This window comes from Myxocyprinus asiaticus, chromosome 38 (assembly GCF_019703515.2).
Source record: "Myxocyprinus asiaticus isolate MX2 ecotype Aquarium Trade chromosome 38, UBuf_Myxa_2, whole genome shotgun sequence".
Taxonomy (NCBI): domain Eukaryota; kingdom Metazoa; phylum Chordata; class Actinopteri; order Cypriniformes; family Catostomidae; genus Myxocyprinus; species Myxocyprinus asiaticus.
The window spans coordinates 22,197,711-22,486,068 of NC_059381.1; the positions used below are offsets into that span (position 1 = coordinate 22,197,711).

The window sequence follows — 288,358 nt, forward strand, 5'->3', positions numbered from 1 at the left end:
TCGAGTCACTTTCACTAAATCTCTCTGGAATCATCCAACATGTTGCCTGGCAACACCCCCAACCCCCATTTTTTTATGTATTAGAAACATCACTGATCAAGTTGCAAACACACTGAGCTCAAGCAACTGACAAAATATCTCTTATAAAAAAAAAAAAAACTTGTGGACATGTATCAGAGATTATTCAAAAAGGCTTTACATGGAATATAGGTAGGAGTGGCGTATGTGCCTCCTCAAATCACCTGTGGTATGCAAATATTTTTATTTATTACCTGCACCTGTGAAAAGGTTGAGAGGCAACTCTGTTCGGTTTTAAATTGAGCACACTCCAAGAACAAAACCATGATGTTCACACAAAAAAGACCTATTTGATATTTACTCATTGCTGGAGAACACCACAATCAGCATGGAAAAACACTGGGAACCTCCAAAGACTTGTAAAACAAGGATGTCACGGGAACTGCGTGGGGAGAAAATTCCAGATAAGTGACAAGTGTTTGCCGAGACCGCCAGAGAGACTAAACCTCACAAGTTAAAGGTATTGTAAATATTTTCTGTACAGTTTACATAATAGGATGTATTAGATAATTGTTATCTTTCAGTTATTTAACATGCAGTGTTTTCATATACTGCTTTTACCTGAAAGGCTAAAAAAACAAAGTATTGTTATCTATTTTACTTTTTTAATAGTTAAGTAACTACGCTTCTTAGTAAGTTAACCATTTTTTCTTTCTGAGTACAGCAAAATACTATGTTTGAAATTTAATGAAATCTTTAGATGTTGTGGGAATTGGTATTTCTGTAAAAAAATAAATAAATAAAAAAATAAATATCATGATGAAAAAATGAATTCTTCATTTCAGCAAATATTCTTTTCCATCCCTCAGATTAGTGTACTTGGTTGCCCCAGGGAAAATAAGTGAAACAGTGCTGTAAGCATGCCGTTTCCATATGCAGAATAAATGTTGTGGTCGTAAAGTACATGAAGTAAATATCATGGGTGGTAGAATGCTGTGAACAGTGCCCAGCCAGGCATAGATAACGAGTCTCAAGAGGCAAAACCATGGAGACAAAACCTCTGAGACTTCCTCCTAGTGAAAGAAGCCCTAAAATTTGTCACTTATAACAGCTTGTCCTTTCTGAGATTTTTACTATTACTCCCTATTCGTAAATCACTGAAAATTGAGAGTATGTATAAAAGGGATGGTTCACCCAAAGATGAAAATGATGTTGCATTTGCTCACCCTCATGTTGTTTCCAACCCCGTATTACTTTCTTCCTGCCATGTAACACAAAAGGAGCCTCAGTCACCAATCACTTTCATTATATGTAAAAAGATGCAATAAAAGTGAATGGTGACTCAGTCTGTCAGTCCCTAACATTCTGCCTAGCATCTCCTTTTGTGTTCCATGGTGGAAAATGGGGTTTATATGCTGTATAGGGTTTTCGAACTACTTTATTTTTGGGTGAACTGTCCTTATAAATGTGCACTTTACATAATATTGTTTTAAAATGCCGAATAATGTAATTCACCCCTCAATCTCTGCCACTCTCTCCCAGTCCATGGCTCGCTCCAGATTCAATGGAAAGCTCCTGTGCCTGTGTCTCTTACCATGTGTGATGGTAAGTCACCTGTTGGTGTACATCATGGTGTCCATATTTGTTGCCGTCTCCTACTCCCCCCCTCCGCCACAGCTGCCCCTTCATTTCATCGCCACTGGAGCCTCCGAAAACTCAGGAGTGCTTGCATCCCATCCAATTCGCCCCTTCTGGAATCTCCGTCTAGAGGAAGGGGCATTGTGGAACAGCCTCCAGCACATTTGGGACAGAGAGCACAACCCTATACTGAGAGGCAATGGCACAGGGTCTAAAGGTCAAAGCCTTGACTCAATACCTTCCCATGAGACTAGAAAAACTGCTGACTGTGGAAGAGACCAGACCTGGGCATCTCACCTGCATGACTTTAATACCCTTCCTGATCAAATGAAGGACTTTGTCTTGTCTATGCACTGCAGGCACTACCCAATCCTTGTGAACCAACCCAACTTGTGTGCTGGCCAGGACTCTGAAACAGAGACCCCCTTTCTTCTGATGGCGATTAAGTCTCAAGTTGGAAACTTTGAGAACAGGCAGGCCATCAGGGAAACATGGGGGAGGACTGGTTGGGTCCAGGGGGACACTGGAGGAAAAGCGTGGTTAATACGAACTGTCTTCTTGCTTGCAAGGCAGGACACAGAGACAGGTCCTCATCCAGACCTGGGCGCCCTACTGGAGTTGGAGAGTAATACTCATAAGGACATCCTACAATGGGACTTCAGAGACACTTTCTTCAACCTTACCCTTAAGGATCTCCTCTTCTGGGAGTGGTTTTCAAAGCACTGTCCCCACGTCCACTTCATCTTCAAAGGAGATGATGATGTGTTTGTTAGGACAAGGGCTCTCTTGGACTACTTAAACCAACATCGAGCTACAGTACAAAAGATGTATGAAAACAAAACAAATGGACAGGACCATTTTCTCATAGGGGATGTTATTGCAAATGCCTGGCCGAATCGACAGCCTGGAACAAAATATTACATCCCTGAAAGCTTCTATAAGGGAACGTACCCAGCATATGCAGGGGGTGGAGGGGTGGTTTACACTGGTGCTCTGGCCATGCATCTGCTGGAAGTCTCTCACTGGGTGAGCTTGTTTCCCATTGATGATGTTTACTTGGGAATGTGCCTTCACCGTCTCGGAGTGTCTCCCACTCATCATTCTGGTTTCCTCACGTTTGATCTTCCAGCTGATCTGCGGGAGAAGCCATGTGCCTATCGTAATGTTCTCCTGGTGCATAAACGCACCCCGAAAGAAATGCTAACGCTGTGGAAAGAGCTACAGGTTCCAGCTCAAGAGTGCTAATATAGATCAAGCACGGTTGATACAGGGAGACTAGTTTGTTCATGGATTCAAATGAAGGTAATTCAAACCCCAGATGCCTGGAGTTCAAAGTTATTTTCATTTTTACCACAATGTATTTTCGTACCATGGCAATGGGGCATATTTATTTGCATTAAAGGCCCTCAAATTTGCTGTGATGTACTCAGGATAACGTATGAAGAAAAAGGTCATCAAAAGGTAATGAAACTAGGGGGATAATACAGTAGAACACTGAAAATGCAATAACTGTCTTCAACTGTCAAAATGTATACAACATAGGAGACTTCATGAAAGAGTGTTGAGAAAATTCTTGTACCAAGACAATAAGCACATGACTTATGTGCTTACAGACAATTGTGGAGGATCTGTGCTTTAAATCTTTATAGGTTGTCTTTACTTGTGATAACTCTCTCAGGAAATGTTTATCCTAATTATAAGAATATTGTTTTGATAGAATTTAAAAAAGTTTTGTGGGGTTTGTGGACTAAAATACAATTGGGAGTTACGTGGGGTTGAGGACTTATCTGATGATGGAGTGAATGACAATTTTTATTTTAACATCATATTTCTATTTAAAAAATAATAATGCTTTGTTTTTGTTTTTTTAAATGGAACTTTGTATTGTTCTATTAGAGTATACAGAATGTTTGTTATATGTTCTCATTTGATTAAACAAATTTTTTTTTTTTGCACTTTATGGAATTATTAGTCATTTAATGCTCAGTTTGAAGTGTCATCCTCACCTGCGTGTTCTCATGCAAGAATCTTAAGAGAAAACATGTAAAAAGGTGACTGTAAGTTAATGAAAATTCTAATTATGGTAAGATGTTAAATTCAGGAGTATCTGGAGTTCATTTTGGAGATTTTGGAGTCCAGATGCTCCTGAAAAAAATGTATCCTGACATATTATGATGACGTGGATGGTTGAAAACCTTATAGACTTGTAAAGATTTGATAACTGTTTGCTTTGTGGGCCTAATTATAGCCTAGTTTTGTTGGTCGCATACTCAGAATTACAACAACAAAGTACAATACTGGATGATAATGAATAATGATAATTAACAACATATGATTTATTTGATAGGTCATAAAATTTATTTCATTATACAAACCTCTTATTTACAGTAAATGTTTGTGTTGTGTTTGTGTATTAATCTGTTTGATCATATTTAATGAGTAACAGCAGATGTATGACCTCAGAGTGTCATTATATATTTGTTATTCACTTATTACAAGAATTCCTATTGTTTTCATTTGCCTTGAATGATTCTGTCAACTTTGTTTAATATTAATAGTTAATATGGCCCTCTTCACTTTTATATTTTATCGAAAAGCCATTTTCATCCTCCAAATTCATCTTTGTAACCATGCCAAATAAAGCTTGTACATAAAGGTTGTTTACCTCCCTTAGACCAACTGTGTGATCTTTTTTACACAAGCATCAAGTAATGGAATAAATTTATTTTTAAAATAAATGTATATTAATAAATATATATTCATTTCATTTATTTGTATTAAGTCAAGTCATTTTGAGCCAATTTTCACAATTTGAATTGTTTTATTTTTGCAGTAATTGTTAGGTTCAAACGTAGTAGTTTTGGTGCCAGAAACATATTAATATTCACAAGGTCTTGTTCTTTGCTCTGGCGGAGGATTGTGGTGGGCAACTGGGAAGACGAATATGTCTGGAAAAAGTTTTCGCATCAGCGACGGAGACTGGATTCGTCCTGATAAAAAGAGTGGAAATGACAGCTTTACAAGGAGAATGAGCTGTAACAGATGTGGCAGGGAAAAAACAACTGAGCAAAGATGATGAAAGCAGGGGGAACAGAAATTGGAAAGACCCTGGCCGAGAAGAGCAGAGGTCTCTTCAGTGCAAATGACTGGCAGTGCAAAACATGTGGCAATGTAAACTGGGCCAGAAGATCAGAGTGCAACATGTGTAACACACCTAAATATGCCAAACTGGAGGAAAGAACAGGATATGGTGGAGGGATTAATGAGAGGGAGCACTTGGTTTACATTGAGCAAGAGGAGAAAGAAAGAGGAGCCTAAGAAGGATTATAATAATGATGATGATGAAGACAATGAGGATGATGATGAAGAGGATGATGAAGATCTTTTAAAATACAAACTTGATGATGATGATGAAGATGCAGATCTGTCCAAATATGATTTGGATGCTAATGAAGAAAAGAAAGGGAGTCGGTCAGGCTCTTCGTGCACATCCTCTCGTTCATCCAGTTCAAGCTCCCGGTCTAGGTCCAGATGCCGGTCAAGGAGCTCATCCAGTTCCAGATCTCGCTCCAGGTCCAACTCCAGATCCAGCTCCAGATCTGGCAAGGGATCTACTTCCTCAAAGATGAGGTCTCGTTCCCCATCATCATCGCCTGAGAATGGCCAGAAGACGAGTCGCTCCAGGTCGTCCTCTGGTGACCGCAAAAAAACATGGGCTCAATCACTCGTATGAAAGGCGCAGAAGCTCATCTGGATCTCCCCATTCTGGCTCATGCTCAAAACAGAAATGATTAACAAAAGAAACACCTTTCTTAAACTGCATGTTGTTGATCCAACTCCAGTTCTTTTGTGCTATTTCAACTGCCCAACTGTTTGAATTCTCATTTAATGATTTCCATCAAAACACTTAAACACCTGTTCAAGTAACCTCTTCTCAAAAGTTTTCTGCCTTTTTTTTTAACAAATAGCCAATCCCTTAACAGTATAACTAAGGTGTCAAATCTGTATTTGTTGGTGGGTTTATAGAGCAGCAACATTCAAGTCTATGACTGTAAATGTCACATCATCTTCTGGACGTCACAATTTTTTATGGGGAAATTATGCAAATTATAATGCAGAAGTAGTTTAATCCATCCATTGTCTAGACATTACAGTCAGAATATCCAGTTTATTAATTGTAACGTATGCTGAAACTGCTGACAATGATGACGATGACGAGGACGTGAAGATGAAGAACCCAAGTGCAGTTTATTTACAGAACGTGAACTTCTATAACCCTGACTACAAAACATGAACATGGACTTGACTTGACTAACACATACCATCACATACAATACTCCATCAATAGACAATGCAAACATGAGGGCTTAAATACAAGACATGGGAGAACATAAACCAATGAACAAACAGAACTGATAACAAGATAATTAAACAATAAACCAATGAAAACATGACACATGAACATGGAGGGAAAACAGAAATCACATGACTAGGGAAACAGGAACACATGACATGAATCCGGAACTAGAATTTCAAAATAAAAGACATGAATCAACAGAATACACCTGACATATCCCCCCCCACTAAGGGTGGCTCCTGACACCCCAACACATAAACAAAACATGTAATACATGACATAATTCAAAGTTCTGTAGGGAGCGGGGGGGGGGGGTGTCTTGAGGCGTGGGGCGTGGCATGGCGAGAAAGGGCGAGGGGCATGGGACCAGGGCAAAGTCCATGGGAAGTAAAGCCATGAGAGGCTCGAGGGGCGGAGCCATGGAAGGTGGAGCCATGAGAGGCTCGAGGGGCGGAGCCTTGGAACGTGGTGCCCGGAGAGTAGCCGAAGACACGAAGGGCCAGGGTGGAGCCGATGGCAGGGAGGACCAAGGCGGCGCTAGAGGCTCGAAGGAGCAAGGCGGAGCTGAGGGATCGTAGAGCCAAAGCGGAGCCAGGTGACCGACAGACCAAGGAGGAGCCAGAGGGACGAGGGACCCCGGCACAGCCGACAGGCTGAAGGACAGTAGTGGAGCCGAGGGAATGCCGAGCTGAGGCAATGTCGAGGGACCGACAGGCCAAAGCAAAGTCCAGGACTCAAAGGGTCCAGGCGAGATCGGAGGGCCGAAAGTTCCCCTTGCCTGCTCAGGAGAACTAAAGGTGGGTATAAGGGTGGGAACCATCTCCAGGTCCCACTGCTCAGGTGTGGCTGTGACATGGCATGGAGCAGGCTAAGGCGTCGCTGTGACGTGGCATGGAGCAGGCTGAGGCGTCGCTGTGACGTGGCATGGAGCAGGCTGAGGCGTCGCTGTGACGTGGAACTCTGGCTCGGCGGCGGCCATGACGTGGAACTCTGGCTTGGCGGCGGCCATGTCGTGGAACTCTGGCTCGGCGGCAGCCATGTCGTGGAACTCTGGCTCGGCGGCGGCCATGTCGTGGAACTCTGGCTCGGGATCCGCCTCCCCCACAGTGAACGGGGAACCGATGAATCGAAGGGCGAGGTCGATATATTGAGCCAGGCTGAGGGAACTGCGATCGCCAGGCATCAAAAAAGAAATGGACTCATTTAGTCCAAATCTAAAACAACCCTTGAGGGCAACCTCATTGAAGTCTACCTGGCTGGCTAGACCGCAGAAGTCCTCAACATAGTCCTCCAGAGGACGATTCCCCTGACGTAAGTGCAGAAGCAAAACCGCTGGGTCCATGGGAGGTGGAGTATTCTGTAACGTATGCTGAAACTGCTGACAGTGATGACGATGACGAGGACGTGAAGATGAAGAACCCAAGTGCAGTTTATTTACAGAACGTGAACTTCTATAACCCTGACTACAAAACATGGACTTGGACTTGACTTGACTTGACTTGACTTGACTAACACATACCATCACATACAATACTCCACCAATAGACAATGCAAACATGAGGGCTTAAATACAAGACATGGGAGAACATAAACCAATGAACAAACAGAACTGATAACAAGATAATTAAACAATAAATCAATGAAAACATGACACATGAACATGGAGGGAAAACAGAAATCACATGACAAGGGAAACAGGAACACATGACATGAAACAGGAACTAGAATTTCAAAATAAAAGACATGAATCAACAGAATACACCTGACATTAATGAAACAATGTTGATTTAAGGCTACTTACCAGATGCTGGTTTCTATGATGTGGGACAGCTCTAAAGAAACTTTGTTGATTTAAACATTACTTAACAAAACTGGGCATCTTTAGGTTATAGAGAGCTTTTCCTCTGAGGCGTAACATTGCCTCTTCTAATTGTGCGTTAAAGGTAAGTATGTTTTTTTTATGTATTTTTTTTTTTAAATTATTATTATTATTTAATTGTAAAGATTATTTTCTCTTGACCAGACAGATGAAATGATGTGCATGTTTTTCAGTGTCTTTTTTTTTGTTGTAACTTTTTTTTTTTGGTCTGAAATGTGTAATCCTTAATTTGATGATTTATTACTTGTACTGTACAAATTACTGGTGAACTAAATTGCTAGTTTGGTTATCTCTTTGCTGTGGTCCGCAAATCAAATTAGGAACATTCAAACACGAAACATCCCCCTGCCCTTCTTGACAACAAGTATCAAATGAAACAAGAAAACATTTTACTGATCAGTAAATAGCATATGTAATCAACATGAATAAACACTTGTTAATCTGAAAAAAAAAAAAAAAGTCAAGTCATTTTAATTTGTATAGCACTTTTCACAAAAGTTTAATTTCAAAGCAGCTTTACAGAAAATATGTAGAAATATCTGTATTGTCTTAGAGTTATAATTGTGTGGTTTGCTAAAAGACATGATTTTAAATTGTGCCTTAAAATAAATAATTAAATAAGTAAGTGAGCAAGCTAAAGGCGACCATGACAATGAACATAAAACTCCATAAAATGTTGGTTAATGGAGAAAAATAACCTTGGGGAAAACCATGCTCACTGTGGCCAGTGAAGTATCCCATGTCTTACGGTTGGAGTTGGCATCAGTTCATCCTCTGTGAAGTCCATCATAGTAGACTGAGGTGATATCTGGCTGGCACCGGCTACAGTTAGTCGTCCTCACTCAGCAACACGTAGTAGTGGAAGTCAGACATCAGGCAGGACTGGAGCTGGATCTGGCAGGCTCTGGTAACCTCAGGATATGTATCCCGAGGTTAAGACAGGGAAACAAATAGAATAATATTAGTGAAGATGCCATTCACTTTAAAACTGGATTATAGAATATGTGAAGTGTTTCCGTTTCCGGCAGACCTAACTAATGCAGCATAACTATGAGTTGATGGGTAAATTAGGTGTATGCCAGGTTGAAAAGATGAGTCTTTAGTCTAGACTTAAAGGTGCTATATGTAATATTTTTACTGTACTAAATCATAAAATGACCATAATATGTCATTAGAGAATTAGGAAACATGCTAAGCTGAAATACTGGCTTCTCCGATAACAATGCTACAGCCAGTATATTCTACTTTGAAGTTTTTATTCCGGGCGGGAATTTCTGTTTATGTTTTGGCTTGTGTGATCCTGCCCACTCACCAATAGTATTTAGACACTGCCGGGTCGCTAGATTTGAACAAGTTTGCAGGCAAACAACACTGCGTGCTGCAGCCATGGAAGCCAGCAAACGAATTGGTTCAGAGATAACAGATTCCACCTGACCTAAAAAGCCTTGCCATCCGTCTAAGAACCACCATGATCAGAGGCGTAGTAAAACAAGGATAAATATTGGAGATGCCTTTGGAAGATGGAGACAGCTTAAAGCCCAGAAATCCTTTAAAACGGATGCTGAGTTGGCTAATTTGCGTGTCAACATTCTGGCAATCCGCATGAGCTTCGAATCTGGGACGGGGCAGACAACTCTCCAATATTTTGAATTTGGACTACATTACCTATTTCAAATGCTTGTTGTCAATCTTACATATAGCACCTTTAAACTGAGAGAGTGTGTCTGAGTCACGAACAGAACTATTCCAAGCATAGTTAAGGAGCCAAATAGGAAAAGGATCTACCTCCTTTTGTGGATTTTGATATTCTAAGATTTATGTACAGGCCAGAATTTTGTGATCGTAGTGAACGTGATGGAATATAGCAGGATAGAAGGTCACTTAAGTACTGTTTAGATAGTTAACAGAGTTTTTTAATTAATACAAAATTTAACACGTAGGTCATGTAGCGATGATAAAATTGGGCTAAAATGATCATATTTATTGGATCTAGTCAGCACTCTAGCTGCTGCATTTTGAACCAATTGAAGTTCCCTGTCTGTCACTCATTCGACGTTGTGTCGATGTAGTGACACTAGGGGTCACTCTTAGGAGCCCGAGACACCTCTGGTCTTTGATAAAAGGCCAATGAAAATTGGCGAGTGGTATTTGCATGCCACTCCCCCGGACATACGGGTATAAAAGGAGTTGGTATGCAACCACTCATTCAGATTTTCTCTTCGGAGCCAAACGGTCGTGCTCACTGAGCTGAATTCATTCACCTCTGCTGGATCTGATGGCGCATTTCAGTGGCTTCTCCCTCCTCTGCACTGGTGCACTGCAGATAAAGCCCCTGGGCGCTTTTCCTGAAAGAGTATATTTCTCTGAAAGAGCGGCACCCACGGAACGTCTTTTTAAAGACGCGTCTTTTTAAAGATGTCTTTCCGATTGTGTGTTATTCCTGGTTGCGGTCGTTACCTCTCAACTTCAGACGGTCACGATCGCTGTCTTTTGTGTCTGGGCGCGACCCACACGGAGGCAGCATTCGTGGATGGTTCATGTTCTCACTGCGAGTTGCTTTCGTAAGAAAGCAAGCCACCCCAGCGGCTCCCCGCCTCGGTCCTTCTACCTACGGGTTTGAGGCCAGCGCGGCTAGCACTGGGGGCGATTCGGGGACCCCAATGGGACCACCTCTGCCGGGTATCCCCCCATGGACCTCCCATTCCCCAGCACGCTCGTCTGCCCCGATCGGGCTTCCGGATGAGTCCGCCGGCTTGTCTCACGACGAGTTCAACCTCTTGTTTGGAGCCCACGAAGCTGATGTGCTCTCGAGCGCAGCATCGGAGAGCGGGCTTGTCCAGTCGGATGCAGAAGCCTCAGGTGGGCTCCCCCCTTCGGGGATGATTGCCCAGTCACAGGCTGATGCAGAGATGACGGACATGCTTTCCCGGGCGGCCGCGAGCGTTGGGCTAGAGTGGAACCCTCTGCTCTCCCCTGAACCCTCGCGGCTCGATGATTGGTTCCTGGGTTCCTGGTCGCTCAAAGTGTTTTCGGATTGTTGCTGTTATTTTGTGCACACACTAAGCACGCATCTAAAATTAAAGAGACTGTTTTTCTCACATTTGCAATGCAATACAATTCATTGATCGTCTGTATCACCTTTTCTTTTGAAATATGTGTTATGCCATGATAATGTTTGCACAACAGCACTATTGCTTATGTTGGTAGTGACAATCGTTTTTGTTTGTCTTTTAGCAGTCCCCTGTCATCTGATACCTCATTGGCTGCCCAGTGCTCTAAGTCATGTGCTGTTGGGTTGGCTTGCAAAATTTTGATGTCTAGATCACTAGTCAAAGTGGAATGCACCATTGGTATGATGCCCACTTTGGTATCCCATTCACCTATGTGTGGGCTACCAATTACTTCTTTTGCTGCCTGTCAGAGTTTTTTGCTTTAATGTTTTATTTTGGCCACTAGAGGCCCTCATTGTGTTTCATTTCAGTTTCCCGCCATTTTATCATGTGTTATTGTTTTCACCTGTGCCTCGTTCTGGACTGTGTATTTAAGTTGATCATTTCCTTTGTTTCTTTGCTTGGTTATTGATGTTCCTAGCCAGTTACTGCCGTAAGTCTGCTCTAGTTCCAAGTACTAAACTTTGTAAGCCTTTTGGTTTGTTCTTTCCCTGTGTTTATTTTTTGCTGTTTTTTGGTGTCTTTTTCCTGAGTTCTTTTGGAGATTATTTTTTCCTCCTTTCGGATCCTTTTCTGGACTAAAGATTTTTCTGTTTTTGTGATTGTCAGTAAGAAATTGCTTTTGTACTCTTTTGCTATTTTTGTTAATAAACTCTTCTGAGTTCTTTTAAGAGCTACTGCTTCTACTGCTGCCTCGGTACCCTTTCTGGATTCTCGAGTACTCTCTCCTCTGATTGAACCTTGCCTACCTCCACCACAACATTTCTCAGGTGATCCCAGTGCATGTGATGGGTTCCTGACTCAATGCTCTCTCACATTTGAATTACAACCATCTTCCGTCCCCTCAGATCGGGCCAAGATCACATATGTTATCACCCTCCTTTCTGGCAAGGCTCTTTCTTGGGCAACAGCGGTCTGGAAGGCACAGGCACCCTTCTGTTCCAGTTATTCGGTGTTTGAAAAGGAGTTCAAGCGAGTCTTTGACCACCCCCTCAGTGGCCGGCAAGCCTCTAAGAGACTTCTCACCCTCCGACAAGGTAACGGCAGTGCGGCTGAATATGCCATACAGTTTCGGACAGTTGCAGCAGGGAGCGGCTGGAATGACGAGGCCCTCATGGTGTGTTTCCTGAATGGTCTGTCTGAGGCAATCCAGGATGATATGGCTACCAGAAAACCTGCTCATGATCTCGAGACCCTCATGGATCAAGCAATCCGGCTGGATAATCGCCTGAGGGAGAGAAGCCTGAACCGGCCATCTGTTTCCACATTGTCTGCCAGTCCAGCACTTGCTCAAATGCTATCAGTGCCCCACAAGTCCTCGGAACCCATGCAATTGGGAAGGACAAGGCTTTCCCCATCAGAACAAGACAGTCGCATGAGAGAGCGCTGTTGTCTATATTGTGGATTGTATGGTCATTTTCGCTCCGCCTGCCCCGAGCTTTCGGGAAACGCCCAGTGCCGTACAGGCAAGGAAGGACTGTAATGGGAGTTACACGCACAGCTTCACATTCCAACTCTGGATTGTTCCTTCCCATCACACTCACTTGGGGAGATCAAAAACACCACCTCCAGGCATTGATTGATTCTGGTGCTGCCGGGAATTTCATGGATATTTCCTTTGCCAAAAGTCTCCAGATTCCTATTAATTCCCTTCCTGCTCTCCTAACTGCGACAGCCTTGGATGGAAGACCGTTAGCTCCAGGGAAAATAACCCACCTCACCTCTCTCCTTGGTCTCGTCACTTACCAGCACCAGGAGAGAATGTGCTTTCACCTTATACAGACTCTAGAGTTTCCTATTATCCTCGGTCACCCCTGGCTCCTCCAGCATAACCCACATTTTGACTGGTCCACTGGCGCTGTTCTCAGTTGGGGTCCCACCTGTCAGACTACATGCTTGGCCCAGAATTCCCCTGATCTTGTTCTCGAGTCCCAAGAAACCCTAGATCTGTCTCAAGTCCCTGCTCAGTACCACCACCTCAAAGCAGTGTTCAGTAAAAGGATGGCCACCTCCTTACCTCCTCATTGCCCCTATGATTGCGCCATTGAGCTGCTCCCAGGAACCTGCCCCCCCAGAGGTCGTATATTCTCTTTGTCTCCCCCCGAATGAACTGCTATGGACAAATACATTAACGAATCCCTTGCGGCAGGTATCATCCAACCATCCACTTCCCCTGCTGGAGCTGGATTCTTTTTCGTTGGGAAGAAGGATGGCGGACTCCGGCCATGTATTGATTACAGGGGCCTTAATAAGATCACTATTCGAAACCGCTATCCCTTGCCATTAATGACCACTGCTTTCGAAATTCTGCAAGAAGCCTCCATCTTCACTAAGCTTGACTTGCGCAATGCCTACCATCTCGTGCGCATCAGGCAAGGAGATGAATGGAAGACCGCCTTCAACACACCCACTGGGCACTATGAATATTTGGTTATGCCCTTCGGTCTCACCAATGCTCCTGCAGTATTTCAAGCTCTCATTAATGATGTTCTCAGAGACATGCTCAACCAATTTGTGTTTTTCTACTTGGACGATATCCTCATCTTCTCGAGTTCCCTCCAAGAACATGTAAAACACATCAGTAAGTTTCTCAGATGTCTTCTTGATAACCATCTTTATGTTAAACCTGAGAAATGCGAGTTACATGTGACCAAAGTTCAGTTCCTGGGGTTCATTATCAAGCCTGGCCAGATACAAATGGACCCTCAAAAGGTTCAAGCAGTTGTGGATTGGCCCTCCCCCTCGTCGGTAAAGGAAGTACAGCGTTTCCTTGGTTTCGCCAATTTTTATCGCAAGTTCATCCAGAACTTCAGTACTGTGGCGGCTCCTTTATCTGCCCTCACCAAGGGGAACACAACCAGCTTTAATTGGGGACATGAAGCAGAGTTGGCCTTCAGCAAACTCAAAAGCCATTTTACCTCTGCACCTATTCTCATTCTCCCTAACCCAGATAAACCCTTCATCGTGGAGGTCGATGCTTCGGACGTAGGGGTTGGAGCTGTTTTGTCCCAAAGAGGGGAGGACAACAAGTTGCATCCATGTGCATTCCTTTCCCACCACCTTACACCGACTGAGATGAACTATCATGTAGGGGATCGAGAGTTACTAGCAGTTAAGCTAGCGCTTGAAGAGTGGAGGCATTGGCTTGAGGGGGCCAAACACCCATTCCAAGTATTCATGGACCACAAAAATCTGGAATACATTCAGCAGGCAAAGCGACTCAACCCCCGCCAGGCACGTTGGTCCTTATTCTTCAACCGTTTCCAGTTCATCTTATCCTACCGCCCCGGCTCTAAAAACCTAAAACCTGATGCTTTGTCCCGAGTATATGTAAACACTCCTCAGGAGGATTCTATTGCATCAATTATCCCCAGTTCCAAGATAATAGCTCCTATCAGGTGGGATCTGGAAAATACTGTAAAACAAGCCCAAGCCCGAGAACCTGACCCAGGAGGGGGGCCAACCCACTGCCTGTTTGTCCCTAAAGCTGTCCACCCCCAGATCCTCCAGTGGGGACACTCCTCTCGTCTCACTTGTCATCCTGGTACCTCTCGCACTCTTGAGTTCCTCCAAAGACGATTTTGGTGGCCAACTATCAAGGAGGATGTGACAACATTTGTAAACACATGTCCCACGTGCAACCAAAATAAGGTCCCTCACCGCTCTCCACAGGGGCTATTGCATCCTCTCTCCATACCTCATAGACCTTGGTCTCATCTTTCTATGGATTTTATCACTGGACTTCCGCTATCACGAGGCAACACCACTATCATGGTCATAGTTGATAGATTCTCCAAGGCCGCCCGATTTATTCCTCTGCCCAAACTACCCACCACTAAAGAAACTGCTGAATTGGTTATAAACCACGTCTTCTGAGTCTTTGGCATCCCACAAGACATCGTCTCTGATCGAGGACCCCAATTTTCCTCCCGATTCTGGCGGGCATTTTGTCAATCTCTGGGGGCTACAGTGAGTCTATCTTCTGGGTTCCACCCGGAGTCCAATGGGCAAACGGAGAGGCTTAACCAAGATCTTGAGACTACACTGAGGTGTATGGCAGCTAACAACCCATCCTCTTGGTCTTCCTTCATCATGTGGGCAGAATACGCTCACAATACCCTTCGCTCCTCAGCTACAGGCATGTCCCCTTTCGAGTGCCAGTTGGGATACACCCCTCCTCTATTCCCTGAGCAAGAAGTGGAGGTTGCAGTTCCCTCTGCTCAACAGTTCGTTAAACATTGCCGCCAGACATGGAAATAAGCCCGACTCAAGCTCTTGAAGGTCTCTCAGCAGTATCAGCACCAGGCCAATCGTAGACGCAGACCTGCCCCCACTCTGCGCCCCGGCCAAAGAGTCTGGCTCTCCACCAAGAACATTCCCTTGCGGGTGGAATCCCGTAAACTTTCCCAGAGGTTCATTGGCCCCTTCAGGATTGCCAGGAAAGTAACCCCAGTTATATTTGCCTAAGTCTTTGAAGATAAATCCCACTTTTCATGTCTCACTGTTAAAACCTGTTTTGTCTTCTCCTTTTCTTGCGACAGGTAAACCTCCCCCTCCTTGTATCATTGGTGGCCAGCCAGCTTACACAGTCCACAGAATACTGGATGCCCATCGAGTACGTGGGTCCCGGCAGTATCTTGTGGACTGGGAAGGATATGGCCCTGAGGAGCGCTCATGGGTTCCTGCCAAGGACATCTTGGACCCCAAACTAATTCAAGAATTTCATGCTCGCAAGTCCAGTCGTCCAGGAGGGAACGTCAGGAGCCGTTCCGAGAGGGAGGGGTCCTGTCAGAGTTTTTTGCTTTAATGTTTTATTTTGGCCACTAGAGGCCCTCATTGTGTTTCATTTCATTTTCCCGCCATTTTATCATGTGTTATTGTTTTCACCTGTGCCTCGTTCTGGACTGTGTATTTAAGTTGATCACTTCCTTTGTTTCTTTGCTTGGTTATTGATGTTCCTAGCCAGTTACTGCTGTAAGTCTACTCTAGTTCCAAGTACTAAACTTTGTAAGCCTTTTGGTTTGTTTTTTCCCCGTGTTTATTTTTTGCTGTTTTTTTTGGTGTCTTTTTCCTGAGTTTTTTTGGAGATTATTTTTTCCTCCTTTCGGATCCTTTTCTGGACTAAAGATTTTTCTGTTTTTTGTGATTGTCAGTAAGAAATTGCTTTTGTACTCTTTTGCTATTTTTGTTAATAAACTCTTCTGAGTTCTTTTAAGAGCAGAAGAAATGAAGAAATTAAGACTCTTGCGCCAGAGACCCAAGTTCGATTCCCGGCTCTGACACTGCCCACTTTGCTACTTCATCTGCAAGCCTGTTGCCCTTTGCTTCTTCTGAGTCACCAGTGACATGGTCTGCCACTTTGATTACTTCTAATTTGGAAGTAAGCTGTGCTGTTTTAATCAAATCAGCTACAACATTGTGAAGTGATACAGGTTTTCCATCCAAAGTTTTATCATTTCTTTCTTCCCACAATTTTGCAAAATCGTGCACTACCCCAAATGCATACTTTGAATCTGTGTATATATTTATGCATTGGCCTTTTGCCAATTGACAGGCTCTTGTTAACGCTACTAGTTCAGCAGCTTGTGCTGATTTGTATGGAGAGAGTATGCTTCTATAATTTGATTGGGTAGCTCTGTAATTGCGTAACCACACCAGTACACATTGTCATTTGGTTTATAGCATGAGCCATCTACAAGGCAGTGTCTCCCCTCTTGCAGAGCAGATGCAGAATCATCCGGTCTGCATGCAGTGGAAACCTGTATTGTCTCCATACAATCATGCGAGTCAGGCTCGAAAGTGCCTTGAACCAACAAATCATGCAAATGAATTATTGGTCCATGGACCATACTGGTTGGTTTTAGAGTCTAATTAGCAATAGATGTTAAAATAGCTTCACAACCAGACCATCTCTGTGCAGTCATGTGTTGTGTTAAATATTGTGCATAATAACACCTACCTGGTGTGTGCACAGTCAGAGGATGTGAAAGCACAACTTGTTCTGCATCCTGTACCATCATCGCTGTTGCAGCCACTGCTCGCAGAAAACCAGGGAAGCCCTTTGCAACTGAATCCAGAGTTTTAGATAAATACACCACCGGGCAGTAAGAATTCCCGTGTTCCTGGGCAAGGATTGCAGCAGCAGTCCCCCCAGCCTCGTGCACGTACAGATGGAAAGGCTTGCTGTATTCTGTAAGACCCAGCGCTGATGGTTTCCCAAGGCATTACTTCAGATGTTTAAATGCCAAGTCCATTTCCGTAGTCCATTGGATTGCATCATCATTGTTCAGTGTTGAATTGTCTTGATTCGATCTGCAGACATGCGTACAGTCCCCTTTGTTAGCGCATGTCCAAGGTATTCAACCTATTGTTTGACCCACTGTAGCTTCAATTAATAATTTATGCTTTTCTGCAGTCATCTGATGTTTCAGCAGTAACCAGGATGTCGATGGCATACTGCAACAGGCATGTTTCAGGTGGCAGTTTCATGTCCTTTAATGTACAGTGCACAACAGCTGAGAAGACAGCCGGCGAATCTCTGTACCCTTGTGGCGAAACAGGTACACTGAAAAAGGCAGAACATAAATCAATTACAGTAAAATGGCCATGTGTTGATGGTATTGAATTAATAATTGTTTATACATCTGGGACTATTGGAGAATGTGGTTCAATTAAATCATTCTTGTGTCAATCTCCAAGTTCACTTAGCCTTTCTCACAGGATTTATTGGAGTATTGTATGGAGAGTGTGTTGGTATTAGAATACCTTGTTCAGTCAAATGCTCAATGATTGGCCTAATACCTTCTTCCTTTTCAATCGATAGTGGATTTTGCTTTGAGTATACTGGTATGGTTACAGCTAATTTAGCTGTATATGGTTTCACATCTATAAGGCCAGCTTCGTCTTTGTGCTGAGCCCATAGTCTAGGGTTAATTATTGCTTCATCAGCCTCCAGCAGTTCCTGTCGGCTCACTTTCTCCCCCACACCTCCTGTAGGCACAGTGACTGAATACACAGCAGGAAACATGAGTTGCAGAGAAGCATTGTCAAAAACTATTTGTGCACCAATTTTATGCAATAGATCTTGGCCCAGTAAACATTATCTTACCTTCTTCCCCTTTTTCTTGTGATCTTAATTTCATGGATTTGGCTTCTTTTTCCATTTTTATTTCCGGTAGATCGTGCATGCTAGCCAATTCAGGGACTTTCATTGAGTGAGTGGCTCACAGAGACTTCAACGTCTGCTGACTCCAAAGGAGGAGGTGACGGGCGAGTTGCGACATGTGATGTGAGCATACCCCACCCTGACGGTTTATGTACGCCACAGTCGCTGTGTTGTCCATCCGAACCAACACGTGCTTGCCCTGAATCAACGGCCGAAGCCTCCGCAGGGTCAGAGATACTGCCAGCAACTCTAGGCAGTTAATTGCAGGCGGGGCCCTGTCCAGAGCCCCGATACTGTCTGCTCATTTCACACAGCGCCCTAGCCCAAATTCGAGGCATCTGTCATGACCACGACGTGCCTCGAGAGCTGCTCTAAGGGAACTCCTGACCATAGAAACGCCAGGTCTGACCAAGGACTGAAAGTTTGATGGCACCGTGGCGTGATAGTCACACACTTGGTGCCTTTGCACCATGCCCACCTCGGGATTTGAGTCTGTAGCCAGTGCTGGAGCGGTCCCGTATGCATCAACCCGAGGGGGAGTACCGCTGCTGAGGATGCCATATGCCCCAGGAGCTCACTGGTTCCTCCCAGGGATGTGTGCTCTCCCCACTACTCTTCTCCATGTATACCAATGACTGCACCACCAAGGACCCCTCTGTCAAGCTCCTGAAGTTTGCAGACAACACTACTGTCATGATGAGTCTGCATACAGAAGGGAGGTTGAACGGCTGGCTCACTGGTGCAGTCATAACAACCTGGAGCTCAACATGCTCAAAACAGTGGAGATGATTGTGGACTTTAGGAGGAACAGCCCAACATTGACCCTGCATACCATTCTAAACAGCACTGTGGCAGCAGTGGAGTCATTCATGTTCATGGGCACTACCATCTCACAGGACCTGAAGTGGGAGACCCATATTGACTCCATTGTGAAAAAGGCCCAGCAAAGGTTGTACTTCCTTCACTAGTTGAGGAAGTTCAACCTGCCACAGGCACTGCTAATCCAGTTTTACTAATCAGTCATTGAGTCTGTCCTCTGCACTTCAATAACTGTCTGGTTTGGTTCAGCTATGAAATCAGACATCAGAAGACTACAAAGGACAGTTCGGACTGCTGAGTGGATTATTGGTTCCCCTTGCCCAACCCTTCAAGAACTGTACACTTCCAGAGTGAAGAAAAGGGCTGGTAAAATCTCTCTGGACCCCACTCACCCAACCCACTACCTTTTTGAACTGTTGCCTTCTGGCCGACACAACAGAGCACTGAGCACCAGAACCATCAGGCACAAGAACAGTTTTATACAAAGGCTAGTCAATTATATTATTTTTTGAGATTAACATTTTTATTGATTCACACAACAAACAAAGAAAAGCAAAACATATATATACAGAATCATCATTTAACCCCTAGTACCACCCCTCCCAATCCCCAACCCCACCCCAACCCTCAACAAACACCCCTGTAGTCACCAGGGTTGGGAGGGTTATTTCTGAAATGTATTCCACTACAGATTACAGAATACATGCTGTAAAATGTAATTTGTAACATATTTCGTTAAATTACTCAAGGTCAGTAACGTATTCTAAATACTTTGGATTACTTCTTCAGCACTGGTAGATTTTTTTCACTTGTTTTGACTATAAAAACTCTGCCAGTACAGTAAGACAAAATACACATGTTAAAAATACATTCTCTGAAAAACCTAAATATCTTATGCAGTGTTGTTTCTAAAACAAGATAAATCAAACTGATCTTGTTTTAATGATTTTTAGATATTTTTACAGGAAAACAATACAAAAATGATTATTAAGAATATGATTTTTGCCCTTATATCAAAGGTATTACTAGAAAAAAATAAATTATGATCTAATGTGAATTGTCTTGATAAAAAATATGATCGTGCCTGATAACGTGCATGTAAAATGGCTAGAAATAGCATTTTAGCTTAGCGTAAAGCTGACAATTTTATTTCTATTTCTTCTGCTCCAAACTTACTTCAAACTTACTTCTCTGTCTGTTTGTATGAATGTAACACATCATAATGCACTTTTGATCACATCATTTATATCTATAAATGTTTTCCATCTGAAAGGACTAACTATTAAATGAAACAAATGACAATAAAATGCAAAGTAATCTCTTCAGTAATCAAAATACTTTTTGAATGTAACTGTATTCTAATTACCAACCATTTAAATTGTATCTGTAGTGGAATACAGTTACTTATATTTTGTATTTTAGATACGTAATTGCGTTACATGTATTCCGTTACTCCCCAACCCTGGTGGTCACACATGAGCACATACACACACACACACACACAAAAACAAAAAACAAAAACAAAAAAACAAAATATATATATATATATATAATCACACATCAATAACTACACCTCTCTCTCCACTGCCCCACCCCGAGAGCCCTCCAAGAACACAAAATATTTGCCCCATTTCTCAACAAACAAATCTAAATTCCCAAGTCTTCTAGATGACCCTTCTTCGAAAGCCACCACCCTCCCCATCTCTGAGCATCACTCCTGAAATGGGGGCCCTCCAGCCGACTTCCATCCCCTTAAAACAACTTGTCTGGCCATCATGACACTGGTTAGGACCCAATTTTTTATGTGTTTATTCCCTATGTTGATGACCGCCCCATCGCCCAAAATACAGAATCTGGGGCAAAATGAAATTTGAGTGCCCAATACATCACACATAAAACTCTGAACCTTCAACCAAAATTCTTGAATCTTAACACACCACCAAAAAACATGGGTTGTGTCTCCAACTTCTGATTGGCATTGCCAGCTGGTGGGTGTGACTTTAAGACCAAGCCTATACAATCTAGAGGGGGTCCAATAGAATCGATGTAAAATCTTGAACTGCATAAGGCGCACCCTTGCATCTCCAGATGCAGACTTGAAATTTTTTAGAATCCAAGCCCACACTCCCTCCTCCAATACCAAATTTAAATCTTTCTCTCATAATCTCTTGATAGAAGTTAAAGCTCCGTCCCCCAGACTCTGAATTAGCAGGGAGTAATACACTGATGCCTCATGACCTTTTCCAAAAGCAGTAATCATCACTCCCAGAGTATCTGCCACTTTAGGGGGGTGTATGCTACTCCCAAAAATAGTACAGAGTAGGTGGCGCAGCTGTAAATACCTAAAGTATTCCCAAAATTTTGACAAATTCAACACTCCACTCTCATATAGGCAGGGTTGGGGAGTAACGAAATACATGTAACGGGATTATGTATTTAAAATACAAAATACAAGTAACTGTATTCCACTACAGTTACAGTTTAAATCGTTGGTATTTAGAATACAGTTGCATTCAAAAGTATTTTGATTACTGAAGAGATTACTTTGCATTTTATTTTCATTTGTTTCATTTAATATTTAGTCCTTTCAGATGGAAAAATATATACATATAAATGATGCGATCCAAAGTGCATTTGAACAGCAGTGAAACACTTTCTTATGATGTGTTACATTAATACGAGCAGAAGAAATAGAAATAAACCTTGAGTAAATTGTCAGATTTACGCTAAGCTAAAATGCTATTTCTAGCCATTTTACACGCACATGTTACCAGGCAAGATCATATTTTTTTATCAAGAAAATTCACGTTGGATCATAATAACATTTTTCTAGTAAGACCTTTGATATTAGGGCAAAAATCGTATTCTTGATAATAATTTTTGTATTGTTTTCCTGTAAAAATATCTAAAAATCTTTAAAACAAAATCAATTTGATTTATCTTGTTTTAGAAACAACACTGCATAAGATATTTAAGTTTTTCAGAGAATGTATTTTTAACATGTGTATTTTTTCTTTCTGTACTGGAAGAGATTTTATAGTCAAAACAAGTGAAAAAATCTACCACTGCTGAAGAAGTAATCCAAAGTACTTAGAATACGTTACTGACCTTGAGTAATCTAACAGAATACGTTACAAATTACATTTTGCAGCATGTATTCTGTAATCTGTAGTGGAATACATTTCAAAAGTAACTCTCCCAACACTGCATATAGGTCACCGAGTGTATTAACCTCCCTCACAATCCACTCTGTCCAGCAGAAAGGGGATCATTAATACATAATTTTGGGTTCAGCCATATGCACGAGGCAACATTTAAATAAATGTCCGAATTAAACATTCTGGACACTTTTGTCCATATCAAGTGCAAATGCGAGATAACGGGGTGTAACTTAACTTCTCCGATTAGTTTGATAGAAAGGCTTTGCAATGGTGAAACAGGGGCAAGAACTTCCTGTTCAATACAAAACCAGGGAGGGGCTCTCTCAGGTGGAAGTGACCAGTGAGCCAGATGTCTTGAGACCGAATGCATAATAATAAAACAAACTCTTGGGTAGGCCTAGCCTACCTTTGTCAGTCGGCCTATGCAACTTACTTAAATGTAATCTGGGACATTTACCATTCCAAATGAAGGACTTCGCTATGCTATCAAATTGCTTGAAATAAGAGAGGGGGACATTCATAGGGAGAGACCGTAGCAGGTAGTTGAATTTTGGAATACAATTCATTTTAATAACATTAACCTTCCCAATCATAGATGAATGTAATGAAGCCCACCTGCCCACATTGCTCGAAAACCTTTATATTAAGGGGTCAAAATTAACTTTAACTAAATCACACAAATTTGCTGGGAATAAAATACCCAAATACTTGATGCCCTGTTTGGGCCACTGGAAGGCGCCAGGCTGAAAAGCCGTTACCGGGAAGTACGCTGTCAGAGCCAAACCTTTGGATTTAGACCAATTGAATCTGTATCCCGAGAACTTAATATTTCTGTGGAGGCAAGGCATAGATCTAGTAGGGTTGGAGACGAATAATAAAATATCATCTGCGTAAAGCAAAAGCTTATGTGCCACACCTCCCACCACCACCCCTGGAAAATCATCTTCCTTTCTTATCGTGGCTGCTAATGGTTCCAGGGCAAGGCAGAGCAATAATGGGGAAAGAGGGCAAGCCTTCCGGGTGCCTCTATCCAGAGTAAAATAATCTGAAATTAATCCATTTGTTTGTTCCGCCACTACCGGGTGTCTATAAAGTGACTTCATCCAACCAATAAAAGTATTCCCAAACCCATACATTTCCAAGAGAGATGGCAGCGACCGGAGTCTGATCATTCGCCACTGACCACATGATATTGATGAAATGCCTAATGTTATCAGAAGAGCTACGGCCCCGGATAAACCCCACCTGATCTATATGTATAAGAGATGTCATAACTTTACTTAATCGGTTAGCCAAAATTTTGGACAATATTTTAACGTCTAGCTGGATCAGGGAAATTGGACAGTAACTCTTACACTCGCTTGGCTCTTTGTCCTTTTTAAGAATCAGACTGATCCGAGCTTGCGTCATGGCTGGAGGAAGCTTTCCATTCTTTAATGATTCTGTATAAACTTCGAACAAAAGTGGAGCCAGTTCTGTAGCATAAGATCTAAAAAACTCAGCAGCAAAGCCGTCAGGCCCCAGAGCCTTGCCTGTAGGCAAGGCCTTACTTACCTCTCCAAGTTCCTCCAAGGTTATCTCAGAATCAAGAGAATTTGTTTGCTCAGCCGTCAGTTTAGGAAATTCTAATGGTTCCACAAAGTTTCTAATATCCTCATCAGTAGACGAAGATGTGGAACTATAGAGATCAAGATAGAATTCTTTAAAGGTAGTATTAATATCAATGGCTGAGGTAAATATTTCACCACCAGCAGATTTCACTGAGGGAATGGTAGAAAAAGACTCTCTCTGCTTTATATATCTAGCCAGAAGTTTTCCTGCCTTGTCCCCTGACTCAAAGTATGACTGTCTTGCCCTGAATAGCCAAAACTCCACCTTCCACGACAAAATAGTATTATATCTGTATTTCAATCAAGTAAATTCTCTGAGGCCATCAGATGACATTCGGCACTTCAGCTCTGTCTCGGCACTTTTAATATTCCCTTCCAACTCCACGAGTTCTCGTGCTTTGAAATTTTTGGTGAGTGAGGCATTCTGTATGATCCTGCCCCTAAGAACCGCTTTAAGTGCCTCCCAAGCCACGCCCACAGAGGACACTGAGGACCAGTTGGTCTCCATATACACATTGATTTCAGCCTTTAACATTTGTTGGAATTCAGGATTTTGCAAAAGGGATACATTAAAGCGCCAATTATATGATTTCCTTTTCTCCATATGTGGCAACACCTCTAAACTCACCAGGGAGTGATCTGAGACTTAAATGTTTACAATTGAGCAATCAACAACAGATGAAATGAGGGACTTAGATATACAGTATATATATATATATATATATATATATATATATATATATATATATATATATATATATATATATGATGGGTTCAAAAGTCTCCAAATATCTGTAAGACCAAGATTTTTACACATCCTGTGAACTGTCAATGTTGCTCTAGGTGGCTTACAAATTTTGCTTCACTATGATCAAGGACTGAGTCCATCAAAAGATTAAAGTCTCCTCCCAATATTATATCATGAGGGGTGCCAGCGGCTTGCAGCATCCCTTCAAGATGCCTTATTTCTATAAATAAACCCTGATCATCAACGTTAGGTGTGTAGATATTAGCCAAAATAAGACTCTGCCCCTGAATTTCAGCTAAAACAATAATGACTCTTCCTAATTTATCTTTAGTCTATTTGAGACATTTGAATTGTAGATGCTTACTTATCAGTGTAATGACTCCCCTGCTCTTACTTGAGCCAGCACCAAAGAAAACATGTCCACCCCATATCTTACCAAATTTTTCAGCTTCCTGCAGGGAAAGACGCGTTTTTTGAAGAAACACTATATCATATTTCTTATGCTTAAGAAGAGAAATAAGCTTCCTTCTTTTTATTGGGTGCCCCAACCCATTCACATTCCACATGGGGAAGGACAATCCACTCATATTAACATTTGACATTTTGACATATGAGAAAAAATAGACTGTGTGTCAAAAATAAAATTATAAAGACCGCATTCCAACATTAATGCAACAATCAAACCCCAAACTTCCCCCCAAACCAAACAAACAGAAAAAAGAAAAACTGTGCATTAACCCCGCGCATGACAACGCCAACTGGCGTCCATCCCTCTAAACTCAAACAGTCCATGTATGCCTACGAGAGCCCCTGTGACAACTTTGCTGTCGGATTGCTCAAGTCTAGTGTTTCTATGCAAATTTTGTGAGACAGAATTACACAACAAAAGATCATCTTTAAAACAAACTCCAGCCAATAGGTGGATTAAACACAAAGAACGTGTAGATCATCCACATAAATATCCTGAAGGTGTGTTACTCCACAAAACAAACTCCATTCGCTAGGCGGAACAGCACAAAAAAAAAAAAATTGCTAATTTTCCACTCAGCTGCAACGTGAGTACCACAAAATAACTTAGTCCATTGACTTTATGAAGGACATTGCTTCAAAAAAAATTAATGTTCAGTGAGCCGGACCATTCGGCTGCTACATGAGTGCAGCAGATGACCTAATCACTCCAATGACTTGCAAGAAATACTCCACAAAACAAACTCCAGCCAATAGGAGGCATAAGCACAAAGAAAGTGCAGATTTACCCACAAACTGTCCCAAAGGAGTGTTACTTCACAAAACAAACTCCAGCCGCTAGGCGGAACCAGCACAAAAAGAATCAAAAAAGGTGCTCAGTTTCCTCGGACAGTCAAATGAATGTTCAGTGAGTCAGTCCACTCAGCTGCAATGTGAGTACCACAAAATAAATTACTCCATTGACTTTATGAAGGACATTGCTTGCTGGGGACATGTAAATATTTTGTGGCCATCCTTAGCATCTATTCTCAATTTGGCTGGGAACATCATTGCAAAAGCGTCCTTCCAGTGATGTAAGAGTTTCTTGAATCGATCACGTTTCTCTCTTGTTGAATTTGCAAAGTCTGGGAACAAGAAAACTCTTCCAAGAAAGCCTTCCTTTATTCCTCGCCTCACATAATCAGCGGATCGCCGAGCCAGAACCCTGTGAGCTCGCTCGATTTCCAGCTTATGTCGAGCAGACTCGGAAAGAGCCCGTCCAGGAATTTCACCATATCTTGGCCCTCTTCAGCCTCAGGAATTCCAAAAATTCGGACATTATTCCACCGACTACGGTTCTCCAACTTCTCCCAGACGTGCTCCAAATCCACCTTGGTCACTAGCAGATTAGCAGATAATTCCCTCTCCGATAACTCCAGATAATCGCTCCGTTTCTCGACATCCCCCACATCCCCCACATCCCCCACTTGTAACCACCTCGTCTCCATGGCAGTGAACGATCGACGTATTACAGCAAAATCCTCCAAGTCAGCAATGACCTTTGTCAACATTGCCGACATGTTCAACACTTCTCCGTGTCAGCTTGAGCACGTAAGTGTCTTTTAATGTCTCCAGAGCCTGAGGATTTTGAATTCTTTGACATATTGTCTTCCTAGAACAGTTATGGAGCAGAGTGTATCGAATCTCACCAGTTTATAACATTACTAGTGTTAAAACTAGCAAAGTGCGCAGAGCTCGCTGTTCACACGTCCGAACCTGGCATGGCGCCACGCGACTCCCAGTCAGTTATATTATTTAACATATCCTACCTCTTCTGCATTACATTCCCTTGCACTATATATAACAGATTTGTATTTGTACATACTAAATGTTTTTTTGTTTTTTTGTTTTTGTCTTATTGTGTATTTCTATATATACTTATATTTCTATTCACTATTTTTGTTCGATTTTTATTTTTTATCTCTGTCTTTTTGTTGTATTGTTTGTGCACTGGATGCTTCTGTCACCAAGAAAAATTCCTTGTATGTGGAAGCAATAAAGCTCATTCTGATTCTGATTCTGAATCAAAAAACAAAACTAAATGTCTGATAAAGAGCAACTCCCCTCCATTAAGGAGTGCAGTATTAAGGAATTACCAAATATGTAAAGTTGGAAAAACAGTAGAACTTTATTTGAATTCATAAGGAAAACAGGATTGATAGGTAGAATTTAAGCTCTGTTCCACACTCCGGAGAAGAAGGTGGCGGTAATGCACCATTTACGTTGGATGCCACCCGCCGTTAAAAGCCAAGAAGAAGAAGAGCTCCCCTCCGTACTAGTATGTGGCGCTGTGAATCTCTTTTTGTCCATTTAAACCGGAAGTTGTATGAGCCAGCAGGAGCAGCCAAATACCGCGTTTATTGTACGTTTGCGTTGTTGCGGGTAGCGTTAGCTGTGTTTGTGTACTGTATACATTTTGTTGCACAATTAAATACGAAGTAATGCACTGATTACAACGCGGAGCATATACCTTACACATAATACTATGTAGTTTTAGCCTTATCAACATTTAGATAGAAAAGTACTTGTTCGTTGTGTTGTAATCAACAGACGTGCTTTAGAGAGAGCAAGGAAACACTTTGGTCCGCAAACTCGACATGGGCTCATCAAAGAAACACAAAGAGAAGGAGAAGGAACGGGATCCAGAGGAACGACACCGTGAGCACAAGAAACACCGTCACAAGGACCGGGATAAGGATAAGGACCGAGAGAAGCGAAAGAGATCCCGCTCCAGAGACAGGAGCGGCCGGGCAACAGAGAAAGATAGCCGCAGTAAAGCAGAGAAGAGCAGTGGAGAACCACGAGTCAAGAAAGAGAAGCTTGATCCTGCAGACGAGGAGAGCGGCGGTGAGTCAGTGTGCATGAGTGAAGATGAAAACCTAGTGAGCTGCCTACATAGACAACATGTTTGGGCATCATAGGGGTTCCAGTTTTGTTGTCAAACTACATTTATGGTTTACTGTAGTCTCTGAGGCTTTGACAGATGGGGTAATCAGGGAAATGTTAAATTGTAGTTTCCAGTCCTGGAAAAGTCATGGAAATTGCTTCTAAACTGTCATGGCAAGTTCTGTATTTACTACGTTGTTCATTGTTATGATAGTTGGCTCTAAAATATTTAATTGTTGGTTATAAATCTGTATTAAATGTTTTTTTTTTTTTTTAACTCTCCTGTTGTTTTCTGTTGCAGTACCTGGTCCAAAATCTGCGGGTGGTGATGCTTCACTCAGCATTGAAGAGACTAAGTATGTTTTTTGTGCATGTTCATATTGCCATTTGAAAATTTGGTTTTGCAATCTCTGTAGTTCTGAAACACCCTGGTAAATGCCTTTACTCTTTATCTTGCAGTAAACTGAGGGCCAAACTAGGCTTGAAACCCCTTGATCTCAATGAAACCAAGAAAGGTGAGATATTGCTGGTCACATCACATCAAAGTGCTGTTTTATACATAATAAAACATCCATTGTTTGAGTGTTTTTTGTTGAGACTTATTTAATACAGCATCTTATTCGATGTATTTCTTCTAAATTTCTAATTATTTGATCAATTATTTGAATTATATCATCAGAAGCTGGAACGAAGGAGGAGCCCCTCCTGGCCGAGACCATCAATCCTGTCCATATCCGACAGCAGGCTGAAATGAGAGAGAAACTGGCTGCTCTCAAAGAGAAGCGACTGCTCAATAAGAAACTGGGGTAGGACTTCTTTGCCATCAGCAACCGATAATAATTCTGCCCTACAAAGCTGTAACAGGGTTCACACAAAGGGCAAGGAGGCAGGAAGCAGCAGAACAGTCAACATAACTTTAATGACATAAATCAACTTAAAGAAACATAAATGCACAGACACACACACACAGCGGCCACGTGCATCTCTCTCTCTCAAACTGGCACCTCTGGCTCGTCTTTATCCCCCTCCCGGCTGATTAGGACAATTCAGCGCCGGGCGTGCGTCCTCACGGCTTGGCCACGCCCTCCTCCTCATCATACTCCTCCACCGCCTGATTCAGGCCGGGGAAACCTCCGGTTTGACTTAAACCCCTCCCTTCCTGGAGGGGAGGTGTTGCCCTTCCAGCCGTCCTTCTGCCGGCAGGTCTTCCCTGCCTCTCTGGAGCCCTGGGAGAGATGAAGGAGAGAGAGAAAAACTTGCTCATCGGTCCCCAGACACGCTATCGCCTGGTCCTCAGCTGCTCCTCCCCTGGTGGACGGTAGCGAGTCCTCTGACCCCTGGCAGATGGTAACGGCTCCTCCGCTTCCTGGCGGACGGCAGCGGTTCCTCTGACTCCCGGCAGCAACTCCTCCGTCCCCTGGCGGACACCTGCAGCTCCTCTGCTTCCCGGCGGACGGCAGCGGCGAGGACTCCACGACAGCGCATCCCTTCTCCTTCCCGGGTTTCGGCACCAGTGTAACGGGGTTCACACAAAGAGCAAGAAGGAGGTGGGAAGCAGCAGAACAGTCAACATAACTTTAATGACATAAATCAACTTAAAGAAACAAACGCACAGACACACACAGCGACCCTGTGCATCTCTCTCTCTCTCTCTCTCTCGAACTGGCTCCTCCAGCTCGTCTTTATCCCCCTCCCGGCTGATTAGGACAATTCGGCGCCGGGCTTGCGTCCTCACAGCCCGGCCATGCCGCCCTCCTCGTCACAGAAGCCAAAACACAGCAGTAATGCTAACACTGAAACTGAGAAAAATGGCTTTCAAGTTTTGATTGTTCAGCCAAATGTGGATTATATAATGTTTGTTTTCTCTGAATTTGAGCATAGTTGAGCCTTTCACAGGCAAGATCGTTGTATAAAAGACCCTTTTTCGGTCAGTACATAATTTTAACAGAATGTGTAGTTATTGCGTTTTGCCTTTGCAGAGCAGAATTATCAGAGTTAAAGGGATAGTTCGTTCAAAAATGAAAATTCTCTCATCATTTACTCACCCTCATGCCATCCCAGATGTGTATGACTTTCTTCTGCTGAACACAAAGATTTTTAGAAGAATATCTCAGGTCTGTAGATCTTTACAATGCAAGTGAATGGTGACCAAAATTTGAAGCTTTAAAAAGCACATAAAGGCCACATAAAAGTAATCCATCAGACTCCAGTGGTTAAGTGCACGATACACTATGCACTTACAAAATGTACTATCCACTCAGCCGTGGAGTGTATGAATTTTCAAAGTGTAGTATCGTCCCAAATGGAACTCTTAATGTTTTTTTACTACACGGAAGCGTTCGCCGTTTAACAGCTGACGGAAGCGACGTTTCAAGCGCACGTGATGTGTTGCCACTAGCTTTAGTGTGTTAGCCAACCTCAGTTCAACACTTGTATCTTAAACAACGTACATATTCACACAGCTTGGGGTGATGGTAAAGCATTCAACTCACATTTGTAAGGTGCTGTATCCACTGAAGCTTCGCCAGCTGCTACATTCTTCATTATTTACAACTTTTGTCAGACCAGCAGTGCAGCCAGGTAACTCCGCCCCTTCCGCTATCTACGGCAAGCCGTGTCGTTGAGTGCATGAAGTGTCCAACATTCCACACTCCATTTTGACGGTTGAAAAAGTGCATCAACCAGGTTCTTAAAATACACTTCTTTTTGCTGCATTTTCAGTGTTAACATACTACTCGCACTACTTGTACAAAAAAATGCCATAGAATAGTGCAGAAGTGTGCGGTTTGGGATGCACCTCATGTCTTCTGAAGTGATCCAGTTGGTTTTGGGTGAGAACAGACCAAAATATAATTCACTATAAATCTTGACATCAGCAGTTTCCTTGGCGATCATTATTTTAAGGAAGTGTAATCGATCTTGAAATCACGATAGTTCCTAGAGACTGAAATTGCAAAATATAGGAGTGAAAAAGGAGTTATATGTTGGCCTCTTAATGACCCAAAACCGATTGGATTGCTTCAGAAGACATGGATTAAACCACTGGAGTTTTATAAATTAATTTTATGCTGTCTTTATGTGCTTTTTGGACCTTCAAATTTCTGGCCACCATTCACTTGCATTGGATTGACCTACAGAGCGGAGATATTCTTCTGAAAATCTTTGTGTTCTGCAGAAGAAAGTCATAAATCTGTTATGGCATGAGGATGAGTAAATGATGAGGTTTTTTTTTTTTTTCTTTTTGGTGAACAATCCCTTTAAACTCTTTTGGAATTCTACTTGATGTCATACAAAAATTTGCACAATTAAGGTTGAAGCCTCCCCGCAAGGCTAATTTCAGCAGTCTATGTGTTGTTTTTATGTACTCAGAAAGGTGAAGACACTTGGAGAGGACGAACCATGGTTGGATGACACAGCCGCCTGGGTGGAGAAGAGTCGCAAACTAGCCAAGGAGAAGGAACTGGCAGAGAAGAGGGTAAGAATGGAGGGTAATAGAAAGTAGTAGATGCCTTGCTTTGTGACTCGCATAAGGTTTTGAGACTTTTGATTTTTCCCTTTGTGCATTCCGTCTTCCAACAGGCCAAGCTCTTGGAAGAGATGGATGAAGAGTTTGGTGTGAGCAATCTGGTGGAGCAGGAGTTTGCACAGGAAAAGAGGGTGTGTAACCTTATCACTTTCTTGCTGTTCACAATCAGGCTTTAATCAGCAACAATACTGAATGAATGAAAGACATTGTGACAAACTGACTTTGATCATGTAACAGTTGTTGGTGGTCTGGTTTCTCCTTGCCAGTCAAATTCAGTGGTTTGTGAATGTAAGAAGTAGAATCACTTATTCACTTTAACTATGATCTATATTTTATTATAGGCCTGCATTTTCATGTGTAACAGTTTAATTATTTATTTATTTATTTATTTTTACCAGGAAGCATATAGCTCACGTGATCTTAAAGGGCTCAAGGTTCAACACAAGGTGGAGTCTTTCAGAGAGGGGGATACCATTGTCCTAACTCTTCAAGACAAAGGTGAGCTAAAAGGATGATGCTGGAATGACTTCGTGGGTAAAGCTCTGGTCTAGTAATCTGAAGGTTAATGGTTGAAGGTCATGGTTTCTGGCATCCCCTATTACCATACAGGGTTCTCACATTCATGGAAAACCTCTTGATTATAGCTTGTATAGAGAGGAACTTGCTCGTAATTAAGTCAAAGTTGTGAGCTTATCCTTCTTTTGAATAGGTTATTTTCATTTAATTGGTTAGGTTCTTTTCACCAATCAGCCTGAATGATTTATTAGCGAAATCGTAGTGCTCTTGAGCAAGTGGCAACAAGTTTGTTCCTCGGTGCCTGTTGCTTTAGCAAATATTCTGTTGGTTTAGATAAGCAAGCATCTGTTAAATTAAGAGAAGTAACACCACCTACACAAGAACTCTCACACAGACACACTTACAGATTCACTGTGTGGGTGATTTTAACAGGTGTCTTGGAAGAGGAGGAGGACGTGCTTGTGAATGTGGGTCTTGTGGACAAAGAGAAAGCAGACAAAAATGTGGAGCTTAAGAAGAAGAAGCCTGATTATAAACCTTACGACGAAGAGGAGAGTGTGGATGACATGATCATTGTAAGCTCACCTATTATTATTTTTTTACATTTGTTTAAAGGCAAAGTTTGTCATTTCTGGGCCTCGAGCTACACCAAACAGAATTCCAAAAATAATGATGACTGCTTTCATACAGATACCCACCTCAAATTTGCGCCATTGGTTGAGCATACGTCAGACATGTTGGGATTTTTCAACAAATAGAGCAATGTTTTTATAGCGCCACAATGTTCGGAATCAGAATGATTCACCCTGTTCGTGGAAACATGCCATTTTTACACCCTGTTTACACTGTTCGTGGAAACATGCCATTCCAGATGTGTATGACTTTATTCTGTAGAACACAAACAAAGATTTTAAGAAGAATATTTCAGCTCTGTAGGTCCATACAATGGTGACCAGAACTTTGAAGCACCAAAAAGCAGGTAGAGGAAGCATAAAAGTAATCCATAAGACACAAGTGTTAAATCTATATCTTCAGAAGCGTTTTGATAGATGTGGGTGAAAAACAGATCAATATTTAAGTTATTTTTACTATAAGTTCTCCTCCTTGCCCAGTAGGTGTCGATATGCACAAAGAATACGAATCGCCAAAAAACTAAAGAAGAAGAATGTGGAAGTGAAAATGGAGTTTTATAGTAAAAAGAACTTGAATATACATTTTTGGGTGAACTATTAATTTAAGCTTGGGTTGGAAAAGGTATTTTTACATCAAAATAATTGCACACTTTAGCGTCAATATCCACTTCGACTTTGACATTCTGTGTCTATTCAAATTCTTTCCAGTTTAAGCCAAAGTCTGTGCTGTCCAAGTACGATGAAGAGATTGAGGGGGAGAAGAAGAAGAGTTTCAGACTGAGTGCTGGTGGTTTTGTGGGGGGTGAGAGAGAGCGTGAGTTACAGGCCATCAGAGAGAGCCTGCAAAGTCAAGCCCAGTCTCTGGACATGCCTGCACTTACCCTCGCCTCTGAATACTACACACCACAGGACATGGTGAGCACAACACTTGTAGAAGTGTACTCCTTTTGGAGTTTGATTTCATTTTTGACAGTTGTTTAAATTTTTTTCCGTTTGTGTCATCAGGTGGGCTTCAAGAAGACCAAGCGGCGAGTGAAAAAAATCAGAAAGAAAGAGAAACCTCTGAAGTCAGATGATCTCTTGGTAGATGACACACGGAGCTCAGATTTCGGCTCCAGGTAAACCCTTTTGACATGTAAAGGTCTAGCAATAGTTTACTTAAACATCTCTTTCATGTCTGGTTAATCCTGTATGTTTTCGATTGGTTTTGGCACTCAGGTCACGAGGTCGAGGCAAAAAGCAAGCAGATGAAGAGGGGGAGGAGCCTGAGGATTTTGACATGGGAACCAGCAGCAAGGCAAGCGATGTGCTTAAACAGTCAGATGACGTGAGAATGGCTGACATGGACATTAGTGAAGATGGTGAGAGAGAATCCAAATAACTCAAGGCCTATATTCCAAATCCTTTAAAGCCATACATGAAGCAGTGACAGTCCCAGCTCATTTACACTTTCATTATATAGAAAAGAGTTCTGCAAAAATTCTCCTTTGGAATCACTATTTTCTGTACCCACACTCTTAATTCTTTTCTCTGTCTCTCTCAGAGGACTTTGCCCCTCCAGATCCTGCTGTGATGGAAGAGGATGAAGCTGAGCAGGAGCTCCAGAAACAGCTGGAGAAACAGAGGAAACTCAGACAGAAACAGATGCTCAAGGACTCAGGACAGAGGGTCAGCAGTTACTCTGTCTACTGTCTAATTCTTTAATAATGGAGCAGAGCACAAAGACGTCCTGAAATCACTTGACAAGCACAGTTTTCTTTCCTGTGTTGACATATTTGCTATTGAAATAGGAAGTTTGGACAGGACATATTGAAGGGGGTCATCCCTTTTTTTTATATATTTAGTCAGTAGGCATTAGTTATGTCACTTCCATGAACCATGATTTGCTACTTGTTGGTAGAGAAGATAGAAAGCATTTGATTGGACAAAAATCTATGTAGGCAGAGTCCATGTTTCCCAGAAGAAAGAAACTGAAAATTTTAAATGTGTATATCAAAGCTAATAGACATGAAGACTAAAAGCCAAAAAGCTCCAATTTAAGTAAAATGAGCTCATATTAAGGGCAGTTTCACACCTGGCTCGTATAGAGCATTTGTTTTGGAACCTGGTGCATTTTCTCCAAAACACCTGGACAAGGCAGTCTCGATCCTATTTCAAATAAACATTGGAGCAGTTTGCTTGTTTTAGGAATGTCATAATTATTAAATTATCTTCTGATCACCCGACCGTTTCACTGAGCCGTTCAGCTCCTGAAGAGTGTGTGAAAATGAACCGACTCAGAACAGGACTTGAAGCGCTGTGATGCATGTGCTGCCTGCGGAGGGTTGCGTCTAATTCGCGTGAAAATATAAATGAGGATTTTAGTGAATGCAAAGCGGTCCAGTTTAACTTTAACTATAGTGTAATAGCAAATGTTATTTGCCATTGTGGGTTCATACATGCAGCGTTAATGACACGCAGTGACACAGAGGATGCCTGTGTAACGCCTGAGATGATAGAATAAAGAAACACAGAATATCAAAGATCTTTCTTCATGTGAAATATGGGCTCGTGGGTTTAATCAGAGAGCCTTAAAGTAAAGTGTGAAACTGAAGAATTTTGGATAGTAATATTTTACTATTGCATACTTCAATATAATATATAATAGCTATTCAGGTTGGCTGGGTTCCAACAACAACAGTGTAAATGCAAATTGGACCAAGACTAAAGATGACCAAAAAGAGAGATTTAAGTATTTTGATATTAAAAATATATATGTTTAATGTCATAAGTTTTGATTTGTGAATAAATGACTTAAGGATTATGAAGCACACATACAGTTATGACAAAAGACAATTTTGTATGACAATTAATTGTCATATTCACAATTTATTGTTTGACAGTTAATCGTCAGCCAAATTTTATAATCATGACCGCCCTACTTGTGGTGATAATGCAGTCTGTCCCATCAGAACAACGAACCAAACAATATCCCTATAAAAACCATGAGTATGCCTGATGGATCTATGGAGAAGAAATCTGTAGGTCAGCACATCACTGTAATTCATAATCAAAACATGGATATATCCTTTTGGCAACTAGTGATGTTAAGTATTTGCCCCCTTCCTGATTTCTTCTATTTCTGTGTATTTTTCATACTAAATTGTTTTAGATCTTCAAACGAGATATAATATAAAACAAAGGCAACCTGAGTAAGCACAAAATACAGTTTTCATTATATATATATATTATTGAATCAAAAAAGTTATCCAACACCTATATCACCCATTTGAAAAACTAACTGCCCCCTTAAACTTCATAGCTGGTTGTGCCAACTTTAGCAGCAACAACTGCAACCAAACGCTTCCAAAAACTGGAGATCATCCTTTCACAATGCTGTGGTGGAATTTTGGCCCACTTTAATTTTGCTTCTTTTGAGCCATTCAGAGGTGGACTTACGCCTATGCTTTGGATCATTGTCTTGCTGCATAATCCGGTTGTGCTTGATCTTCAACTCATGGACTGATGACCGGATATTCTCCTTTAGAATTTTCTGGCAGAGAGCAGAATTCATGTTTCCCTCAATTATTGCAAGTCGCCTTGGCCCTGAAGCAGCAAAGCATCCCCACACCATCACACTACCACCACCACCATGCTTGACCGTAGGTATGATGTTCTTTTTGTGGAATTCTGTGTTTGATTTACGCCAGATGTAACGGGACCCCTGTCTTCCTAACAGTTCGACTGAAGACTCATCAGTCCACAAAGTTCTCCCAAAAAGGTTTGAGGATCATCAAGGTGTGTTTTGGCAAAATTCAGATGTGCTTTAATGTGAAATCAAAATCAAATCAAATCACTTTTATTGTCACACAACCATATGCACAAGTGCAACATTGGGTGAAAGTCTTGGGTGCAGTTCCAAGCAACATAGCAGTCATGACAGTGATGAGACATATACCAATGTTCTTCTGCGTTAGCAGTGGTTTTCGCCTCACCACTCTTCCATGGATGACATTTTTGGCCAGTGTCTTTCTGATAGTGGAGTAATGAACAGTGACCTTTATTGATGCAAGGGAGGTTTACAGTTCCTTGGATGTTGTCCTTTGCTTTTTTTGTGACTTACTGGATGAGTCGTTGCTGTGCTCTTGGGGGAATTTTGGAAGGTCGGCCACTTCTGGGAAGGTTCACTACTGTGCCAAGTTTTCTCCATTTTGGAGATAATGGCTCTCACTGTGGTTCTTTGGAGTCCCAGAGCCTTTGAAAAAGCTTTGCAACCCTTCCCAGACTGATGTATTTCAATCACCTTTTTCCTCATCTCTGGAATTTCTTTCGACCTTGGCATAGTGTGTTACTGGGTGAGACCTTTTAGCCAACTTCATGCTGCTGAAAATTTTATTTAGGTGTTGATTTGATTGAACAGTGCTGGCAGTAATCGGGTCTGGGTGTGTCTAGTCCAGCTGAAACCCATTATGAATGCAGTTTCAGAGATTTAGGGATTTAGTAACTAAGAGGGCAAATACTTTTTCATACAGGCCCTGTTGGTATTGGATAACTTTTTTGCTTCATTAAATAACAACTGTATTTTGTGTTTATTCAGATTGCCTTTGTTTTATGTTTGAATTTTTGAAACAATTTAGTATGAGATATACACAAAAACAGAAGAAATCAGGATACTTTTTCACAGGACTGTGTAATTAATATAATTGCACATTTAAAATAGGATTTGTTTAATAATTCCTGAGGTAGCTTTAGCACAATTGCTTCTCTCTTTTTTGTTAGCTGCAGAACAGACACAAATAGGATGGCATTAGCAGTTTTTTGACAGATTTTTACGTGGCTTAAGTCTTTCTGCTGTATGTATGTGTGTATGTCACTGATCCAGGATAACAATATATTTTTTCCTAGCAGCAAAGGCTAGGATGTCAAATAATCGTCTAGCGAATCTGTTTGGCAAAAGTCTATTTGGAAGACCTAAAATCAAAGACAAGGGGTCCAAATGTAACTCTAATCCAAACATTTGACTCATATAATGAACAAATTTTGACCAGTAAGTCCTAATTACAGAACAGTCCCAAATGCAATGAATATATTTTCCCACTTCCACCTTACATTTAAGACATAATGAAGAATTGCTTGGGTCAAATTTAATTCTAAGGAGCGGTGTGATGTGCATTCTATGCACAATCCTGAGCTGAATAGCTCTGGCCCTGTTGCAAATAGAGATCTTATTCACCTGACTCCAGACCCGCTCCCGATCCTCCTCTGTTATATTCAATTGTAACTCACCCTCCTATAATCTTCTGAGGTCTTGCGTGTTTGGCACTTCATATAAGCTAAGGGCGTTATAAAAGCAAGAGATCTGCTTGCTCAACGGGGGATTTAAGAGAATCTTTTCAATAGCCGACATGAAGGGGTTAGTGACAAGGGCAGTACTTTTAAAAATATAATCCCTGATATGGAAAAATCTGAAAAAGTTGGATCTGGGCAGCTTGTATTTTATAACCAAGTCTTCAAAAGATAATAGGGAACCTTCATTAAACATCACTAAGTCTACATAACCCATGAGTGTGCCAAACCTTAAAACCGGAATCTGAAATCTAGGCATAAACTCAGGATTATTGTAAATGGGGGTCAGTAGGGAAGACATGCCAGCCCTGCCCTCAATCCTACATATAATGGACCAGGCCTTCCAGTATTAAACACAATTGTATCATCACATAGTGCCTTGATTACCTTGGAACTTCTAACAAATAGCAGATTTTGTAAAGGGCATGATAACTGTGAGTCCTCTAAATCAAGCCAAATAGATTTAGGATTCTCACTGAACCATTCGGCAATGAATCTGAGCTGGCAGGCCAATTGGTATTTTCTGATGTTTGGCAGATCCAAGCCCCCCATAGAACTGGAGAGCTGCAACTTTGAGAATTTTAATCTTGGTTTCCGCTTATTCCATATAAAAGAACTAAGCCATCCAGTTATTCCTTTACCCTTTTATTCGGCAATAAGATTGGTATCATCTGTAATGGGTAAAGAAGCCTGGGCATTATATTAATCTTAACTACACCAATTCTTCCAAGGCAGGAAAGAGGGAGATCAGACCATCTAATTAAATCGTTGCGGATTTTGTCAAGCAATGGGAAAAAGTTGACTTTGGCCAGTTGACTAATTGTAGGGGTAATACTAATTCCCAAATATGTAAAACCAGAGTCCGACACTTTAAATGGAAAGGAAGTCATATTAATTATACGATTGCTTGAGTATCTTAAACGCAAAGCAACAGATTTGGAGAAATGTATTTTATACCCTGAAAACTTCCCAAATGAATTAACAATATCTACTAAAGATAAAGCGAAAAGCAACGGGGAGAGGGGGCAGCCCTGTCTAGTGCCTCGAAACAGAGGAAAGTTGTCAGACCTATGACCGTTAGTGACAACAGCTGCGAGTGGAGCAGAATAGAGTAAGTGCACCCATCTAATAAAATTATCGCCGAGGCCAAACCTTTCCAAGCTATAAAATAAGGCCACACAAAGTTGTTTAAATCGTCATTTTAGGGTTTGTTGACATTACACCATCACGGCAACAAAGTTGTAAAATTGGCTATAACTTCACACTGAAAAGGGTAGTAAGTGATTTTATCACACTAAAATCATGTTAACATGCATTTTGTTTACGTCTTGTGGCTATACTTTTTAAATAGTGAGTATTTTAATGTTTATGAATTGGCCCCATTTACTTCCATTGTAAGTGTCTCACTGTAACCCAGGTTTTTGCTTTATTTTTTTAAAGAAAAGGAGGGACGAATTTTTTAGGTAATCAGTATTATGCCATACATGCTGTCGATTGAGCTTAACTTGTATTGCATGCGGAATATTCCTTTTTTAAAGTGCATTTTTTGACCGATTGAAAGTGTGGGTTTTATTGATATAGGCATGGATAAGGATTTCAAATGTTTCAAACCGTATTGTGTTTGATTGCTCCTTCCAGGTGGCTGAGCACATGAATAGAGTGGGGCCAGCAGGCGATGATGACAACGACCCGGACAAAAAGAACAGCATCGTCTTCAACGCCACCTCTGAGTTTTGCCGCACTCTTGGTGACATCCCCACCTATGGGTTGTCAGGCAACCGAGAGGACCAAGAAGACATTATGGTACACACCATCTCAACTTTCCCCTCTGTGTGTATTATATTGTTTTACCTGATTATCTTGAATGTTCCTGTTATGTGTCACACAGGACTTTGAAAAGGATAATGAAAAAGAGGGAGCCGGACAGTCAGACTCTGATATGGATGACAATGTGGGCTGGAGCACCGTCAACCTGGATGAAGAGCCGAAACCGGCCGACGTGAGTCTTCTGCTTTCAGCATGAACAGTTTAGAGCTTGACTTCCTTTTGATTGAGCTGGGAAACATTTTCTTCAAGAAAAAAAATTGTGTAGAACTGTTTGTCTTTACTGTATTCTCTCCTTTTGTATTCTGTTATAGTTTGCAACAGCCTCCACAACTATTCTGGATGAAGAGCCCATTGTGAACTCTGGTCTTGCTGCAGCTTTGCTTTTGTGCAAGAACAAAGGTGAGATATCGCATCAATTGCTTTTGAACTGGATATCTTATGTTGTGGCATCTGTAACATCTGTAATGTTATGGCTAAAATACACACTACCAGTCAAAAATTTGGACATACTTGACTGAATTTATGTTTCTCATATTTTAAAAACCATTTGATCAAAGTGCTTATTTTCTTAAAGTTGTAGAAGTGCATGATTAAATTCGGAAGTTGGACTGAATAGTGAAAGAAAAACCGCCAACTGTTTAGAAGGCTTCCCAGTTACATACCTATATAATATAATATAATATATGCAGTTTTGATTTGTTGAACATTTTCTGGTCACTACATAATTCTCATACTTCCAATTGTTATTTCACAGTTTTCTTGTCTTCACTATTATTCTAAAATGGGGGGAAAAATAGTGGTAACACTACAATAAGGTTCCATTCATTAACATTAGTTAATGCGTTGGGTATCATGAAAAAACAATTCACAAAATATTGTTTACAGCACTTATTAATCTTTGTTAGAGTTTGTTAATAAATAAATACAATTGTTCATTGTTAGTTCATAGTGCATTAACTAATGTTAAACACAACTTTTGATTTTAAAATGTATTACTATGTTGAAATTAACATGAACTAAGATTAATAAATGCTGTAAAAGTATTGTTCATGTTAACTCATGTTATCAAATGGAACCTTATTGTAAAGTGTTACCAAAATAGTAATATTAAAGAATGAGTATATGGTACATATACATAGTGTATGCTTTTGAAATGTAACCCTTACAGGACTGCTTGACACACAAATGCAGAAAGTGGCTCGTGTTAAAGCTCCAAAAGCAGCTCTGCCAAATGACAACTACTGTATTGAAGACAAGATGTAAGTAGATGCTACAATACTTAATCAATTTAGATAATCATGAAAATGAATCCCGCACAAGCTTCATTGTTGTTCTTAGTTTACTTGAGCAAAACCTCTAAGTTGGAGTAACATGTTGGTGGATATTAAGTCCTTCCTTTCCACTGCAGGAATATTGATGACAAGTACAGCAGGAGAGAGGAATACAGAGGCTTCACTCAGGACTTCAAAGAAAAGGATAATTACAGGCCAGACATCAAGATTGAATATGTTGACGAATCTGGTCGCAAGCTCTGCCCTAAAGAGGTCTGTCCCTGTGTGGTGGTTCTCAATCAATCATCTCGGTTACATAAATGCGTCACTATTTTACCTGCTTCAGAAATGTCCATACAAGTGTTCAACGTCATGTCTTTCATCCTCCAGGCTTTCAGACAGCTGTCCCATCGTTTCCATGGCAAGGGCTCGGGCAAGATGAAGACTGAACGACGGATGAAAAAACTAGAGGAAGAAGCGGTATGTTTTCTTCACATCCTTCACCAAGCATAATAAACATTAATTGTCTTTCTTTACAGACATTATTTATGATTTAATAAAATCATGTTTTGCTTCTGTGGTGGAAAATCTAACTGACCTTGTTGGTGAATATTAATGTCCAGTGTGTAGAGAGATACTACAGGTCACAGGAAATGGCTCGGTATGTCAGCCTAGCAGTTGAGTTAAAGCTTGTGGTCATTATTCCTGCAGTTACTGAAGAAGATGAGCAGCAGTGACACTCCTCTGGGCACCGTGGCTCTTCTGCAGGAAAAACAGAAATCTCAGAAAACTCCTTATATAGTGCTGAGTGGCAGCGGAAAGAGCATGAATGCGTATGTATTTTTTATAGTATTTCTCCTAGCCTTCCCATAGAAGAAAGAAAAATACATTTTATTAATTTTGAAGAAGATTGTGAATGTTGTATTAAATAAGCAGTATTATCAGGGCATCTCAGTTGCTATTGCTTCTTGCACTGCCTGGCCAAAAAAAAAAAAAGTAGCAATCTCTAATAATTCATTGAACCACCTTTAGCTTTGTTTACAGCACACATTCGTCGTGGCATAGTTTAGACAACCTTATGCAAAGTCACAACATTTATTTCCGTCCAGAGTTGCATTAATTTTTGGCCGAGATCTTGTATTGACGACAGGAGAGTCGAACCATTCCGTAAAATCACTGCAATAATGATCCAATCATAGGTTCCTAAGTATCTGCTTATTTAAATCCTAATGGCCAATTTTTTTTTTTTTTTTTTTTTTGGTGAAGCAGTGTATTTATTAAATATGGATATTTTTTTTTATATGAATATTAAAAATTGAATTTAGAGTGACAGATTTCTATACATTTATCTCCTTTAATTGGTTTGTCCTCCTTTTCACAGGAATACCATTACAAAATAAATCTGGACTCTGGGACCTAAAGCTGGTCTTTCACAGAAGATCTTACACAAAATTGCTCTACTGCAAAATTTTTAGCTGTCTCTTAAATGAATAAAATTAAGTTGTGACTAGTCATGTATATACAGACATTGTCTTGTGTGTGAGTGTATATTCCTAATTTCTTGATTCGGACAATTTTCTGTAGAATATTTTGATCTTTGTCTTTCCCCCTTCATTAAAAGCTGTTGTGACAACACTGATTAAATAAGTTTTTTGGATTTTTCTTCTTTGGAGCTGTTTAACAGTGTAGCAAATTAACACCCTTTTACCTTATTTTTATTATTCTCAGGTTAGGTAAAATAAGTCGAATCTGGCCTAATTGATAAGCATAAATTATACTTATAACCTGGACGGAAGACTCCTTTGCAGTGTGTTCTGGCTCACGGACTTAAAACACAAAAGCCTTGGTAGGCAAGTCTTTTTGTGATCTATAAAATCATTTTATTGGTTACAATTTTCTTAGCGATCAAAATGTATAGGTAAGTAAAAAATATAAAACGAAAAATGTATCAGTCTTTTTCAAAGGCATCATAGCTGGAAGTTTGTCACGTCGGAGATAATGCGCTGGACTCAGCATCTGAATCTTGTCTCTGCGTCAGCTTTTTATATGCTTTTTTTTTATATGACCTCAAGCTCAACACTGTGTAGTTTGGCCCTGTGACAAGACTCTGCAACCATCTTCTTGCACCTGCACTTCTTCAGCCGACGTCTCTGTTGGACATGTTCTGTACACAGAAACGTGTTCACTCAGGTCTTATATTATATTTAAATTATTTAATACATACAACGCTAATGGGTAACACATTTTATACATATGTTATCGTTCAAATGTATAACAAATTTTAACAGCAGTTCAGTTAGTTTTATGCATCTCTTGTAAGCAACATATGTCTAATACATGGGCTTAAATAAGTAATCATAATGAGGCAGGGTAATTGCATTTTCTATACAAAATAGTCCAGAATGGATGTACATCATTGATGACACCTGATAACAAGAGCATCTGCTGAATTATAAATATGCAGAAACAAGTAAATCAGAGAGTGTGTTTCATTTGATTAAGGTGAGTGATAAAATGATGTGTCAAGAGAACAAACCAGACTGACAGTTTGAGTTAGCAGTATTTCATGCATCTATAACGCAGAATAAGCTTGGCTTACTGAAACCAAGAGCTACTGTGGCAAGAGAAAGTATGTGAACCCTTTGGAATTACCTACATTTATGTAAAAATGTCTTAAAATCAGGTTGAGGTTCTACTAAGTTACAATTATGAACAAACACAATCTGTTTTAACTTATATCACATTATTGTGTTGTTTTTGTACATATTGAATACATCATTCAAACATTCACAGTGTAGGTTGGGAAAAAGTATGTGAACCCCTAGGCTAATGATGTCAACAAAAGCTAATTAGAGGCAGGAGCTGGCAAAATTGACATCCAATTAATAAAACGAGATTGGAGGTGTGGGTTAGAGCTACTTTGACTAAAAAGTATTCAAACATTTGAGTTTGCTATTCACAAGAAGCGTTTTCTGATGTGGAAAATGCCTCGCAAAAAAAGATCTCAGAAGACCTACAATCAAGATTTGTTGCTTTGCATAAAGCTGGAAAGAATTAAAGTTATCTTGAAGAGCTTAGATATTTATCTGTCCACAGTTAGACAAACTGTCTATAAATGGAGATGATTTAGTACTGTGGCTACTCTCCCTAGAAGTGGCCGTCCAGCCAAGATAACTTAAAGGGCACACCGCAGAATGCTCAATGAGGTAAAAAGAACCCTAGAGTGACAGATAAAGACTTGAAGGAATCATTGGAACTGGTTAAAATCTCTGTTCATGAGTCTACCATACAGAAATCATTAAACAGGCATGGTTTCCATGGCAGGAGACCATGTTGGAAGACGCTGCTTTCCAACAAAAACATTGCTGCACGCCTAAAGTTTGCCAAAGACCACCTTGACACCACAGTGCAACTGGGAAAATGTTTTTGGATTGATGAACCTAAGGTTGAATTGTTTATGAATAACACACAGCACTACGTATGGCATAAAAAGGGCACCGCATACCAACATGAAAACACCGCAACGGTGAAGTATGGTGGAGGGAGCTTCCTGATATAGGGCTGCTTTGCTGCTTCGGGGCCTGGAACGCTTGCCATCATCAAGGGAAAAATGAATTCCCAAGTTTATCAAGATATCCTACAGGATAATGCCAAGGTGGCTGTTCACCAGCTGGAGCTCAGTAGAAGTTGGGTGATGCAGCAGGACAATGACCCTAAACATAGATGTAAATACACTACAGAATGGCTTAAAAACAAAACAAATTCCACCTTATGTAGTAGCCCAGTCAGAGCCTAGACCTTAACCCAATAGAGATGCTGTGGAATGACCTTAAGAGAGCCATTCACACCAGACATCCTAAGTAAATGGTTGAACTGAAGCAGTTCTGTAAGGAAGAATGGTCCAAAATTCCTTCTGAATGTTGTGCAGTTCTAATTCGCAGCTATCGGAAATGCTTGGTTGAGGTTATTGCTTCCAAAGCTGCCCAGTTAATAAATCCAAGGATTCACTTACTTTATCCACAGCACTGTGAATGTTTAATGGGATGTGTTCAATAAAGACATGAAAGATTATACTTGTTTGTGTGTTGTTAGCTTAAGAACATTGTGTTTTGTCTATACTTGTGACTTTGGTGAAGATGAGATCACATTTTATGACCGTTTAATGCAGAAAACCAGCAAATAACAAAAAATCATTTTTTCTTGCTACTGTATCTCTCAAATACATTCCCTTTCCTGTAGCCATCACTTTGTGATATATTATATTGTACAAACAATAAATTATTTATTTGGAAGGTATTTAAAATATGTTTGAACACATCAAATGGTTAAGAGTGCAAGGCCATATTTACATGTACTGACACTGTAGCATCAGTATGATGCAGTGTAGGGATCGATTTACAGTGCAAAGCCCAATATTAGATGAAAACACAGACTTCACTCAGATTTTAGCTATGCAAACTAGGTCGATGCTTGTTTGTGTAATTAAATGGGAGTATTGGGTTATCATTATTATAATGCTACACAAGTGACCAACTGTATGTATTATAGAAGTGATAAATTGTATCAAAATGTCCATCATAGATGTATGTATTTTGTTTCTTGTCATCACCAAGGCACTCTCAATGCCACTTGGTCCAGAACAACTGTAAGTTCAGTTCCTTGGAGCAAATAAGATGTGGGGTCAAGAGGAGCGTTGATCTCACACTCCCACCTGCTCAACACAGGCAGAGTTAAAGGTGTTGAACATATTTTCCCATCAGTATGGTGTCTTCTGTTCTGAGGAGAAGCCACTCGATGATGCATGGGGTTCTCTGAGCCCTGATGTGATCTGATCTTTGATCCAAATGGATTTTGGTATCTGCCACAGGGTATTGTTGTTGATCCATCTAATAGGAAAATGAAAAATACAAAATGTGCAATATGACTTGACAGAATATTGCTTCATTGAAATTTGAAACTTATGTTTTACCGTAGTTCAAGCCAGTTCTGTTGGGATATTGCGAGATTTTCAGCATGTTTTCCCTCCAATGACAAGTCTCGCTTTTAGTTGAGAAGAGTTGGTAATTATACCCAATCTAGATAGACATATGGACCTAATAACTTAATGGTGTCTTAATTTTAAAATAATTTCAGGGTGTTTTAAAATAATATTAAGGTAATATTATGCACAGTGGCCATATAAGTAATTGTACGCTTAAGCCACACTTAAAAAATATATGAATTTCATTGCATTAAACTAAGTGGCATCTGCAAACAAAGACCTTTTCTCAGAGCTAACTTTGCTATCTAATTTAACTCTATTCTAACAAACTACTTTTTTTGAATTTATTATTATTATCTAATGCTATGACATTCATAAAAAATCAAAAAAATTAAGTGTAGCTTAAGTGCCCATTGCCCAAATACTTTTTGAGGGCGCTGTACATGATCACCTTACCTTTGAAATTCTGTTAACAATGTCTAGGCTGTTCTTCCACTGCTCGGTTGATTTCAGGTTAGATGTATCACTGATCCTGCAGCAAGAAATTGGGTCTTTGTTAAAGGATAGCACAGAAAAGAACAGTTCATAAACATAAAATGCATATTTTGTGCACAATGATTTCCTTAAAGGGATAGGTCATTCAAAAATGAAAATTCCCTCATCATTTACTCACTTTCATGCCATCCCAGTATTTATCACTTCATTTCTTCTGCAGAACACAAACAAAGATTTTTAGAAGAATATCAATGCAAGTGAACGGTGATCAGACTTTTCAAGCTCCAAAAATCACATAAAGGAAGCATAAAAGTAATTCATATGACTCCAGTGGTTTAATATGTCTTCTGAAGAGATGCAATCAATTTACAAGCAACAGATCAATATTTCAATCCTTTTTAATATAAATCTCTATAATAGAGCTGTTCAGCTTGTAGTCCACAAACCCAGAAGAGAATTCACCATGGGTTCCCTCTGGATTTTCCTATGGGTTTTTATAATGGGGGTTTTGAACTTATGTGTAAAATAAGGTCTATGGTAAACATAACTTGACGATACGTGGACGTTTTGTTCTACCACATAAATTACACACAGTCATACCTCAAATGTGAATTTTAAATCCGTATTGAGTTACATACTTTTTTTTTTTTTAAATCACACAGTGGCATCAAAATTCACATTTGAGGTATGACTGTGTGTAATTTATGTTACACATAAGTTCAAAAACCCCATTATAAAAACCCATAGGAAAATCCAGAGGGAGCCCATGGCAAATTAGACTTCCGGGTTTGCCTAAAAATTGACGTCACGGCTGAACAGCTCTATAAGATTTATAGTAAAAAAGGACATAAATATTGATCTGTTTCTCACCCACAACTATCATATTGCTTCTTAAGACACTGATTTAACCACTGGAGACATATGGATTATTTTTATGCTGCCTTTATGTGATTTTTGGGGCTTCAAAGTTCTGGCCGCCATTCACTTGCATTGAAAGGACCTACAAAGCTGAGGTATTCTTCTAAAAATCTTTGTTAGTGTTCTGCAGAAGAAAGGAAGTCACATATCTGGGATGGAATGAGGGTGAGTAAGTGAAGAAATAATTTTCTTTTTTCTCTTATTTTTTTTTTTTTTTTTTTTTTTTTGGTGAACCATCCCTTTAAATTTAGTTGGTGAACAATGTTCTAACGGACCAACCACACTGGCTGAGTTCGAAATGGCATTCTACCCATACTACTCTTACTACTACTGCCATGGTTGCTAGCCAGATTCTCAGTTAGCGTCATTCAGACGAGGAAAAGAAGACTAAAGCAATAATTTCCCCTGAAGACAGAGGGCAGCACCGTTACTAATGGAAAAGGAGAAGGCACAACTGCGTCACTTTGTCCTGTCGCCTGCAGCTTCTGATACAATGTCATGCCTTCTGAGAGTACTGTATATCCCAGTGTACATTTACACTCTTTTTACACTCACTCCAAAATTGAAATAGTTTAAAGTCATAATTTTTGCTAAAAGAGTAAACAAACAATCGCTGTTTTGTTTTGTTTTTTTGCTGGTATTATATGAAGACTCATTAGAAAACTAACTATATATGAGTTCATACAATTATTTTATCTGTTATTTTAATCTGAATTCTTTAAAAAGAAAACAATAATCGCTTAAGGAGAGAGAAACATTCTAAATGAATAGAGTAAATGTAGTAAATCTGGTGGCATGTAAATTATTGTCAAAATATAATCCCTCTGTTATCATGAATTTTGTCAAATATACAGATAATAACAAAGCTGTCATTTTTTAAATATATTTGACCATTTTTTATTAAAAGATCAAATTAAATGCAATGATAGAAATGTAAATGGTTAAAATGTTTTTGTCTTTGAGTTTTGACCCAGTTCTTCAGGTTAGTGCTAATAAATCCATTTCCACTATTCACAAAGCACGAAACAATAATTGCAAATGCATCTTCAATGGAATAATCAGTGAACAATATTTCAAACTAGTCAGATAGGTCTGCACTCAGAATGCATAATTTGTCTACAAATTTGTAGTTTCCCTTAACTTTTAAATTATGTTTTCCATTTCAATAAAAAATTTGTACTCACCTCCTCTTCTTCTGCTCAATTAATATTTGCTTTGTTCTAGTTTTTCCAATGTACTCATCACTCAAATGATTTCTAACCATTTCCAAATGCTTTGTAGTCATTTTTAATTTAAAATTAATCTAAACAATTATGTTCTCATGTCAGTCATGTTACTAGGTGCTATGTGGTCTTGTTGAGAGAAATAAGCAATTAATACTCACAGATGGCTGTCCAATAATGTGGCTGTAATCTCTGGGCATACTCATGTTTATATTCATTTTCTACATAGGGGTCTTAAGACCCTCTCCTAATCTTCCATGTGACCAATATGCAGTTTGCATGTGTCAAAACAAGATGGTTTTTTGGTTTTCTCAGAACTCAGATCTAGTCAATAAGCTATTGGGTTTGACTACTAACAGATGATTCCAGGAAAATAATACCAGTAGAGGTTTTTTTTATATTTTTTAATATACAGTATCTAATTATTTTATAATCAACAAAATAAATTGAAAAAGACATGCTGTAGAAAATGACATAATTTGCACTATTCTATAAATACAGACAGTGTCAAATAATTTATGGCACTGGTAAAGGACCAGTCATAATTACATAATCCAGTGGTGTAAACAAAGCACAGAAACAAAATGTGAAGTATTTTGGATGTAGTAGATATGTTAACATTGTGTAAACAAACACTGTTTAAGGCTGATATTTGTATTTATTTATTTATTTTTTGCTGTGCAATTTTATATGTCCTACAATTTTGGAATAAACATTGTCAGATTTAAATGGTCTTATACACTTATAATAACTTAACACTCCTAAAAACATTTTTGCACCATCAATAAAGCAAACATGTAGACAGATTCATGCATACAGTTTTTACATGAACTTATATGCAATACAAAATTTCTTAATTAAGATGCTTAAATATTAGCACCCAAATAAAATACCAGAACTATCAGAGATGCTGCTTTTGAAATGCCTGAAATATTACCTTATTGTTACCCATTTTCCACATGGATGAAAGAAAGCTGAATGTTTGAGTCTAGGATTGTAATAGTAATCCATTTCCATTGCCCAAACATATCTGAGGGTATATCACATTTCATAGGTGGTATAGCTGCAGTCTAGTTTAAGCTCAGATGAACTCTTCATTTTCATGTGGCTCCTTTGAGATGTTATCCCATGCTGTGCTTCACTTTATACATCCAACTCAAAGCATATTTTGAGCAAGTGAAATGTTCTGGGGAATAGAATCAACGTGGAAATACGTTTAGCATCCATAAACAAAATCAAAGCCAAAGTAAACAACAAAAAAAGAATAATTTGTGCAAACTGGTCTCTCATATCCTCTATTCTCCTTTGCTATGTAGGAGAATTAACTTTCATGGCAGGCGACATGCCCTCTCTGTAACCTGTCGTATTTATGTGATTTATTGACATTTGCTTTCTGTTGCTTGCTCTAGGCCACGGCTGTGTTCAATGAGATAAAGGATGGAGTGCAGACTACTTAGTAACTGTGCACTACTGCATGCAAATTCTGCTAAGAAACTGATGCAGTGGTAGCTCAGCGGTTAAGGCTCTGGGTTACTGATCAGAAGGTCGGGGGTTCAAGCCCCAGCACTGCCAAGATGCCACTGTTGGGCCCTTGAGCAAGGCCCTTAACCCTATCTGCTCCAGGGGCGCCGTATCATGGCTGACCCTGCACTCTGACCCCAGCCTAGCTGGGATATGTGAAAAAGAAGAATTTCACTGTATATGTGCAAATGTATAATGTGTGATAAATAAAGAAAATTATAGTTATAATTAAGTTGTAAAAAATTTTTTTTTATTACTATAAATCTCCACTTTCACTTTCACATTATTCTTCTTTTGTTTTTGGTGATTCGCATTCTTCATGTATATCACCACCTACTGGGATGAGAGGAGAATTTATGGTAAAGAAGGACTTCATCTGTTTCTCACCCACACTTATCATATCGCTTCTGAAGGTATGGATTTAACCACTGGAGTGGATATGGATTACTTTTATGCTGCCTTTATGTGTTTTATGGATCTTCAAAATGTTGGTACCCATCACTTGCATTCACAGAGGACCAACAGAATTACGATACTCTTCTAAAAATCTTTGTTTGTATTTTTCAGAGGAAAGAAAGTCATACACATCTGGGATGGAATGAGGGTGAGTAAATAATGAGAGAATTATTTTAGGTGAACTGTTCCTTTAAAGTCTTTCAATTGCTGTGTCTATATACACAATTTTTTGTTAATGTTTGATTACCTGTTTGGCATTCATTTGATAACACCCTAATGCATGTTTTTAATGTTGGAAAGATTTCAATGTAATGCCAACGAAATCACATGTTGTAGGTGCACATGGCGGCATATAGAGTAAAGAGCAGGCTATTCTGTTTTGAGAATAATCTTGGAATAATCAGCGATTATTATAATCAATGAACTGGCACAGTCACATGAATGTAGCTGATGGAGGTTCATCACCTGCAAAAGACCACAAACCAAATCTTCTCATGTGGCGCTAAATACTAAGGGTATGTTTATATGTATATTTTATATGATGAAAAATACAAAACATAAAATGCAATATTTAAAAACATTTAATAAAATGTATATTAATGTAATTTTCAAATCAAAATAAATTCTATAAAGCGTTGTACAATTACTGAGAGCCACTAGGGGTCGAAAATGTACCTTCAAAAACTCCTTTCTCGTTTCATTTTTGATCCCTAAGACTCGACACCTTTAAACGCCTGCTTCTCCTATTGGTTTTGTCACCAGTCAGTTATATTCTCGACTCTCTGATTGGTTGAGGGGCGGGTCGTTCAGTTGAATGAGTAACGGAAGTAGATTCGGAAGCCGGTGCGGGTGCTGCATTTTGACAGGAGTGGAGTGGACGCACAATTCAGGTAGAAGTTGTATTAACATGTTGTTTATTACATTTTGGAATATATTTATTTTATTTTTTTAAAGACAATTAAAGAGTCACTGTGAAAGTCGATAACACATTTGTGTAGTATATGTGTATAGCTTAATAAATGTTACAGATTTGCGGGATTTCATTGTCTGATTTCCTACACCGATATCAAGTGTGCTAACACTATTAGCTAGTCAGATGAAGTCTCAGAAATGAAACATAAACTCACTCTACGCGCCTGGTCATTCACATTACAGCCTTACAGCCAAGGTTTCAACGTAAAAACATTATATTTAAAAAAATCTACTCCTCTATTGGCTTAAATTGGCATCACTGTTTGATTAAAAAGCAAAGGTCACTTAAAAAAAAAAAAAAGACAGTTCTGTCCTCGTTTACTGACCCTCATGTTGTTCCAAGCCTGTATAACTTTTTTCTTTTTCCATGGAACTAAAAATGAGATTGTGTCTCAGTCACTATTCCCTTTCATTGTAAGAGGAAAAATGCAGTGAAAGTGAATGGTGACTGAGATTAACATTCTGCCTAGCATCTCCTTTTGTGTTTCCGTTGTAGAAATAAAGTCATATGGGTTTGGAACAACATTAGTGTTAGTAAATAATGACAGAATTTTCATTTTTTTGAGTGAACTACCCCTTTAAATCTGTGATGTAATCTCCTTTTTAATGGCAAACTTTTTACCAGTAATATGTAGTAATCTGTGTGCATTGTGCTATATCATACTGTATAAAGATATTTAACCAGTGTCTGCTCTTGTGAATTTTCAGTGGTAAAAGAACAAGCTGCCGATTGACTGAAATGGTGGACTCTCAGTATTACCTCCCAAATGACATTGGGGTCTCTGCTCTGGACTGCCGCGAGGCTTTCAGGCTGCTCTCACCCAAGGAGCAGCAGTATGCACACTACCTCTCTCAAGCATCTTGGTATGGGGGCCTGGCCGTGCTAATTCAGACATCTCCGGAGTCTGCCAAAATCTACGTACTGCTGCAAAAAATGTTCCGCAAACAGGTGCCAGCACAGCTTGAAGCTGTGGCAACTGCAGCTGGATTGAGCGCAGAGGAGTATCAGGTGAAGAAACTTGTTACGAACACCAACCTTAATGTCCACTTTGGAATCATTGTTGTAACAAAGTTCTGACTGTTTCTAGGCCTTCCTTGTATATGCTGCTGGGCTTTATGCAAACATGGGCAACTACAAGTCATTTGGGGACACCAAATTCATCCCTAACCTACCAAAGGTGAATTGTCCTATTTAATATTTGATAATATGGTTTGTGGCATGTGCTTCATAGGGCCTGAACTGTCTAATCCAAACGTTGTTATTTTTTGTTATGTTGCCATATTAATATCATAATATTATTTAACATCCTAAAGACCACATGATCAGTCTCTGTGCCCATTTTTTATATGCAGGAAAAGTTCAAGGCTCTGGTGTGGGAGAGTCAGGCCTTTAAGGAGAACCCTGGTGAGATGGAGGCACTGTGGAACAGCTGCTCGCAGCCCCTTTATTCCCTGGAAGACAAGCAGAAACAGCTTGGTTTGGGGGAGAAGGTAAAGCTGAAGTTCTTAAAGTCATCTCACCTTTTGACAGCTCAGGCATGTAAGGTTAATATTTATTTTACTCCTCCTCATCCTTCTCTCATAGGGAATCACAACATACTTCTCAGGGAATTGCTGCTTAGAAGACGCAGAGTTTGCCCAGAAATTTCTGGACTTCAAGGTATCGTGCATCTATGAGAGATGCCATTTCTAATGTGCAATAACACCAATAGACCTTTTTCACACTCCGGGATTTGGAACGCGGAAGTATACGTTTGCAGGGTAAACTTCAACAGCGGTGAATGGGAGTCCACAGCAAATATTATTTTCACTTACCCATTTGCTCCAAGAGCAAAAGAAAAGAATCAACTATTACATTTGAATGACTTTCCAGAAGAAGAAGAAAACAGCAGTTATTACAGTCAGATGAGAGAAGATGGCAAATTTATTGCCACTCTCTCAGCAGCTGTAATTAAACCCCCCTCGCAGCTGTGGTAATTCAATTTTTAAAACTAATTCCAGGGTAATATAGCACAAAGCATAATGTTATAAACTTACACTCAATATTTAAAAAAATTATCATAAAAAAAAGTTGACTAGATTTACGTTGCTAAATAAGATGGAAATGCATCATCGCAGTCTGTGAAAAAGGTCTATTGTGTTCGTCTTTGGAGTTTCTGGAATGTATGACACATATAGAACATTATCACAATGTCTGAAGAACATTATCAGAGAAATAACAACACATTTCACTAACAATTTTGCAAACACTACTGTTTGTAAGTAAAACGGAAGAATTTATGTATTAACACATAAATGTTAGTTTCTTAAATCCGTGCTGTTGATATGGGGGATATGGCTTATCCTTGTTTAACAGACAGAACTGACAATGCATGAATTTACTGTATACTTGTAGAACCTGAGTGCCTACAACACCCGTTTATTCAAGACTGAATTAGATGGGAAGCGGTGCTATGAGGTGCGTTTGGCATCTGCAGTGAAGAAGGGTGAGTATACAGAGCTATTTAACTCTGTGTTAAGTGTTATATGTTGTATATTGCTTATCATTACTTCAATAACATGATCATTCCAGTCTTTTTATGAATAAACCCTTCGGGGCTGTTTCCTACCTTTCGACTTTTATCTCATTGCCTGTTTTATTTCCCTGCCTTCTACAGACTGTGTGGTTGAAGGAGAGACTGAAACATGTTGTGGCAAATATGAATTTGAGGATGCTGTGTTCTCGGTTCAGAGGGGCGATTATGCCTTTCTGATGGAGAAAGTAAGCCAGAACTTGGAGAAAGCAAAGGTGTGTATGACAACACTCAAGCTAAAAACACTGACTCAATAGTAAATTTGGATGCGAGAGTGTGACCTTATGTGAGTTTTGTTTTAGGCATATGCAGCCAGTGAGAACCAGAAGAGAATGCTGGAGGAGTATGTCCGCAGTTTCACCTTTGGCTCTGTGGAGGCCCATAAAGAAGGGTCCCGTTATTGGATCAAAGACAAAGGACCTATTGTGGAGAGGTGACTGACCCAAATACATTGGCTATTGAAATAAGTCTAAACTTTTGGTTTAATTGTCAAACTAGGCTTATGTGTGCTTTTCCCTTTTGGAATTTCTATTTAAATCACCTTTTTTGTTTTTCTTGTAGTTACATTGGTTTTATTGAGAGCTACAGGGATCCGTTTGGTTCAAGGGGTGAATTTGAAGGTAAGTCAAAATATTCTGACAAATTAAACTCATTAACAAATTAGATTTTTGGGCTGTGATTTTTCACACTCAAATTTAAAAGCTCACCAAAAAATACTGCGGAGTAATTGCAAAAAAGAATTATGATCTTTTTTTTTTTTTTTTGGTCCTAACTTTAAGCATGTAATTCTGGTTCTGTTCACTCTATCTATCTCTCTTTAAATGTCATATTTATTCCACTGGATGGCAAAAAAGAAAAAAGTACTAGAAAAAAGAATTGGTCTTCTATCACCTTCCATCACAATACACATATCTGAAATGTAGGTGGCGCTCTAACGCATTTCAGCCCTCAAAGATATGCTCGTCCATAAAAATTCTATCTAATTTTCAGTTCATGCACCACCCCCATTGTTTCATCGTGGTCTCTGAGTGGACTAGAAGCTCAATCTATCACCAACAGTCGATAACATTTTTCCGATTATTTTTTTTAGCATGCTTGTCCTGCTAGATAGTATATTTTGTTCTTCACATTTAGGATATATAACATTGGATTATTCACCCAAGCAAGCTCACAGACAAGTAAAAAATGGCTAATGTTTTAGAAAACTGCCTAAGGTAAAAGCAGATGTAAACTTTTTAGCAACAGTGATTGGCACATAAATTAGACATTTGTATTTGATGTCTTATAGAAACCATATTTTACTTTGTGATTCTTTTGTAAATATTACGAAGTGTGGTATTAGGGCAACAAAATAAACTGTTCAGTCACATTTCTGAGAATGAGATCTTTCTTTTGATATGATTTTTCTGTTTAAGTGCTATGTGAAGACATACTATGTGAAGTTTTATATTCATATATCTACCACATTACCTCTAGGTGGTGCTTATTTGCAACATAGATTTTTTCTGCCATTTATTTTGTTATTTTATCTAACATAAATGCAAAAGTTATGGTTTTCTATGAAAAGTTCAGATTCTAAGCTTTCAAATGATACCTCATATACCTGACTTATATATCTGTGGACATTTCAAGCGTTCCACTGCCCCCCTTTGGACCCGCTGGCTGATCCATAGAGTTTAAAGGTGCTATGTTTAAGATTGACAACAAGCGTTTGAAATGGGTACTGCAGTCCAAATTCAAAATATTGGAGAGTTGTCTACCCCGCCCTAGACTCGAAGCTCATGAGGGTTGCCAGAATGTCGACACAAATTTGCCAACTTAGCATCCGTTTGAAAGGATTTCTGGGCTTTAAGCTATCTCCATCTTCCAAAGGCATCTCCAATATTTATCCTTGTTTTACTACGCCTCTGGTCATGGTGGTTTTTAGACGGATGGCGAGGCTTTTTAGGTCATGTGGAATCTGTTATCTCTGATCCAATTCGTTTGCTGGCTTCCATAGCTGCAGCACGCAGTGTTGTTTGCCTGCAAACTTGTTCAAATCTGGCAACCCGGCGGTGTTGAAATACTATTGGTGAGTGGGCAGTATCACACAGGCAAAAACATAAACAGAAATTCCAGCCTGGAATGGAAACATCAAAGTAGAATATACTGGCTGTAGCATTGTTATCGGAGAAGCCAGTATTTCAACTTAGCATGTTTCCTAATTCTCTAATGACATATTATGGTCATTTTATGATTTAGTACAGTAAAAATATTACATATAGCATCTTTAAGGGTTAAAATAACCCAGTGACTGTTTACAGATACCTTGTTATGACCTCTCTTTCTCTCTCTGTCTCACTCAGGCTTTGTTGCTGTGGTGAACAAGGCCATGAGCGCTCGCTTTGCTCAGTTGGTGAGCTCAGCTGAAGTCTTACTACCAGAGCTGCCCTGGCCTCCAGCCTTTGAGAAGGACCTCTTCCTCAAGCCAGACTTCACCTCTCTGGACGTGCTCACCTTTGCCGGCAGCGGCATCCCTGCAGGAATCAACATTCCAAACTGTAAGCCCTCCAACATGCTGTCAGAATTGATTGATAAGTGTTCTATGAAATATCTAACCCAAACACAATTATCTCTCTGTAGATGATGACATCAGACAGACCGAAGGTTTCAAGAATGTGTCCCTTGGAAATGTGCTGGCAGTGGCATATGCCACTCAGAAAGACAAGCTAACCTTTCTTGAGGAGAAAGACAAGGTAACTTTCAGTAAATTTAGATGAATGAGTGCATTTTTCTGTGAAGTACATTTCTGTACATTTCCTCTTATTTCTGCAGGACATGTACATCAAATGGAAGGGGCCTTCTTTTGAGGTGCAAGTGGGACTCCATGAGCTGTTGGGTCATGGCAGTGGGAAACTCTTTGTTCAGGTGAGGGGCACAGGTGGACCATAATGATGTTGTGCATGGCAACATCATTATGCCCCACTGCCCATACTATTAAAAATAGTTTAATACACAAAGTATAGCGCACATCTTATTTGTTGTAGCTCACATCTGTGTTAATATTGAAACAGAATGATAAGGGACATTTCAACTTTGAGCAAACTGCTGTTCGTAATCCAGAAACAGGGGAACTGGTGAGTTAGCAGTATAAACTCTATTCATGCTTACTACCAGAGTCTGTTGTGCTCTTTCCTTTAAACTCTGCGGATCTTATAAAAGTAATGAAATAAACCCATCGACTCTTTCTCAGATCTCTAGCTGGTACAAGGGCAATGAGACATGGGACAGCAAGTTCTCCACCATTGCCTCCTCCTATGAGGAGTGTCGAGCTGAGTGTGTGGGTCTCTACCTGTGTCTCAACAAACAGGTGCTCAGGTGAGTCCATTAACCTTCAGTCTTCATTAAATGACTCGGATTGAATTGCTGGGTTATGACTACTGAATAATTCATATGTGCTGCAGTATTTTTGGGCACGAGGGAGAGGATGCAGAGGAGGTGGTGTACGTAAACTGGCTAAATATGGTGCGTGCTGGCCTGCTCGGACTGGAGTTCTACACACCAGAGAGCAAGAGCTGGAGACAGGTGAGATGCAGATGTGTGCTTGAACAAGAATCACTTTTTCTCTTGTGTGTCAGTTCTTTTGTCCTTGACACTGTCCCGGCACCTGTCGCAGGCACACATGCAGGCCCGGTTTGTGATCTTGCGGGTTCTGTTGGAGGCTGGGGAGGGGCTGGTTGATCTGAGGGAGTGTACAGGGGCAGACGGAAGGCCAGATGCCATTATAACACTGGACCGCAGCAAGATCCACACAGTGGGCCGGAACGCCATCCAGAGGTTCCTCTGTAAACTGCAGGTACTGCCACAGGAGACAGATATTTAGATGCCGTGTTCGGAATGAAATACCATACTGCTTTCTGAAAGCTGCACAATATTACCTTCTATTCTTTCTTTATTTTAATAATATTTGAAACAGCACACATTATGCAACAATTCACATTTTTAAAGGAAAATTCTTCTGAAGGAAAAGTCTTCACAAGGTTCATTTGCCATAATGACAATGAATAGTGAAAAAACACACCATAAATCCAGAGTAAAAATAATCAATATGACTCATGCACTTTTATTCCAAGTCTTCTGAATGATGTCCTGATATCATGTTGCACTTTCAGTTAAGAGATGCGATGAGAACTAATGAGGTTTGATGTTAATTTTAAAGGAATAGTTCACACAAAAATTATAATTCTCATAATTTACTCACCCTTATGTAGTCTCAAACTCATATGACTTTCTTCCATGGAACACAAACAAAGGAGATATGATGTGAATATATCCATACAATGCAAGTGAATGGTGGCAAACTTTCAAGCTCCAAAAAGCACATAAAGTCAGCATAAAACTAATCCATACGATTCCAGTGGTTTAATCAATGGGTGCTTCTCAAATGGAAGCCTGCAGCCTAGTTAGGCTGTGTCCTTCCTAGACCAGCTCTTCTGAGGCTATAGGCTAGACTCCCCCTCAGCATTCAGTGCTAGAATGAGACAGTCTAGTAAGTGTGCATGGCAAACCATATGCTTAGACCCATGTGATATTTTACTTTGTTTAGAAAACCCATATACATCAGAAAATGAGAAATATGTCCTTAATCTCTTAATTATTTTAGCCATTTTTTTATTCACAAAGATAGTCACTCAAAAATGTATATAAAAGTATTTATTTTAAGAATTTAAATGAAAAAACAGTATCCTAGAATTGTAAAAACTATAAAACTTTTAAAACTTGGGGGGCCTGGGTAGCTCAGCGAGTAAAGATGCTGACTACCACCCCTGGAGTCGCGACTTCGAATCCAGGGCATGCTGAGTGACTCCAGCCAGGTCTCCTAAGCAACCAAATTGGCTGGTTGCTAGGGAGGGTTGAGTCACATGGGGTAACCTCCTCGTGGTCCCTATAATGTGGTTCTTGCTCTTAGTGGGGCACGTGGTGAGTTGTGCGTGGATGCCGCGGAGAATAGCGTGGGCCTCCACACACGCTACGTCTCCGCGGTAACGCGCTCAACAAGCCACATGATAAGATGCGCGGATTGACGGTCTCAGATGCGGAGGCAACTGAGATTTGTCCTCCGCCACCCAGATTGAGGTGAGTCACTACGCCACTACGAGGACTTGGAGCGCATTGGGGATTGGGCATTCCAAATTGGGGAGAAAAGGGGAGGGAAAAAAAAAGCTTTTCAAATTCATGTAGTTGCCCTTTTATTAATTTGTTGTATTGTCTAAACTACTTGCATTTCTTTATTTTTCTACATATTGTCATTGCTGCAAATAAAATCTTGAAGAGAGAGAAAAAAGTAAGCTGCATCATAAAGGTTTCCACCACCGTGGTCACACAACTCATTTTCCGCCCTTTTCTAATATAATTTTGGACATGTGCAAGGGATTTTGTGTGATTGAAGGCCATGAAGGATACACCCGATGCATCCTCCAAAATATGGCAAATGAAGGCTGCGAAACGAGGCTGCATTCTTAGTGTCCTCATAATTGAGACGGCCTTTGACGGTGCTTGATGATGTGGCAGCCGAGATATCCAGCCTAACGAGAAGAGAAGCATCCAATGTCTTCTGAAGCGATCCAGTTGGTTTTGGGTGAGAATATAACAAAATATAACTCCTTTTTCACTGTACATCTTGCCACTTCAGTCTCTAGGCACGAACATGATTTCAAGCACAAAAACATGTAATTGCCAAGGAGACTGCAGGTGTCATGATTTATAGTGAAAAAGGAGTTATATTTCGTTTTTTTTCTCACCCAAAACCGATTGGATCGCTTCAGAAGATGTTGATGTTGATGTTGATCACTGGAGTCATAGGGATTACTTTTATGCTGCCTTTATGTGCTTTTGGAGCTTCAGAGTTTGGTCACCATTCACTTGCATTTTATGGACAATCAGACATAATATCTTCATTTTTGTTCCACAGAAAAAGAAAGTCATAAGAGTTTGATGCGGCATTAGGGTGAGTAAATGATGAGTTTGGGATGAACTATTCCTTTAAGAACTTTATATTTGATTTGATTTGAGAGTGAATAGTGACTTAAATTTCATTTAATTGCACAAATAAATAAATGAAATGGAATTGTATCAAATTCTACAGCAGTTAATGTTCTTCGCGTGCTATCACAAGACACAAGCTGGGTTTCCATCAAATGGTTTCGCATTTTTAATGCGCATTTCTGAAAATTCGACTAAAGAAAATACGAAACGTTGCGCGTTTCCATGAACTGTAAATGCGCATTATCTTGAGGGAGCCCGCCTTTTTGTCATGGAGCAGCTGAATGACCTCTTTGCTTCAGTGAGAATTGTATTTGCTGTAATAAAGCAATTGTACATTGTTATTAAATGCTGCCAGGAGACGGTTAAGGCTCTGGGTTACTGATCAGAAGGTCGGGGGTTCAAGCCCCAGCACTGCCAAGATGCCACTGTTGGGTCCTTGAGCAAGGCCCTTGACCCTATCTGCTTCAGGGGCGCTGTATCATGGCTGACCCTGCACTCTGACCCCAGCTTAGCTGAGATATGTGAAAAAAAAAGAATTTCATTGTATATGTGCAAATGTATAATGTGTGATAAATAAATAAAATTATAAAAATTATAAATTATAATTATAATTAATTATAATTATGTTTAATTCAGTGTGTGTCAGTTATCATAATGAAAATAAACATTCTTATTTTGCATTTTTAATTAAAATTTTGTTTAAAAAATACACTAACTTTTGTCAGTCTGTTGCAATAATGAGTCAAGAAGGAGAAATCACAGCTGTAATTACTTCCAGTTCATTCATCACACTGGATATGGAAGGTTAAGTCTTAAGCTGTGTGTTCTGCTTTTTCTGCACATTTTGGCAAATGTGGTAGATCAGCTGGCTATACAGAAATTTGCATACTGTGCACAGTATACTGTACATACTGTATACTGCAGAAATAGTATGAGAAGTATTGTAGTATGCGATTCTGAACAAAGCCATAGCCTTGGGACAAGCATTGTACGTGGTCAGTAATATCATGAGTTTGTAAGGTTTGACATTCTTTTGTGAAGGTGTACAAGTCCACGGCTGATGTGGAGGGAGGAAGGGCTCTGTATGAAGGCTACTCTGCTGTGACTGCTGATGGCACCCATGACTTCCTACGCCTCAGAGAGACAGTTCTGCTCCGTAAGGAAGCTCGCAAGATGTTTGTCCAGGCTAACACTTGCATCAAAGGTCATTTCAACTTCCTTTCTTGGATAAATACTACAAAATTACTCTTCCTATATGCTGTCACATGTAACATTTATTACAATTTTGAATTTAGTTTAGTTTTTGTTCGTTTTCACTCTTAAAGGAATATTTCGGGTTCAATACAAGTTAAGCTCAGTCGACAGCATTTGTGGCATAATGTTGATTACCACAAAAAAAAAAAATATTTTGACTCTTCCTTAGGGTTAACCCTAATTATTGTAATTTTACAAAAACGCTTTAATTCTTCTGTCAGAGCTCATGTATTGTTTGAGTTCTTTAAACTGACATTTTTCCAGTCATTTTAGGGTTTGTTTACATTACATCATGGCAATGAACATATGAAATTGCTATAATATATAGTAAGTGATTTTAGTGGTTCAGTAGACGATTGGAAAAACATCGCCTGGTCTGATAAATCTGGATTTCTGCTGAGGTACACAAATGTTAGGCCCAGTGCAGCCTCAGTTTTCTGTTTCTGGCTGACAGAAGTGGAACCCAACGTCGTCTTCTGCTGTTGCAGCAGATTCGACATGTTGTGCGTTCTGAGATGCTATTCTGCTCATTACAGTTGTAAAGAGTGGTTATCTGAGTTACTGTAGACTTTCTGTCAGCTTGAACCAGTTTGGCCATTCTCTGTTGACATCTCTCATCAACAAGGCGTTTCCGTCCACAGAACTGTCACTCGCTGGATGTTTTTAGTTTTTCTCACCATTCTCTTTACACTCTAGAGACTGTAGCACTTGAAAATCCCAAGAGATCAGCAGTTACAGAAATACTCAAACCAGCCCGCCTGGCACCAACAATCATGCCATGGTCTAAATCACTGAGATCACATTTTTTCCCCATTCTGATGGTTGATGTGAACATTAACTGAAGCTCCTGACCCATATCTGCATGATTTTATACATTGCACTGCTGCCACACGATTGGCTGTCTAGATAATAGCGTGAATAAGTAGATGTACAGGTGTACCTAATAAAGTGGCTGGTGAGTGTGTATATACTGCATATATACATATATATTAATTTTTTTAAATACATTTTCATTTTATTTTATTTTGAGTATTTTTGGCCTGTCAAAGTGAATGTGCTAACTGATATCATATGATATCATTGTTCAACACCGTTAAATATCCCAGGGCTGTCTAGTGTTATTTCTATCTATGTGGCATTTTCCTCTTTCATGAAGCCTGGTTGTAAAGCTTTTTATAATTTTTAATATGCTATATATATATATATATATATATATATATATATATATATATATATATATAAAATAATGACAAATAGTTTCCATTAATCAGTTACCATCATACAAAGTCCAGTAAACAGAAAAAAAGCTAAATCAATATTTGGTATGAACACATTTGCCTTTAAAACAGCCCCAATTCTCCTACTTTCACCACAGTTCTTCTGTCTATTTAGACTGTCTCAATTGCTTCTGTCTCTTTATGTAATCCCAGACTGACTCGATGTTCAGTGGGGGTCTCTGTGAGGGCCATGCCATCTCTTGCAGAGCACCGTGTTCTTCTGTTCTATTCTATTTGCAGAAGTAATGTTTGGGAGTATAACATGTATTTTTCCTATTGACACACTAAAGTAGCAGATATAAATAACCATCTTAAGACAAATGTTTTTGTGAAACATCTTATGTGCCTAAGACTTTTGCACAGTACTATATATATATATATATATATATATATATATATATATATATATATATATATATATATATATATATATATATATAATATATATATAAAATTCATGGCCACCAGTTTTGTAGTCATGAAAATTTATTTTTCCAATTAGGTTTTTTTATTCCAATTTAAGTTTGAATTTCTTTTTCAGCAAACAGAAGTGTTTTCGTTGACGACATTGACAACAGCAATGTCAAAGATGCAGTGCATAGAAACATGGCTAAATACCCACCTTTTTCCTGAATGTGAAAGTGTTCCAAGATTAATAAAGGACGCCTGTTTTAAATTTGTTGAACTTGCTCCATAGTGCTGATACTTAAGAGTCGCTATGAGCGTGTTTTGACAGTGCCTCTCCAGTCAAAGTTTAATGAGTGGGTAGATGACATGAAGCTATGGACCCAGATTAGTTAAGTTGATATCATTAACTACTTAGAGTTCTTATGACAGCCAACAACTGCACAATTTGAGCCTGAATTCATGTTTACTCCAACTAAAACTTAAAATGGTTGTTCTCTGTCTGGTACACTCATCTTGGTAGTTTTTAGATTGCTTCTTATAATGAGACCAGAACCAGAAAACAGTCCAGCCGAAATTCAAATCATTATGGTGGCTCTTAGTGTTTGGTCAGGTTAACTGTTGATATATATATATATATATATATATATAAATACATACACACTCTGGAGGAATAACATGCTGTTGTTTGTGGTGTAGGTGATGCTGTGCAGCTGGTTGAGTATGAAGGCAGTGCTGCAGGGCTCATCCAGTCTTTCATCGAGCGCTTCCCTGAAGATGCAGAAGAGCTGGAGGCCCAGCTGCTGGAGATGGCCTCCAGAGACACCGCCTGCTGGTGCTGAGCGGACTCTGCATTCAGAGAGACATTCTCTCAGACAAGTATTAGACCTCACTTAGCCACAGCAACTAAGAAATGAACAAAAATTTACAGAAAAGAACAAAAGGCACTAGTAAGGGACTGGTAATGATTCTAAAACACATTCTTTCACATGTAGGAGGAACTAAGAACCGCACTTATATGAATGCAGACATATGCATAACAACCTACACTTTACCTTCCATATCTCACTCACACCAATCCTGTTTTTCTGTCTTTTCCATTCACTGCGAAACAATGGCAAGTCTTGTTAAAGTTTTAATTAGAAATTTCTGTTCCTGCATTGAATCGGACCACAGCCCACACTTCCCACACAGGCATGTGAAAGCACTGACAAGAGTGAACTTGCTGTGTGAGGGTGGAACTTATGTAATCCCAACACATAACACACTTTTTACAACTGACGTAAAAATGGAAATGTACTCTGCACTACTATTGAAAAACATGTAGAGTTAGCTGCCGATTGAATGATCTGTAGGGGAAATGTTTGAGTTCTCAAGAATACAAAGTTCATTGTCAATTCCTCAAACATGTGTTTGTCAAAGTGTTCAGTGTGGACAGTAAAAACCAACAGTCCCTATCAAATAAACTCAATTCATTTTTATTAAAGTGTTGTATTGTCATTTACTTTCAAAATACCACAACATTTAGTTTTCAAAACACCATAATGCATTTGATACAGATATTATAATACAAGTATTTATTTTAAATGTGACATTTCCATAATTTTCTTTTTAACCTTTATTTACAAAAGTAAGAGTTCTGAGAACTGTGTTGGAGTAATGAATCCATTAATAACCAAGTAGTCCCTGCTCTAAACTTGCTCTGAAAATTCTACAAAACTTAAATGATACAATAATATAACCGAAGGGAATGTCATATAAATCAAGGCCAGTGAAGGTCACAAAACACCTGAATACTGAACTGAACTGAATACAATCCATAATTACCAGAGATGCATACTAAAACTAAAGATATGCAAGAAACATAAACACATCTTACAGTTGACAATAAATAAATTCAGTGGAAATGCAGAATTGTTGGCACCAAGTGTTTGACCTAAATGACAGAAAGTCACATATTATGAAGCCTCTTCTGTGAGATCCACTGCTCCCTCTCTGTTCAGCTTCTGGGAACTTGCGTCCTGATTGGATGCCTGGTAGACAAGAGGAACCCCACTTGCGCCCATGCTCTGCAGGTCTTGGATCTGGGCATTAAATGGTAGAGGCATTAAATCCCCATCCCTTCTGCAGTACAGGCTGTAATCCTCAGGCCAGTCCACCCCAAACTTCACAGCACAGAACTGAGCCATAGCCTCACCGTTGACCCCAGTCTTCCACAGCAGAGTTTTCACCACGCTATTGTCCCCATCTTGGAACAGCACTTTTACAAACCTCTGTGGCATTGAAACACAACAAATGGAGCTCTTGATCATTGATGGTAATAATTATGATCAGCATAATTTAATAGGTGTGGATATACTTTATTTACTTTTCCAGATAATTAGGTCTTCAAAATATCTGACCTGGTGCAATTTGTTGTCTTTCTGATTTGTGGTTTCATTGCTTCGACGCCGGCTCCATTCCTTCAGAGACTCTCTAGCTTGGTTTGTAAGGCCGCTGGGTGGCACACCCTCTGGCTGACTCTGGATCAGATTCAGACTGGCATAGACACTTGTCAGATAGTAACCACCTGAAAGAAAGTGAGTTTGACAGAAGTGAGAAGGTAACATAGTTCCTCATAGTACGAGCAAGAATGGTACAAACTCGGTAGGCATTCATATGTGGTTCATTTGTTGAAGCCCTTGCTCCCAATCCCAACCTGGTGTTATAGAATCACATTACTTTACCTACATTTTCCCAAAATTATTTTTACATGGTTGTTGCACATATCACAGCACTTTCCTAGTGAAATGAACTCTAGAGGCACTAAATCAATTACTTTTATTCCCTTTCACACACATCACGAGTAAAACGACAGATTATCAGTCATCTTAAACACCTTTAGCCCTGTTTTTCACACAATGCTATCTTTTGACATCCAAACACTTTTACTATAGCACATTATATTTTAACGTTTTTTATTACATAACCAACTACATTTATAAGATTGTTCAGACACAATCAAATTGCAGGGTAGCTCAACTGTAGTGTTGCACTTGTAATACAGAGAACCGGGATATGCGTCCTGAAGAGCATGCAAGGCGTCATGTGAGTCGAAAGTGTCATAAGCTATGTTTCCATCCAAGTTACGAATTTAATTTATGCAAAAACCCATAATATTGTAAAAACAATGTGCAAATTTGCGTTTCCGTCCCATGTGTTCAAAAGAACAAAATCGTCACTTACAGAGAAATTGTAGCCACTGTGACTCTTTTATTAATAAAATACTCTTGGTTTAGAGCAAGCAGACAAAACACTATAAAGAACTTTGTCTCATGTCTGGGAGATGATTGGTCCGCTGGTTAATCCAGTTATGAACGAGTTATTCAGTCACATTACTTTTTTTGATGGATTGATCTTGCAATCCTAATAAATTCAATAGGAGTTTTTTTTATGCGCATTTTGGAGATTTTATTCACATCTTGGTGTTTCCATTCAGCAGTTTTTATGCAATATCCCAAAATGCACAAAAATTTGTGGATGGAAACCCAGCTATAGAAGCACCACAAAATGAGTTTTTAATGTCACATTTGCTTTTTATGACACTATTGGTTAGGTTTAAGGTTTAAGGTAGGGAGGTAGGCTTTGTTTATTTAAAATTTGATAGACCATTAAGCTTAACCTCATCTGTTTTTTTTATCTCACTTTTGCTTTTTTTTTTTTTTTTTTTATTACGCCATCAATTAGATTTAGGTTAAGGGTACAGAGGGTTTTGTTGATTTAAAACTCGATTGAGCATTTACCTGCAACATTTTTTACTATAGTCAAGTAATTTTCATGACATCAGGCAGAATTCAGGACTCAAAGCAGTATAAAAGTATTTGGAGATGTCTTTATCTCTGATATCTGTACCTTCTCCTGTAAGCCAAGAGGTTTCCAAAAGCTCCATCATATACTCCACCTCCAGAGAGATCTCGGGCATATTGCACAACACCATCACATAGGAGAGAGCAGGCAAGAAGTCATCTGCTCCAAATTCTTGACCTGTTTAAAAAAGGGACATTTTATATATTACACATTTTGTACATTTATGAATGTAATCCACTTTTCACACAAAAATAAATCTATGATATAAACTTGTGATGGAGTTCAAAAGCTCCTTACCTGATTTGTTTTTCATTGCTTTGTATATGAGTTTGCAGATCTGCAAGAGCAGCAGCACTTTGTCTATGGGTGAATAGGCCTGTTGCATTAGAGTCAGTTTGTGCCTAATTTTTTCAATGCCCTGGGCATCAGGTACACCCACCTGAACCCCAAAAAGTTCCTTTGCCAAGGCTCCTTTAGCTCTTTGCAGGCTGTCCATCATTCTCTGGATGGAACCATCTTGCTTGTGCAGATTCCAAAGTGCTGCATCAATCTGTGGCTTCAGAGGCTTCAGCACGCAGCGGAACATGGCCTTCTCCAGTGCTTGGTCTGCACAGGCGAGTATATAGTGAGTAAATGATCACAAAATTTTCATTTTGGGGTAAATTATCACTGTAAATGCTTTAAATAAAATACTTCCAAACATTTTTGTTTACCTTTCTCGTTTTCAGGAAGAAGAGTCTCTATTGGAGGTTCCAGCTCTCCGCACTCTTGGAGGAACGTCTTGGCGTGACTTATGAAAAGACGCAAATCTTGAAGCAGCTGTACAGCAGAGGTCAAGCACTGGGGCTTTAACACCTCTCTCTGCTGCCTCAGAAAATCCTGAACAAGAGCGCCGAATGCCATACAGCGGTCACGAGACAAGTCCTCCACCAGCCGCATCACCCGCTTCTCTGGTTTGAAAAAGGACATGAAGACGGCGCTCATCTTGCGCAGGGCTGAGATGGACTTCTGTGGAGGTGACTGACACGGAATGATAGGATTGCTGGTGCCACGTATGAGGGGAGGACGCTCAGGACTTTCCTCTGTCTCATCGAGGCTACTAAGGGAACTGCTGCTATCCAGCTCGCTGAGGGACGGAGCACGTCGCTTTTCCAGCATCAGTCCTTCCTCCTCATCTTCCTCCTGTCCTTCCTTCTCCAGGATTTTCGGGTGGCCCTGTGTGCGTAGACAATCGTAAAGGGATAGTTCACCCCAACAATGAAAATTGTCATCATTTACTCACCCTCATGTTGTTGCAAACCCATATGACTTAATTTCTTCCACAAAACAATAAAGGAACTGTTAAAGGGACCTCAAAATGTTAGCCTCTGTCACCATATACTTTCATTGTATGGAAAAAATATGTAATATAAGTGTGACTGAGTCTGCATTCAGCCGAACATCTCATTTTTTGTTCCACGGTAGAAATAAGGTAATGCAGGTTTGTAGCAAGTACATGAGGCTTGGTAAATGATGACAGAACTATCCCTTTAAGCACACAAACAATTCCTAAAAACCTGATTAGATGGAGCACACAAATAGTCTCTAATGAGCTCTCTCAGTTGAGAAAGTACAATATGTGTGAGATACCTTCTGAAGAGCTTTGGGCATCTGATAGTCATCTTCCTCAGCAGTGGGAGAAAGGGTAGGGGCGACCATGGTGGAAGCCCTCTTCCACAACTCTGCACAAGGCCGCATATAGTCTGTGGTTTCTTGCACAGGTTCTGTCTTCTTGATAGCTTCCTCGCTGGCTTGAACTGCAACAGGTGGGGTTGCCAGCTTTGCAGCTTTCAATCTAGCTTTGCATTTGGCTTTAGCCATTAATGGTGGTGGAGGGGGTGGGACGGCAGGTGGTGATAGAGGGCTAGAATTTTCAGTGGAGACACGGACCTTCATGCTGGATTTGAAATTATGACGTCTGTGCATGGCGCTGCGACCAGGGTATTCTTGCAGGAAGAGAGGGTTGATGAAACACAATTCTTTCCCTCCCCCGAAATTCAACTCGCAGGGTCTCCGTGTTCGGATTTGACAAAGCTCCTGGAATGGGGTAGGGTTTGGGTCAGTGGGCGTAGAGCAGTCTTGTGGGCTTGGAGCTGGGGGCAAGTGTTTGTCTGGAGGTCCATTACGAGGACCACGGACATTTAATTGGGAACTCCAGAACTCTGTGGAGTACAGTATGGAATCAAGTTCATGATAAACATGTTTTACTGATACATATTAGCTGACAAGAATATATTTATGAATTCTAAGTAAGGCATTATGTACAGTCAGTTGGTCATTATCCTACTTATCACACAGCTACTTACCAATTAAATAAGTAAATGGACATTACAATATGAAATCGACTTGACACGAAACTAGCACAGCGATGTAGGAAATCGGTTGCCTTGGGCAATTGCCACTTATACAGTTTAGCGTTACATTCAATATCAAGATACATTTTAATGTTTGCATTATATAACTAAGTACATTTACAAGCTTGGTCAAAAGTGACCAAATTGCGAAGTAGCTCAATAGATAGAGCGTTGCACTTGCGATGCAATGGACCCAGGACCCTATCAGTTGGGTTTAAGTTTAAGGTTTAGGGTAGGGAGGTTGGTTCCATTGATTTAAATCCTGATAGAGTATTAACCTTAAAAACCTAATCTGTTTGGGAGAATATTTTACTCTCTTTTAGTGCCACACAGTGGACATTTCATATGTGTAAGAAATCACATAATCTCAATATGCAAAATGTTGCCACATTCATGTAATTTAATGAGATCAGGCAAGACTTGTTTCTCTGCAGAACAAAAATGGGCGTTTCCCCATCAGTGGGCATTTTCAAAACCGGGATGGCCGTTTTTCAACCGCTTTACATGATTTGCATACTACATTGAGATTCCTTACTTTCATTGGATGGTTGGGAAATGCCCCTCCTGGTTTGGAAATGCCCACTGATTACTACATTGAGATTCCCTACTTTCATTGGATAGTTAAAAATGGTAATCCTGGTTTGAAAACACCCACAGATTGGGAAACGCCCATTATTGTTCTGCAGAGACCTATACTTCAATCAGGCTTAATACTGTATATGTGATTCTGATAGCTTCAACAGATTATTCAATCTGTACCTACCCACACCCATATGAGAAATTGACTCCAACTGTTTATGCGAGGAAGCCTTTGCTATGGCCTCGGGCAGCTCCAGAGTGAAAGGAAGGACATCCCTGAAATACAGATACATACACATCAAGTGAAATGGAATATTTAGGAAAAGCCATGCTGTTGTTATAGATATAACAGGAAATAAACACAAAGTCATACCGACTAACACAATAGAAGGCAACCAGTCTACACAGGTCTGGAAAACTGATAGCTGAGCTTTCCAAGGAGAATGCTGTTGATAAAATGGAAACAATGCTTTAGTCACCAAAATCAGATTACTATTGACTACCCTTAAAGCTGAAGTGTGTAATTTCTGCTCCACAAAACAGAATTGCAAAGATAATTACTGTTTTCAAAACAGATTCTTTTCCCCATTCTGATGGTATGTTTTGCTCTATTGCGTAGTTTATTCAACTATAAATTTTTGACATAAAATAGTTTTCTTTTGTGTTCTTTGTTTCAGACTCACCGGAGTCCTCTTCTCGGATGAAAAACTGTTTAAAGAAGGACGGCGTGCTGTCATCAGCTAGCCGGACGCAGAGCATTTTTTTCTGCGATGTGCTGGACTTTCGCACCAGGAAGGTCTGCAAAGTACCAAAAGTTTTTAAGAATGCTGCTATGATGTCATCGTAACAGTCTATTTTCAAATCTTAAAGTGGTACGAATTTGCTGCTTACCCCAGAAGGCTCACGCCGTAGGATGTGCAAAGCTGTAGCTGAGTTGATGGACAGCTGAAGCCACACAGGGTGTGTAAGCAGAAGCCGGTCCAGTACACTGATGCTCTTCAGGGATCCTCGCTGTAGACATACCCGTTTTTCCCCTACAGGCTGAGAGTCAGGATAGTCGTACACAGGGTCACCCTGCATCTTAAGAACAATGGCACGATTTCAAAGTGTTGAGAGATTTCAAGTCAACTCCTTTGACAATGAATTTCTGTTTCACTATTTCATGGATGTTCACGTAGGCACTTGACGAAAAAAAAAGGAAGTGACCAATTTCTTTGTCTTTATAACACACACATATTTGTTTCTTTCTTATGCCTTTTTCCCCATAGATTGTGTCAGTGTTTTCCTAGAATGGTTATTTTCAAGACAATCATGTGCCTAGTTATTCCATCTGACCACTGCTGTTCAAAGGTTATGGGAAACTCCCTCGCTGACTCTTGTCTATCTCCTGGCCATGTGAGAACCGTGTGTCATATAGGTAATGCAACAGTTAATGTGACCAATGTTACATTTCTAGTTTTCTGATTCTGCATTCACACTGCCCATTCAAGAAGCACTGCGTTTCTCTTAATGACATAGCACAGCAGAGTGTTTGTTTAGACAGCTAAATGCATGTCAAACTGGACGGAAGATGAAGAGGAACCAAGATTTATTTATGAGAAGTTTATCAGTGTGAACCAGGCATATGAGAAGTCAAAGATAGGTACAAGCAGATGCAGATTTTTATATTTAATTAATTCTTTCTCATGATATCTGGTAATTACCTAAATTGTTTTTTCTCTGATCCAAATTATATAATAAACACTCAGTCCATCAGAAAGGTTATGTGAGGCAGAACTGTGAAGACTTAAGTAACTTCATTGGTTGTCAGAGTGAAGTTGGATGGCACGGTGACTGTGTGGGCCAGCATGGAATACTTTTTGGCAACGGCAGGTGGCTGCTATAGCAACAGAGGCCTACATATCCTACTGGGCATTGCCATTCACTGACACACACGCCTCCACTTAGAAAGATTTTAGGAATGGCCAGATTCTTCAGGCAAAACTTCATGCTCAAAACTTGGCTCCAATGCGAGTCTTAAGAGGCATTTTTGCAAAGGGTGTTTGAGAGAGCATACAGACATGGTAGTAGCTATATTTGACAAATTATTTTTACTTTACTGACTTTAAAGAACATATTTTATGTGTAACGCTGTATTAAGTGAGACAACTGTTGACTCAAGGGGCACTTTTCGATTTATAACATGCTAATAACATGTAGTAAACATGTAGATCTTGGATATTTTAAATGAATGAGCATCTTTGCACCCTTTTTTTTTATAAAGACTAGTAATAAATAATCAGAATAATAACAATTACTTTGAAATCAACCATAGTTTTCTTCATCTCTCATCATAGGCCTTCTGTCAAGATCTAAATGGATCTTTATACTTGGAAATATTGTATAATTTATGACATGGGTAGCAAGGGGATCATCATATTTACGGGTCCATGCATCAAAAAGTTTGAAAAGGCCTGTTTTAGAGGAATTTGGGGGGGCTTAAAAATGGCAGCAAAACAACAGGGTCTAAACTGCAGTCATAATCCTATGGGCGGGAATATATGAGAAATTCCACCTGAAGTCTGGAAAAAAAAATTGCCTGCCTCATACCGGAGTCTTGGAATAAGCCAAGCAAGTACAGACATGATGTAAAGGAAGCCTTTAAGTATGCACTGTGAAGGAGCTGTTATTATCCCTGTTTTTTTATGCAAATGGAGGTTTTTTAAGTGGTGCTTTAGCACAATATTTCAGGGGTTTAGACAAACTGGACTGCTAAATGCAATTCCAATGGGAAAAAAAAATGTTAGTCATACAGATTAATAAATAATAACAATAGTTTACTTTATTATTTGTTACTCAAAGCAAGATTCATGATATTCTAGAGCAGGGTTTTTTAAACTGGGGTCCAGGGACCTACAAGGGTACTAGGGGGTCCCTGAAAGAAAAAAAAAAAAAGATTTTAGGGCTGCCTAAGTTAGTGTGTTTACATGAGCTATTAATTAAATAAGCTTAAAGCATTCATTTTAAACAGACACGTTTACCGAATCTGATAAAGACTGCTCAGAAATCATGAGATTAATCAGACTTATTTTATTCTATTGACAGTCTTAAAAGTAAGAAATAAATAACAAATCTGCTTTGAATGATGTTTGTAAGGCACTATTCTCCGTAAAGCTGCTTTGGAACAGTATGTATTGAAAACGCTACACAGTAAATTTGAATTAACTGATCTGAAAATGTTTCTCTTCAGGTTCACACTATAAACCCTAAAGTTGTCATTACTGGAAACGTCAAGTTATCTTAAGTATTACTTTTTTAATGTCAGGTTTTCAGCTCATGACTCATATATTTAAGTTCATTGAACTTATTTATCTTTAAAATCCACAAACTTTTGAGTACAAAGGCTATGGGCAATGCCCATAATGCTTTGCGCTTAAATTGTTTATGTTTCCTTGGTCAAAGAGAAGTTATGTGGGGCATTTAAATAGTTGTAATTAAGAATTTATAGAGGTTTTAGCTCTTTTGCAGTATTATTTATGTTGTTTAGTTGCAAATAGTTGTTTCATGTGATGTCACCATTAAGGTGAACAGTGTCCCATTTGATCAAATTGGACCCTGTTGACTATTTCTTTTTGTGCATGTGCAGTTAAAGTGCAGGTATATTTGCATTTCTTTGGAGAATTACATTTATTTAATGACTGACATAGAATCTATTATGATCTTTATTTGAGCTGTGCTATTGTTTGATCTAAAATTGAATCAATTCAATTAAAATTATTCATAACTGTAGAAACAACAACATTTAAAGAGCAAATCTGAGTTAAGTCTACTTGCATCTAGTTACCTCAACTTGTATATATAATAAGTTGACTTCTCATTTGATTGAGTAAACTCGTTCCTTCAATTGAACTGAGTAATGGCGTCTACAAAACATATGTAATTAAGTTCAATTCACTTGGTGTTTATATAGAATGAACTTAATTACATATGTTTTGTAGACGCCATTACTCAGTTCAATTGAAGGAACGAGTTTACTCAATCAAATGAGAAGTCAACTTATTAGGGTTTTTTATATACATTTTTTATATATTTTTATATATAGTGCATTATATAAATATTAATTTATCTTATTAAGATAACTTAATAGCTCAATTATTATGTAATTAAGTTCAATAAATTTAAGGTAGCAGATAAACTTAAGGTATGCTGTAGTACACTATACACAGCATACCTTAAGTTTATCTGTCTAACTACTACTGTAAAGTAAATGTTTTATAGAGATAATACTTTCTTTGGCTTTAATACAGTAACAATATAAAAGCCATTTTCAATTTTGGAAATATCACTATTAATATTTTTTTCTCACACAGTATAGCCTAAATGGGTCTTTACACATGAAAATATATATGTTTTAGGAAGGGGATCTTCATATGTCCTTGGGATCAGAAAGTTTGGAGGAAAAAAAACTGTTCTAGAAGACAAGTAAGCTACGCTTTATATGTGAACCAAAAAACGGCAATATCTAGCAAACACTTGTGTAATTTGAATTTGAAACTTCCACACGTTATTTCACACATTAAATAATGACAATTATGTTATATTTTCTAAAAGCAACAGTGCAATTGTATAACCCTATAACTTAATACGTGTAAAAGACAAGAATAGAGATAAATCTGAAGTCAACAATATCATTTGTCAAACGACGTTGCCACGTGCCTCTTGGGAAATTTGAGCTATCAGTAGCTATACATCAAGGAAAAGTCTTTTTGAAGCTCATGTGCAGTCTTCATTATTTAAAAATACTCTTAAGAATCTGCTTTCTTACTTAATCACTTAAACACACACAGCGCAGACTTCCTTGATCCCAGCTGAAGAGAGTTAATGTTTTACTAGGTGTAGGCTACTGTAAATGCCAGTAATACCTCACACAAACATAACCAAAGACACGAGGATATCTAAAAAGCATATCCTAGAGAAATACGACCACTTACCTCTGTTTCTCTATCGCTGTTATAAAATAAAAAATAAAAAAAATAAATAAAACAAGTCAATAAACGACACTACTTTGTGACTTTTTGCAAAGGATCCGATCCATAGAATGCTCTAAATAACTTCTGGATATGTGGAAACTCAAAGACTCAACAAGCAAGGGCAAAAGTTGCTAGTTATTCCCCCTTGTACACATTTGAAAGGATGCCGCCAGAGTCTACATGAAACTGTGCTTCACACTGATCATGTTTCGTCTTCCCACACGCGTGATATCCAGTTGCGTTTGTGAGAAGCGTTATGACAAGTCGTTGTATACCTCAATCAACATACGCATGCGTTAATCATTAATAATAACAACCATTTAACATTTCACCATTAAAACACATATACAACAACAAATAATAATTATTATTATTTATTATTTAGATTATTTAGATTATTATTACAATTTATTTATTTATTTTATTTATTTTTGTGAATGTGTTTTGATGGTGAAATGTTTAATGGTTTGTTCGAGAGAGAGAAAAATATTTTAAAATCTATTTACTTAAATCAAGTTCAATTTACTTAAATCGTTTGTTTATTTCTCATAATGTTCACTTGTGTCTCGGGCTAGGTTATTTTTAATATTATTAATTGGATCAGTGTCAGTTTACAAGGTGTTTCCAATAATTTATCTTTTAAATAATAATAATTCTTATATAATAATTATACACGGTATATATTAAATACATGTTCAAGTGCCGGATCTTTCCGTCTGTTGTTTGCACTCACACGGACTCGACGCCATAAACACCGTCAAGCAGTCGGAAAACGGATATGAATTCTCACCAACGCATTAGGTAAGAGGGAAGACAAAACAGTTCTGTCGAGTTTGCTACCTTAATTCTTCTATGTACTGCATTACTTTCTGGTCCTGTTTGATTTCCCCCATCCCTGAATTGTTTACACAGTGAGTGTGACAACGACATTTTAATAATTTCCTTGTTTATGGGTGATAGCGAGCTAGCTTTGCTATCAGGGGTGTTATGTGCGCGTGACTAGCTAACTATGCGCGTGCTAATTACGCATTTATTTTTACGTCTTCACGATTTATAATTTAAAATACGGCTTATCTTGTGGGGTTGATTAGAGCATTAGTTTTGAATGAAATGGTTAAAGACAGCTAGCTAACAGTATGCAGCTAAATCACCTTTATTTGTCATTAGCCACACTCTGCGAGATTCGTGCTTTCTAGAAGCGACGACACAAACCAGCGCGTCCTCACATCTGGCGGGCTAACAATGCAATTACATTTTCACATATTTTGCTTGTGCCTATCACCCCATTTACACTTAGTGACAAGACAAACTAACACGCGTCCATTATAAAGAAAGATGCTGTTTATATTGTAAATGCGCGATTCTATTTGAGCAATTGGGTGATTCAATAAAGGGTTGGTTCACCCAAAAATTAAAGTTTTGTCATTGTTTACTTTACCCTTATGTTGTTCCAAACCCGTATGGTTTTATTTCATCTGTGGAACACAAATGAGAAATCTGGCAGAATGTTATCCCCAGTCACCAATTTTTTATATATATATATATATATATTTTTTTTTAACCGTAGGAAATAGAGATGCCATGAAAATGAATGGTGAATGGGCAATCCCTAACATTCTGTTTAACTTATTTGTGTTCCACAGAAGAAATACGGGTTTGGCACAATATGAGGGTGAGTAAAATGTCCAATTACATTTTGTGGGTGAACTATCCCCTTAATGCGCACCACCCGGCTGAACCGATTCAACTTCAGTTTGATATGCGCGCCTTAAATTTTGGGCCCACTGTTGAGCCTTAAGTAAGAAATAAGGCATGTTCCCTATTTTTAGGTATTCTGGGGTGCAATGGACGACAGCAACGGTGTGAAGCTCTTTGTTGGGAATCTGGATTCGGAAACAACTCAAGATGACCTAATTAGGCTTTTTGCCCCTTACGGAGAAGTGGTGAACATAACTGTACTGAGGCAGTTTGCCTTTATCCATCTGCAGGGAGTTGGGGCTGCTGACCGTGCCATCCGCGATCTGAATGGTCTAGATTACTGCGGCCGGAACCTTGTAGTTGAGGAATCCAAAGGCAGGCCCCTCAATTCCATCAAAGTATTTGTGGGAAACCTGTGTGCTTCCTGTACTACTGAAAATCTGTTTGATCTCTTTTCACCTTACGGAAAAGTTCTTGATTGCGAAAAAGTAAAGAGTAAGTTGTCCTCTTATTTGAGTATGCATCTACAATATGTCTGTACACACTCACTTTTATCAGTGTATAATTCCTGTTGTTAAATCATGTTATAAATTGTTCTTTGGCAGCTAAGCCCTCTTCTTTAGTAGGCTACTCCTTTGTGTACATGGAGCGCAAAGAGGATGCAGAACAAGCCATTGAGGGTGTTCACGGGACCTTATTTATGGGCCGTCCACTCGCAGTGGAGCTTTCAAAAGCACAGCCGACCACAAACAAGGTCCCATGTGCCAGCTGTGGTGCACACGGTCACTTTGCAGGAGAATGTCCAATCAACAGGCCTCCTATTGAGCACCACCAGAGTCAAGCAGCCGTCTTAGCTGCTGCTGCGGCCGCTGCTGCAGGGCTTCCCCTTCAGGTTCAACAGAGTGTCCACAACTCTTTCTACAACACGGCAAGCACTGACCCAACATTTGCAGCTCTGAAAGACTTGACCACTTCCAGGGTTGACGGCAAACCCGTCAGCGCTGCAGTCTACGGGGCCCTGGCGAGTCAGATTTACGGTGCCGTCGCAAATCAGGTGTTCAGCTCAGCGAAGAGTCATTCTGCAGACGGCTACCCCAATGAAGCAGAAGTGCCATCAGGCGCTGTAAACCCCGTCTATGGAGCAAATTCCTCTTTGTACAGTGCAAGTCCAGCTTATGGGACCATGGAAGGCACAGAGCCTGACCCCCAAGCCATGTTTGAAGCTGCCCGGGCCCGATTCTTTGAGCAGGGACAACAAGTGCTAGCGGAACAGCAAGCAGTGACCAAATTTGATCGAGACCGAAGCCCAATACGCCGCTCAGCCCCATTACTACCTGACCCAGTTTCCCAGTCATTGTCGCAGACACGACCCAAACGGCGGGCCCTTCTCCCAACACCACCTGGTGGACCGGAAATACCTGCTGTTAAAAATGGAGACCCGATTGCGAGGTAACTAGCTATTTTGACTTCAAAGTTACATAAATAATTCCAAGTCAGTTATTCGGCTTGTTCTAACTGCTTTATGAAAGAGAACAATAAAAGCACATCTTAACATACTGTTTTTTTTTCTTCTTTTTTTTCTCCACATCAGGTGCTATGCAGAGTACTATCAGCAGTACCAGCAGTACCAACAGTACCAACAATACCAGCAGTACCAACAGTATCAGCAATACCAGTACAGCTACCCACCACCTCCTCCACCACCTCCGATGCCCATGATGCCTCCAGCCACAATGGATCCACAACAGCTTGCTGCCCCTGGCACTGCTGCTTCATCAAGAGTGTATGAGCCACCCTCAACACACAAGGAGCCCCTCCTACGTCGCCCTGATTACCCTCACCTGCACACATCTGAGTCCCCATATCGATAGCCCCACACCACTTCACATATGTGTCTGTTGCACGCGTGTTTGGTTGTAAAAATGTGAGCGTGTGTCAGTTTTGGTCCTACATGACAACAGATCTCGGAAACTGGAGGAAAGGGATAAATCAAATTTAGTCAATGCATCTGACCTGGACTGTAGTCCCCCCCCCCTCCCCCAGTATAATTAAAATCTCATTATGTGCAGAATGTAGACGTTTAAAAGGCCATGAAAGTTTAGATTCGGAGCCCTCTTGGTTTGAGTGTATTTTGAAGTGCTCAATTATTTCATTTGTCAGTTTTGTAGATAAAGCACTCTTTGACCGTCTTGTCAGATCTCACTTTCTCCAAAGTCAAATGACTGTGCCTTTTGAACAAGCCTAATTTTTTTGTAAACGGAATTTTTCAGACTTTTGTAAAACCAAGTGTTTTCGATCTGTTTTGTTTATCGAATTCATGGCTAACTGAGGAGTGAGCCACAATTAATATTCCAAAATTGTCCACAATTTATTGCATTTGTCTTAGACTGATGTAAAATTCACAAAGGCTAAGCTTCAGATCTGAAATGCACAGCATAATTGGAATAGAATGTAAAGAGGACCTGTGTGAAATGTGTGTGTGAGAGTGAGAACACAGAATGTTAACAATTTGGATGACATCCCTCAGTTTACACATAATGAACACCACGATCACATACACCTCAAACCTATTACCTATAATACTATTTGAGTGGGAGGGGCCTTAGGTCAGAGACACATTCAGGTGTATCAGTACCAACAAAACCATACATTTGTGCTCAAAGGAACTTAAACACTCTTAGCCACTGCCTCAATAGTGCAGACGGCTGCCATGTTCAAGAACATTATAACTGAATTTAAAATTACATATTGGAAAGGAGTAGAGAGTAAATGGGTAGAGAAAAATGTATTTCATTGCAAAAGGGACAGACTTGTTTGTCGCTTGATAGGCATATTCAATTGTTCTGAATGTTTTCCATTTGACACTGAATTAGTTGGAGATGTCATTGTTACTAAATAGCATAAAGAACTGGTTATATTGCCTGCCAGTAGCATTTATGCATGTTTTGCAGGATTTACAAAGCAAACAACTGCCATCTCTGGCCTTGCATCCCTCTCTTACATGGACAATACTCTTTGGTATTGACTATATAATTATTAGTGGCAGCACCTCGAATTACCTTAAAACAGAATGAGGTTCTTAAGTTCTTTGTGTTTCTTGTGAAAGTAGCCCAATGCAATTAATGTTTCTTTCTGACCATTTATTTGTTCACATTTACATTATCGTAGTCTCTCTATCCTTCGATTTATGTGAATTGATTTCAGGAGATTTTGGGTGGAAACATTTAGTTATGTAGGGATGGGGGAGTGTAAAACCTGTTCAGTGTGGCACATCCAGGCCTCACATACAGCTAGTTATGGTAATTGGTTCTGAGAGTGAAAAACAGTGAAGTGCTTCAAACAAAATTGTATTTTTGTGCGTAAGGATAAAAAATGTGTTGTCCCGGTTCATGCGCATTTTAGGCAATTCAATTAAACGTTCATGTTATAAAACTTACTAACTGAAAGTGACTTTGTCTGAATAATTAATCATGGGTAAGGTTCTAGATTCATGCAATTAGAGCCAGAGGTGTCAAACATTATGACATTGTACAAAGGGAATCTACCCAAAATCTTCATACCATCTGCTTTGGAATACATCAAACCATGCTTCCTGTGGAGCGTTCAAGTCGCCAGCTTTTTGCTCTTAATTTCAACCTTTAATTTCTTGGTAAATAGCTTTGTGATTCTGATGTTATGATGGTTGAGTAGCTTCCCTTCAAATATCCCTCATTGAAACCAGTGCATTGTAATTGTAAGGTATGGTAAAGAGAATGGTTTGTTTAATCATTTTATGTATGTCCTCTTTCCCTAGAATGCCCCTCAGGCAGTCTTCAGTCTTTCATTCCAAAGAAATATGGTGGGGTACACACACAAAACTCACTTGGCACACACAACCCATATACTCACCATTCACTCTCACCACAATCAACACTTGACTTAATGTATTTAATTAAATCTCACAGGCAAACATTTACTGTAGTGTTAATGTTCTCAATATTATGTTATTAAATAGAGTGGAGGTGGAAAGGAGATGGCGGTGTAGCTTCTATCAGCACACCAGGACTCCACAAATGATTGTACACAGTAAATTATTGTATCTGTTGTGTATTATTGTAAATAGTGCATGTCTCTTGTTATTCTTACTGCTGTTCCAGCCACATTCTCCCTTTTCGCTAACTACAGCTAAATTGGCTCCCGGGCCTCAAGACGCCATGTTGAGCATGACGGGGGAAGAGAAATAGCGCCCCACAATGCCTCGGACGCGCTCCCCGCTAAGGTAAAGCCCATTGCCCCCCACCACTACTGCACCTCGATCATACACTTCCCCTCAATGATCCTAGCACAGTTGCTAGAGAAGCTCAGATCAGGCCCACATCCAGTTTACACTACAGTGAAGTCAACACAAAGTGGGGATGGTATTTCTTGCTATGTGGTAGGGCCATGAATCAGTGCTTATTGAGGGAGAATTGTGTCTTTACAGTTTGGAGTAGTTGGTAGAATCAGCTACATCTTGGGTGCCCAAAATGCTCATGGTTTGGTGTTTTGTCTGTCAGTGTAATCACTTTTAATAAAATAAAACTTATTTTATTATTACATTGGTAGAAAACCAATATAATCTTTTTGGTTACGTACTAGTAGATCAGCGTTTCCTAACCCTGGTACTGGAGTACCCCCAACACTACACATTTTGGATATCTCCCAAATGTAACACTCCTGATTTAACTTGGCAGCTTGTTAGTTGAGGCTCCTTGAGCTGAATTGGGTTTGTCAAAATGTGCAGTGTTGGGGTACTCCCAGACCAGGGTTGGGAAACGATGTAGGAGATCAACAACAGTGTTAGGGAAGCTACTTTGAAACTGTAGTTTTCCAAGCTACAAGCTACTCCTAACTTGTAGTTAAACTACAGTCAACCTAGTCTTTTAAAAAAGAAGTTGGCTACACTGCGAGTTACTAACAAAGTAGCTAACTACATTGTAGCTATTTAAAGAAGAAAATATTTTTAAATATATAATCATTTGATATTTAATTCTGCAGTAAGAATTTCTGATTGGAGAATTACATATCACCTGACATTAAACAATTAGGTTGACAACATTAAATTTAACAAATTCATACTAATACAAACTAATAAAACTCTAACTTTTTATATAACTCGGTCATAATACAGTGATAAACAGAGTCCCTTGTAAGAATAAATTGTGGTTCCCAATGTTAAATATAAGTGAATCATAAAAAAAACTGTCTAAAAGAACCTATTCACTTAAATTATTTGGATTTCCCAGCAGTATTTATAAGAGAGAGGACAGTTTAGGTGAGCATGCTTGATTGCTCCATTGCTGCATGCACAACACACTGAGCTTGTTAACATGCACAGCAATGCACTGATCGCTATGAAAAATCAGCTTATTAAAGACAATGCAAGAAACCTGTGTTTATATAAGACTTGAAATCATCGGGTTATTCTCTGCTTTTGACATCAAAACGTAAACAGGCATGTGCACAACATTTGTGCACATTGGATAAGCCGGTAGTACGCCTGTAAAGGTGTTTACATGAAATCTGCTTGTCTATCGTTTTTTTGCTTTAAGCCATTAATGGCCTTACCCTAATAAAGGAAAGATGTTTAAGGCATGTACATGACTACACGTTTGCTTATTGAGCATAATCAGTGTAAGATTGTGCATGTAAACACGCACTTTGAGACAAATGGAGCTTTTTGTGGTGCTACACCGTTACTCGTTGAAAGGAGCTCTCTGTTGGAAAAGCAATACTATTGTGAAAATAGCTGAGCTACTGTCACGATACTGAAAAATGCACAGTAAGTAGCGGCGCTACTTGTAGTTAGTTACTCCCAACACTGATCATCAATAACATTAAACATGTTATTTTGCCATCATGACAAAATGCATTGGACCCTTAAGTTTTTCTCACAAAATGGCATCAAGATTGAAGTAAATTTCCATTTGATGCAATAAGAGAGAACAATCCAGATTAGGTAGTTAAGGAGTTTTTGCCTTCGCTTGTTTTGGCATTTGGTCTTTTTGAAGCACTTCCAGTAAGGGAGATGAGGCGCGCACTCTTGTTCAAAGCTGAGGTGCTCCAGCTGTGCTTTGAATACTTAAGAAGAGCGCAGTGCTGTCCAAAAGGCCCTAATCCAAGTAGGACATTCATCTTAGGTGAGTAACCAGTGTGCTGTTGTCCAGTTGAAATCCACTCCTCAGACCCCAAAATTAGGCCATTTTCAGCCTTGTGAGACTATTTATACCCTTCCGATTTCATTGTCAGCTCTAGTTTTTTTTTTTTTCACTCATCCTTTGAGGCTCAACGATTGAAAATATATGTAAATTAAAATTAATCTATTTTCTGGCCAAACAGATTTGTTGTTTTGTTGTTCCAAGGAGAATGCAGCTTGATTTCATAAGATGTCCACATACACATAAATGAGAAGTAAAAACGTTTATTTTTCAGATTAATAAAGGGATAGTCTGCAGCAAAAGATTTGCCAGAAACATGTAAAGGTATTTAGCTTCATTAAATTTCAGCTTCAGCAAGTCTAGTGAGAGTTTCACTACAAACTCTTTTTCTATTTATGGTTATTTTAATTGTTCAAATGCACAGTTTATGTGTTGCTCCAATCTTCAAATGACTTTGACCTCAAATTCTTCATGTTTTTAACACTGAATACTCTTGGCCATTATGCAGGTTGTTTTCCTTTCTCACAACCTTCCAAAGACCTAAAAGCCTCGCCTTCAATTCGGAGGTGATTTGACATGCTGGTACAGATTGTAAATAACTGATTGTAAATAACTGAGACCTGAAATAATCGATGATTCAGGGAATTAACTTTAGTAAAGTCCACTGATATATTTTATTTTTTAATTGGTCTGGATGGCTAGCTTTCATTTTGGGGTGTAATTGTATCAGAAATGTCAGAGGGTTGTTAATCCTAACTTTTTCTTAATATTTACATACTGACTTTTAGGCTTTGTACTTTGTTCTTGAAAGTTCAATAAATGATGCTTAAATGGTATGTGGTCTTATTTTTTCATACCCTGAGACACTGGTATGGCATCTGTAGTTTCTGAACACAGTGCATAAAGGACAATTAATAATCTAAACAAAACTTTGTTCTCCTTATTTTATAAGCTATTGAAATGTATAAGTAATGGAAATATGGTGGGTTTCATTTATGGATCTGCATAAAAATCCCAAGTAATCTTGTATCCTCCATGAAACCAAAAGCCTTGAAACTCAGTTATATTTAAATTATGCAAAACAATGATGTTTTTTTCTTTTCTTTTTTAGCTAATGTTCAAATTATGAATTGAATGAAAGCAGCTCATCCTGTAGTTTTGAAATCCCGCCCATGACCTTTTGAGAAATTAAGTTGTGACCAAATACTGCAGCAGTCGGTCACTCAAATTGGCTGCCGTTACTTGTGTCGTGTCGAGCAGGATTGTGAGCAGCAGCTGTCCGCTCATCTGCCGGTGGAAGCAGTTACCGCAGGCAGGGACTCTGAATATACGGCGCAAGGCTTTTATGTTGAGTCAACAGGCGAATAATAAGGTTGTGTAGGTTGAGGGGATACGAATCATCCCAGGGAAGACGGCAAAATGACAGCGATTGAAACGCAAGTTCAGTACCACAGTTCTTACACGATGACTGCAACTGAGGAATACATGAACCAAGAGGATGACTGGGATAGAGACCTGCTCCTGGACCCGGCCTGGGAAAAGCAGCAGCGGAAGGTAAAACTGTCCCTCGTGCCCCCATACGTTTCCTCATACAGGTGTACCTAAAAGTGGATGGTACTCAAAGTCAGATAAAACAATACAATAGGATAAATAAAGTTTAAAAAACGGAGAAATTAAAGCGCTCTTGAAGATAGTCAGTGCTTGATGTTTTATAACATTGTAGCCTACTTGTATTATCCAGAACTTTAATGGATGAAAAGCAGATTGTATTGGGCTGTCACTTTAAGAATCTTTATGAAATTAAATCCAAAACGATAAAATATTGTATATACACATATTTGTATGTATTGTGTCACGTACCCAATACTTATACAATTTAGTTGCCTTTAACAGGAATAAAAACGAGGCTGTGAGGAATAAAGGCACAGCCCCTTCAATTAGATTGGCTGTTGTTAAAAATTTAGCTGACAAAAAACTCTCCAGAAATGTCAGTTAATAATAATAATAAATAAAAAGTGTGATCTAGGGTCAAAAATAAAATATGGCTACTCTGAATAAGGCCTATATCTTAAATGGCCAGACATTATTAACAAGTGTGTTAACTACAGGCAACTCCATAAATTCCAGGTTAATCGCTTGTTAAGGTGACACTCTCTAAAATGATTTATTTAGTGACTTATTTGGTTAGAAAATAACTAGTTTAGATGGGAATGGTGAACATAAAAAAATTCTGTTCATAAATGGTAAACTAACATTCTAAATATAAATAAGATTATTCCAAGAAATAATAAATAAATAAAACCGGTGGACACATGATTCTTCACATTGCTTAAAGCTGCCAAGAATGTAGAGCTGGCTGGACTGCAAAACCTGCTTGTACATTACATTAGACATAACTAGACTGAAGTGACAGGAGCAGGTGATGGTCAATAAATGAAGCAACAGTGTGTGTGTGTGTGAGAGAAAGAGAGAGAGGAGAATGGAGGAAGTGGTAAAGCAGCACTGCTACCCTCTGAGCCGCAAATAGAGTCAAGAACTAAAAATACAGAACCTTCTCCAACCAAGTCATGTCCCCTTAACCCATTAATCCACGCATCTTTTGACAGCAGTTAAATGACTGGTAATACATGATTGGAGGTGTTTATTTATAAGTACGAATTTGACATGACGCCACGGCAGATCATTTATATCACCTTGGGCGCACATACCTGAGTGCACTCACGCAAAATTAGGTGTGCAAGTTTTACCTTGGTAGGCTAGACCCAAGCCAAAGGAATCTAAAATAACTGTGTAGTAGTATAACAGTTAAGTAACACACACACACACATTATATATATATATATATATATATATATCTCAAAAATTACAAAAGCAATAATTTATACATACAAAATTTAAGCTCATCAATCATTTGATTTTTGAGAGAAAATGTGTAATATCTAACATTCAGTAGGGTGAGTAAAATGTCAACATCATGTCAACACCTTAATATTATAATCTGTATTTTTACTGTGACCCCAAGTCAGTTTTGGGTAAACTACTCAAAGTAATTCACTACAAATTACTAATTACTGCTCTTAAATTCTGATCAGATTACTGACTTTACAGATTACTTCATCAAAAAAGTTATCACATTACTAATTACTTTTACTTTTGAAAACTCACAGAAAAGTTTTTGTTTTTTTGCTCAAGGAATTCAAAATAATTTCTATATTTCCTCTGTTCATTATTTCGTTTGGTGGCACTTCACCTTCAGCTGTCACAAAACAAATATATTAATGTAATTCATGTTTTAAGTCTATTTTACATATACATTATTTTAGAGAATGTAAGGTAATCAAAAGTAGTTAAATCAGTAACTAATCTGATTACAAGAATCTGAAATGTAATATGCTATACTACTTTTTGTACTAAAAGTAATTAGATTACACTCAACATCACCCAGGTAGACTAACAACAATGTTTGAAAGTGAGAAAATAAGCCTGTTTATATGCACAACAATATGCTGATAATCAGGGTTGGGCGGTAACGAAATACATGTAACGAGATTATGTATTTAAAATACAAATTATAAGTAACTGTATTCCACTACAGTTACAATTTAAATCATTGGTAATTAGAATACAGTTACATTCAAAAAGTATTTTGATTACTGAAGAGATTACTTTGCATTTTATTGTCATTTGTTTCATTTATTATTTAGTCCTTTCAAATGGAAAACATTTATACATATAAATGATGCGATCCAAAGTGCATTTGAACAGCGGTGAAACACTTTCTTATGATGTGTTACATTCATATGAGCAGACAGAGGAGTACGTTTGAAGTAAGTTTGAAGCAGAAGAAATAGAAATAAACCTTGTGTAAATTGTCAGCTTTACACTAAGCTAAAATACTATTTCTAGCCATTTTACATGCACGTTACCAGGCACGATCATATTTTTTTATCAAGAAAATTCACGTTGGATCATAATTTCTTTTTTCTAGTAAGACCTTTGATATTAGAGCAAAAATCGTATTCTTGATAATAATTGTTTTATAATAATATTAAAAAATATCTACAAATCCTTAAAACAAGATAAATTTGATTTGTTTTAGAAACAACACTGCATAAGATATTTAGATTTTTCAGAGAATGTATTTTTAACATTTTTAATAATTACATTTTACAGCATGTAATCTGTAGTGGGATACATTTAAAAAGTAAGCCTCCCAACCTTCCTGATAATTCCCAAAAATCAGTTTATTAAAAAAAAAAAAAAAAAAATGGATAAAGAAAAATGCACTTGCATAAGAAATAAGTTATTCTCTGTTTTTGACGTCAAAATTGTGAAGAGGCATGCGCATAGCATTTCCGTACTTTGGATAAGCCAGTTAGAATGCCAGTAAAGGTGTTTACATGCAATACAAAATCAGGGTAATGGGCAAAAATCTCCCCGTATCGATCAGTTTATTCTTAAGCCATTTATGACCTTACGCTGAAAATGGAAAGCTGTTTAATGCATTTACATAACCACACCCTGTGTTGGCTTAATAAGCATAAGAACGTGCATGTGAAAGCGCTCATTGTTGGCATATCACAGTTGTGATATAAAGCATCTGTATTGCAAGGGAAGCCTGCAAAGTTGATCAGAAAGTTTTATGATAAAGACGAGAGGTTCTGAGACTCTGGGCATTTGTTTAATGGTATCATTATTGAGTCATTTCAGTTTTATTTTAACATTTCCCAGCTCCCACACCTCACAGGGGTCCCATTCTACACTCCTTGCCTGTAAAGTTATCAATCTGAGCTATGGTGAATATACGCAGAGCCTCATCCAATTACCTCCATCAGCTACATGCTAAATGTTGCTGTGAACTAGTTAACATGATGGCTTACAACGCTTCATGACAACTGTTCTTGTGGCATTTATAATTTATAAATGTGTAAATTATAATGCTCCTAGCACTTTGCTCTTGAGTTTGTACAAGATGTACTTTGTAAAATGCAGAAGCTTTCATCCCTTTTGCATTTTTGCGGAAATGTTTAAATAAAGTTGTGTGTAAACAACTTATCATCTGGTAATTATATCCAAAGATTATTTCTCCAAATTTTCCCTTTAAGTCAAATGTCAAACATTGGTTTGAACAAGTTTTGATCTTACAAAATGCACACAAATCATGTCATCAAATTACTAAAATCAAACTTATTTCATGGGATGACACTTGTAGATTGTCCTTCAAATCAAATAAGTCAGAGGAAGACCAACACAATTTATAAGTATTTCTTTATTCTGGAAGGGAATCAAAATGCCTTCCTGCAGAACCTGAAGGTGTGGACTTCGGATAGGTGCGCACATTCTTCTGCAACCCAGTAGGGGTGTGTAGATAGAGCAAGGGGGTGGAGGTGGGAATTAGGGATGAAGAAAGTCATGAGTACGATCGGATGGCAGCTTCCATTCCAGAAGAGGTGTCCTTTTATGGGAGCTTCTATAAACTACCTAATGAAAGCATGTGGGTGGGGGGAGGGTAGTCTGCTCTAAGCTCCATGGCCAGGTTAGGCAGGTAAGTTTATTTCAAGATAAGGCTGGATTTGGCTTTTATGGCCATTTAAATGAAACGGGCGATCACCGAATGGCGCAATAATAATTACAAATCATGAGGTTCAAATGGTCTATCCACTGAATTGAGAGGTTCTTTCTGACTCCAGCAATCAACAGATAGACTAGAACTAGACTGTGCCTTCTATGCACTTTGGGCTTCTCCATACAATCTCAGTGTTACAACATATATATATATATATAATCAAAATGCAATTTAATTATCTTAGGTTGCTTTGTGTGTCCACCATTTATTGCATCACAAAATTACAGCTAAATGATTGCTCAAAATGAAATCCACCCTTCACTTTCTCACAGCTAAGACATAATTATTTGCTCTGGTATAAAAATGTGGTTTCCATCAGTAACTATGATATGTTTTAGCATGGTATGTAGCTATGGAAGTCTAGTTTCTTGCAACAGGGAGTCTGAAAGTGTAAATTATTTTTCGCCCGTTCTGTCCACACAGCTCGTCGTCAATCAGAAGGCTGAAATGTTTCATGAAACAAGGAATGTGAGCATTTGACATATTTATCCTTCGTTCTGGCCAAAATGAAGAAAGCATCCATGTATCCTGTCAGTGTCACTTTACTGTATGGTCAGGGTAGAAAAATGGCTTGTAAAGAATTGCAGTTCTGTTATTTGTGTTGGTAATAATAGTTTACTGCTGAAAGACTAGCTTGCACCTGAAAAACAAATTATACCTGTTGGATAATTTGACATCAGACTAGATTCATGAAAACTGAAAAAGTAGCTTTTATTTTAATAATGAAGTAATTTGCCCTACAGTGCTATTATAACATCTTTTATGGACTTTTGGTGTGTAGAATTAGCTTTTTAACAGTAGGAATGTAGATATGATCCCTAAATAATACCCACATAAGTTACTTTACATACCTGAGTATGTGGTACATGTCACCAAAGGTTTTTTTAGGAAAGTCCCCTGAAATAGATTGAGTAGGTGAAACAGATTTGCTGTGAAAGCTTTATTACATTTGGACTGAACACTGAAAACCCTAATAAGTTGATACCGTAACACTTTACAATAAGGTTCCATTCGTTAACATTAGTTACCATTAGGTGTCATGAACAAACAAATAAAAATATACTTTTTATAACATTTATTAATCTTTGTTAATGTTAGTTAATAAAAATACAATTGTTCATTATTAGTTCATGTTAGTTCATAGTGCATTAACAAATGTTAACATATACAACTTTTGATTTTAAAAATCTATATGTTGTAACTAACATTAACCAAGATTAGTAAATGCTTAAGTATTGTTTAGTTCATGTTAACTAATGTTGTTAACTAATGTTAACAAATGGAACCTTATTGTAGTGTTACCGTTGACTCTCCTCATTTGATTGAGTAAACTCTTTCCCTCCACTGAACTGAGTAATGGCATCTACAAAACTTATGTAATTAAGTTCAATTAACTTGGTGTTTATATAGAATTAACTATTTAGGTTATGTTAACTAGATGTCAGTAGACTGAACACAGATTTGCATTTTAAATATTTTAGTTCCTACTGCTGTTAATCATTTTAATTGAATTGATTCACTTTTAGATCAAACAATAGCACAGCTCAAATAAAGATCATAACTGATTCTAGGTCAGTCATTAAATAAATGTAATTCTCCAAACTGCACATGCACAAAGAGAATTAGTCAACAGGTTCCAAGTTGATCTAATGGTGACATCACACGAAACAACTATTTGCAACAAACCAACATAAATAATACTACAAAAGAGCAAAAACCTCTATAAATTCGTAATTACAACTATTTAAATGTCCCCATAACTGGGGGGCCTGGGTACCTCAGCGAGTAAAAACGCTGGCTACCACCCCTGGAGTCTTGAATTCGAATCCAGGGCGTGCTGAGCGAATCCAGCCAGGTCTCCTAAGCAACCAAATTGGCCTGGTTGCTAGAGAGGGTTTAGTTACACGGGGTAACCTCCTCATGGTTGCCATAATGTGGTTCTTGCTCTCAGTGGGGTGTGTGGTGAGTTGTGCGTGGATGCCGCAGAGAATAGCTTGAAACCGCCACATGCGCTAGGTCTCCGCGGTAACGCGCTCAACAAGCCACGTGATAAGATGCGCGGATTGACGGTCTTAGATGCGGAGGCAACTGAGATTCATCCTCTGCCACCCGCATTGAGGCGAGTCACTACACCACCACGAGGACCTAGAGTGCATTGGGAATTGGGCATTCCAAATTGAGGAGAAAAAGGGGAGAAAAAATATTGCCCCCATAACTTCCCTTTGACCAAGGAAACATAATTAAATAATTCAAGCACAAAGCGTTATGGGTTTTCCCCATAGCCTCAATTTTGTACTCAAAAGTTTTGAGTTATTAACACTTAAACTCTTAAGTCTATGGATTTATAAGTTAAATTAACTTAAATATTTGAGTTATGAGCCCAAAACCTGACATTTCAAGCAATACTTAAGACAACTTTATATTTATACAGTGAAGGCTTAGAAGTATTATATGCCATGAATTTAGGGTGGTGTCAACAAACACTAAGTTATGTTTCACCTGTGGCTGCACTAAATTCCTCATGATACAGTACAAGAGGATGCGTGATTCAGTGGAATGTGGTTGTGTTCTGTAAAGTGCACATGGTCTGGCAGTAGTTTTTAGTCAGCTGATAAGAAAAAGGCTATAGCCTAACACATGATTCTTGTCACAAAAATTGTTTTTCCTTATGGGTAAAATATTTCAATACACACTTTTATGTGCCTGAAGCATATGTTGTTGTTGTTTATTTAATTATTGTTCACAATCTACTATTACAGTTCAACTTGTATAGTAAAGCTTATTTTTAAGTGTAATTACCAGGGCAACCTCAGAAGGTGCTGTTGTGTTCATCATAACTGAAATAATTATACAAACATAATAAATAGAAGATATCTCTTCTCTCAGTTGTATAAAATGTGATTTTTGCTCTGTGGTCCTTCAATTTACAAAATGTACAATAGTTTGTAATAGTTGCAAAATTAAGAATTGTAGCTGATAACTACATGATCACAAGTCATTAAATGTGACCTTGAATGATGTAATCCTGGTAAAAAATAAAGAATTCTGTGTCACTCCCTACAACATGATTTTTTAAAAGTTTTTAATTTTTTTTAATGTAAATTTTTTTTATTGATTCTTACAATAAATAAAGAAAAGCAAAACATATATACACTGCCGTTCAAAAGTTTGGGGTCACTTGACTGAAATGTTTCTCATGATCTTAAGGTGTATGCTTTTTTGATCTGAAGGTGTATGCTTAAATGTTTGAAATTAGTTTTGTAGACAAAAATATAATTGTGCCAACAAATTAATTTATTTCATTACAAAAAAAAAAAGAAAATAAAAAATTATATATAAAAAAAAACATTTTTGAAATGGCTGACTTGGACCGAATAATAAAGAAAAGCAGCCAATAAGTGCCCAACATAGATGGGAACTCCTTTAATACTGTTTAAAAAGCATCCCAGAGTGAGAAAATGCCAAGAGTACATTTCTGCAAATTCTAGGCAATGGGTGGCTACTTTGAAGATGCTAAAATATAATATAGTTTTGAATTATTTTGGCTTTTTTTTAGCCACAACATAATTTCCTGTTCCATTTCTGTTATTCCATAGTTTTGATGACTTTACTATTATTCTAAAATGAGAAAAAAAATAAAAATAATAGAATAAAGAATGAGTAAATGACCCCAAACTTTTGAACAGCAGTGTACATAGAATCAACATTTAAACCCCACAACCACCCCTCCCCCTCACAATACCCAACCCCGCCCTGACCCCCAACAAACATCCCTGTGGTCACACATGAGTATATGCACACACACACACAAAAAAGCAAACAAACACACAAACAAAAAAAATATATGTAAAATAATCATACACATTTAAAACTATACTACTCTCACCACTGCCCCAACCTGAGAACCCTCCAAAAACTCCAAATAGTTGCCCCATTTCCCAACAAACAAATCCAAGTTACCCCATCTTCCAAATGACACCTCCTCAAAAGCCGCCACCCTCCCCATTTCAGTGCACCACTCCCGAAACAGGGGCACTCCAGCTGACCTCCAACCCCTCAAAATAATCTGCCTGGCAATCATCACACTGGTCAGAACCCAACTCTCTATGTGTCTATTCCCCACATCGATGACCGCCCCATTGCCCAAAACACAGAGTCTGGGGCAAAACGAATCCCGAGTGCCCAACATGTCACACACAAAACTCTGAACTTTCAACCAGAATTCCCGGATCTCAACACACCACCAAAAAACATGGGCCGTGTCTCCATCCTCCGATTGGCATCGCCAGCAGGTGGGTGTGTCTTTAAGACCAAGCCTGTACAATCTAGAGGGGGTCCAATAAAATCTATGTAAAATCTTGAATTGTATAAGGCACACCCTTGTATCTCTAGATGCAGACTTGATGTTTCTTAGAATCCTAGCCCACACTCCCTCCTCCAATACCAAGTTAAAATCTTTCTCCCATAATCTCTTGATAGAAGTTAAAGCTTCATCCCCCAGACTCTGAATTAGCAGGGAGTAATACACTGATGCCTCATGACCTTTTCCAAATGCAGTAATCACCATTCCCAGAGTATCTGCCATTTTAGGGGGGTGTATGGTACTCCCAAAAAAAGCACAGAGCAGGTGGCGCAGCTGTAAATACCTATAAAACTGAGATCTGGGAATCCCAATATGTTGAACCAAATATTAACCTCCCACACAATCCACTCTGATCAGCAGAAAGGGGACTTATTAATATATCATTTTGGGTTCTGCCATATGCTCGAGGCAAACTTTAAATAAATGTCTGAATTAAACACTCTGGACACTTTTGTCTATACCGTGTGCAAATGCGAGATAACAGGGTGTAACTTAACTTCTCCGGTTAGTTTGATAGAAAGGCTTTGCAATGGTGAAATAGGGGCAAGAACTTCCTGTTCAATACAAAACCAGGGAGGATCTCTTTTAGATGGAAGTGACCAGTGAGCCAAATGTCTGAGACAGAATGCATAATAATCTTGGGTAGGCCTAGCCCACCTTTGTCAATCAGCCTATGTAACTTGTTGAAATGTAATCTGGGACGCTTACCATTCCAAATGAAGGACTTCGCTATGTTATCAAATTGCTTGAAATAAGAGAGGGGGACATCTACAGGGAGAGATTGTAGCAGGTAGTTACATTTTGGAATACAATTAATTTTAATAACATTAACCTTCCCAATCATAGATAAATGTAATGAAGCCCACCTGCCCACATCGCTCGAAAACCTTTTTATTAAGGGATCAAAATTAACTCTAACTAAATCAGACAAATTTGCTGGGAATAAAATGCCCAATACTTAATGCCCTGTTGGGGCCACTGGAAGGCGCTCGGCTGAAAATCTGTTTCTGGGCAGTACGCTGTCAGAGACAAAGCTTCGGATTTAGACTAATTGACTCAGTATCCTGAGAACTTAGAAAAGGAATTAATAATTCTGTGGAGGCAAGGCATAGATCTAGAAGGGTCGGAGACAAATAATAAAATATCATCTGCATAAAGCAGAAGCTTATGCGCCACACCTCCTGCCATCACCCCTGGAAAATCATCCTCCTTTCTTATCGCAGCTGCTAATGGTTCCAGGGCAAGACAGAACAATAATGGGGAAAGAGGGCAACCCTGCCGGGTGCCCCTATGCAGAGTAAAATAATCTGAAATGAATCAATTTTTGTACCGCTGCTACCAGGTGTCTATAAAGTAACTTAATCCATCCAATAAACGTACTCCCAAACCCGTACATTTCCAAAATCTTAAAAAGATAATCCCATTCTACCATATCAAACACCTTTTCGGCATCAAGTGAGATGGCAGCGACCGAAGTCTGATCATTCGCCACTGACCACATGATATTGATGAAATGCCTAATGTTATCAGAAGAGCTGCGGCCCCGAATAAACCCCACCTGATCTATATGTATAAGAGATGTCATAACTTAATCGATTAGCCAAAATTTTTGACAATATTTTAATGTCTAGATGGATCAGGGAAATTGGATGGTAACTCTTACACTCACTTGGATCGTTGTCCTTTTTAAGAATCAGACTGATCCGGGCTTACGTCATGGTTGGCAGAAGCTTTCCATTCCTTAATGGTTTTGTATAAACTTCTAGCAAAAGTGGAGCCAATTCTGTAGCATAAGATCTAAAAAACTCAGCGGCAAAGCCATCTGGCCCCAGAGCCTTGCCTGTAGGCAAGGCCTTAATTACCTCGCCAAGCTCCTCCAAGGTTATCTCAGAATCAAGAGAATTTTTTTGCTCAGTCATCAATTTAGGGAGCTCTAATGATTCCACAAAGTTTCTAGTATCTTCATCAGTAGATGAAGATGTGGAACTATAGAGATCAAGATAGGATTCTTTAAAAGAATTATTAATATCAATGGCCGATGTAAAAATTTCACCACCAGCAGATTTCATTGAGGGATTGGTAGAAAAAGACTCTCTCTGCTTTATATATCTAGCCAGAGGCTTCCCTGCTTTGTCCTCCGACTAAAAGTATGACTGTCTTGCCCTGAATAGCTAAAACTCCACCTTCCATGACAGAATAGTATTATATCTGTATTTCAATCGGGTCAATTCTCTGAGGCCATCAGACGACATTCGGCGCTTCAGCTCTACCTTGGCACTTTTAATATTCCCTTCCAACTCCATGAGTTCTCGTGCTTTGGATTTGTTGATGAAAGAGGCGTACTGTATGATCCGACCCCTAAGAATCGCCTTAAGTGCCTCCCAAGCCATGCCCACAGAGGATACTGAGGACCAGTTGGTCTCAATATACATTGATTTCAGCCTTTAACATTTGTTGGAATTCAGGATTTTGCAAAAGGGATACATTAAAACACCAACTATATGATTTTTCTTTCTCCATATGTGACAACACCTCTAAACTCACCGGGGTGTGATCTGAGACTAAGATGTTTCCAACTGAGCAGTCAACAACAGATGAAATGAGGGACTTAGATATAAAAAATAAATAAATAAATCTATTCTAGAATAAATCTTATGGACTGATGAAATTAATGTATAGTCCCTACCAGATGGGTTCAAAAGTCTCCAAATATCTGTAAGACCAAGATTTTTACACATCCAATTGTAAAAATCTTGGTCTTACCCAATTTTGCTTCACCATGATCAAGGACTGAGTCCATCAACAGATTAAAGTCTCCTCCCAATATTATATCATGAGGGGTGCCAGCAGCTTGCATCATCCCTTCAAGATCTATAAAAAAGCCCTGATCATCAGCGTTAGGTGCGTAACTGTTAGCCAAAATCAACCTTTGCACCTGAATTTCTGCTAAAACAATAATAACTCTTCCTAATTTGTCTTTACTCTGTTTGAGACATTTGAATTGTAGATGTTTACGTGTCAACATAATGACTCCCCTGCTCTTTCCAGCACTAAAGAAAACATGCCCACCCCATATCTTTCAAAATTTTTCAGCTTCCTGTGGGGAAAGATGTGTTTCTTGAAGAAAAAGTATATCATATTTCTTTCGTTTAAGAAAATAAATAACCTTCCTTCTTTTTATGGGGTGCCCCAACCCATTCACATTCCACATGGAGAGAGACAATCCACTCATATTAACATTTGACATTTTGATGTATTAGAAAAATAGATCGTGTCAAAAACAAAATTATAAAGACCACATTCCAACATTAGTGCAACAATCAAACCCCAAACTTCTCCCCAGAACCAAACAAACAGAAAAAAGAAAAACCTGCTCATTAACCCCATGCACGACAGCGGCAACTGGTGTCCATCCCTCTAAACCCAAACAGTCCACGTACGCCTATGAGAGCCCCCGTGACAACTTTGCCATCGGATTGCTCAAGTCCGGGGTTTCTATAAAAATTTTGTGATACAGAATTACATAACAGAAGAAAATTTCAGCCAATAGGCAGAATAAACACAAAGATGTAGATTCATCCACATAACTGTCCCGAAGGTGTGTTCCTCCACAAAGCAAGCTTCAGCCGCTAGTGGAACCAGCACACTCACACACACACACACACAAAAGCCTTTCAATTTCCTCAGGCAGTCAAATGAATGTTCAGTGAGCCAGCTGTTACATGAGTGCAGTAGATGACCTAATCCCTCCAATGTCCTGCATCAAACTCCAGCCGCTAGGCGGAACCAGCACAAAAAGAAACAAAAAAGGCACCCAGTTTCCTCGGACGGTCAAGTGAATGTTCAGTGAGTCAGGCCCACTTGGCTGCAACACGAGCAACACACAAAGTCGTACTCATTCCATTGACTTTATGAAGGACAATGCTTGTTGGAGACATGTAAATACTTTGTGGCCATCCTTAGCATTTATTCTCAACCTGGCCAAGAACATCAGTGCAGAAGCGACCCTACGTTGATGCAGGAGTTTCTTGCATTCCTTGAATCTATCAAGTTTCTCTCTTGTCAAATTCGCAAAGATCTATTTTCAGTCTTAGAAAACCTTTCTGTCATAGCACTATAGAGTACAGCTGTGGTCTATCAGAAAATATTGCTGAGTGGCTTTGCATGGTTGACAGGAATGGTTAAAGAGATGATGTAACTGGAGTGTCGTTGGAGTGCAAGTCTAAAAAGCTGCCTGAGTGACAGGGGAAATGTTTGCTGTAGTCATCATACTTTTTTTTTTATCTTATACATAATTTTTTTTATCTTAACTAATATTAGAACCAGATGAGCAAGATTCAGCATGAAGTATTTAATTCACATAATCTAGATCACTGTAAAAAAAAAAAAAAAAAAAAAAAAATTTGCTGCCTTAAATTAAGTTTGTTGTACTATTTCAACCACTTTGAATTTAATTACAGATGAAGAAAATTGAGTTGAAACTCTGTAAACTCATAAAATTGAGTAGAATTCACAGATGTTACTGTGATAAGTTAAATGGACAGAAACAAAGAAGTAGTTTAAAAAAATATTTACAGAAACATAGAAGTATATATTTTGAAAGACACAAATGATTTATGGTTTATGGACACCTTTTGACAAAATAATTGCTCATTCACTTATTTTCAGATTTGATGCTGTTTAAATGACAGATTGATGAAGTTTTACATGTATTGCTTAATTTTTTTAACAACTGTCCTTTTAACTCAATTTTATGAGTTTACAGAGTTTCAACTCGATTTTCTTCATCCATAATTAAATTCAAAGTGGTTGAAATAGTACAATGAACTTAATTTAAATATGTAAAATATTAATTGGCGAAAAGAGTAATGTGCTCACCATTTGGTTTAACTTGTTTTAAAAAAAAATGTGAATCAGTTATTAAAGATTTGGGAAATTACCAATGCTAAAGCTATTAGCATGTGAAAAAAAAATATGAAAACCATTCTTGACATGCCAAATTATTTCTGTACAACCAACCTGTTGCTTACCTAAATATTTATACCCCCATTTCCAATTTAGTGATTTCAAGGATGTCCAAGAAAAATGTTTCATATTCCTAGTGACGGATCTGTGTGGTCACTAAGATAATTGTCTATTTTCACTACTCGAAACTCATGCACTATGTCATTCAGCCTATTTGGCTCTTACTTAAAATAACACACAACTAAGTTTACTGCTTTCATTTATTATTGGAAGTTCAATGAGGGTTTTTATAAAATAAGTGGCCCAACACTTGGGAAGCATTTTCTCTTGCTGTAGTGTTTTGAATGCCTGTTTCGGGAATGCTGTGCTCTCAGCTGTCTGCTGGTGTCTCATGGCTCCCCGAAATAGCCTCCTTCACTCCCCCTCACCTCATCTTCTTTACTCCCCCTCCCATGGGACATAGGCTAATTTTGGTGATTTTGGCAGAGGTGGGTGATTTGAAGGGTGGCCACCTGCTGCAAAAGAGTCTCCTCTTCCAGCCTTACATCAAATTACGTTGGGCCTTGGCATTCTTCAGTCACCTTACTCGCTCTCTGTGCCCTTCTCTCTTATGCTGGGGCTCCCAGTGAGGCCTGTACATTAAATGTTACTTATAAATCCAATGTGTAGTGCAGGGTCAGAAATTAACGAGGGGTTAGAGCAAAAAAAAACCTAGATAGGTAAAATGTGGGGGTGAAAAAAAATGGCCCATAGTGAATTCCTCTATTTTGTTATTTTATTTTACATTTTACATATTTAATAATATTCTATTCTAAGCCTAAGCCTGATCTTTGCATTATTTACAGTTACATTTGTATTTGATGTTGATTTTACCAGATGCTTTTTTTTTTGTCATGAACAGATAGTTTTTGAAGTTGTAAAATAAAAAGATATATGCAACAAAAAGATTTTGCAAACATCCCTGCCTGGGTACACTGAATCCCTGTGACTGCATTGCTTTACATCTAGCATTGTTTAGTTTCCTTTTTTATGAAGCCCTTGTCTTGGCTATATATGTGTAACATGCTATTAATAAGCAAGTTCTTACTCAGATGAGATTTACTCCTGATAACATGCTTATTTCTTTGTTCTCAGACATTCACCGCCTGGTGCAACTCTCACCTGCGTAAGGCAGGGACACAGATCGAGAACATTGAGGAAGACTTCAGGAATGGACTCAAACTCATGCTGCTGCTGGAGGTTATCTCAGGTAAACATCTCTTTGGCTAAATAGTTGAAACTATCTGTCAACATAATGGTATTCTCAGCACTTCAGATGTCAGTATTCAGTTCCTTTTCATATAGCTCAATTAGTAGTAGTGCCAAGTTAATGGGTTTGATTCCCAGAGGACGCATGTACAAATAAAATGTATACCTTGCTTTGGACAAATAAATATCTGCCAAATGAATAAATGTAATGGAAACACCCCATAAAATGGCTTGAAGTTTGTGCTCAGACATTTGTAGAATTGTAGAAACCATCTGGAAATTATAGAAACAATGTACCAAGTTGAGAACTTTCTTGTTTCTAAATGTAGCCAATGTTTAAATGTAGCAATTAAAGGGATAGTTCACCCAAAAATGAAAATTCTCTTATCATTTACACATCCTCATGCCGTCCCAGATGTCTATGACTTTCTTCTGCTGAACACAAACGAAGATTTTTAGAAGAATATCTCAGCTCTGTAGGTCCATACAATGCAAAGTGAATGGTGGCCAGAACTTTGAAGCTCTAAAAGCACATAAAGGCAGCATGAAAGTAATCCATATAACTCCAGTGGTTAAATCCATATCTTCAGAAGCTATATCAATCTACAGTTTCACTTTCACATTGGTCTTCTTTTGTTTTTGGCGATTCACATTCTTCATGTATTTCGCCACCTACTGGGCAGGGAAGAGAATTTATAATAAAAAATAACTTAAATATTTATCTGTTTCTCACCCACACCAATCACATCACTTCTAAAGACGGATGCAACCACTAGAGTCTTATAGATTACTTTTATGCTGCCTTTATGTGCTTTTTGGATCTTCAGAGTTCTGGCCACCATTCACTTTCATTGTATGGACCTACAGAGCTGAAATAACCTTCTAAAAATCTCTGTTTGTGTTCAGCAAGAAGAAAGTCAGGGTGAGTAAGTGATGAGAGAATTTTCACGAGTATTTATTTATAAGTCCAAACTGATTGGTCAATGCTGACTGGTATTAACTACAATAAATAATCAAAAGTAAATATGCATATCAATAACTGTTTTTTGTTCTGATATCAGGTGAGAGGCTCCCTAAGCCAGACAAAGGCAAAATGCGTTTCCACAAGATCGCCAATGTAAACAAGGCCCTGGACTTCATCAGCAGCAAGGGAGTCAAGCTGGTCTCTATCGGAGCTGAGGGTAAGGCCTGGACTCCCTTCCATCCTCTGTTTCTCTGACATAATCACCATAAGACACTCTATTCTTGTACTTATACAAAAACATCTGAAAACCACTCTCTATCTGTCACCTGGTGCTCTGCTTTGTCTGATTGCTCTTTGGTCCATTGCAGAGATTGTGGATGGCAATGTGAAAATGACCCTTGGTATGATCTGGACCATCATCCTGCGTTTTGCAATCCAGGACATTTCAGTGGAGGGTGAGGAACTCAATATTTTACACATTAACAGCGCTACCTCTGCAGATTTGTGTTTATTTAGGATGAAAGTTTGAAGGGTAAGGTACAAGGTCACAGATGCTGCTCGACATCAGTAGTTCGTTACTTTGTAATGAGTGAAAATGATGTCTACTGACCTGTTCCTTACAGAGACCTCTGCTAAGGAGGGCTTACTGCTGTGGTGTCAGAGGAAGACTGCCCCCTACCGGAATGTGAATGTGCAGAACTTCCACATCAGGTGAGTTCTGCTTACCTCATGTTGACAATGGGAGAGAATGTGTAGCACGTGTGCTAAATTTCACCATCTCTTTCTCTGTTCAGCTGATCATGGCTCTTGTCCTTGTGTTAGCGGCCACATGCGTACATTATGTCTGTTAAATTCACATTACCCATCATGCTTCTAAATTCTTCCATAGAGCCTCTGCACAGTTCTCATCTTTGTGTTAATCATTCCCGCAATTCTTTTCTTGTTCTCTCCCTGTGTTCTTCCCTCGTTCGTGGTCTGTGTCTTAGTTGGAAGGATGGCCTGGCTCTTTGTGCCCTCATCCACAGACACAGACCTGACCTCATCGACTACTCCAAGCTACGCAAGGTGCCATCACCCCCTTTCAATCATCCTGCACCTCTGCCTGCCCTTTTGTTTATTTAGCTATCTGTCCATTACCCTACTTATTCACCTTAATGTCAATAAAAACTAACAATGTCTTCATAAACTTGTTGGTTACTGACTAACTTTGTCTCTGTTGCTCTGAATGCCTTGTTTATTTCTTTGGAAAGTGGAGAGCTGGAATAACATATCCCTTTTTTTTCTCTACAAGTGGAGAAAAAGGTGTTGATGGTTTGTCTGTTTTATTTGCCAGTAATGGAAGAAATCAATAGGAGTTTGCTTATATCTTATTTTTCTTAAAGTATAACAAGTCATAATAAAGGATTCATTTTATCATTTAAAATCCAGATTATTACCAACCCACTAACAAAAAAGTACAAAAAAAGTATCAGTATTACCATGGGTTTGTGGACATTTACTATGGTAATACCACGCTATTTTGGACATCTACCAATGCCATCATGTAAATACCATGGGCCATGAATATGGTAATCATTCAGTCCCATGGTAAATATCAAAGTAAATGGTATTACCATCTGATACCACTACAGTATTTTTTGTAAGGTTGTTTAATTTATCTAAAACATTCTCTAAAACATTTCCAGTCTTTTTGATGTCACTAATATTCTGTAGTGTATAAAATGGCATGTCACACCTAAAGATGTTGGTTATGAAGTGTATGAGTATGAACTGTGCTTTTATGAATGGTTAACAAGAAACACCATTTTTTTTTTTTTTTTTTTTTTTTTTTTTTTACTATTCAGAAGAGTTTCTGTAACAATGAATCTTTGTCTGCCCTTGCAGGATGACCCCATTGGCAACCTCAACACTGCTTTTGAAGTGGCAGAAAAGTATCTTGACATCCCTAAAATGCTTGATGCAGATGGTATGTCTCAATGGAGGACAAATCTTATGTGATTTCATTTTCAAAAATGTAGAGGCAGCACAATAAATGTAACATCATTTTTTATCCTGTTCGAAATGCTGAAAACAGCGAGATGTGGCACAATGGTCAAAGACGTTCATCTAGCGCATGTTTACATAGTAAATAAATTGAAAAACAGCGCAGATGGATGCAAAACGCATTTGGTGTGAACAGTCTCTAAAACTGTCTTATGAATTGTTTAACCCTTAAATGCATGTGAATTTCACCAAACACTCTTACATATTCAAACACAGCATGTATATCTATCACAAATGGATCTTGAAAATGCCCAGATAGTGTACATTTAAAAAAAAAAATCAAGACAATTAGAAAATAATAATAATAAATATATTTTGATACATTTTGATGTTTTAGTTTTTATATATCAAAAAGAATGCAACAAATCAGGACAAATCTAGAACAGTATTTATTACTTTCACACTGAAATTTCATGAGACGCAACTGGCTGTCAAACACATATTGAGCTACACATAACACATAAGATACACATAAGCTTACATATGTATTTTCTCAGGGACTTATTGAGTCTAAATAGATGCACAAATTCAGTAGTACACCCAAATGACAACAGTCATATAATACTGTTCATGTGTCTTACTTGCTATAGTTTACTTTCATGTTGTTTCTTTATCAAAATAGCAGTCAAATTAAATTAAGTCAATCACTGACACATCAGCACCACCTTGAGTAAGAAGAAGCATGTATAATATGTATGTGTACATGCAAATAGCAGACTGATAACTCACCAGTGTTGCACAGAAAATCACTGTGATATAGTAGTCATTTGCATGAATATAGGACTCATTTCTCTTGTAATAAACGAAGAAATAGATTTCCTATGATAGTAAATATATATACAGTGCATCCGGAAAGTATTCACAATGCTTCACTTTTTCCACATTTTGTTATGTTACAGCCTTATTCCAAAATGGATTAAATTCATTATTTTCCTCAAAATTCTACTAACAATACCCCATAATGACAGCGTGAAAGAAGTTTGTTTGAAATCTTTGCAAATTTATTAAAAATAAAAAAAAATTAAAAAAAATCACATACATAAGTATTCACAGCCTTTTTCCATGACACTCAAAATTGAGCTCAGGTGCATCCTGTTTCCACTGATCATCCTTGAGATGTTTCTACAACTTGATTGGAGTCCACCTGTGGTAAATTCAGTTGATTGGACATGATTTGGAAAGGCACACACCTGTCTATATGGTCCCACAGTTAACAGTGCATGTCAGAGCACAAACCAAGCCATGAAGTCCAAGGAATTGTCTGTAGACCTCCGAGACAGGATTATATCAAGGCACAGATCTGGGGAAGGGTACAGAAACATTTCTGCAGCATTGAAATTCCCAGTGAGCACAGTGGCCTCCATCATCCGTAAATGGAAGAAGTTTGGAACCACCAGGACTCTTCCTAGAGCTGGCCGCCCGGCCAAACTGAGCGATCGGGGGAGAAGGGCCTTAGTCAGGGAGGTGACCAAGAACCCGATGGTCACTCTGACAGAGCTCCAGCGTTTCTCTGTAGAGAGAGGAGAACCTTCCAGAAGAACACCCATCTCTGCAGCACTCCACCGATCAGGCCTGTATGGTAGAGTGGCCAGACGGAAGCCACCTCAGTAAAAGGCACATGACAGCCCGCCTGGAGTTTGCCAAAAGGCACCTGAAGGACTCTCAGACCATGAGAAACAAAGATTGAACACTTTGGTCTGAATGGCAAGCGTCATGTCTGGAGGAAACCAGGCACCGCTCATCACCTGGCCAATACCATCCCTACAGTGAAGCATGGTGGTGGCAGCATCATGCTGTGGAGATGTTTTTCAGCGGCAGGAACTGGGAGACTAGTCAGGATCGAGGGAAAGATGAATGCAGCAATTTACATTCTTGAGACATCCTTGATGAAAACCTGCTCCAGAGCGCTATGGACCTCAGACTGGGGTGAAGGTTCATCTTCCAACAGGACAATGACCCTAAGCACACAGCTAAGATAACAAAGGAGTGGCTACGGGACAACTCTGTGAATGTCCTTGAGTGGCCCAGCCAGAGCCCAGACTTGAACCCGACTGAACATCTCTGGAGAGATCTGAAAATGGCTGTGCACCGACGCTCCCCATCCAACCTGATGGAGCTTGAGAGGTCCTGCAAAGAAGAATGGGTGAAACTGCCCAAAAATAGGTGTGCCAAGTTTGTAGCATCATACTCAAAAGGACTTGTGGCTGTAATTGGTGCCAAAGGTACTTCAACAAAGTATTGAGCAAAGGCTGTGAATACTTATGTACATGTGATTTTTTTATTTATTATTTATTTATTTTTTTAATAAATTTGCAAAGATTTCAAACAAACTTCTTTCACGTTGCCATTATTTATATATATATAAAATGCAAGCCATTATAAAAAAAAATTTTTTTGCAATTATGGGAATTTGTGTATGTGTGTGTTACACTATTTATAAGTGAACTATTTAGGAATCCTAAAGAGGTGTGGGCACAACTTAATAAAAAATGGATGAGGCACAGGGGTTGGAATGAGGTCACAGGTCACTAAAGACACGAGGTTTGCATTTAAGGGTTAATGGATATGTTTTTTCCATGTTAGATATTGTGAACACTCCAAAACCTGATGAGAAGGCCATCATGACCTATGTGTCCTGCTTCTACCATGCCTTTGCTGGTGCAGAGCAGGTAAGTGAGAACTTCTGGTTTGATCATCTGAATAACAAGGAGAGTCTCTCCTTTTAGAATGTAATTGCCCACCTTGTTTCCCCTTTGTAATCAGTTACACTGTCCTCCAGGCTGAGACAGCAGCTAACAGGATCTGCAAAGTGCTAGCAGTGAACCAGGAGAATGAGAAGCTGATGGAAGAATATGAGAAACTGGCCAGTGAGGTGAAAACTCTCCGTCAAATTCTCTGTTAGATTGCCATAATTTTATTATTGATTAGTTTGGACCATCAAGATGTATATGCTTTCTTTTTCTCTTCTGCTCAGCTTCTGCAATGGATCCAAAGGACCATCCCCTGGCTGGAGAACCGTGTGGCTGAGCAGACCATGCACGCCATGCAGCAAAAGCTTGAGGATTTCAGGGACTACCGTCGTGTGCATAAGCCTCCCAAGGTTCAGGAGAAGTGCCAACTGGAGATCAACTTCAATACCCTACAGACCAAGCTGAGGCTCAGCAACAGGCCTGCATTCATGCCCTCTGAGGGCAAAATGGTTTCAGTATGTGTTCCTTTATTTCTCGCCCCACATACTAAAGCAAAATTGAAGGATGGAAATTCTAGCTTAAGCAGTTACATTTGTGTTAACAAGTGACAATAAAAGAGGCTGTAATTCAATATGACCTCCCCTTCTGTAGGACATTGCCAATGCTTGGAAAGGTCTAGAGCAGGTAGAGAAAGGCTATGAGGAGTGGCTGCTTACAGAGATCCGTCGTCTGGAGAGACTGGACCACCTGGCTGAGAAGTTTAAGCAGAAGTCTTCCTTGCATGAATCATGGACCTCAGGTATTAAGCAGAACTTCACTGACCTCATAGACTGCGTTTACACCTTGTATTATGGTGCGTTTTAGGTGATCCGATCACAAGTGAACAGCGCTAAATACAGGTTTGAATGGGTTCACTCAAACACATACAAAGGTAACCAAAAACACATGAGACCACACCACATCGACAGTAGTGAATCGCTGCTTATTCACCTGTCAATCAACAGCTGTGCTAAAACAAGAAATTTACTTGTTGGTTTCAAATGGTAATGCACCCTGCAATCGACCTAATTCTGCTGATTAACACACAAGCGACATTCCCCATCAGACATTTTTGCATCAGTTAGAATCAATCATCTTACCCTTTGGCGCTACCAATTGCAAAATGTGCAAGCAACCTCCGAGACGTGGGCTTTGGCCCCATAGAAACTAGGAAGTAGTCATGTTCATCTAAACAATGATGAGTGTGATTTGTAGGTGGCATTATCCCTCTAAAACAAATTTTTTTCTTCCTCTGATGGTTAGGTTTAGGGTTAGGGTTGGGGTTTGGGGGGGGGCGGGCAATAAAATATTAATTCCTGTTGACTGAATTACATAATTTAAAACTTAAAATACATCTTGGTTTTGGTGCCACTGTGTTGACATTTCACCCAGAAACACCCAGAGATCACACAGGCCCATACGTTTAACAACACTTCCAGCTTTGGCCATTGGGGGCAGTGGTTAAAACTTCAGTAAGCACAGACTGATTTTAGCAGCAGAACTTTCGACCTAATATAGCAGAATTCCCAGTACCCCAATTTTTCTGTGCGTTTTTTTCTTTTTTGAGCTTTAAATATCATGCAGTAACACATTGACGTAGTGAGTGAGTGAGTGATGTATGCAGAAATTCAGAGACCCCTTAAAATCTTAACACAAGTGGTTACAGGAGATGCATTTTAGCTACTAGGTGTAAACAGTGATGTGTCTCACCTGACCACTTCTGACCACCCAAACAGATCTTTATATCTGGTGTAAACAGAGCCATGGTCAGGCATGTTTAATTCCAGGTGTGTTAAGAAACTTGTCTGAGAGTTAAAACTGCAAGTAACATATTCATTCTGGTTTGTAATGCTCCCCACAGGAAAGGAGTTGCTGCTGTCTCAGAAGGACTATGAGTCGGCCTCTCTGATGGAGATCCGTGCAATGATGAGGAAACACGAGGCCTTTGAGAGTGACCTGGCTGCTCACCAGGACAGAGTCGAGCAGATTGCTGCCATTGCACAGGAACTCAAGTAAGAGAGATACACCTCAACCCCCTTTGAAATGACGTGTTCTTACAGAGTTTTGTATCTGGCATTTAAGTTTAATGTTGATAAAGATGTTCTGTTCTTTAGTGAACTAGACTATTATGATGCTGCCACCATCAACACCCGTTGCCAGGGCATCTGTGACCAGTGGGACAACCTGGGCACCCTGACCCAGAAAAGGAGAGAATCGTTGGAGGTACATAGATGATAAAACTGACCTCTTGGGTATTATGGTATACACCCATCCTCCCTAATTATGTAAATCTGCCCTTGAAATGAGAAAGTAATGTAGATTCTCCATCCAGAAGCATTAACCCAGCACACACAGAATGTTCCCCTAATGTTAGTGTATGGTTCCCATTTTGTTATTTTTGGGAACCAATTTATAAAGTTCTAGGAATATACTTTTAAGGTTTTATTTTTTTCAAGCCATAAACTAATGTTCCCAGAACATCGCAGGGAAGTTTTTATGTGAGATCCTATTAAGAACTTAAACAGAACCTTATCAAATGGATTTTTAGGTTTTAATTTTCATAACTAAAAACTAACCTCCCAGAGTGTTACAGTGATGATTGTGTGTGACAACCTAATAAGATCTTATACAGAATGTTATCTAAAGTTTTTTTTTTTTTTTTTTTTTTTTTTTTTTAATATATAACTTTAAACAAACCTTTCCAGAATGTTGCATTGAGGTAGAATTAAATAGAAATGCTGATCAATAATATCGAGACTCTTTTGCAAGCTTAGGCAATGATGAGCAGTAAGAATAGCATAGACTTCACAGTAGATTGAGGATGTGGACTTGTTGTAATTTCTGACTTTGTTTTGCTGCAGCGTGTGGAGAAGCTTTGGGAGACAATTGACCAGTTGTACCTTGAATTTTCCAAGAGGGCAGCACCCTTCAACAACTGGATGGATGGAGCTATGGAAGATCTTCAAGACATGTTCATTGTGCACAGCATTGAGGAGATCCAGGTAAAAGACAAACACTGAATGCTTAAATGAGTTATCATCTCTCTTTTCACAGAAAATTACATTGTGTAACAGAGCTTCTCTTTTCATTCTGTTATTGGAGAAGAACTTTGATAGAACATTATGTGTGATGTAGTTCTCTCAGAACTGTTTTATATTTTTTATCTACTTACAGTACCCTTTCTTTCATTCCTTTTTCTTTTCTCATTACCTGCTGTTGTCAACTTCTGCCCTAAGAGTTTGATCACAGCCCATGACCAGTTCAAGGCCACCCTGCCAGAGGCTGATAAAGAGCGTATGGCCATCATGGGCATTCATAATGAGATCCTGAAGATTGCTCAGACATACGGGATCAAGGTGATGGGCGAGAACCCCTATACTGTCCTCTCTCCTCAGGATATTAGCAACAAATGGGAAGCTGTGAGTATTTCACAGTCACAATCATTTCAGCAAGCAGCAAATAATCAGCAAGCAAATAATGGCATAATGTTATAGGTTCTGAATGGAGGAATGTGCTTTCTTCTCAACTACCAGGTGAAGCAACTGGTTCCAATGCGTGACCAGATGTTGCAGGAGGAAGTGGCCAGGCAGCAATCCAATGAGAGACTGAGGCGCCAGTTCGCTGCTCAGGCCAACATCATCGGACCCTGGATTCAGACCAAGATGGAGGTGTCTTACCATGCACCTAACTTCATAACCCCAAGATCACTTCATTTGAAATGGCATTTAAACTGACCACTTTATTAGGAAGATCTGTATACCTATGTATTAATGCAATTATCTAATCAGCCAATCATGTGGGAGCAGTGCAGTGTATAAAATCATGTAGATATGGGTCAGGAGCTTTGGTTAATGTTCGCATCAACCATCAGAATGGGGGAAAAATTTGATCTCAGTGATTTCAACCGTGGCATGATTGTTGGTGACAGACAGGCTGGTTTGAGTATTTCTGTAACTGCTGATCTCCTGGGATTTTTACACACAACAGTCTCTAAAGTTTACTCAGAATGGTGTATATAAAAATTTACATCTGTGATAATCTTACTCAATTCTGTGATGTCAACAGGAGATCAGCCATGTGTCAATTGACATTTCTGGTTCCCTAGAGGAACAGATGAGCAATCTGAAGACATATGAACAGAACATCATTAATTACAAATCAAACATTGACAAACTGGAAGGAGACCACCAGCTCAGCCAGGAGGGACTTATCTTTGACAACAAGCACACCAACTACACCATGGAGGTATGAACACCTGCAAATGCCGAACTGATTGGTCAGATATTTTGTGTACCAGTAAGGGAACTGCATGCTGGTTAAGCTGGTCTTTTTAAAAGGAATGTTTCCTGTTTCTGTTTATGTCTGTTTTAGCACATTCGTGTGGGCTGGGAGCAGCTCCTCACCACTATCGCCCGCACTATCAATGAGGTTGAGAACCAGATCCTGACCCGTGATGCCAAGGGCATCAGCCAAGAGCAGCTGAACGAGTTCAGAGCCTCCTTCAACCACTTCGACAGGGTGCGCAATACATGGGGGCCTTTTCAGTTTCTTCTTCAAATAATCAGTTTCAAATAAAAGCTATTGTATATTCAAAATTGTTTAAAATAGGCCATTTGAAAGCACCTTTTTCTTGTATTTGCAGAAGAGGAATGGCATGATGGATCCTGATGACTTCCGTGCTTGTCTGATCTCTATGGGTTATGATCTGGTGAGTGCTGTCACTCCTGGTGCTTTATCAATGAGTTTGACTGCCTTTGCATTCTTTGTCGCTTTACAATAATCCAGAAACTCCTCACAAAATCAATGTTTGGAATTCAAACCTTTTATAATTCCATTCTTCACTTAGGGTGAGGTTGAATTTGCACGCATTATGACCCTGGTGGACGCCAACAACACAGGAGTGGTCACTTTCCAGGCCTTTATTGACTTCATGACCAGGGAGACAGCAGAAACAGACACTGCAGAACAGGTCATGGCCTCCTTCAAGATCCTCGCCTCTGACAAGGTGAAATCAACCTCCAACACCTCATGAAAAATCCAAACCAAAGCTCTGTACATTTATACAAACAAGAACCAACAGAAGAGCCTACATGCTTTAGGAGAATCTTCTAAATATGGCTCCAGTTGTCTAAGTGCCTATTTTTAAATGTTAAATATTCTATTCTGACCACTTGCTATGTTTTGCAGTCATACATCACAGTGGAGGAGCTAAGGAGGGAGTTGCCCCCAGAACAGGCAGAATACTGTATAAGCCGCATGACTAAGTACATGGAGAGTGATGCCCCTCCAGGTGCCCTTGACTACATCTCATTCTCCAGCGCCCTGTATGGAGAGAGCGACTTGTAGAGCCCTTCTTGTCATATCCACCACCCACCACATCCCCTCCACCTAACCCCCCACCCTCTCATGAAACCTTTAATCATCTAACTTCAAGAACAATGTCTGACTTAATGGACGGCTTTTCTGCAGTGGTTTGGGCCTATGTATTAAGTCTTGTTATGTGTTCACCACCAGTAAATAACCAGTGGTGAGTGAATACACCCAATCAGTTGCTTTCTGATCCTTGTCAGTGATCCGTCCTCTATGTTGTGGGAAGTTGTCTTACAAGCCAAAAGGGACTGAAGAGTCAAAGAACCTCATGACAGAAAATCATTCTTCACAATGGTGCTGTTAATGAGAGACACACCTGCTCTCCCTTTATACAAATGGCTTATGTTTTGGAGGAAGAAAAAAATAAATTATCCTAAATAACCTGATGTTGTTTTGACCATTTATATTTGTGTGTGATTGTGTGAAATGTACACAGAAATTTAAATTTTTAGACATTTTCCTTCCCCATTGAAGTTTGGCTTAAAGGGATGAAAATGGTCTTACCATTTACTCACCAACATGCCATTGCAGATGTGTATGACATTCTTTCTTCTGCTGAACACAAAGACTTTTAGAAGAATATCTCAGATCTGTAGGCTCATACAATGCAAGTGAATGGTGACCAGAACTTCAAAAAGCACATAAATTCAGCATAAAAGTCCATCAGACTCCAGTGGTTTAATCAATGTGTCCTGAAGAGATCCAGTTGGTTATGGGTGAGAACAGACACAAATATAACTCCTTTTTCACTGTGTCAACAGCAGTATCCTTAGCAATAATGAGTTCAAGCTTAATTACACTTCCTATAGCGCCATCTAGCACTTTGCGCATGTGTCAAGTGCTTGGAAGTGTAATCAAGCTTGAAATCATGATTGTGCCTACAGACTGCAATGACATGGCATGGATGGCATAAGGTTGGAAGGTTAAGTAAATGATGAGAATTTTTATTTTTGGGTGAAATATCCCATACTTTTTGGGGCCCATACATACCTAGCCAAAACTTAATGAAAACATAAATAAAAATGTATAGAGTCTATTTTATGTCTGTATGGCTCAAGTTTGTCAAGCACAAATTCAGCCATAAACTCTGGTAAAACTTTTGCTCATGTTAAAAAGTAGCCTAAAAGTTTATTGAAAGAAACACTTTGTAGTATTTTAAACTTTTATTAAAAAATTTTAATAATTATATAAACTATATATATATATAAAATTAGTATACAAAACAAAAAGATAGTTGCCCTGAGCCCCTCAAAAATATAAAATTTGTCTTATCAGGCATGTAGAAGGCACTATGATTCATATCCATTTTATGGTTGTGAAGTAGGTAATGGCACATATACTTGCTCTTCAAAAAGAAACAGAATACATAAATACAACAAAATTAATCTGTGTAAAAAAGATTTTTCCCTTTTAATTTCCCTTAAAAACAAATCCTATGGGAAAATGAGAATGAATTGCAGACCCATAAATACAAGTTCAATTATCTTCACTGTATCAAAATGAATGGTCAAGATAATGCTGCCCTTCATTTTTATTCCTTCACAGAATGAGACTTCGACTGAATGAGACTGCTTAAAAAAAGGTTCTATAATACAGCAATGATTTAGGCCAGAAAAATACTTTCAAGCACGTTTATGTTGGGTGGTAATGAAATAACTGCAGTGTCTGATGGTGGGATTTGCTCTAAATTATATTTTTAAGGGCAAAGGAGAGTGCAGCTCCCAGAGAGAGTCCCATGGCCAGGAAGAAGGTCAACAAAGCCCCTGCCGTCTCTGCATCTTTGGGCTTCACCAGCCTGGAAAAAGAGTGACCAGAAGGGTTTGTGAGTGTTCTGAGACATATAATGTATGGCAATGAGTTTGTCCACAATTAGAAGACCAGGGCCTGTATTCGCAAAGATTTTTATCTTACCACTAGGAGTTCTCCAGAGAGCTATCTAAGGGCCTGTGGTGATTCCTTGAAGTGTACTTACTGAGTAGCATAACTCATGGAGAGGCAGGCAAAATATCCATTCGTCATGGCAAACAATGACATGATGACCACATAGGTCACATCATGATTGAAAATGATTGGGAGAATAGAGCGAGGCTGAATGATGCAGAGCATGAGGGCAGGAATGAAAATGACTCATAATACCACAAAGATAGGGAAAAAACAACTCTTCATCAATGGCTGGGAATATGGAAAAACAAAGCTAGAGGTTAGATAAAGAACAATATTAGTGGTTAGCACTGTATTAATCTGACGTAGGCTTTGACGAGACTCACCAACTGAAGATAAGATGTAAGACTTCTACCAATCCAGTCCATTACATTAAAGACAATGAATGAACACAAGGGGATGAAGATTTTCTCTATAAGATGAAAAAAAAAAGTGAATAAAGGTGTTTTGAAAATGTGCATGCTTTAATAAAAATGTCTTATCTGTGAGAGATAATGCATGACCTATGGAGGCTCACATTTTAATATGCCTGAGGGTTGTCTGGAAAAACAGACAATGTGACGGCAAACACGCACGTCACACATAATGCCATCACCCAAATCTATGGGGTAAAAAAGAATTCAGCTAAGCACTTGTTACTTACTGATTTTGTCAGATATGTGGATGTCAGGGAAATACTTTTGTATGTAAAATTTTTTGAAGACTTGTGGTACAGTTGACCTCTTTAGGGGCTTCCTGCTTGAGCTCATTCACCTTTTTACATGCTTCGAAATGAGAGGTGGTTAAAATCGTTTTGCCATTGATGTGTAACCCACTGTCATCTTTCAACCTCACCTTAACCAAAGTGACAATCTCTGTAGCTACAAATAAAAAGAAAATTTCAACTCTGGATATACTGTGGAAGAACCAGCAGTGAGCGGCTTTGCTTCACTTTGAGTGTTATTTTGTTTAAACACTGGAAAAACTGGACAGTGCGATCTGAAACCTACCAAAATGATTTGTTAATGGCTCTTTCCTTGTCTCTTCACTTTCAGAGGATCCATTTTCCAAATGAAGCTGACAAACCTCTGAAATGTATCAAGCAAAATCATCATTTGGTAAATAAGCTAAAGTAATATTACAGTGCATTTCATATTGTTAATACACTATTCTATGTTATAACAAAATTTTTAAATGAGCAGTAAAGGCTATTATCAGTGTCAGATGACAAGTAACCAGAAATCATTATAGCCAATAGCACCTACCAGATACAGCAGTATGAGGTAACAGCACAATGTAAGCAGAGTGGCAGCACAGGAGGTTATGAAATATCCCAGAGCTGCGCTCTCTGAGTCAGTTTCAACTACAGACAATGCATAAAAACACAACTTTCAGCATAAATGTATCATTGGGAAAGTACTTCTTTAATGTTTGGTAAAAGAAGGTTGTAATGTGGAGTATTCAGATTAGATTTAGACCGATATATCGATTTTACAGATTAACCAGTGCCGATAGTTGCTTTTTGGAACTATCAGTTATCGGCAAAATCTGTCGATAGTTGCAGATAGTTTTTTCAGCATTTCAAAATAAGAGTCCCTGGTGTGTTTTGGGCTTGATTATACTTAAAAGTCCCACATAATGCACCAAATCTTTTTTTCTTTTTTTGGATATTATTGGGATTTTGGTTGAACAAAAAACTGCATCTGGGATTTTTATTCATTTTGGACTTTTGTCTTTGCCTGCCATAGTAAAGAAGAATAAGAAGATTTTTGACATTTTATAAATACATTTTGAAAACTATCGGCTGAATAATCAGTTATCGGCCTTTCCCACCACCTTATCGGTATCGGCAAAATCAACCATTCGTCGACCTCTAATTCAGATATTTACAGATAGTGGATAACAGCATGGCAAGGCCGGAGAAAATGCCTGCCACTGTCTGCCCACTCATAAACAGGGAGTTATATTTCGGGGGTAGCTTACCAACCAGACTACCTTGCAACACTGCCCCAAACACTGTAGAAAAAAGAGAGAAAAAGCAGTTACAATGCAGTTACTTGATCTGCCAAATGACTCGCTCGCCCAAAGGCTTGTAAAATAATTGGAAACTCAAGTAGAAATGGAGGTTGTCTAATTCTAATACTCTATTTAATGTCAAGTGCAAAAGAAAATATGAACATGGATATTGGGGGGGGGTTGTGTGTAAATTTAGATGTTATAACAAACATACTGTTAATAAACCAGATTGTTGCCATGGTAATGGAGAAGCAGTGGTTCCGGTCCATCTCAACCTTCACTAAACTGGCTGTGAGAATGAAGAGGAGTAATATGAAGACCATGCTGCCAGCTATCCTTATCTACTCTCCAATGCTACATAAAAAACAGACAACAAAGCTACAAATTTGTAAATGATTTAATTTACTCATTTACATTTATGCATTTGGCAGACACTTTTATCCAAAGTGACTTACAGTGCCCTGATTACAGGGACAATCCCCCTGGAGCAACCTGGAGTTAAGTGCCTTGCTCAAGGACACAATGTGAGGATTGAACCAACAACCTTCCACTTACCAGTTCAGTGCTTTAGTCCACTACACCACCACCACTCATTTATTCACTAAGTAAAATGTACACGTGTTCCTGGAACCACATACTCACTGCTGGTATAGAAAAGAGTTGAGAAGGGTGAACAGCAGCAACGGAAGCTGGGCTAACAGCACACTCAGGTTACCAAACATGTAAGGGTCTGTCTCAGGATTTGTACCATTCCCTGTATTTGTACCATTACTAGTTTTCAAACGCTCAGTGAAATACTGCAAACAGAAGGGAATGGTGTATGAGAACACAAGAGAAAAACTTATCCCTAAATGGATAGTTTACCCAAAAATTCTGTCACATTTTTCTCACCCTTATGATGTTCCAAACCCATATAAGTCATACAGGTTTTGGAACAACATGAGGGTGAGTAAATAATAAAAACTGTAAATGTCTCTTACATTCATTGCAGTTATGAAGAAGTTCCATGGAAGCAGAGTCCCCATGCCCAACAAGAAAAAGATAACCGCTACAAGGCCACTGTCAGGATAAGATGGGCTTACTTAGTTACTTAGGCATCAAAGACAATAAAATGAAAACATAAAACACTTCTGTATATTTAAAATGTATTTCTGATCAATAAAATTATCATGATGCCAGCTGATTTAGTGGTATCCTTTAGAAATAGACCAGACCGGTTATCTGACGTTCCCTTACACATCCTCATCTTGAAATTTGCTGAAAAAGAGTATGAATTTTAAATGGAGTAAGACTCTTAGCATTTATTAGTTGCATTTAAAGCTTAAAGGAATATTCCGGGTTCAATACAAGTTGTTTAATCAACAGCATTTGTGCCATAATATTGATTACCACACTAATTCATTTTGACTTGTCCCTCCTTGTCTTAAAAAAAATAATAATAATTCTGGGTTGCAGTGAGGAGTTTACAATGGAAGTGAATGGGGCCAATCTGTAAACATTAAAATACTCCCTTTTTCAAAAGTAAAGCCACAAGACATAAACAATATGTGTGTTAACATGATTTTAGTGTGATAAAATCACTTACTATCCTTTTCTGTGTAAAGTTATAGCCAATTTTACAACTTCATTGCCATGATGATGTAATGTCAGCAAACCCTAAAATGACAATTTAAACAACCTTACAGCTCAAACAATACATGAGTTTTAACAGAAGAATTAATGTAAGGGCTTTTATAAAATGAGGGCTTCAAAAATTTGGCCCCATTCAATTCCATTGTAACCCAGATTTTTGCTATTTTTTTTTTAAAGAAAAGGAGGGACGAGGCGAAATAATTTTTGTGGTAATCAACATTATACCACAAATGCTGTCGATTGAGCTGAACTTGTACTGAACCCGGAATATTCCTTTAAACAAAAGTGATATTAAGTCATAGAGTGTCAAAAGCAACCACTGAGCATTTTGTGTAACGTGCAACAGCCATTTTGTATCATTCACTACTGATATAATAGTGCAGTGACACACACAGAACAATTTGTGGGGGAAATAAATGTAAAGAGAAAAACAGTTTAAGCTAGACTTAATTCAGATGTGGTTTATTGTTTAACTTTACATACGATGTATTTTTCCCCTCGAGGCTTGCCATATAATGTCCGTGCTCGAATGTGTTTCAGTATAAACTAAGTAGAAAGTTCTGTCTCTTCTACGAGCCTACAAGAACCATGACCACACGCTTAAAAACAGATGTATATGATAGTTGTATGTTACATTTACAAAGCTTTCTGTCTTCCATGTGAAATGTACGAGACCATTAAAAGAGAACAGAAAAAAGCGGCAATAGTATTTCCCGATAGATCCTCCGATGAATGAAACAAGACCATCCAAATGCTTGAACAATGACGTGTCTATCCATGTTTAAATATAAAACCCTAAATAATAAAGAGGAGTTTACAATACTGAAAAAGTAGGTAACGTGAGCGGTTCGTTCAAACATATTAGCCTCGTGTACACGTGGCCATTTGAGCGTTCATTTTTCAGGTGTTGCGCGCGCGCAGGAGTAAAAAGTATTTCCCTCTGTTACATTCACATTACCACATTATATTTCATATTTTTATATTATGTGCAGTATTACGCTTTATAATTATTATGCATTTTATATAATGCATACTATCTGTCTGCACCAGTTCTGGATAGTATTTTTATTTTATTTTATTATATTTTTTAATGCATCTGAAACTTTGTAATGCAGCACTTTTTGTGCTAATGTCTCCGTCCTTAAGATGAATCTCTTATTTGTGCACTTCCTCATTTTGTAAATCGCTTTGAATAAAAGCGTCTGCTCAATGAATACAAAATAAATGTGAATATAAAACAGAATGTAAAACAATTTAATAGCCTATGTAAAAGTTATAGGCTAACTACATCGCATAATTTCATGGCTTAAGCAACAATTATCATCATTTTCTATATAGATTTTAATGAATATGCTCGTACAATTCTAAAGCTCAACATCTGAATTAGCCATCACTTAAAATCTTAAAAGTGATACATGAACAAGTATACCTTTCTTGTCACTTTTCTTATTTCAGGGTGTCCAAACCTTTTTCATACATAAATTTAACGACTTTCCCAGTCGTTCACAATTGCTGGATAAGGATGTTAAAATATTATATAGATTTTGCATTCACAATGAGCATATACTTGTGTAATATACTAATAAACTAAATATTTTAGAGCTAGCGTAACTAAATAATAATAATAATAATAATAATAATAATAATAATAAAAATCTAGCCTTTATTCACTACAAAACTTCCCATGACTTTTCAAAAACGTTATTCATTTCCATGACTTTTAAAGACATGGAAATCACAATAAAAATCCCTGATATTAGGTTAGATATTAGGCAGCACTGTTATTTGTTATGCTATTATATTAGAACTCATTTAAGAACAGTAAAAATAGTAAATTATACCATTTACTCACAGAGTCGTAGTTAATTAACCCACGTCTTCTCTCACATTCACAACAACAACAACAACAACATACAGTAGAATATCAGAGCGGGGATTTCAAAACTTTCCGCCAACTGCATCATTGGTTGATGTGTAAACTGCATTCACATCAGAACGTTTGTGTGTGGATAAAAACAGAAAGTGTGTGTGATGAAAAGGATCATCACTACACCACCTTTATCTGAGCCCTGGTTAAATATTGAAGTCCATTCTCTGCTAAATAAATATTTGTGATGATGGTCACAGTCAGATCCAGTGATAAAACTGCACTTGAGTGTGGTGTCTAAAGGTTGATTCTGAGCAGATCCTGTTTGTCATTTTGTCCAGATCCTCAGGTGACATTTCACCCCACGCTTCCTGTAGCACTTGCCATAGATGTGGCTGTCTTGTCGGGCACTTCTCACGCACCTTACAGTCTAGCTGATCCCACAAAAGCTCAATGGGGTTAAGATCCATAACATTCTTTTCCAATTATCTGTTGTCCAATGTCTGTTTCATTGCCCACTCTAACCTTTTCTTTTTGTTTTTCTGTTTCAAAAGTGGCTTTTTCTTTGCAATTCTTCCCATAAGGCCTGCACCCCTGAGTCTTCTCTTTACTGTTGTACATGAAACTGGTGTTGTGCAGGTAGAATTCAATGAAGCTGTAGGTGCTACTGGTTGTTTAGGTCAGTGTTACTATCAGAAACAATTAATAATTATTTCTTATTAATCATTAATGAATATTTAAATTAAATAATAGAATCTAACTCATTAAAGCCTCGCATGGGGCACTATTAATGTTGTGCGCTACGTTCAGGAGCGGGTTTGGTTATTAGCAATAATCAATAATTATCAAAGATAATTATATATTATTAAAATCAATAGAACATTGATGAGAAACAATGTTAGCTTTTTAATCCGGTAAATCAACAATCATCAAAGACAACCATCAATTATCAAATTCAACAGAATATTAATCATTATCAAAGATAATCATTCATTATTAAAATGAATGAAACATTGATTAGAATTAACACTAGCTTATTGATCTTTCAAATTTAACAATCATCAAAGATAATTATCAATTATCAAAATCAATAGAATATTAATAAGGATTAATATCGCCGGGGCACCACCCTGGAATCAGGGACTAATAACCAGATAGTATAACAGTCTCAACATTAGATTGTTCTCTTAGGAAAGTCGACGTCCGGAGAACATCGACCCTCAAAAAGAAACAATGAAGGCTTGAATCCGAGCACTGACATCCCCTACCAGCCTTTGACACAGGTGTATGCAAAACAAGCCAAAACACTTCTCTTTGAAATATAACAAAGTTTATTTATGCAGTAATATCAATTAATAATCAATACAATTAAGTCAATAAACTTCCGACTTACAACTACAAATTAAACAGTGACATGATTATTATGGTAACCAAAATAAGCCTATTGCACATGAGAGGAAGGTATGTGTGTGTGTGTTTGTGTGAATGGGTGTGCGTGTGTAAGGAGTGATGTGCACAAAATGGCCCTCATTAATGCACGATCAATATCAAACAAATCTGAATAACTTTTTTATATCACTATCATTGGACCTTTTATTCATCACTGAGACCTCACTGAATCCTGGCGAGCAAATGGCCCTGGGGGATCTAACACCGCCAGGCTATGACTTTTTAAATTCTCCACGGACTTCAGGGCAAGGAGGTGGTGTTGTCACTGTTTATAGAAACTCTTTTAAATGCAGGACACTGCCTATGGACATGTATTCCAGTTTAGAGGTCCAATTATTAAAGACTGATGTCTTGGGTCCTGCTTTCTGTGCACTTGTGTACAGACCACCTAGATTTAATAAGGACTTCATCCAACAATTTTCGGTGTCTCATTGTGATAGACTCCTGATTCTTGGGGATTAAAATATTCACATATGCTGTCCATCAAAACCTCTGGTAAATTAATTTATCTCCCTCACTGAGTTTTTAAATTTTGTATGACATGTCACTGGTCCTACTCACAATATGGGTCATACATTAGATCTTGTGTTATCTTATGGTCTTTCTGTATCCAACTTAGAGGTCTTAGATATTGGAATTTCTGACCATTATTCAATAATGTTTGAGTCAGTATCTACTTGTTCTCTCAGCCCTTACGTCATTCCCGGTCCATTCACTCGTCTACTGACAATCTGTTTTCAGAATTTTATCAAACTCATTTCACAGATGATGTTGGACTCACCACTGAATCATTGGTTGAAGATTTTAATAAATTTTGTACTGCTTAAGCAAAGGAGAACTAAAGGTGTTTAACAGCCTTAGCTAAATGACATCACCCACGCTCTCAGACTTCTAAGAGTGTAGAAAAGCTGAGCGCAAGTGGAAACAAGAGAAGCTTCAGGTCTCTTTTGATATTTTAAAGGAGTGTTTAACAATCTATCAGAGAGCTGTAAAGGAAGCTAAGTTTTTCTCTACATTAATCTCTGTTAATGCAAATCGACCAAAATTATTGTTCAAAACAATTGATTCTGTTTTAAACACAACTAAAAATGCTTTTCTGGACGCCACTCAAGAGACCCGTGAAACATTCTAAAACTTCTTTACCCACAAAATTGAGCAGATTAAAGGTGCAGTTGTACCTTCACAATTTGATCAACCACTAATTCCTTCCTCGTTCAGCTCCCTGACTCACTTTGAACCAGTTACGTCAGAACAGTTAGCAGATGTAGTCTCTAAGAAGAGTTCCAGTTACAAGCTGGATTTTCTACATCCGCACCTTTTTAAAGAAGTTTTCATAACTACCAGTTCCTGTGTAACAGCTATAATTAACTGCTCGTTAGCAAGTGGAGTTGTTCCAAGAAGTTTTAAACATGCAATTCTAGATCCTTTGTTAAAAAAAAAAAAAAAACTTTTTTTTGGATCTGGCTATACACATCAATTACAGACCAATCTCCAAACTGCCTTTTCTTTCTAAGATCTTGGAGAGGGTTGTTTATTCGCAGCTCTACTCCTATCTAAATACATTTAACATTTTAGATACATTTCAGTCTGGTTTCAGATCCTTGCACAGCACTGAATCAGCATTGTTGAAGGTCACCAATGATATTTTACTCTCCATGGATTCAGGTTCAACTGTCATCTTAATTTTATTAGATCTCAGTGCCGCTTTCAACACTATCAACCATAATATTCTTCTCAGTCCAGGGTATGGCCCTCCTGTGGTTTTCCTCCTATCTAAAAGAAAGGATGTTCTCTGTTAATTTAGGTAATTTTTCTTCTAAGTCGGCTCAATTACTGTGTGGTGTCCCTCAAGGGTCGATTTTAGGACCCTTGTTATTTTCCCTGTATATGCTTCCTCTGAGCTCTATTTTTCAGAAGCACAGCATATCTTATCACTGTTATGCTGACAATTCACAATTTTATTTCCCAGTGAGTGTAGACAAGAATTGTTCATTTGAGAACACCCTAAATTGCTTCAAAGATATTAAACATTGACTGGCAAACAGTTTTTTACAGTTAAATGAAAGCAAAACCGAAGTTCTGATTTTAGGTTCCTCCATGTCCTCCTTAACTGGCCTGGTTGCCCAGTTAGGTCCTCTGTTGTCAAATGTACAAGATCATGTAAGGAGTCTTGGAGTGATTTTAGACTCCTTGTTACTTTTCAATAAGCAAATTCAGTGCTGTTGTCAAGGGTGGCTTTTTCTACCTGAGATCTATATAATAATAAAAACAATTATTAAAAACAAATTAAAATAAAATAAAAACAATTATTTCCCATAAAGACATGGAAATTGTAATCCACTCACTTATTACATCAAGGTTAGACTATTGTAACTCTTTGTACATTGGTCTCACCCAAACTGCGTTATCCTGCCTACAGCTAGTTCAAATCATGGCAGTTAGACATTTAATTGGGTCAAGAAAGAGAGATCACATTTCGCCAGTTTTAGCATCTCTACACTGGCTTCCTGTGAAATTCAGGGTTGATTTTAAAATTCTGATTTATGTCTACAAGGCACAATCTGGTCTTGCACCCCAATAAATCAGTGACCTCCCTTACTCCCCTACCAGAGCACTCAGGTCTTCTGATCAACTTTTATTAAGGGTTCCTCGTTGCCACTATAGATCTAAGGGTGATCGTGCCTTTTCTGTGATATTTCCTAATATATGGAATAATCTCCCTTTCCATGTGAGGTCAGCTTCATCACTAGCCATTTTTAAATCTTCTTTAAAAACATATTTTTATTCTGTAGCTTTTGAATAGATCATTGAATAGTTTGAAATGGATAAATACATGATGCTGTATTTAAAGGTTTTTATATATTTTATTATGTTTATTGATCTGTTTCTCACCCACACCTGTCATATCACTTCTGAAGTCATGGAGTAAACCACTGGAGTCTTATGGATTACATTTATGCTGCCTTTATGTGCTTTTTGGAGCATCAAAAATTTGGCACTCATTCACTTGCATTGAATGGACCTACAGAGCTGAAATATTCTTCTAAAAATCTTAATTTGTGTTCTTCTGAAGAAAGAAAGTCATACACATCTGGGATGACATGAGGGTGAGACAGGGGCGCAACTGCACATTTGCTGAGGGGTATGCAAGATCAGTGTTGGCGCCCCCAAATCCCCCCCACCCCCAAGAACAGTAAAGGTGAAGTAAATATGAGAGAAATATGCTACATGTAACAAAAGTATATAATCCTATAATTTTAGCATACTCTACAATTGTATAAGTGCCTGTAAATGAAAAGTACTAAATATAATATTTAAGCAATATTACCAGGCCCTAACACACACACACACACACACACACCACACACACACACACACACACACACACACACACACACACACACACACACATGTTGGTATTTGTGGTTTATGAGGACTCTTCATAGACATAATATATTCTGTACTGTACAAACTATACAGTGGCAAGAAAAAATATGTGAACCCTTTGGAATTAGTTGGTTTCCTGCATTAATTTGTCATAAAATGTAATTTGATCTTCATTAATGTCACAAGTATAGACAAACACAATGTGCTTCAGCTAACAACACACAAACAATTATAATCTTTCATGTCTTTATTGAACACATCCCATTAAACATTCACAGTACTGTGGAAAAATTGAACTTTGTATGTGACTACCTTGTTGTTATTAGCTGGATGATTCACAACTGTTTTTTAATTTTGTGATAATTGTTCATGAGTCCCTGTTTGTCCTGAGCAGTTAACTGCCCACTGTTCTTCATAAAAGTCCTCCAGGTCCTGCACATTCTTTGGTTTTCCAGCATCTTCTGCATATTTGACCCCTTTCCATCAGTGACTGTATGATTTTGAGATCCAACTTTTCACACTGGGGACAATTGATGGAATCATACAGAACTATTACAAAGGGTGAAAACATTCACTGATGCTCAAGAAGGCAACATGATGCATCAAGAGCCGGGGGGTGTAAACTTTTCACTTACTTTTTCCACAGCACTGTGAATGTTTAATGGGATGTGTTCAATAAAGACATCAAATATTATAATTGTTTGTGTGTTATTATCCTAAGCACATTGTGTTTGTCTATACTTGTGATGAAATGAAATGAAATTTTATGACCAATTAATGCAGAAAACAAATTAATTCCAAAGGGTTCACATACTTTTTCTTGCCACTAAATTATGACTGTTTCTGGTGCAAAAAAAAACTGTACTAACATTATAAGTGTACCTCAGAGAAAATATTAAAAGGGTAAAAAAAAAAAAAAAAAGAGTATGTCATGACCCTTTTAAGTCATAATATGTGTGGCAGTTCCTACCTGTTCTCTTCACCTGCTCTGGACTCATTTGCTTTCTTGTCTCTGTGCTCTTCATCTTCATGGCTTAGTAAACGGACCAGATATTTCACAAAATATATACCTTAAATCTGCAATACTCTAATCTGCAATCTTTCTTGATACTTTTTAGTCATAATATCCTGTGTGGCCCGTTCCAACCTGTTCTCATCACCTGCTTTGTCATTTTCTATCATCTCTTTGTTGTCCTCTCCATCTTCATGGCTGAGTAAACGGACCATTATCTTAGTGTTATACATACTACAATGTTAACTTTCAGTATGAAACTACTTGCAAATATACTATGAAAGAGTGGTTAAAAACTACCAAAAATATATTTTTAAAAGTGCTTAAAACTATTAAACTTTAAAAAAATAAAAGATATGGTAGATCAGGTCTTTAAGACATATCTGTTTTTTTTATGAACAGCCATGTACAAAGCAATAAAACTGTTTTATTTGTTAAACAGTAAATTATTAATTTAATTTGATCTGCACCATTATTTTCATTAGAAACAGAAGCAGAAAAAAAATTCAATTGTTCCAAATGATTGGTTCTAAGCAACCTCTCCATCACAAGCAAGTCAATGACTTAGCCTCTGGAATTATTAAATTACATCTGGATGAGGTAATTTACTCACACCACATCCAATGGTGATATTGTGTTTGATTGCGCGCTGCAAGACATAACGTGCCCGTCTGCATTAACAGAGGATGAGGCGAAAAGCCCAATAACTAGGTTGTATTTGGTGGTGGGAGGCTCAGTTAACAATTTTAACAATCTCCTCAGTTTCTCTCGAATGTAAATCGAACGGCCATTCACAAACATACCGCAACTTTTTAATTTTTTGAGTGACAGAGATACTCGGAAATGAACTGATATTAACGTTAATCACTTTGCCCTCTCAGGCAACAACGTTAAATGTTGATTAAAAATGATAGGTTAAGCTTACCAATCTCTGTTTATCCACTTGGACATTGCTGTCCTCATTTTAATGCATTGTTTTTAATTTTCCCTTTTTCTTTTTCTGTTCTGCTCCCCACAACGCTTCCCTCCTCTGTCCATTTTGTAGAGTAATGTCGGAGGGTGAGCGGTTGGTATGTAATCACTTGATATAATAAAATACAATTTTGAACTCATTTAAAATGCTAAAGAATAGTTAAATAAAAATGCTTCCTTTCATTATTTTTTAACAAATAAGCTTTTGATTATTTATAACGTTTTATGAAAGAAGGTTTTCAGAGAACAGTGTTCTCTGTTTCTTGAAAGGGGCCCAGACCAGTGTTCAGTCAGGGGAAATTCCTTGCTATGGACCTGTTTTAGTGTGCTCAGTGGTCTAACACGGCTCGTCAGTGTTGTTTGAGATGGCCAATCAAATCAAAGAAGATGGGACTCACATTTCATAGAAGTAAAAAACAAAATTTTCCAGCCAACTCATAAGTTGTGATTCTATTAACATGTACTAAAGTCGAATTAATACGTGTATTTACCATCTCAACTCAACAAAGTTGTCTAAACAAACAAAGATGTGCTAGCTCCCAGCATGAATAAATAATGAGGTAAATGTTGTAGGCATTTTCTATTTTATTTGTTTTGCTATTTGCTGACTTCTTTGTCATCACTGTCAGTTAGTTGTGTGGGGATGCTTATCTTTTACTTTATGATGTTTGTTAGGTTTTGTTGTACCAAAACACTACACACTGGAAGCCATTTATAATCTAAAATATAAACAAAGTAAAAAATTTGGTATTGTGCATCAATTTATTATTAAAGTTAGGACAATATTATAACAGTATATTGCGTGATTACAGAGTACTGCGGTATTTTCCTTCCACCCCTAACATACTATGTGTAAACTGATTTTACTTGAGACAAATGGATTCGTAGATTTTGGATGAGGCAATTGTCATGTTACAAATAACAGACATTGCCAGGGCTTTCTGTCAATAAAATAGATATGATTAGGTGCACATAGACAAGATCACCCAGTATAGTTACTTTTGCAAACATGAACAATAAGAACAGGACTTGACATAACACATGAGGATGGGGCAGTGGATCTCTGCTTCATGATTATTTGGTTATATATCTCAGTCACATGAAGATCAGCTCAAAGCGTTGAGCTCTACCCGACAATATTGTCCATTTGTGAAAAAGACCTTTTCTGTACCTTTTTTGTCATACCTTTTGTTCTTTGATACTATTCCATGAATGTATCAATACATATTCATACAATAAACGAGTGCTAATGTATGAGAAGAATAGTTTTACAAAAGATGATGAATATTGTAATACAAGATTCAGTGTAATACAGTAGGTGTTAAATATATCTGCTCATAATTGTTCTCTGGACTAAAGAAGGACAACTTATTGTCATCTTTAACCTTAAAATTTTCATTCTGCTGTTTTATACATTTACATTTCGATGAAAAATGGCAAATAGATCCATGATAGTTAAATACTGAAAACTGATTTGTGTGCCGGGAAATTGATCCTCTTTATTTCTTCATCTGAACATTGATCTTTTTTATTTGACTTAAAGTTAAACATTGACCACAGAAAGTAAATAACATCCTCTGAGAGACCCCAATATAAAAATGTCCCCATGTTCATTTGCTTCTGTGTTTTTCTTATTAGCTTAAGACTTGGAATATAAACAGCATGGAGTGTAAAAAGCGATGGCACTGGTTGATGCTTGAACTGATTTGTCTTCTTATTGCAGGTAAGCCTTCTTGACCTAACTTAAAGATCAATGCAGACTGAAAACTTTTTTCAGCTTGAAAAATGTCAAAATTTTGTTGGCAAAATTTTAGAATAAGCTTTCATTTGTTAACATTGGTTTACAACATTAGTTAACATGAACTAAGAATGAACTGTACTTTTACAGCATTTATTAATCTTGGATAATGTTAATTTAACAGTAAAAAAAATTAATGAAAAGTTGTATATATTAACATTAGTTAATGCAGTATGAACTAACACGAAACTAACAATGAACAATTGTATTTTGATTAACTAACATTAAAAAAGATGAATAAATGCTGTAAAAATATATTAATGATTTTAGTTCATGATACTTAATGCATTAACTAATGTTAACGAATGGAACCTTATTGTAAAGTGTTACCAGTTACTTTTGGAGACTCTGTAATAGAAATGTGTCAAACAAATAATCTGTTTAAATGCTTTTTCTTCTTAAATTGTGGTAATAAGACTTCTTTTTCATCTTGTATGATTGCTTGGCTCAAACGGTTTAGCTGGAGATGAAACAGCAACAACTGCCAAAATGTCTTGTGATGTTTCTTTGACAAAGTGTCTTTCAAGCAACTTCATAACAGAAACTTTTTACAGTTCAAAATGTTTTCCTCCATGATCTGGTTGTCCTCACTATAGGAGCTCCATCTTCCATGTCCAAAAGACATGAGTCATGTCCCAAGGACAATGTTGGTATTACTGGAGGGACCTTTGTTCTTTCTAATGGTTATTCACATGGGAGTATTCTGACATACAGCTGTCAAGAAGGCTATTACCCAAGTGTTAAGACACGGTTGTGTCGAAATGGACTCTGGGAGACAATGTCAACACAAAAGACAAAAAACCTTGCAGAGTGCAAAAGTAAGAATCAAGCTCTTACTTATTTTGAAGCAGAGTGTTGTGCTTTTTTTTTTTTTTTATCTGTAATTTTAAGGCTGCTTCAAAAACAACTCTTATGTCCTTATACATGTTTGTTTCCTAGAGGTCACATGTCCTGATCCTCGTTCTTTTCAAAATGGAGAGGTAATTCCAATAAAAGGGAGGTACTTTGTAAATGACACAATCAACTACGCATGTAATTCCGATTATACATTACGTGGCTCAGCGAGTCGTGTTTGCAAGCCTAATGGGAAGTGGAGTGGAAAAACGGCAATTTGTGGACGTGACTGTGAGTAATAAGTGTCAATTTGTCATAAGTCTCAATACTTAAGTAACAATTAAATCTGGTTTGACTGTTACAGAGCGGTTTCTATGAACAAATCAGTTTGTTAGATCCAAAAACATTCACTGTTCCGTCTTACAGCTGATTACTGCCCTGATCCTGGCATTCCCCCTGGTACCAGAAGGACAAACCACATATTCAATATTGATGACGACGTCACATATGAATGTGATAAGCCTTTGGTCCTGATTGGTTCCACAAAGAGAGTCTGTCAGGATGGTGGCCATTGGTCAGGGACAGAGCCAGAATGTTACGGTAAGCCTTCTTGCCTAATAGCCTATCTGTTGCATGGAAGTTCCTAAACAATGTGTATTGAATTACATAATTAATATACATGTACTTTAAAAAACGATGCTGCCCAATTAATTAATAACTATTACCTTTGGTGGATAATGTACCTATAATGTTGTTGTTTTTTTGTGTGTAAATGCAGCTCATTTTGCATATGACACCCCAGATGAAGTATCAGATGCTTTCAGCAGTTCTCTAAAGACAACTCTAGGAATTTTTCAACAATATGAAGAATCAGGTACCTTTGTGTGACTTAAAACTTCAAGATCAAGATCTTTATATATATATATATATATATATATATATATATATATATATATATATATATATATATATATATATATATATAAATATTATATGCTCAGAAAATCAGTAAATTTAAACATATATGACATGTATTCCTTGTGTCTTCAGATCAGCATGGGAAGAAAATATCATTGGATCGGAGAGGAAAACTTGATATTTACATTGCTGTGGATGCATCTGATAGCATAGATGAAAGCAATTTTAACCAGTCAAAAGAGGTCATCAAAGAACTTATAAAGAAGGTATATCAAATAACTTGTGGGAAATGGTTTACCTGTACTTGTTGTATGCATAGTCATCCATTTTTAAAGTCAACATAAAATCTAAATTTACCCGCTTTACCCCTCTTAATACATGTTCTCAGTCCTATTGCATGTTCACCAGTGCACATTGTTCCACCCCCCCCCAAAAAAAAGTTGGTCTTTTTTATCTTGTTAGTCTTTTTTCATGAATAACTTGCTTCGCCTCTGAAACAACTTTCCTTTTCAGCTGATGTCATCTAGGCCGCATGGGCCTTAGGTTAATGTTAACCAATAGCCAAATAGCTATTTAGGCACTGGTTTGGGTATTGTTTTAGGTAATGCAGCCTTTCTAAAATCTTGCCAGTTAAAACAGTTATTTAATGGCAGTTAATGTTAATGTCATAAAAGTTACAGCAATAATAGCAAATAACGACAGATCACAAAGAGATGACACTACACTACAGTCTTCAACAAATTTGAATATATTAACATACATTCATTACACAAAACGCAAAACAAATTAACAATAAATTGCTTTTAGGTGCGCTTCATGATGATGAAAAACCCTCATCTCATCTAGTTACAAATCTCTCCCTACAGTTATTCTTCCTTCCCTCTCGGTCCTCAAGGGGGCCCCTTATAACTGTCTAATTGAGGCAAAACACCAGCCTGATTTATACTTCTGTGTCAAACCTTACGCCGTAGCCTGACGTGCACCTCTTCAAAAATGTAACTGTGCGTCGTGTCACGCAGACAACAACAGCTGTGACTGGTCCGATGTATTAACAGAGACCGCCCCCAGCATGACAAGAAATTATCTGTGGTAGCCAGGGTTGTGCAAAATCCTGAACTTCAGAATTAACTCCCTTTCAATTCATGAGTTGGAATTCAAATTGAGTTCGAATTGAACAGGAAGATGAATTGGAATTTGAATGATAGTAAGTGGAATTTACTAAATTGCAATTTAAAGAATTTCAGCACAGTCACACTACACAATTTAATTAGTCCAAGACACATTTTGTGACATAAATAGTTACACTATTATTTTTGACCAAGTATACCTATTTATTTCTTTATAGGTAGAATTAAATTTTTTATTTATAGACATAACATTACCTAAAATTAACAATTAACATTTAAGCTATCCAAAAAGCTTTGCTTTTGCTGTACAGCACCAGAAACTGTCCACCAAGTTGTTTCAGATAACTTTATACAAATATTTTGAATTTTGAATTTGAATATATTGAGCAAATGAGAGCATTCCTGTAAATAAAGTGTTCTTCCACCATGGTCCATATCATGAAAATGTATTAAACAGTGAAATAAATGAAATGCAAATTTCTATAGGTGGCATTTTAAACATTATTATTATATTTTTATATTTATTATTGATATTAATACTGTAAAAAGCCATGTGTTTGTAACTTAAAGAAATTATGTTTGCATTGCTTTTTTTAAAGTTTAATTAATCTACTTCATTTTAAGTAAATTAACTGAACTTAAAGTGTCAACCTGCCATAACTTAACATGTTAGCTGCACATATTATATATTAATTTGACATATTTAACCATTACATATTTAAATTAAGTAACTTTAACAAGATTTCTTAAACACTGTCAACTTAGTCCTATGACAATTGCTTCCTTTCTTTACATGGTTTTAAACTGTTCAATGTTGTGAGCATCTCATACACATTTCAATAAACATATTTCATGGGGAGCCACATGCTTGCTGTCTTAAACCAATAATATCACATTAACTCATCACATGAACACTTTATGATGCAAACGCATTTTAAAATGCACGCACAGACCTCGACATTGGTACATAAAACAAGGCTAACAATCAACAAATTGATAACTTTATTAGAGAAACAAACTCATCCGGACATCACAAAACAACAAGTTACCTACAGTGACAATGGTCAACTATTAAATGTACAGTCATTTTAGAAATTAAGGCATTTTTTCTCAATACAATAGCATTTTGGCTACTCACAAAACGACACAAACACACCAAGGCAGAGCCATAAATAAAAACCAACGCATTGGCCACTACGCGGAGCCTACGCCATAGGTTCAATTCAGAAGTATAAACCGGCCTTTACTCACAGCTTTTAGTATATATTATTTTTTATTTTTTTATTTTTTTATCCCCTTTTCTCTCCAATTTGGAATGCACAATTCCCAATGCGCTCTGAGTCCTCGTGGTGGCGTAGTGACTCACCTCAATCAGGGTGACGGAGGACAAATCTCAGTTGCCTCCGCATCTGAGACTGTCAACCCGTGCATCTTAACACGTGGCTTGTTGAGCGAGTTACCGCAGAGACATAGTGCATGTGGTGGCTTCACGCTATTCTCCGCGGCATCCACGCACAACTCACCACGCGCCCCAACGAGAGCAAGAACCACATTATAGCGACCACGAGGAGGTTACCCCATGTGACTCTACCCTCCCTAGCAACCGGGCCAATTTGGTTGCTTAGGAGACCTGGCTGGAGTCACTCAGCACACCCTGGATTCAAACTCACGACTCCAGGGGTGGTAGTCAGTGTTTTTACTCGCTGAGCTACCCAGCCCCCCCAGCTTTTAGTATATGTAAAAAAATATAATAATAAAAAAATAATAAAAACATAAAAAAAAACACTTTGCTTTGCGAGGCCCCTAGTGGCTTGGGGGCCCTAAGTGGACACTAATACCACTTAGCTAGAAACGGCCCTGCAGGTCTGCCTCTATTTTGGTATGGAATGCCCATGATACCAATGGATTAAGTCCCAACCTGTATTTTTCTCTCATTGAATATCCTGTTTCTCTCAGAAATTTGTCCCATTACAGAATTAAAATGGGTTGCAAATGTTTTTCATGTTGACTTTATTTTCATATGTCACAAGTGCACTGTGCTGTATACAGTATGTATTCATGCTGTCATTTACACAAACAGCATTTTGACTGGATAACAAACAGGAATGGCTACCAACTCTGAATTAATTCTCTTTTACCAAAAGATTAGTTATTACCAGGTCTCCCCAAACTATGAGATCCTGATGTTTGCTACAGATGTTACTCCGATAGTCACTATGAGGAACTTCAAGACTACTGAAAATGGAACTATCCAAAAAAATGTTTTAGATGAACTGGACAATTTTCAATATGAAAGTAAGTATTTTATTTGGATAGGCATTGAGGCCTGTTGTAAACACTGATCAGATTAACAGTCATATACTATGTTTTAACTTTCACAGCATTGAGGGAATCACATCTGTTCATTGCTGTACAATCTGTGAATAAAAATTGAACTAATTGTATACTATTAAAATAACAAATATCTCAATTCATGTTGTAATTTAAACTGAATGTAGATTTAAGACTGTCACTTGCTTTTAGAATCTAGCAATATTAATCTGGTGTTTTTGTGCAGGTAAAGGAGAACGATCAGGAACTAATATTGCCAAAGCCTATTCGAAAATTTTAGAGAGTATGAAAATAGAGGAGATCCAGGATAAGGAGAGCTTCCTTCAGACCCAGCATATTGTCATCATTTTCACTGATGGTATTGACTTAACAGTATTTACATACAATCTAATTTAATTCAATATATATAATTACAAGTTTGTTTGTTTTTTTGCTACTGTTAAGGTCCTTGCCCTTTGTCAGGACAAATAAATGAATACATTAATAAAATGACCAATGTGTAACAAGTTAGAATAGAGATAAACTTTTAAACTAATTGTCAAATATCCACTGTAATTTATATCTCATCCTTCTCCATAGGTCAAGCAAACATGGGGGGTAATCCCAAACCTAAAGTTGAACAGATAAAACATCTTGTCACCCAAAATGATCCCAAACGAGAGAAGAAACTCGGTGAGCTGTTTTTTATTTTTTATCTAACTGTTAGCACCAGTTAAGCGAGCTTTGAGATTAATTTATGATGTATGGAAAGTTTAGCTGACCTTTGTTATTCTCCTGCAAGTCTCCTACATTTACAAGCAGGATAATCAAGGAAAGGTGCACATATTGGTTTAGAAATCTTTATTATTGATTTCATATTACTATAAATCTGTCCTCACTTTCCAGACCTCTATTTCTTTGGAATTGGAACTGACGTGAGAAAGGAGGACGCAGCTGGCTTAGTGTCAGAAAAGGACAATGAAAAGCATTTCTTCTCGCTTCAAAACTTGTACGAACTGCAGGAGACATTTGACCAAATGCTTGGTACGTGGTCCTTATATATTTATTTATAGACATTAAAAGCACATTTATTTTCATGTGTAACTGAATCTTTCATATGCTTTTAAGACACTGGGCATTGTATTAAAGATTATTCATCAATTATAGCAGTAGTCCTGGATAAGCGATTGAGCAGGAATTAAAAGAGTTCATTGTTCACACTGCCATTATTTACTCATCTTCATGTTTTTACAAACTTGTATGCTGTAACTTTTCTGTGAAACACAAAAGGAGAAATTTCGAAGATTCATCGCGCAGCTCTTTTCTAGTCATAGTGACCATGAGTGTCGAGCTCCAAAAAAGTTAAAAAAACAACAACAAACAAACCCCACCATGACAGTGCTTTTATGTTGTTGTATTTTTTGTTGTCCTTTTCGAAGCTTGACAGTGGAGAAAGATCTGTGTGAGCATTCTTCACAGTTTCTCCTTTTGTGTTCCACAGAAAAATAACAGCATAAAGGTTTTGAACGACATGAGGGTGAATATGTAAATAATAACAGGGTTTTTATTTTTAGATGAACTATCCCTTTAAAGGTGCATTTAGTATTTTCCTCATTAAAATGTTTTACACTAAAAAATGAACATGACATGTTTAAAATCATGCAAACACACTTACTGTAAATGAGATGAAGACTCAAAGCAGTAGCCAAAAAGAGCTGATATATTTTACACGGACTGGGTCGCCATATCATTAAGACCGAATATGAATACTACTCAATTTATCTTGGTAACAGAGCTGTTATTAGACACTTTTTGTCATGGAATATATTAATCATGGCGGACTACAAACAGCACATTTCTTCAATTTCATTGTTAACTGAAAATGTTACACCCTGGCCTGCTTACACCAAATGCATCTGTTGATGTGACGTGACATGATGCGCAACATGAGCCTATATGCCACAACGGTTTGAGGCTGTCTAAACTGAAAGCTGCAAGACAATAACCAGTCTTCATTTTATTGATCAGCATAGAAAGCATAACGTATATAAAATAGAGCTGTCGATTTGCTTAGGAGACCTGGCTGGAGTCACTCAGCACACCCTGGATTCAAACTCACGACACCAGGGGTGGTAGTCAGCGTCAATACTCGCTGAGCTACCCAGGCCCCCCAAGATGTGTTTTTCTAAGTTTCAAACTAAGTTGAACTTAACACATCCTAAAAACGCAACCAAAGTGAGAAGCTCAAAGCATCCGTCTGACACATGTGTACATAGACGCGTCTTTAGAAAGGTCTACCTCGGACAGATTGACGAATTCAATTGCAAAATGGATTGCTGTGGACTGTTGGCCAATGATAGGGTTATGTTCAATTTGGTATGCAAATGGTATGGAAATAAACAATATTGACTTGTAAAGCCACTTTTTCTATTGCTTTACTCATCTGTCACAATAATGTAATGAATTTTAATTATCTGAATTATTGTATTTATTAGGCTATACTGTATATTTACTATATAGGCTATAAATGTTATATTTATAATTATTTAAATATCACTATTTATAATTATTTAATCATTATATACTTTTTGGGTGGGATTTCTCTGCAAATATTGATGTATACAATTAATTGTGATTAATTTGATTAATCAAGATCACGTAATTAATTCAATTATAAAATATGTTTTAATAAATGTTACTTTCAATATATCCCCCAAAACAGTTAAAATATTTCACATACACAACAGGCCATTTATAATCTATGAATTAATCTCTCTCTCGTGCATGCACACTAAGCATCATTGGGGTAGTGGAGGAGCTGGGGCAGGAGAAACAAACTACGATGATTAAAAATAACATTATGTGGAGCAAAGGGTGTCAAATTCATTTTAAGTCACGTGCCCATTTGGACTAAACCTCACCTTATGTTACACACAAAATAGGAGCATAAATGCAGTGTGTTTATTGTGCTTGTTTATAGTCCCACAGACCAACCCCTACCCCTAAACCTAACCCTAACCTTCCCATACAAAAATTAACCTTGGTGATACTACAGTAACCATAGTATCACTAAGGTATTTTGTTGTAAAATCATTATAACTACAAAATTAAACATGGTTACTATATTAACAGCATATTACTGTAGTAACACCATGGTGAATTGCATTGAAATTATGGCTTCTGCCAAAAAACATGGTTACTACAATATTATTATAGTAAAATCATGGTTAATTTTACCTGGATTAAACCTTTCTCTTAATTCCCCGACTTTCACCATGACCAAACCAATGCAAGGAAATTAACCTTTATATTAATTTTATTTATAATTACAATTTTAGTATTAAATAAAATATTAAGAGTACAGACAGGAAACAGGGTGGGAAAAAGTATGACAAAAGGTGGAATCAAACCAGCAATTAAATACTGAGATGTTGGGGCTGTATTTTGAATTTTAGGTTCCAGTGTTGTGAATTTTGTTTTAAAATGTGTACCTGACATGACAAGCCATTTCATAATTACACATGCAATATGATACATCATATGGATAGGATACATGGAATTTGTACATTCAAAAAAAAAAAAAAAAACTTAAATGTGGTTAAATACTGAAAAACAAAATATACATTTTCACAAACTAAATACTGTATACAGTTAAAGGGATAGTTCACCCAAAAAAATTAAAATTCTCTAATCATTTACTCACCCTCATGTCATCCCAGATGTGTATGACTTTCTTTCTACTGCTGAACTCAAACAAAGATTTTTAGAAGAATATTTGAGCTCTGTAGGTCCATATAATGCAAGTGAATGGGTACCAACATTTTTAAACTCCAAAATTCATATAAAGCAGCATACAAGTAATCAATATGACTCCAGTGGTTAAATCCATGTCTTCGGAAGCAATATTATGGGTGTGGGTAAGAAACAGATCAATATTTAAGTCAGTTTTTACCAAATTGTTCTCCTCCCCTCCCAGTAGGTGGCGATGTGCACAAAGAATATAAATAGACAAAAACAAAAGAAGAATGTGAAAGTGAAACTGGAGATTGAGAGCAAAAAAAGGACTTAAATATTGATTTATTTCTCACCCACACCTATATTATTGCTTCAGAAGACATGGATTTAACCACTTGAGTCTTATGGATTACTTTTATGCTGCCTTTATGTCCTTTTGGAGCTTCAAAATTTTGGTTCAGACAGGGAAACAAATAGAATAATATTAGCGAAGTATATTAGCAAGGATTATAGAATATGAGAAGTGTTTCTGGTTCCGGAACACCTGACTAATGCAGCATAACTATAAGTTGATGGATAAATTAGGTGTATGCCGGTCTGAACAGATCAGTCTTTAGTCAAGACTTAAACTGAGAGAGTGCGTCTGAGTCACGAATAGTGTTAGGGAGACTATTCCATAGTTAAGCAGCCAAATAGGAAAAGGATCTACCTCCTTTTGTGGATTTTGATATTCTAGGAACTATTAACAGGCCAGAATTTTGTGATCATAATGAACGTGATGGAATATAGCGTGGTAGAAGGTCACTTAAATACTGCAGAGTTAGACCAAAGCTTTGTACGTAGCTAACTGAATTTTTAAATTAATAAGAAATGTAATAGGTAGCCAATGTAATGACGATAAAATGGGGCAAATATGATCATATTTCTTGGTTCTAGTCAACACTCTGGCTGCTGCATTTTGAACCAATTGAAGTTTATTTATTGAACTTGCAGGACATCCTCCCAGTAATGCATTACAATAATCTAGTCTTGAAGTCATGAACGCATTAATACATTTTTTGGCATTAGAATCAGAGAGCATGTGTCGTAACTTAGCAATATTTCTGAGTTGGAAGAATGCTGATCTACAAATATTGGAAATTTGATTTTCAAAGTACAGATTGGTATCAAATATAACACCTAAGTTCTTCGCTGTAGAAGACGACATAACAGTACATCCATCGAAAGTCAAATTATATTTAAATAGAGGTTTTTGGTCCAATAATTAGTACCTCTGTTTTGTCGGAATTGAGTTGAAGGAAATTTCTAGCCATCCAGTCTTTGATATCACTGATACACACTGATGTCAGTATAAGTCCAGTGTAACAAAAAATAGTGAGTGCACCTTTAGGTGTTGACCTAAGGAACTCTGTAGTTTTTATCAAGTAATGAGTAAATGTTCTTATATATCCACTTTCTGAAATAGATGAGTCCACAGCTGAGGAATTGTGTGGGATTCAAGAATCTGACGCAAAAAATAGACGCCGCGCATTTCCCTGGTTGGCACAGATTGATGTTACTGTAAGCATAACTTTTTTTTAATCATATATTATACATTCATACTGTATACTAGTGCCCTCATTTAGTTATGTGAAACTCTGAAAGGTTACCATTATCTCCAAAGGTTGCACTTTTTTGTTGTCTTAAAGATGCTGTAAGCGATTCTAGCCATTCTACTTCCATGAGATTGAGCCGTTGTATTAGCCACGGCCCCTCTTTCTAAAACCCTGAACTCCAAAGATACCAAATGAGCTTTTATCATACTTCCGCGTTCGCAGAGCAGAAGCTTCGCTTTAGTAGCGTAAAACAACTTCCGCTGCTGTCTGTTTCAACGACAGTGCCCACAGCGTGGAATTATTATGCGTGGACTGTTTTATGTACAATTCATCTCAAATACTTAATCTAAACAGACCTACCTCACCATACAATCATTACTCAGGGATGAAGTAAAGAAAAACGGTGTCATGTTGTTTTATTATTTTAATCAGGATGCAGTATGTGAGCAGGGAACACTTCACAGAGTATAAGTAAAACATTTTTATTAGATGAACGCAAGAATATATACAAACAAGAGTACCTTTACACATTAAAGAGCATTAGAAGAAGACATGGGTATACAGTATGTCACAAAAAAAAGTATATTCCGAGAAAGATTATATTAGAACATTTGCGATGATAATGATCACATTGCTTTCATGTACTTATTATAATCTCCGTGTTTGACATAAGATCCATTAAAAAATGTTCAAATAAAGAAACATTTCCATCCCAGAGTCCGATCACAAAAAATAACTGGTTTATTCGTTGTAAACGTGGCGTTATATCCTCGTGGTTTGAGTGCGATGATTGGGGAAGCGTCCACTTGCGAGTCGTGACCGAATGCAATGTAAATATAACATAAAGATGAAAATGTCCCAGTGTCTACAACTGTATTACATATGCAAACGGGAGATGAGCATGCTGCAATAGTGAAAACAATGACATTAAAATACTTAAACGCTGTCTCTTCGGACTTGAGTTTAGCACAATAATCCTCTGGGAGTAAGCTGAACATCGCGCAGCTCCTCATGAACTGGGAAAACTTTGAGCTGATAATCGCTTTACTCAGGTACTATTACACATTAAAGTGGTAAATAACACACAGTGAAGTGCTGTGTTAATCCAAAGAAACAATGAAACATCTGATGTTTACTGCCAAGTGCATTCGTGTTGGCTACATTTGTTTAGAAAAACTGCGATCGTTCATAGACAGATCGATGTGCAAATGTTTGGTTACGCTACTTTTCGGAGCCGGATGTGACGACACGCGGACTGTGATAAAGGCCTATTAAGGCAGACTGTGGCTGTGTCTCGTTTGGAAGGCTGCATGCTAGTTAGGACGCGTCCTTTGAAGGCTGCAGTATACCGAGTGTCCTCCTTTTAAACAAATCTCGTTTAAACGAGACGGCCTTCGTAGGACAAACGGAAACGGCCCGTAAATATGATGTTCAGACGCAAGTAATGTTAATTCCCAAGTTGAAGTACCACAGTAGATGGGTGCAGAGTATATAATATGTATAATTATATTATTATATAATTAAAATAAAGTATTAGACTAAAAGTACACCTGTAAAATCTATTTTCTTGTCTCTTTACATCATTATAACTATCCTAAAATTTACCTTATACATTCCCTTCCAAAGGGAATTTGTTCTCTTCTCACTCAAAGCGCTCGCGCTTGTTAATGAGCGGCGTGCTGTCATAGCAACCATGTTACGTTCTGTTTCCGTTTGTCCTACGAAGGCCGTCTCGTTTAAACGAGGCTTGTTTTTACACTGCAGCCTTCAAAGGACGCGTCCTACCTAGCAGGCAGCCTTCGAAACGAGACACAGCCAGTGTGCAGAAACGGTTGTTAAAAAAACAGCAGCAAAATAGCGCCCTCAACTGACAACTGTTATAAACATGGCAGTAAGTCTCAATAATTCACTGCAACTACAACATATGAGAACGTGCAAAATGATTGACGATCGAAAAGCGTCTTTGTCCGTGGTCCACAACACATTTTTGTTTGTTGTTTAGAGTCTATAGCTTTCACAGAGACCGGTGAGATATCTTACAACACTTATTTCAGCAGTATCACACAGGGAATAGGAACGTTTTACATACCTTTCCATGATAAAATAGCTTACAGCACCTTTAAGGCTACAGAGATGAACAGGTAAAAAAGAAAATGTCACCTTTCTTCTCTGCTCTTTATGTAGCGTGTCTCAAAAAGTTCAAAATGCATGGGGTCTTTAGTCACCTCAAGATACATCTTGACAGCGGCTCACTGCTTCAAACATGACGACACACCTGAGAGGATATCAGTTAAACTGCAGAAAGGCCTGGGTAATATTAAGCCCTCAACTGCTACTTCTATTTTTTTAGCTGATAAATTAAAGAAAATCTTATTGCATATGCTCTGTAGAGTTATTCTTTTTAATGGCATTTACTTTTTCTCCCTTAGATGTAAAAATAAAACAATTCATACTTCATCCTGACTATAACATCACAGCAAAACAGCACATGCAAATAAAGGAATATTACGAATTTGATGTAGCTCTTATTGAGTTGGAAAACGCTGTTAACATTAATGTTAATCTTAGGTGAGGAGCACAGCTCATCAGCATGTGATTTTACCTTAATAAGAGTATGTTAAAATATGCAAAATTAATGACAGAATTTTCTGTGTATCTGTACAGACCAATCTGCATCCCCTGCACCAGGGCAACAAATGGAGCACTAAAACTTTCAGACAGTGAAGGGACATGCCAAAAACATGGTGAGGTACCAACCCTTCTTTGTGTTACAAATACCATTACTTTTAGACATGTTGCATACATATTTGGAGCAAATCAGAAAAAAATAAATAAATAATAATAATTATATATCCACACTTATATTCACTCTTCTGTAAAAAACACATGTTGTGAACAAACATTTCAGTGCCGGTCACATGAACTTTGTGCTTTTGCACCATGCATATGCACTTTGGCCAGTGCTTCAGGATGGCAGTAAAAGCGCCTGTCCTTAAGGCCACACTTTCTCATAAATAATTATGAGGAGGTACAAATCGTAAATCTCTACAAAACATCTAGAGATATTCTCTCATTATTTATTTTAAATCTGGATTAAACAAGATCAAAGAGTTAATTGGCATTTAATGCACTGTAAAATTAATCAAAATATGCAATGGGTAATCCAAAAGTAACAAGATTAGATTATCTACAATATTACATTACTGATTACAATTGAAATTGTGTAGTTTTTAATCAGTACCCAGCAATGTGTGTATGTATATAACATGCCAACACCCCTGTCAGTTTATACAATTTTCTCAATGTATTTGTTACAGAGGAAAATCTTCTAATAGGAGATAGTCTGGAAGCTTATTTCACATCAGGAATGGATAAAGACAATACTCCACAATCATTAAAAAACATCAAAATCAAGCTAAAAGGAAAGGTAATGATGTCGTTTATTTTTGAATATGACATTTAAGGATTACAACAGAGCTTTTTTTCTTTTGAGTTTAAAGTGTCATGAAACAGTGTCTATCCTGCACAAATATCTTCTAGCACTCTATCTCTATTTTGTTACTTCTTGGCATTGTGTGCAGATTGCTTCAGATGGCCCATAAGGGGTCCATTTGGCATGCTTTCAGGGGCTGAGACTAGTGATGCTGTGACTACCAGTGTCAGTACCACAGAAATAGAATAGTTAGGTGATCAGCATGGAACATGGGTCCCTGAAAGTGAATAGAGATAAGTCATCTCTTATTGTACAGTTTTTATGGGTTTATATCATTATGGACCAGAGAAAAAGAAGTATATTCAACATGAGGGTTTTCTTCTTATAAAAGGTTGTTCTTAGACATGAAACTAGCATTTTGTGTGATTATATATATATATATATATATATAATGTATGTATATGTGAAGTGTGATTTTAGTACATTTTACTTTTTTCCAAATTTACTTTATGTAGCAAGGAAACAGGTGGTTTTGAATTGAAGCGTACTTGTCAACCTTATGTGTTTATAAGATAGGACTGGAGACAGGAGCGCTAACCATACAGTAACTTTCACAAGTTCGCTCCTAGGACCTTTTGGGCCTTAGCGTGCAAACCACTGTTTAGCACAGGGGTTGGCATCCTTTTTGACATGGAGTGCCATTTTTTATTTTCCTGGTCAATGGCTGTGCCGACAAACCCCCTTGCAAATGTATGCGATTTTCCCCTTGTGAAAATGTTTCTATTTTGCATTTTTCTAATTTAATCATTTATTTTTCATTACAAATGATATTAAACCGTTTGAGTGAAACTTTTGTGCAAAACCCGATGATTATGACATAATCATGATCCTGCATGTGAATTTTCAGAGCATCTAAAGTGCTTTAATGAAAGAAAACCTGTCCTTTTGTGTTATGAGTTAACAAAGTTAATGTCACAAATTTGCTTATTTGATGACTGATCACGAAATTGTGTGGAATCTTAAATATTTCTTATATTATGTCACTGTAATCATTTAATCACTAGCACGCAAGCAACAGCGAGAGAGGAGCAGTCTATTTTATTTATATGACGTTTTTCGCACATGCATTCCAATCTTGATGTAGCTTAATCCTTCCTCATGATCACGCAGCGTGTTTTCATCAGATTAATGGGAGGCTAAACAGTATTAAAGTGAAGCCGATCAACTATTTAGCCCTTTTCGGTGAATCACACCTGCAAAATCCTAAAACTTTATTTCCAGGTTTAATTTATATTTTGAATAGACTCCACCATTTTATCTTTTAATCGTTTAATGTAATTTTGAATGTCCATGGTTTAAGGAGGGTGTACCTGTATGCTAGGTTGGAAATCTCAAGGATTAACAGTGGTGTTTTCCTTATTACATGACGTGTTGTTCTGAAAGCAAAAAGAATCAAATGAAACACGGAATGTAGGCTGTCATCTGCGCAGTCTGACCGAAGCAAAGCGGGCACATTTATTATTGCGATTAACAGAAAGTGAAACGCTTTCTACTAACGGATTGCACGCGCTGCACGAGTCTGTTAGGTATACTGCAGTCTCGTCACATTTTAACTTTTTGTTTAGCCTCCCATAATAACACGCTGCGTGATCACGAGGAAGGATTACATCAAGATGTAGATTGGAATGCAGGCGTGGAATTTATATAAATAAAATAGTCTATTCCTCTCTCGCCGTTGCTGGCGTGCCAGTGATTATCCCTCAGCGTGCCATTGGTTGCCGACCCCTAGCATATACAGGTGCATCTCAATAAATTAGAATGTCGTGGAAAAGTTCATTTATTTCAGTAATTCAACTCAAATTGTGAAACTCGTGTATTAAATAAATTCAATGCACACAGACTGAAGTAGTTTAAGTCTTTGGTTCTTTTAATTGTGATGATTTTGGCTCACATTTAACAAAAACCCACCAATTCACTATCTCAAAAAATTAGAATACATCATACATCATTTTTAGTGAATTGTTGGCCTTCTGGAAAGTATGTTCATTTACTGTATATGTACTCAATACATGGTAGGGGCTCCTTTTGCTTTAATTACTGCCTCAATTCGGCGTGGCATGGAGGTGATCAGTTTGTGGCACTGCTGAGGTGGTATGGAAGCCCAGGTTTCTTTGACAGTGGCCTTCAGCTCATCTGCATTTTTTGGTCTCTTGTTTCTCATTTTCCTCTTGACAATACCCATAGATTCTCTATGGGGTTCAGGTCTGGTGAGTTTGCTGGCCAGTCAAGCACACCAACACCATGGTCATTTAACCAACTTTTGGTGCTTTTGGCAGTGTGGGCAGGTGCCAAATCCTGCTGGAAAATGAAATCAGCATCTTTAAAAAGCTGGTCAGCAGAAGGAAGCCTGAAGTGCTCCAAAATTTCTTGGTAAACGGGTGCAGTGACTTTGGTTTTCAAAAAACACAATGGACCAACACCAGCAGATGACATTGCACCCCGAATCATCACAGACTGTGGAAACTTAACACTGGACTTCAAGCAACTTGGGCTATGAGCTTCTCCACCCTTCCTCCAGACTCTAGGACCTTGGTTTCCAAATGAAATACAAAACTTGCTCTCATCTGAAAAGAGGACTTTGGACCACTGGGCAGCAGTCCAGTTCTTCTTCTCCTTAGCCCAGGTAAGACGCCTCTGACGTTGTCTGTGGTTCAGGAGTGGCTTAACAAGAGGAATATGACAACTGTAGCCAAATTCCTTGACACGTCTGTGTGTGGTGGCTCTTGATGCCTTGACCCCAGCCTCAGTCCATTCCTTGTGAAGTTCACCCAAATTCTTGAATCGATTTTGCTTGACAATCCTCATTAGGCTGCGGTTCTCTCGGTTGGTTGTGCATCTTTTTCTTCCACACTTTTTCCTTCCACTCAACTTTCTGTTAACATGCTTGGATACAGCACTCTGTGAACAGCCAGCTTCTTTGGCAATGAATGTTTGTGGCTTACCCTCTTTGTGAAGGGTGTCAGTGATTGTCTTCTGGACAACTGTCAGATCAGCAGTCTTCCCCATGATTGTGTAGCCTAGTGAACCAAACTGAGAGACCATTTTGAAGGCTCAGGAAACCTTTGCAGGTGTTTTGAGTTGATTAGCTGATTGGCATGTCACCATATTCTAATTTTTTGAGATAGTGAATTGGTGGGTTTTTGTTAAATGTGAGCCAAAATCATCACAATTAAAAGAACCAAAGACTTAAACTACTTCAGTCTGTGTGCACTGAATTTATTTAATACACGAATTTCACAATTTGAGTTGAATTACTGAAATAAATGAACTTTTCCACGACATTCTAATTTATTGAGATGCACCTGTACATCCTGTTTTTCATTATTACTGTGTTAATCAGACTTATTTTAGGGTTTCTGAGAAACGTTAGATTTTTTAGGAAATGCTGATGCAAATATTTAGTTACTAGAATTAACCACTATTTCCTCAAAATAAAAAATACTATTTTGTCTTACATCTTGGGCAACACAAACAGTTGACAAATCAATATGTTTTATCAAACAGTGTACTGTAAGACTGTTACAATTTTCCATAGTCGTATGCTGCTTTTGCCCTCAGTATATGAACAATTTTATATGGTCTTTATTTTAAAACTTATGGAAGCTCGGATACTGAGTGCTATTCCATTTAATATTGCCACAATTTTTTTAAAAGCTAGGCTTGACAAATGAGCGAAGATGTTTAACTGAGGATTATTTGTAAATTTTATCAAAATTATTATTAGTACAATATTAGAATGTAATATAGGGCCCTATTTTAAACATGCAAGCGCTAAGCACAGTACAATGTCTTAACTCACAAGTGCAAAATCAGTGGGCATGGCCATGAAGTGTTGGTATTTTTGTGTAAGCCTGCACTAAGTCTAGGCACAAGTGGGTTTGGCGAAATCGCGCGTGCGATGCACTAATCGGGTCAATTGAGGTTCATCTCCGGCAGAGTCTCCCTCCTATTATACAGTCCATTCCTGTCAAGCACCAGTGATATAAACAAAGACAGTACATTCATTAGAAGTTGGTAGTGTAAATTGAATGAATTGGAAGAATAAAAATATGGATTTACATAATTTTGGGTGTCCTTGTCAAATGGGACACATTCCTTTTATACGCATGGAAAATGTGGTTCAGGATATGGATGTAGACTCTGTTAAATTATACAGAATGTAAGTATTATTAATCATTTTCATACTGACACACAAATCATGGCTAGTATTAAGTGATTGTATCAGCGTGCACTTCACTTCTACTGGTCAACATTGTAATGATTGCTGAAGGAAGTCAAGGGAGCAGGATCTAAGTGCAGCTTATTAAAAAATAAGAAAACACAGGAACAAAACAAAACCAAAACTTGGGAACAGAACAAGCATCACATCCATGAAGGGTAACAGGAACAACAACTGAAAAAGACTGAGCAAATACAAAGACATTATATACATTGGGGCAAACAAGGTAAACAAAATACAGCTGGGAACAATCAGGGCAGGAACCAAGAACAGAGACACAAGAAGGTAAACACAAAACTTCAAACTAAAAGTCACTAAACTCTTAGAGACCTCTGGTGGCCACTAGGGCAAAAGTCTCAGATATTAAATAGCCCCCCCTTTAAGGAGCGACTCCTGGCACTCCTAAACATAACACCAATAAAACTGTTCATGGGAGGAGCAGGACATTATGGAACTGGCAGTCCAAGAAAGCACAAGGGAAATGAGAGGGGCTGAAGGCCACAAGTGAAACCAGAGAGACCACCAGAGGGCAAGATGGACCAGGTGGCCAAGGTGGAGCGGACGGGGAGCCCGAAGACCGCCGTGGACCAGGGCAGATCAGGCGGACGGCCTGGAGACCAGGGCAGTTTAGGCGGACGGCCTGGAGACCAAGGAGGCCAGAGCAGATAAGGCGGAGCCACAGTAGGTGGAGCCGTGGAAAACTCAGAGGGCAGAGTCATGGAAGACTCAGGGGTGCGGAGCCACTGGACATGGGTCAGCAGTCTGGACGACGGCCACTGGACAGGGATCATACTGGACGTGGGTGGCTGCTGGACACCGAAAAGGCTTAATGAATTCAGAGAACTGGACAGGCTTGGGGAATTGGACAGGCTCGTCGACAGGTTCGGGGAAACTGGACAGGCTCGTTGATGGCCACCGTGGTTGGGAATGCTGGCAGCGACTGGTAAATGGCCTCCGTGGTCGTGATCACAGGCAGCGACAGGGGAACGGCCTCTGTGGTCGTGAGCGCAGGTAGCGACTGGGGAGTAGGAGCCCTTCTCCTCCTCCTTCGGACGACCATGAGCACTGCTGTGGGAATGGCCTCCGTGGCCGAGGGCTCTGGGATGATCAAGGGCGCGGGCTCTGGGATGGTCGAAGCCGAGGGCGCAGGCTCATTGACCGTGGCAGGCTCGTGGACCATGGCAGGCCTGGGCGCTGGCAGCAACAGTGTGTTCCCGCCATACCCCACAGTGTAAAGGGAGAATGTGAGCCTCAAAGCATAGTCAAGTTCACACTTGCCTCTAGGCAGGCAGGACTTCACCAGTTCATTGAGTCCAAAACGGTAGATGTCCTTGAAACCAATATCTCCACTATTACATTTCTGGGCGAGACTGCAGAAACGCTCAATATACTGCTCGATGGTTAAGTCTTCCTGTTTGAGAGACAGCAGTTGCAAAGCCGATAGATCCATAGTTGCATGGTCAGTTGTTCTGTAACGATTGCTGAAGGAAGTCAAGAGAGCAGGATCTAAGTGCAGCTTATATTTAATGAGAAAACTTGTCCAGATACAAAACTTCGAAAACGCAGGAACAAAACAAAAACAAAAACAAAAACACGGTAACAGAACATCACATCCATGAAGGGTAACAGGAACAACAACTGACAAAGACTGAGCAAACACAAGGACATTATATACTCTGTGGCAAACAAGGTAAACAGCTGGGAACAATCAGGGCAGGAACAGAGACACAAGAGGGTAAACACATAACTTCAAAATTTCTAAATTCAAATTACACTTCAAACGAAACAAAAATATAATCAAAATAATGAAGTGGTCAAAAAATCATACCAAATCCAAGCATTTTACTCTCTCCTTCTTCCACTGGCCCCTTTTGCAGTGACTTAAACATAACAATAAAAATAATAATAAAAAATTAAACCATGACCTCTAAAAAATACTTATTAATTAATATACAAATATTTTTTCTCAACAAATCTCATCAAAAGGCTTCAACAGCGATGTCAAAGAAATTATGTGATGTTCTGTACTTTCAGAATTTGGGCATTAACTTTATTACCACCTGTTGGTGTAATCTCCAAACTGCAAATACAGGAACCGAATTTGGACTTTGTTCTGAGTTAAGAGGTGGTATTGAAAGGTCTTTACGCAATTACCAAATTCTTAGGAAAATAGTAAACTGCACTTTGCGCCACTTTATTTACATACAATACACCCACAGTAGCGCAAACACTCCCACCCACACCCAGTTGCGCTTTCCTCTGGCACGAAAATTGCACTTAGAATTAGTGCTCTCATGAAAATTGGATAAGACGTTCCGCATGGCCGTACAAGATAGAGCCCGTAATCTTCATTCTGCTCAGCTGTGGAGCAAACGAGCCTTAAATGTATAGTCTGAGATACTATTGTCTATTTTCCTACCAGGATGGAACAAATGCATTATTATATATAAATGTGCTATTTTGTATCTACAAATAGATTGACACTTATGCATTTAATAAACAATTGTTCTAGCCATCATGAACACAGTATGAACACATGTGAATGTGCTTTTCTCTTTAGCGGGATGCTTGTGTTGAAGATGCAAAAAAAGCACCAGGAATTGGGGAATCAACAAATGCAAAGGATATAATTACAGATAATTTTCTGTGCAGCGGCGGTATTGATACAACAACAGATGATATTGCTTGCAAAGGTATGTTTGATTTTTTGCTATCAAAATGCCCCTGCTTATATTTGGCTCTAATCTACTACCTTTGGTTTTACTATTACAATGTAATAATATCATAATTAAAAGGTCAGAACTTTTGCTGATAACATTTTAAGTAATCATTAATTATCTGAATATGATGAAGCAATTATAAAGTTCCTTGTGTCCGCATGCCATTTTTTTAACAGGTGACTCTGGTGGGGCCACTTATGTGGATAAAGAAGGTCGAATTATTCAGGTGAGATTTTAACCCATTTCTCCACTTGTAGTTTATTTTTATGAAAACAGTATTGACTGTGACTCATATCCAGTGTCAAGTGCGTAGATTTGGCTTGAACATTTGGGGGTTTCAGCGTGAAGCATTTACCCATGTTTCCATTGATCGTGGTATAAATAATGGGGGGATGTACTAGCTTGTTTTGATTATTAGGGGGGTTAATATCCCCCCGACCCCTCACAATATATGCCCTTGTCCAGTATATACTGTAATCCAGGGTTAAATTCAAAACTAATTTGAGAGAAGATGAGAAAAAGTAGCCATTTAAAAAAATATCTGAATATCCTTTGATAGATTGGTATTGTGAGCTGGGGAACAAAGGACAAGTGCAAAGACAACTTGGACCCACTTTCTGATGCAGATTCCAGAGATTACCATACAAATCTATTCAGTCCACAAATACGCTCGTTCCTTAAAAAGTACCTTGAAAATGACACAATAGGGAACCCTCTTACATTCTTGTAAATATATAATAGCATGCTAAGTGTGAAACTGAGTTCTGTTTGATTGAACATTTTGCTTACTTTTCACTTGAACATATTAAGACATTTTTCAATAAAAGTGCTGGTCTTTGTTTATGCTATAAATTGTGCTATTAAATTCAGTTTATTATCAACAAAGTTTTTTGTGTTGTTCATTTCAATTAATGGTGCAGTGTGTAATGCGCAGCACCCAAAGGAATTGCACATAATGCAGTCAACATCTTAAACCAAAGTTATACCTTACTGTACTTAACCTACCAAATTTATCAGACATCCAGATGGTATATGGCTAAAGAGAAAATTCAAGGTAGTGAGAGACTATCAGACTAAAAGTCTAGTTCATCCTTTCAGAAATTCCTTGATAGAGTGGTTAAGAGCAGATAGCAGATCTCACTGATATCAACAGGGAACAATTTAAGTGAGATGTTTCAACATTTACTTTCACTTCACTGATGAACTGTCCTAATATTCTTTAAATGCAACACAGGCATATGAAGATGAGAATCTAATATCATCTTCCATTGTTCCCTTGCAACAGCTATAGGAAACATATGATGATATTGGAATTTTTGTTTGGAAGATAGAATTAACAAAAATTATTCTAATTTAGAGGGCTGCAATTTAGTTACTATAGTTACTGAGAAATAGCCCTTGTGACAACTTCCCCCTGTGAAAACTAGCTCTGCTATACCCTGCCATTAATATTTTACTCTTCATTTACTCTTCAATTTGGGCTCTTAACAAAAATTCTGTTAAGTCACAACACAATCTTGTAAAAAAAGATCATATCAAATCCAAACTTCATGGAACTTCTTCCACCGGCCCCTTTTGCAGTGACTTCAAAATAACTCTACGACAACAAGTATAAAAATAACAATACAGATTTGATCGCTGAGCGGTAAGTTAAGAGGTGGTATTGAAATGTCTTAGCGCAACGACCAAATTCTAAGGAAAATAGCAAACTGCGCTTTGTGACACTTCATTTACATACACAATATACCCACAGTTTGCACGCCTACACTCACAGTAGCACAAACATTCCCAACCATGCCCACTTTCGTTTTGCACTGGCACGGAAATTGCACTTCGAATTAGCTCTCTCATGAATATTGGATAAGATGTTCCACATGGTCGTAGCATGTAGCGCTGTGCTTCGTGCACTCATAAAAAAGAGCCCGTATTGTTTGTCTTGTGGCTATACTTTTGAAACAGTGAGTATTTTAATGTCAACGGTATTGTAAGAACTATTGTAAGGGCAATGGGGCAATGGTGGACCACTGGGGTCCAGGCAGGAGACCAAGTGGGACCAGGAGAGGGCAGATACCACAAGGAATCTGGAGGGCAACCAGGAGACCAGGGTGGACCAGGCGGGTTGCCAGGAGACGAATGAGCTGAACTGCTGGGTTCAACTTTGTGGTCATGTATTCTGTAACATTGCAGGCAGGCAGGTGCAGACGAATACGATATTATAAGTACATAAGTGCAGTTTAATGAATAAATCCAAAACCATGAAAGTACCAAAATAAAACTGAACAGAAATGTTAACTATGACAAGACAGAGACTATTAATGGGCGCTTTCGAAACACGGTTCATAAAGCTTCGAAACCTTTACGAAGCATATGTTTCAAACCAATGCTTCGAAGTCACGTGATTTTAGCTAACTAGGCTTTGTTACCTCATACTATTTACAAATGTTAAGAAGTGTTCCGCGGTTGGACGCTAGGAGGCGTTGATCCCACAGTGAAACTCTGACTCAGTGTCAGATGTAAGCTGTAACTGACCTTGAGTCAGTTCAGCAATCACTTAGGTCCATAAGTTCCTTGATAAATTCAGACTGATTCAAACAAGAGCTGCTTATTTGTATTAAAGGTGCTGTAAGCGATTTTTTTCATGGAAAGATATACAAACATTTTTCCTACTCCCTGAAATATATCACTGAAATAAGTGTTGTGAGATATCTCAACTGTCTCTGTGACAGCTCTAGACTCTGTAAATAGCAAACAAAAATGTGTCTGAGGACAGTGAAGATTTCTGCCTGTCAATAATTTTGCGCATTCTCATAGTATTGAAGTTGCAGCGAATTATTGAGGCATAATGCATTTTTTTTGCCATGTTGTTCATAACAGTTGTCTGTTGAGGGTGCTATTTTGCTGTTGTTGTTTTTAACAACCATTTCTGCTCTCAATAAAGCTCGTTTTGATATCTTTGGAGTTCGGGGTTTTGGAAAGAGGAAGCGTGGGGCTCAGTCTCGTGGAAGTAGAACAGCTGAAATCGCTTACAGCACCTTCAAGTCATTTCATTTCCTGTCAATCACCTTAAGTTGTGTTCCCACAGGAAAAAAAAATCATAATGTTGTGTTTATGAGAAAGAAATTTGAGAGAGATGTAGATATTTTGTTATACTTAAAGAGATTTATTTGTTGTACCAAAAGTAAATCTGGAATATTAACAAAAGCACATGATTGTACCTTCACTTTCTTTTTTTATCAAGTAAACACAGTTTCATGCTCACGCAAATGCTGAACAGTGTAGTGATTAACACACTCGTCTATTAACCAGAATCTCTTCAAAATTGAGGTGGAGTCCCATTCTGAATGAAAGAAAAGTATTATTAAAGAGTTCTTGGGCGGTCTGGGGGCATAAATTGTAGTCATAGGCAACAATGGTATCTGAATTTGAAAGTGCTGGAAGAACTGTGAACATAGCTCTGAAATCACTTTTTCAACAAACAACAGGTACAAAAAGGTTAAATACTGGATGAAGAAACTATTCACTTGACATTCACAAATGAACATGTAAACTATGAAGAGAAAAAATTAACCTAATATTTTAAATGCAGCAGACTGGTTTCTTTTTATGGCCATGTCAAGTCAAGTAAGGCTACATTGGGGAGGAACAGACCAGAGTGCAGCTGACAAGCCAGTGAGGTAAATAAGCTTAATAACATCCCGCACTGCTTTTCACCTGCACCCTGGTTTCTTTTGTTTCACCATGGGGATCACTGAGAACAATTTGTTTTTTTTTGTTGGCAAAAACAGCACCAAAGCATTCAATTTTGGTGACTTTGGGAGTAGCATTTTGTATTTGTATTTTTTTATTTTTTTATTATTATTATTTTTTACTGTATAGCATTAATATAACTATGTGCTATAGTGTAAAGATATTTGTCAGAGTGAGACGGTATTCCTCGAAGGATTGTAGTTGTTTTTTTGTTTTTGTAGTTGCTTTCTTACCTGGAATCTCTACTCAGCATTTACCTGCTGTCTCTTCACCCTGCTCTTCTCCATCTCTATGTCCTTTACCTAATGAATATATGAAAAATAGCAGGAAATTCTCCAGATTTAGTAACATATAATTTTTTTTTAATCCCTTAACCATTAAATGCATATCACATTACGCCCTATCTACCTCATCCATTATTGTTTTGGAGTTATTCACCTTTAATAATTCTCAACCTTTCCATTATGAACAATGCAACATGCCAAAATGACAAAAGGAAACAAAATTCCTGACTAGGTATGTTGCTAGTAACCTGAGATATAATAGTGACAAATGTAGTAATATTTTTGCACTTCCATAAATCATAGTTTTTAATTTCAAATTAATAAAAGTTTACTATCACAGAATATCTAGTGCTTTGCTTGTTGCTTTATTAGTTCTTATGGTCTATAATGTTATTGGGTTGCATAAAGTTTACACAGATTAGTAGGGTAGAGCAGGGATAATTCTAACACTTTTTGGTTTTTGCTCATTAATTCAGAAAATGTCAACATAAAAATGTGCCCAATTAATTGACATGTAAGTAGTCATAACCTGTGCCAAATAATGTGATAAATGTTCTAGTAAATAAAAAAAGCTTTATAATGTGAATTTGGATAGTTTATGAATACACACCAATGTTATTTAATACAAAACATCCTCAAACACTAGACACATCCTCAGATTATGTAGAATAGTGACATCAGACAATATGTAAACAATACAAACAAGCTGGTATAATACAAATGAACAAAATATGTTTTGTAATTGACATTAATCGGCATGGTTTCAAATTTGTACACTATATAGGCAATTTGTAGATCTATTTCTGATACTGTTGTATATGCAAGTGTCTGGTTGATAAAGATGCATTTAAGAGTTAGTGAAATAGTGCCTGCTGTGAAATGTGGAACATCCACAGACACTGTTTATGAGAGTCTCTGTTCTCTTCCCTGCTGCTATTTGGTCATCCTCACCTGACTGTTATCTCCTTCTGCCACTACGTGAAATGAAAAAGTTTGTATATGTAGCTTTTGATTAGAGTCTTCCCATTGCATTTACATGCCTGTGACCAGAAGATAGCCTCAGTGTGTGGTGTTTTGAGCACTTTGAAACTATGATTCATTTTCTGAAGCATTTGCATTACCAGGGACGTAATCAAAACAAGCAAGTACAACCCCAAAAAAAACAAACTAAAACATACATAATGATGACACTTCACTCTTAAATTTAACTGAGAATAATTTTTTACATTTTCTAAAAATAGACAAAACAGGCCTATACGTTTTTATTTCTTCTTCATCAGCAGCAGTGAAAACTCACCTCAATCTCTGTTTATTCACCTTCTTGCTCTGTAGATGAACACTGTTGCATTTCAACATTTGCCTGCTTAATTAGGCAACATGGCTTGTTTTCTATGGCCAGTTTTGAATGAACTATCTTTAGAACACATATATTCTTAAATATAAATGTTTTCGTACTGTAAGTACCTACTGTAAGTTAGGGGCAAACGGTTTGTTATTATTTAGAAAAATGTTGCGATTGTGATCTGAACTGCAATTTGATTAACATTTGAAAAAAGTGATTTCTTTTGAGCAATGGGTAAATATGCTCTACTGACGGAAATACTGGAAGAGTGTTCAAGTTTGTGTCACGTTGAATTCTTATTGTACCTGTCCACTCTGTACCTGTTTTTGTCCACTTTGTGATTGGGTCTCAGCCAGGGTCAGAAATGAACTTTTCCAGTGTGGGGCAATATTGGTGATTCAAAGCATTTTTTTTCTTCTGAAAGGGCCCTAACCTTATACATTTATTCTGTGTCATCCATTTATGTCAAATACTTCAATTTGAATAATGAGACACAGTAGGCTGTTACTAATGAAATTAAATCAACATCAACTAATATTTGTAGGGTTAGGTATTGTCATTGTTTTCTAAATTAAACATTATTCCATTAGATTACAATTTTGATTCCATATAATTAATTAGGGAATGTTTCAGTTACAATGTCAACAGGCATGTTTCAAGAATTACATGATAATGTACATTGTGATTGAAACTCTTTCCAAAACCACTTTTTTTTCCTCCTCATTCATGTATTTCTAAATTCATTTTGCTATTAATTTAACATAACCTTAAAACTAAAATAATGCAATGCCACAGGAGGGTTTCCAGATTTCTCTGGATTTGGAATGTGGAGCTTATTAAACAAAACTGTTATCAACTAACTCATTCATGTTAATTGAATAAAACAAGGCAAAACTAAATATTTCACCCAGTGTTTAGTCAGAGATATTCACACAGTAAAACTGGTTAAATTATTTACATTTGTTTTTTTGTTTTTTTACAATAGGGTTAATTAACAAATCCTGGTATTTTTTAATGATATTATTATTATTATTATTATTATTATTATTAAGGAAATTATACATATGGTTACATTATATTTTGTGATTTTTCATTCCTTTTATAATTTTCATAATTTTCTATATACACAACATCCATCCATCCCGCACTTTGGGCCTCTAGCAGGCAAAGAGAGGTGAAGCTTTTCAGACAGAAAAAAAAGCAGAATAAGTGAGATGGCCTGATCATGGGCAGGGATATTTAGTGCATTTTGCACTAAATAAGTGTTACTCACTTATAGGACTTTTTTTTAAATGAGAGAAGCAAACGTAATTTAGCACTAGGCCGAACTACGCGGACTTGCGGAGCGAGAGAAGTGGCTGTCTGTGCGGGCTGATGCTGCAATATCTGCTTGATGGACGGCATGCTACAAACAATGTTAAACGAAATTTCAAATGAAGATCGCAAAGCATTTGTAACTTTTTTAACCATATTGTAAAGTGTTGCCATTGAATGATTTTTAATGTTTGTCTCTGGATTTATAGGAAAAAGAGACCAGCCAGACCAAAAGTGTATCCCTGTGCAAAGCTTACAAAGAAAAACACTCCACTTCCAGAATAGGTGGTACAAAGACTACACATGGCTCCAGAGCCTTTAAAACAAAGAAGTTCCCCTTGGCCAATAAGGCTGATATGACATTTATTAGCGAGGGCTTCAAAAATTGGTGAAAAGCAATGGTGAAATTGACTCGGTATGCAAGAAGTCAGGAACATATGCTGGCTGTCACAGCTTATGCACATGAGGCAAAACCTATATGCACACAGTTGTCTAATGTAATTCTTTTTTTTTTTCTTCTTTTTTTTTTTTTTTTTTGTTATTAACATTTTTATTGATTCATAAATTAATACAAAAAATACAACAACATCTATATAATGAATCAAAAACTTTAAACATTAAACCCCCACTATATTCCCTCCCCCTATCAAACTCTCAACCCACCCTGACCCCCCCACGAACACCCCTGTGGTCAATAGAATATAGACACACACACAGAAAACTAAAACAACAACATAAAATAACATACAATAATCAAGTATAATAATAAAAAAATAAATAAAATAAACTCTAAATTACTCCCTCCACTGTCCCACCTCGAGATTCCCTCAAAAATGCTAAATAATTGCCCCATTTCTTATTGTAAGTTTCCCTAACCCCCATCCTAATGCTCGACCCCTCTTCAAAGGCAGCCACCCTCCCCATCTCCGCGCACCACTCTGGGAATGAGGGTGCTCCATCCGACTTCCAACTCCTCAAAATAACCTGCCTACCAATCATCACACTGGTCAAAACCCAGTCCTTCATGTACTTATCTACCAAATCCATGACCTCCCTATCTCCCAAAATACAGAGTCTGGGGCAGAATGAGACCTGAGTGCCCAACACATCACACACAAAACTTTGCACCTTCAGCCAAAATTCTTGGATCTTAAGGCACCCCCAAAAAACATGGATGGTGTCTCCATCTTCAGTATGGCATCGCCAGCAGATGGGTGTGTCCTTAAGACCAAGCCTATACAATCTAGAGGGGGTCCAATAAAATCTATGTAAAATCTTAAATTGCATAAGGCGAACCCTTGCATCTCTAGATGCAGACTTTATGTTTTTTAGAATCCTTGCCCACACTCCCTCCTCCAATACCAAGTTTAAATCTTTCTCCCATAATCTTTTAAGAGAATTTAAAGCTCGGTCCCCCAGACTCTGAATTAACAAGGAGTAATACACTGATGCCTCATGACCCTTCCCAAAAGCAGCAATCACCACTCCCAGAGTATCTGCTGCTCTAGGGGGGTGTATGCTACTCCCAAAAACAGAGCAGAGCAGGTGGCGCAGCCAAAATGTTGAATCAAATTTTCAAAAGATTTCAATACTCCACCCTCATACAGGTCACCAAGTGTATTAACCCCCCTCACAATCCAATCTGACCAACAGAAAGGGGACTTATTAATACATAGTTTAGGGTTCAGCCATATGCTCGAGGCTACGTTTAAATAAATATCAGAATTAAACACTCTGGACACTTTTGTCCATATCGAGTGCAAATGCAAAATAACGGGGTGCGACTTAACCTCTCCGGCTAGTTTAATCGAAAGGCTTTGCAGAGGCGAGATAGGGGCAAGAACTTCCTTTTCAATACAAAACCAGGGAGGAGCTCTCTCAGGTGGAAGCGACCAATGAACCAAATGTCTAAGACTGAATGCATAATAATAAAATAAAATCTTGTGTAGGCCTAACCCACCTTTGTCAATCGGCTTATGTAACTTACTGAAATTTAACCTGGGACGTTTACCATTCCAATGAAAGACTTCGCTATGCTATCAAATTGCTTGAAATAAGAGAGGGGGACATCTACAGGGAGAGATTGTAGCAGGTAGTTAAATTTTGGAATGCAATTCATTTTAATAACATTAACCTTCCCAATCATCGATAAATGTAATGAAGCCCACCTGTCCACATCATTCGAAAACCTTTTTATTAAGGGATCAAAATTAACTCTAACTAAATCAGACAAATTTGCTGGGAATAAAATTCCCAAATACTTAATTCCCTGTTTGGGCCACTGGAAGGCACCCGGCTGGAAGGATGTTACTGGACAGTACGCTGTCAAAGCCAAAGCTTCGGATTTAGACCAATTGACTTCGTATCCTGAGAATTTGGAAAAGGAGTTAATAATTCTGTGGAGGCAAGGCATAGATCTAGTAGGGTCGGAGACAAATAATAAAATATCATCTGCGTAAAGCAGAAGCTTATGCACCACACCTTTGCCGTCACCCCTGGAAAATCATCCTCCTTTCTTATCGTGGCTGCTAATGGTTCCAGGGCAAGACAGAACAATAATGGGGAAAGAGGGCAACCCTGCCAGGTGCCCCTATCCAGAGTAAAATAATCTGAAATTAACCCATTTGTTTGCACCGCTGCTACAGGGTGTCTATAAAGTAACTTAATCCAACCAATAAATGTATTCCCGAACCCATACCTTCCCAAAATCTTAAAAAGACAATCCCATTCTACCATATCAAACGCCTTTTCGGCGTCAAGAGAGATGGCAGCAACCGGAGATTGATCATTCGCTACTGACCACATGATATTGATGAGACGCCTAATATTATCAGAAGAGCTACGGCCTCGAATAAACCCCACCTGATCTATATGTATAAGTGATGTCATAACTTTACTTAATCGATTAGCCAGAATTTTTGACAAAATTTTTACATCAAACTGGATCAGGGAAATTGGGCGGTAACTTTTACACTCGCTTGGATCTTTGTCCTTTTTTAGAATCAGACTGATCTGGGCTTGTGTCATGGTTGGCGGAAGCTTTCCATTCTTTAATGAATCGGTATAAACTTCTAACAAAAGTGGAGCCAGTTCTGTAGCATAAGATTTGAAAAACTCAGAGGAAAAGCCGTCAGGTCCCGGAGCCTTGCCTGTAGGTAAGGCTTTAATTACCTCAACAAGCTCCTCCAAGGTTATCTCAGAATCAAGATAATTTTTTTGCACAGTCGTCAGTTTAGGGAGATCTAATGGTTCCACAAAGTTCCTAATATCTTCATCAGTGGATGAAGACGTGGAACCATAGAGATCAAGATAGAACTCTTTAAAGGCATTATTAATATCAATAGCCGAGGTAAATATTTCACCACAAGCAGATTTCACTGAGGGAATGATAGAAAAAGACTTTCTCTGCTTTATATATCTAGCCAAAAATTTTCCTGCTTTGTCACCTGACTCAAAGTATGACTGTCTTGCCCTGAATAACCAAAACTCCACTTTCCGTGACAAAATAGTATTATATCTATATTTCAATCGGGTCAATTCTCTGAGGCCATCAGATGACATACAGCGCTTCAGCTCTGCCTCAGCACTTTTAATATTTCCTTCCAACTCCACAAGTTCTTGTGCTTTGGATTTTTTAATGAATGAGGCATACTGTATGATCCGACCCCTAAGAACCACCTTAAGTGCCTCCCAAGCCACGCCCACAGAGGATACTGTGGACCAGTTGGTCTCCATATAAACACTGATTTCAGTCTTTAACATTTGTTGGAAATCAGGATTTTGCAAAAGGGACACATTAAGGTGCCAACTATATGATTTATTTTTCTCTATATGTGGCAACAGCACTAAAATCACCAGAGCATGATCTGAGACTAAGATATTTCCAATTGAACAATCAACAACAGATGAAATGAGGGATTTGGATATATATATAAAAAAAAAATCTATTCTAGAATAAATCTTATGGACTGATGAAAAAAATTTATAGTCCCTACCAGATGGGTTCAGAAGTCTCCAAATATCTGTAAGACCAAGATTTTTACACATCCTGTGAAGAGTCAATGTTGCTCTAGGGGGCTTGCACACTTTTGCTTCACTATGATCAAGGACTGAGTCCATCAAAAGATTAAAGTCTCCTCCCAATAATATATCATGAGGGGTGCCAGCGGCTTGCAAAATCCCTTCAAGATCTATGAAAAAGCCCTGATCATCAGCGTTAGGTGCGTAAATATTAGCCAAAATCAACCTTTGCCCTTGAATTTCAACTAACAATTTGTCTTTAATCTGTTTGAGACATTTGAATTGTAGATGTTTATTTAACAATATAATGACTCCCTTGCTTTTACTTGAGCCAGCACTAAAGAAAACATGTCCACCCCATATCTTCCCAAATTTTTCAGCTTCCTGCGGGGAGAGATGTGTTTCTTGAAGAAACACAATATCATATTTCTTACATTTAAGAAAATAAATAACCTTCCTTCTTTTTATGGGGTCCCCCAACCCATTCACATTCCATGTGGAGAGAGATAGTACACTTATATTAACATTTGACATTTTGATATAGTAGAAAAAATAAAGTGTGTGTCAAAAACAAAATTATACAGACCACATTCCCCATTAGTGAAACAATCAACCCCTGAACATCCCCCCGAACAAAACAAACAAAAAAAAGAAAAACGTGCACATTAACCCCGCGCACGACAGCGCCAACCGGCGACAATCCCTCTCAACTCAAAAGGTCCATGAATGCGCACGAGCCCCCATGACAACTTTGCCATCGGATTGCTCAATTTTGCCTCACAAAATTGGTAGACAGGGGTGGTAGTCAGCGTCAGTACTCACTGAGCTACCCAGGCCCCTGTCTAATGCAATTCTTGAACAACAGCAAGTTGCTAGACATTCTCTCGTAAAACTTGTAGGCTCTGTACATCTCGCAAGTTATGGAATAGCTTTCAGAGGTCACACATCAGATGATGAGGGAAATTTTTTGAGTCACAGTGTGAGGCACAGAGTGATCCCACTCTTTCTAAGTGGCTTTTCAACAGCCATGATTACACCAGCCCTCAAGTACAGAATGAGATTCTGCAAATTCTGGGCAACACAATACTAAGGACCATTGTTGAAGCTATCAAGTCTGTACCTGTGCTTCAATTCAGCATAATAACTGAAGGAACACAGGATATAGCTGGGAAAGAGCAGGAGTCCATCCACTTGAGATATGTGGATCATGATTTGGTACCACAAGAATAGTTCATTGGTCTCTACGAAACACCATCAACCACTGGAGAAAGCATTTGTGTGGCTGCCTTAGACGTACTCAAGACTAGGCCAACCACTATAAGGGTTGACAGGACAGACATACAGTATGATGGGGCAGCTAACATGGCAGGACACAATTCAGGGGCACAAGCAAATCTCAAAAAACATCAGCCATTAGCACTCCATCTTCATTGTGGTGCACACTGTTTCAGTTTAGTCACACAGGCAGCCTGCACGTCTTGTCCTGTGGTTCGTGACTTATTGCAGTGGATGCATGAACTTGGTACTCTCTTTGATCAGAACACTTTTTGAGAGTATAGCAAAAATGGATAAGACTTCTTGTAGAGTGCTCAGACCTCTATGCCCTTTACAGGTGGACAGTTCACCCCAAAGCCATCACTGATGTCATAAGTCAGTACAGCTACATACTGACAAGTCTAGAAGAAACGACTACAGGCACAGACACAGCAGTAAAAGCTAATGACCTCTTCGAAATGTTTAGCCAAGGGAAGACCTTTTGCTAGCATCTGAGGTTTTGGGAGAGCTGGAATGCTTGAATACATTACTCCAACACAGGGCACAAGCATTTGGGGGAATGCGTGCTGCTGTGAAATGCGTACAATGTACACTTCAGCAAAAAAAAATAAAAAATAAATAAATGATGACATGTATCAAGCCAAATTTGAAGAGGCAGCAAAGATGGTGACCTCTCTGGGAATTGAGGAAATAAAAATGCCTCCTGTCCCAAAGCCCCCTAGACGCCTTGGTGGCGGAACAGACATGTATTTAGCAAAATCATCATGTGAATACTTCAGAGCACAGTAATTTCAGTTGTTGGACTCTCTAGATACACAGCTGACGAATTGATGTGATCAAGATAGCCTTGTTGTGCTTGAAAATCTTGAGCAAGTTCTTCTCACTGGACATCTTGACAAGGTAGTCAACCCATATCCTGAGTTAAACATGGATGCTCTTAAGATTGAGCTGCCCATGTTTCATTCAATATACTCATTCAAGTCCTTTGCAGAAATTCTTAGACAAATGCCAGTGGAGGTCAAGGGCCTGTTTACATATGTTGAAGCACTGGTGAGGTTGCTACTGGTCATCCCAACTTCCTCTGCTGAAGCTGCGAGAAGTTTTAGTTCCCTTCGGAGGCTAAAAACATGGCTGCGTTCCACAATGTCGCAATTAACATTGCAGCTGTATGCACAGGCGTCGATTTATGTTTCTGCCGGTGGGTACCCTGAGGACAAGTTGTGACACATATTTAACCAAAGTAATACCATACTGTTCTTAACCTACAATATCTATCATATATCCAGATGGTATATGGCAAATTGAAGAGCTGTGTCCACAATTTTATTCATATCACTGGTGAGATTTCTTAAAAGGCTTTACCTGGATATGCAACACAGGCATTTGAAGATGAGAATATGATCTCATCTTCCCTTGTACCCTTGTTTACCCAGTAGCAATAGCAAACATTTGATGATATTGGAATTTTTGTTTAGAGGATAGAATTCACAAAAAATATTAATTATTATATTTTGAGGTCTTTGAATTAGTCACTAAGGTCACTGAGAAACAGCTTTTGTGACAACTTCCCTGTTCTCCCCTATGTCACAAATATAGGCTGTCACAAATTTTGGTTCTTCATTCACAGAAACATGAAAAATTCTGCTTGGTTGGTAGAGCCATGTTACAATTGTGGAAGTGTTGTATGATTGCAACAAAAAGGTTTTACATGGTTTCATCATAGCGGTTTTGCTGGTACACCTTTTTTTTATATATATATATATATATATATATATATATATATATATATATATATATATATATATATATATATATATATACACTATATTGCCAAAAGTATTCGCTCACCCATCCAAATAATTGAATTCAGGTGTTCCAATCACTTCCATGGCCACAGGTGTATAAAATGAAGCACCTAGGCATGCAGACTGCTTCTACAAACATTTGTGAAAGGAGCTCTCAGGAGCTCAGTGAATTCCAGCATGGTACTGTGATAGGATGCCCCCTGTGCAACAAGTCCAGTCATGAAATTTCCTCGCTACTAAATATTCCACAGTCAACTGTCAGTGGTATTATAACAAAGTGGAAGTGATTGGGAATGACAGCAACTCAGCCACGAAGTGGTAGGCCACATAAAATGACAGAGCGGGGTCAGCGGATGCTGAGGCGCAGAGTGCGCAGAGGTCGCCAACTTTCTGCAGAGTCAATCGCTACAGACCTCCAAAGTTCATGTGGCCTTCAGATTAGCTCAAGAACAGTGCGTAGAGAGCTTCATGGAATGGGTTTCCATGGCCGAGCAGCTGCATCCAAGCCATACATCACCAAGTGCAATGCAAAGCGTCAGATGCAGTGGTGTAAAGCACGCCGCCACTGGACTCTAGAGCAGTGGAGACGCGTTCTCTGGAGTGACGAATCACGCTTCTCCATCTGGCAATCTGATGGATGAGTCTGGGTTTGGCGGTTGCCAGGAGAACGGTACTTGTCTGACTGCATTGTGCCAACTGTGAAGTTTGGTGGAGAGGGGATTATGGTGTGGGGTTGTTTTTCAGGAGCTGGGGCTTGGCCCCTTAGTTCCAGTGAAAGGAACTCTGAATGCTTCAGCATACCAAGAGATTTTGGACAATTCCATGCTCCCAACTTTGTGGGAACAGTTTGGGGATGGCCCCTTCCTGTTCCAACATGACTGCGCACCAGTGCACAAAGCAAGGTCCATAAAGACATGAATGAGCGAGTTTGGTGTGGAAGAACTTGACTGGCCTGCACAGAGTCCTGACCTCAACCCGATAGAGCACCTTTGGGATGAATTAGAGCAAAGACTGTGAGCCAGGCCTTCTCGTCCAACATCAGTGTCTGACCTCACAAATGCGCTTCTGGAAGAATGGTCAAAAATTCCCATAAACACACTCCTAAACCTTGTGGAAAGCCTTCCCAGAAGAGTTGAAGCTGTTATGGCTGCAAAGGGTGGGCCGACGTCATATTAAACCCTATGGATTAAGAATGGGATGTCACTTAAGTTCATATGCGTCTAAAGGCAGATGAGCATATACTTTTGGCAATATAGTGTATATAAACATCAGTTTAAGCTGCTAGTGGTACTAGAGGGTTTGGGAGAACCTAAAGTTGCTATCCTTTTCTGCAGATATGCTTCGGCATATCGCAGCGCCATTTTGCGGCCCTCTTCAGCCAGTCACGGCAACCCGTTTCAGCTTATCACTGCCCGTTAGGCCCCATTTCGTGGCCAGCCCACTGGGAAAAGTTCCAGTTCTCCCCATGGTCAGTCCGCCCCTGACCTGAAATCAACCCCATTCAGCGGAATGACTTACAAGTGCCATCCACCATCAGAAATTTTTGCATCAATTCAAGTATGATCACCTTAAACTCTAGCGCAATCTCAGGTTCTAGTCCAGTGGGAACCAGGAAGTATTTTTGTGCACATGTTGAACTGGATTTGGAGGTTGCATTTTCACTAAAAAAGTACAGTTTTTTCTTTTCTTTTTTATTCACCCAATTTGGAATACCCAGTTCCCAATGTGCTTTTAAGTCCTCGTGGCCACATAGTGATTCGCCTCAATCTGGGTGGCGGAGGACGAATCCCAGCTGCCTCCGCGTCTGAGACCGCCAACCCACGCATCTTATCATGTAGCTTGTTGAGTGCATTGCCACAGAGTCATAGTGTGTGTGGAGGCTTCACGCCATCCACTGCAGCATCCACGCTCAGCTCACCACGTGCCCAACCGAGAACGAACCACATTATAGTGACCACGAGGAGGTTACCCCATGTGACTCTACCCTCCCTAGTAACCGGGCCAATTTGGTTGCTTAGGAGACCTGGCTGGAGTCACTCAGCACACCCTGGGGTTCGAACTAGCGAACTCCAGGGGTGGTAGCCAGCATCTTTTACCACTGAGTTACCCAGGCCCCCCAAAAATTACAGTTTTACACCACTGATGGTTATGTTTAGGGTTGTGGTTTAGGTTAGGGGGTAGAGTCAATAAAATGTGCATTCCCATGGATTGTATTACAAAAAATTTTAAACTAAAAATATAACTCGCTTTTGACACGACTCTGGACATTTCACCCGGAAACAGGAGCTTACATGTGCCCATATGTTCAACAACTCTTTCAGCTTCGGCCAATAGGGGCCTTGATATGAATTTCAGTAAAAACAAACAGATTTTCACAGTGTGATCAGTCTGCATCAACTTTATTTATTAAAAGAGCAACGTTTCAGTCTTATGACAATGAGTCTTCTTGGCTTTTCTCTCTACTAGTACCTGTGTCCAGTGTACCAGCCTGCAACTGTTCAAGTGTGAGAGGGGTTTTTGGTGGTCCATATTGACTATATAATACTTTTACTAGTCTAGTCTCTCAATTAAAGAGACCCCCCCCCCACACACCATTTCAAGCTCATTAATGTCTCAAAGCCTCATCATTTCCAGAACCCCATCTGCAACACAGTCTCTCATCCAACATCGGCCAAAAGCAATGTCTGATATCAACGTGATCTCATGAGAATTTGCATGTATTCTTACATAAAGTGTGGTTTTAGCAAACATAATGTTTGCCGAAATGTTAACCGAAATGTACAATATTGATGTACTGATAGCATCTAAAACGTAATAATTTGACATATGAACAACTTTAGAGATGTAAAAATGTTTACATATTACTATCGAAATCATGGAATTAAACAGTTGATTTTATTGAATTTGTATCAATGAGATTTTCTCCCCTTTTCTCCCCAATTTGGAATGCCCAATTCCCAGTGCACTCTTGGTCCTCATGGTGACGTAGTGACTCGCCTCAATCCGGATGGCGGATGACGAATCTCAGTTGCCTCCGCATCTGAGACCGTCAAACCATGCATCTTATCATGTGGCTTGTTGAGCACGTTAACGCGGAGACGTAGCGCGTGTGGAGGCTTCATGCTATTCTCCGCGGCATCCAAGCACAACTCACCACGCACCCCACCGATAGAGAGAACCACATTATAGCAACCACAAGGAGGTTACCCCATGTGACTCTACCCTCCCTAGCAACTGGGACAATTTGGTTGCTTAGGAGACCTGGCTGGGGTCACTCAGCACGCCCTGGATTCGAACTCACGACACCAGGGGTGGTAGTCAGCGTCAATACTCACTGAGCTACCCAGGCCCCCACAATGAGATATTAATTCATTGTTCAATGCCATGACATTTATCCTCGCAGTTGATGCATTCACCTAAATTTACATTATAACATTTCAGTCATAACAACTCTCGGAAAGATTTAGCATGTAAATGTGGGTATGACATAGATCTTAGCATGTGTAACTGCGGTGGAGGTGGGTTTCAGAGAAAAAACTCTGGCAGCGCGATGCAGAGAAACCAGCTTAACTGCAAAACAGAGCCATTTAAATGTTACACAAAGAGATAGACGCAAGATGATTGGCTACCCAATTACATGTCAAAGGACCAATCAGCTTACACCATGTGAGCCGATTGGCTTAACATGTTACATCTGAGTGAGCTGATTTGCTAACAGATAACAAGCTCAACCACACGGCAGCTGACATAGATGTGAATGAGCTGCGTCTGTACATTGTACTTTATTCAAACACATAATAATAAACTTTATTAAACTTATATACATATAATACAAATACATTACACACACATAAAAAAAAATACTAGCTAACAGGAGGCTGTGCGCTGTGTGAGAAAAAAATAAGAAAAGACATTCTGTCGCTTCTAACTTTCTCTATAAGTGATCATTTTACATGTAAATATAGCTGAAATCACAGCACAGCTGTTGTCTTTAACTTATGTCTATGGTGATTTTGTCAGACGACGTTGCGGTTATAAAATCAGGATTTTAGCAGTGCAGAGCAGCAGCTTGGAAATGGCTTGGAAATGACTGCTGGTCAACATGTAGTCTTAATGGGCCGCATTTCAGTCACTGTTTCATACTTGTTCCGTTTTCTGACAACAGAAACTGAAAAATATGTAAATGAGAACAGCTTTATTGGGTATTCAGCTGTATTAAAATACAGTATGTAAGCACAGAGAGTAGGAGAGAAGCAAATAGATGTAAAGGGCTGACACTTGCTGACACAAGGCAGAATGCAAATACGATGCAATCACGTCATGAATATGGTAATTAGCGCATTACGTCATCTAGCGACATTTAGCGACTTTTCGAGCAGGCTTTAGCTACTTTCCATTGAAAGTAGTTGGCAACAGTGAGCGGGATAAAGGGGAGACGGAGGCACCAGTTCGAGAGAGAGACGCACGTGGACGCGTTGCATGTGTGTCTTTGTTTGTTTTATGTTGTTTTCAGTTTATATTTAACAACTTTATGTTGACTGTTCAGCCGGTTCCCGCCTCCTCCTTGCCCAACCTTTATATGTTAAAGCCACATAGAGTGACATGGCTGAACTTTGGGACAATAACAGCCATACATTAACTGTCAAATCAACTCCCGCTTTGTGATGAATCATTCATAATCGATTCGTTCATTTTGATGAAATCTTTATTATGACTCAACAACAACGAGTAGTCTTAGACAGTGATTCATTCATTTTGTCGTGGCCGTGCATGCGCAACATTTATAGTTTGTGAATTGTGAGCCTATGCAGCTTTTACCTGACAAGTGAACGAAAGACTCATACCCAAAGACCCAGTCAGGAGGTGAACTAATAATTTCTGTTTCTTGTAGAGCCTATGCGGCTGTCACATGACAGATGAACAAAAGACTCAGATCTGAAGACCCAGTTGGGAGATGAACTTGAACTAATAATTTATGTTTCCTGTACGGAGCCTATGCAAATTTGACATGACAAATGAACTAAAGACTCTTACATGGACACCCAGTCGATCAGTGATCTAATTATTTCTGTTTCCTGTAGAGCCTATGCGGCTGTCACTTCACATGACAACTGAACAAGAGACTCGGGCAGAAGACCCAGTTGAGTGGTGAACTAATAATTTCTGTTTGCTATAGTTTATTTTTAGCTGCATTATTATGATTTCCTAATTCGAAATTCGAAAAATCTACGCAAGTGGAAGTGTTTGGGCAATTTGGCCGTTGAAAATTTAACATAGCGTCCCTTCTCCACTCCCCACTTTTTCAAATGAACGAAATGACTTGAATAAAGATTCTTCAAGTTCATTTTGTTGAATGAGATTCAAATATCCCTGTGTGTAAATTAATCCAATATTCCCATCACTACTCTGGCTGATTTTAAAATTAAAAAATTGCTGCCTCAATAAGTGTTTCGACTCAGTGATTTTAAATTCACGTTGGCTCTCATGTCTCATGAGCCATAGCGACAAGCCATATTATGTGGATATAATCAGTATGGATCAGAGAACATAAAAGTATAATCTCCAAAAAGTCTTCTTAGATATGAAATCAGCATAATGTCTAGATGTATATCTTAAGTGTGATTTTGATGCATCTAGCTCTTTCCATATGTGGTTTTATAATGCAACACTTTGCAAAGCAATCCAGCATAGGAGGCTTTTAGTTTAAGGTGTGCGTGCAGATTCATATGTGACTTGTAACCAAAATAAGAGATAGGAGCATGACCACCAGTTCACAAGTCCATTCTCAGACCTTTTTAGCCTTAGCATGCAAACAACTGTGTTGCGTATATTATGTTTTTTCCCCCTAGCCCTTATACTGTGTTTAGGTTTACTGTAAAACTCTTATGATTTAATATGAAATTCTCTAGGTCATGCTGATCTTCATTGTTACTTTTTCTTTTAGAAAACTTGTGGGAACTCGTAAGGCACTATTCTCTAAAAATAGTGTTTAAATATGTGCAAGACTAAGAAGTAGGACTTCCCCAGCTAAGTCATGTTTTTTCTCAAGGTTTCTTCCTCATTAACTTACATTTCTAAATACAGAGTTTCCACACTGTCATCATTGGCTTGCTCTTTGTAGGGTTTGTAAGGGACTGTTTTTTATAAAGCTGCTTTGGAACAGAATGTGCTGTGAAAAGCATATAAAATAATGTGAAGTGAAAAATGTAATTAAAGTTGCTTTGGGGAAAAAAATTATGTAAAAAGTGCTATACAAATAAATTAAATTCAAATAACTTTGAAACTGCAAAGGGTAATTTTTAAATCTTTTAGTACATCTCCTGCCATGTATATAATGATGGTACTGTTGAAATATTAAAAGAGAAGTATGGAAATTTTGGTGAAAACATGCAATGAAGAACATTGCAACACTTGACCTGTTGGCCCACCAGCAGACCTCTTGATTTCAGCCAACACCCATTGGTCACAACCTGCTTTTCAAAAAGAACATTAAAGAATATTTCTAGATAATGCTTTTGTAATTTTTTTTTATTTATTTTTTTTTATAGAAATCTATTATATAACACTAGGTGCGAATAAATATAAAAAAACAGTTTAGAGTAGCAGACCTGTGCATTTGAACACTGTTTGCATAGTGTTTCATCTTACAAGTCACAACATAAAACAATACATTACTCTTCACATGAGGATCAGTTAACCCACTTATCATTAATGTCAGCATATCAACAATATAGTCATAAAATATAAAAATCTCAAAGCCATCATAGAAACTTTAATAATGACTGGTTACTTCCTGGTTACTTATTTCAGAAAATAGATCAACTTCCTCTTTCTTGCTTTTCTGTATAAATATGCCTGTGCCTTTCCTCAGTTTTAGTTTCATTTACTGTGTGGACCTGAAAAGAACACCATGGAGCGTGGATCATGGCTCAATCTATTCATGCTTGCGGTACTTTGTCCTTTCATTACCGGTAGGTCTTCTTGCACTGGCTTTCTTAGAAAAAAATAATGTTTTTTTTGTTTTTTTTTTAACTGATGTGCTGATTTGAACTAATTGTTTTTTCAACAAGGGGTGCATTAAATTAAATGCCTTGACTTATTAGTATGTGATGTTATGTATAATCAAAACATGTATCAATCTAAACATTCAGTAATATTTGGAATCACAGTCCTGTAGTAGATAAATGCACATTAAGTGACTTTTCTACTGGAACGAAATACTTCAGATTTCAAAAGTGGCTTTTCATTTTTACATTTACTTATGTGAGTACATCAGTCACGAAATACTTTAACATTTACAGACGATAAAAGTATAAAAAATATATATATATATTTTTAAAAAAATAAAATACCATGATAACAGGTTTAATGTTGAGTATTCTTTACAGTGTACACTTATTTCAACATCTCACTTTCATTTGGCCCTCTGTAATCCTTCTAGGTGCTCCACCCTCTAGTTCATGCCCCATTGAGAATCTGAATATAACTGGAGGGACATTTGTTCTCTCAAAGAGCAATTCTTATGAGAGTGTTCTAAAATACACTTGTCCAGAAGGCTATTACCCAACTGTAAAAATACGTCATTGTAAAAGTGGAAAATGGAGCCCAATGCCCACAAGAAGACCACCAGTGTGCAAGAGTAAGCAATTTTTAAATAAATAGTTGTTAAAAAAAAAATAAAATATCATAATTTAATCATCTTCATGTCGTTCCAAACACTTTTTATATTATGAAGAACACAAAAGGAGATATCTCAATGAATACTGCTTTGAAGTTTTAACAACAACCCAAAAATATCATAAAAATTAAACTGTAGTCTCTATAGAAGTAGCCTCTTATAGCACTCATGAACTCATATCGCTGGAAAATAACTTGCATTTCAGGTTGGTTCTCATCAAAACCATGCAATACGATGAATGAGCCACATGGACTACTTTTATGATACTTTTGGGCAATTTTTTTAAGCTTTAAAACAAGTCCCTATCAACTGCCATTGTATTGAAAAGACGGACCGGGATATTCTTTTTTTTTTTTCATTATGTGTTTACATTAGAAAGAAAGTCATACAAGTTTAGAACGACATGACAGAATTTTCATTTTTGGGTGAACTATTCCTTTAAGATATCTGTGTTATTACATTAACTCTTCTTTTAATGTAAAATTATTATTCATAATAAGGCACAACCACATTTTACAGATTGTATGACTGCTCCTTGTGTCTACTTGTATCTTAGAGGTTACATGCCCTGATCCTCGTGGTTTTGATAACGGAGAGTTGCATCCTTTTCAACAGACTTTTTATATAAATGACACAGTCCACTTCACTTGTCATTCCGGATACACATTCCGTGGCTCGGCATCCCGTGTTTGTCAGCCTAATGGGAAGTGGAGTGGAGGCACACCAATCTGTGGTAGAAATTGTATGTGAGAAAAAAACTATAAATTTCTTAATCTTAATCTTTTTTTCTCTCACTATTTTCTCTCACTTCCTCTCTCTCTCTCTGAGTCTGAGCAATTGTGAAACTTTTGTATTACAGCACTTGAATTGCTTATGCTGTATTCCTCAATTTTAAGTTGCTTTCTAAAGCTCACTGCTGTGCCTGTTGTCATATCTACATATCTCAAGGAGCTATTTGTACTTGGTCTAAACCATATCAATATCTTTTGCTGGTGTAAACTAATTTGCCAGGTGAATTATTCATTTTTGTAAAATTTTGAGTAAAACCAGTTAATTTAGATTTTACCAAGTGAAGCATATTCTTTTAGGTAACCTGACAATATTTTTTACATTGCTACAGATATACAGTACAACAAATTTAAGTATACCCAGTATATAGAAAACACACAGTGCTGACACGTGGTCAAAGTAAAATGATAAACTTAAAAGCATGATATCAGATACGGAATTAGGGCGCACTTGCCTTCCCACGCTTCAGTTAAGTATTGACCGCTAGATCAGCAATTGCAATAAAATATCTACATCAAATCTGGCATTCTAAATAAAGAAGAAACATAATTATGTTCCTTACATATGTCTTTTGACATTTACAGACAGGAGAGATGTCTGAGAATTCTCTTTTCTGGCAAAAACATGCTAATTATTTGCTGTTCCTCTATTTGCACAGCTGATCACTGTCCTGATCCAGGCATTCCCGCAGGTACTAGAAGGACAGGCAACATATTTAATATTGACGACAAAGTCACATACCGCTGTGAAAATAAATTGACCCTGATTGGTTCTAAAGAGCGAGTCTGTCGGGAGGATGGTCAGTGGACAGGGACAGAGCCAGAATGTTATGGTACGCCTTCTTCCTTCCTGTTTTGTAACCAATTACACAGCAGGTGCATCCTCTAAGCATGGGTTTTACTATATTATGTTGACAGTGAAATTTGTGAGAATTAGCTTTGCTTGGACTCTAATGATATTGTTATGTAAATGCAGCTGATTTCACATATGACACCCCAGAGGAAGCATCAGAGGCTTTCAGCAGTTCTCTAAAGACAAATCTAGGGATTTCTCAACAATTTGAAGAAACAACATCAGGTAGTGTTGTGCAACTCTCACTCTCTTCTTCCTCTGCAAGTTAGTGTAGACTTTTTTTTTTGTCAGATATTGGGGAGATTTTGGCAACACATTGCAGGAAACCTATTTCATGTTTCTTCAGATCAGCACGGAAAGAAAATACAATTGCATAAGGGTGGAAAACTGGACATATACATTGGCCTGGATGTATCTGACAGCATAGAAGAAGAAGACTTTGAAAATGCTAAACGTATCATCATTAAACTCATAGACAAGGTATATCAAATTGGCTTTGGGCACTGGTAGGCCTTTCTCCTATTTTTACCAAATTGTAACCACATTGTGTATGTTCATTCTGTGATATTTAAGCCAAATCATATATTTTATGTCCCATTAGTACACTTCCCTTGCATATCACAAGGAAACATTTATGTGTTTAAACTACTCTTAATATAATATTATACAGTATATTATATACTATATTATTATAGTAACGTATGCCATGTATATGAAACTATACATGGACCTAAGCAACATAGATTTAACTTGTTCTTTACCATCAGATCAGTTATTATGAGGTCTCCCCAAACTATGAGATCATGATTTTTGCCACCGCGGTTACAAGGATAGTCTCAATGAGGGACTTCAAGAATGATCCAGAAAATATCCTATCCTTAACTCTTGAAAAACTGAAGAAATTTGCATATGACAGTAAGTGTTTTGTTTATATATGCACTAATCTGAGTTATTTAGATCAGTGGTTTTCAAACTGGGGTCCCTATGGGGTGCTAGGGGGTCTGTGGAACATTTGAAAGAAAAATATATAGCTATTTTTATTTTATTTTAGGGATATAAAGGGAATCATTATCAAAAAATTTGAAAACCCCTGATTTAGACTGATTAGAGTGTACCATCAACATATTTAAAAATCACTATTATAGCAAAAACATAACAGAGGCATATGTTTTTGTTCATTAATGGACAATCTGAGAATAAAATGTTTGATAACATGTCTTTAATGACATGTTTAATGATTTTTATTTTTGTGACTAACAGGTAAAGGCGATCGGTCAGGGACTAACATTGCCCAAGCCTACGGGAGCATTTTAGAGAGTATGAGAATAGAGAAGATCAACGATAAAAACTTCCTTGACACCCAACACATCATCATCATGTTCACTGATGGTATTGACTGAATGATATCAGTGTTTATGTGCAATATTGGGACAAATCATTATTCAACCTCTTGTTGGTGCAAACCCGTATGACTTCCTTTTTAGAACGCAAAATGAGATATTAAACAGAACTCTTAAGGCTGAAACATTCTCTACGCAAGTACGTGTATGCAGATGCGAGCACTTGGCCACCGCATTGCCAACGCGTGATCCGGTTGAACATGCTTAATGTGCGTTCTTGCATTACCGTGGCAGGAACAAACCTCAGTACTCAAGGGGGCGATAGAGTTACCTTCAAACGTCTGTGCTATTAAACTGAATGTGTCATTATTCAGGCAAGTTGCTATAAATATACTGACTTACACTTACTTGCTCAGCAATATTGAACTGTTGCTCCACCATGACAGTAGTTTAGTTGAAAGGGAAAACTCACCCTAGAAGCGGACAGTTCACACTAATTTCGCTATAGTGGCCCTTGCGGCAATGCTGAGAATGCAACACGCACTTGTGTTGGGTTGTGAATTGCGCAATGACATGTGAAATCGAGCTTGCATAGCAAGATGCATCTGTGTTTACATACTTAGAGTATGTTTGGAACCCCCCTCCCCCATACAATGAAGAGTGAATAGAGACAATGGCTATCATGATGTCTATCATCTCCTGTTGTGTTCCACAGAAGAAAGAAAGTCATATGGGTTTGGAACAACATAAGGGTGAATAAATGATGACATCATTTTCATTTTTGGGTGAACTATACCGTTAAAATAAAATAACAATATTTTTACTTAAATTATTGCAAAGTGGTTGGCAGTGAACCTATTCATGGGCCATTGTCCTAAATGTAAAAAATAAATAAAAATCAATCAATTTATTGATCAATTCATCAATCAAATAACCAATCAATCAATGTGTCACTGATTTGAAAAGAGGGTAAACACGCTAAAGCTTTTATACATGTTCTTTGCCAAATATTCACTGTATTTTAACTTATTCCGCTTCTTAGGTCTAGCCAACATGGGTGGTAATCCCAGACCTAAGGTGGAACAGATCAAAGATCTTGTGATACATAATGATCCTTCACGGGATGAAAAACTTGGTGAGGCGGAACATGAATTTTGCATAATATCTTAGGCCTGGTTAAGACAGCTGTGAAATGAATCTATAACTCATTCAAATTAATTTGTTGTAGAAATTGAGGATGACAACATATGTGTTTCCACCATGCACAAACAGTTACACAGAAAACAATAGCATTGTATCAAATACACATGCCAAAAAATGTCCTATTAATGTCATATTATTGTTGATACTTTTTCTTTACAGACATGTATGTGTTTGGAATGGGTGATGAGGTGAATTCTGAGGACATAAATGATTTAAAGACTAACAGGGGAAATGAAAAGTTTTTTTTCAAGCTTAAGGATTTGGATTCTTTGGAGAAAACGTTTGACGGCATGATTGGTAATTCATTATGTCCTTTTCAGTTTATATTTGTATAATTGGTCAAGGCTGGATAGAAATGATAGAAATATAACAATACAGATAATTATTGTCATTCATAATTACCTCAACGTCATAATTTAGTCACTACATTCTTATAAAGTACTGATCACCTTTCTCAAATTGTCCTCACTGTCTCCTGTTCTGCCTCCTTGAACAGATGAGGGCACCAGTGTGTCATTGTGTGGACTTTACAGAGATTACGACGATGGCCTTATAGCTCATGAGCGTTGGCAATACCCCTGGTTGGTAAAGATCAGAGTGACTGTAGGTATTTTTTATCTTCTATAAAAACAGGACAAAATAATGGCTTTGTGTCATCACACTAATACTTTACAGTTTGTTAAAGGGATGCAGTAGTCCTCCTAAAAATCAAAATTCTGTCATTTCCACACCCTAATCAGAATCATATGACTTACTTGCTTTTGTGGAACACAAAAAGATATGTTATGCAGAATGTTACCCTCACTTTCATTGTATGAAAAAGATTGTAAAAATATTGCAAAAGATGCAATGAAACTGAAAGGTGACATGAGAATTTTCATTTTTGGGTGAACTATAACTTGAAAGTAATAGTGAATATTACAAAAGACTAATATGGCCTTCTTTATGTTAAGCAGAAGTCTTTTGAACAGTAATGTTAAATATTTCTATTATCATGAATTTTAAGGAGTCTCTTTTATGATGTTTTTACAGCGTAATGATGGAACAGTTTCAAATTGCATGGGCTCATTAGTCACCTCAAGCTTTATCTTGACTGCGGCTCATTGCTTCAGGTTTCAGGACACACCTGATAGGGTACAAATTGAGATGGAATCAGGTTCAAAAGGTAATGTTATGTCTTTAACCAAATGATTAAGAATTAGTTGTTGACACATTTATGATGGTGTAAATCTACGGCCTTTCCTTTCCTCCCCTTAGAAAAAAAAGTGAAAAAGTACATACCTCATCCTCGCTATAACGTCAAAGCCAAACTGCACTTGGGAATACCAGAATATTACGAGTTTGACATAGCTCTTATTCAGCTGCAGGACCCTGTCATCATGGGTATTGATGTTCGGTGAGGAACACAGCTTGTCAACATGTCATGTAATTTTACACTGAAAAGATTAAAATTGCATAATTTTTGACAGAATATCCTGTCTATCTGTACAGACCAATCTGCATTCCCTGCACCAAGGAAACCAGTGGAGCCCTAAAACTTTCAGACAGTCAAAGCACATGCAAAAAACATCGTGAGTTACATACCTCTATAAAGTTAGTTGGGAACTATGTCATTAACAGTGTTGGGTGTAATCTGATTACAAAGTAATTAGTTACTGTACTAATTTTTTTTTAAAGAATTTTAATGCATTACATTTTAAATTCTTATAAGATTTCAGTTACTGACTTTCAATTAAATTACTTTAAGTACATTACTATGGTTACACATATTTCTAAAATAATTTTATAAATGTAGAATACATTTAAAACATGAATTATGATCATATGTACATGTTTGTTTTTCTGTAACAGCTGAAGGGTCCCATAATGAGGAAAAAAGTTTAAGAAAGTAACTTAAAGTAATTAGTAATCAAGAATGTAATCTGATCACAATTTTAGATAACTAATTTGTAGTGGATTACATTTGTTGAGTAATTTACCCAACATTGGTCATTAATCACACTTAAAATAATGTGTTCAGTGCTTTAATTGTTCCACTCTGGTATGATAATCTTTTTGGTTTAAAGCAACTTTAGTAAATAATCTACGAATGGTCTTCTCACTGGGATTGTCACGATACTAGAGAGAGCAAGGCAGGACCCAAATGCAGGGAGGCAAGGAAAAGGGCTTTATTTACAAAAACAAAAGTACAAACCAAAACTCCCACCAGGGGGAAAAAACAGAATGATAAACAAGAAAAACTCACAAAAAACAGAAACCAACCAAGTGAATAACCGGACAAAACCGACTGGATACAAACAGCACCACAATACAAACAATTTGTCAAAGGACTCAACAGGAGAGCTTATATAGGGAGATCAGGTGCCGTGGATGGTCAGCTTATTGGAGTAATGATCATTGCCAAGGCAACTGGAGGTGGCAAACTCAACGTGGCACCTGCAAGACACAACAGGGTGTAAGAGACAAGGCAAACACAGGAAAAACACTCAGATGAGACAAACAGATAGTCAGGGGAGGCACAGTCAGGCCAGATTGTGACGGGGCTATGATGGTTTGCACCAAACAGAGCGTAACGCATTGAGGCCAAAACATTAAATGTACCATAAAGATGCAACAGAATCTTTCTCTAAATTGGGGAAACATTCAGTGATTATGTTTTATTATTTTATTTTGGATGATACTATTACTTAAAACACATCATGTTTCTATGCTATAACATAATATAAAATGTGGAAAAAGGTGAATACTTTTTAAAGCACTTACAGATTTCAAGTACTTTAACACAAATGAACACAGACATGGTAAAGGGTGCTTTCAAGGCATCCACATTAAAACCAATGTTACAGTACAAAATGTGCATTTTATTGATATATTAGTCTTGTGCATTGCTTAATAAAATGCATATTCCATTTACATTTTTACTATGTTCTTACAGAGGAAGTACTAATGTCTTCAGAAACTGTGAATGCTGCTTTCATGTCTGACTTGAAACCCGAAATTACGAGGAAGGACATCAAAATCAAGCAGGGGAAATGGGTAATATGTAACATTGCTTAAAGCTTGTCCTGGAATTGTTTTTGATTAGAAATGAAAGATAATGTAATATTTACTGTAGGTATTAATAGATGTCATATCAGGAGTTTTAAAACTCCTGTCATAGTATTAATAGATCTTACCTAATAGCATTTAATGATTGACTTTAACTTGTTCGGATCGTTAGACCACATTATTTAATCTTAAACGAGCTATAAAACACTAACAAAACACTTAGCTGAAAACCTGCTTTTCTCAAAATTGCTTCAATTTATATAAACTTCTCGTCTCAAGTTGATCTGTGCTTTTTTCAGCGGGATGTTTGTGTTGAAGATGCAAAAAAAGCAAAAAACATCAATGCTACAAATGCAAAGGATATCGTTACAGATAATTTCCTGTGTAGTGGTGGTACTGAACCAACCAAAGATGATATTGCCTGCAAAGGTATGTTTGATTTTTCAAGAAGGCATGTCTCTTATCTAACATGTTTGGTCTTACTACAATATAATGGTATGATAAAATGTCATAACTTTCACTGATAAAATTGTTACTTTATCATTAATGAATTAATTTGGTCAAGCATCTATTTGAGACCACTTAATGTGTCTGCATGCCATTTTGTAACAGGTGACTCTGGGGGGGCCGTTTTTGTGCTTCCGGGTACTCGAATGATCCAGGTGAGATTTTGCATAATTTCTTCACTTGAGATCATGTTTGTTAACTCATTTTTAACAGACAATTCTGCAATAGAGTCACGTGTACAGTATTCATAGGTATGAATAGTTATCAATTTCTAATTTCAGAGTTTATTGTTAATACACGATTAATCTTTGACAGGTTGGTGTTGTGAGCTGGGGAGTGAAGGACATGTGCAAACACAACCTGAAGCCTGATTCTGTTCATGATTCCAGGGATTATCATACAAATCTATTCAGTCCAGACATACGCTCATTCCTTAAACAGTACCTAGGAGATGGCCAATTGGGAACCCCTCTTACATTCTTGTGAACACTGTCCTAAACAAGAGTTTCTTTACTTGCTCAGAAACATTTTGCATGTACCTAAATTAAAGGTGCACTCAGTAATTTTTCCTCATTAAGAAAGTTTTACTCCTTATTATTGGACATTTTCACTCGAGGATTAAATTAATCATGTCTGACTGTGATTAGTGAATTTCTACAAAGGCATTGATAACTAAAAACTTTGCATTCATGCCGCTAGGTTATCAGTGTCCAAGACTTTCACTCACCATTTATTGCTTTGGGCTTTGGGCAAATTTATGATTAAAATGCAATAAAGCTTTGTGGAATAATAAAAGGCAAGAAAATATGAATATATATTGTTATCTTCATTATAAGTATTAACTTGTCATCCATTGAAATCAATCAAATGTGGTTTATTATCATTATAAACATAGATCAAAACAAGAGCCCTGGGTGAAGATCAGGACTATAAGAACAATATGGACAGATGAGACTGTGCAGAACTATTAGGGCACTATGGCAAACATAATGACTGCAACAACAGATTAAAACTGCCATATATGACTAAATTAGTATTTAATGTCCAAGGTGATTAAAAATTGGCATTCAGTAAACACTAAAATTCTAATGGTTTCCATTAAAAATACCATTAAGAGTGTAGTGTGTTTGGGGCCATATTCCATTAGGATTTGCTGGTTTGTATTTTAATTTCAGATATGTATTGGTACCTAATGGTCTCCACTAAACATAAAATGCCACCAATAGAAGCCAACACATTACCAGAAGAGACCCACAGGGACTATTATAGTTTCCATTAAAACTATTAAGATTCCTTTTATAACCATTAAAACTAATGGAATTTCTTTGAGGTTTTCAATTGTTTTTTTGTTTTTTTCACAGGGATGTCACAACACACCCCCTCACATACATGTAAGGAGAAGTGGTCAAAAAGTGGTTAAAAGATGCTGATTGACAACCAAAAGTTATTATTCTGCTATACAGTTCACAGTTTTCTGTTGGATTTAAACTAATCTAAAACTCCCAATATCAGTCTTTTATTAAAGGGGTCATAAAATGCTCTTTTTTATAGTTTCATTATCTTTCCTGAGGTCCACTGATAATGTTAGTAAAGTTTTCCCCCCCACCAAAACAGTCATAATTTTGTAATATGATAATTTACCACCCTGTCTCTGACCATCTTTCTGAAAAGCTGATTGGCTAATTGGCAAAGATTGGCTAACAGTGTGCAGTCCCTCAAATTCAGCCATTTTTGAAACTCAATCGGAAGAGAATAAACTAGCACCAAAACATTAGAAATGTACTTTTCATGGTTTACGCATAATGTACATCCAATGCATTGCAGCCGAATATATTACACATTCATCTCAAGCACAACTGTTAACACACCGGATGCTATAATCAATGATGCTGTCCACCATGGAAGCATCCGTTGCAGCGCTTCACTCCAACAGTAAACCAACAGGTGTCCCGTTCCATTTTTTCCTTCTATCAACAAAAATAAAAAAGGAATACACAACGAAAAATTAAAAAAGGATTACATAACGATCTAATAATTACCACAAAGAAAAGTAGTTGAGAAATAGATCTAATGCAATATCTTGTGAAAACATATGCAATATTAGAGATTTATAAACAAAAAATCTTAATGGATCGGTCATTTTTGACCGGGAACACAAAATATATTAGCACAAAATGTATCACAGCACAAGGGTTAATGTACCGAGATAGAAGGTTCCCTCTTTGTATAATTTACAGCATTTGCAGAGAAAATTTTATTTAATTTGTAAGCAAAATGGACATTACTGAAATATACCAAAATGAATAAGAATCAAATCAAATCGTATCGGAATTGAATCGAGAGCTTGTTGTGAATCGGAAATCGTGTCAAATCGTGAAATCTCGATACCCAGCCCTTTTGCTTAAGTACCTTTACCCATGAATAGCATATTTTAATTAGAAGACCAAATAACTTGAAGTCACCACAGTTTAGACCACTGATCAGTGGTTTAGACCCAGAGATTTCAAAATACCTCCAAGATATCGACCGGTATGTGCGTACCTTGGTTTTGCCGCGAAAACCACGAAGGGCGGGAGAATGTCCTCGGATCCATTCGTGTTCGGAACTATTTATTGAAACGAAACCTTTCTGGCGGAAGTGTTTCAATATAGCGCTCTTCAGCTCTTCAGCGCTCCCGCTTGCGTGGTTGCCATAGGAACGGGGAAAGCCGAGCTGAGAATTTTAGCAGACAGTCCAAGGGGTTTGATTATTACAGCCTAGATCATTATTAAAGAGCATTTTAAAATATCAAAGCCACCATGTCCTCTGTTCCCCAGGAAATTAAAAACACGTGAGTTCTATATGCTGATTTATGACGCTTTTTATCGAAAATAACGCGTTAAACAACAATCGAAGCTAGTCCGTTGCTAAAGCTTATTACAAATAACTTAAAATTCTATCAAATTAACGACAGAACATGTGCAAAATTGTTTGTACACCAGCTAACTACTCTATGGACATTATATTTGCACAAATATAGCGGCGGCACAATAATACACATTTCCTTGTTGAAAATGTAACTGTTTTCAAATCATTGAATAGTAAGATGACCTAAATGAAGTAGTGAGACTTCCCCTGTGCTCTTTATAGTTCAGTGGCCAGTTCCAAATGGCTTGATGCCCACTATGATCCAGTCGCCAATCTATATACCTTTTCCTCTTGCATTGGTGAGTCACTGTTGCATGAACGTGCAAACTCAACCACTTACATAGTTTAGCCTGCAATACCATATTCTGCTGCTCAGAATAGTTTTTTTTTATTCCACAGCATTTTCAGACTTGCATAGTGATGGTGAGAATAAGGTGAGACCTGTGTGACTTTTATTATTATTATTATTATTATTATTATTATTATTATTATTATTATTATTCAAGCGTAATTGCCAAGATTACCTATCGTTTAAAGCAAGCATTTCTGCTCTCCCAGTCAGCACAATTTCTGTACTCAACTAGAGATAATATAAGGAGGACACTGACAACTTAGAGGAAAATTAATGGGAGAAATCGCTCAGTGAATCGCTCAGTGGAGGCTGTATGAAACGGAGTCTAATATTCCAATTAAAAGAGCCAATTGCCATATTCCTTTTGCTCTAGGACAAACATTTGCATTAGTTAGACCAATGTCTTTCTAGCAAGTCAGTCCACTGTCGGCCATCTTTGGAACGCTCTCGGGAGGCTGTTTCCCGTCATGCCAGTGCAGCTCCTATCTACTTGAATGGAGAAAGACCAAAATCTCAACAACGGTTGGTCAACATGATGAGCAAAGAACATATTTCAAATCAGCAATAAAATCTGACAATACTGGTATCATAAATTTTGATTCTTTACCTCATATTACGCTAAAAAACTAAATTTTCCTGGCTTGTATAACTAATCCGCATGCACATTTTAGAGTTGATGCTCTTTTAACTGTAAGGCGGGACTTCCTTTCTACATCCGTTGACCGTTGGGCTCTCAGAGCTCCTTGGTTGAGCGTTCCAACTTCCCATTAATTTAAATAGAAGTGGCCCATCTCTGCCAAATAATCTCTGGTTAGATTCAAGGATGTCTACTGTACATCCATTGACATTTCAATGAATCTCAATGTCAGTTGCTTAGCTGGCGTATACACCTCCGGAAATATGTGACCTGCATCTTATTGGCAATCAGTTTGGGGCACATTTCAACGGCCATGTACACACCGCAGCTAAATTCCTTTGTCAGTTCACCTTTTAGTGATTAATCCTGTTCTGTACACACACAGTTCGGCAATTTGTGGGAGTGACAACCCCATTTTCATAAATTTCACGTAGTGTGTACGGGACCGAACTGAACAACTAGTTGTTAGTGTTGTGATCAATAGCTCGTGTGGGATGCGTGTAAACCACACAAACAGAGGTGTCTTCACTTATTCATATATTCCAGTGTCTCTCTCCACTGTAGTTTCTCTCATCAGCCCTGATGTCTCGGGGTAACCCGTAGAATATAGTCCAGAGATAGCACGTGCTGTTTAACAGCAGTCGCTTAGACGTGCATAATAGAAACACGGCAATTCGAACAGTTAACTTAACATTGGCGGATGATAATATGTCTCTGATGGATAATCGCTTTGCTCAAAAATAGCAAACACAAAACGGGTTAAACTGGGTAGCATTCTTGTTTCTTGTTCACAAGCGCAAGGCAACGTTGCTATGGTTATCACCTTTTTCATGCATCGATAATCGGAAGATTTTCCTGATGATTATCGATATATATTAGATATAAATAGGGCTGCTTGTTGCACAATATTCTTTGTCTTTTCAAACATATTTCTCAACACAACTTTGGTAAAGTGTGAACGGCAGCGTAAATTAATGGAGTTAGCACACCGGACTCGTCTGGCGGACGACATGGTGCATTTTAAAATTTGAAACAGTTACATTTTATTACAGTACACGCACCGCCACTGACAGATGATGAGCTATGACTCTGGTGGCTGTACATTGTGCAGTGCTGCTGAATGCAGCTCGTTTAGTTTTCCATTAAATTCGAAGATTATTTACTCTAGCCATCACTGGATGATACTGTGTATATGTATCTTTCATATAGCCTACACAATATATTTTCAGTTACAAGTACATCTTTTTGTGGTTTGACAGCTTGAATGAAATGTATTCAATGCTACACACAGATCAATTTAATAATAAACGTTGTCATTACTAATCGTTTAGTTTGCGCAGTTACACCAGTTTTATACACTTACCTGCAAACCCATCAATGCCACTTTGTTCATTTTTGAAGAAGTACAAAAACCTTTGTAACTTTTTTGTGTAAATTGATCCACCACAACCTAGTTTGGACTGCAGCTGTGTCTCTCCTAACGGCGACCGGCTTCAACAAATGTTATATCTACCCCTTATGGATTCCCAAAGCTATTACGCCATTGGAGAGCACACAGATTAGGCTTCTAATTTATATGTTGGTTAATGTTAATAAATCTATTTTTTAAAAATATATCAATAAAATAACGTGCCGATCAGTAATTGATATATCAGTATTTTATGACATCCCCACTTGTCAGTCATCACAATTGTGAGTAACTCCTATATTCTGTACACACATGGAAAGCAAGGGTAGGGTATTCACTCCCACATTTAAATGTGATTGTCACTCTCTGAACTTTTTAGTGTATGTGGCCAATATCATATAACTAATCTGGAGCCACAGGAAAATTACATCTGGTATTGCCTGATGGCAGTTCAAGTACATCAATAAAATCAGATAATAGAGAAGAGTCACATCCAAACTTTGTAGGTTTGGGAGGCCTCAAGGAGCAGTATTGAGAAATAGTGGTCTTCACAACTTGGTTTATCCAACTTAAACCAGTGTACGTATACTGGTGATGAGTCATTTAAAGTGTGTGTGTGTGTGTGTGTGTGTGTGTGTGTGTGTGTGTACACCAGCTGGTGGTGGGTGATCTCGGCACAGAAGAGTGTAACATGAAGCTAAAGGTGTACCATGGCATTGGTCTGTTGAGTGAGAGCACCCTGCTGGATTTGCCCACTGGCCTTGTCTCCTTCCTCATGGACCTGCATGAGCCATGAACCCCAGCCATTGCTGTGGCTTCTGGACCCTTTATCTATGTCTACAAGAACTTGAAGCCCTACTTCAAGTTTACACTCCCTAGTCTGGAGGTGAACCCTCTGGAGCAGGACGTTTGGAGTCAGGCCAGGGAGGTGAGCTGTTTTTCACTTCATAAACTATATCACCCGTACAGCTCTGTGCCTGCACATATACTGTAAAATCCCTTGACGAGTGCAGTTTTCCTTCCTGTGTTGGCATATTTCCTATTGAAACTCTAGGTTTAGGGATATTGAAGGACTTCTTTGGTACTTCGATGTGGCGCATAACATATTTTGACAGAGAATTAGGGCACATACTTGTTAAATTAAACATTTAGTTTGTATTTGGTGGTATTTTCCCTGTTAGGACATGATTGATCCAGTGACCCTTAAAGAGATGTTGGAAGGAATAAGGTGAGTTAATTGTATTTTGTGTTCTAGTTCCAATTTTAACTGTTTGCTATTGTTGATAATTGTATTAATTCCTCTTGAACAGGAACAAAGCAGAAATTCCACTCTCTGTCAGATCACTAAGGTACAACTTCTTCCTCTCTTATCTTTGAAATGACAATGCATAATAATTTTACATAGATCTCTATGCAACAGTTGCTCATAATGATATAATTGAGTCCGACTGTGCTATTAACAGTTGCTATTCCACTCTACTTCTAGCCTTGTCACATTTTCAGTTTTCTTTTTTTGGGTGTGAATTTGGTTAAATACTGTATAAAATATGTGCTTATTTAAATACATATTATTGCTGTCAGTAAATTGTTTTATACACTCACTGAGCACTTTATTAGGAACACTATGGTCCTAATAATGTGCCCAATGAACATGGTCTTCTGCTGTTGTAGCCCATCTACCTCAAGGTTCAACGTGTTATGCATTCTGAGATGCTATTCTGCTCACTACAATTTTACAGAGTGGTTATCTGAGTTACCGTAGCCTCTCTGTCAGCTCGAACCAGTCTGGCCATTCTCCATTGACCTCTCTCATCAACAAGGCATTTTCATTTTCAGAACGACTGCTCACTGGATTTTCTTTTGGTTTTTTTTGCCACCATTCTGAGTAAACACTAGAGACTGTTGTGTGTGAAAATCCCAGGAGATCAACAGTTACAGAAATACTCAAATCAACCCATCTGGCACCAACAAATAAGCCACAGTCGAAATCACTGAGACCACATATTTTCCCTATTCTGATGGTTGATGTGAACATTAACTGAAGCTCCTGACCCGTATCTGAATGATTTTATGCATTGCACTGCTGCCACACAATTGGCTGATAGATATTTACATGAATAAATAGGTGTACAGGTGTTCCTAATAAAGTTCTCAGTGAGTGTATGCAGTATATTATATCAACATTTTATTGGTCATTGGCCACTTTGCTCTCTAAATATGAGTATCATCATCAGCGATAACAAAGCCAATACTTTTGACACTAGGTTGCTTGCATAGATTAATATAAATCTTGAATTAATATAAATTGAATTGTTGGTGGTAATTATCTATAAATGAATTGAGTTTATTTTCTTTGTTCAGCCTCCTCATGCTTGAGCCACAGGAAATGGAGACTTTCGTTCATCTTCACAAAGAACAGCCTATTCGTAGACAGGTGCCCATATCTGTGAATGCACATACACAGTCACACAAATAGCCAAACAAAAGCAAGCACACTAACATAGCTTTTGTATCTGTTTGTCTCAGATGGTCATTACCTGTATAGGAACATTGAAGAAGAACATGGCAGGTGAGGATGCAGTTAGCTGTCTGGTGATTGGCACAGAGAACAGTGATGTTTACATATTAGATCCAGAGGCCTTTACCATCCTCTCCAAGGTAAGCACATGGGTCATAAATGTTAGTTTAACACTATAATCTGCCAATAGCTCCTGATTTTATTTCAGGGGCTAAACTTAGCCTAAATTATGCAATCACTCAGTAGCAACTTTCAAGTTTGGGACCAAATGCTGGTTTGCATTAAAACTAGTTACTTTTCATAAAAAAATGTTTTTTTAACTTGTTAAAATGAACTCTTTACAATTGCTGTTAGTTTTCCTGTGTGTTTTCAGATGTCACTGCCTAGTACACCCACACTCGTGGACATGACTGGTCAATTTGATATGGAGTTCCGTATCACCGTGGCCTGTCACAACGACAACATCTACACACTACGCAGGTAATTAAACAAATTAATTTGCAATTTATTTAAAGGCCTCTTCCAAATTTGCTACTTACATAGCCTTCTGCGATGCTAGAGTAACTTGCAAAATAAGTTTGAAAAAAAAAAGCCATTTTAAACCATTAAACATATCACTATAGAGCAGCACTCCGAAATAAATACCATTGTCTCACTGTGTAAAAGGGATTCCCTGAAGCCCAAGTACTGCATTGAGCTGTCCTCTCACCCGGTGGGTCTGGTGAGGATGGGAAAAAATTTAGTCGTAGGATGTACTCAAGAGACTTTGCATGTTTACACTCAAAAGGTATGGCAAAAAACCTTTATCTCTCACACACTAACAATAATGGCTATGGTAGTGTTTTTTATTTTATTTTATTTTATTTTATTTTTTATTTTTTTGTCTTCCAGAGATGATAATGCTAGTGTAACCATTATATGAATTCTCTTGCAGGGAAAAAAGCTTTGGATGGCTTATTTGCCTGTATCTGTCACCACCATGGCCCTGGTGGACCTTCCCACAAGGGGATTCCAGGCTGTGCTGGTGGCTCTGTCCAGTTGTGAAGTACACATGTACCGAGACAAAAATCTGATCAGCACCATCAAGATGCCAGTAAGAGTCAAAATAACCATCTTGAATTCAAAACTCCTAGTCCTCATTCTTTGTATAATGATATCTGAGAAGTGTCCCTGCAACACTAGTATTGTTCAGCTTAAGTGTGAATAGTAATTGTCATCAGAGGCTGTCAATTATGTCTTACAAGATGTAGTGACAAGCATTTGTTTTGGCCATTATGGATGGGAAGACGGCACCCTGATTGTGACCACAAAAGGTATTATTTGTTTTCCTTTGTAGGCATACTGTATTACATGGTAGATAAAGAAGTTAACCTGATTTTGCAAAGTAGGACATCCTTGCTGGTCCTGTAACAACATTCCTATCAGCCAATCAGATTTAAGGGATAGGGAAAAGTTTAAGGTTAGGGGTTTGTGTATCATTCTTACCATCATTTTCCTCTGAATTGTAGATTATGTTTAGGTTTAGGACTGTTTTATTTTTTTTACAAGAATGTAGTTCCAGGACCAAACAAAAGATTAAGACCTTTAGTACAGCTACAAAGCATTTTAATGTTTTTTTTCTTAATATATGCATGTTTGTGCTTGTGTTCCAGGTGGAGGTGTGATCGTGAACAGCTGTGTTTGATGAGAAGGACTCGGCTCCTGGCCCCCCAATAGCCCAGTGCATCCGTCTGAATGTGCCCAAGAAGACCAAGCTCTATGTGGACCAGACCTTGAGAGAGCGGGAAAATGCAATCGGTCTGTTCAACCATCTATCAGCCAGCACTCAACACAGAGTACAGGGATAGCTGAGACACATTAGTTTCTAGACTGCCAGTACAGATTTTTAATAACCAGTTCTAATGTTGACCATCAATACGACACGTTTCAAGGGTCAAGTGCTTTCCCTGTCTCTACTGTAAGTGCTGCAACATAATTGATGTTTAAAGGTGAAGAGTGTCATTTTCTATTAAAATATTTTCTCCTGGACCAGCAGTAAGTGCAGAGACAACTATAAGTAAGCCATTCAAAGGTTGATTCCCCCAAAAGTGTAAACACTGTGGCACTTTTAAACATTGCTTTCTTTGTTTGAGTCCCTTGACCAGCATGATAGAGCAAAATTGTCTCGAAAAATGGTGTAAGTTTGGGGTGGGACTATGTGTTTGATGACCAATGGCAGAGTGATAAAGTGTTTGGGAAACTTATTTTAAAAACAACTTTGCTTGATGAGGAACACGTGATGCCATGTGAGAAGCAGACGTGTGAATCACGAGCTCTGCGCACTTTGCTAGTTTTTTAATTATTTTTATGTTATAATTAGGTGAGATTCAATACACCCAATTACATATTTGCTCTTTGAGGTAAACATGGCAAAGAAGTCAAAATCCTCAGACTCTGGAGACATTAAAAGACACTTACGTGCTCAAGCTTACACCCTTGAACAGGCCGCGAGCCGGGGACTCGATTTGGAAGGCACGTCGGGAGAAGAAATTCAGCGTCAACTGTCCAACATCTCTCGATGATGCTGACGAAGGTTGTTGCAGACTTGGAGGATCTCGCTGTAATACGTCGATCGATTACGGCGATGGAAACAAAATTCTCTGAGTTGGTCACAAGAGTGGCAGATGTTGAGAAACGGATTGATTATCTGGAGTCATCGGAAAGGGAATTATCCGCTAATCTGCCTGCGCCCAAAACAGACTTGGAACACATTTTGGAAAAACTGGAATATCTTGAAAATATGAGCCGAAGGAACAATATACGGATTTTTGGAATTCCTGAGCATGTAGAGGGCAGAGATATGGTGAAATTCCTGGACGAGCTCTTCCCGAGTCTGCTCGACATAACAGGCCATAAACTGGAAATCGAGCGAGCTCACAGAGTCCCGGCTCGCAGATCCGCTGAGGGAGACAGGCCCTGATCAATTCTTGCCAAATTACTGAGATAATCCGATAAAGATCTCGTGTTGCGCCAGGCGAGGAGCAAAGGAAAGCTTTCTTGGAAGAATCACAATATTTTCTTGTTCACGGACTTTGCGAATTCGACAAGAGAGAAACGCGATCGGTTCAAGGAATGTAAGAAAGTTTTACATCAACAGAAGATCGCTTTTGCATTGATGTTTCCGCCGAACTGAGAATAGAAATGAAGGATGGTCACAAAGTATTTACATGTCCAAAACAGGCACTCTCCTTCATAAATACATTGGAGTGAGTAAGCCATTTGATGTTTCTTATATTAGTGGTTTGACTTGCTGAACATACACTCGATTGTGTGAGGAAGCTGGGCGCCATTTTTTGTTTCTTTTTGTGTTGGCTCCGCCTAGCGGCTGGAGTTTGTTTTGTGGAATGACACTTCCTTCAAGAAACTTTTGCATTGACGGAAGACCATTTTTGCACTGAAGTTCCTGGCCAGATTGAGAATGGACACTATGGATAACCGCAAAATATCTACACGCTCACATAAAGGACGTCTTTTATAAAGTTGATGGGCTGAGTAAGTCATGGTGTATTTTTTTTTTTTCGCAGCCTCCGAGTGAGTTTGGCCCTTGATCATCCGAGTAACCGGGATGCCTGTTTTGTTTCTTTTTTTTTCTGGTTCCGCCTAGCGGCTGGAGTTTGACTTGTGGAATAACACTGCTTTGGGACAGTTTTGGATGAATCTGTTCGTTCTTTGTGCTTATGCCTCCTGTTGGCTAGAGTTTGTTTTTGTGGAATATTTTTAAGGGATACTAGAATGATTATGTCATCTGCCGTACTTATAAATAGCCGGCTCACTGAACAATTGTTTGTCTGTCCGAGGAAACTGAACAGCTTTATATCAGCTGGAGTTTGTTTTGTGGAGGAACACACCTTCGAGACAGTTCTGTGAATGAATCTACATGTTCTTTGTGTTTATTGGCTGGGGTCTGTTTTACAAAGTATTTTCTGATATGTAATTTTGCCTCACAAAATTTGTATAGAAGCACTGGATTTCAGCAAACCGTTGGCAAAGTTGTTGTGGGGGTTCTCGTATGCGTACATGAACCTTTTGAGTTTAGAGGGATTGATGCCGGTTGGTGCTGTCGTGCGCGGGGTTAATGCGCACGTTTGTCTTTTTTATGCTTGTTTTGTTTGGGGGGAAGTTCAGGGTTTGATTGTTGCACTAATGGGGAATGTGGTCTGTATAATCTTGTTTTTGACACACAATTCTTTTTTTTTTTTTTTTTTTATTATTATTTCAATATGTCAAATGTTAATATGAGTAGGTTATCTCTCTCCACATGGAATGTGAATGGGTTGGGGCACCCCATAAAAAGAAGAAAGGTTATTTCTTTTCTTAAACATAAGAAATATGATATAGTGTTTCTTCAAGAAACATATCTTTCTCCGCAGGAAGCTGAAAAATTTGGGAAGATATGGGGTGGACATGTTTTCTTTAGTGTGGGTAAGAGCAGGGGAGTCATTGTACTGATAAATAAACATCTACAATTCAAATGTCTTAAACAGAGTAAAGATCAATTAGGAAGAGTCATTATTGTTTTAGGAGAAATTCAGGGGCAAAGGTTGATTTTGGCTAATATTTACGCACCTAACGCTGATGATCAGGGCTTTTTTATAGATCTTGAGGGGATGTTGCAAGCCGTTGGCACCCCTCATGATATAATATTGGGAGGAGACTTTAATCTTTTGATGGACTCAGTCCTTGATCATAGTGAAGCAAAAGTGTATAAGCCCCCTAGAGCAACACTGACACTTCACAGGATGTGTAAAAATCTTGGTCTTACAGATATTTGGAGACTTTTGAACCCATCTGGTAGGGATTGTACATTGTTTTCATCAGTCCATAAGATTTATTCTAGAATAGATTTTTTTAATATCTAAGTCCCTCATTTCATCTGTTGTTGATTGCTCAATTGGAAATATCTTAGTCTCAGATCATGCCCTGGTGAGTTAAGATGTGTTGCCACATACGGAGAAAAAGAAATCACATAGTTGCCGCTTTAATGTATCCCTTTTGCAAAATCCTGATTTCCAACAAATGTTAAAGACTGAAATCAGTGTTTATATGGAGACCAACTGGTCCTCAGTATCTTCTGTGGGCATGGCTTGGGAGGCACTTAAGGCGGTTCTTAGGGGTCGGATCATACATTATGCCTCATTTACCAAAGAATCCAAAGCCCGAGAACTCGTGGAGTTGGAAGAGAATATTAAAAGTGCTGAAGCAGAGCTGAAGCGCAGAATGTCGTCTGATGGCCTCAGAGAATTGACTCGATTAAAATACAGATATAATGGTATTTTGTCACGGAAAGTGGAGTTTTGGTTATTCAGGGCAAGACAGTCATACTTTGAGTCGGGTGACAAAGCAGGGAAGCTTTTGGCTAGATATATAAATCAGAGAGAGTCTTTTTCTACCATTCCCTCAGTGAAATCTGCTGGGGGTGAAATTTTTACTTCGGCCATTGATATTAATAATGCCTTTAAAGCGTTCTGTCTTGATCTCTATATTTCCACGTCTTCATCTACTGATGAAGATTTTAGAAAATTTGTGGAACCATTAGATCTCCCTAAATTGACGACTGAGCAAAAAAAATTCTCTTGATTCTGAGATAAACTTGGAGGAACTTGAAGAGGTAATTAAGGCCTTACCTACAGGCAAGGCTCCGGGGCCAGATGGTTTTGCCGCTGAACTTTTTAGATCTTATGCTACAGAAATGACTCCACTTTTGTTAGAAGTTTATACAGAATCATTAAAGAATGGAAAGCTTCCGCCAACCATGACACAAGCCCGAAGCAGTCTGATTCTTAAAAAGGACAAAGATCCAAGTGAGTGTAAAAGTTACCGTCCAATTTCCCTGATCCAGCTAGATGTTAAAATTTTGTCAAAAATATTGGCTAACCGGTTAAGTAAAGTTATGACATCTCTTATACATATAGATCAGGTGGGGTTTATTCGGGGCCGTAGCTCTTCTGATAACTTTAGACGGTTCATTAATATCATGTGGTCAGTAGCGAATGATCAGTCTCCGGTCGCTGCCATCTCTCTCAATGCCGAAAAGGTGTTTGATATGGTAGAGTGGGATTATCTATCTATAGATTTTGGAAATGTATGGGTTCGGGAATACATTTAGTGGTTGGATTAAGTTACTTTATAGACACTCTGTAGCAGCGGTACAAACAAATTTCAGATTATTTTACTCTGAATAGGGGCACTCAGCAGGGTTGCCCTCTTTCCCCATTATTGTTCTGTCTTGCCCTGGAACCATTAGCAGCCGCGATAAGAAAGGAGGATGATTTAGGGGTGATGGTGGGAGGTGTGGCGCATAAGCTTCTGCTTTACGCGGATGATATTTTATTATTTGTCTCTGACCCCACTAGATCTATGCCTTGCCTCCACAGAATTATTAATTCCTTCTCCGAGCTCTCAGGATACAAAGTCAATTGGTCTAAATCTGAAGCTTTGGCTCTGACAGCATACTGCCCGGTAACGGCTTTTCAGCTGGGCGCCTTCCAGTGGCCCAAACATGGCATTAAGCATTTGGTTATTTTATTTCCAGCAAATTTGTCTGATGTAGTTAGAGTTAATTTTGACCCCTTAATAAAAAAGTTTTCGAGCAATGTGGACAGGTGGGCTTCATTACATATATCGATGATTGGGAAGGTTAATGTTATTAAAATGAATTGTATTCCAAAATTCAACTACCTACTACAGTCACTCCCTATAGATGTCCCCCTCTCTTATTTCAAGCAATTTGATAGCATAGCAAAGTCCTTTATTTGGAATGGTAAGCGTTCCAGACTACATTTCAACAAACTACATAGGTGGGCTAGGCCTACCCAAGATTTTGTTTTATTATTATGCATTCAGTCTCAGGCATTTGGCTCATTGGTTGCTTCCACCTGAAAGAGCCCCTCCCTGGTTTTCTATTGAACAGGAAGTCCTTGCCCCTATTTTGCCACTGCAAAGCCTTTCTATCAAACTAACCGGAGAAGTTAAATCACACCCTGTTATTTCACATTTGCACGTGATTTGGACAAGAGTGGCCAGAGTATTTAATTCAGACATTTATTTAAATGTTGCCTCAAGCATATGGCTGAACCCCAAATTATGTATCAACAAGTCCCATTTCTGCTGGTCAGAGTGGATTGTGAAGGGGGTTACTACACTCGGCGACCTGTATGAGAGTGGAGTGTTGAGATCTTTTGAGAATTTGGGTCATCATTTTGGGATTCCCAGATCTCAGTTTTATAGGTATTTACAACTGCGCCACATGCTCTTTACTGTTTTTGGGAGTAGCACACACCCCCCTAAGGGTGCTTTGGGGGAGGTGATTGCTGCTTTTGGAAAAGGTCATGAGGCATCAGTGTATTACTCCCTGCTAACTCAGAGTCTGGGGGATGGAGCTTTAAATTCTCTCAAGAGATTATGGGAGAAAGATTTAAATTTGGTATTGGAGGAAGGAGTGTGGACTAAGATTCTGAAAAATGTCAAGTCTATATCTAGAGATGCAAGGGTTCGCCTTATGCAATTTAATATTTTACATAGATTTTATTGGACCCCCTCTAGATTATATAGGCTTGGCCTTAAAAACACACCCACCTGCTGGCAATGCCAATCAGAAGTTGGAGACACTACCCATGTCTTTTGGGGGTGTGTTAAGATCCAAGATTTTTGGTTAAAGGTTCGGAATTATTTGTGTGATGTTTTGAATGTTCAAATTTAGCTTTGTCCCAGACTCTGTATTTTGGGTGATGGGGTAGTCATGAATTTGGGGGATAATCACATTAAAAATTGGGTTCTGACCAGTCTCATGATCGGCAGGCAAGTAATTTTAAGGGGTTGGAAGTCGAGTGGAGCACCCTCTTTTTTGGAGTGGTGTGTGGAAATGGGGAGGGTAGCTGAATTTGAGGCAGGGGTAAGTAGAAGGCTGGGGTTTAGGGACTTGTGGCAAATATTTAGTTTTTTGGGGGGACTCTCGGGGAGGGGATGTGGCAAGTGTACTTTAGTTTAATCATGTATGTTTATTATTATTTTATTTTATTTTATGTATTTTTTAATTTATTATTATTATTTTTTTTTGGGGATTGTGTATGTATGTGTTATTATGTGGGACCACAGGGGTGTTCGCTGGGGGTCAGGGTGGGATTGTATTAGTGGGGTTTAATGTAAAATGTTGATTCTTCATATATGTGTTGAGTTTTTCTCTGACATGTGTATATGGATCAATAAAAATGTTAATTACAAAAACAAAACAAAAAACTTCGCTTTTGGAATTTCATTTGATAATGGTAGTCATGCAGAAATTACACACTTCACTTTTAATATGCAGCTATGTGGAGCTGGATTGTGGACCAATAGCCGCATTTCCACTATAAGTGAGGGTGTGCTAGTGCGTGCCAGGGCCGGTTGTGTTCCCACTGTCAATTGCGGGGCTTCATCGTGCCTCCCAATGGCTTCCTAGGGGCCATCGGCTAATGGTCTTTTGCCCGCCAATAACCTTTGGGTCAAAGAAGGCCAACTGGGGATTGAGGCGGGGTCAGTGTCAAAGGCGGCGTTTAGCTGAGCCAGGTCAGAGGTTTCAGCACCAAGATACTCATTTCCCAATTTTTCATATATAGCTACCAGCTTACCTCAACAGATGAATGGAGAATGGAGAATCGTCAGTAGATGAAATCAGGGCTCTTCTGAATATTTCGGTTGATGAAAATGTGCAATGTCAGATCTACGGCGTCTGCCGAAATGAAGACATGATTAAGTATATTGTCGCTGAACTTACCAAGTTGTGTATCCAGCACACAACTGTACAGGTATGGGAAAATTGTTAAAAATTGCAGGCAGAGTACAAATCCATGTTCATTTCGAGGGCTAGCTAGTATCCAGAGTCTGATACCTCAGCTTGAGCTTCCCTCTTGCTTGTGAAATGGGCGGGGTGTGGAACGTTGGCACCAGGGCGGTGTATTAAAGGCGGATTTTAGGGCAATGCTGTGGGGCTATTGGCCCAATGGTGGGAATGCAGATAGATTTTGGTCTTGCGGCTCGAGGTCTGAGGCTAAGTGGAAAAGCTGCTAATAAGAATTAACAGTGGTCTGAGCTACCTGGCACAAAATGTTCAATGCAGCTTGTGTTGTGGAGCGTGGAAAACTTTTCTTCCCTCTATGTAAGAAAACTCTCGAAGTCAGGAGTTCCAGGTGTCAAAGGTTAGAGTTTATTGAGCACACCAACAAACCCGAGATGTCAGCTGAGATCTGACTCTCTTGGTCAAACCCTCCTTTTTTATACAGTTTGTAATCTAGCATTACCTCATGTCTAAGCCCTCTTAATATTTTTTGTATCCAATGGATTTTGTTTCCCACCATTATTTCACAGAGCCTCTGACATCTTTTTAATGGTGGAAACCTGGCTTTTAGTCCATTTTAAAAAATAACATTTTAAATTCATTTATCATGAAAGTATACTTTCTGAGTAAATAATACATCACAATCTGAGCATAATATAGTTACTTTTGATTATTGGTTGTGTTAATCTTTAACTTTTGCTGTTCTTCCCAGAGTTTTCTCATGTCTCAGCACCATTGTTCATTGCTACAGCTGAGGACATAGAGTGTTTCTTGCAACATTTCTGCTATAGTTTAGTGCACTGAGTGTTTCTTGTATCAGCACTTTTAGTAACCTCATATGCCCTCTCCTGGGTCACACAAAGTCCAGGCTGTTCTATATTAGTACTTTTCTACATTTGATATATATAAAAAAATCTACTATACTTGTTGCAGTCATGGCTGGTTAGGACAAAATCTCAGGTTAACATGGAAGAAATAAGATTTATCAGTTGTCAGGACACACGCACAGCATTCATATTGGCATAAATGATGCCTTCGAATGGAGAACTATAATGATAGCCATGCTATTTCTAATAAAAATTACTTTAAAAGTGAGTTCTGAATGGCCCCACACATTTCAGCCCTCTGAGGCTCTCATAATGGAAGTCTTCAAAGGGAAAAGGGCACAGGGATGATCACTTCTGAATGAAATGCACCCATTGTCATTTCAAAAATCTAAAAATATGATTTGTAATTGTCATTTATAGTTCCTCCTTATGAGGCTGTTGTTGTTGTTGTTTTGTTTTTGTTTTGTTTTTGTATACAGCCATGCATAGAGCTTTCCAGATGGACTTGAGCAGGTTGCGTCTAGCTGCAGCATGGGCCTATGTCAAAGCCCTCGAGTCCAGCCTCACGCCCATGTCAGCCAGCCTGACCGAGCCACTCAAGATGAACGCTGTGGTGAGTTGAGTAATTCTGTGGGCTGAACAAGATGACTGATACCGATCTTCACTTCTGCTTACTCTTTTCTGCTCAGGTTCAAGGGCTGGGACCATCCTTCAAGCTCACTCTAAACATCCAAAACACTGCAGCCTGCTGTCCGGTCATGATGAAGGTTTGTACAGCATGAGGACAGCTTTCTTCAAGGTGACCTTATTTGAGCAGTTTAATTATAACCTTTGTTGTTACTGAAATCAAATAAATGTTTTTTCTGATAACTGTGAATTTGTGTGTCTGTAGATCCCCCTGCTGGTTCCAGGGCTGAATTACCCCATCAACACTTTAGTGGAGTGCTTGAGTGACAAAGGGATCTCTGACATCATCAAAGTGAGACATTTAGAACATCCATGGTGCATTAATGTTAACCCACAAACAGTAGCTATGCTCTGAATAGCATACTACCATGCTGTTCTTGCTATTGCTGCAGTATATAGTATGTATATTGTCCTCAGTATGCAAAAAACACCCAAATGACCTGCCTTTGCCAAATGGTAATGCCTCTATTTTTGACTCATTATTAGTTCATGTCCCGTTCATCTAAGAGCAATTCATGAAGCATTTTAATGCTAAAAGTAGCTCCTAAACCCACAACAGCTTAGAAGTCCTCCTGAGGACTTCTAAATCCCTAAGAGCGTCTCTCAAATGATTCGATGCATGGCTGCTGTCATCAATCCACATAAAAAACAATATAGTACAATATTATGATATTGACTGTTTAAAAAGTTATCGCCTGAATTACAACTGAGTCGATGCATTTTAGTAATATAATATTATAAATATTATAATGTTGACATTGATCTTTTAAAAAAAAGGTATTGCCTGAATTGCGAGGGTGTTTTCATTATGGTAAACTTAGTTAGAGATGCTTAACTCTCCCACAAACTGAAACAACCAAATTATACCAGAGATAAAGGTTTTAAAACTCTGCAGTCCCTGGCCACATCAAAATAAAACTGTGTAGCATGGATGAATTGGGAATTTCTGTCATCCGTCTGCAGAATAATCTATCAAACTATATATAATATGCCCTCTCCAGACCACACATTGTCCTACAATTCATAGCGTATTTTGTACTGTGGATGCGTGCTCACTGCAGAGAAAAAAATGGGGAATTCATGGGGAATCACGGCAATCGCGGGGCTACCCGGTGTTTTGATGCTGTTGAAGGGATGCATGCTCGTTTCATTTCATCAACACAGGGTGAAGAAATGTTCATGAACCGAGAGAAATATCCATCCATTCATCCATCCATCCATCAATTAGCTGACAAATAGCTGTTCCCTGTCTACCAATCACTGTGGGCGATTTAAAAGAGCACGCTAATAAAACGTGATGTCATCCATAGCAAGGAGGTCAAGTCCGCCTTACTCTTATCTTAAGATTTCCTTAGTAAAACTTGCTCTTAGCAGTTTTGTGAATAGGGTTTAAGCAAAAACTCATAGCTAGGCACTCTTTGGAGAACTCGTAGAGGTAAGATAATTATGAATATGGGCCCTGATTGCCTAAAGTCAAGACATGGACGCCACTAAGAAGCAACATGATAAGGTCATGTGACAACAATGTAGGATACCACTGTTTGTGGAATAATGCCTATTGTTTCACTAGCTATTTAAAAAAAAAAAAAATAGGCAATATATATATAGTATTCTAGTATTACATTCCCAACATAGCCACTGTGTGAATACAGTCCTTTGATTAGGATGTACAACATAAACTTTAAATTACAGACAACAGACTTGGCATGGAACAAATCAGATTTTGAATGTTGCGTTCCTCATTTTAGGTGTTTGTGCTGAGGGAAGGAAAAGGTGCTCCTCTCCTCACCGCCCACATCAACATGCCTGTAAGTGAAGGACTAGCTCTCAACTAAGAAAGAGAAAGCGGGACACCTCTAGCACTCTATTGCCTCAACTCTTGCTGTGCTAGCAGTATCTAGCAGCAAGGTTTCTCCACAGAGCTGCCCAGAAACGGAGAGCCTTTGGTCACAGGAGTTAAGAGAAGCTTGTGCTGGTCACAGAGCCATTGTGGTACCTGTAGCTTAGATCAGGATTGAGGGGGCATGTCCTCACAGACAAAATCTCTGTAATATTGAATGGGTAGTGAACAGAGCTTTTGATTGACCGCTACAAGACCAAGCGCTCCATTATAAGTCATATAGAGACATCATTGTGGTAGTCCTGTATATTTGTAAGTTAAAAAAAGCATATAATGACCACGCACTTTATAACTCGCTTGCACTTTTAAGGATTGTTTATGAGGCTTTATTTATTATGATTCAGTTGTTTTAATAAAATGGTTACAATTGCATAAACCGTTGTTTTCTCTGAGTAATCTTGCAATGGAAAAGCATGCAGGCATGCAGAAAAAGACAGGTCAATGCTGCTTGCATGCATGTTAGCTTTATAGCAGTTTCTTCCATGCAAATAAAATGAGGTTCAGTGCCTTTTCTGGGACTATTGGGTAATACATTTATGCTTGTCTTTACTGTCACATTTAATGAAATATGTAGCCCTCAAAGTATTAAGTTAAATGTACTACCAATTCACTAAGGAACATTAGGAAAACAGGCTCAGTAATTTTAAGTATACATTTTAAGTCAGAAATTTACATACACCTTAGCCAAATACATTTAAACTCAGTTTTTCACAATTCCTGATATTTAATTGTTGAAAACTTTCCGTGTCTTAGGTCAGTTAGGATCACTAATTTATTTTAAGAATGTGAAATGTCAGAATAATAGTAGAGAGAATTATTTATTTCAGCTTTTATTTCTTTCATCACATTCCCAGTGGGTCAGAAGTTTACATACACTTTGTTAGTATTTGGTAGCATTGCCTTTAAATTGTTTAACTTGGGTCAAACATTTTGGGTAGCCTTCCACAAGCTTCTCACAATAAGTTGCTGGAATTTTGGCCCATTCCTCCAGACAGAACTGGTGTAACCGAGTCAGGTTTGTAGTCCTCCTTGCTCGCACACGCTTTTTCAGTTCTTCCCTCAAATTTTCTATCGGATTGAGGTCAGGGCTTTGTGATGGCCACTCCAATACCTTGACTTTGTTGTCCTTAAGCCATTTTGTCACAACTTTGGAGGTATGCTTGGGGTCATTGTCCATTTGGAAGACCCATTTGTGACCGAGCTTTAACTTCCTGGCAGATTTTGCTTCAATATATCCACATAATTATCCTTCCTTATGATGCCATCTATTTTGTGAAGTGCACCAGTCCCTCCTGCAGCAAAGCACCCCCACAACATGATGCTGCCACCCCCATACTTCACGGTTGGGATGGTGTTCTTCGGCTTGCAAGCTTCACCCTTTTTCCTCCAAACATAACGATGGTCATTATTGCTAAACAGTTCAATTTTTGTTTCATTAGACCAGAGGACATTTCTCAAAATGTAAGATCTTTGTCCCCGTGTGTACTTGCAAACTGTAGTCTGGCTTTTTTATGGTGGTTTTGGAGCAGTGGCTTCTTCCTTGCTGAGCAGCCTGTTTCGTCCAGCATCTTCACAAGGTCCTTTGCTGTTGTTCTGGGATTGATTTGCACTTTTCGCACCAAACTACGTTCATCTCTAGGAGACAGAATGCATCCCCTTCCGGAGCAGTATGATGGCTGTGTGGTCCCATAGTGTTTATACTTATGTACTGTTGTTTGTACAGATGAACGTGGTACCTTCAGGCGTTTGGAAATTGCTCCCAAGGATGAGACTTATGGAGGTCCACAATTTATTTTCTGAGATCTTGGCTGATTTCTTTTGATTTCCCCATGATGTCAAGCAAAGAGGCACTGAGTTTGAAGGTAGGCCTTAAAATACATCCACAGATACACCTCCTATCAGAAGCTAAATGGCTAATTGTCTTTTTGGAATATTCCAAGCTGCATAAAGGCACAGTTAACTTAGTGTATGTAAACACTTCTGACCCACTGGAATTGCGATATAGTCAGTTAAAAGTGAAACAATCTGTCTGTAAACAATTGTTGGAAAAATTACTTGTGTCATGCACAAAGTAGATGTCCTAAACAACTTGCCAAAACTATAGTTTGCTAATATTAAATCTGCGGAGTTGTTAAAAAATGAGTTTTAATGACTTCAACCTAAGTGTATGTAAACTTCTGACTTTAACTGTATATCATATCTCATTCTATATACCTGATAATATAAGTGCTATAATACCTGACATTAAGAACCCACTGCATAAATACTACTGAGGTTAAAGGAGGCACATAGTAAAGAAGATTAGGAACAAAAGAAGCATTGAAGAGGAGGGATTTCCATCTAAATAAACATAGTGAGGGTGATCCACTATAAGAAGAGAGGAAGAAAACAAAAGGGAGGAAAGATGTTGCAAACAAACAACACAGGGCTACAGAGAGGCAGAAAAACAATTGTAATTTGAATTTCTCGTTACTAATGACCAGTAAAGAGTAAGACTAACCTGGGTGAAGCTAAAGGATACAACTGCATCTTCGTCAGTGTCCATTGTTTTAAAAGTTTCTGTTAGAAAAAAACAAGATTGTTTTCATTTAAATGCTTCTTTTCTATTTAGCTCTTACATAAAATATTCGTTTTTTCTGTCATAATGTGCCACTAAATTTGAACAGGTTAGAGTTATTACACTGTACTTTCTGACTTTTCAGAGTTTCAACTCAAAGTGTTTGGCTAAAGATAAATTATATTAACACTGTAGATTGTAACTTTGGCATCACTTTGGCCAACAGCTTTGGCAGCAATTTAATTTTGAAAGTAGACTGTAATAAGATTGAGAAATTAAAATGTGAAATAGTGTCTTTTGTTTTTGGGACTCTAACTGAACATAGTCTCCAGTCGGATCAGACAGGCCACAAAGTTGTCAAAGTCCACGTTCAGGTATTGCTTCGCATAATGCAGGATTATCAGCTGGAACAGGTTATTTGTCAATTTGAAGCCTTACAGGAAGATACAATATATGTTTTCATAAAAAATAACTTTTACCAATTATTGATGTTGAGCACCTTAAAGAGTGTCGTATGTGGCAGGTACCTGCTGATTCTAATGCCAAGCGCATTTCATAGGAACTCATTGTGCCAGCCTAGTGGTATTTTAAAAAAGAAAGCTGCAACATCAATATATATATCTGACTATATATACATACACCATAAAGCATGCATAAAATGTAGCCACTGACAAGATATCGTTTGATCTTCTCCCAGAGCACGTGGAAGTCTATCAGTCTCAGGTTCCCAACACCAGTTGTCAAGGTTTGATCAAGATAAATTGGCAGAAAATGTTGAGAGATATAATGATGTTGAATATGCTTGAGAATTTAGCCTTTAAAGGATACATCCATAAGATTTATCATGCCGTGACAGGCCTCTTTGCCAAAACCGTCTGTCTTTATATCTTTATCTGTAAGAAGCACAATTATAAGTTTCATTTTAATCTTTGATCGGATCATTTTAAAGAAATATTCCAGGTTAAATACAACATAGTCTATTAACCAACATACGAGGCATGCTGTCGTTTACCACAGAAAAGTATTTTGACTCGTTCAACACATTTACAATGGCATTAACAATGGAAGCACATGGGGCAAGTGTACAGTACTGCAAATAAATGTTTGAAATATGCCACTATCACACTACTGTATGTAAATGATGCTTACGACTCAAAATCATAGAAAATCATATATAGCATATTTGTGCAAAGTTATATCCAAGTTTTCAACTCAAGTCATGACCATGTAAACTTTAGGATTTCTACTATTACACCTTTTGCTACACTTGCCCCATAGGCTTCTATTCTAAGTGCATTACATTAGACATGTTTAAATTTGACATGTTATAAAAAAATAAATAAAAAATAAATCTTTTTTTTTTTACCAGCTGTGGGATTAGTCAAAGTTATATTTTGTGGTAAATGAAAGCTTGCCACACATTCTGTCAGTTGAGTTCGAGATGTATTTAACCAGAATATTTTTTTAATTACCCCTAATAACCCACTACCTGTGCTGCATTAGTCAAAACTGGATTATGGTGTATTATTATATTATGTAACTGTAGCCAGGTACCAATGTGAAGTCTGCTTTATGTCTCCATAAGCACACTCACATTTGCCAACGACCCGGTTTAGAATCATCTGGAGTTTGGACACACTGATCTCCATTTCCTGTTGGCCAGAGAGAGAGAGAGAGAGTGGGAAGAGTGAGAAAGTCATAGAAGGTTTTCCAGATGTATATTTTCAGTTAATTTATTTATTGTATTTAAAGCTTATTGTTGTATTTTTAAAGCTTTTTTAAGTATTTAAGCTTCAAGTGAAACCTTTCAAGTGATTTTAATAAGGAAAATATATAAACATTTATCAAACAATTTGTGCAAATTAGTTTCAGAAAAAGTGACTAGCTAAAAGGTGACTAGTTTGCATCCCTGGTATTAACATTCTCATTAACTCCTCCCACTTCTTGTCTCCTTACCGGCCCTGCCAATTTTGCAAAGAGCGCCTTGAAGCCCTCATCAATGTCACTCACCTAGAGCACAGGCTGCCGCGTAAATAGCCAGTTATTAACAAAACGTCACAGAATATAACTGTAGGATTATTAAAAAAATAAAACCATCACAGGAAAATACTCACCTCCTCTGGCATGTCTGCTGAAATTTCATCATCTAGCTGCCTATAGTGAAATAACAAAACTCATCTAATTTTTTCTCCATTCCTTGTGCAATTTTTGGTAACCTTTTAGAATAACTTACTATTTTAAATAAGTCATTAATACATGTTACACAAAAATTCAGTTCATATATAGTACATTGCATACACCCAAAAGTCTAAGACCACTTGTGGAAAAGCTTTTACCTTGCATTTCTAATTTAATGCAATTTTTTCATTGCAAAATACACTCACTGAGCAATTTATTATGAACACCTGTACCCCAACTTATTCATGCGATTATCTAATCAGCCAATCATATGGCAGCAGTGCAATGCATAAAATAATTCAGATACAGGTCAGGAGCTTAATGTTTACATCATCCATCAGAATGAGGAAACATTTTTATCTCAGTGATTTTGACCGTGGCATGATTGTTGGTACCAGCCAGGCTGGTTTGAGTATTTCTGTAACTGCTGATCTCCTGGGATTTTCACGTACAACAGTCTCTAGAGTTTACTCAGAATGGTGTCAAAAACACAAAATATCCAGTGAGTGGATTTTGAGCTGACACAAAGGCTGCGGTAACTCAGATAACCATTCTGTACAATTGTAGTGAGCAGAATAGCAACTCAGAATGCACAACACATCAAACCTTAAGGCGGATGGGCTACAACAGCAAAAGACCACATCAGGCACTTTATTAGGACCATATTGTTCCTAATAAAGTGCTCAGTGAGTGTATATTATCAGCATAACAATTTGAGTGAAACAGTTTAGTATTTTGCTTTAATGACAGCATGCATTTGTGCAAAAACCTGATGATCCATGTTATTCTAGCATGATTGAGAATGTTTCAAAGAGCGTCTTGTGTGCTTCAACAGAAAAAAGGAAATCGGACCCTTTAGTTAACATTCTCAGTATCACAAATTTAAGGTTTAAATTATATTTTGAAACCCATTTCAGTGTGGTGTAAGACTTTGGACCACTGCGCATGAAAATACTTGGAAGAAATGGTCATTTATTCGTATTTCTAACCATCTGACTGTACATTAATTCTCTGGTTAACATTATATGACGTAACATCTCAAATGCTCACTCACTGGGAGTCAGCAGCCTTTTCTGAGAAGACTCAGCACAAAGTCTCCTTCTTTCTGGGGCTCAAAGGTGGAGGGGACGATGATATATTTCCCCTGCAGGTAAGCAGAAACCCGAGCTCACCTCCCGCAGGTTAATGAAGAGCTCGGAGCGAGCACTGGACATATGGGCGAGGAAGAAATCACACTTCAGGTGCACACCTAGGTACTGACAGGCAGGGAGATTCATATCACTACATACACTATGCGTGACCTCAGCTAACTGTGCAGGATCTTTCAGTTTTACACATTCTGAACTAAGAATTAATCTGCAGATCAGTTTATGGCACTAACCTGACTGACAACAAATGGTTTACTAATGAGTTTCATTAATCTGGAATCACATCTCATACCTCTTTAGGAACCTGTAAGACTGAGAAATAATGTTTAGGTAGACAGAAAGATTCAAAACGATTTAGAAAATATTTATAATGAATAATAAATAGGGAAATTTATCATTTTCTTTTTAATTTGAGTTATTTTTACATATATATATTTATTTATTTATTTATTTATTTATTTTTTCTAAGATTGTCCTAATCTATATAGTCCTAAAACATGAAAGAAAATGGACATTTTCAAGTCATAGGTTCCCTATGGTATTTTTCAATGGGGTTTTAGAATAGCGGTTCTTGATTTATAAGTAAAGTCATGTCTGTGGTTAACATTACTCGAAGAGACTTTTCCGTTTTGTTCTACAATACCTCAAACGTGAATTTTGAAACTGTTGTGTGCTTTAAAAAGGCAAGTTGTGAACAAGTTAATATATACAAACTCTAATGGTTGTCCGTTTAATTACACATCATTCGTCAAGCACATAAACAGTTTAATCGGACAACCATTGTAGTCCTTACGTAGTACCTCTGTGTGTAATTTATGTTGTAGAACAAAACATGACAGTCTTTTCAAGTAATATTCCTGAACCACTGTAGCCTTCTGGGTTGCCCTACAAGTTGACAGTGTGACTAAAAAGTTATTTTCATTCTAGACATGTAAAAAGCATCTGAAAAAGGATTATTCCGAGTTCAACACAAGTTAAGCTCAATCACCAGCATTTATGGTATAATGTTGATTACCACAAAAATGTATTTAAACTCATTTTACTCACTCATTTTAATTAAAGTATTAAAACTTTAATTAATTCCTGTGTTTGTTTTGATGTTATATTACTTGGACCCACACAAAATGAGTCTCCTACCTCATAAATGGCAAATCCAATCGTCTCCATGTCTTTGCCCTCTCGACGCAACTTCCGGCGATTTTCTGCATCAGTGCCACCAGGGAAGTGCAGCCATCTTGACTCTCATATCTGGTTCTTTCAAAGCTATTTTAAACTGGGGATTTATCCAAAACGTTGCTGTGAAGAGAGAAAGAGACAGACCTTAGCATGAGAGAATTGTCTTTCATGTAAGCTAATAAGTATCCTAAGAACTTTTAATCAAAGATAACATGCCCAGGTAGTTCCTGCAGCCACCAGCAGTGCTGCCTCTTCTTCATCGCTATGTTCCACTTCTTCACCTCGGTGCTCTGTAATGCACTGCTGTCAGGTTGCAGATCTCCAGCCTGCCTCACACATGAAGTCACTGAATGACATCCTGTGTGAATGTGAGAAAGCAGGCATCTATAAAAGAAATCACTTTAAAAATCGACTCACATTAAAGGAATATTCCAACTAAAATACAACGATACTACTTAACAATAAGGTTGTATAGGTTAACATAAGTTAACATTAGTATGTTTCGATGTTAAAATACTTTCTCCTATTCTGGCCTAATATGCAGAGACAAGTAAACCATCTGTAGGCTGATTCCCCGAACAGTGTAAACACTATGATATTGTGGCATTATCCAAACATTACTTTGTTGAAACGTCTTGATCAGCCCGACACAGCAACACTGAGCACGTTTACATGCACGATCTTACACGATTATAGGCTGACAATGTGTGCGGTCATGTAAATGAATTAAACAGCTTTCCTTTATTGGGTTATGGCCAAAAACGATTAAAGCAAAAAATGATCAACACAGGCAGATTTTTCCCCATTAGCCCGATTTTACGTTGCATGTAAACACCTTTACCAGCGTTCTTAACGCCTTATCTAATGTGCACAAGTGCACATGTCTGTTACATTTTGACGTCAAAAGCAGAGAATAATCAGATTATTTCTAATCTCATGTAAACGCAGTTTTCTTGCATTTTTTTACTTTTTTGTACAAGCTGATTTTTTATAGTTATCAGCATATTGTGCATGTAAATGGGCTCATTGACTCATTGTTTGGGACGGAATTATCTGTTTGTTCGTCCAATGGAAGATGGAGGAAGTTTTCAGGAATGCTGTTTGATAACGATGATTATTTTTGCAATTTCGTTTGGTGATGCTAGTGGCGCAGAAATTACACAATTCAGCTTTAAGATCAACTAATAATGAACAATACTTTTACAGCATTTATTAATCTTGGTTAAGGTTAATTTCTACATAAACATTTTTAACATTAAAAGTTGTAGACATTAACCAAAGGCACAATGCCCATTCAAACTTAAAAACAGTTTGTGGCTGCCGGGTGTCATTCACTAAACAAATGTGACTTAAATCAACTGCCATTTAGCTTATGCTGTAGTCAATTGCCTTAAAAACAGTCTGATCACTCCCTATTACCTATATAGTGCACTATGTGACATTCACTACATAGGGAATAGTGAAATATTACAAATGTAGGCTAAATTATATTCGTGGTTAAACTATTTTACAGATATATAACACATTTATGGAAAAATACAAACCATTTTATTGTATTAATTTTTATAGTTCCCTATCTGTCACTCATTCGATGTTGTGTCGATGTAGTGACACTAGGAGTCACTCTTGGGAACCCGAGACACCTCTGGTCTTTGATAAAAGGCCAATGAAAATTGGCGAGTGGTATTTGCATGCCACTCCCCCGGACATATGGGTATAAAAGGAGCTGGTATGCAACCACTCATTCAGATTTTCTCTTCGGAGCCGAACGGTCATGCTCATTGAGCTGAATTCTCACTGTTCATTCACCTCTGCTGGATCTGACGGTGCATTTCAGCGGCTTCTCCCTCCTCTGCACTGATGCACTGCAGAGAACGCCCCTGGGCGCTTCGGCAGAAAACAAGAGAGTATATTTTCTGAAAGAGCTTTTTCCTCTAAAAGAGTATATATTTCTCTAAAAGAGTGGCACACATGGAATGTCTTTTTAAAGATGCGTCTTTTTAAAGATGCCTTTCCGATTGTGTGTTATTCCTGGTTGCGGTCGTTATCTCTCAACTTCGGATGGTCATGATCGCTGTCTTTCATGTCTGGGCGTGACCCACACGGAGGCAGCGTTTGTGGATGGTTCATGTTCTCATTGCGAGAACATGACCATGGCTACGTTGCGGTCGCTGCTTGCTTTCGTAAGAAGGCTATAGGGTGATTCCCCCAGTGGATAAGGTGCTCGCGGTGCACCTATGCCCTCAGAGCGCCGCCACCTGGCGCAGACGCCCTAAGCTCCCATCCAAGCCCTGTAGGCTCACTTCGTCCCTGACGGCTAAAGCCTACAGCGCTGTTGGACAAGCCGCCTCTGCCCTGCACACCATGGCTCTCCTGCAGGTCCACCAAGCCAAGGCGTTGAAAGAACTGCACGAGGGTAGTTCCGCCCCAGATTTGATGCAGGATCTGCGCTCGGCGACCGACCTCGACGAAGGTCACGGCGTGGTCTCTCGGGCAGACGATGGCCACATTAGTGGTCTAGGAGCGCCAACTTTGGCTCAACCTGGTCGAGATGGGTGAGGCCGACAAGACACGGTTTCTTGCTGCCCCCATTTTCCCAGGCTGGACTATTCGGTTTCACCATCGAGGACTTCTTCAGGGTCTACAGAGAGCCCCCTTTGAGCCTTTGCATTCAGCCGAGCTTAAGACACTCTCCTTGAAGACTGCCCTCCTGACTGCACTCACTTCCATCATGAGGGTAGGAGACCTGCAAGCATTCTCTGTCAGCGAAATGTGCCTGGAGTTCGGTCCAGGCTACTCTCACGTGATCCTGAGACCCCGACCGGGCTATGTGCCCAAGGTTTCTACCACCCCTTTTAGGAACCAGGTGGTGAACCTGCAAGTGCTGCCCCAGGAGGAGGCAAACCCAGCCCTGTCGTTGCTGTGTCCGGTGCGTGCTTTACGCATCCATTTGGATCGCACACAGAGCTTTAGGATCTCTGAGCAGCTCTTTATCTGCTTTGGTGCACAGCAGAAAGGAAGTGTTGTCTCCAAGCAGAGGATCACCCACTGGCTCATTGACGCTATAACTATGGCATATCATGCCCAGGACATGCCACCCCCCCGGTAGGGCTACGAGCCCATTCTACCAGGGGTGTAGCGGCTTCCTGGACCCTGGCCAGGGGTGCCTCTCTAACAGACATTTGCAGAGCAGCAGGCTGGGCAACACCCAACACCTTTGCAAGGTTCTACAACCTCCAGGTGGAACCGGTTTCATCCCAGGTAGTGGCACGCAATACAAGCGGATAAGCCCGGGATAGCCGGCCGGGTGTATCGCTTGCACATAGCGCCTTCCACCTCCTTTTGAGCTGAAGACGTGCACCATTAATTCCCAGTAGTGTTCACAAGCTTTGTTGGTTGACTTCAAAACCCTGGTTGACTTCCTCCGAGCCCTGTGGCAGTCGAGTTTTCAGAGAGACTCACTGCCGGCCCAGTACACGTGCTAACTAAGAGTCCTGTTCTGGGGTAAGTGCTTCACATGTGGCGGTTCCAACCCCATGCGATATATATCTTCCGCTAATTCGTTTCCCTGTTGGCAAACTGCGTTTTCCTTGGGAAGAGCCCCTCTGCCCCAGTCTCCATGTTTGTAGTAACTCCCGCATTGGGTGGGATCTACCTTGAAAACTCTCCACATGGTTGGAAAGACCATGTGACGTATACTTCCACTTAAATATCCCCCCCTCTCTTTGGGCGAGGTGTGGTCTCTGCAGTGTCTTCCCCTTGGGAGGGACACCCCCCGACTAGATTTGGCGGCCCAGTCGGAAAATTCCCTTTCTTTATTAGGGAGTGGAAAAAAGAGAAGGGGAAAAGAGGCCACGACTGAGTTAAGCCTGTCTCTATCTCTTGGGTAGTCGACTTGTCCCCAAAGGGCCATTCGACACTCATAACTATGTTGGGGGAGGTTACGTGTCAACCTGGTGTGCTGGCTATGAGGCACACAGTAGTCTGCCCACCACACACCGCCAGTTCACGTAACACAGTTCAGCCAATTGTGGCTTTTCATATAAGGACCCCTAGTGTCACTACATCGACACAACGTCGAGTGAGTGACAGATAGGGAATGTCATGGTTACTTGTGTAACCTCCATTCCCTGATGGAGGGAACGAGACATTGTGTCCCTCCTGCCATAACGCTGAACTACCCGCTGAAATGGCCGGACCTTATATTGGCTCCTCAGCATAAAACCTGAATGAGTGGTTGCATACCAGCTCCTTTTATACCTGTATGTCCGGGGGAGTGGCATGCAAATACCCCTCACCAATTTTCATTGGCCTTTTATCAAAGATCAGAGGTGTCTCGGGCTCCCAAGAGTAACCCCTAGTGTCACTACATCGACACTATGTCTCGTTCCCTCCATCAGGGAATGGAGGTTACACAAGTAACCATGTTATTAGTTATCACTTACATTCAACACGGAATACGATATTTACAGTAATCGCAACGTTCAGATGTTTTTAAGCTCTAGCATTGAGCTGAAGCAGTTGTGGGCACCCTTGCACTGGTAAATCCTTGATGTTAATGTTGGTAAATGCATTATGAACTAACATGAACTAATAATGAACAATGAACACTAAATTTATAAATTAACAATAATCATAATTAATAAATTCTGTAAAAATATTGTTCATTGTTAATTCGTGGTCTAATGCAATTAGTAATGTTGACATATTCTGATGAGCCAAAACACCTGCCTAATATGCTGTTGGTCCTCCACGTGCTGCCCAAACAGTGCCAACCTGCTGAGGTATGGACTCTACAAGACCCCTGATGGTGTCCTGTGGTATCTGGCACCAAGACATTAGCAGCAGATGCTTCAAGTCCTGTAAGCTGCGAGATGGAGCCGCCATGTTGGTCCAGCACATCCCACAGATGCTCAATCGGATTGAGATCTGGGGAATTTGGAGGCCAAGGCAACACCTTGAACTCTTCATCATGTTCCTCAAACCATTCCAGAACAATGTGTACAGTATGGCAGGGTGCATTATCCTGCTGAAAGAGGCCACTGTCATCAGGGAATATCTATGCCATGAAGAGGTGTACCTGTTTTGCCATGATGTTTAGGTAGGTAGAATGTGTCAAACTGGCGTCGAAAATGAATGGCCAGACCCAGGGTTTCCCAGCAGAACATTGCCCAGAGCATCACACTGCCTCCACCGGCTTGTTGTCTTCCCACAGTGCATCCTGGTGCCATCTCTTCCCCAGGTAAATGGAGCACATGTACACGGCTGTCCACATGATGTGAAAGAAAACGGGATTTTCTGACTAGTGATGCGAGCATGAATGAAGCTATTAAATCCAACAACAAATGTTCAGTCTTGTGTTTTCTGTTAAATTTTCTAGTTCTGGCAGTTCAGGGACTGGGTGGATGTGGTGATCGATGACTGGCTCCCTGTCAGAGATGGGAAGCTCTTGTTTGTCCATTCTGCTGAGGGAGCAGAGTTCTGGAGCGCTCTGGTACAGAAGGCATATGAGGATGCAGAAGATGTTGATCTAAGCTCCAATCATACACTTTCACAAGTGGTTTTCAGGTCAACAGATGTTTTGGCTGCATGAAAAGTCCATTGTTTTTGTATGTATGTGAATGATTAAATTGCTGCTATGAGGCTCTCTCTGAAGGATGCACATCTGAGGGGTTTTTGAAGACTTCACCGGTGGAGTGACCGAGATATATGAGCTTAAAAAAGCTCCACCTGACCTCTTCAGCATCATCAGATGAGCTGTGGAGAGAGACTCCCTCATGGGCTGCTCTATAGATGTCAGTGCTCAGGCACAGTATACATTAGGGGTGGACAGTATAACAAAGTCAGGATATATGTTTTTGAACAATCCAGTGAATGAAAAACTTACAAATCCACTACTTGATCTCAATTGTTTCATTATTTTCTCTTTTTATTTGGACCTTGATGGACTTAAACCAAAAGATACGATTATTCGTAACAAATTAATGATAAGTGTTGCATCAGTTCACACTGTATTTTCACATTTGTCCATATTTCTTCATTGCATGTGTAAGTAACATAAAGTAGTCCTTTACTGTTGTATAAACATTATAGCAAAATCGGTACTGGTTGGCACATTTCTACTGCTGCACAATATATACAGTAACATCATACTGTCCAGTCCTAGTATTCACCTACATATTCATCTGTATAGATAAGTATAATAGACATTGTTATTTATATATTTAAAAGTACTGATATTTATTTATCAAGGACTCTGTCTTCCCTCTCAGATTACAAGTTTCTTTGACATGAAGGCAGTCACCTTTTAAAAACTTGTGAAAGGCCACGCCTACTCCATTACTGGTGTGGAGGAGGTGAGTGGATTTTGATAGAGAAACACAACCATTCTTTTACTGAAGCATTCAGCTGTTTGCTAAGGCTGCTATACTGCCCCACACAGGCAAAAAACAGTAACAACACCAATGCTGAAACTGACAAAAATTGATTCAAAGTTACATGGTTTCAGTGTGTTTTGTAGTTAGTGCAGTTTTGAGCATAGCTGAGATAAACTCATCTGTCAGAGAACAGATCATAGTCAAAAAGACCTGATCATAACTCAACTTTGACCAAATGTGTTACAGTGTTTTACCCTTGCAAGGCAGCACAACACAGCAGCTTAAATGAACCTGATTTTTAGGCCTGAGGAGTAATTTCAGTATATCTTACCCTACAGTATGTAAACATCAGTATACTAGATGTGCTGGCTGTACTCCAAGTTTCTTTGCAGCGTTAATGCTTTGAGCTTTAAAAACATTCTCTGAATGACTGAGCCTAAATGGCTCCTGGTGAACAGAAGGGGAATTTGGTAGAGGGGATCTAGGTCTGACCATTCCATAATCTGGGTGAGACATGTACTGTATATAGAGGAATTGCAGCAGACAGGGTGGGTTGACGTTTAGGGAAGGTGGCTTAATGTAGATCTGCTGAGCTATAGAGAATCTAATGGAAGTTAAACAGATAAGTTTACACGCTTCATTGGAAGGAAGCCCAAGTTTGAGGATATTTACAAAACTAGGGGATCAGGGGATATGGCAGAACATTAGCCAATGTGCATTTCAGTGATTTCCAGACTTATGAAATTTGCATTTTCTAGAGTGTTTGAGGGCAGAGGATTGCCTTTATCTAAACGAAGAAACACAAAACAAAATTTTTTATAAATAACTGCCAGGGGTTAAATTGGGCGGTGTTCCGAAATCTTTGATTCAAAAAAGAAAAAAGATTGGCAGTAAGTTTGTTGATCCATTCCATTTTGTGTAAGCTCCAGTACACATCACACACATTCTGTTCACACACATACTTGCTCACAAACATTTAAAGCAGGGACTGAAAACATTCCAAGGAATGAAAATGAAAACCGAAAACGAATTTTTTTGCAGAACGTAACTGAAAACTGGAACAAAGTCCCTTTCAGTTGTTCCGGAGTGAAAATTATAAAAAAACATTTTTAATGTTGATAACCAGTTAATTTCATCAGATAATTTTTTTCAGGAAAGTCCAAAGTCTTAATGGTTTATTACCGTAAATGTATTTTGGAATTACACCACTTCCTGTTGCCCAAAAAATGGGCAAAAATGAATAAATAAAATTATTAAAACAAATAATTACAATTATTACATTTAAAATAAAATAATTCTTGAGAGATCTGGTAACACTGCAACTGGTACTGTACATCAACCACCCTTAGCATAGAGTACTGTCATTTTAAAAAGAACATTATTAATCATTCTTTAATTTCATTCTAACCAGCTACCAATTGGAAAGGAGGCAGCTGAACCATGGAACCGGAATGAAAAAATACAGTTTCTGTTCAGAACCAACCAAAATGAAAAACATTTAATATTTAGTCCCTGCTTTAAAGTTCATTGCATAGTAGTACTTAAATATTATTACATAAAAAACAAAGTAAAAAGAAAATACCAAAGTGTCCAATACCTGGAAGTGAAAGATTCCAGCATATTGCTGATGGAAACTCTGGCCATGAGGCACCACCCAATGCAGCAAAGGTTCATATAGTGTAAGGCACGCAATGGCTGCCAGCAACCTCTGAAACCTCAAAACCTCAAAAAATCTCCAACAATCAGCTAATCAAACAAAAACATGAAGCAGATGGGAGATAGATGATATAAACCTAGCTATAGATTCAAGCTTAATTACTGCTTTAAAGGGATAGTTCACCCCAAAATGAAATTCTGTAATAATTTACTCATCCTCTTGTTGTTTAAATATATATGGCTTTCTTTTCATCTGTGGAACACAAAAGGAGATGTTAGGCAGAATGACAGTCACCAATCACTTTCATTGTATGGAAAAAAGATGCACTGAAAGTCAGTGGTGACTGAGGATGTCATTCTCCCTGACATCTCCTTTTGTGTTCCATAGATAAAAAATTTTTTTTTTTAAATCATATGTGTTTGGAACAACATGAGGTTGAGTAAATGATGTTAGAATTTTCATTTTTGGGTGAACTATACATTTAACTATGTGATCAATTTTCAGCTTGTATCCTTAAGTCCAAAGTATACTTAGCGTGTCCACATTAATGATCGCTCTGCGCACAGTATGCGTGATGCAAATTTCATCATCAGCACAGCCACGTGGTTTAGGAGACAGAATATTAAAGATTATGCAAATGTCATAAGTATGTAAGCAATAACATGTAAATGTATGTTACGTTTTTACATGTTAGCTTTTTGATTTTGGCAGGTAGGGTTGAGAGTTTACTATTGGTTTATTCAGTTTCTATGATCTCACCATGGGCCTCATCCAGTGGACACCTTTCGTTTTGGTAGAGCCTGGGCCGAGCTCTTTAAATCTTAAAGAAGACAGCTGGGCTGGGAATGTTTCATCTTCAAACAGACATCCACTCTGAAGGCAGTGGGAATGCAAGGTTTCAAAATCTTGGCCTAAGAACTTCAGGGCCATATGGTTCTGACCAACTCCCTCATTCCGGTCCCATTCACTCCTCAAACGGGCAGCAACTCCCGTGCCACAAAAGGGCTCCATTCAGAGCAACTGAACTTATGTCTGAAATAGCAACTGGAGAGTGAGTGTAAAAGAAGAGGATGTAACCACATATTAAAGGGATAGTTCACCCAAAAATGAAAATGATTTCATCATTTACTCACTTTCATGCCATCCCAGATGTGTATGACTTTCTTTCTGACTTAAGATTTTTAGAAGAATATTTCAGCTCTGTAGGTCTATACAATGCAAGTGAAAGGTGACCAGACCTTTTAAACTCCAAATATCACATAAAGGAAGCATAAAAGTAATCCATATGTCTCCAGTGGTTTAATATATGTCTTCAGAAGCGATATGATATGTGTGGGTGAGAAACAGATCAATATTTAAGTCCTTTTTACTATAAATCTCCACTTTCACTTTCACATTGTGAAAGTGGAGATTTATAGTAAAAAAGGATTAAAATATTTATCTTTTTCTCATCTACAGTAATTTTACACCACTGGAATTGTATGGATTACTTTTATGCTGCCTTATGTTATTTTTGAAGCTTCAAAGTTCTGGCCACCAATTACTTGCATTGTGAGGACCTACAGAACTGAAAAATTATTTGTGTGCAGAGAAGAAATGAAGTCATAAAAAATCTGGGATGGCATGAAAGTGAGTAAATGATGAAATAATTTTCATTTTGGGGGTGGGGGGTGGGGGGTGGGGTCTGGGATTATAATTATTATTATACTGCATTTAAATCTCAGGATGTTGTTTAGTTTTACTAGAGACATTTGTACGCTACACATACAATCGTTTAAAGTCTACTACTTCCAAAGATTGATACTTGAAATACAAAGGTAAATCCGCGGACGCAGTCGCTTTGAAAGCATTTAATAAAAATGCCATTATGAGTAATCACAAACAACTGTGATTAGTCCATCCTCCCAAGCGCGGAGAAAAGTAACAGGTGCTACATGATAACATCGGTTACAAGCTTTTCAGTTGTGGCCTGGGTAATTATTCAAATCTAAATAATCACAAGAAGAAGAAACTTTTTGATGTGAAAAATACACAGTGAATAATTAAAACAGGTGAATAATTAGACCCATCGTACCTGACGAATTAGAGACAACTTCTGGGCCACTATGTCCCGCCCATTCTCAATACAATTCTACTCGCTCCTCTTATTTCTATAGTCATTGCAGATTTGGTTAAGTATATTGAGACCATAACCTATATATCCTTCTCAACTTTACAGAATTATAACGTTTATTTTATGCTTTTCTGATACAAAATAACCCGTTCAATAAAAAGTAAAACATTAAATAGTGCATACAACCTGCCTCATATAAAATGCATACAAAATTCCTCGGTAGTAAAATGAAGGCTAAAAAATGGGAGTTACTACCATCTACAGGCGAAAATAAGGAGATTACAAGTGATAATTTCATAAGGTCGTAGTTAATTTTAAAAGGCATTTATTTATTTTTTTAGAAACTATACAATACCTGATTTTGTGACCAAACAATGGCTGAATTGTGCAATATAAAATGCCTACCCGTTTGGAATATGATCTGTCTTGTAAAATCAGATTTTTACATAACACCCTAAAGGCCGCAATGTGACAATCACCTGATAGTATTTTTAAATATGACCCATATATTGCACTGCCTAAGAAGAGAGATTGAGAGCTCTTGGATTAGGTTTGAATGATTTCAGTACCCAAAATATATCAACTAAAGCTACAGCATGTAAGGTCTTTTACATTTATTTGTGTGGGAGGCTTCAGGTGTCTATTGTGTATATGAGAGTCAAACATCCAAAGATCAGAACAGACTGAAACAAACATGTATTTAATATAATCCTGTTTCACCCCTGGTTTTTCCTGCCATGTATGCACAATTCCAAACAAGCTATAAGAAATAGGAAAGTCCTAAAAATTCCCATGGTAGTCATCAGTAGTGATAAACCGATATATCAGCAGATATTTGTCCATTTTGTGATTATCGGCATTGGCCGATAACCGTGTTTGCTTGGCCGTTTAACAGAAGTGTAAACTTCCCCGTGTCAGTTCCAAAATTGATATAAAATAGTCAACACTTTCTGTTTTTTTCTTTTCAAATGTATGCACATTTGAGTAAATATTGCAGAAAATAAGTGTTTGCTTCACTTTAGAAATTTTATGAACATCTGATTTGCTGTTTTTAATTGTGGTATGTTTATCAGCATTTATATCGGCCATCCTGCTCTCTAGATATTGGCATCTGAAAAACCCATTTCGGTCGACCACTAGTCAGTAGACATTATAACCTTTAGGGTACACTGCAGGGATATAAGTATTCAGCTTCAGCTGATCAAAAAGAATTAAAGTGCAGAAGGTGAAAGGAACTTTGGGTTTGGGTTCTTTTTGTTTAATCTCTGGCAGCAGTAGCGATTCTAGCTTGTATGGCGCCTTGGGGAAATCTGTTTCAGCAAGCGGAGCCATACAAGCTAGAACCGTGCTTCCCCCCAACCGCAAGATGCCATCCTGGGCAGCTGCCCATGTCGCCCATGCCTAAATCCGCCACTGCCTGGCAGTCTGCATGTTTCACGACTTCCCATGTCATGAAACTTAACTTCTCTCTGGCTTCAATCTGTCAAGGAGAGATAAACTACAAACAGCAACAGCGTGGGAGGCTGCAGTGTTTTAGAAGCTGCCACAACCATAATAGATTTAAGTGGGCGAAACAGTGTGTGTGTGTGTGTGAGAGAGAGAGAGAGAGAGAGAGATTGATTATTACAAAGATGAAGGCCTAATCCGAAACTTGCAAATATGATACAAACTGTAGGTGCGCTGTTACCTGTTAAAGGAATATTTCACCCAAAAATGAAAATTATCTCATCATTTACTCACCCTCATGTCCATCCCAAATATATATGATTTTCTTGCTTCTGCTGAACACAAAGATTTTTCAAATATTTCAGCTTTGTAGGTCCATACAATGCAAGTGAATGGTGACCAGACCTTTCAAGCTCCAAAAATCACATAAAGGCAGCATAAAAGTAAGCCATACAACTTCAGTGGTTAAATCTATATCTTCAGAAGTGATATGATAGGTGTGGTTGAGAAACAAACCAATATTTCAATCCTTTCCTCCTATAAAACTCCACTTTCACTTTAAGCATGTGAAAGTAAAAGTGGAGATTTAAAAGGACACCCACACCTATTATATCACTTCTGAACATAGATTTAACCACTGGAGTCGTGTGGATTACTTTTATGCTGCCTTTATGTGATGTTTGGAGCTTGAAAGGTCTGATCACCATTGACTTGCATTGCATGGATCTACGGAGCTGAAATATTCTTCTAAAAATCTTCGTTTGTGTTCATCAGAAGAAAGAAAATCATATACATCTGGGATGGCATGAGGGTGAGCAAATGATGGGAGCGTTTCTATTTTTGGGTGAACTTACTATCCCTTTAAATAACTAAAAAAGTGATTCCACGGACATCTCTTATCAAAGCTTTCACACACTGATGTTGACAAATTGTGACAGGTGTCAGTCAACTCTGATGCTCGTACCCAGAATCTGAAAAGGGAACACACCCCCTGTCAGTTTTCCCTGCTTTTTACATCCCATCTATATTACTAGCGTGTGAGGAAATAGAACGCTCCAATTATAATCAATGAAGCTGTAGCCTGCAAGCAAACGCGTCGCGCGCTTGCAGTGATGGGGCCGTTCAGACCGACCGCGTTCTTGCGTTAAAAAAGCTAAATGCCGCACAACAAATATAACAGGTGCAGGTGTCTCGAGCAGCGTTTTTAAGATTTCAAGATCATTTTTAACCTGACAAAGCGTCAAAAAACGCGGCGCTTCAGCGCGAGACGCTGAGAAAAACAGCGAGACGCGGCGCAACGGTCAAAGACATCCGTTTCGCGCTGCAGCGCATGTTAACAAACGCGCACGAGGTGATAAAATTCACGGCGTATTGCCGTGGCCGGATGTTTTCAGCGAGAGGCGTTACTTTTCTATATGATTTTTAAAGAGATTTCCGCTTCCTGCTACTTTAAAAACGCTCAGCTGATCACAAGCCGGTATTGCTGAACCCAGACAGTCGAGTGTTGAAAAAACTCCACGACTGGAATAAATGAAGGGTTGAGCGGAGGCGGGAACGTAAACGGGCTCGTGCCATGAACGTGTCATTATTTACTCAGACCACACTCGCGAGCGAGCGTATAAACTGACCAAGATTGGCAACACAGGTCTGGAGACTTCAGCATGTCGGAACGAGGAGTGCTTCAGCAGCGACCGGGAGCGCCATCTCCCCACCTGCATCACCTCAGGTCGGTCACGATTTCTTCGAGTCGCCCCTTTCAGATGAACCTGTTCGCGACATGGGAGATTGACAGTTCATCCCCGAGCTGCGTGCCCAGGTATGTGCGTGCGTGCGTGCGCCTGCGAGCGCTTCTTTCATTAATGTGTAGTAGACACTCGCTGTGTGGAGTTGCCAAAAGAGCTACATTGTAACACAGCAAATAGTTAATCCAGGTCACGCTGCGTTGCAGGAGATCACATAAACACTCTGCATTAAACTAAAGAAAGATGAAACAATATAGTTTTACTCTTCCTTTCTTTTTTTTAATTCAATAACAATAATTTAAATTGTATTGTTCCTTTAAACAGTTTTTATTTAATTCAGTTTAAGTTTGACATTTCTACACTGCAAAAGGTGGTAATATACAGTTGAATGCTACTCTTTTTGTTGTAGCCTAATATAATCAGGTTGATTTCAGTCATATTAATTGTTTTTTTTTTTTTTTTTTTTTTTTTTTACTTGAATGAAACCAGTTAGTTTAGATGTGGCTGCATGAAGCACCTTTTGTCAGGTTACCTGACAACTTTTTTACAGTGTTATATCAAAGAACAATTTCTCAGGTTAGAGACAGCTGAAACGTTCACTGATTTGATAACTGACTTCTGCTCTCTTTGCATCATGTTCTTCCTCTTTTAACCTCACTCTGGTAAAAAATAGTAAGCTACTAATGAAAGTAGGTAAACCTCCAAAACAAACAGGATTTTGCAGAGCTAAAATCATTTCTTAATGATAATTTTATTACAGCGTCTCCTCATGTTTTGTGTGCTCCAGTAATAATGCTGTTTGTTTACTGCTCTCCACTTTCAGCCTCTATAAAGGGATTGTGATATGAAAATGTAGAGGAGGGGCTTTGGGATGCTTAATGCAGGGAGTGGAAGAGAAAATGGCCATGAAGAGTCAAAGAGGCTGACTGTAAGAAGGGGCCGGAAGAGAAGTGAAGCAGAATTGGAGTGACAGACACTAAGGAGGATCATTTTAAGAGCATTACTTCATGATGAAGACATTTTTAATCTTGTCTCTGTCTATGACACTGGCTCCATAATGCTCCTAGAACTTAAAAAGAAAAACTTTCAAGGTTTAGGATACTGTTTGAAGGAATTCTTGATGACAAAGTACATTAATGCGTAATTTTTACTAGAGACAAAGTCACTGTGTAGATTCAATCCAAATTAACCAGGATAATTATTACTGAATATAAAAATCTACAGTCTAAGTGCATACTGCTTATCTTCCAGTGACTTGCATAAGCGGTGGAAGGTGAGATGTTTGTCTGGTTTTCTCTTCCTCTCCCAATTTCATTACCTGTCTCTGGCCTGGAGTCTCCTTGCTCTCGAGTTTCACACTAATGCAGAGGGACAGACTTGTAAGTGAATTAGACCCATAATCGTATGAGTTCACTATGGCTCACTTTGAAGAGTGGACTGGGTTCAAGATGCTAGTGTGTATTTGTGTCTTTCCTGATCTGTGCTCATTTAGCCTAGCTTGACATCATGGGATTTCTGAGCTGGAGATAGGCTGATATATTGGTTTTACAGATTAATCGGTGCCGATAGTTGCTTTTTGGAACAATCTGTCATCGGCATAAATCTATGCAGATCATTTTCTTTTTTTATTTCTTTTTTTATTATTCCTCCGTGTTCCTCTGTGGCCAGCGCTGGAAGATTCTACTGTTAAAACAACTTGGTTCTACAATACAACAGTGGCCTCTAGAAGTAAAATAAAAACAGTCACTTACTGACAGTATTCATCCATATTTTTATCCTCAAATCAAGGTTATTTTGATTAGATAATCAAGTGTTCTAAATTGAAGCGAGGGCATGAAAACAAATGCGTGACTATGGAAGCGTGCCCTGTCAGCACATACATCATGTCTCCAACTTCATGTCTTGTGAATAATAATAATCCTCATCTTGTGAAATATGCTGTATAATCTAGTGAATATATAGTGTACAAAAAGCTTAATTTGGTAAATACTTAAATATAGAGCGTTGTAATGGAGCCAAGTCTCCGTCACTTCAAAATAAGAGTCCTTATAGAAGTAAGTGTATTTCAGGCTTGTTCATAGTCCCACGTTCAAAATCCAGTATCGGTTGACCTCTAGTCTGAGCATCTTGGGATGTTGAATTTGGGTGTTACATGTATCCAAGTGCAAATATGGGAGTACATGCAAATTTTGGTTATTGAACACCATCAAGTGAATCTAATCAATGTAAAACCTGTCTAATTGTATCCAATACCAGTTAATTTACTTGATTATAAGAGTGGTATTCAACTACTTTTGAAATACACACTACAGTCTAAGATTGCACTATAAATAATCATTAGCTGTCACTTTGACAAACTAGATTCCTATATGCTATGTATTTATCTATTGTTGTTTTTATTTTCCAGAACATGATATAGAGTTTAGGTCTACTATAACAAACTGGACTTGACAAAAAATAGGCAATGGAAATGAATAAAGATTTAAAGAACTAAAATCATGGACGAATGACAAAGTGTGGGTTTGGTGAAAATGACAATATTATTTATTCGGTCACAAAAAGCATTTTAATTTGAAAAGTCAATTTTAGCAAACATAAAGTTACCATGTCTTTTTTGAGTAAAATATTGTAATGCTTGTTAAAAAAAAAAAAAAAAATGTGACTCCGCAGCAAGAGCTCTTTTTGTCTTATCAAGTGTTGTGTTAGTGTTTTTTCTTTTTCTAAACTTTGTCTTTTAAATTTGCTCACAATATAAAAAAAACAAAAAAAGACAACAGACACTTTGGTAATGTGATCTGGTCCCCTGATTAATTGAGCAATATACCATGAATTATTCCATTGGAATGATGAAAAAATCATTGGAATGATGAAAAAATCATTGGAATGATGGAAAAAATTGGTTAACACGATTTCTGACTACAGTATACAGCAGTATTACATGTGTAAATGTGTTACATTTATCATAATCTTTAAAGCGGTATGGAAATGCGTGTGTATTGTATATATTAAAATTGATGGAAACATCCCACTGTCATTGTGTGAAAATACAACCTGTCACAGAAACTGGATGTGCTTGGTGCTGTGCCACTTTCAGTTTTATCACTTTAATCTAATATCTCTAATGCAGTGTTCTTGACTTTAGGCCAAAAACCATCTCAGCACACCTACTCCAAGAAATTTTTTGGGACATCAAATCCCATGTCTGTTACTAAGTGGAGATAGGATGCCATGTCTCATTTGGAGGGGAGATAAATTACTTGTTATTTTAATTCCAGTGGTAAGACTGAGTGGAAGCAGTTAATGTACAGTAGGTCCAAAGCTGAATATTGTAGCTCCAGTCAAATTAATTTTATGTACGTATTATTTGCTAGCTTGTCTTTTGAATCTTAAGCCCACAAGCCACCATTAGATTTGTAATTGTGATTGACCTACAGCATATTAAAACACATCATGGCATTGGTCACAGTACAAAAGATTGCAAATGTTGTCTAGAAATTTAGATGAAATGTCAGCCAAAATTACATCTGGGATTTGAGGCCAAGATGTCCACTCTATACCGTAGACAGTATAAGCTGTGCTGGGGACATATTGTTAATTCAGCTGCCATAGCAACATGTCCTTAGAACAACCCCAATCTCTCTCCTTCCTTTCCCCAACCCTCTTTTTCTCTTGCAGACTTCTCAGTCTAACTCTCAAAAAATTAGTGATTTTGAAAGAGCTGGACAGAGACCTTACATCGGTGGTCATTGCAGTCAAACTTCAGGTGAAACTCAAAATTTAAAGCATGTCATTTATTAAAGAGTATCTGTTTTATAAAAGTTAAAAACTGTGATTAATCTATTAGATTAATCTAATTAGATCATGCCACTAATGATTGTAAACGTCTCTTTAGGGCTCAAAGCGAATTTTGCGTTCAAATGAAATCATGCTGTCCTCAGTTGGGCTTACAGAGACTGATCTTCAGCTCACCTTCTCCTTGCAGGTTAGCTTTGTGTGCATGTTTGTGTTTTGGATGAGATTAGTATTTAATGGACATTTTCAGATTAAATATATTAAGTATTGATGTTTTTGTTTTGATATTTCTTGTTATTTGAAGCTTCTTAAGCTTCAGCCCTTCTGTTTTTTTAAAGAATTAAATACAACCTGCACTACCTTTTCTGTTCCATATTTACTTCAGTATCCACACTTTTTGAAGAGAGATGCCAACAAGCTTCAGATCATGCTTCAGAGGCGCAAGCGGTACAAGAATCGCACTATACTGGGCTATAAGACTCTTGCACTAGGACTGATAAACATGGCTGAGGTGAGAAGCCGCTAAAACACTACAAACCCAGGATGGCTCTAAAGACAGCAGCTGGCCCACATTTCAATGCTTTTCTACTTTACTGCACTTGTGTAAATCTTACTCAAGTAGGCCATAAAATATATTGAGTATATTTTGCAGCAAACCTATCTAAATCTAAACTAATTTAGTGAACTAATGAAACTTTTATATTCATCCCCATTCTTCTTCCTGTTCTTTCAATCTGCTTCATGGCTTCTCTGTTTTTCCTCAGGTGATGCAGCACCCTACAGAAGGTGCTCAGGTGTTGGGTTTGCACACAACAGTGAAGGACACAGCAGTGCTTGTTGCTGAGATCCGGGTCGATTCTCTCTCCAGTCAGCCCATCGACCCGGAGGGACCAAAGGCCAAACTATCAGGCAAGAGTGGGACACTTAAAAATACAAGTGTGAAAATCTGTGAATCAAAATCTAATTTAAACCTGGAAATAAAAGTTTTGGTGTAAAATGAATAAGAAATATATAAGATTTTACACTTACTAGGTCACAAACCAAATAAGCACATTCGTGACATTGACCTTATTAACTCTGTAGAACTTTGAACAAAAAGCCAGTTTTCCTTGCTTCCTTTGAAGCACACAAGATGCTCTTTGGAACATCAGATCATGCTGGGATAACTGGGGTTTTGCTGACAAACTTGTGGAATCCATGCCAGCTTGAGTGAATGCTGTCATTACAGCAAAAAGGAGACATACCAAATGCTAAAACATATTGAAATTCATGTTAAGCTTATTAAATTATCACTTAAATTGTTATGCTGATAATCATAGGCATAATTTATGAGTGGGACTTTTTGCCTTGGTTAGTCTCCAGTTCTTGAGCAGGTGTTTCAATTTTGTTCGTGTGGGTTATAATAAGTGGCAATCAAGTGATGGAGTTTATTTTTGATGTAATTTAATTCATTATGTGAAATATTTACTGGAGTGCTTGAATTGGTCATCAAGAATGAACTTTAAAAAATATATAATTTGACATTATCTACACATTTAATATTCATGAGTTTTGCCACTTTGTGACATCACCCAACAACCCCTCTCCATTCCAAACTGTCCCCACCACTTTTTAAAACCAAGTGACGGCCATGCTGTAATGAAACATTGTATTAAATTAGAAAAATGCAATTTAGAAGCATTTTCACAATTGTTTCCAGACTTTAGAACCCCACTGTATATCCCTGTTTGAACCAGCCAATGAGAATTTACAAAATAACTTTTTCTGAGGGCAATCTGCAGGTCCTTTAGTAAGACTCTTGTTAAATATTTCTCACTGTTCTTGTTCTTTTCCTTTCAGATCGTTCACCAGACATTGACAATTACTCTGAGGAGGAAGAAGAAAGCTATTCGTCAGAGCAGGATGGCAGTGATGACCCCCTACAGGGGCAGGTAAGACCTGTGATACACAGCAATGCACAGCAGCAGCTTTGAATAAAGTGAAACTGTTGAAGTCAGATAATTGATGAAAGACACCGTGTTTTGTTGAGAAAATATTCAGATGAGATAATCAGATAATAAAATTATGAGTAAAGACTGTAACTTTATATTTTGGTTGTAAAGTGGTTCTCAACTTGTGGGTCCTGGCCCAAAAAAAGGGTCGCAGGTCTGATCTGATAGGGTCATGGACAGCAGGGAGCAAACTCAAAATGTTAAATGCTAATAATAAAATACAACTAACCATTTAAGAAATATAGTTAGGACCACAAAATTAATAGACTTGCCATATAAAGAAGAAATGCTTCCCATATCTTTTGCTGTTTAAGTCAAAGGCTGTCCATCCAATCAAACTCTGGCTGTCGAGAGCATAAAACAATCGAAATTCAGGAGACATTTAGAAAGCAAACATTCAAATTATAAAGTAGGAAAACTTAAAAAAAAAAAAAAAAAAAAAAAAGACAGATTTCCCATTCAGCCTATATCATTTTGTATATTGTGTGCATATCAATTAAAACATTTTATTTTAAGGACTTATTTATTTACTTTTGTATGAAACTTTTTCTGAACTGAGTTGGGTTGCCACTTGATGTCCATTATGGGTGCTGAAGCAAAACCAGTTTCAAAGCACTGCTCTGGCCTGAGAGAAAAATGTAAATAAATATAAAGAGGCAGCAAAAATCGATGATTAACCTTGCAAAAAAGAAAAAAGAAGTGAATGGAAATGTGTCAGGTCTAAGGTTTGAGCTCCAGGTTTAAGTACCAATGACATAAAGGAGATAGTGCATAATGCTATTGTAGAGCATCATTATCATGGTTACTGAGGTGGTTTTAAAGGATGTTTATTATTTTTGGGCAGTACCTTTACGATGACGAGGATGAGCTGAGGAAGAAGAAACCTCGTCGTAAACTCCCTTCCACAGCCTCCATCACCAGAGCTAATGTAAGTGACTCCGGCTATGTTAAGAGCCAAGAGGCTAACCAACTGCATTTTTCTCCCTCAGGTCACTGATGTTCTGTTTTATACGAAGCAGCAGATGCAATAATAGATCATCTTGAACCTCAAGGGATGAGGCTTCTGAGCACATTGGTTATTTACTTCCTCCTCTCAGATGCTATCACGAGTCTGGTTTGTTTTCCTGTGCATTCCTTCTAGTCGACAGGCCTCTAGTCCCTGTGCCAGCTCACTGGGCGCTCTGCTTGTTGTGACAGGTTTTTTTTTTTTCACTCTCTGCTCGCTGCTATTTTTGTTCCCTGCCATGGTCCTCCAGATACGCTGTTAATTTGAGTCTGTTTGCTCTTGACTCCCCCGTTTTCTGTTTAACAAGGTCTTTGTGTTTTAAATCCAGCAACCCAACATCAAACAGAAGCTTTTGGCATTGGTGAAATGGTTCAAAGTGTCTGATGAGGTAATTCCAGTCTTTGTGTTTTTTATGCATCCTGTCTTTCTGTTTACCCATTACCCTTATGACTATACATTTACCTTTTTCTTTTACTAAAGGTCTTTTCTTTCCATTTTCCACCCATCTGTCTTGAAAGATGGGTGAACTTTGACTATACTTGTCCACTCACTGGTCACTCAGAACAGTTCATGTTCATATGTTATCATGTTCCCCTTCAAAATACACTACATGGCCACAAGTATGTGGAAACCCCCTTCTAATTAACAGGTTTAGCTATTTCAATAATTCTAGTGAAGATGAATCTTAATGCTATGGCAATGACATTTTAGATAATTGTGTGCTTCCAACATTGTGGCAAACGTTTATGGAGGGCCCTTCTCTGTTTCAGCATGACAATGCCTCTTTGCAAGCCTTCCCATAAGAGTAAAAGTTGTTAAAGTAGCAGTAGTATAGTAGGGATTAATGCTAGGGATGCACCGATATGAAAACTATTGGCTGATAATGGTACCGATATTTTGCCACTTCGCTGAATGCAGTCTATTTTTAAGCTTTTAAGGTTTAGTAATCGTGCAAGACCATATTGCAATTTCAATGTTAACTAAATCAATCGTGTAGCCTTAATGGATACCATACCAATGTCTAAGAAGTCAAAGTTTGCTGGTTTGTAAAGTGTTTTGGAAGGTTTACCTCATCATGTATAGGAAAGTGCTGTTTTCACAATTGTCATGTCTGTAACAACGGTTTTTCCTCATTAATGTGAGAACTAGAATTATAAACTAAATGTTCTTAGGAATGCCAACCCTTCTACATTCATCATCATGTCTGGATTGTGCATTTGAATTCACAGAGTTTTTTTTACAAAGTGTAATGTTAATAATAATAATAAAAAACATTGGTTTTTCATAGGCATTTTCATGATTAAAAGTGATTTGCTGATGGTTTTAATTTGGTCAGTAATTGGCTGATAAATATCAGCAGCTGATACATCGGTGCATCTCTAATTAATGCCAATGATTTTGAAATGAAATGTTTAACAAGCACATACTGTACGAGTGTGGTGTTCAGTGTCAATATACTTTTGACCATGTAGTCTATATCAGTAATACAGTTTCCATGCTGATGTGTGATTGATGGGACATATAATGTATGTAGGTGGGGTTTGGTTTGGATCATGTGTCCCAGGAGCAGATCCGGGATGTGGAAGAGGACCTGGATGAGCTCTATGACAGTCTTGAGATGTATAACCCGAGTGACAGTGGCCCAGAGATGGAGGAAACAGACAGTGTTCTCAGCACCCCCAAACCCAAACTTCGGTACAACATTACCTAGCCATTATTTATGCAACGCTTCTGGTACTTTCGGAAATGTATTTGGTGTTTGCTGTGCATTACTAAAATATCTGTGTATACATTAGTGTAGGCAGTCAATCGATGTAGTGCTATTGTTATAAAGGTTTCTGGTGTACATTATATAGTACATAAAGAACATATAAATGCAGCAGATTTCAAATGAACTGACAAAATATCTTGTGTCTTCATTGATGTTCCAACTGAGCATTGTTTAGTCAGATATTGAGTGGGCAAACTGCCTGCCCCCCCCCCCCCCCAATTTTCTTATTTTGACCTTGGATCTTTGTGTGTGTGTGTTTGTTTTTTAGGCCGTTTTTTGAAGGCATCTCGCAGTCCAACTCTCAGACGGAGTTTGGTAGTTTGAATAGCAGGTGCAGCCTCAGCAAAGACAGACTGAGCCCTGTGAGTGCCTTTTAAGAGAGAGAGAGAGAGAGAGACATTACATCAGCTCTGGCACCATTGAGCTTTGAGTCTTCTTTGCCTTATTACTTGTGTTTTTTATTAGTTTCTGGCAATATCACATTAAGGAGTGCTGTTGTACCGAATTACAGCATGGCCGTGATTCAGCTGCACCTTTGTGTCGTAGGTAATTACAGCTGTGCTGATATTCAGTTCAACAGCACAATTAGGTATTTTCACACTGTGCTTAACCAAGGGTTATTGTCTTTTTAAATCCTGCTTTTAACCTTGGGTCAAGCAATGTTTGACACTTGGGCAAGCACCGCATTTAACCCAGGTTTATGAAACCGGCAACGGAGCAGCGTGAGAACTGTGTTTGCCGAAGGTATACAGTGTGAAACAATATGATAGAATGTTTCAGAAAGTTGTTTAGCAAAAGACAACCGATCATATAATGCCTCCGTGTGTACCTCATTAAATATCCATGTGCTTTGTACAGCCACAGAAATGTTCACGCACTGTTCACTTCTGACGGAAACCGGTAAAATTTCAAATGGTGATGGCAAATGCGATAACTGGCTTGATGAAGTGACAGTATTTATTTTGCATGTGCTTTTGTGGTATGTTTCAGAAGGCAAAAGACAAGCAGAAAACCAGCTCCACTGACATGGCTGTTGCGAACTATATTCCTCCAATCATTGTTATTGACACCGAAAATATGCAAATAAGAACATTAACCTTGGGTTTCCGAATGTACAGAGTGAAACCTTTGAACATGAATACCCAGGGTTAAATATTAACTCAGGGTAAAATATGAACAGTGTGAAACATGAAACAAGATGACCCTATCTATAGTGAGTGTGATTTATTGCTTTTATACAATAGTTATATAAACAAGACGTTGAAGTAATTTACTTTTTAGACCAAATATAACCCGTTATTTTGTCTATTTTAGTGAAAATAATTCCAAAAGAAGACAAGGTAGGATCAGTGATACTAAATATTTGTAGTCGACCGATATATCGTAAATGCCGGGCAATATTCAGACTTTTTTAATAATCGCATCGGCCACTAAATTTTTCCCTTTGGCCGATTTGTTTCTTGAGGGCACCGAGAATCGGCTGCATGCATGTGAAGCGACTGAGACATATAAATGACCAGTCACGGTTCGTTTTGTTGTTACGTGCATCGTGTTACTACAATAATAACTCTGTGTGCAACACAGTCTCATTTAAACGGTCCGCATATCAGAGCCGCGTTTGAACTCAATGTTGAAGTGCTCACCTGTTTCATTCTCCCTCTCTCTCCTCAACAGTTCCCTGTAACTTAACTGTCTAAAAAGGCAAATATCAATAAAACTAATATCATATACTGCCTGCAAATATGCACATACCTTGTTTAAACAGATGTTATAAACCAACCTCACAACTTCAGCATCCTGTGGAGGAGCGCTCATTTATCTTCCTCTAAAGCACCTATTCTAACAGTTTCTCCTCAACAGTTCCCTGTCACTTTTCTAATGATAAAAGGCAAATATAAATAAAACTTCTATTATATACCGCCTGCAAATATGCAGATATCTCATTTAAACAGATGTAATTCATGAGCCTCGTGAAAATCCAGTGTTTTCTTCCCGTCGAGCGCTCATCTAATATCTTCCTCTGAAGCATGTATTCTATCAGCCAGAATCAAAACTTCAGGGTCAAAAGTTCCTCTTATTCACAAATCATGACGACAATTCAAGCAGGCGATCCAGGCCGTTTAAACTGTCAGGAGATTGAGGCTCATGCTGGATCTGCACAAGCGCGTGAGTGCGACCAAATTCTTTCTAGCAAGTCAGTCCACTGTCGGCCATGTTTGGAATGCTCTCGGAAGACCATTTCCTGTCTTGAAAGTGCAGCTCCTATCTACTTGAATGGAGAAAGACCAAAATCAGCCATTAAAAAAACCCATATCGGTCGACCACTACTAAATATCAGCACTCTCGGAATGCCACTTATCCAATCAAAGTAGAAGACCAGAATACATTTTTGTATAATACATGACATTATTTCTCATATCTTGTCATTTTTCTCCCCTCCATTTATGCTTCTGAAGAAGAGCGAACAGCCTGTATCTGTTAAAATCCAGCGTTCCCCCAGTGCACATCTGGATGATGTTTTCTCAGAGTTGGACTCACTGGTGAGACTTATGCCACCTTGTCCTGTTTTTTTTCTCTTTTAGTCCCCACCTGACCCTTTTGTCTGTAGCAATATCCCTCTGTTCTCAGTGAGCTAGTATTTATTGTTGTTGATGTCGTAGAAACAAAATGAAGTGGAGGTGATGGGAGACGGCACCCCTAGCATCACTGTATCTGTGGTGGAGAGGCCCCGGACCCCACAGAGGAGCAGTAACACCAACATGCCATCTCCCAGGTTAGTGTCACACACAAAACCTGTATTTAATGCACAAACTGTGTACACACTTTCTTGTCTTTAACTGATAGGGTTCATGAAAACTGTTTTTCAGGCCTGGAATTGTGATGGAAATGAACAAAATCTTAAAAGTTATGGAAATTTCTATAGAGTTTATAAATTTTTCTAGTTACGCTGTATTCTGATATATTTCATCACTTAAATATTGCTCTTGGTTAGAGCTTGTGCAGAGTAGAACTTGCTTACAAGCCACAGCGATGTCCTATTTGTGAGCGAATCCTTCTTTTCAATTGGTTCTTTTCAGTTAATTGGTCAAAATGGTTCACAAATCGGTCTGAATGATTCATTAGTGATTCAGTCAGAACAAAATTCGGTCTGTTGATTCATTAGCAAATCCGTTTGAATCAAAATTCCAGAAATCACAAACGTCTGTAAAAGTGATATAAAAGTCATGGAAATTCATTGGTCAAAAAGTGTGGGAAGAGTTTTGTCAAGGTGTGTGTTCAGTGTTAAATTATTCAGTGTCTGAATTGGAGCTATTCCAATGGCCAGTTGAATTTTTGATCTTAAATATGATTGTTCCTTGAGCTTGTAGTATCTTCTACACATGCTGAGATAAAATGGGGAGGATATGGCAATAAATAAATGCAGCTCTGAAATTCTCCCCAGGCTGGATGGCGGTCACACCCCCAAAATGATGCGAGGGACCCCAATGAAAGAGAGACAGCTGTCCAAACCGCTCAGCGAGTGCACAAACAGCTCAGACAGTGAGAAATCACCTGAGTTCAGCCTTACCCCTCAGGTAACAGCCTCTGCACTTACACACACACACACACACACAGCAACCACTTAGCCAAGAGCACTTGCCTCACTCTAAAGTTGCTCTGTCTGAAGCATAACAGAATCGATAAAGACCCAAGGGCTTTCTGCTCGGGAAATGGCATATTTGTGTGAGAGGGCAAAGCAGAATATGGTGATTCATTTTGGCTGTGCATGAGGATTAGCAATAGTGAGGATTCGGGTGGGTGTGCTGCCAGAAGAGAGGGCGAAATTGAGTGAGTGAGTGAGGGAGAGAGAGAGAGTGGGCGATAATTCTGTTTATGTAATTCAGGGTCTGGCATGATTCAACACCTGGCTCATTTTGTGCAGAGGTGTGAAAACGTACTCGAGCTATTACGATGAAGTGTTGTTTTAATACTGCAGTTCATTAAATATTTGATAAATTTCACAAAAATATATTTTTGCACCTCACCTCCGCTGCTCTGTTTCAAATGTTTGTGAAAAAAACTGTGCTGTTAGTGAGACAGAAATAACTGTTTCTAGGTCCTCCATAATACGAGCCCTTAAAGGTGAAGTGTTTCTTTTTTTTTTCTTTCTTTTTTTTTATGGTAAAATTAGAGCTGTCAAAATTAACGCGTTAATGCACACGATTAATTAAAAAGTTTAATGCGTAATTTTTAAACCAGCGTAAACACTTGTTGGAAAAGCGGAACCTTTGTGATGGTCCGCCCAGAGTCATTACACTGACACACACAGCAGTAATTCGGGTTGTTTTCATACTTGGTTTGATTGCTTGAACCGAACCCGAGTTTGTTTCCTCCCCCCTCCGGCCTCTGTTCGCATCATATTACAAGCAGCAGCTATTTTGACACTTGTATTGTCTCCCGGGTTGCGTTGAATGTGCAATGATGTGAAGAATGTTGCTGTTTTTCTGCCGTGAGCACGTGGATGCATTGCAAGAGATGTAAAGAATGTGAGCTGGAGGGGATATGTTTGGAGACAAGCAGATATGAGAATGCTTTATACCATAATAATTGCAATCAGGAGCCTGCAAAGACGTAAATTATACGTCATCACAAGCGGTTCACTTCATCGATTAGGTACTATTGCGTTCATCGTTCAGAAAACATCGTTCACATCCTCCAAACCAACCGAACTTTGATGTCATTTGGACCTGGGTGCGCACCAAAAGTGGCAGTGTGAAAGCACCCTCCGTTTCAGTGATAAAGTGATGGGGAAAGGACCTCTTAATGCTATTTAATGTACAAAACGAGCCCAGATGGGACTTGTGATAGAAATCAAATTTTTATTACCACAGAAGCACATCAAGTCTTTATTATCAACTTTTTCTCAGCAAGGGCTTTTCATGTGGAGTTCAAAGCACCGCTTGACACTGGCATCGACACCCTAAAGGGAATCATGAATGCGGCTTCATGATTGCTGTAGGAAAGTGGATAGCCACAGTCTACTGGCAGATTAATATTGTGGAGGATGAGTTTAAGAGATTTAATGCCCATTGCAATGAATATGCAACCTTTGGGGAAACTAGTTTTTTCAATTAGTCAAGCCCCTAATTAGACTTTAAAAATTAAAGGTTTAATGTTACTTGAATACTATGGAGAGCTTTGTTTGTAAAATGTTAATAAAGCATTATATTATTACTTATTGTTTTGTTTTCTTTCCTAAATTGGAAATAAATGAATTTTGACAGGAAAAGAATATATGACACTATATATAGTGTCAAAGTCGAGCACTTTCCAAACTGTGATTAACTATAAAAAATTATGCAATTAATCACAATTAAAAGTTTTAATCGACTGACAGCACTAGATAAAATTATTTTTGTTGCATTTTAATGTACAGAGACAAATATAAATATGATGCTCTTCTCTTGAAGAATGTAAACATTACTTGCTAATTTAGTTGAGAAATTACATACAGTATTCATGATTTTTTTTTAATTGAGATTCAAGATTGGAGGTTTAAATTAGGGCTGTCGATTTTACGTGTTAATTTAGTGTGACTAATTATATGAAAAATAATGCATGAAAATAATTATGCAATTATTCATGTCACCAACCTGTACGTAAATTCCGTAATAAGGAATGTTCCTACCATTGCAATTTAAACCCTAGTTAAAACTGATTTATATTTAAATATATATAAAAAAAAAAAAAGTATAAATACAAAGTATACTGTATATTTTAGGTGCTGACTAGTCACCATTTTTTTTCACCATTTAAATAACCTTTTAACATTTTTGCAGTTGACATTAATGGCCCTGCAGTGTTTGTAATAAACAAATATGTATAATTAAACATACAGTTATGTATATACTACATTTATGTAAATTAGTGCTGTCAGAATTAATGCGTTAATCGCATGAGATTTAATTTAAGAAATTTAACGCGTAAAATTTTCTCAATCGTGTTTAACGCATTTACTGTTAGTACGGCATAAACCAGCATAAACACTTGTTGGGAGGGCGGAACCTTTTGTGATGTGTTTACCCGGAGTCATTACAGTGACGGACATACCACAACAGCGCTTTCCTGTCAGTGTTAAAATGATGGAAAAAGGACCTTTTAACACTATTATTTGATGTTCAAAACAAGCCCAGATGGGACTTGTGATTGAGTATCACCACAGAAGCATGTCAAGTCTTGACTATCACACCGCTTTTTCCATGGAGTTCAAAGCGACGCTTGACGCTGGCATTGCCGCCCTGAAGCGAATCATGAGCGCAGCTTCATGATTGCTGTAGGAAAGCGGATAGCCACAGTCTACCAGAAGATGAGATTGAATGCACATTGCAATGAATACTAAACCTATGGGAACTAAAGCCATCTTAACACAGTAAAGGTGGCACAGAAGCTACATCTTAATGGGCAGTTAGATGTATTCTCACAGAGCTGGCATGAATGCATTTACACAGCAGTTGCAAATGCATAAACAAATGCTATGGGATGAAGATTTTAAATTATGATATATATATATATATATATATATATATATATATATATATGAGAGAGAGAGAGAGAGAGAATATAGAAATATGAAATGGATGAAAATATGAATGAATACTCAACCTATGGGGACTAATTCTTTCAAAAATTCAACCTCCCAATTAGACTTTGGGAAAAGTTTAAATTTGGGTGAATTGATGCTATTTTAGTGCATTCCTAGCTATATACTGTGGAAGGCTTTATTTGGAAAATATAATAAAGCATTATATTGTTACATATTTTGTTTTCTTTCCTAAGATGGAAATAGATGCATTTTGTCAGGAAATTAAGTATATATGGTGTCAAATTTCATCATTTTCAAAATCTGCAATTAAACACAATTAACTACAAAAAAATCGCGATTAAAAATTTGAATCGACTGACAGCCCTAATGTAAATATTAAATTATACTGTGTGTGTGTGTGTGTGTGTGTGTGTGTACATACACACACTCTGTATATGTGTGTGTAATATATACATATATACACACACTCTGTATATTTGTGTGTAATATATACATATAAATATATACACACACTCACCGGCCTCTTTATTAGGTACACCTATACATCTACTTATTCATGCGATTATCTAATGAGCCAATCGTGTGGCAGCAGTGTAATGTATAAAGTCATGCAGATATGGGTCTGGAGCTTCAGTTAATGTTCACATCAACCATCAGAATGGGGAAAAATGTGGTCTCACTGATTTAAACCGTGGCATGATTGTTTGTGCCAGATGGGCTGGTTTGAGTATTTCTGTAACTGCTGATCTCTAGGAATTTTCACGAACAATAGCGTATAGAGTGTATAGAGAATTGTGTGAAAAACATCCAGTGAGCAGCAGTTCTGTGGACAAAAATGGCTTGTTAATGACAGAGGTCAGAGGAGAATGGCCTGGCTGGTCCAAGCTGACAGGAAGGTGACAGTAACCCAAATAAACATACGTTACAACAGTGCTATGCAGAAAAGCATTTCTGAACACACAACACGTCGAACATTGAGGCAGATGGGCTACAGCAGCAGAAGACCCCTCCGGGTACCACTACTGTCAGCTTAGAACAGGAAACTGAGGCTGCAGTGGGCACAGGCTCACCAAAACTGGACAGTAGACAATTGAAAAAACATTGCCTGGTCTGACAAATCTGGATTTCTGCTGAGGTACACAAATGGTAGGCCCACTGCAGCCTAAGTTTTCTGTTCTTGGCTGACAGAAGTGAATCCAACGTGGTCTTCTGCTGTTGTAGCCCATCCACCTCAATGTTCGACATGTTGTGCATTCTGAGATGCTATTCTACAATTGTACAGAGTGGTTATCTGAGTTACCGTAGCCTTTCTGTCAGCTTGAACCAGTCTGGCCATTCTCCGTTGACCTCTCTCATCAACACGGCATTTTCATCCACAGAACAGCCGCTCAGTTTTTTTTTGTTTTTTGTTTTTGTTTTTGTTTTTTGGGTTTTTCGCACCATTCTCTTTACACTCTAGAGACTGTAGTGTGTGAAAATCACAGGAGATCAGCAGTTACAGAAATATTCAAACCAGCCTATCTGATACCAACAATCATGCCATGGATCACATTTTTTCCCCATTCTGATTCTGACATTAACTGAAGCTCCTGACCCATATCTGCATGATTTTATACATTACACTGCTGCCACACTATTGGCTGATTAGATAATTGCATGAATAAGTAGGTTTGCAGGTGTGTGTGTGTGTGTGTGTGTGTGTGTGTGTGTGTGTGTGTGTGTGAGAATGTACAAAGCATTGGGGAGTTTGGGGTGGGACTACCTGTTTGTACAAAGGAAGATGGGAGAGGAAGGGGTTGTATGATTGTTTGGGAAACCTATTTGGATATTTTCGTTATTTTTGGCATTTTGTTTTGTGCCGCTAGTGGTGTGAAATAAAACACTACCCCTTTAAAAGTTAAATGCCTAAAAGCATGAAGGCTGAATGTTTTGCATTATTACTGTTTTTTTGACTAGATGCCAAGGAAGGTAGTTTATGACCAGCTGAACCAGATCCTGCTGTCAGACATCACCCTTCCCGATAGCCTCATCCTGGTGAACGGCAGCGAATGGCAAGGACAGGTCAGGACCGAACCATTGAACTTCCTGTGTGTCTGTTTGTCTTACCATCCTATACAGAATCTGTTGGAAAGAAACTGCTTTAACCAGCCTAAGCTGGTTTGCTATTTCTTAGCTGGTCTCTCAGCCTGGTCTGGTTTGCTGGTTTATAGTGGTTTTGGGCACTTGTCAACTGTTAAGACTTGGAGATCAACTGACCGACCAGCTAAAACAACTGAAGACCACCTTGGCCAGTCAGGGGAAACTGGCTAGACCAGCTAAAAACCAGCTTTGCCTGGCTGGGAGATCAGCTAGACCAGTTTAAAACCAGTTAAGACTAGCAAATCAGCTTATGTGAGTTTAAGCAGGGATATAGCCATTCTCTATTATGCTGAAATGATGTCTTATTGTTAAAACTGAACATCAGTCTTAAGTTTTTGTCATTATGACAGTCTGACATATTGACATGTTTATCCATCCTGAGGCTCAGGCTACGGAGAAATTAGTGTTTCGATTTACTTTTTTTTTTTTTTTTGTGTGTGTGTGTGCAGTATGTGACTGAGCTGCTGCAGGCCCAGAATCTACCGGTGGTTTGCACCTGCTCTGGATCAGAAATCCAGGCCGTCCTTTCTGCCCTACTCACACGCATACAGAAATTGTGAGTGTAACTGTTGAAGAAGCTATGAGAATTCACACATGTGAATTGACATGCTGTGTTGTGTTGGCAGGCTGTCAAATCGATTGATGTTAATATGAATCACTTGTTGCTCTAAATTTTAAGTTCATATAACAGTCTGGAACAACATGTTCATGTGATTCCACCAATTACAAAGCTATAACAGAGTTCAGAACAGACGTGCTACTTACCAGTTAAGAACCACTGGCTTACTGCAATTCTACCAGTTCTTGTGACTGCATTGAGATCTTTTCATTGTCCTCTCTCCTCCTGGCCACAGCTGTAACTGTAACTCTGTCATGCCCAAACCGGTAAAGGTGGTGGCAGTTGGAGGTCAGAGCTACTTGGGAGCCATCTTGAGATTCTATGTCTTTCAGCTGGCCAACAAGATGTCTGACTGGCTCAGCCACATGAAGTTTCTTGTGGTGCCTTTAGGTATGTTCCGATAACCTCTAAACTCAGGGTTACCCTTGACCAGCTCAGAGCTCCAGTATTTGATTAATATAAAATAATGTGAGCTCCATGCGGTGCCTGGGTCTCTGTTCAGGCTCTCACCCTGTGGCCAAACACCTGGGTTCACTGGACAACCACTACAGTTCTTCCTTCCTGGACAGCTCATGGAGAGAGTTATTTAGCCGGTCTGAGCCTCATCAGACTGGTACGTACTTGACATTGCATTTACATTATTTGCTTTTATTCATGTTTTAACTTGTGAATATGCATCATTTAACTGTTTTTGGACAGTTGCTTTCAATAAGTTGCTTTGGCATTTGTCCATTTGGATGTGTGTGTTTTTTTTTTTTTTTTTTTTTTTTTTTTTAATCTCTTTCTTTAGCCTCATCCTCTGCTGACTATGTGGATGTGGGGGGACGAATTCTACAATACATCAATGGATCTACAGTCACTCATCAGCTCCCTATCGCTGAGGCCATGCTGACCTGCAAACATAAGACGTGAGTGGGACATACAAAGTGATTTGGCTAGTAGTACAGTTGCTATTTAATTTACCTGGCTAATTTCTAACCTGTTAAGTTCAGCCTTTTTTTGTTTTTTGTTTTTTTACATTTACAGGCAAGAGGATGATTCTTACCAAAGTTTTGTTCCTTTTGTGGGTGTGAGTACATTTATTATAACTGTAAAATAATCAACAATTATTAATTGTTACATTTTAAACGTTATTTGTCTGTATGTGGAATCATATCCCAAGAGTGTATTCAGACATATTTAATAATACAGTCATACTTTCCATGTAACAGGTAGTCAAGGTGGGATTGATAGAGCCCAGTCCAGGATCTCCAGGTTTGACATGTGCTTCTTTGTGTCTAACTACACAATATTCGGTAGTATTATGTTAGCTTGCTGAAAAAACAGCTATAACAAACCTAAGCTGTTTTGCTGGTCTTGCCTGGTCAGGTTTGCTGGTTTTAGAACAATTTTGGGCACTTGGGAGCTGGTCAGGCTGGGAGACTATCTTAAACCAGCTAAGACCAGTTATGACTTAAGGAAATCGTTCACCCGTAAATGAAATTCTCTCATCATTTACTCACTCTCATGCCCCAGATGTGAATGACTTTCTTTCTTCTGCTGAACACTTTTTTTGTGTTTCATTTTTTGAAGAATATCTCCACTCTTTAGGTCCATACAGTGTAAGTGAATGGTGATCAGGATCAATGGTGATCAGTTCCTAAAAGCAGATAAAGTCAGCATAAACATAAGCTATATGACTCCTGTGGTTAAATCAATGTCTTCTGAAGTGATTGATTTTGTTTTGGGTGAGAACAGACCAAAATATAAAATATCCTTTTTCACTTTACTTCTTGTCAGCAGTCTCCTTGGCGATCATGATTTCAAGCTCGATTACACTTCCTATAGCACCATCTAGAGCTCTGCACATTTTAGAGTGAACTATCCCTTTAATGCCATCTCAAACTTGTATGACTCTCTTTTTTCTGCGTAACACAAATGAAGATATTTTCAAGGACATATGAGGTGTTTATATCCATACAATGCAAGTCAATGAGGTCCAAAAACGTTCAAGCTCCAAAAAGGACAAAGTCAGCATAAAAGTAATCCATACGACTCCAGTGGTCTTCTGAAGTGATTGATTTTGTTTTGGGTGAGAACAGACCAAAATATAACTCCTTTTTCACTGTACATCTCGACAACAGTCTCCTTAGCGATCATGATTTTAACCTTGATTACACTTCCTATAGCGCCATGCATCTGCGCATGCGTCAAGCACTAGGAAGTGTAATCGAGCTTGAAATCATAATCATGCCTAGAGACCGCAGTTGCAAGATGTACAGTGAAAAATGTGTTAATTTTGGTCCGTTCTCACCCAAAACCAATTGGATCGCATGGATTACTTATGCTGATTTTATCTCCTTTTTGGAGTTTCAATGTTCTGGCCACCATTCACTAGCATTGTATGGACCAACAGAGCTGAGATATTCTTATAAAAATCTTCAATGGTGTTCAGCAGAAGAAAGAAAGTCATACACATCTTGGATGACATGAGGTTGAGTAAATAATGAGAGAATTTTCATTTCTGGGTGAACTATCCCTTGAATGCTATCTTAAACCTGTATGACTTTTTTTTTTCTTCTATGGAACACAAATGAAGATATTTTTAAGAATATATTATGTGTTTATATATTATCCATACAATGCAAGTCAATGAGGTCCAAAAAGTTCAAGCTCCAAAAAGGACATAAAGGCAGCAAAAAGGTAATCCATATGACTCAAGTGGTTTAATCCATGTCTTCTGAAATTATACGATCAGTTTTGGGTGAGAAACAGACCAAAATGTAACTCCATATTCTCTATAAGTCTTGACATCTGCTGTCTCCTAGGCGTGATCATGAGACAAGCCCGATTACACTTTCTCACGCTTGATGCATGCAAATGTGTCAAGTGTAAGGAAGTCATATGAGTTTGAGACAGCATAAAGGCGAGTAAATGATGAGAGAATTATTATTTTTGGATGAACAATTCCTTTAAAAGGTTTTCAACCCACTGAAGGTGGCAATTGTGAGGAGGGCATGGCTTTCAACTTGGCGGTTCCCTCAACGTCTCCCCCTGCATATGGATCACCCACTGGCATGATGAAAGATTCTGCCACGCCGCCCCCATCACCATCACTAAGCAGTGGATTGGCTGCTCTGGGGTATATGTAATGATAATATATATTGTTCATATATCAATATAGTCAGAATAGCCCTACCTCTGCTCTTTCTCAGATTGCTGTGGCACATAGCTGTATAATCGCTTTAATCAAGATTTATTGAAAAAGCAACCCCCCCCCCCAAAAAAAAAATAACTAAAGCAAAGCAATGGATTAGACCATGTTAAAATAACAATGTCTCCATTATGTAGAAGCCCCAGCATGTCTCACGGCGTGGATGCCATTGGGCTGCAGGTGGATTACTGGGTGTCTACAGGGATTGAGAAGCGTAAAGATGGAGAGCGGAGAGACATGGGCAATAAGAACACTTTGAAGTGTGCATTTCGATCCCTGCAGGTCAGCCGGCTGCCCAGCTTTGCATCTAGTGAGCTCCAGTCTGGCTCCAACACCATGTCAATGACTGTAGTAACCAAGGAGAAGAACAAAAAAGGTGAGATGGTTTACTAGATTTACAGAAAATCTCATGGAGAAAAGTCACCCATTTGGGTGCACATTTTCTACTTACTGGAACCTTTTAAATGGGTAAATTTACAACCATATGATGAAATAATACAGGGAGTGTGTTGGTCATTTTCAAACATATTGAACCTGCTGTATGTACTTACCGAAAGGTGAAAATTACATCAAGAAATAAGTGGTATTTCCACCATTGAAAAGGTTCAATGGTTACCCTGGAACAAAATTGAGGTGCATAATGTTGTATAGTTAATGGCTTGCAAATGCAACTTCAGGACATGTGCTTCTTCAGGGCTTCACTTATTATCAGATTTGTCTTTTTCTTTTGTTTTTATATATTTTTTTTTTTTTGCTGAAGATGGGTGTGATCAATGTTTTGTTGACTGTGCTATGCTTTCCATCACTGCAATTTAATTTGACATTTCTACTCTCTCTTGTTGACTCTGCGCTCTTTATTTTTTTAATTAGCTGAGCTGTTTTCTAGCTCCCTCAGCAATGCTATGTTTACTACTACTAACCAAACCTAACTCTGTTTGCTCTCTCTATATGTCTCCAGTCCCAACCATCTTCCTTGGTAAAAAGCCTAAAGAGAGAGACACTGAGTCAAAAAGCCAGATCATTGAAGGCATCACCAGACTTATCTGCTCAGCCAAGAATCAACAAACTAGCCTCAGAGGTACAGTACCAATCAACAGATCCAGCCTTTGTGAGACACCCATTGGTTTTATTGATAGTTGGGCCTGATAGCCTAATTTTACTGTTATAAATCAATAAAAGATTGCTAGTATTCAAGAAATATAACTGTATAAAGTTGGAGTGTGTAAATTCTGTGCCACTAGTGTTGCCAAATGCAATTCCAAAAATAATCACTATTTTCAAACAGGTTTCCCGAACACTCCCTCCTACCATTGGTCCAGCAAACAAACAGTCTTGCCCCAAACTCACACCATTGGTTGAGCCAATGTTGCCATGTTTGGTTAATTGGGATGCTCAAACAAACAGAGCAGTATTTTGATACAACTACAAATAGCTTACTTACAATTGTGTCTGCATATTAAAGGTATATTCAAGGTTCAATACATGTTAAGCTCAATCGGCAGCATTTGTGGCATAATGTTGATTACCACAAAAAATTATTTTGAAGCATCTCTCCTTTTCTTAAAAAAAAAAAAAAAAAAAAGCAAAATTCAAGTTTATAGTGAGGCACTTACAATGGAAGAGAATGGGGCACATTTTTGGAGGGTTTAAAAGCAGAAATGTGAAGCTTATAATTTTATAAAAGCACACATTTAATTCTTCTGTTAAAACCCATGTATTATTTGAGCTGTAAAGTTGTTTAAATCATCGTTTTTAGTCATTCTAGGGTTTGTTGACATTACATTTGGTAATGGCAACAAAGTTTTAAAATGGGCTATAACTTCACACAGAAAAGGTTAGCAAGCGATTTTATCACACTAAAATCATGCAAACATACATATTGTTTGTTTTGTGACTATACTTGTAAAACAGTGAGTATTTTAATGTTTATGGATTGGCCCAATTTACTTCCATTTTAAGTGCCTCACTGGAACCCAGATTTAGTTTTTTTTTTTTTTTTAGGTTGAAATTAATTTATGTGGTAATCAATATTATGCCACAAATGCTGTCGATTGAGCTTAACTTGTATTGAATGCGGAATATTCATTTTAATACAGTTACTTTCACACACAGGTCGGTTATTTACAAGTGTGACAACCACATTCTTTAACTGAACTGACACCTGTAAATTTTCAGGACTCACAACCACATTTTTTGGCAAACAAGTGCTGTGTGAATGGAACTGTACTGGAAAACTTGTTATCAGTCAAGTCATATAATGTGAGAGCCACACTCCACTGTACACGTGCCTGTTAACTCATGGAGATGGAGATATGAGCTGTGTTTCATCCGAAGATGAGCAGGAGCTGCTCGCATCAATTTTATGATCAGGGTGCAAACAGTGTGACTCATGCTGCACTCTGCATACGGTTAAAAAGTGTTCAAAGCTGCTGTGGGTTATACAAGATTTGATGGATGAACTTGCACCTAGATTAGACTTGTTTGTTTAATACATGCCATCAGTTGTGATAAGACACGCCGGTGTTATGGTCATCGGCATCTTTGATATTTACGTTAGTTACTCACTATGAATACAGGTGTTAGAATACGGGCTTGACTTCAGTTATTCGTTCATACGGACAGTTTTCAAGCAGCTACTGTAACAGGTCATTTCGAGACTCATCCCTGTTAGTCAATATGGTTGTTAATCCCAAACACTCACTTTGTGAACATGGCTATAGTCAGATAAATTGTGAGATAGATAGATAGCATGTGTTTGTTTGAATTAAAACATTTTGACAATTGGAGTTTGAATTAATGAGCATTCCGTAGGCTCAGTTGAACATTCCATCTTATGTCATCCACTGTGCGAAAACCGTAATAGACCTTTTTCACACTCCGTGTTTTGGAACGCGGAAGTAAACGTTTGCAGGGTAAACTTCAACAGCGGTGAATGGGAGCCCACAGCAAATATTATTTTCACTTACCCATTTGCTCCAAGAGCAAAAGGAAAAATCCACTATTACATTTGAATGACTTTCCAGAAGAAGAAGAAAAAAAAATAGATAGCGGTGGATTAAGACAGTCAGATGAGAGAAGATGACAAATTTACTGCCACTCTCTCAGCAGCTGTAATTGAAACCCCCTCACAGCTGTGGTAATTCAGTTTTTAAAACTAATTCCAGGGTAATATAGCACAAAGCATAATGTTATACATTTACACTCAATATTTAAATAATCATATAAAAAAGTTTGCTAGATTTACGCTGCTAAATAAGGCGGAAACGTGTCATTGCAGTCTGTGAAAAAGGTCTATTCTGATTAGTTAGAAAACATAGGGCAGAGACCATCAGACTGTTCTGACTTTTTGTGCTAAGTTTGGTGGATATAGCTTGAAAGCTCTAGGAAGAGTTACAGTTGATTAATTTTGGTCGTGGTTCAGGGATTTGGGAAAAGCCCATAACCATGTCTGTAGAATAACAGTATGTTAACTTTGTCAAGCTAACATAACACACACTTCAGCTTTAGGAATCATTTATCGACGAGCCCATATTGATCGACAACTAATCTAAACATTGGGGGAAACATGTCCCCCTCTATATCAATAGTGGTTATGGCCAAGCTAGTATCTTGTGCTATGACAAAAAGCAGGAACTTTTGTTCTACCTTGTGAAATATTGCACAGATACCCAAACACACCTTCACTAATGAGATGGACTTTGTCATGTTTCAGTGTCTGTAGATGGAATGGAGTGGAATGATGTCAAATTCTTCCAGCTTGCATCTCAGTGGCCCACACATGTGAAGTACATCCCAGTTGGGCTGTTTGGCTACAACAAACCATCCTCCTAGTTACCTTGGGCTAAACCATGGAAGTTTCAAGATTCCTGAACCTGGTTGGCCTTAATTCCAAACAGAGGGCCAATTGTTCTACTTGAGGTGGAAATGCTTAATGTAGATGAGATACTAGATCCAAAGTGAGAGATCTAGAAATCCTCACCAAAAAAAGAAACTCTCTGTAGTTGTTAGGATATTTGATGATGTGTTTGGCCTTTAGAGGTCCAAGACAAAAAGACTTCAGGATGGATCATAAGTGATTTGAGGATGATATCTATGAACTTTTTTTTTTGTGTGTGTTTTTTTGTGTTTTGTCTGCAATGCAATAATATCCAAGTTTTGTATTAAGTTTAAATGGCACTTGATATTAGTGATTCATTATGTTCGTTTTCTCAGATGAAGTTGTCATTCATTAGGTGTTCTTTTATTGTATGACTTATTTTACATCAAAGTAGAGTTTGAGTAATCTCAAGTGATCCATACCTTACTGAATAATCTTGCACATCCAAAGCTTCGTAAAGACACTTTTCTATAAAAAAGCCTTTAAGAGACTATTGAATATTTTTTTGTATGTATGAAGTATACTGTCTTCTTGTATTGAAATATACAGTATATTTGTTTGCGTATGATGTGCTTTTGTTATGTATGCATTCCATATATATATGTATATATATGCACACATTTGAAGTCAGAAGTTTACATATGCTTGGGTTGAAGTCATTAAAACTAATTTTTTGGGGGAGCCTGGGTAGCTCAGCAAGTAAAGACGCTGACTACCACACCTGGAGTCGCAAGTTTGAATCCAGAGCTTGCTGCGTGACTCCAGTCTGGCTTCCTAAGCAACTGATTGGCCCGGTTGCTAGGGTGGGTAGAGTCATGTTGGGTTAACCTCCTCATGATCACTATAATGTGGTTCTTGCTCTCGGTGGGGTGTGTGGTGAGTTGTGCGTGGATGCCACGGAGAACGGCGTGAGCCTCCACACGCACTACGTCTCCACGGTAACATGCTCAACAAGCCATGTGATAAGATGCGTGGATTGACGGTCTCAGACGCGGAGGCAACTGAGATTTGTCCTCCGAGTCACTACGCTACCACAGGGACCTAGAGCGCACTGGGCATACTTTATTGGGGAGAAACTCCACAGATTTCATATTAGCAAACTATAGTTTTGACAAGTCGTTTAGGACATCTACATTGTGCATGTCACAAGTAATTTTTCCAACAATTGTTAACAGACCGATTGTTTCAATTTTAATTGACTAGATCACAATTCTAGTGGGTCAGAAGTTTACATACACTAAGTTAACTGTGCCTTTAAGCATCTTGGAAAATTCCAGAAAATTATGTCAAGCCTTTAGGTAATTAGCTTCTCATAGGCTAATTGGAGTCAATTGAAGGTGTACCCCTGGATGTATTTTAAGGCCTACCTTCAAACTCAGTGCCTCTTTGCTTGACATCATGGGAAATTCAAAAGAAATCAACCAGGACCTCAGAAAAAAAAGTTGTGGACCTCCACAAGTCTGGTTCATCCTTGGGAGCAATTTCCAAATGCCTGAAGGTACCGCGTTCATCTGTCCAAAAATAGGACACAAGTATAAACACCATGGGTCCACGCAGCCATCATACCACTCAGGAAGGAGATGCATTTTGTCTCCTAGAGATGAACGTAGTTTGGTGTGAAAAGTGCAAATCAATACCAGAACAACAGCAAAGGACCTTGTGAAGATGCTGGAGGAAACAGATAGACAAGTATCTATATCCACAGTAAAACGAGTCCTATATCGACATAACCTGAAAGGCTGCTGACCCACTGGGTATGTGATGAAACATATAAAAGCTGAAATAAATCATTCTCTCTACTATTATTCTGACATTTCACATTCTTAAAATAAAGTAGTGATCCTAACTGACCTAAGACAGGGAATGTTTTCTATGATTAAAGGTCAGGAATTGTGAAAAACTGAGTTTTAATGTATTTGGCTAAGGTGTATGTAAACTTCTGACTTCAATTGTGTGTATTTTTATATATTAGTAATTAAAGCATGTACTGTATGTACAATGTGCTCTTCTATCAGGGTTTGTCTAAGCTGTTATTGACACCTAATCCATTGCACTGTGGTTTCTGAATTTAATCTAGTTGCTGTTATTTATTTGTTAGCTATTATTGAAAGTCATTACTGGTCTCTTCATTCCTAATGCCTTCCATAAGCAGATGTTAAATAGCTAATATTAGGGGTAAACCTGATCATATGGCTTAAAATCACACCTTCTAAGTGACCTAAGAAAACCATTTACCAATTGTGTTGCCTTTCTTAAAAGATTGTACAAAAACACTTACTTTGCATGTTATTACAGTAAAGTTGAGGTTATTTTGATAACCCACTCTACATGTAAAGAGTCAGTATTGTATATTTTCTTCTATAAAGCTCTCGTGTGGTATTTTGACATTTACTGTACATGAAATGTGAAATAACTGCAAATGTAATAAATATATTGTCATTGAGATTTTTATGGTGCTTTTTATTCATCTTTTCATACTGTAGTTCACCCAAAATAAAAATTCTGTCATCATTTACTCACCATTATGTGGTTCCAAACATGTATGACTTGCAAAAACTGACAGCCTTAATCACCATTCACCATCATTGTATGGAAAAAGATGCCATGAAAGTGAATGATGACTGAAGCTGGAGCAACATGAGGGTGAGTAAATGAGAAGATTTTCATTTTTAGATTAACTGTCAAGTGTGGCTTACTGTCCATGACAAAATGGCTCAAGCTAAAAACACAAGTTCACAGTTAGTTAATCATTCAGCAGATGCTTTCTTATTCAAGGTGATGAATAAGAAAAAACATCAGCAAAGCTACCACAAAACAAAATGGTAATACTTTATAATGGAGTTCTATTTATTAGCATTAATGAATGGATTAGGTATCATGAACTAACAATAAACAGTTTTGTTTTTGTTTTCACAGGAATTATTTATTAGTCTTTGTAATTTATAAAAATACTATTGTTCATTGTTTATGTTAGTTCATATTGCATTAATTAATGTTAATGTGCACAACTTTTAATGTAAAATATGTATTGGCAGTATATGTAGAAATGAGCATTAACCAAGATATAATGTAGTTAACTAATGTTAACAAATACAACCTGATTCACTGTAAGCCTGGACAAGTTCCTTTAACTTAAACATTTTGTGAACTTTGAGGTAAAGAATTTGCGTTAACTCAACTTTACTTAGTTGTGTTATGTTTTTGATTTGACTCGTTACATTGATATATATATTAAAAAAAAATCAAATTAAGATGTCTTGAGACAACAATTGACAAAACCGTTTGATTGAAGTAATCTGGACTTCATCTGTTTAGTTCAAATAACTAAATATAATTAACATTTATCTGTAAACTTTATGTTGAGTAAACATTACAACCTTATTGCCACTTAATGCACAAGCATCTTGCAAAGCAAATGCAGCATGTGATATCTAGTCAGATAGGCACATTGACATCAACAGTTGACACAAACCTCAGCAATGGTGACAATCAACAAACATAATTAAGTAAAAAGATTAGCTCTAACATGTGTATAGATTCAAAGTAACTTATATTTCTTAGAATTAAAGACGTTACCTTGCAACAAATGTAGTTGATTCAACGTAAGTTATGAGCTGAGGTGGCAAATACACTTGTTAATTCAACTTAACTATACAAATTGATACAATGACAACTTAACATGTTAAGTTTACTTTAAAGTTGTGTTAACTCAAAAAAGCATTTTCATGTAATATAAAAAATTATTAAACCCCCCTGACCAGCAATACATTCTGGTGATGTGAATTAAAACACAGCAACTAAAACCTCAGTAAACAGTCAAAGTAAGTTTTTAATGCACATTTGAGTGATTTTGAGAACAAAGAGTTCAGTTTACACAAATTTTAAAATAAAAAAATAACTAATTCTCTCCACAAATGTCATGTCAAAAATATTCAACCCCAAAGTCAATCATTTGTGGAGCATCCTTTATCCTTAATAACAGTAAATAAATGTTTCAGGTAAGTGTTCTCAGGCTTCGGACACCTCTCTATTAGAAATTTTACACATTTATCATGAGCAAAAGCTTCCAGCTCATTGACATTCTTTGGTTTCTGTGCTGCCACTGCTTCCTTGAAATCCCAACAAAGGTTTGCAATGGGATTTTAATGATGGACTGAAAGGGCCATTTAAGGACATTTCACGACCTATCCCTGAGCCAGATTTTGGACAACTTGGATGTATCCTTGATGTTATTGTCTTGTTGGGAAGTCCAGTGATCACCGAGCTTCAGTTTACACACTGAAGGCATCACATTTTTCATGCCAAAATGGCCTGATACCTGAAAGAATCCATGGTGTCAGTCACATAGTCAGGATAGCCGTTTCCTGCAGCCGCAAAACACCCCCATAACAGGACTGACCCACCTCCATGCTTGACTGTGGGGATGGTGTCGTTCTTGTCATCACCTTGTCATCTTACTCAAGACGTACTGCTGACTCATGGGTCTAAAACTAATTTTCAATTTAGTGTCATACGTCTATAAAACCTTCTTCCAGGACTCCACAGGTCTTTCCTACTTCTTTCCTATTACTTCCTGAATATTCAAGTCAACATTTCCCTTGAAGTTTTGCTTTCTTCCATACCCTAAGAAGGTTACTGTTGTACCATATTTTAAAAATGTATGAATGGTGCTGCCAACTTTGTCCACTGGAAATTGAAGTGCCTTGGAAATGTACTTTTAGCCATTGCATTTTTTTGCATAGAAATACATTTTTGCTTACAATGCTAAACTTAAATTTTAAAACTTCAATAAGTGCCATTGCAGATTGATGACTTAATTTTGTTTTAAAACAATTACTTGTGTAGCCTTGCATATTTAAGAAACAGCTACATGCAATAGGGGCTGATAATTATGACATAGCTGTATTTTTAAAATATCCTGCTATTTAGAAATATTAGGTTATATATTCACACTATGACTTTGAATGTGTCACTCAACTGATATAGATGTAAAGTCTAAAAATTCTGGGTCATCAGAAAAGCTTACCTTTGTACATCCTTACTGTCTTGTGGGGGCTGAATAATTTCGATTGCAACTGTATGTTTTTAAAAGTACCTTTGTCTTACCCTGCACTGTTGGAAAAAGAGGTCATACTAGCTTAAGGTGGTCTATGGTCAACCAGTCCAGGTTATGTTTTGGAGCATAGTTAACCAGCTCAACCAGGTCCCTGCTAAGTTAGATGAGGTGGTCTACCAGCACTAACCAGGTCAACCTTGCCCCAGCATTGATACTTCAGCTGGTCAACCACCTACACCAGCTTCAACCAGCTATAAACATGTAAAACCAGTTGGGAAACTAGGAATAGTTCACCTTAAATCACCAGTTGACCCTCATGTTGTACCAAACCCATATGACTTTCTTCCATGTCGTACAAAAAGAGATGTTAGGTAAAATGACAGTCTCAGTCACCATTTACCTTCATTGTATGGAAAAATATGCAATATTTAATGTAAAAGTAAATGGTGACCGAGGCTGTCAGTCCCTAACATTCTGCCTAATATCTCATTTTGTCTTCCTCAAAAAAATAAGTCATACAGTTTTTGAACAACATTTGGGTGTGAATGAATTAGCTGAATTAGACTTTTTGGAGTCTATCCAAAACACCACCCTCTAAAGATAGGCTAATGTTGAGACCGAAACCGAACAGTAGAGCAGCAGTGCATCACATTTTTGTTTGCTGTTTACACAGTCCAGTGCAGTCACAGAGACAATATCTCAGGGCACATATTTCATTAATATCTTGCAAGGCAATGAAACTTTTTTTAATTTTTATTATTGCATACCATACCATTCCATAAAAAATGGCTTACACCACCTTCAAGCTCAATCGACAGCATTTGGGGCATAATGTTAATTAACAAAAACATTCATTTCGACTTTTCGAACAATCTGGCTTACAGTGAGGCATTTACAATGGAAGTGAATGGGGTCAATCCATAAACGTTAAAATACTCACTGTATTTTAAAAGTTTAGCCACAAGATATAAACAATATGCATGTGAACATGAATTTAGTGTGATAAAATCGCTTACTAACCTTTTCTGTATAAAGTTATAGCCAGTTTACAACTTTGTTGCTATGACGATGAAACACTGTAAACCCTAAAATGGAAGTAAAATGACAATTTAAATCGCTTAACAGCTCAAATTATACATGAGTTTTAAAACAAGAATTAATGTGAGTGCTTTTATAAAATTATTTAAACCCCCAAAAATTGGCCCCATTCACTTCCATTGTAAATGCCTCTGTAACCTCGATGTTTCCCCACTCCACAGATGATCTGGGAGAAGCTAGAACCTGATCAGATCACCCTGCCAGTGAACATGGAGGGTAAAACAAATCTATGGACATGTAAAATGTTGAATAAACAACTTTAGCTATGCAGAATTCGATTTTTAATGCCCAGTTGTACAGGTGACAAGGCGGGCTCTGTGCAAATTGCCAACGATTCTGCACAGAACTCTGGACCGTACTGCTGCTCCGTGAGCAACCTGTTGGGCATCCAGCACTGCTACCTTAACCTGTCTGTTTACACCCATAAGTACCTCCACTCTTCATTTAATTCCAGCTGTAATTGCATTTATGAGATTACGAGGTTGGCCATCCATCCTCATGGCTTCAGAGTAAATATTGGCATCTATCTAGATGTGGTGTATTTGAAGCTTCAGTTAATTAAAATGACTCATACCCTGTAGCTTCTAATAATTCCCCTGGGATCCTGCAGGGGGTGCTGTTGAGTCTGTCCATGGCTCTGATGGTACTGTGGCTACACTGTTCGGCAAAAGAGAGCAAATGGAGGAACAGCCATGAACAAGATGAGTGTTATAATGAGATCAAAAACACACCTTCTCTTATAAATAGCTCCTTTTTCTGAGCTGAAGGTGAGAAGTGACGATCAGCACTGTCTCTGTACACTAATCTCAACATAGAGGAGTGTGTAATATCAGACAAGAGCAAAACAGTTATAGGTTGTACTTTTTCTGACAGATCCTGCTGGGTCACGTTTCAAAGTACCTTTTTAATGTTTGATCACATTTCGAACTTATAATTGTATTAAAGTGTGATAAGTCATTTTTTAAAGTCTTTAAGATGTCTCTGATCTCTTGGTGAGATCATCTTACAATCAGCCCAACACACATAGTAAAATGCAACATGACATGCATGCATCAGTAAAAATTACATTGTGGAGTAATAATAGGAATCCATATTTTTGATACAACAGTCAACATACACTGCCTTGCCAAGTTGCCATTTGGCTTTAAATAAGTAGAAACTTAAGAGCCTATGATTGGATCATTATTGCAGTGATTAATATGTTTCATCTGGCAACAATTCTTTAACCCTAACTGATGCAGTGCTCAGCTTCTCATTTCTTATACAACCATGTCGGAAGACGTATCCCGTGGTCATAGAAAATATGTTACTGTGTCAAGCAAAGAAAACAACTAAGGAGATTGCTGAAATCACTGGAATTGGGTTAAGAAATGTCCAACACATTGTTAAATCCTGGATAGTGTTGAACCGTCAGCTTCGCAGAAGAAATGTGATCGGACAAAAATCTTGAATGATCGTGATCTTAGATCACTAAAACACTTGAAGTCACATCTTAAAAAAATCAACAGTAGAACTGATGGCTATGTTTAATAGTGAAAGTGAGCGCATTTTCACACTCACAATGCGAGGAGAACTTACAGGATTGGGACTAAACAGCTGTGTGACCACAAGAAAGCCACTTGTTAGTGAGGCTGATAGGGAAAAAACAACTTCAATTTGCTAGGGAGCATAAAGATTGGACTATGGAGCAATGGAAAAAGGTCATGTGGTTTGATGAGTCCAGATTTACCCTATTCCAAAGTGATGAGCACGTCAGGGTAAGAAGGGAAGTGCATGAAGTGATGCACCCGTCATGCATAGTTATGATCTGGGGTTGCTTCAATTGGTCAGGTCTAGGCTCAGCAAAGTTGTGCGGTAATAAAATGAAGTCAGCTGACTACCTGAATGTACTGAATGACCAGGTTATCCCATCAATGGATTTTTTCTTCCCTGATGGCACAGGCATATTCCATATATGACAATGCCAAGATTCATCGGGCTCAAATTGTGAAAGAGTGGTTCAGGAAGCATGAGGACTCATTTTCACACATGAATTGGCCACCACAGAGTCCTGACCTTAACCCCATTGAAAGTCTTTGGGATGTGCTGGATATATGTGCTATATGATCTCAGCTAAAATCAGTGCAACTCTGGTCGGAAATAAATGTTGTGACATTGCATAAGGTTGTCGAAACAATGCCACGTAAAATGCATGCCGTAATCAAAGCTAAAGACGGTCCAACTAAATATTAGAGTATGTGACTGTTTTTTTGGCCAGGCAGTGTATCTTATTATTGATGATATCTAATATAAAAACAAAAAAATAAATGATACCTTTATATTGGTAACACTGAAATGAATATTCAATGCTAAATAGATTTATCACAAGTGCCAGGTTTACAGTAATGCACTTACAATGATAGCCTACGGGGCAAGGCACTCAAGAGTTTAAAAACAGGAATGTGCAGCTTTTTTTTTTTTACCTTAATATAGTTAAAATGTTTTGTTTGATATGTAGCTGTTTAAATCGTGCATTTGAAGTGGGACTATTCTAGGTGGATGAATTTCTTGTTTGTAATATATTTGTAATTAATGTGGCTTTTTATATGAGGTAAACGGTGCCAAGAGTAGGCGATCAAAAATCAATATGAGTCTATGTCAGTTGAATTTGGCCCTATCATGGTAGGCAGTGTATGTGCTCCGAGTCTTGTAGTGAACATTCAATTCATACTGAAAAACATGTTGGGCTCAGAATCTCAATGTCTATATTATATTTGCTTTTGGAATAAATTGATTTAACCATCCAGTTAAAAAAAGGCTGACCACTACACACAGTTTATAGTGTAATAGTTTGGATATAGAATATAGTAAAAAAAGAATAATAGTTTAGGAGCTAATGGGCATCCCCTTACACCATTTTTAAACTACCTCATTCTAAATAAATACATCTATACACCTGAGATAGAATACTAATACATGCTAGGGAAAATAAAGACCAAACACATTCAAATTGTTTAGCAAACAATGACACAAAAAAGCTTTAATTTAAATAGGAGGGGTGAAAAGAATCATAAAAAACTGTACATAACTTTGAATAGGTTTTTAAATAAAACAATCCCCCATAAAAGTAAAAAAAAAAAGAAAAAGGGATGGTGTACTATTTTACAATAGTTGTGCAAAAGCAGTATTAACTGATTCATTCCCCAAACTTCATGATTCTAGGTTGAGAGCCAGACCTCCCCGCAAGCAGATACACTGAAGCATGGCTCCCCTAAGACTCAAAGTAGTGTCTTCCATTGAAAAATAACCAGAAATCCAATAATAATAATGATATATATATATATATATATATATATATACACACACACACACACACACACAAAAATGCTGTACATATATGGTGGCAGAGATTGGTTAGATCCATTTAAATCACCAACACCCAAGATGATCCAGTAACTTGTGCTTTCTCCCAGTAAGAAAAGTACCCCCTGTAGCTTTGGAAAAATCCCCCTAAATATAAGAGAAGTGACACCCAAAGAAATGGTCCTGATGAAAAAACAGATGGTCAGTTAGCCTCTGCCCAGTCCCGACTAAAGCCAAGCACTCCCTAGCAGTTTAGTCTAATGGAAAAGGTCCCATGTGTGTGGCTGGAGAGAAGTGGACAGTTAAAAATCCAAAATTGGAAAATAGACTGGTTTAACAGACTTCTTGTCTAGTGTTCAAACAACTTGTGATATTTGCAGTGTTATAAATGTATTAAAAATCAGTGGTTTACGTGAAAGTATGAATAAATCAACATGATCAATTCAGTGTGAGCGGGAAGGAGTGCCAACAGTACACACTCATCAGACAAACTAAAACACAAATATGTCTCTTCATGTGTATCAGGCAGGATTACATCTATTTTGAATCAGATTCAGCATTAGAAAATTAGTGTAACAGGGCTGATCAGGAATAAAATGCCTGTCATTTTACATGAAACAGAATCATGACGGTTGCAATCAGAAACCCAAATTGCAGATGAGAACCTACTGGCACCAATGTTAAATCTACCACAAAAACAGCTCATGATTAAGTTCTTTAATCGTTCTTTTCTACCTGAACACTGTGACAAATTCTAAGGCACCATTTTCCCATGGAGGCCCCCCATTTACTGACTCTCAAACCATACCAACGTACAAGCCAGAAGCCTGTGGAGAGTACAGCTTGGCCATCACAAGAGAGTACTACAGGGACAGTTCACCCAAAATTGTCATAATTTATGCACCCTTATGTTGTTCAAAACCTGTATGACTTTCTTCCGTGGAACAACACTGCCATTAGGCATAATGTCAGCTTTAGTCACAATTCACTTTCATTGCACCTTTTTCTGCCATACAATGAAAGTGAATAGTGACGGAGGCTAACATTCTGCCTAACGTCTCTTTTTGTGTTTCAAAAAGTCATACAGGTTAGGAATGACATGAGGTTGAGTAAATGACAGAATTTTAATTTTTGGAAGAACCATCCCTGATTTACATACCACCTCTGAATCTGAAAACCTTTAAACAGCTCATGGGATATTTCAAGCTCTTTTAAATAGATACAGCGTTGCTATTCCAGGCATGATGTCAGTCGTACATTGTTTGACTGCAAGGATTTGATATGTTTGTTGTTTTAGCGGCAGTACATGTCAGAGCTTCGTTCGCCCATGCCGGAACAGCAGATATATAACATAAGAATGACGTCTAACTTTCCAGTTGTATTACACGCACAATAAGAGGAGAATAGACACCGAATAAACTCATCACATCAGGTGGTTTCAAGAAAAAGGGGGATGGGCAGAGGGTACAGTTGAAATCAGAGCATCATCTCAGTACTCGTCAAACTAGCGTCAGCACGTGACAATCAACAAACCCAGCCACTCTTATCTCCATTTGAGATCAGCAATCAAATAAATACGTTATCTCTGTCTTTATAATCAGTATATTATTGTTTTTTTTACCCCTAAAACTCTTCCAACTAAAATGCTGGAGTTTAGAAGTCAAAAGGAGCAGTAGTTTGGTTAGTAGTAGAGGGGGTGGTGCAGTAGCAGTAGTATTGCAGTAGAGGGGGACAAACTGCAGGCGCTCGCAGCAGCAGGAGGCCAGGAAGCCAGGAAGCCCTCATGTGCGCTCCCGCACTATACCATGTTCAGAGCTCATTTGCTTGGGAGTAGCTGGGAACAGAATAGAAAGTTGTCATTTTGGGTGATGAATTATGAGATAAAGAAATAAATGCCCTCATCCAGGCCAAAGAAAAGATTATTTCCCTAGTTTGGTGGCCAACCAGCATTTGATGACCATTTCTGCGCTGTTAAATTCTTCTACACTTTACCCCCAACACTGACAAGCTATCTGATGGACTGTTGACGCTGAACTCTAATCGAATGTCTTTGTGGAATGTGTGAGCTATGAACTGCAGGATCAATGAGGGGGAATCAGGTCCTTTGGTCTTGAAAGGACAGTGGCTGATGTGGTGAGAAGCCTCAACTCTGGGCTTAAATGAAGAGAAATCCTTTGCACAAGTCAGCTGACGCCCAACTTTTGGTCAGCTTAAGGCTTTAGCAACATATATGGACTGGATGCACGAGGGGAAAGACAGAAGCTTGGGTACATTTAAGGCTGCTACAGAGGAGAGGAGAGTTCCCTTTTGTTACTGCTGGTGGGTGTACAGGTCACGGATTTGCACTGATTTGAATGACCTGACCCTCCATTTCAAGAATTAAAATAAAGGAAATCCCTTCAGATTGCACTTACTGGCCACTTTTTTTGGCTTAGAAGCCTGGAGGCCAAAACAGCGACCAAAGAAGCTTTGGAAAAACTCTGTCCAAGGAGACAAAAGTTAATTACTTAGTTAATTACGTATACCTTACCGGAGCACAAATGCAAATGGAACTTAGGCAGCCCTCTTTTCTGGTGTGCTTCCATATCAGAAGATTTGCAAGAAACATCCAAAAATATCCAGAACTGAAGATGCTTTCATCATAAAAGACATTGAGAAGGTCAGCTAGACTCTGTACTGGGGAATTCCTTCCAGCTCTCTCCATCTGGTCAAAGAGAGGTTGGCTAGGACGACCATGGGCTGATCCCAGCTGTACTGGTCTTGCTATGCAGGTTAGTCTCTGTGCAGGCTCAGCGGAGGTGCTCAAGTAAAGGCAGTTCTGTAGACATATCCCGTGCACTGGGAGAGTCTGATGTAAGGGGTGTGGTCTCTGAGTGTACACCAGCTCCTATTGGATCCAGTGTTGGGCTGACATCAGAGGGGAGGACAGGCAGTGTAGGCTATGAAATGAGAAAATAAAAGTACAAAATTAGTGACTAAAACCAGTCATGTATAAATTATTATTCATTTCATTGCATCTTTTTTCCAAACAATGAAAGTGAATGGTGACTGAGGTTAACATTCTGCCTAACATCTTTTGTGTTCCATGTAGAAAAGGCATATGGATTTGGAACAACATGAGGGCAAATAAATTATGACTACCTATATGACTGAACTACCCCTTTAAGTACATTATATCAATACAGATCAGTAATAGCTGGATTGTAAGCATGTGTCCTAACCTTTGTGCGTATGCTCTGTGATGCTGAACCGTCCCCCTCCATTGCAGCAGGTCCGTTGAATCCCTTCCTTCCTGATATACTCCATTTACTGTACAGGGCTTCATAGGGCAGCCCGCTGCCATGACCTAGGCTCAGACCCCTCTGAGACACCCTGTGGCCACAGCTGTCCTGCAGGCTACTGGGGCAAAAGCGGTCTGCAGGTGGTAGGGCCACTGAGCCACTGAAAGACAGCTGGGAGCTGGAAAGCGGCCCACCCAAAAGCCCATGGATGGAAGTGGTGCGCTGCAAGGAGCTAACAAGCCCTGCATCCATCCTGCCCTCTGATTGGCTAAGCAGGGCAAGTGGGAGGGGCTGGGGATGCAAAGGCCAAGAAGGTCCAACGGGGTTGTCAGTCCCTTGAGAAAGAAAAAGAACAGTCTGAAACTCAGAGCTTTGACACATCATTGCAATTTTGATTTGGAGGTGGATGATGACACATTGACAGTACTAGAGGAACAGGTGTCTTACCCATTGAGGGCTGTACAGTCGTGGGATGAGGCAGAGGGATGCTGGGCGCTGTGCTCTGGGGAAGATGAACTGCAGGGTTGTTGGTGATGGAGGTAGAGCCGCCCCCACAGTCTGAATCCTCAATATTACCCCCACTGTTACAGCCGGCACCACAACCCTTCTGAAGCCTGAAGAGATCAGAGAGCATATATCATATCTAAAAATGTGTTGTAAGTGTTGTAAGCTCCAGGAACAGGGTTGAGAACCACTGATCTAGTCAGTTAGCACACAGAACTTACCAACTGACAACTTAAGGGATAGTTCACCACAAAAAAAAAAAAAAAAAAAAAACTCACAGTTTTTGTTCACAGTCATGTTGTTTCAAACCCGTATGACTTTCTTTCATGGAACACAAAGGAAGATGTTAGTCATAATGTTTGGCACAGCCTAAAGTTACCATTCACTTTCATTGTATGGAAAAAGAACAGCATTAGCATTCTTAAAAATTTCTCCTTTTTGTGTTTCACAAAAGATTTGAAATGACAAAGGGATGAATAAATGACAATTTTTTTGGAGTGAAATATCCCTTTAACAATAAAGGTAAGGATAGGAATACCAGCTACATTGTGTGTGTGTTTGCCACATCCAACCTGTCCCAGCTGCTGATGAACCAAATGTAAATGTTGCGGGGGCTGATGGGACCTCCCCAGACTGAGCGCAACTGGGCATGGGCCCCGGCGTAAGAGGTGGTGAGGGGGGAAACGTAGATGGGGTATCCGATGGGCTGGTCGCAAGACGAGTTAATCATGTTCCTCAAGGCTTGCTTGGCGTTCTGGATGCTGCCACGCTCAGGGTTCCGGTTTCGCAGGAAGACCAGCTCCTGCTGCTGCCCGGCCCATAGCCCACGCACACATTCTCGGTTCACCTGTAGGGGGCAGCAAAGACTAGTTACAGCAATGTCAGTATGCAGGGATGCTGCAAAGTTTTTAAAATCAAATTTAAGGCTTTAAGACCATTTTAAAGACCTAAGCTAATAAAATGAATATCGTATGTCCAATCAAAATTGGTTTATGTACCAGTATATCAATACATATGAATTAGAGGTCAACAAGTAGTGGATTTTGCTGATACCAATAATAGACCCTTTTCACAGACCTGTTATGAGGCGTTTCCGCCTTCTTTAACAACGTAAATGTAGCAAACTTCGTTTCCAGTTTTACAAATATTTAGTGTAAATTTATAGCATTGCACTTAGATTTTTTTTTAGAACTTATTCCAGGGTAATATAATACAGTTACCACAACTGTGATGAGGCTTCTAACACAGCCACTGATGGAGTGACTGAAACATTTGGCTTGTTTCTCTCTTCTTACTGCTGTTACCCAGCGCTGTATATTTTTTATCTTCTTTTGCAAAGCTGTGAAAGTGTAATTGTTGATTATTTTTCTTTTGCTTTTGGAGCAAACAGTTAAGCAAATTTACTGTAATCCGCCATTCAACTATGACGACTTCTGCTTTGCGAACATGTGAAAAGGGTCCATAAGATGTTGGAGGAAAGGCGATAACCCATTAATCGACAGACAGTTTTTAAAATTAATATACTGAATGTAAAAAAACAAAAAAAACAGAGTTATTCCTTACTGTGAAGTTGTCCAAATTGAATGAAATCCCATATGTAGTTTATTGTGCAAAGAAAAAAGAAAAAAGAAAATCTCTGACAAAATATGATTTGGTGCATAATGCAGGACTTTTAACTTTAAACAAGCCCAAAATACACAGAGGACACTTATTTTAAAATAGCTATGCTCCCAGCTGCTTACACAAACTGACATAGGAAACAAAATATACACTCTTACAATCATCTATAATGTATTACAATATAACCACTATAAAATAAACAAACAGTAATTCATCAGCAGCAGATCATCAGTGAACAATTGCCATAAATTACCTGCACTCACTGATTGTGAATCACTCTGAAATGGCTGGAAACACTACAACACGAGCTCGCCGGGTGCTTGAAGTGTGTGCAAAAACAGCGTTGTGTTCACTTTGAAGCACATAGTGCACAGACTAGATATTTATTTATTGAAATCACATTAGGCCATATCGTGATTCCTGTCTTATTGGCTTCAACATTAAGACATCTTCAAAAGATAATTAAGACTTTTTATAGCCTGTTTAAGTGGGTTGGCCAGAATAGGATGCAGTGTGGACCAGACTTTATGCACAGTCAAAAGTCTGGTTACTTAAGACTACAGTGGTGTATGCTAATAAACAGGACAGAGCCTGTTAAAGGGATAGTTCACCCAAAAATTTTAATTCTCTCATTTACTCACCCTCATGCCATCTAAGATGTGTATGACTTTCTTCTGCTGAACACAAAGATTTTTAGAAGAATATCTCAGCTCTGTAGGTCCACACAATGCAAGTGAATGGTGATCAGGCCTTTGAAGCTCCAAAAACATAAACATAATCCATCAGACTCAAGTGGTTTAATCCATGTCTTCTAAAACGATGGAGCTATAGGAAGTGTAATCGCACTTGAAATCATGATAACCAAGGAGAATGCTGTCAAGATATACAGTGAAAAAGGAGTTACATTTTGGTCTATTCTCACCCAAAACCAACTGGATCGCTTCAGAAGACATTGATTAAACCACTTGTGTCTGATGGATTATGTTCATACTGACTTTATCTGCTTTTTGGCACTTCAAAAGCCTGATCACCATTCACTTGTATTGTATGGACCCACAGAGCTGAGATATTCTCATAATTTTCATTTGTGTTCTGCAGAAGAAAGAAAGTCATACACATATGGGATGGCATGAGGGTGAGTAAATGATGAGAATTTTCATTTTTGGGTGACTTAGCCCTTTAAGTATGGCTGTTTTCTGATATGTGTGTATACAAACTGCAGTAGCAAAGTACCTTGATGACTCTGAAGCTTAGGAAGCGTTTGTTCAACATGATGATCTTGTACTCATCACTGCCATCATCCATGATGTGGCGGAGAGCCAGCAGAGAAGGCATGTTGGCCAGGATGGCACTGCGCCACACAGGGTCACCCTCATGAGAGATCAGCATCTTCTCCTCATTAGCCGTGATGGCATCATACAGAACCACTGGATCCTCATACTCATCAGGAGAGGTGAAGTGATCCTGCAGGGAACACGAGAGAGAGATGAGAAGTCTGTTTCCATATGTCTTTAGGATTATTGCAAATATATTCAATTACACATACATTATATAATAATTCATAAAGGTGCACCCAGTAATTTTTCCTCATTAAAAACCCCAGTATCCCCCTATTATCGGATATGTTCGCTCACAGAAATATTAATCATGGCTGACTTTGAATAGTGCATATCTACAATGACATCAGTAACTATTGCTTTTGTGTGCTGCTTTATCCATGCTACTAAGTATCAGTATAAGTCCAAGACAAAGATCAGCTAGTGTAACGTAAAATAACTAAGTGCACCTTTAACACCACATAAAATAAGTGATTGCATCATAAGGCTATTTCTGCTGTATACAACATGTGATGTGCACTACTGTAGTAGTAAAAAAAATAAAATAAAGCTATTTTAGTGCAAGCTATGAAATTATTACTATGTTTCCCTAGAAACCTGTTTACAGCAGGTTGTCAATGGAGATGAATGAATGGCTCAGCTGTACCTGGTGTAGTTTGAGGGACATCCGTACGCCTGGAGCTACCACCCTGTTCAGCAGGTCCATGTCTGCAAAAACCCACTCGTCTCTGGGAGAGGTGATGCGAAAGTCACCCTTGAACAGAGCGTGAAGGCCATAGAGAAACGGTTCCAAGCTGAATGGTAAAAATAGAGAATGAGGAAAAATACTGGAGAGCAGTAGAGAAGCTGAAGCTATTACAGAGGCATTAATTTCTCAGGTGTTTAAAGACGCCATTAAAATCCTTTCCTGTTGACGTTTTTTTCTATTGAAACAGCAAGTTTGATTCATGGCTCATGTACAATAAAGGCTATTGGCTATCATTTGCAACTTGCTATTGCAGGTGCAATTTACAAATTAGGGGGAGGGGACATTCTACAGAGCATTATTTTGGACAAAAATTTGGAAATGCCCGTATCCAAGGAGATGTGTCATTTCCCAGAAGAAAATGTAAATTTCAAATGTAAAATATCTGCTAAAAGATCATTATGTCATTTCTTAGGAGTGCACAATCATATAGATGGCATCACAGCTAACAGACATCAACTAAAAGCCACAAATTTGATTTCATGTGGTCTTTAAGATGTTTATGCTCCTACCTGGCTGACATGCTATGGGAGGCAGTACCCAGAGCTCGACGGCCCAGAATACACAACCCAAAACAGAGCGTGACCAGAGGGGAGTCTTTTTCACTCACGACCGGCTGCAGTGGAAAAATAAACACAGGCAGTTAGGGTGTCTCTTCTTACAACAACCACAACACTAACATACAGTGAATTAATAAACAGCTGCCATCTGAACAGTGACCAAACCGTTTGTCTGCGGCTGTTGCAGTATTTGATCCATTCCAGGTACACCAGGCAGAAAGAGGAGGGAGTGATGCCTGAAGCGCGGTGGTCATAGTCTTCATCTATGTTCAGGCTGAAGGTGGGGTCGCTGTCCACATAGGAAGGGCTGAGGCAAGGCCGCAATGCTTCCTGCACTGACTCATTGGCCAACCAGTCCTCCAATTTGGGTGAGCGGCTTACATAATAGATGATACTCTGTAGTGAAGAGACTCAGATCACTGTTCTGCATCTGCGGTTTAATTTGGTGTATTTTTATAGATTTCTGGAAGAGAGGAATTTACCTTGACGTAATATGTAATGAGAATCTTACGAAGGTCAAACACTTGAAGCATGGAGGCAGCGTTGTTGTCACTGATGCTGTAGCCCTCCAGCACATATTTGGTGGCAGCCACCTCCCAAGCCAGCCAGCGCTGGCCAAATGCTGCGTTGAAGGAGAGCATGTGGGGGAGATGACCCGGCTCACAGCAGCAGCACCCTTCATCTTCCTCTACCCCTTCAGTGATTGCCTCCACCTCCCTCTGCTGACAATATGTCCCTGAAAATAAAACAAACACACATGGTCATGAAAGAATGAAGAGAAACAAAAGTCATTCTAAGGCCATCTAAAGCAGCATTTCTTAATTCTGGCCCTCACAATACAATACATATCACGACACTTAAGTCACGATTCGATACATCACGATACATCACAATGTCATACTTGGATTGTGATTGAAATTGTGGAAAATACTTGAATCAGACTCAGTGTCCATAAGAGAAAGAGTGAATCACATGGATTCAGTTTCAATCTCCCTCACGCATCTTAGCTAGGTTTCAATCCAACAATTTTTATGTGCATTTTGAAATTGCACATAAGAAATCCTGAATGGAAACAATTGATATAAGAATAAATGTAAAAAAAAATTAAAATGTAATGCACTAGGAGGAGGTTGATTTTCTAGAGTTTCGCATTAAGGTAAGTTTATTCACAAAACAATGACGTGTTTTTACCATTCGTGCACGTTACGAATGTGATATATATATATTAGGGATGTGCGAGACTAGTCGACTAAACGGTTCTGATGCTGCTAGTCTACACTGGAATTACTAGTCGGTTAATATTTCCCCCATTAAACTGATAATAATTTTTACACATTTACGTTTGTCTTTATAAGGCTGCACTTAAATGACTGTCATATTAATGTTACATATTTTAAATAGAATTAATAATACAAATATTATTTAAAAAAAGGATATCTGGAGCAGATACAAAGTTTAATTTCACTTCAGGCTGCACGTGCTTCTTCCCTCACTCGCAGTGCGCGCAGGAAAATGTCCTCTCGCTAGACAAGCAAACTCAGCAAAGTAGTTATGAAATCACTTCGGTGGTGTGGGAATCAGCTTTCCAAATGTTTGAAAGTCCCTAAGGATGTTTTCACATTTGAGTCGTCTTTACATCTGTGCATGCTTGTACATAATTTTTCCGCTGAGCGGGCTTTTTCCAAGCGCAGGATAGACGCCTCAAGTGAGTCAAGTCCCGTCTTTCACCAGACCATGTTGACGGGTTAATTTTACTCATCAAAAAATGTATGCTTTTGAGTAAGTAGCCTAGAAAATAACTGTTTTAATCTGCTGATTAAGAAGGCTATTTTCAACGAGGTACCGTCTGCTTAACGTGTTAAACTATCTTTTATTCTGTGTGCACGTCATGTTTAGAATACATTAGGTTTATTGTAGGCTGCATCACAGGCCAAATTTTTCTATCCTATAGCTACTTTTTTCTTTTTACATCGTAACTGTTATTAGTTAACGTTCTTTATCGAACAGCTGTCATAGTAGATCAATGGCTAATGCACGACTGCATGTCCTGAAATACGCGTGACTTTTCAGCGCTTTTTTCCCCTCTCTCATAGATTTGGCTTAGTCTACCTGTTAATTATTTTCAACAATGTCCTGACTGTTTTAATATGTTAAGTAACTTTTACTTGGTCATTTCCATTTAGAACAAGCTTTTAATGGTTGTTCCATTAATCCTGCACTATTCATTCAGTTGTTTTCAATAAATATGTCTATTAAATATTTGCTAATGTTGATTCAGTGAATGCGTGTCATGTTCTATATTTAATGTACAATGATCATAATTCAAGGCGAGCACATCACAGATAAATGCCCCATTTCAGTGGAATTTAGCATCGGATTTGGAATAGTTTAAGTATTTTAAATGGGTCGCATAAACACATTTTTTTTTTTTTTTTTTTACTGTTTTCTGAAGGTTGGTTTCTCTTTAGACTAGTCAACTAGTCGGTTACAAAACTTCCATTTAAACGACAGTCAAATTAGTCGTAGCGCACATCCCTAATATATACGCACACACACACACACACAGACACAATTCTTTGAACATAGCCCCTGACATTCGGAAATGTTTAACCCACAGCTGGTCTTTAAAGTAGGTCCTCACAATCCGCCAGAACAGCTTTGAGAGCGGGCACTTCCAGGTATGCGGAGGCTGGTGGCGTATGGGCATAGCAGCTATTTCAGCTCTCATTATATCAGATATTATATATATTCTGTGGCAACTCCTGGAAGCCTTTTAGAAAACGAAGTACTATTGCACCAATTCTGCAAATAAAACTCTCCCTGAAGCAAGGAGGTAATTTAGTTGCTCCATCATGACAAGGCGGTTCACTCAAGATAATGCACATGATGTAGTGGATGGAAACGAGCAGTGATTCGTATTTACTTTAGTCTAATTTTTAGAAATGTGCTTAAATGCAAAACATTTAAACGGAAACCCAGCTATACAAGCGGTTCTGACCATACTGATAAACGCTGTTCTCAGAATTTATTTAGACGACCTGCTTCTTCATTATTGAAAGGTTGTACATGACCTAAATACACTAATAGATGAATAAAAATACAGGAATTAAAAAATATCGATACAACATCATGAGGAAAAGTATCGCAATATATATCGATACATGATTGTATTGACACAGCCGTAGTATCCAATGTTTCTTTAAATGGTTGGTGAGGTTTTTAAATGATTTCATAAATTAAAAAAAAAATTTACCTAACCTTTAAATAATAATAAAAAAAATGTATCATTGTAGTACAATATTTTTACGATAAGTTGCATCGAAAATTTGGGCTTGGTGTCAAAAGGCTCACTGTCTGAAAAGAGCTCTTTCCCTGTTTTATTCCCTTCCCTGCCATTCAGCTCACCCCTGAACTCAAGGCCTCTGAGCTGGAAAGTGACGAGGCCATTGCCAATCTCAATGATGTGTACAAGAGCGTTGAGGTAGTCTGAGGCCAGGATGAAGCAGTCCCCTGTACTGTAGATTCCCCAGCGGCCCAGCAGCAAGTCCCCACAAAGCGAGTGCTGTAGAGAGCGTGTTAAATGCTCATAGAAGATTGAGTTCAAGTTGTTGTCATCAGCACCTGTTCAAGAAAGGGAAGATGAGAATTAGAAAACTGAACAGGGTAGAATAGAAAGTTACTAAATGTTCACCAAAAATGACAATGCTATTATAACTTACACACTCATATTGTTACAGACCCATAGTACTCGCTAGTTCTTCTGTGGAACATAAAAGGAGATGTTTAGCGGAATGGCAGTCTCAGTCACCATTCACTTTAATTTTTTTTTTCATACAATGAAAGTGAATGGTGACTTAGGCTATCATTCTGCCTACCATCTCCTTTCATGTTCCACGAATGAAAGAAAGTGATACAGGTTTGAAACAACTTAATGAGGGTGAGTGACAGAATTTTCATGTTCGCTATACCTTTACCAGTAAAGTGTCTGTATTACTTAGATAATCTGATGATCACGTACCAGGGTTGCGGTCAAGCTGTGTTGCCAGACGTGTGTTAGAGTGATCCACCCGCTTGGTGCTAGAGGAAAACAGTTATTAAGGGTTCAAATGCAAAACAGCAAAAGCAAAACAAACAATGAAGCTGACATCTGCTCAAGATTTCTTAAGGCTTACTTGTAGTCTCGCTCCCAGAATTTCACAGGCCGGGTGTATGAGGTGACGAAGACTGCGCTGCCCAGCACAGGGTTAAGAGGAGTGGAAAAGAGAGCTGAGAACACAGCTTGCACAAACAGCATGGCTGAATCTGAGAGCATAACCTGAGTTAAGGACATATCCAAAAAACACCTGACATCAATAGAGCAGGAGGTGCACACAGCAATGACTAATGGAGTTTTCACAATAAAGCTGTTGGTGCCCAATGCCTGTCCAAGTTCATCTGACAAGAGATCAGTTGGAAAGCAATTTTCTAAACTTGTCTCTGAAGCAGGAAACTGCACACGAGTCTGCTGTAAAATTGGGGTATGGTTTGGTATGAAAGCAATTTGGACTAATTAGCATGAACCGCTATTGATGATGTATTATTTTTCTATTACTTCATAAACCTTTTGTCATTGCTGCTTGTCTCAGCAGAAACTGTATTTGACAACAGCTCAATGCTGGAAATGAATCTGAGGCAGACAGCTGTTGTTTTGTGCAAGTCAAGTTTTGGTTTGGGTAAAACCGAAGTGGAACACTTCTGATTTTTAGTGTCCTCTCCTCCTGTGTCGTTACCAACCTACAGTGGTAAACAGCTGCTAATAGCAGTCATGTTAACGTCACGAAAATACCGTCTCCCAGAGTAAAATAATACAAACTCATGTACATACCAAGCAACCGAACCAAGTGTGAAAACACCCTAAAAGGGGCAGGAGGAGGAACATGTGAACTGTGGCCCAGAGCAGAACCAAAAGTACAGCTGCATTCTAAGAAACAGTACCTCTCTCCCACAGGGCAAATATCTCCACCACTAGATAAAGTTAAGACAACAGCATTCAGGCCTGTGTGAAAGTTACACTGGGTAAAGGATACGGGGTACTGCGAATGGTTGAGCAAAGGCGTGAAAAGCAGAACCCCATGTGATCTGCCAAGGTGCAATGTAGGTCAGCACAAAACGCAGCTTATAAAGCAGATCCCACAGCTGAAACACACAGGAGAGATGAGAGCATCATCAGTCTTCAACTTCTTTTCACAAATCCAGAGTATATTTGATCCAAGTTAAAGCAACAGTTCACCCAAAAATGAAAATTTTGTTCTTATTTCCTCATACTTGTGCTGTTATTTTGTCCTTGGAACAGAAAAGGAGAATTTAAGAATCTTCAAAAAGACCACGTCTGCCAAGCTCTAAAATGGTCAAACAACACAACCACACAAAAAGTGGTCCATGTAGACTGCAGCCATGTCATTGCTTTGTGTGAGGAATAGACCACTAACAGAAACTGAAAATCTTCCCTACAGTTGCAGCTTTTATATATTCAAATACATGCTTGTGGACCACTTTTGAATCAAAGCACAAATGTAAATAAGATTTCAGAGCTTTGGTAGATGGGAACATTATCAGTCCGAAACTTCAATTTCTGCAACAAAGCTATCATATGGCTTCAGGGCATCTGAAATACAGATGTTGAGTTTAGAATATTGGTTGAGTATCGAGGTTGTGTCCTTTTTGGAGCTTGCCAGATGTGGTCACTATGAACTTTTGTATGGAAAAGAGCTCAAATAAATTTCTCAGAAATTTCAAAAATTAAAAATACTCTTAAATAATAAAAAAATATATAAATATATACAGTACTGTGAAAAAGTCTTAGGCACATAAGATGTTTCACAAAAACATTTGTCTTAAGATGGTTATTTGTATCTTCAGCTTCAGTCAATAGGAAATATACATTTTAGACTCCCCAAACATTGCTTTTGCAAATAGAAGAACATGGAGCCCTGGAACAGATGGCATGACCCCCACAGAGCCCCCCACTGATCATCAAATCAGTCTGGGATTACATGAAGAGACAGAAGTAATTGAGACAGCATAAACAGATAAATGAACTGTGGCGAATACTCCAAGAAGCTTGAAACATCCTATCTGTCAACAATCAAGAAAAACTGTCCAGGTGTACCTAGAAGAAATGCAACTGAAAGTTTTTTCAGTTTTGGGTAAACTATTCAGCAAACATATTCAGCACATTTTACAAAATATGTATTAAGTCACACTTTAGAGGTGACTCTAATAAAAAAATGAATATTTCATAGCCATTTCTTTTTTTTTTTTCAATCCCCTTTTTCTCCCCAATTTGGAATGCCTAATTTCCACTACTTAGTAGGTCCTCGTGGTGGCGCAGTTACTCAACTCAATCCGGGTGGTGGAGGACAAGTGTCAGTTGCCTCCGCTTCTGAGACAGTCAATCCGCACATCTTATCACGTAGCTTGCTGTGGACGACACCGCGGAGATTCACAGCATGTGGAGGCTCATGCTACTCTCCGCGATCCACACACAACTTACCAAGCACCCCATTGAGATTGAGAACCACTAATCGTGACCACGAAGAGGTTACCCCATTTCACTCTACCCTCCCTAGCAACTGGGCCAATTTGGTTGCTTAGGAGACCTGGCTGGAGTCACTCAGCACACCCTGGATTCAAACTCACAACTACAGAAGTGGTAGTCAGCGTCAATACTCGCTGAGCTACCCAGGCCCCTTTCATAGCCATTTCTTAAATATATCTGAGAGGGATGAGAATGTATACTCAGACCTTGCTGAAGAGGATGGACATGCAGTAGTAGTCGAGTAGGAAGGTCTGAGAAAAGTGTGGGTAGTCAAACTGGAAGAAGAGGGCGGTGAAGCACAGAGTGACATACTGCTGAGACGGAACACAGAAGGATGAACGGAGCAGCTTCATTCCAGCCACTGAGATGAACAGAGCACGGCCACTAAAGAAAAAATAGAGATCAAGTTACCACCATTGTCAATTTCTGCTAATATACATTGTGGCATATTTTCAAAAACCAAAGAGTAAGACTAAATAGTGTAAATGGATTTTTCACCATTTACTGCAGTCCAAGACTTTTTAAGGTAAATGTTCTTACTAGGCACCAGGTTTATCATGGTTTTGGCTGACAGTATGAGCTTCAGTGGTGAGGGAGTTGAGCACTACAGCCGGGTAGATGAAATATTTCTCCACACACTGCAGCCAAGCGTACAACTTCTCAAACCACATCAGTTGAGCAGCATCTGAGACAGAGAGGGATCAGTCCATCAGAATCACTCAAAATGTAGTAATGTGTGTGTGGGTTTGTCTACTTACCCCGGACCTCAAACTGGCTGTACTCTCTGGAGCGTAGCACAGGGTGGGACAAGCAGAACCAGGGCAGCTGTTTGCGAAGTTGAGGCAGGAGGTAGTGTGTAAAGAACCCTACCACACCAGCCAAGATGTACAGGACAAAACTAAGAGCAGGCTGTGGGAGATGTCAACAATGCTTTAGATAAGGATTAACAATGTTTATAAGACTAACACCATTTAAACTATAGAACAACCCTAAAACCAAAATCTGGCACATCAACACTAGTGATGTCCAATTCACAAAGCAATAACTGTTATGAGTTATTTCTACTCTAAAACTGATTCTGGACTGACTTTAGTTGCAGACCGTTAAGGGTTAAACAGGGACCTATTGTAAAAACAAAAAAAGGTATTCGTTTGGAACAGAATCAATCCGGATTTCAATTAGGGCGACAGAATCAAACTGGAACACATAAATTTATGTTAAATACAAATTTGCTAAATATATTTTACTTCTGTGAATATTGGAGAGATTTATTTTGATGACTCGAATAAATTGTTTTTTAAACTGGTTCATTGAAACAAACCATCAAAATGAACAGATTCACTAAAATGAACTGGACTTCACAACTCAAACTTTTGACTCATTTGAGAGTGATGATGAACAAGATTACAGCTGAAATCATATTAAATTAGAAAGACTTGTTTTTCATCAGATCAACATCAGTTTTTCTCAAATGACACCATTCACGATTTATTGATACAATGGATAATAATCCTCCGGCATACTGACCTGCAGAGCAATGAAGACGGTGCTGGCACTGATGGCAAAGGTGATAATTGCCATAAGAGGGCACATGACCAGGTCTGAGTGAAGAGATTCTTTCTGCAGAAACACAGAGCAGACATTTAGGAAACATACAAAAAAAATAAAAAAAAATAAAGCAAAGTTAAACAGGGGAGCGTGCTTTTACCACAGAGTTGCGCAGTTTCTCAGGGAGAGGGTCTTTAATCTCTAGTGGGGGCTCCTCTGGTGATCGGCTCTCCAGCTCAGGAAAGAACTTGGAGCAGACCAAAGACCTGCCAGAGAGCAGTGTGGATGTTAGGTATCAATCTCAGAGCTCACATGCAAAGCTGTGTGTTTAGTAATACAGTTAGGAAGTCAGCTGTTTTAGCATGTATAAAAGGGCAGAACTGATAATGGCTATGCTCACCAGAGAATGGTAGGGTCACTGCTTTGCCTGCTCAGGTGATAGGACAAGGCAAGGAGGAGGCCACAGAACACAGAGAAGAGCACTGGGACGTGTGCCTCTCCCCACGGAACCTACACACACACGAACGCACACACAAAATGAGCAAAATAAGCACAGCAAAACAATTCAGTATTTGAAAAATCTTTCAGTGTGCATTATGCCAAATTCTACTGTTACTCAACTGAAACTGCACATTATGCACACTCCATATATTTAGGCATTCAGCACATTCACGTTGATTGACTCCCCAAATGGAAGTACTTTGCATATTTAAACTGTTTATGCTGTATTTTAAACATTTTGTATTGTCTTAATGTTCCTACAACTTTGCATGTTTTGTAAATCTATATTGTGTTTATTATGTGTATACTGTGCATTTGCATATTGATTATATATAGTACACCATTGCATTGCATGGAACACGCTCACAATCACTCATCATTACACTTGTGTGTATGGTGGATTGCCAAAGTGATTTAATTCAAACTTGTCCAGTCCCACTTACATTGATGGCACCAAGGCAAAATCCATAAACCAGAGCTGCCACCAGCACACTCCGCAACAAGCTGTAGACTGATGACAGGGGGCTTGTGGTGGCTGAAACAGGAATACACATAGACAGTTAGTTGATATACTTGACTAAAATTCACACCAATGAAGAAAATTTGCATAACCACAGTCTCACCAGTTCCACCAAAAATGTGCATGTCCACCTGTTCCAGCAAGCACATGAGGAAGGTGTTGACCTGAGGTAGAAGCCCGAACAGGAAGATGATCGGAAAACAGAGGCTAAAGACTGGAGAGAATTTTTTATTTAGCAATTATGCCATTGTTAAAATATAAACAATTATATTATGAACCATGAAAAGATTTTGGTAACTCTTTACAATAAGGTTCCATTTGTTAAAATTAGTTAACAACATTAGGTATCATGAACAATACTTAAGCATTTATTAATTCTAATGTTAATTTCAACACATCCTAACACATTTTTTTAATTAAAAGTTGTATTAGCTATATTAGTTAATGCACTATGAACTAAAATGAACTAACAGTGAACAAATTAATTTTTATTAACTAACATTAACAAAGATGAATAAATGCTGTAAAAAAATATATTGTTAATTGCTTGTTCATGATACCTCATGCATTAACTAATGGTAACGAATGGAACCTTACTGTAAAGTGTTACAAAGATTTTAATAGCACTGTTTTTAAGTGATGGTGAGCACACCTATGAGCATGTCTCTAGCATAGAGAAGGAAGTGGGCAGAAAAGAAAGTGACACCGTAGAGGGTAAAAGGTGGCAGACTGTCTGAGTGGCCGACCAGGTCAAACACCCAGATTAGCACACAACACAGGCAGAAATACACCGGTCGACTGTACACAATGATCCAGTTATGGCCCTGCAATGCAGAAAGCAATTCAAAGTAATTTCGACATACATTTCCTTTAGCATTCTTAATCAATTTCCATTTGATATCTGCTATCCTGGTCTGACTCAATGAGCAAAGTAAAAGACTGACACACAGCTGTAATACTCACATGCATCGGAGATGCTGCATCAGGTTGGACACTCTGAAGGGGATAAAGAAAAAAAAAAATATGACCAAGAATAAGATAAATGAAAACTGGGAAATATATTATCAGAAAAATATGAGACACAAATAGCAGAAAATGCTAAAACAAGACAAATTAAACTCTCACACTGACCTTCAGCAAAGAGTACTGACAGCTGGCAATGACCAGGCAGAACTGGAACACCCAGATGTCTCTAAAGAAGCCCTGGAGAAGTAGCAGGAAGCCGAGGAAAGCCACTAAGCTGGCCAGCACCACTGCAAACACGTTCTCCCCCACACGCCGATTCCTATGGCAGTCACACAGGTTACAATACATACTGTATCAAGCATATTAAGATACATCAGGCTCATGAGCCACTACATGGTCTTCTGTGGATGTACAGAAACTCAAAAAAATCCTACCTGTCTAGTAAGGCCAATAATGCCAGCCTGTCGTAACGAACTCGTAGCCACTTTCCCGGCAACACCCAGAATCTGTAATACTGTTTAGGCTTGGCCTTCTCTTCAATCATCAGCGTGTTCTCCTGGGATTCATGAGGGGACTCGTGATCTAGGTCAAACTTCAAAGAGAAGAAAGAAAACATTGACAGAAGCACCAGGATTTAATTATCATGTATTCTGATGGCTGTAAAGAGTTGAGTTATACCTCTGGCATATCTAGGGGTAACCTGCGGACCTGCATGCCCTGGAGGACCACCGGTCTGGGTTGCAGCATGGACAGAACTGGTGCCACCTCCTGAACATCAGTGGAGGTAAAGCTGGAGGATTGTGACTGCCGTTCACGCTCCCTGAGCCAATTAAAAGGTCAGAGGCGTAAAACACAAGAGCCAGACTGGCAGACAACATTATCCAAATGATGCACGCATTGAAACTTACTGCACAGGGTCTTCATATCCTCCTCCAGCAGGTCCAAAAGTGTAAGACCTCTTTACGCCTGAAATCAAATGACACTTTAAATTACTGAAACACCACCAATTGAACCCCAGTTGTGAAATTTGTTCACAATGCACACAAATCCGATATGGTTTTCAAATCCAATCTTTAGGGTGGACCGCTCGGATGTCCATTTAGCAAGTGATGAATTATAGTTTGTTCCCTCTGCTCATGCGCATTGTGACATTGCGCCATAGTGCTAAACTCAATAGACGCATAATTAATGCATATACTCCAAAAATGCTGACTCGTTCACTCATTCACTATACTGTACAAAGTGAAAGTGAATGTCATATAAGTGCTATATGAGGAAAGAGTGAGTGAAAGTGCATTCAAACACTTTATGACGTAACATACGTATGTCGCGAATTAACGAAAATAACTAATAACAGTGGCAAGAAAAGTATGTGAACCCTTTGGAAATACCTGCATTTATGTATAAACTTGTCTTAACATCTGGTTTGATCTTCATCTAAGTTACAATAATGAACAAACTAAATCTGTTTTAACTTATAGCACACAAATTATTGTATTGTTCTTGTACATACAGCTCTGGAAAAAATTAAGAGACCACTGCAAAATTATCAGTTTCTCTGGATTTACTATTTATAGGTATGTGTTTGAGTAAAATAAAAAAATTAGTTTTATTCTATAAAATACTGACAACATTTCTCCCAAATTCCAAATAAAAATATTGTCATTTAGAGTATTTATTTGCAGAAAATGACAACTGGTCAAAATAACAAAAAAGATGCAGTGTTTTCAGACCTCAAATAATGCAAAGAAATTTCATATTCATTTTGAAACAACACAATAATAATGTTTTAACTTAGATTTCAGAAATGAATATTTAGTGGAATAATGCTGATTTTCAATCACAGCTTTCATGCATCTTGGCATGCTCTTGACCAGTCTTTCACATTGCTGTTGGGTGACTTTATGCCACTCCTGGCACAAAAATTCAAGCAGCTCAGCTTTGTTTGATGGCTTGTGGCCATCCATCTTCCTCTTGATCACATTCCAGAGGTTTTCAATGGGGTTCAGGTCTGGAGATTGGGCTGGCCATGACAGGGTCTTGATCCAGTGGTCCTCCATCCACACCTTGATTGACCTGGCTGTGTGGCATGGAGCATTGTCCTGCTGGAAAAACCAATCTTCAGAGTTGGGGAACATTGTCAGAGCAGAAAGAAGCAATTTTTCTTCCAGGATAACCTCGTGGCTTGATTCGTGTGTCCTTCACAAAGACGAATCTGCCCGATTCCAACCTTGCTGAAGCACACCCAGATCATCACCGATCCTCCACCTGGTTGCCAAATGGTTAGACGGAGACATAGAAAGGGGCCTTCAAGCCACAGTGTCTCACACCCACTGTGAAATTTGGTGGAGGATTGGTGATATTCTGGGGGTGGTTATTTCTCCCAAATGAGGATAGACCAGTTATTAAATCCAAGGGTTCACTTTTTCCACAGCACTTTGAATATTTAACACATCCCATTAAACAAAGACATGAAAGATTTTAATTGTTTGTGTGTTGTTAGCTTAAGCACATTGTGTTTGTCTATACTTGTGACTTGGATGAAGATGAGATCACATTTTATGTCTAAATAATGTAGAAAACCAGCAAATTCCAAAGGGACAACATACTTTTTCTTGCCACTTTATAATCCGATCTGACCATTCTGAATGAGACAATAATTTGATTTCACACAACATACGAATGTGCTTTGGATCAGGTTTGTAAAGATGAATTTCATGTGTTTTTTTGTTTTAGTTTTTTGCCATTTAGACTTCAAATAATTAAACGGATTTGAATTGAAACACCAAAATAATTGTTTTTTTTTGTCAGTCTGAACAAAGCCGTAGAAACACCAAACATCTACTTCCTTGTATACCTTATACATGGCGAATAAAGTTATAAAGTCTAAAGAAGCGAGTGGAAGTGATGTTTGTTCTTTTCTGCAGATGATTTAAAGCACAAATGATTATTTACCGCTCTCATCGTAAAAGTAGTGCACAGCTCCCTCTGAAGTGTCATCAAAGGTGGATGCTTCATGAACACCACTGCGGGGTGGGAGAAGCAGCAGGGAGGAGGCGGCAAAGTGCAGAGCAGAGGGGAGCGTTCGTGTACGAGAGTGAGAGGAAGTGCGGACTCTCTGGAGGTCCTGAAGACTAGGGGGAGAGCCCATGGCAGAAGGGGGTGGGGTGGGATTACTGCCTGCATTATGTCGCCTGCGAATGGCCCGTGCTCTCTTTACACTGCTCACAGAGTCACGTTTACTACCCTCCTCTGGGGCCAGAGCTGGATGTGTGAAAGTAACAGGTACAGTTTAGAAATGGCATAAAACATGCACTACTGCTCAAATTATTATGAAGCTAATCAAGTAACATAGTTACAGAAAATGATACCTGCATAAGCTACCCAAATACAATTTAATGGTGATGCATAAAAGGATGACAAGTTTGACAGAGCTGATGGACTAACATTACTTTTCAACCCCCGCTGCATGCAGCAGTAAGAGAGAGATAGAAGCAACAAAAAAAAAAAAAAATGCATAATTTAATAATGAAAGATCTCACCATTTAATATTCAGATTATAGTGGCCTATTCTAAACTATTTTTTCAGCCAAACCATTAGGGTGAATTAATACCACATGGGTATGAAAGGCAGCATAGGTCCACATAAATAACTAAAACAAAATGAACAAGAACTGATATGATGATCTATGTCCAAGCTTAACCATTAGTTGATAAGATCATAATAATTAAAACCAGCCAGGAATATATTTTAATTATCTTAATATTTTTGTAGAATGTCAATATTTTAAAAAGATAGTTCACCCAAAAATGAAAATTGACTTCTACACAAAAGGAGATTTTAGGCAGCATGTTAGCCTAAGTCACCATTCACTTTCTTTGCATCTTTTTTCTATACAAAGAAACTGAATGGTGACTGAGGCTAGCATTCTGAGTAACATTTCCTTTTGTGTTGCACAGAAGAAAGTCATATGGTTTTGGATGACATGAGGGTAAGTAAATGACACAATTTTCCTTTTAGGATTAACTAAAAAAATTATAATAATAATATTCTGCACCTTTTATTAAAATGCCTGATTAGTCAGACTAGATCACTTAAACATAAATGCTCATTCACATGTGCGGACATGCTTGAAATGTTCTCCTATCCCTTTTGCCGTTAAATGAACTGCATTAACTTGCATATAATCCTACATCTGAACACTCCTTGTTAATCATTGAGAGAACAGAGAAAACAAGTTTGCTTAGAGCAACATGTAGCTAATCTGAATTTATCCCAATGCCAGAAGCTATGCAAGTCTCTAATTATTTTTTTAATCCAAGAAATAATAAAGCTATGGTTTTACTGAAAAGCAGCAAAATAGCTAGAACAAATCTATATGCTCCTCACCTCCTCCAACTGCCCCCTCTTCCAGCAGCTCTCCTGCTCTCCAGCCTGTCTGGTTCCCAGCCCAGGAGCCTCCATGGGAGTCTAGTCTATGGTGGGCCCTGGAGAAACCCTCTGAGTGCATTGTCCGAGCCTCCAGGTCTGACTTAGAGATGGTAAGAGGACGTGGGGCAGGTGTGGAGGAAGGGGGTAAAGGCAGCAGAGTAGAGGCAAGGGTCCCTGTGTTGTTGGAATTCCCTCCAGCTCCATCCATGCTGAGCACTCTGGCATGAGTCTTGGCACTGGCTGTGCTGGCTGAGCGCTGAGCACTACGAGTATGGGTGGGGCCTACAGTATCAGGATCCTCTCCAGGGCTAGGTAGCTGAGGGACTGGGCCAGTTTCTGAGGCATTAGCCAGATCGGGGGAGTAACAGGAGGTAGAGGAGCTTGAATCATCATCTTCATCGTCGTCTTCATCGTCTGAGCTGAAACGACGTTGGGAGCCTATACTAGAGCCGGCACTCATGTCGCTGCCATCATCTTCATCACTAGAGTCCTCAAACAAGCTCTCACTGTAGGCTTTGGCACCCAGCCGACTGCGTACAGGGATGTAGTCTCTGTGTTGGCCACGGTTGTGGTGCCGGCGGTAGGAGCCACAGTCAAAACTGCTACTGCCAGCAGTGCCTCGTTTGCGCGGAGCTTTCCTGCGGCCGGGGCGATGACCCACACTACCTCCAGCACGTAACAGCTTCAGATCTTTAGGTCGCACTACCTGCTGCTGGGCTTGGAGAGATGGTGGTTCTGCTAGGAGGTAGGATGGGGCAGAAACAGGCAGAGCAGGCTCAGAGCAGACCAAGCCAAGTGCCAAGCCCGAAGGTACAGAACTAGCCTGGCGCGGTGGAGGGAGAGGGGGTATGGGGATACCTCCATCAAGATCACATGGATCAGATGGCCCACTGCTAGATGGTGATGAGTCCTGCAAGGAGGGCTGTGCAATGTCTGTAAGCAAAGGGGGGAGGTCCTCTCCCTCCACCAGAGTTCTGTCCAGGCCCTGGGCAGAGGAGAGCTCTTTGGTGGGTGAGCGTAGCAGCACGCTGTCTGACAGGTCATCCGTGTCGCTGCCCCCCTGCAGCACATCTCCTGGCTGCTGAAAGTGGCCTTTACACTGAAGCAAAGCTGTGGAGGGAGCATTAGACAAAGGCTGATGTGTCTTACCTAGTGAGGGGCTCTCAAGCTGGGTTGAGTCAGTTTTCTCACTGCGGTAGCTACTGACTGTACTGAGAGTCTCTCTGTCTGTGGTAGCTCCACCTCCACTAAAGCAGCTGTCAGTGGAGCCTGCAGCCAAGGCCACCCCCGTGCGGCTGCCTGGGTGCCCGGCACCGGGGGCAAAAGTGACAGGGTCCAGGCCCAAACCCAGCAAGTTCTCACTCAGCTCCTCGCTCAAGCTACTCTTAATAAGAGGGCTTAGCGGAGCATCTCCGAGGCTTTCCGACTCAGCCGAGGGTCGGAGGGGGGGGTAGCCCCTGAGCCCCTCTCCCTTAGAGCTCTGCTGCTCCATACCTCTGTTCTCCACCTGCTCTTTCTCATCTCCATCTTCTTGGCTGGAGGGGGATGGGGGGATGGAGGGACAGTTTGTTGAGTGCAGGCTACCAAAACCTGCTGACATTACGTCACCCACTCCAATTAGACCTCTGTAATCCCTAGCGATGCAGGATGGCGTCACACCTGCAATGACAAAAGTGACTAAGTTAAAACAGAGCACAGTGGGGATGTTTCTTTGTACATGTGGCATAAGACAGTAGTAGTACCACTCTTAAAAACGAATTCATTATTTTTATTAAGCCATCAATTTGCTCTTGCATTTCCTTGTTCAAACTAACATCAACCTTCAGTGTTTACACTAAGATCAATATTATTGTCAAATGGGAATCTGAGGAATAGTGCTTAGTGGTGCTATTGTAGTGCAGCAGTAAAGGATAGGTTCTTACTAGAATAATCCTGAGAGTTGTGCTGAATGATGTCTCTATGTGCAGAGGTCACTATCACATTACTACTCTGCTCTTGCATGAGGTCTGGAATGTTAGACATTATTAAAGAGGCATCAGAAAAGTACTGACAAGTTAAACAAAAAGCTTAACCAGCTCATGTCAAGAAAAACTAATTGGGTTTGGGATTACAAATACGGTGTACCAAAAAACAACAAACAATGTACCCTTTGAGCCTCCAGGGTCTTCAAGCTGTGGTAAAAATTCCTAGGCAAAGGAAAAGAAAACAAATGAGAGGAAATTCCTATGAGAAAGAGAGTAACAAATAACGATTAAGCACAATGATGTTTAGCTTTAACAATATCCTCACCGAAACCTGGTTAAAACCAAACAGAGAATGCTGGGAACTGCAGCGTACAGGAGGGGTGGAGTTCACCTTTCGGAACACTGTCATTTCCACACCAACACCACTGTCCCTGTGGGCACAGGCATGCAGACAAGAGCTAAAAACTGACTGCTCGACACCATTAACAGCTGTTCACCAACTGCAAATCCCCAAAGACTGTCTGACTCTGAGAGTAGCATGATGCTTGCAGTTTTCTATGAAATAACTTATGCTGACTTATAAGTTGGGGTGAGACAAATCAAAGAGCTTGTCCCCCTTTTCTAAAGAGCCAATAGCCTTTAGTTTATGTGACAGCTATGAACAAGATTTGCTACTTGTTCATATAAACCTGAAATAGGAGATATTAGGAGGGGATAAATTCTCATTCTATGCAGCTTTTTATTGGACGAAATGAGTTCAACATTTGTGGTCTGTTTTCCAGGAAGAGCAAGACTTTATATGATCTATATATCTCTGCTAAAAAGCTAGTTGTCAGCTTTTTAGGAGTACCTTAGCACAGTGGAATAAATGTGAAATAAACTGTATTAAACCTTATGCTGCCTCTGAAACACAAATACATTTTTTTTTTAATTTTTGAATGACTTGAAATCATGGTAAATTATATCTGTGAATATATATATGTACTATTTCATGGAATATTTGAAAAAGGTTATTTACAGTGCATCTGGAAAGTATTCACAGCGCTTCACTTTTTCCACATTTTGTTATATTACAGCCTTATTCCAAAATGGATTAAATTCATTATTTTCCTCAAAATTCTACAAACAATACCCCATAATAACAACGTGAAAGAAGTTTGTTTGAAATCTTTGCAAAATTATTAAAAATAAAAAACGAAAAAAATCACATGTACATAAGTATTCACAGCCTTTGCCATGACGCTCAAAATTGAGCTTAGGTGCATCCTGTTTCCACTGATCATCCTTGAGATGTTTCTACAACTTGATTGGAGTCCACCTGTGGTAAATTCAGTTGATTGACATGATTTGGAAAGGCACACACCTGTCTATATAAGGTCCCACAGTTAACAGTGCATGTCAGAGCACAAACCAAGCCATGAAGTCCAAGAAATTGTCTGTAGACCTCCGAGACAGGATTGTATCGAGGCACAGATCTGGGGAAGGGTACAGAAAAATTTCTGCAGCATTGAAGGTCCCAATAAGCACAGTGGCCTCCATCATCCGTAAATGGATGAAGTTTGGAACCACCAGGACTCTTCCTAGAGCTGGCCGCCCAGCCAAACTGAGCGATCGGGGGAGAAGGGCCTTAGTCAGGGAGGTGACCAAGAACCCGATGGTCACTCTGACAGAGCTCCAGCGTTTCTCTGTGGAGAGAGGAGAACCTTCCAGAAGAACACCCATCTCTGCAGCACTCCACCAGTCAGGCCTGTATGGTAGAGTGGCCAGACGGAAGCCACTCTTCAGTAAAAGGCACATGACAGCCCACCTGGAGTTTGCCAAAAGGCACCTGATGGACTCTCAGACCATGAGAAACAAAGACTGAACTCTTTGGCCTGAATGGCAAGCGTCATGCCTGGAGGAAACCAGGCACCACTCATCACCTGGCCAATACCATCCCTACAGTGAAGCATGGTGGTGGCAGCATCATGCTGTGGGGATGTTTTTCAGCGGCAGGAACTGGGAGACTAGAGGGAAAGATGAATGCAGCAATGTACAGAGACATCCTTGAAGAAAACCTGCTCCAGAGTGCTCTGGACCTCAGACTTGGGCAAAGGTTCATCTTCCAACAGGACAACAACCCTAAGCACACAGCCAAGATAACAAAGGAGTGACTCCGGGACATCTCTATGTCCTTGAGTGGCTCAGCCAGAGCCCAGACTTGAACCCGATTGAACATCTCTGGAGAGATCTGAAAATGGCTGTGCACCGACGCTCCTCATCCAACCTGATGGAGCTTGAGAGGTCCTGCAAAGAAGAATGGCCCAAAAATAGGTGTGCCAAGCTTGTAGCATCATACTCAAAAAGAGCAAATGCTGTGAATACTTATGTACATGTGATTTTTTTTGTTTTTTATTTTTAATAAATTTGCAAAGACTTCCAAACAAACTTCTTTCACATTGTCATTATGGGGTATTGTTTGTAGAATTTTGAGGAAAATAATGAATTTAATCCATTTTGGAATAAGGCTGTAACATAACAAAATGTGGAAAAAGTGAAGCGCTGCGAATACTTTCCGGATGCACTGTAGTTTGTAAGGACATATCAGGGCTCTACACAAAAAAAATGTATTTAGGAAAAAAATTTAAAAGAATAATGACGGATAAAAATAATATGATGATTATAAAACAATGTTTGTTTATTTTTTGGAATGTGCATTGACCTGGAATTTGCATAAGCGCGATTCCATGCAGCTGCTTGGTAGTCTCATTCAACAGGATATGCAGTTTTAATAGGTTTTTGCAGTCTGGCAGTGAGTGGTTATAATATTACAATGCGCACCTCCGTTAGAAGCAGAATATTGTAAGTTTGGTGCGCTGTCACCCAAAGAGGCTCTTACTGTTAGAGTGACATTTCATGGTTATTTTTTTATGTTTGAGATTTTGCTTATCACGTTGAGTTAGACGAGGACGCTGACATGCTGTTTATTGGTATCGCGCATTTAATGGATTCATGCATTTTTATTTGACACGCTATTTTTCTCAAAAACTTGCATTTGAGCGCAAGGTTAAGACATCATCCATCAAAAATTAATTATTCAAAACGCTATCCGTCATTTTGACAGATAGGCCTACAAGCAAGAATCTCCGCTTAAACCATTTTCACATGGTATATCTTCACTATCTCTCAGTCTATGCGTACGTGTGAAAGAGAGAAGAGGAGAGCACTCGCAGCCGTGTGAGACTGAGAAAGCAGCGCTTTGAATGCAAAACTAACTAACGTGCCTCTTTTAAAAGTACTTGGTATATGATGCAAGATGCATCAGGGAGTTTTTATTCTGATTGTAGGTTGCAATAATAAGTTCATAACTTTAGGTGTAAGATCATCTGTCACTCGCACCGGTGCAGCCAAATAACTGTCCAAATTCGCACGCAGTAATTTTCACTCGCGAATGCTGGAGCTCTGCAAATTCCATGGCACACCGGCCCACCTGCCACGGTACACCAGTGTGCCGCGGCACAGAGTTTGAGAACCACTGCCCTAGCATATAGATGGCCTCAGATCCAACAGACATGGGCTTAAAGCCATAAATCTCCAGTTTTTACTTCAAAAGGGCAACAAAGTGTATGTAGTACTAAAGACAAAAAGGTTTTCTGTACCTGTGTTGGCTTCCATCGTGAGCTCCTGAGCCTTCCTCCCCTTCTTCCACTCTCTTGGGGTCTGTGGTGAACGAGGCCTGCCTCTTCTCCACAATCTCGCCCAGGTCAAACATGGTGTGTAGCCGAAAGTTCACTGCTTTTATGGCAGTGAAGAAGGCTGCTATCACCGCGCAGTACACACCAGCAACCACTAAACTGGGAGGAAGGGCCTGAGAGGAAAAGTGTTGAGCACATAAACACACGCATACTCATCAGTCAACCAATACGCATAAATGGTACTAGGGAGAATAATTTATAACATTACCGAGGTGGCTGGCACGACTGCCAATGTCTACTGACATGTGGAAAGAAAACAAAGAAAGGTGTGTAGCCAACAAACTAGAAAGTGAAAGGCAGTTTCGCACAGGACCCGAAAACTGGTAAAATCACACATGGCTACTGCTTTCCCCTTTAGTTTAAGCATATGTGCATCGCGGTTTCAGGAGCAGACGGTGCCGTGGTTAATTATGGACTTGAACCAAGTCACCCACATGTCATGAAATAAACATATCACGAAATAAAAATAGCAAACAATAGTATTAATATTAGGTTATTAAGCAGGATGGCTTCAGCTCTAAGATGTAAGGTGGGAAATAGGACTCTCTGGGTCAGCCAAACAGTTGGAGGCGTCGGTGTGGTAGTCAAGGTGGGTCAAGCTCATGATTGGGGTGGAGACAGGCCTGCTATTAAGTCTTTCAGGCATAATGTATACACACATGAAGGCTATTATTTCTGTAGTCTCTTGTAGTCTATGCGTGTTGTCAGCTTGAACTTAAAGCCCCTTCTAGGAGGTCCATAACTGCTTAATGAATTAACTTTTTAAATAACCTAATCGGTAAATTGTTACTCCTAAAGCAGGCAGCAACACTAATCCGATAAAATAAAACAGCACTTATTTATTATCGATTTTAATGTATTTTCAACGAATTGACAAACTGTTTAAAATACATTATTTTCCAGCATATTTCCAATTTTCACAACATTCAACCATGTACAATAAAATGTTAGGATATTATGGGCAGCGAAATGTTTTATTCATGATTTAATTATAGACTTTAAAATGTATTATTCATTAGCAGAGTTTGTGTATGATGCTAAACTTCATGTAACAAGTTGAATTTAGTTGGTTTTGATGTTTTATTTTTGTAAACCACAGGGTAACATATTAACTTCATGTTTTTTTATATGTCGATTGAGCTTAACTTTTTCATTTAGGAATATACCATTGCATGTAAGGTCATTTAAATTAATTTAAATTAATTTTGTTATTAACATTTTTATTGATTCATAAATTAACAAAAAAAAACAACAACAACAACAACAACAACATATATATATTGAATCAATCACTTTAAACATTAAACCCCCACTATATCCCCTCCCCCTACAAAACTTCCACCCCACCCTGACACCCCCCACAAACACCCCTGGTCAATAGAATATAGAAAACAAACAAACAAACAACAAAAAAAAAAACAACTAAAACAACAAAACAAAAAAAATACAATAATGAAGTATAATAAAAATAAAATAAAAAATAAACTCTAAATTACTCCCTCTACCGCCCCTCCTCGAGATTTCCCCAAAAATGCTAAGTAATTGCCCCATTTCTTATTGCAAGAATCCCGAACTCCCATCCTTATGCTCGACCCCCTCCTCGAAGGCAGCCACCCTCCCCAGAATGGCATCGCCAGCAGATGGGTGTGTCCTTAAGACCAAGCCTATACAATCTAGAGGGGGTCCAAAAAAATCAATGTAAAATCTTAAATTGCATAAGGCGAACCCTTGCATCTCTAGATGCAGATTTGACGTTTTTTTAGAATCCTAGCCCACACTCCCTCCTCCAATAACAAATTTATATCTTCCTCTCATAATCTTTGAGAATTTAAAGCTCTGTCCCCCAGACTCTGAACTAGCAGGGAGTAATACACTGATGCCTCATGACCCTTCCCAAAAGCAGCAATCACCACTCCCAGAGTATCTGCCACTCTAGGGGGGTGCGTGCTACTCCCAAAAACAGTGCAGAGCAGGTAGTGCAGCTGTAAATACTTATAAAATTGAGATCTGGGAATCCCAAAATGTTTAATCAAATTCTCAGAAGATCTCAATACTCCACTCTCATATAGGTCACCAAGTGTATTAACCTCCCTCACAATCCAATCTGACCAACAGAAAGGGGACTTATTAATACATAATTTAGGGTTCACCCATATGCTCGAGGCTACATTTAAATAAATATTCGAGTTAAACACTCTGGACACCTTTGTTCATATCGAGTGTAAATGCGAGATAATGGGGTGTGACTTAACTTCTCCAATTAGTTTGATAGAAGGGCTTTGCAGTGGCGAGATAGGGGCAAGAACTTCCTTTTCAATACAAAACCAGGGAGGGGCTCTCTCAGGTGGAAGCGACCAATGAGCCAAACGTCTGAGACCGAATGCGTAATAATAAAACAAAATCTTAAGTAGGCCTAACCCACCTTTGTCAATCGGCCTATGTAACTTGTTAAAATGTAATATGGGATGCTTTCCATTCCAAATGAAGGACTTCGCTATGCTATCAAATTGCTTGAAATAAGAGAGGGGGACATCTATAGGGAGAGATTGTAGTAGGTAGTTGAATTTTGGAATGCAATTCATTTTAATAACATTAACCTTCCCAATCATCGATAAATGAAATGAAGCCCACCTGCCCAGATCGTTCGAAAACCTTTTTATTAAAGGATCAAAATTAACTAACTAAATCATATAAATTTGCTGGGAATAAAATACCCAAATACTTAATGCCCTGTTTGGGCCATTGAAAGGCACCCGGTTGAAAAGCCGTTACTGGGCAGTACGCAGTCAGAGATAAAGCTTTGGATTTAGACCAATTAACTCTGTATCCCGAAAATTTTGAAAAGGAATTGATAATTCTGTGGAGGCAAGGCATAGATCTAGTGGGGTCGGAAACGAATAACAAAATATCATCTGCATAAAGCAGACGCTTATGCGCCACACCTCCCGCCGTCACCCCTGGAAAATCATCCTCCTTTCTTATCACGGCTGCTAAAGGTTCCAGGGCAAGGCAGAACAATAATGGGGAAAGAGGGCAACCCTGCCGAGTGCCCCTATTCAGAGTAAAATAATCTGAAATTAATCCATTTGTTTGTACCGCCGCTACAGGGTGTCTATAAAGTAACTTAATCCATCCAATAAAAGTATTTCCGAACCCATATATTTCCAAAATCTTAAAAAGATAATCCCATTCTACCATATCAAACGCCTTTTCGGTGTCAAGTGAGATGGCAGCGACCGGAGTCTGATCATTTGCCACTGACCACATGATATTAATGAAATGCCTAATGTTGTCAGAAGAGCTGCGGCCCCGAATAAACCCCACCTGATCTATATGTATAAGAGATGTCATAACTTAATCGGTTAATCAGTTACTCTTACACTCGCTTGGATCTTTTTCCTTTTTAAGAATCAGACTGATCCGGGCTTGTGTCATGGTTGGCCGAAGCTTTCCATTCTTTTTTCCCCCCCCTTTTTCTCCCAATTTGGAATGCCCAATTCCCAATGCGCTCTAAGTCCTCGTGGTTGCATAGTGATTCGCCTCAGTCCAGGTGGCGGAGGATGAATCCCAGTTGCCTCCGCGTCTGAGACAGTCAACCCGCGCATCTTATCACGTGGCTTGTTGAGCGCATTGCCACGGAGACATAGCGAGTATGGAGGCTTCACGCCATCTACCGCGGCATCCGCGCTCAATTCACCATGCGCCCCACTGAGAACAAACCACATTATAGCGACCACGAGGAGGTTACCCCATGTGACTCTACCCTCCCTAGCAACCGGGCCAATTTGGTTGCTTAGGAGACCTGGCTGGAGTCACTCAGCACGCCCTGGGATTCGAACTAGCGAACTCCAGGGGTGGTAGCCAGCGTATTTTACGCTACCCAGGCCCCCCAGAAGCTTTCCATTCTTTAATGATTCTGCATAAACTTCTAACAAAAGTGGAGCCAATTCTGTAGCATAAGATCTAAACAAATTCAGTGGCAAAGCCATCTGGCCCCGGAGCCTTGCCTGTAGGCAAGCTCCTCCAAGTTTATCTCAGAATCAAGAGAATTTTTTTGCTCAGTCATCAGTTTAGGGAGATCTAATGGTTCCACAAAATTTCTAATATGTTCATCAGTAGACGAAGACGTGGAACTATAAAGATCAAGATAGAATTCTTTAAAAGCATTATTAATATCAATGGCCGAGGTAAATATTTCACGACTAGCAGATTTCACTGAGGGAATGGTAGAAAAAGACTCTCTCTGCTTTATATATCTAGCCAAAAGCTTCCCTGCTTTGTCACCTGACTCAAAGTATGACTGTCTTGCCCTGAATAACCAAAACTCCACTTTCCGTGACAAAATAGTATTATATCTGTGTTTCAAATGGGTCAATTCTCTGAGGCCATCAGACAACATTTGGCCTCTGCACTTTTAATATTCCCTTCCAACTCCACGAGTTCTCGTGCTTTGGATTTTTTGGTGAATGAGGCATAATGTATGATCCAACCGCTAAGAACCACCTTAAGTGCCTCCCAAGCCACGCCCACAGAGGATACTGAGGACCAGTTGGTCTCCATATAAACATTGATTTCTGTCTTTAACATTTGTTGGAAATCAGGATTTTGCAAAAGGGATACATTAAGGTGCCAACTATTTGATTTCTTTTTCTCCGTATGTGGCAACACCTCTAAACTCAATGGGGCGTGATCTGAGACCAAGATATTTCCAATTGAGCAATCAACAACAGATTAAATGAGGGACTTATATATATATATATATATATTTAAAAAAATCTATTCTAGAATAAATCTTATGGACTGATGAAAAAAATGTATAGTCCTTACTAGATGGGTTCAAAAGTCTACAAATATCTGCAAGACCAAGATTTTTACACATCCTGTAAAGCGTCAATGTTACTCTAGGGGGCTTACACACTTTTGCTTCACTATGATCAAGGAATCGATCGACGTATTACAGCGAGATCCTCCAAGTCAGCAACAACCTTCGTCAGCATCACCCAGATGTTGGACAGTTGACGCTGAATATCTTCTCCCAACGCGCCATCCAAATCATGTCCCTGGCTCACTGTCCCGTCAGAGGCCTCAGCTTGAACACATAAGTGTCTTTAAATGTCTCCAGTGTCTGAGGATTTTGACTTCTTTGCCATGTTTACCTCAAAGTGCAAATATGCAACTGGGTGTATTGTATCTCACCGGATTATAACATGAAAATAATTAAAAAACTAGCAAAATGCGCAGAGCCAGTCGCTCACGCGTCTGCTTCTTGCATGGCGTCACCTAAAAAGTGTTTCTTTAATAGGGTAAGATCATAAACGTTTTAAGCAAAAACAAACCGACAAAGGTAGATTTGTCAATTCCACCGCTTTTGTTCTGCAAGTAAACAGCTTTACCAGCATGCCATTTGCTGTCAAATCATGAGATGTAACTTTTTAGCAAGCTCTTATTACTACTATTTTGAATAATTTGTATGTATTTTCCCAAACCCCGGCATATAGAGACAAAACAAATCAGTATAGACTATTTTAAGTTATGGATAATTTTAAGATAAATCTAAACTCAGCTTTAAAAGGACAAATTTAAATAAAAGAAATCAAATTTAAAATTTAAAACTATATTAACCCTGGTTGTATTGACTCAGTTGGACCGTTTTCTATATAGTCTACTGTCTTTAGTTTATGTTTAGTGGTGGGGAAAAAGCAACTAATTACTGAAATGTCGACAGAACATAAGATGTGTGTAGGAGGACATAGCAAAAAAAGAGAGAGAATTGTTCATTGAGTAGGGATGCACCGATCGAAATCATCCGATATTCATATAAATCCTTGATCGGTGATCGTGCCTAGAATCAGGGCCGATCTTTTTTTTTTTGCAGCAAGCAGGGAATCAAACATACACTGCTACTCTAATGAATGAAAGTTTGCTCAGCCCTTGATGCATGACAGAGTGGCCTTTGGAGGGTGAGTTGTTGGCAATTCTAAGCATTCACGAATTTAAACTTTCAGACATGATGTAATTCACATGAATATGCCATTTTGTTTTTTAAAATGTGTAAGAATTACACGTGTATGAATATTAAGTTGCCCATTTTCTAGAGACATTACAGTAGTAATTCTGACTTGCTGCACTGTGAGCAGGGAGAGGATAAAGAGGCTGCTAACGGGTATAAAAACAAATTAAACAACAAATAAACATGCATATACAAATCTTAGTATACATGATGTAACATGAGTCGTGACAATCAGACGTTGTGTTGAGCGATAGAGACTGTTTGAGCACTTTCAGCTTCACTCCCTTCAATATGCTCACTCGCGGTATCAATCAAACATACGCGCTCTCCAGACGCTCTCAATATCGGCGCTATTCTGTGAGGATCCCAATTTAAATCAGATTAATGTTGGTCACATTATCACTAATAACAGATGTAACTGTTTAACCTTCAATAATGCCACCACGTCTTTATGCATTTGCTTAATAATTAGTGATCTGTGTTACAACAAGATGCCAAAGACAGTAAACAAATCATAGATATTAATGATTTCTCACTGGAGCAGTTTTAGAGCTTGTAATTTATATATTTTTCTTATTTTTGTAAGTATCTCTGCTGTGTGTGATGGTCTCATGGTTTTTACTGGTTGCCAGTATGTCACAATGACCTTTTGTTATTGACAACAGTACTATTAATAACTGTTTTCAATACAAATAAATGTTAGTAATTCACAATTAATGTAATTTTAATGTAATTTTGGTAACACTTAATAAAAAGGTTTCATTTCTTTAACATTAGTTAATGCATTAGGTATCATGAACAAACAATGAACAATATATTTTTACAGCCTTTATTAATAGTAATGTTAGTTAATAAAATTACAATTGCTCATTGTTAGTTCATAGTGCATTAACTAAAGTTAACTAATACAACTTTTGATTTTAAAAATGTATTAGTATCTGTTGTAAATATATAACTTGCTAAAGTGTGGCAAAGGGCACTTAAAAAAAATAAGAAAATTGGTATCAGTATCGGCCGATCTTGGTGTTACATTTTTTTTTTTTTTTAAACAATCGGAGATCGGTATCGGTTTCAAATTTCCTGATCGGTGCACCACTATCATTGAGTGTTTTTTTATACACTTACAGCAAATGCGTTTGCTCTGAAACCACTTTAAAGTTTGCTCAGCAGGATACTAATGAGAAATGTATATTAAAGGGAACAGAAATATGCTTTTGTTACATTTATATTGACACATTATTTTCCTTAGTTCTGAAGTTTAAAATATTTTTAAAATATTGATCTGAGTTTAAAGTTGCAGTTTCAATTCAGATTTAATGAACAGATTCACTTGGACTTGACTCAGACTGTTATGGACTCGGTCTTGAGTCCGACTCTTTGGACTCAGACTTCATTGGTTAAAGAATCGAACTCGACTAAAGTGGACTCGAACCCAACAATAGGTTGCAACAACACTTACAACCTCAAATTAAATTCATGATGACCATATACAGCGAAAGTCCTTCCAGTGTGGACTATGAACTTTTGCAATAAGTCTGATTTCATAATGTCCTTGCCTAGTCTCTGACAATATGTAAAATGGGAAATGGATTTATTTTTACAAACGGTCATTTTACGTCTGCAATCCACGGTAGTGCTCGGCTAACTTGCTATGTAATGTTAATGTTTTGGTAAGCGTTTACTTTTCAGCTGTGGGAGAGCTTTTACCTAAAACTGTGTAACAAAATGGTCGATCTCAATAGTCTTATATAATTATATAATCACAAGCTGTAATGTTACGGCCGCTATCGGTAGTCCATGGCTAATTTGCTCACTAACTCTCTAATACACCCTGTAATGTCCAACCGGGAGTAAGCCTCTGCTCTCTGTTCATATCTCGGGTGAAATAAGTTCGGCTACACCCATTCCAGCAAAAGATGACTAACTTAGATGCACTACGTGTCTTTTACTTGAAGCTTTGTTAGGTTCACAATAATCAATAGTGTACTTGTAAGAAAGCTACAAAATTCAAACTTACCACTGTGAAACGTCCTGCTCAAGTCGTGCTTGCAAAGGAGTTCGGGTCGATTAGCTTGTTCTTCCAAACTTTCATTATCGGACTCAAACTGATACGGCAAACACCGATGCCATTGTTACCATAGTTACAATAGTGCTTACAGCTGTTAAGGAAGCCTGAAACTCAGTTATGGTAAGAGGCGTTACATTTCCGACACACGCTCTAGCGGTTGACCAATCACAACAGACTAGGCCAGCTGACCAATCAGAGCAGACTGGGCTTTTCGGAAAGGTGGGCTTTGAAGAGACAGGACCTAAATCAGAGCGTTTGAACCAGAGAATGAAAATAGGTTTGGCAGAAATGTACAGCATGAGAAAAATGTTTTTTTTTTTTTTTTTTTTACATTAAAGCATGTAAACTTATTCTAGTAGACCCCCAAAATAAAATCATGAACCTGTAAATTAGCATAATATGGGCTCTTTAAGGTGCTCAGATAATCTTGTAAAATAAAACCTAAAGGTGAAAAAGCGCAACAATCACTAATGTAATGGTGTGATAACATTTGACGTTTATCCACATGCTTTGCATTCATTGTTTGCACAATGTTACAACCAGCTGGTGATAACACAGCAATGATTTCCAAATCTCTGATTTCTGTTTAATTATTCCTTTTTGTATGCATGGTCAATAACATTGACTGGGCTTGTAAGGGTGTTTCTTCATCTCTGGGCTATTTCATGTCCC

General features: G+C 38.7%; 9 protein-coding genes, 1 long non-coding RNA gene and 4 pseudogenes across 23 annotated transcripts in view; 9 read left to right on the forward strand and 5 right to left on the reverse strand.

Annotated features, from left to right (window-relative positions):
* The first annotated feature begins 408 nt into the window (after positions 1-408).
* LOC127428910 (N-acetyllactosaminide beta-1,3-N-acetylglucosaminyltransferase 2-like) lies at positions 409-2,901 on the forward strand. Its single transcript, XM_051677585.1, has 2 exons — positions 409-538; positions 1,561-2,901. The coding sequence occupies exon 2, from the start codon at positions 1,564-1,566 to the stop codon at positions 2,899-2,901; it is 1,338 nt and encodes a 445-aa protein (XP_051533545.1). The 5' UTR covers positions 409-538; positions 1,561-1,563.
* A 1,699-nt stretch (positions 2,902-4,600) lies between these two features.
* On the forward strand, positions 4,601-5,447 carry LOC127428929 (zinc finger Ran-binding domain-containing protein 2-like; annotated as a pseudogene).
* Positions 5,448-27,389: 21,942 nt separating this feature from the next.
* LOC127428934 (U4/U6.U5 tri-snRNP-associated protein 1-like) lies at positions 27,390-42,702 on the forward strand. The gene is made up of 20 exons (XM_051677620.1): positions 27,390-27,919; positions 28,260-28,314; positions 28,418-28,473; positions 28,638-28,764; positions 31,328-31,433; positions 31,538-31,615; positions 31,883-31,982; positions 32,433-32,575; positions 33,341-33,547; positions 33,638-33,750; positions 33,851-33,993; positions 34,176-34,300; positions 39,596-39,760; positions 39,846-39,956; positions 40,096-40,183; positions 40,953-41,043; positions 41,193-41,328; positions 41,446-41,535; positions 41,767-41,888; positions 42,437-42,702. Exons 1-20 carry the CDS (start codon positions 27,670-27,672, stop codon positions 42,453-42,455), a joined length of 2,325 nt encoding a protein of 774 aa, XP_051533580.1. The 5' UTR covers positions 27,390-27,669; the 3' UTR covers positions 42,456-42,702.
* A 553-nt stretch (positions 42,703-43,255) lies between these two features.
* On the reverse strand, positions 43,256-48,864 carry LOC127428859 (uncharacterized). Of its 2 annotated transcripts, XR_007895195.1 has the most exons (4): positions 48,834-48,864; positions 46,493-46,568; positions 46,025-46,130; positions 43,256-45,941 (listed from the first exon to the last, which is right to left on the reverse strand). It is a non-coding gene; the product is annotated as an uncharacterized LOC127428859 (long non-coding RNA). The 2 variants fall into 2 exon arrangements; XR_007895196.1 differs by lacking the exon at positions 46,025-46,130 and having other exon boundaries at positions 48,834-48,849.
* A 2,594-nt stretch (positions 48,865-51,458) lies between these two features.
* Positions 51,459-64,640, forward strand: LOC127428925 (dipeptidyl peptidase 3-like). Its single transcript, XM_051677606.1, has 18 exons — positions 51,459-51,539; positions 52,330-52,630; positions 52,710-52,799; positions 52,975-53,112; positions 53,207-53,281; positions 54,017-54,107; positions 54,279-54,409; positions 54,497-54,627; positions 54,756-54,814; positions 56,540-56,734; positions 56,817-56,929; positions 57,009-57,101; positions 57,248-57,310; positions 57,427-57,551; positions 57,638-57,758; positions 57,850-58,029; positions 61,260-61,422; positions 63,854-64,640. The coding sequence occupies exons 2-18, from the start codon at positions 52,361-52,363 to the stop codon at positions 63,994-63,996; spliced, it is 2,181 nt and encodes a 726-aa protein (XP_051533566.1). The 5' UTR covers positions 51,459-51,539; positions 52,330-52,360; the 3' UTR covers positions 63,997-64,640.
* LOC127428924 (ras and Rab interactor 2-like) lies at positions 64,617-75,190 on the reverse strand. 3 transcript variants are annotated; one of them, XM_051677605.1, is made up of 12 exons: positions 74,943-75,190; positions 70,864-71,052; positions 70,656-70,770; positions 70,346-70,418; positions 70,157-70,248; positions 68,630-69,201; positions 67,714-68,215; positions 67,298-67,606; positions 67,046-67,177; positions 65,557-65,723; positions 65,352-65,427; positions 64,617-65,238 (listed from the first exon to the last, which is right to left on the reverse strand). In XM_051677605.1, exons 2-12 carry the CDS (start codon positions 71,050-71,052, stop codon positions 65,030-65,032), a joined length of 2,436 nt encoding a protein of 811 aa, XP_051533565.1. In that variant the 5' UTR covers positions 74,943-75,190; the 3' UTR covers positions 64,617-65,029. The 3 variants fall into 3 exon arrangements, with proteins under 3 accessions (XP_051533565.1, XP_051533563.1, XP_051533564.1); XM_051677603.1 differs by having other exon boundaries at positions 64,617-65,427; positions 74,943-75,189; XM_051677604.1 differs by lacking the exon at positions 74,943-75,190 and having other exon boundaries at positions 64,617-65,427; positions 70,864-73,127.
* Positions 75,191-75,739: 549 nt separating this feature from the next.
* Positions 75,740-83,691, forward strand: LOC127428694 (RNA-binding protein 4B-like). Of its 4 annotated transcripts, none has more exons than XM_051677229.1 (5): positions 75,740-75,782; positions 76,811-77,174; positions 77,285-78,128; positions 78,271-78,462; positions 80,473-83,691. In XM_051677229.1, the coding sequence occupies exons 2-5, from the start codon at positions 76,826-76,828 to the stop codon at positions 80,594-80,596; spliced, it is 1,509 nt and encodes a 502-aa protein (XP_051533189.1). In that variant the 5' UTR covers positions 75,740-75,782; positions 76,811-76,825; the 3' UTR covers positions 80,597-83,691. The 4 variants fall into 4 exon arrangements, with proteins under 4 accessions (XP_051533189.1, XP_051533188.1, XP_051533187.1 ...); XM_051677228.1 differs by having other exon boundaries at positions 75,772-75,892; XM_051677227.1 differs by lacking the exon at positions 75,740-75,782 and adding an exon at positions 76,625-76,653.
* Positions 83,692-84,079: 388 nt separating this feature from the next.
* On the forward strand, positions 84,080-110,544 carry LOC127428693 (alpha-actinin-3-like). Its single transcript, XM_051677226.1, has 21 exons — positions 84,080-84,409; positions 98,944-99,058; positions 100,119-100,238; positions 100,390-100,476; positions 100,645-100,732; positions 101,008-101,086; positions 101,906-101,987; positions 104,648-104,733; positions 104,844-104,936; positions 105,039-105,269; positions 105,406-105,553; positions 106,655-106,805; positions 106,908-107,016; positions 107,655-107,795; positions 108,030-108,212; positions 108,327-108,461; positions 108,859-109,038; positions 109,165-109,311; positions 109,436-109,501; positions 109,640-109,798; positions 109,981-110,544. Exons 1-21 carry the CDS (start codon positions 84,275-84,277, stop codon positions 110,137-110,139), a joined length of 2,694 nt encoding a protein of 897 aa, XP_051533186.1. The 5' UTR covers positions 84,080-84,274; the 3' UTR covers positions 110,140-110,544.
* An 819-nt stretch (positions 110,545-111,363) lies between these two features.
* On the reverse strand, positions 111,364-115,509 carry LOC127429214 (equilibrative nucleoside transporter 2-like; annotated as a pseudogene).
* A 10,495-nt stretch (positions 115,510-126,004) lies between these two features.
* LOC127428639 (complement factor B-like) lies at positions 126,005-177,182 on the forward strand. The gene is made up of 27 exons (XM_051677109.1): positions 126,005-126,141; positions 126,813-127,034; positions 127,156-127,341; positions 127,477-127,650; positions 127,829-127,924; positions 128,101-128,234; positions 131,240-131,390; positions 131,653-131,784; positions 132,006-132,098; positions 132,312-132,449; positions 136,606-136,700; positions 138,920-139,046; positions 139,165-139,303; positions 139,400-139,479; positions 140,053-140,162; positions 147,008-147,140; positions 171,540-171,662; positions 172,656-172,748; positions 172,976-173,113; positions 173,313-173,419; positions 173,849-173,981; positions 174,074-174,212; positions 174,308-174,387; positions 175,752-175,852; positions 176,164-176,293; positions 176,477-176,526; positions 176,687-177,182. The coding sequence occupies exons 1-27, from the start codon at positions 126,081-126,083 to the stop codon at positions 176,855-176,857; spliced, it is 3,336 nt and encodes a 1,111-aa protein (XP_051533069.1). The 5' UTR covers positions 126,005-126,080; the 3' UTR covers positions 176,858-177,182.
* A 1,987-nt stretch (positions 177,183-179,169) lies between these two features.
* On the forward strand, positions 179,170-196,815 carry LOC127428581 (Bardet-Biedl syndrome 1 protein homolog; annotated as a pseudogene).
* Positions 196,816-198,798: 1,983 nt separating this feature from the next.
* LOC127428582 (calpain-1 catalytic subunit-like) lies at positions 198,799-203,874 on the reverse strand (annotated as a pseudogene).
* A 12,378-nt stretch (positions 203,875-216,252) lies between these two features.
* pacs1a (phosphofurin acidic cluster sorting protein 1a) lies at positions 216,253-242,388 on the forward strand. Of its 2 annotated transcripts, none has more exons than XM_051677916.1 (24): positions 216,253-216,926; positions 220,528-220,615; positions 220,745-220,834; positions 221,030-221,155; positions 221,409-221,553; positions 222,484-222,575; positions 223,480-223,563; positions 223,970-224,029; positions 225,176-225,336; positions 225,681-225,774; positions 227,869-227,952; positions 228,073-228,185; positions 228,855-228,987; positions 233,952-234,056; positions 234,584-234,690; positions 234,989-235,143; positions 235,256-235,366; positions 235,544-235,661; positions 235,780-235,822; positions 235,965-236,007; positions 237,712-237,874; positions 238,084-238,322; positions 238,905-239,024; positions 241,659-242,388. In XM_051677916.1, exons 1-24 carry the CDS (start codon positions 216,772-216,774, stop codon positions 241,775-241,777), a joined length of 2,748 nt encoding a protein of 915 aa, XP_051533876.1. In that variant the 5' UTR covers positions 216,253-216,771; the 3' UTR covers positions 241,778-242,388. The 2 variants fall into 2 exon arrangements, with proteins under 2 accessions (XP_051533876.1, XP_051533877.1); XM_051677917.1 differs by having other exon boundaries at positions 216,286-216,926; positions 237,730-237,874.
* Positions 242,389-244,829: 2,441 nt separating this feature from the next.
* The window catches only part of LOC127428732 (pecanex-like protein 1), a 46,014-nt gene continuing 2,485 nt past the window's right edge, over positions 244,830-288,358 (reverse strand). The window contains exons 2-36 of one of the 7 annotated variants that reach the window (XR_007895188.1): positions 279,513-279,721; positions 276,200-276,305; positions 276,057-276,096; positions 275,833-275,916; positions 273,869-275,569; positions 272,434-272,742; positions 270,387-270,444; positions 270,157-270,298; positions 269,913-270,070; positions 269,644-269,797; positions 269,476-269,508; positions 269,165-269,336; positions 268,616-268,726; positions 268,436-268,527; positions 267,892-268,001; positions 267,652-267,757; positions 267,471-267,563; positions 266,702-266,852; positions 266,484-266,628; positions 266,150-266,327; positions 264,433-264,541; positions 263,539-263,668; positions 263,385-263,443; positions 262,772-262,987; positions 259,849-260,102; positions 259,532-259,762; positions 259,319-259,422; positions 258,708-258,855; positions 257,958-258,188; positions 255,677-255,951; positions 255,048-255,214; positions 254,541-254,935; positions 253,850-254,258; positions 248,552-248,634; positions 244,831-247,964 (exon numbers count right to left, since the gene is read on the reverse strand). Coding sequence is in view for 4 of the 7 variants with exons in the window: in XM_051677301.1 (XP_051533261.1) it covers positions 254,109-254,258; positions 254,541-254,935; positions 255,048-255,214; positions 255,677-255,951; positions 257,958-258,188; positions 258,708-258,855; positions 259,319-259,422; positions 259,532-259,762; positions 259,849-260,102; positions 262,772-262,987; positions 263,385-263,443; positions 263,539-263,668; positions 264,433-264,541; positions 266,150-266,327; positions 266,484-266,628; positions 266,702-266,852; positions 267,471-267,563; positions 267,652-267,757; positions 267,892-268,001; positions 268,436-268,527; positions 268,616-268,726; positions 269,165-269,336; positions 269,476-269,508; positions 269,644-269,797; positions 269,913-270,070; positions 270,157-270,298; positions 270,387-270,444; positions 272,434-272,742; positions 273,869-275,569; positions 275,833-275,916; positions 276,057-276,096; positions 276,200-276,305; positions 279,513-279,721 (6,621 nt within the window). In the remaining 3 variants the exon portion in view is untranslated. Of the gene's footprint in view, positions 248,635-248,662; positions 254,259-254,540; positions 254,936-255,047; positions 255,215-255,676; positions 255,952-257,957; positions 258,189-258,707; positions 258,856-259,318; positions 259,423-259,531; positions 259,763-259,848; positions 260,103-262,771; positions 262,988-263,384; positions 263,444-263,538; positions 263,669-264,432; positions 264,542-266,149; positions 266,328-266,483; positions 266,629-266,701; positions 266,853-267,470; positions 267,564-267,651; positions 267,758-267,891; positions 268,002-268,435; positions 268,528-268,615; positions 268,727-269,164; positions 269,337-269,475; positions 269,509-269,643; positions 269,798-269,912; positions 270,071-270,156; positions 270,299-270,386; positions 270,445-272,433; positions 272,743-273,868; positions 275,570-275,832; positions 275,917-276,056; positions 276,097-276,199; positions 276,306-279,512; positions 279,722-288,358 lie in introns of those variants that run through there. The other 6 variants (XR_007895187.1, XR_007895186.1, XM_051677301.1 and 3 more) reach the window with 6 other exon arrangements.

What these genes read in the sequence shown, in the direction of transcription:
- LOC127428925 (XM_051677606.1), top strand. Translation starts at nt 52,361, where the DNA reads ATGGTGGACTCTCAGTATTACCTCCCAAATGACATTGGGGTCTCTGCT. An exon ending in GTGGGAAACTCTTTGTTCAG is followed by an intron (nt 57,102 to 57,247) that starts GTGAGGGGCACA and finishes ATATTGAAACAG; the next exon opens with AATGATAAGGGACATTTCAA. An exon ending in AGAGCAAGAGCTGGAGACAG is followed by an intron (nt 57,759 to 57,849) that starts GTGAGATGCAGA and finishes CACCTGTCGCAG; the next exon opens with GCACACATGCAGGCCCGGTT.
- LOC127428924 (XM_051677603.1), bottom strand. Translation starts at nt 71,052, where the DNA reads ATGCAGGGTGACCCTGTGTACGACTATCCTGACTCTCAGCCTGTAGGG. An exon ending in CATCCGAGAAGAGGACTCCG is followed by an intron (nt 70,419 to 70,655) that starts GTGAGTCTGAAA and finishes TTTTATCAACAG; the next exon opens with CATTCTCCTTGGAAAGCTCA. An exon ending in GCCTTCTATTGTGTTAGTCG is followed by an intron (nt 70,249 to 70,345) that starts GTATGACTTTGT and finishes TCTGTATTTCAG; the next exon opens with GGATGTCCTTCCTTTCACTC.
- pacs1a (XM_051677916.1), top strand. Translation starts at nt 216,772, where the DNA reads ATGTCGGAACGAGGAGTGCTTCAGCAGCGACCGGGAGCGCCATCTCCC. An exon ending in GCAGCGAATGGCAAGGACAG is followed by an intron (nt 234,057 to 234,583) that starts GTCAGGACCGAA and finishes GTGTGTGTGCAG; the next exon opens with TATGTGACTGAGCTGCTGCA. An exon ending in CTCACACGCATACAGAAATT is followed by an intron (nt 234,691 to 234,988) that starts GTGAGTGTAACT and finishes TCCTGGCCACAG; the next exon opens with CTGTAACTGTAACTCTGTCA.
- LOC127428934 (XM_051677620.1), top strand. Translation starts at nt 27,670, where the DNA reads ATGGGCTCATCAAAGAAACACAAAGAGAAGGAGAAGGAACGGGATCCA. An exon ending in AAGAGCCGAAACCGGCCGAC is followed by an intron (nt 39,957 to 40,095) that starts GTGAGTCTTCTG and finishes ATTCTGTTATAG; the next exon opens with TTTGCAACAGCCTCCACAAC. An exon ending in TACTGTATTGAAGACAAGAT is followed by an intron (nt 41,044 to 41,192) that starts GTAAGTAGATGC and finishes TTTCCACTGCAG; the next exon opens with GAATATTGATGACAAGTACA.
- LOC127428910 (XM_051677585.1), top strand. Translation starts at nt 1,564, where the DNA reads ATGGCTCGCTCCAGATTCAATGGAAAGCTCCTGTGCCTGTGTCTCTTA.
- LOC127428694 (XM_051677227.1), top strand. An exon ending in TGATTGCGAAAAAGTAAAGA is followed by an intron (nt 77,175 to 77,284) that starts GTAAGTTGTCCT and finishes GTTCTTTGGCAG; the next exon opens with CTAAGCCCTCTTCTTTAGTA. An exon ending in ACTGCTGCTTCATCAAGAGT is followed by an intron (nt 78,463 to 80,472) that starts GTATGAGCCACC and finishes CTCTTTCCCTAG; the next exon opens with AATGCCCCTCAGGCAGTCTT.
- LOC127428693 (XM_051677226.1), top strand. Translation starts at nt 84,275, where the DNA reads ATGACAGCGATTGAAACGCAAGTTCAGTACCACAGTTCTTACACGATG. An exon ending in ACTACTCCAAGCTACGCAAG is followed by an intron (nt 101,087 to 101,905) that starts GTGCCATCACCC and finishes CTGCCCTTGCAG; the next exon opens with GATGACCCCATTGGCAACCT. An exon ending in AGATCCTCGCCTCTGACAAG is followed by an intron (nt 109,799 to 109,980) that starts GTGAAATCAACC and finishes TATGTTTTGCAG; the next exon opens with TCATACATCACAGTGGAGGA.
- LOC127428639 (XM_051677109.1), top strand. Translation starts at nt 126,081, where the DNA reads ATGGAGTGTAAAAAGCGATGGCACTGGTTGATGCTTGAACTGATTTGT. An exon ending in TAAACTGCAGAAAGGCCTGG is followed by an intron (nt 139,047 to 139,164) that starts GTAATATTAAGC and finishes TTTCTCCCTTAG; the next exon opens with ATGTAAAAATAAAACAATTC. An exon ending in AGGGACATGCCAAAAACATG is followed by an intron (nt 139,480 to 140,052) that starts GTGAGGTACCAA and finishes TATTTGTTACAG; the next exon opens with AGGAAAATCTTCTAATAGGA.